Genomic DNA, 288358 nt, shown 5'->3' on the forward strand with positions numbered 1-288358 from the left:
ACGAGGTAGCATGGCGTTCGTGTGCCTTATGGGAATCCTGTCTCGTAAACGTTTACAATGGCTGTAACCCTGTGGACGTGTAGAAACGTGTCTTTCAGTGCAATGTGCGGCAGCTATAGATTTTAGTGCGACAGTCTTGAGATTGCTATTTTTCTATGCGAACTAAGGATATATGTGTAGAGCTTGCTCTTGACTTTCCGCTACTACGCCAGCTTAATGACTCTTGTTTTCTTTGTTGATCTGGGAACTTTATGAACTACTGCTTAAACATATCATGTCGAGCCGGAGCAACACTCCTGAAAGTGCAAGGCTGCACTCACTCACTCACTCACTCACTCACTCACTCACTCACTCACTCACTCACTCACTCACTCACTCACTCACTCACTCACTCACTCACTCACTCACTCACTCACTCACTCACTCACTCACTCACTCACTCAGACCCCACCAGCATGTGCTTGAGGACAAAATTTGTCAAATTGCCGCGGTCAGCTATATAAGTTAACAAAATCCCGCCTATTGAGAGTCCAACGTTGCATAAATAAACCAGCTTTCGCAGATGGAAGGAAAAATGAAAGAGAAAAACAAATTCGCTGTTAATTTCTTTTCATTTCCCTTAACGAGCAGTGCTTCCTCTCATCCGGTACTTTAATGGACATTATCGCTTTAGCCTAGAACACAATAGTTCAGGCTGACCGCTCAGCATTTCTCTCATAATAAATCTCCCACTCTCTCTGCCTCGACGCCCTGGGCACCAGGTTCACTGGTATCGCTGACACTATCTCTTGTTTATACATAGCTACTAATGATGCGATGAAATGTGAGGAAACGCATGGGCTGACAGTTAGTTCTAGCCTGTGTCAAATTAAATAAATGTTGCACTCAAGTGATCACAGATACTTTCAGCTATATTTCACTAACAGATCTGAAAATTCTGTAACTCTGTGGCCTCCTTCTTTTCTAGATCTGTTCTCACTTACACTTGGCTCGTCGTATCTCGCGCACTCATTTCCCACGAAGTCACAGTGGCTCAGGACTAGTGCGGAACCGCATCTTCGTGTTCACTGTGGCCAGTGTCACCACGAGTCCGATGGCTGACACTATCTCTTGTTTATACATAGCTACTAATGATGCGATGAAATGTGAGGAAACGCATGGGCTGACAGTTAGTTCTAGCCTGTGTCAAATTAAATAAATGTTGCACTCAAGTGATCACAGATACTTTCAGCTATATTTCACTAACAGATCTGAAAATTCTGTAACTCTGTGGCCTCCTTCTTTTCTAGATCTGTTCTCACTTACACTTGGCTCGTCGTATCTCGCGCACTCATTTCCCACGAAGTCACAGTGGCTCAGGACTAGTGCGGAACCGCATCTTCGTGTTCACTGTGGCCAGTGTCACCACGAGTCCGATGCCTCAAACTGCGGACGCTCCTGTTCTACCTCACGTTGAAACACCTGCTTTGGGAGGCGCAGGCACCCGCCTTGGTGTCCCCTCCTCTGCGGGAAGTACATGCCGAAATCGCTTAACTGTTATCGTGCTTTTGGTATTTTAGGAAGTGGTTGAAAGAAGGGGGGCGGCGGGGGGAGGGGGCGGAGGAGGAGGTTGGATTTGGGAGTGGAGGTGCTAGGGAAGAATAATGAAGCATGAAGAGAAGCAACAGGGGGAGGGGGGGCAGAGTGGTGCAGTTTTAATCCCGGACCTCTCGGACCGGGTGGAAGTCTGCGAACATACGGTGGAGGTGAGGGAACGAGCTTAAGCACTCGCCGCATGTCAGAAAGGGCAAGAAAGAGGCCCACACCTCAACAGGCAGGAGTTGCCCGGCGGGGCTCTGTGGAGCGGAATTTATTACAACTTAGGTGTATACAAAAGTTCAATAAATTCCCACACATACCCGAAAGCGAAGCATTGTAAGCCACCATTTAGTCGTTAGGGATCTGGGAACTTCGCTAATGTCTGACAAATTCACCACATATGTCCGCAGATTAGAATAGCACCCTCCATATTATTCTAACAACGCTTGTGTCACACTCCCAGTTGGGGAATCTTACAGAGAGGTACATGGGGGACAGATGTAGTATAAAGGCACGAACAGCTCCGCAGTAACTTTATTCACAAGTTTTCCAGTTTGCTTACAGAAAACCAGAGGGGTCAGGACTAAAGCCGCTAGCATGCGCCTGACTGAGGCCCTGACCCCTGTACACTTTTCGCTCCAGCGAAGCAATCGGGACAGCGTAAGAATGAGGAGAAAAGGAAAAAAGAAGAGGGGGGGAGGATTCGAGCAAGGAATTCATGAGGCAAGATCGAGAAAAAAATTATACACTACAAGCTAAGAAAAATAAGCACACGATGTGCAACCAAAAACAGCGTGAACGATACAGTTTGGGCGAACAATAAAAAAGCGTAATTAACCATATTTGTAGTACTGCTGTTTCAGTTATTAACGTCACGATTTGCAGCAGCGCGCATTCGGTAACAAACATAGGAATCAGGAAACAAAAACAGACATAGTATTTTACTGTGTCTTACATATGAAAACGCTACAGTATTCATTGGGCTCAAACTGGCATGAATAAGCATTTAGAACTCGCTTCGTAAAAACACCCAGAGTTCGCACGAAAATCATACATCACACCAACAAGCTATGTTCGGCAGCATACATTTCTTTTATACAACTTTATTGAAAGCGATTGCTTTATTATGTCTAACATTTCCTTGTTTTCATTTAGGAGCTTTGGAATTTTATACCTCAAGTTCTGCATCCCATAATTAGTTCTAATCTTAGGTAGTTTATAGTTAATCACACAAAAGTTGCGGTCTGTGGTCGTTTGAAGATAGATAGACTCAAAATTAATGTGGTGTCGTCGCCCTTCTGTCCTAGTTCCCTGGCGCTAAATATGCTTTCCAAGTCAGTTTACCAATACGCCCAACAAATAGCACCTCTAGGCACGTTGCTATGGCTCATTGACCGTCGAATTAGACTGCTGATTTGCCACCAACTGTAACACGAAAATGTTGGTGGCCCAAAGTGGCGTGGCGCATGGCTCACAGCGATCGTCTCGCCCAATAGATCCGGTGCTGATTCTCGTTCATTTACATCTGTATCCATAATTCGAACGAGGACGTGCTCAATATTCAAGTTAAGACGTAGTACATGGCACAAAAGAAAATTTGTGTAAACTTCATAATCTTTTTTTAATCACACATTTACGCTCGCTGCGCAAAACATTATGTATATATATATATATATATATATATATATATATATATATATATATATATATATATATATATATATATATATATATATATATATATACGGGTGAAACATGTTATAAACTTATTTTGGTTTGGCACATTGACATAGAAGAAACATCGATTTCGTTGCACCTTTTCTTATTTTTTCATTTGTTGATCAGCGCTTAAAAAACAAGGAGGCGTCCGCTTTACGGGTCGCGCGCAGACGCTCGCCTTTTCTGTGTTAAACAGGAAAGGTTTTGTAGCCTCTTCGCAAACAGCCAATTCTGTGTAATTTATGTCTTGTACACAATGCTTCACACTCATGTTTGAAATTACATAGTGTGTCCTAGCAAACGTTAGTCAAGCTGTCCAGCGAAAATGAAGATTAAAGAAACCCGATACAAGACACAATTAGAAGACAAATGGTGTTCGATAGTCAGAGGTCTGACTACCGAACACTGGAGGTTTCAAACTCGTATCTTGCAGAGTGTTTTCTAGTTGTTTTCTTTTTTTTTAGCAGTTTGGCTAACGTTATCTGGGACACACGCGTTATGACACCTACGCACAGGCAGAGTGCATATTTTTGGTACCTCTGGGAAATAGATATTTGTTTTAAAAGAAATAGTAGTGGTCTGGCGCCATGAAGGTCTCTGGCTGTTGACACTGAATTACCATTCAACAACGTACATGTATTTGCTAAGAGATCTTCCGCTAGCACTTTTGGTCTAGCGAACAAAGTGTTGAAACTCTTGGCAAACATATTCCACTATGCAGCCGCTGAAATGGCTAAGCAGTTATATAGTGAGTGGGCACCTGCAAACTTACGCTGTACAAGTGAATGGACCTTCGACTTGCGGTAGCAAGTGTAGCGTCCATTATTCCGAGATTAAACTGAAGCTTAGACCCGCCGCAGTTGCTTAGCGCGGCTATAGCGTTGCGCTGCTAAGCACGAGGACGGGGGTGTGATTCCCCGTCACGGTGGCCGCATTTCGATGCGGTGCGAAATTAAGAAAAGAACGCTCATGTACTAAGGTTTAGGTGCACGTTAAATAACCCCAGGAGGTTACAATTAATCCGGAGTCTCCCACTAACACGTGCCTCTTACTCACATCGTCGTTTTGGCCCATAGAACCCCACAACGTAATTTAATATTTAGATGCCCCGTCTTTGGGACTCCGAAACGTGGCTAACCTCAAGAGCCCACATAACAACCGGTGCAGGGGCCAGCGTGTGTACTGAAAAGCTTACAAATGTCACGCTTTGCTCAAGCCTTAAGCATGTATACATATCGCTGAGTGCGCGTGCGCACAGCTTGGTTTGCTTTAGGGCTCGTCGTCTGTGCTATGTGTCTGGTCCCGTGGTGTTACGTCGTGTAACTCACCGGAGGATCCAGAGAAAAGGCCCTGCCTTCCCCAACCGCGAGACATGTCGGCACTTCAGCGCTGACAACATTGTGTGTGCAGTTAGCAATTCCCTGTTACCCCCCTCCCCCCCACCACCAATTCGTTGAATGTTTTGGTGAGTCCCCTCCCCCCCCTTCCACTCTCTCTTATTTTTTTTAACGCTGCGCCCTTGATCCGCCCCTGGTGTAACTATGCACGCAAGGAGGCACAGCTCGTTCCCACTGATTCACACTCATTTCGTGATCGGCGAAGTAAAAAGCACCCCGGGCCATCACCCTCCCAGCAGCCGACGTGCCGAGTTTGGCCAGCAGGTATTACGCAGAAGTCTAAATTGGAGGGTGTCAAAATTTCGACATGCGCCGTGCCTCCCCTTCTTCCCACATATGGGCCCAAATTGCCGCACTCTCAGGCCGGCTTCAGAGGTGGGGGATTCCGGCGACCAGGCAACAGCCTGCGTGCCCTGTTTCACCTTCGGCCTTCCTTCGCCCACTTTGATGTCTGCGCCTTTTAAGAATGGTTGAACTATCGTGGTGTGTTATATAACACGCCCCGGGTGAAGCACGGTGCGCGCTCTAGTACAAAAGCAAGAACGTAACTTTAGAAAGGAACTTACACCTAGCGAAAGGCGCCGCGGCACACATGTTTGCGTAGCTCTGCAAATCTGTTTTTACCTAAATACACCTCAAGGCCCTCAAGACACTTTCACGATCACTGCGCGAAAAAGCACGTGAAAAAAAAAAGAGCATTTGAAAAATCGCCTCTGGTTCCAGAAGTGCCGTAGCGAAACTACCTGAATTCTGCAGTTGCCAAAGCGGGCAAACAATTGAGAAGGCAAAATGATTGAGCATCAAAGAATGCTTCGCTTTAATAACATACACAAAAGAAAAGGGAACTCAAACTCCACACAAAAGTTTAACTAACTATGGAGCGCTGGAAAGCATGTTTAGTTGAGCCGTCATACTATATCATTACAAAAACAAAGTTAAACTGAAGGGGGGAAAATGGAAAGCAAAAATTATGCGGATTCCAGGCACTATCGGAATCGGCATGTGCGTAACTTCTCGATGGCTTCCACCAACTAATACCCAAACCTGGCAGTCTCACTGTGCAGGTAGAATCGCAAGTACGGGTTGTACGTACCAAGAAGTACGAAGCGTAACGCTTGACGTTTAACGCGTCTACACTCCTTCGAAAGAAATCATCAATCGCAACTCCCAGTTACTTTAGAGTCGCACTGAACTATCTTCACTGCGCACATTCTTCCTCTCGTAACTCCTACACGTACGCCATGGCAACGTCATAACTGTTTGTGCTTTCCCTTTCCGCGCCTCGGCTTTGTGAGAGACCATCCACTACGTCTACTCAGCAACGAAGCTATATATATCCACATGTTACGTCTGAGCGACTGCAATCCCTGATGATATTAATAGGACGGGCCTACCTAAACCTTTCATTGCCTGACTCCGGGATCATCCCGCGTTACAAGCTTCAATGAAGGCAAACTGTTAAAGATAAAAATATTTAGTTGCATTACTAAGTTACCCTTCTACATCGCGAAATATAAAAAAGTCGCAGTTTTGCTGCAATAACGAAGCATCGATTGCAATAGGAAATTAGTGGACAGCTATATATGAAGTAAGGACAGTAGTTTTATCGGCCGTATAAATTTGTAAGCATAGGCATACTAACTAAATTAACAAGCATGGTGTCACGCGCGCACGAGCAAACATGAACACATCTCACTCGATGACCGCATAAACTCGCTGTCAAAACGCTGCAGTAGCAGCGAGCGAATTCACCTTCGTGATCTCGCTCGCATCAACGCGAACTAAGTCGCGAAAACACTGCACAACGCGGACTCTGTACCCGTCGCAGATGGCTTTTAATGGCCTTCGGGACACAGCGGCCTGGCCGGGCGCGCGCGACCGCCCGGACCACTCGGAATTAAAGCCCTTCTCGGAGCAGGACGCGCCCTTCCCCCTCCCTCCCCTTCCTGCCCACTTTCCTCCGTTGCGTACGCGAGATTGAGCAGCTATCGCTGGCTTACCCTCGTACGCTTTCACTCGCACATGCAGGATAGGGCGCGCGGCGACGATTTTACGCCCTCGTACCTTATACGAAACCTCACGGCGACGCCGACGGCAGAAATGAGTCTGGAGAGTCCATATAATCGCTATCGCAATAAAAAGCATGCAGATCCGACGTACATGTTGGAATTTATGCTAAGCGAAGCTTTTGCGAAGGAGTTGAATAAATGTTCTAATAATTAAATGCGATGCGCACAGTTTTCTTTTTTGTTATCTCGTGCAGTATTTCTGTTATCCCGCTGTGTAGAGTCGCAAACCACATATCGCGCGCTGGTTAACCTCCCTGCTTTTTCTTTTATTCTCTCTCTTTCTGTGTGTGCTTATGCGATTCACCGTTCACTAGCTATGCCAAAATGCAAATTGCAGTGCATGCGAATGCACAATCTGAGGCGTCGACGTATAGTGATGTCACGAGGACGAAGAGATTGTTGGATGTTTTTTCGAGAGAAGAATGGCGAGGAGAGGTGCATGTAGAGAGAATACGTGAAAGGCAGTGGTAATGTAGACTATTATTCGCCCGTTTCATTCCTCAGTCTTTGGCCTATAGACGAAAAGCGGCGCGCGCGCGTGCTATATACGCGACGGAACTCACTAAACAAGTGGTTTCATCCAATTTTTCTTTGCGACCAAGTCTATCGGGGGTTTATGCCTGAAGTGTAGTTTTCGGTTTGTCTTTAACAGCAAGGTTTGTAAAACAATTATCGCAGCGTGTGTCGAGTAAGAAACCTCTATACAGGGCTTTAGTATACAAGCTTCGCCACCACTTTACCGCGCGACATACTTCGGCCTGCCAGGACCGGATATACTAGCTCGTGTGCATGAAATGCCCCCGTCTTAATCGACAAAAACGTTCTTTTATCAATTGCATTGTGGAACCTTACTTGTCAGAATTCGACAACGTACAAGAGCACCTTCGTGTCATCCATTAATTGTCACCGGCGCGATGCGTCCTAAACCATTGGACGTCGTTTTATAAGCTGCAGAGGTGCAATATTATTTCGGGGTGTCCTTTGATGAACCTTTCCAAAGTACTTTGATCTAAGTCTACATTCTAGGCGATATCTGGTGTCCACTAGTTGTGACGATGTACCATTTGGTACGCTTTTACTTATCGGAAAGCACAGCCTGTGGAAAACGTGCACGTTGGAAGGAAACGCAGAACTTACAATTTCCTCGGCAACTCATTACAGCCAAATGACCATCCAACTGTAGGATCTATATGATCAAACTGAATTTCATCTAGATTGGTATTTAATATCAGCAAGGTACTTATCCTTATCACCATTCTAGTGCTTATTGTAAAGCTTGACCGTTGCCTGACCAGCATGTCTCAAGGATGAATAGGAACTTTATAGTGCTTCTTGTATATGTCTGCGTCGTCGTGAGAGTGGAGGACACTCATTAACTCTTTTCACTGCTACCCGCAAGGGTCATTTGTGCCCTGCAATAGACACCACGAAAAAAAAATTTGTCACCTCATGGTTTGAGCATCGATCTTTGGCCCTGGAATACTGAGGTTTAATACCATCAGTAGCGCACTCAGTTCTTTTATTTTCTCTGTGGGAGCTATTCTGCAAGACTTCAACAGTAGGAGCCACGGTCACAAAAGTTAGGGAGGATTCCCAAAGAAAGCATTCCTTTCGAAGCTTTGCTTTAACAAGCCGCTATTAACGTGAGAAGAAGCTCGATAAGCCGGAGAAGACGCAAAAGTGTGAGACAGTTTGCGGGGGCGACGCTCCCAGGAAATTCTCCCATCAGATAATGTTTCATCAGTAAAGATCGACTATATCGTGTTTTAAAAGAGCGAAAGACTGAACACGTAACGTTCGAAGAAGCATCGCGAAGGCGTCGTCGTCGTCGTCGTCGTCGTCGTCATCATCATCATCATCATCATCATCATCATCATCATCATCATCATCATCATCATCATCTTTTATGTCCACTGCATCACGAAGGCATCTCCCTGCGATCTCCAATTACCCCTGCCCTGCGCCAACCGATTCCAACTAGCGCCCGCCAATTTCCTAATTTCATCGCTCCACCTAGTCTTATGCCATCCTCGACTGCGTTTCTTTTGGATTTGTACCCAGTCTGTAACCCTAATGCTCCAACGCGCATTACATGATCTGCCCAGCTCCATTCTTTTCTCTTAATGTAAACTAGAATATCCGGCTATACCCGTTTTCTCTCAGATCCAAACCACTCTCTTTCTGTCTCTTAAGGTTATGCCCAGCATTCTTCGTTCCATCGCTCTTTGCGCGGTCCTTAACTTGTTCTCAAGCTTCTTTGTCAGTCTCCAAGTCTCTGTCCCATATGCCATCACCGGTAAAATGCACTGATTGTATACCCTCTGTTTCAATGATAACGGTAGGCTTCCAGTCAGGAGCTCACGATGTCTGCCGTGTACAATCCAACCCATCTTTATTCTTCTGTTAATTTACTTCTCATGGTCAGGGTTCCGTGTGATTAGTTGACTTAAGTAAACGTACTCCTTCACAGACTCTAGAGGCTGACTGGCGATCCTGAATTCTTGTTCCCTTGCCCGGTTATTCATCATTATCCCTGTCTTATGCATATTAATATTCAACCCCACTCTTACACTCTCTCTGTTAAGGTCCTCAATCATTTGGTGTAATCCGTCCGCAGTATTGCTGAATAGAACAATGTCATAGGCAAACCGAAGGTTGCTGAGGTATTCGCCGTCGATCCTTACTCCTAAACTTTCCCAGTTTAATTAGCTTGAATATTTCTTCCAAGCACGCAGTGACTAGCATTGGAGAAATTGTGTCTCCCTGTCTGACCCCTTTCTTTATAAGTATCTTCTTACATTTCTCATGTAGAATTAAGGTAGCTGTGGAATCTCCGTAGATATTTTCCAAGGTATTTAAGTAAGTTGTCTGTACTCCTTGATTACCTAATGCCTCTACGACTGCTGGTATCTCTACTGAATAAAATGCGTTTGTGTAATCTATGAAAGCCATATAGAGTGGCTTATTGTACTCTGCGGATTTCTCGCTAACCTGATTAACGACATGGATGTGATCCATTGTAGAGTATCCCTTCCTGAAGCCCGCCTGTTCCCTTGGTTGACTAAAGTCAAGTGTTGCCCTTCTTCTATTGGATATTATTTTGGCGAATATTTTGCATAATACTGGGAGTAAGCTAACGGGCCTGTAATTTTTCAATTCTTTAACGTCTCCTTTTTTTTGGATTAGTATAATGTTTGCATTCTTCCGGTTTTTGGGACCCTTCCAGTTGATAGACACTGCTTATATAGAGCCGCCAGTTTTCCAAGCATTATGTCTTCCCGATCTTTAATTAAATCGACTGTTATTCCATCTTCTCCCGCCGCCCTTCTTCGTTTCATGTCTTGCAAGGCCCTTCTGACCTCATCGCTAGTTATAGGAGGAGTTTCTGTATCCTGTTCATTACTGTTTCTAATGGAGGTATCTTGACTCCTCTGGGTACTGTACAGGTCAGTATAGAAATTTTCCGCTGCATTTACATTTACTATACCTTCAAGATTGCTGATATTATTACCCTGCTTATCCTTCGGTGCATAAATCTTCGTTTGTCCTATGCCAAGTTTCCTTCTCACTGATTTCAGGCTGCGTCCATTTTTCACGGCTTCTTCAATCTTTCCCACGTTATAATTTCGAATATCACCTATTTTCGCCTTGTTGATCAGTTTTGACAGTTCCGAGAATTCTATCTTATCTCTTGAGTTGGACACTTTCATTCTTTGTCGTTTCTTTATTAGATCCTTTCTTTCTGGGAGAGCTTGCCTACTGGTTGCCTTGGTGCCTTGCCTCCCACTTCAGTTGCTGTGTCTGAAGCCAGCCTCATTACGGTTTCATTCATTACCTCTGTGTTATCATCGTCTCGCTGTTCTAAGGCTGCACATTTGTATGCAAGTACCAGCCTGAATTCGTCTGCTTTCACCCTTACCGCCTCTAGGTTGATTTGTTTCTTCTTGACCAATTTTACTCCTTCTCTCTTCAATTGAGGTGAATCCTAGCCTTCACTAACCTATGATCACTGCACTTTACCCTACCTAACACTTCTGCATCATGCAGTATACTGGGATCATCAGAAAGCATAAAATCAATTTCATATCTTGTTTCACCATTAGGGCTTTCGCAGGTCCACTTTCTGTTGCTACGCTTCCTTAAAAATGTGTTCATTATTCGAAGCTTATTCCTTTCTGCGAATTCTTCCAGCATCTTTCTCTAGCATTCCTAGAATCAACGCCGTAGTTGCCAATTGCTTGTTCACCAGGCTGCTTTTTCCCCACTTTTGCATTGAAGTCGCCCATTACTACACTATAACTGAGTTTGCACATTTCTCATCGCTAATTCAACATCTTCATAAAACTGATCTACTTCATCATCATCGTGAGTGGATGTTGGAGCGTAGGCTTGCACTACCTTTAATCTATACCTCTTATTAAGTTTGATTACGACTACTGCTACCCTCTCATTATAGCTGTAGAATTCGTCAATGTTGCCCGCTATGCCCTTATGGATTAGGAACTCCACCCCGTATGGCTTCTTATCTGGGAGACCTGTATAGCAGATGACATGACCGTTATTCAGTAATGTATAAGATCCACCAGTTATTCTATTCTCACTAAGGCCGATGATATCCCAAACAATGTCTGATAGTTCATCAAAGAGCCCAGTTAAGCTAGCCTCACTCGAGAGGGTTCGTGTGTTAAACGTTGCAAGGGTGAGTTTCCATTGGCGGCCTGTCCGGACCAGGATATTCTTAGCACTGTTACGTTTCGCCTACGACGCGCGGTTTAGCCGGCGCGACTGCAACAAAGCGGCAGACATTTTGGCCCGTTCGGCGTCGCCGCTACGCTCCCCGCCAAGCGCGTCCAGGCATGTTCCGATGCCATGTGCCTTCATGTGCGTGTGTGAGTGTATGTGCCATTGTGCCCGACCGGAGGCGCTACGAGAGTAGAAGTCACCTTCTCCTCCCAGCCATTGTGCCCGACCGGAGGCGCTACGAGAGTAGAAGTCACCTTCTCCTCCCAGCCATTGTGCCCGTCCGGAGGCGCTACGACAGTAGGAGTTACCTTCTCCTCCCAGCCATTGTGCCCGACCAGAGGCGATACGACAGTAGGAGTTACCTTCTCCACCCAGTCTTTGTGCCCGACCGGCGGCGCTACGACAGTATGCGTCACCTTATCCCATTGTACAATCACGTGCTCGTCTATTGAGGGGTTCCTTCTTGCCCTCAACTGCGAGAATATAAAAACAGCTGCCCCCGGACGCCAAAAGGAGGGCTCCGATTTCTTCTGTTTAGTAAAGTGCACTCCCGTCTCTCTACTTCGGTCAACCTGACCGCCAACTCTTTGCGATGTTAAAATAAACAAGTTGTTTTGTTGTTACCAGTCGACTCATGCTTTGCCGGGACCTTCGGATGCTTCCAGTTGTACCCCAGGCCGCCAGGCCAACGCTACCCTTGGGGCTTGCAACCCAGGTGCAACCACGGGCGTCAGCGCCGAGTTCCCAACAGGTCGTACCATCGGTGCGACCACAACAACCGATGCCATCGGCGGGATTCAAACAACCGTTGCCATCGGTGGGATCCAAACAGCACCCTCCACAGCGTTACAGTTCTGACCGCCGCCTTGGTAAGAAGCTCCGCAGATCGCTAAGACACAATGGCACAAATACGAAAAAAAAATTTACTTCGAAATCATTGACCTCTACTGACGTACAGACGCTCGAGTTTAGGCGCGAAATCAAAAAAGAAAATGGAGCTTGGACCTTCATTTTCTTTTGCGATAATCAACCGATTACCGCGAAATTTACGTTCATTGATTTGGTGGTCGAGTAGATGGTCCCGTGAACGCTGCCGTGAACGCTGCTTCTTCCGGTCGGCTTATAAAGCGATACGATTACCCATGACAAACACTCGTGTGGCTGAATTAAGCCCAGAAGACACGCCTCGAGAAAGAGAATGACGAGAGAAACCTAAGTCTGTTTGTTTGTTTGTTTGTTTGTTTGTTTTTTGTTCGTTTGTTTGTTTTGGAAAATGATGACAGCTTTAATACAATAACCGAGACCATTCTGCATCCAACGGCACTATGCTGCAATTTTAGGACAGAGGCTCCGGGTTTAATTCATCTCACAAGGAAGAACCATGCTGCGTGGTGTCGTAGCAGTTAAACTCTGCTCCTATAACTAGCGATGAGGTCAGAAGGGCCTTGCAAGACATGAAACGGGGAAAGGCGACAGGATAAGATGGAATAACCCTCCATCTAATCAAAGATGGAAGAGACATAATGCTTGAAAAACTGGCGGCTCTCTATACGAAATGTCTATCAACTGCAAGGGTCCCACAAAATTAGAAGAATACAAACATTATACTAATCCACAAAAAGGGAGACATTAAAGGACTGCAAAATTATAGGCCTATTAGCTTACTCCCAGTATTACATAAAATATTTACCAAAATAATCTCCAATAGGATAAGGGCAACACTGGACTTTAGTCAACCATGGATCACATTCATGTCATTAATCAGGTTATCGAGAAATCTGCAGAGTATAATGAGCCTCTCTATATGGCTTTCATAGATTACGAAAAAGTATTTGATTCAGCAGAGACAACAGCAGTCATAGAGGCATTGCGTAATCAAGGAGTACAGACAGCTTACGTAAATACCTTGGAAAAAATCTCCAGAGATTCCACAGCCACCTTAATTCTACATGAGAAATGTAGGAAGATACTTATAAAGAAAGGGGTCAGACAGGGAGACACAATTTCTCCAATGCTATTCACTGCGTGCTTGGAAGAAATATTCAAACTACTTAAACTGGGAAAGTTTAGGAGTAAGGATCGACGGCGAATACCTCAGCAACCTTCAGTTTGCCTATGACGTTGTTCTATTCAGCAACACTGTGGACCAGTTACACCAAATGATTGAGGACCTTAACAGAGAGAATGTAAGAGTGGGGTTGAAGATTAATATGCAGAAGACAAAGATAATGATGAAAAACCGGGCAAGGGAACAAGAATTCAGGATCGCCAGTCAGCCTCTAGTCTGCGAAGGAGTACGTTTACCTAAGTCAACTAATGATAGGGAACTCTGACCATGAGAAGGAAATTCACAGAAGAATAAAGATGGGTTGGATCGCATACGGCAGACATCGTGAGCTCCTGACTGGAAGCTTACCGTTATCATTGAAAAAGAAGGTATACAATCAGTGAATTTTACCGGTGATGGCATATGGGGCAGAGACTTGGAGACTGACAAAGAAGCTTGAGAACAAGTTGAGGACCGCGCAAAGAGCGATGGAACGAAGAATGCTAGGCATCACTTCAGGAGACAGAAAGAGAGCCGTCTGGATCAGAGAGCAAACGGATATAGACGATATTCTAATTGATATTAAGAAAAAGAAATGGCGCTGGGCAGGTCATGTAATGCGCAGATTAGATAATTGTGGGACCATTAGGGTGACAGTATGGGTACCAAGAGAAGGGAAGCGCAGTAGAGGACGGCAGAAGACTAGGTGGTGCGACGAAATTAGGTAATTTGCGGGTGCTAGTTGGAATCCGCGGGCGCAGGACAGGGGTAATTGGAAATTGCGGGGAGAGGCCTTCGTGCTGCAGTGAACATACAATAGGCTGATGATTATGATGATGATGACGATGTAGATTTATCTGTGCCATAACGACACAGACAATGGTATAATGCCGCTCCAAAAAAAAGAAAGTTTTTCTTTTACTTTATACCGTACAGCTGATGGTGCAGGCGTTACTATTATTATTATTATTATTATTATTATTATTATTATTATTATTATTATTATGTCAGAAACCTTCACGCGCTTCCGCGTCGCACCGACGCCTGAATAAGAGCGATACCTAGACTTTTTTTTTAAATGTACTTCTTATTTAAGTAATTCGTGAAGCTCACAAAAGCGAAGGCGACAATTTTGGCTCTACTCAAGCGAAAGCGTCTACGATACCATTGTTCTACATTACCGCGCGAGCGATAAATTGCGCACGGCGGAAGCTGGCGAGGTATAGTGTTGCGGGCGCCACGTCCCTGTCAGTTTCTCGCAACCCTGTCTTCGTTCTCTCTTTGTAATGGACGAGCGAACAGTACGACGCCGAGAGTGAACGCTGACCACGCTGTCAGGCCGCGGATGCGGAGGCCGCCTGCCGTCCCTGTGGAGAGAGACGGCATATAGCTTGCTCCAGATCATTGTATACAACGACGCTGTCGCTCAGGGCCACAAACGCTCGTAAGAGAAAACGTGCCCTGCTTAGGCAATGTGTTTGCTCAAAGGAAACCCGCTATGTTCGCACCTGTTTCGCCCTTGCACGGTCGGCCTTGGCCAAACATCGCGCCTCCAGAGCGCGCTGGCGGCACCTACGCAGGCGCGCTCGCGGTCCTGACGAGAGCGTTTCGCCCAACATTGCCTCGAGGCGGCGCCAGCAGTCCCGCAACCAGCGCTCGGAGCGAACGACGCGACCACCGGGCGACGACGACGCGCTTGGCCGTCGCTGGCAGAGCCACCCGCGTGGCCTTTGTGCAGCTTGACATCGACGCGCAATGGACTTACGAACGGATGTCGAGCTAAGCGAGAGTGTATAGCATTTGCGAGCGCGTGTAGGGCAAGAAACATTTGCTTTAACCAATAACAATATTTTATTCCTGTTTCTATACTCGCGCAGATGAATGTATTTGCTTATAATGGGGGGGGGGGGGGGGTGTACAATATGCAATATCAGTCTATTAAAATCCTATACTTGGCCATTACTTGGGCAATACTGCCTTGTCAACCGGCTTTTATTCTTTTATTATAAGTTTTTATTTATTTCGCGGTTCAATTCATCGCTCATGGGAAGATATTGGTGAACGCTAAATTTTTTCGCGTGCACATCCGCAGATCGCATGTCGCTTGCATAGTATTTCATTTGGAAATGTATTGGGCATTAACTGCGTTCTGTTTATTGTTCTGCTGGCGCTACTGCTGACACGGTTGCGTTTACCATGCAGTCAAGTGCGTAAATGGCGCTTTCGTGTCTTTTCGCAGTCTTTAATGTGATCCCCAATGTGAGAAGTCCTTAAGTTGATTGCAATAACGCGTGCTGGTGAACTAGTTAGTACATCACTTCGAAAGCAAACAGCGCTAAGAACGTGCCTTGAACTGAGCTCTGAAGTCAACGCAAGCTGTGATTACTTGGTTAATATTCTAGTATCGTTGCCTGAAAATGCAGCGCGAAAAATTATCTTGCCTGAATATCTCTTTCTTTGGCAATTGTTTTACAGCCTTACATGGGGTTGCTGCTACTCAGCTACGAAATCATGCGATGTACAACTTGTCTGATCTACTATTTGTGCTTACAATTTCTCTTTGCCCAGAATTGGACATTTTCTGTCATCTTAGTAATTCGCTACGCTGGTGGTCCATTATGCCAGACAACATGCGTTTATTTTCTATGCGGTGCTTAAATGAAGGCACCGTGAAAAACAAAGAAAAAGAAATAACGAGCAACTGGCTTGGTATTTGTTATGAGGTTGTCATCACCAAAGGCGCGGGGACAAGCAACATCGCGCAGACCTGGTAACAGGTAAACGAGACGTAACATGACAGTTACCTACCGCAGCGTACGCATTTGGGCTGATGGTTCACTACTTGAGCGGAAACAGCGCAAGATTTAATAAGACGTGAGAACATGAGACGCCGTTGTCTCTCCCTCTCTCACAGCCTGTCATTTTGCGCTGTTTCCATTTCCACTCAAGTCACCTACCATCTCGCAATAACACATATAGTCATGAAACGATAATGATTTTTTTTTTCTGTTCACCAGTATTTAGACCTCCGGTTGTTCCTGGGCACATAAATAAAAATTGATTGATTGACCAACGAATGCCAACAGCATTGTCATTGTATTTCTCACTTTCGATGAAGCAGGTGTTAAACGCATTCTCTCGACAAACTTTATTTGCTTCGTCCATCAATCGTCGCCACCTTGAAAAAAACAATGATGGCGTAATACAGACGCTTCAAAAAGCGGCCTTGACTTGTCGTCCTATCAAAAGTCTTCATCATCTCCGTGTGATACCGTCAACTTACTTGGCATTTCTTGGAAGACAGCCACGATGCGCGCATTCATCGCACGTTTGCACCACGACTTTCGCAAGCGAATGACGACAAGTCAACGCAGTGGCCGCCATTGTTCTGGCGGTCCTTCATTCCCTTGCGTCGCAGTTAACAGTTTCTTCAAGAGCTTGAGCCGGCATATAATTACGTGTCGTGTTCTTTTTACACGTAGGTGCGCTTCTCTGTGTGATGCTTTGCTTTCTTTTGTATCTTTTTTTTTTTGACAGTGACGTTTTTGGTGTAATGACGACAAGGGCCGCCTTTACGGAGTCCCTAAGGTTGCACCTGTGATGTTGCGGCCACGAACATACAGCTATAGCGCGGATTTTTCTCACTTTCTTTATATGCGGCATTGTTTAGTGCGACCATAAGCTAGAATTTGTCACAATTTATTGCGCCCGGACAAAATTGGGATGAAGTTTGAAGGCGATTGCAAGTAAACTTGCTCCAGATATGATCGATATTTGGCCTAAAAACGTTTCTGACAATAGATGTCATTTTCGCGTCAATTCTGTCTAGCCTCTTAGCGATTTTTCTCTCTATTATAATTTTTTCCATCTATATTATATACATTTGAATATTTGGGGGCGAGTACTGTAGAATAAGTTCATATTGAAGGACTTGTTGGAATTCTTGTTGCAGCGTGTTGTAGAAAATTATTTCTAATGAGATCATTACATGTAATTTCGGATCATTTGAGTAAAACAGGTGTAAACAGAAAATCTTGGGGAGCGTGCAGGGAAGTATTAATACGCCAAAAATGGCCGACACTCGCGGGCGGCAGTTTCTAGTACTAGTTCATTAAATAAGAAGGGACTTAGGCGTGTGGTTATGCTATTATTAACGCCGTTGGGCCGCCCATGATGCGTCGAAGTTGTCTGCCTTCAGCAGTCTCGCAACAATGGGAACCCGAACTGACACTGCAAGATTATTCCAAATTGTCCAAGCTAGGGAATCTGGACGTGACAAGCTGTCTCTAAAATCAAAGTAGGTAAACGAAGAAGCTGTACGCTTTTGATGGGCGTATTAAGGACGCCTTGAGGTGATCACTGCTAAAAGTTCTCGACCATTCAAGTGTGTGCCAGCGGAGACGCTTCACTGGTGATGTTTGGCATGCAGGAAAATATGCGGAGGAAATAATGCTGGAAGCACGACGTCAGACGTAAAGAACGCCCGAGATACAACGCACAGGATGGAAAGAGGAGCGAATGCAAGGAGCGAATTCGGTCGGCAACGCGCGATGACATCGCAGAAATTTGTCGGCTATATACTCGCAAAACGGCACCGTGTAGGCCTATTTCCTTTTATCCTTCTCTGTTGTTCCAAAATTTGGAAGACACTTAAGCTTCGTCTTTAAGAGTGGAACGCGATAGCTTTCAAGAGAGAGAGAGCGAGAGAGAGAGAGAGCAAATGATAAATGAAAGGCAGGGAGGTTAACTAGGACTGAGCCCGGTTGGCTAGGGACGCAAAGATTAAAGGAAGAAGAGAAAGTCCACTGGTGATATCGTTCAGTCACTCAGTCCGGATCACAGACGCTGACTCAATCCTGTAGCTTTCAAATATCGCAGCAGCGCTTTTGTGGCCTTTTGTAGCTGCGCTATGCGAGGCCATGGTCCCAAGATCTTTTTCAAGGTGAACGGCTTTCCATCTAGCTGATTGAGAGCTGTGCAGAGGTCTTGCCTTTCATTTTCAAAAGATGGGCAGTAGCACAGTAGATGTTCTATAGTTTCCTTGACACCGCAGGCATTGCACTCGGCGCTATCAGCCATTCCAATCAAAAACATATATGCATTGGCGAATGCGACGCCCAAGCGTATGCGGCACAGCATTGTTTCCTCATTATGTGGAAGCCCTGGTAACAGCCGCAGTTGCATAGATGGATCGAGGGAATGCAATCGATGTTGAGTGAATTCAGGTGTGTGCCACTTCTCCAATGTCATACGGCGTGCTAGCTTGCGTAAGTCTTGGGGTGCGTCAGTCCGCGATAAAGGTATAGAAACAAGGGTTGCTCCTTCGTGTGCTTTCCTGGCAGCTTCGTCAGCGAGGTCGTTGATACCGCAATATTCAGGCAGCCACTGAAACACGACGTTGTGCCCTTTCGCGATCATGTGATGGTGCATTTCTCGTATCTCCGACACGAGTTGTTCACAGGACCCGTGACGAAGAGATGACAGAAGAAATTGTAAGGCCACCTTCGAATCGCAGAATATTTCCGACCGATTAGCCGGTTGGTTGTTAATATAATCAACGGCACCTCGGAGGGCAACAAGCTCCGAACCGGTCGATGTTGTCAAGTGAGAAATCTTGTATCGGATGCATAGAGATCGTGATGGTATAACCACTGCGCCGGTGGAGCTGGTCTGGGTGGAAGAGACATCCGTATATATATGTGGACTCGGTCAAAGTAGAAAGTGTGCAAACAATCCAGAGCTGCTTGCTTCAAGGCCAAGCTAGGCAGGTCGGTCTTCTTTCTTGTCCCTGGAACCGTAAGACGCACTTGAGGTTGTTTTAAACACCACAAAGCTGAGGTTGAACGTGCTGAGGGTGTGAAGCCCGATGGTAGGGAGGCAGGATGGATACTGACCTCGTTGGAGAAGGATGCCTGTGGTCGTCGGTCTGGCAGGTAGGCAAGAGAACTTGATTGCATGCGTGAAATATGACGAACATGGGCCCTAAGCGCGTCGGTGCTGATGTAAGTCGTGATCGGATGGTCTTGAGCAATTATAATGGCTCCTGCTGTTGATGCTCTCCGCGGAAGGCCTAGGCAAACACGTAGTGCCTGTGCTTACACGCTCGGAAGTTCTCGAAGATTTTACTTGCATGTTTTAGCAAGCACGGGGCAGCTATAGCGCTGGAAGCCGATAAAAAGTGCTCGATATAACTGTAGCATGGAGTCCACTGACGATCCCCATGTTTTGCCGGCGATGACCTTGAAGACGTGAACAATAGATGTGAGCCTCTTCTTCAAGTGTGCAACCTGACGGCTCCAAGAGAGGTCGCGGTCAACAATGACACCCAAAAACCGATGATTTCTCTTGTAGCAGATAGGCTGGCCATTGATGCATACTGGATAACGAGACATCGATTTTCGCGTAAAAGCGGCTAACGCACATTTTTTTTTTTTTTTTGAGATGGTAAGGCCTTGTGTGTGAAGATAGTCAGATGCCTGTGTTGCTGCTTTCTGTAGCCTTGCGCGAACCTGCAGGTGAGTGACCGCTGTTGTCCAGATGCAGATGTCGTCGGTGTAGATCGAAACACTCACTGTTTCCGGTAGGGATTCGGCCAGCCCAAGAAGCGCGAGGTTGAAAAGAATAGGGCTTAGAACACCGCCTTGGGGAACGCCTCGGCAGGTGTAGTGGTCGGTAGTCGGACCATCTTCCGTACGCACGAACAAGGAACTTTGTGTCAAGTAATTTCTGATAGCTTTCAAAAATACCTGACTGCTTCTCATTCTTCCCAGCAACTACAGCTTATGCAACCGTAATGTTTATCGGGAAGCGCTGGCGGCGAACGCTATATGCACGAAAGCGAGCTTTCCGGTAAAACGCGGCCTGAGCCGTGGGCCGATCCCGGAGGTATAGTGCACAGTCGCGCGAAAAAAAATTGCTTCATTTTCAGGTTTTTGTTATTGTTTCGCACTTTTGATATTTAAGTTTGAGAAGATTTAACATAAACGGCATGCGGTATAGCTGTCGATGTTTTGTTTCATGACATGTATTTGTCGGCTGTCATGCCCAAAATTCCGAGCAATAACTTGTTTACAAATGTAAGGCAAGGTATGAGTAACTTCAGTGATAGAATGGTGCGGCAATATAATCCGCATATACCCCATGCCATATAGCAAGGTGTGGTATATACATATAAATAAATATATAGGGACAATTTCTACTCGCGGGCCACTCCGCCGACACCTACACCGACACCGGATTTGATCTGACACCGGTGGTTAACATTAACGCGATAGCGTTAATGTTAACCAGCGAGTGCGTCAGATCCGTTCGGTAAGCTTGTGGGAGAGCCCGCCATAATGCGTTTGCGTGCTAAAACAACACCACACATCAGTAGCACAGAGACGCATGACAACAACACGCCAGTTTCAAACGCTTCTAAGTATTTGTTAGGACATTGGTATATATGAGATTATAATAGGGAGAGACATCCGCATTTTCTTTTTTAAGCAAGAGCCAAAATTCTGTACTCAAGAAGCCATTGTGCCCCTACCGAAGCCGCGAACGTTAAGCGATCGCTGAAACGTCGTATTTTGCGTTTGTCCAATTAAAAGAAGCTGCGAATGCGCAGGAAGAAGTACAGCATGTCATGTAGCGGTTGTGCAGATAACTATCTATAGCCTGTCCATGCCAAGTATCCCTTGCGCGACGGTGGCCGGGCAGTCCTTGAGTGCCGCAACGCGAACGTGAGTTGGCTGTTTCGATTCCGTCAGCGGTCTCGTAATTTTTGGCTGACATCGACGATTAGCACATTGCTCTAGCACTGTGATTTGTGTCGCTTTATGCTTAATTGCGGCAAACAATTTAAAGTTAGGCGTCTCACTTTAGTGGTGGCAAAAATCGCTGCGGAGCGGCTGAACAACGAAATGTCCTGAATTTCCGCGTGCAACAATTTTAGTACGTATAAGTATACCTTCCTCAATTCTCTGTCGTAAGCTATTCCTAAGCTCAGAGTTCTTATACAGTCCGGAAACAAATTATTTTAATAAATTAGGCGTGGTGTTCCTGAACAGCTCAGAAGGGTTTACGAAATGAAATAATCCTCGTCAGGTTTCCACAAAGATAAGACGTTCGTTCATCGTGAACGAAGGACAAAGATAGAAAGGTCCCTATAAACCATCAATGAAGTTGAATATCGATAGCGGCTTTCCGGTGCAGCGGCCATCGTACGGTCTCGTCTCGCAACCAGTCGTTTTTTTTATCGTTTTTTTTTTCTTTGTAAACTGCACTCACTGCGATTAGCTCAATTCGACATCCCGCGCCAGCTCCGCCAGTATAACTGGTTCAAAGGATGGCTATTCGCATCGGCTAGATCGCGTGCACTGCCTGCGGTAAGCATAATTTTACACTGCGGTTCATATTTATTTACATGCACGTCAGCACACTGAGTACTTAGTTTAATTGAATGATAGACAGAAAATTGCGAGTTCCATGGCAGGCCTGGCAAAATTTCTTGCGAAAAGATATTAATTATATAGTTAGTTAGTTAGTTAGTTAGTTAGTTAGTTAGTTAGTTAGTTAGTTAGTTAGTTAGTTAGTTAGTTAGTTAGTTAGTTAGTTAGTTAGTTAGTTAGAGGCCTCAGGGGTGACAATAAGGGGGTAGTACATGAAGCATTGTTCTGATATACATTTTTTAAAAATTGGAGGAAGCTTAAGCTTCGCCTTTAAGAGTGGAGTGGCATAGCATTAAAAGATCCCTGACTGCTTCGCACGCTTCCCGGAAACTGCAGCTTATGTAATGGTAATGTTTACCGGGAAACGCTGGCGACGAACGCTATGCACGAAGGTGAGCTTTCTGGTCGAAACGCGTCCTTTTGCTTGGGCCGATCCCGGAGGCTGTGCACAGCCGCGCCAAACCTCAAACGACAGCTGGAAAACGGGCTTGTGTTTGAATTTCCGCCTAAAAGCATTACGTTTTCTCGTATATTCAAATTACAATCCGACGGTATCATTTCTGCAGGTTGTGTGTAAGTCGTATTCTACGATTTTTCTCATGCATTATACTTTACGAAATCCAATTAGTTCAGTAACGCCCATGCATCATGCGGAGGGCCTGCGTGGTTGGGGATGATTTTTCTCTCACGGACAACGCCGCCGACGCCGACACCAGATTTTCTGCGACACTGGGCCCTTAAATCTATCGCGTTAAATAAAGACAACTACCAGCTCGACCTAAAGCAAACTTAACAAAGTTCGAATAATAATAATAATAATAACTACATAAGTTCCATCAAGCACGTGTAATTAAAAAATACACGCATCGTCGACATACCATAAACATATATCTTCAAAGCAAATAGCTTTCCGAGGTGGTCAGACTTTCACCGCCGATAAAAAGGGTGCGTGCTCTCGCGCAACCTAGTTGCAAGGAGCGTTGTTCGCCGACTGCCAACTATTATAGCTCTTCGAGATGCGCACGTGCACTGTTGCGCGAGACCTTCGAGATGATGATGATGATGATAATGATGATTTAGTGGCATCCCCCTTGAAACGTGGCCGTGACAAATAGTCACGTAGCCTGATTGATTTAATCAGGCATGCTAACCATGTTTTACCTAGCATTTTTGCACGCATCTCCTTAACTTTTTTTTTCCTTCAATATCTACCTTGGACCGCTAGCTTTGACTGTAAGAGATGCAGTCGCATCAACTTCTTCTCTGCTTTTTTTCCATCGATGATCTAAGCATCTCTTGCTTATTTCAACTGCTAACTGGTTGATACTTCCGTCTACTTTAAATCCAAGCGCTTCTGGATATTGTGCGTTACGTAGTGGTCTCGCTGCGTGGATCCCTTCGCATTCCATTAGAATGTGCTGAGTGGTCTCCGGATTTTTACTGCAGCATACACATGCCTAATATAGTTACGAATATTTGCTCCGGTATGTTTTTTTTTTTTTTTTTGCTTTAGGCAACCGGCTCGACCCTCAAATAGCGAGGCACGGTCCTTTGTGTTATCGTACAGGTTTTCCCTTCTAATTTCTTTCTTCTAATTCTTGTAAATCTCCATTACCCTTTTTGTTTTCATTCTTTGTATCCAATTAACTGTCTCTGTTTCTCTCACTTTTTTTCTGGTGACTCTTGGTTGTCAATTTACAGTTTCAATTATCCTGTACTTGGTTGCCAACTTACTTGACTTCTTCCTCCATTCTGTGTCCACGCTTTTCAAGTACAGATATACTTGTGTACTTTAGCTGGCCATTCATTTTCATCCATGTTCCTGAGTGTTTCTTCAAAACTAATTTTGCCCTGCGCTTCTCCGACTTCAAAAGAGGCCCAAGTCATGTCATCCTGCACTACCTGATTTGTGGTTTTACCGCGGGCTCCCAAAGCCAACCGGCCCACCGATCTTTGTTAAACTTCCAACCCCGACAAGATATCCGATTTGAAGCATAGAATGGCTCCTTTCCAGATTACACGCACCACCTAACACTTATTGTGGCCCCACAGTGATCTGTGTTTTATTATCGCATCACTGCGCTTGCCCATTATTTTCAGATTTTCTTGGTGGGTGCTTGAGTAAGCCTTTCCTTCGTTTATGTATACGCCGAGGTATTTATATTGCTTGACTATGGGTATGACTTGCTGTTGAATTGACACCACGTAATTACTCGTATCCTCTTTAAAAATCATTATTTCCCGATTTCTCTGCGCTAAACTTGAGGCCTAGATTTGTCGCAGCTTTGCCATAGATATTCGCAAGTGTCTCTGAATTTCTTTTAGTGCCTGCTAGTAGCACTATATTGTCCGCATACATCAGTCCAGGGAACTTCTGTTTCACCATTTGTCCATTACGAATGTTGGATAAGTCAAACCCTAATTCACTGTTTTCCAGTCGTCTTCCTATGCCCTGAACATAAAGTGCGAACAACAATAGAGACAAAGGACATCCTCGCTTCAGTCCTTGGAGAATTACCACCACTTCATTACCTTTTCGACCTTCCCATACAACTTGTACTCGGTTGTCCCTATGTATCTCCCTCAGCAGCTCACGAAATCGTCCTCTATGCCTTCGTGACTAAGAATATCTCGTAACAGTTCCCTGTCTACGTTGTCATATAGGCTCCTTTAATATCTAGGAATGCTATCCTTAAAGGTCTATTCTGAGCTACTAAAATCTATGCACTGATTTAGTACAAACATACTATCCTCTAAGCGTCTGCTTGGCCCAGTGCATAATTTTTCTCCACCCATTTCGAGCTATAATTTTATGGTTTGCATTGCCATTCTATGTGTAACTGTAAGTGGTCTGTATGAACTCGTGTTATCTTTATCACATTTGCCTTTGTAGATGAGGTTCACCTTCCACGCCATCCAACCGGAATTTCCTTCATTCTAATCACTTGCTCTATGGCATTAGTCAGCAGTACCTCGCTCTTTAGACCGAGGTTTTTAGTTCGCTGTATTGTTATTTCATCTGGTCCTGCTGTCGTGTTATTGGGCACATTTTCTTCCACTTTTCTTTTTCAATAAAAGATTTATATGGTAAATTTCGATCTCTCAGGGTTCTCTGTTGTTGGTGGATTTGTTTGAGTATGAAATACGCTTTCTTTTGTGCCGAAGTTATCCCTAATAACGTATGTGATGTACCGCAGGGCACCGTCTCCTTCGTAGATGTTACCGTCTTCGTCCCTTATAGTCGTTTGCTAATTTTTAGTTGGAGCTCCTACTGCTTTTATTTGGTTCCTGAATTTTTTGGGGTACCTTTCGTTTTACGAATGTTGTGCACCCGGCGTTTACTTGGTCATTTAATTTTATCTTGCACGAGGTCAATCGCCGACCTTTTCTTTTCTGAGTATTTTTTCCTTCTAAGGAGCACCTGTTCGTCAAACCCCAACTTTTTGGCTTCTCGATGATCCCTAGACGCATGCTTACTCTCTTCTATAGCTTGTTTTATATCCCTGTTCCACCACTTACGTGGTTTCCTCTTTCCAATCGGAACAATTTTTTTTTACCGTGTCTGTCTTATTTCCTGCTGCATAACCTCTACCAGTTCCTTATATTCCCAGACTGCTGTAGGGAAAGCCTCCATTTTCTTCTCTATGTTTTTTTCGATCTGTTATTTGTCCTTCATTCATTTTGTAGAAATTCTCGTGCTATTGGATCGTGTTTTGAGTTAGTATGATCGTCTATGATCGCTACCCAGGCTATTTTATTCATGTTCGTCTATTATCATTTGGTATAATTGTTCGTAGACCGTTTCTGAGACTAAGGCGTAGTCTATACATGACTGCCTGTTTCCACATTGCGGCGTTGCCTGTCCATGACACTTATTACTTCTGTTAACTGCTATAAGGTTCTGTTCATCACGCAGATCCAGCACCTTATAGAGAAACGTTGTAGTCAGTATATCCGTCTAAATCATCGATGTGCGCGTTCATATCTCTCACTATCATCACCTAGCCCGATTTGGAAGGCTTAGATGCTGCGGTGGAACATTTGGGAAGCACAACCTTCCTCTTCTCCCTCCGCCCTTTCTCCCGTGTGGCGGGAGAGGAGGATGGCAGTCGGCTTTATTAAGCGTTGGCGCTCGCGCCACTGGTGACAACACACATGACGAATCGGCTTATAAGTTATAGCCACCGATACTATCGCTACAGATGTGCTGGTGAACAGCTCTGTTATGCGTAATTATGCGATGAAACAACAAGTGCCACCTAAATATCCTCACTGCAACAAATATACGCCATCAAGCGCATCATTCGTTTAATCAATCGAATAGCTTCCTAGATGGGTTCGGCTATTCGCTGACATTGAAGATCATCGTCGATAGTTTTTACATGAAATACTCTGCATGAGTGCGCGCACACGCGCACGCGCACGCACACACGTGCGCACACACACACACACACACACACACACACACACACACGTGTGCGTGCGTGCGCGCGCGTGTGTGCGTGTGCGTGTGCGTGTGTGTGTGTGTGTGTCACTCGGCACAGGAAAGAAAGTAAAAAAGAAAGTGTGCAGGCGTGTTTCATGCAGATGCGGCAGGAGAGACTTGCAAAATATTTCGTCCATTCGACCTCCTGTTTACCGTTTTCTTGTCTCCTTCTAAGCTTGCTATATGACTAATGGCTGGTGTTCCTGGTGTTATGGCTCTACGACGTGTGGATTTCCCTGTGAATAGAGAGCTCAGGTAATCAAGATGGCGAGATGACCAACAGTGAAGGCGACCGGCAAAGAACGACCAGGAAAAGAACGGTCACAGGCTTTTGGACCCCAATTTGTGAAGCGTTACGCACAATTTTCCAACCGACTACTAATCCTGTGACAGATTGGTTGCTATAGTTATTGGGGCTGGCTGGGTCGCGAAGATTGCGAGACCTGCTATTAAGCATATTCGAGCGGTTCTCAGTGGGTTCACACAGGCACCACAAACGCTGGACTGCAACTGACATTCACTTAGCCACAGAAATAAATGGAATACCTAAGTCAAAGCATTAGTGGCGCACTTGCAAAGTAAATGTGCTGTTTGGTATGATATTCTACCTGCTGCATCATTGTGCCAAGTAAAGATTAGTTCTATGTGGCTCCATTGTATGTGCTTATTATATCAGGTCCTTGCGTGCCGTTCAAATTTGCGCGTAATTATGACGCGTAATTGATGGCCGCAATGCGCAGCCAAAGCATAAGATATTTTTTTCTTACCTTTGTGTCTCTTCCCATGCACCTACTACATTTGAATGCCTACCGAGACAAGCACTGAATGATACATATTATATCATGAAACGACACTGACAGTTTCATACTCTTCCGTCGTCACTGTAGCCAGGATAATATAACGGTTCTATCCAATGTCATTCCTTTTTGCGCTCCGTCAGAGATCTGGGTGGCGCTCCCACTTCGTTATCACCGCGATCTGCCGTGTTCGTAGAAAGTGGATGATAAGAAATGCGTAGAATTCAGTGAAAGGAATTGTTACATTATACCGATTCATGTGCTTTGTCATTGCAGAATTATTGCGTGCAAAAACGGAAACCGACGAACAGTTACAGACGACAGCTCGGGTCCTGACGCCTCGCTTTCAGTAAATCTTAATTCCCTTGGCTTATGTCAGGTATAGTGCGCGAGTGGATTTTCTCGCTGAGTTATCGAACATCAAGGAACTAAGACCCTGCGTATGTAGAGTAAGAAAATGCAAGCGCGATGCTCGATGCAAAGGGAGAGCAAGTTATGCAAGCGGGGAAGCCTTGGGTGTTTCAGCTAACTTGGGCCAAGTATTAAAAATATAAACGTAGGTGCTGCGCGTGTCAAATTGCAGCAGTATTGTTCTGAGCCATATGAAGCACGTCATGATATTTTTTTCAATCCGCCGAGCTGGATAATTAACAAAGTTTCCCTAATTAACTTTTTAAATATTAAATCTAGCGAAAGATCTTCAATACAAAAGTTCTAGCGCTCTAATGCTCTGAAACATCGGATTATATTATCTATGCTGAAATAACTGCCCTGCTTAATTCTTTCCAACCTTTGTTTAAAGTGCGCTAAATTTTTAAATATACCACGCGACTGCCGGCTATCGCACCGCGCTTTTAGTGCCTTCAAATGTAAGTTGAACGAATTAGCGAAGGCTGCTCCGCGCACAGAGCTCGATTGAACAGGCTGTATAGGTGACTGCGGTGGACCATAGGCAGCATGGCTTTTATCTCAGTCTTTCATCACACTGCCAGCCTCGCCCCCTCCATCATGTTTCTTCACTGGTCCAAAAAGAAAAGAAAAAAATGACAGCGCTGCGTTAAATGTTGCTTCCGGTCCCATATCGCATTCGCACGTGGTGGCCGCTTTTCCGTTGATTTTTTTATTTTCTCCTTAAAACTCTACGCCCCTTTTGTGATGTAACGCCCATCGCAGTCACCTACACGCTGTTCAATCGACCGCTGTGCTCGGAGCAGCCTTTGCTTATTCATTTGACTTGCATTTGAGGGCACTAAAAGCGCAACGCGTTAGCCGGCAGTCACGAGGTATCGTTCTTATTAATTTCGCGCACTTTAAATACAGGTTGGGAAAAAATTAAACAGGGCAGTTGTCTTAGCATATACCAAATAATCCGATGTTTAAGATCAAGCGCTACAACGTTTGTATTGAAGATCTTTCGCTAAAGTTAATATTTAAAAAAGAATTAATTAAGCATACTTTGTTAATTACCCAGCTTGGCGGATCGAAACAATATCATGACGTGCTCCGTACGGCTCAGAACAATACTGCGCCAATTTGACACGCGTAGCGCCTGTATGTTTCTTTCTTTAATACTTCGCTCAAGTTAGCTGAAACACCCTTTATACAGCATAGTCAAGAAGTAGGCGAACTGCACTGCCCGCGAATGCCACCATCTTGGTCTGTCCTGTCGAAGCAACAATTCTAATGGTACCTGACGAGAACGTGATATGATTGCCAACAATACGCTGTTTGAGTACATTGTTGGCCAAGTTGCCTGTAGAATGCGACAGCATCAGCAGCATAGTTGCAACTGCAGAAAAATTGTAACGCTGCTTACTTTGAATGTTAGCGAACGGTTGGACTGTATTCAAAGAGTGCTAATTTCCGTGACAGTTTTCCAACAAGTGGGTAATATATATATATATATATATATATATATATATATATATATATATATATATATATATATATATATATATATATATATATATATATATATATATATATATATATATATATACACGCTTCTGCGTAATCACAATGTTCATTTATTTCTTCGTAATGCTGACTACTGGATATAAAGCTTAACATTTATTTTTATTTTCCTTCCAAGGCATTCACTCGCATTCACAGTGTTTGAGCAGCTCAAGACTTCCATTGCTTTACAGGGAATAGAACAATGACGCCCCTAAGCGATACGGCTCAACAGGGTGAGGAAATTCGTTGACGACAACAAGTTGGCCATTGGTAGTCTAAGGAGGCTGTGTTACGCGCGCGTCTGAGAATATCCTGTCAGGTGCACATCTGACATACTGTATTCTACGTCGCACATGTCAATAGATAGCTTTGTACATAGCGAACATAAACGGCTTCCGTATATGCCAAACGGGGATTTTGCGTTCCCACAGAAATAATGGCGGTGGAACAACTCACTCTCACAACTGGAACTCTTATTTTACGCGGGGCGCAGTGTCGGCTTCCTTATAGTATGCATTTTCCGAAGCCCCCTAGCCTCTACAGTTGAGCTTTGAAAGACGAAGAAAGAGAAAGATATATATATATATATATATATATATATATATATATATATATATATATATATATATATATATAAAGGCAAAGGAAAGACAGGGACTAAAGAATAAAACACACAATGTACCACTAGGATATTATCTTCATGTTCCTACTAATGCCTTGGCATTTGACCCATCACTTAAATAAAGGACACTTCATCAGTTATCAACTCGGGAGAGGGGGGGGGGGGTAGTCAGCATATGCGTCCATTTTAAGTCTTCGGCACTTGCATTCCGATTTTGTAGCTGTCGTTGATCTGTTTTTTTCTGGCAGCAATGGATAATCAAAACACTATAAATGTAAACACTTATTTCAGGTCGGAGGGGAGGGGGGAGTTGAAGAAGCGTATATCGTCCAACTGTCTCGTCATTTTGTGATCTATGTGCTTTTCAAACTAAAAGCAAGTAAAACAAAATAATTTGGCCTTGCAAATCACCACCAAAGAACTCATACGTAACAACTAAATGAAGCCGAGTTTTTTTTTTTTCTGTTTGATGTCTGCTGTTGCACGATCCCCGCAGGCTATATGGAGATGACCAAAAAGGTTAAGTACAGAGCGTCGACCCGTGTATAGGGTTCATATTTGGTCGCACTGAGAACGTCGCCGGAACTGATTATCGATATTGTAACTAACGCACGGGGACCAAGAACCTATAAGTGCAGTCTCGATAACTTTAATGCCGCGGTGACAGTCGATTACACGAATGAATAAAAAGAAAGAGGCAGAGAAAAGCCTGTATGGCGGAGGGCAGGGTCGCTGCGTCTTTCGTTCTCAGCGAGAAACGTGGCTGGCCTGAATAATGCTACCCGGCTCCATCATCGCACCACCCGGTACTGCGAGTTTCCTAAATGTCATCGTAACATTGTAGCAGTCAGTCCATTTCAGGTTAAGCCGGCAGTACTTCAACGAGCACTTGGATCCCCAGGTGAATTTTATTGTCTGCCGCCCTTCTTCCAACGATGCTCGTTGTGGTCGCCGGCTTCGTCGCAGGGCTGTCACAATGTTTCACTGTGTAAATGGGCACTCGGGCTCATAAAAAAAAAAAAAAAAAAAGAAGAAGAAAACGGACCAGGTTAAATTGATGGGGGTTATAGTGCCCAAAACTGTACAGTGGGCTATGAATGACGCTGTAGCGGAGGTCTCCGGAAAAATTTCAGACCACCTAGGGTTCTTATACGTCTAACCAAATCTAAGTGGATGAACAGTTTCTGTGTTCGTTCGCCATCGTAATGCGGTCACCGCCGTGGGTGAAAACGAAGGGATGTATCGACGTCGCGTCAAGATGGATTTCTTGCGTATACTTTCATTAATATAAGAAGAAAACTTGCAGTTATCCGTTCATTCAATAAAGAGCAACCAAACACAAAAATAAACAGAAAAACCAGCTAAGAAATTAATGAAATATAAGAACACAGCACAGTGAGAAAGCAATTCCCCGTGCATTGCGGGTTCAATTAAAGCCGCCGTGGCCACACAGGAAGTGAGGGATTGAAAGCCAGTATAGAGTTAAAGCAGGTATATGAAGCGAATTGGAGGGGAGGTAAGGATTGGAGAGATGAGAGAAGGCGTACGCGTAGGGGAGAGCGCGGAGGACGCACGTGCGACAGCAGAGCAACATCATGTTGCCGGCGCCTGTACTTGCAGTGGTGTCCTAATAGATGCCCCCGCGAGACCGAAGGCATCGGCTTTGAGCGCTCCGCTTGAGTGGCGGAGAACGAGTGCGCCTTAATTAAAACGCTCCCTTTAAGTTTATTTTCCTCCTCGCCAAATCACCGCTGCCCCAGCCAAGTATCGGCGTCATTTAAATCTAGCGAAAGTAAAAGAAAAAAAGAAGGAAAGGTGAGAAAAGAATAAGAAAAAAACAAAGAAAGCTAAGTAAGGAAGGGAGGGAGAGAGAGAGTCGTCCATCGCGGTATACGTACCCTGCATGGCTCGCTTGTTTCCTCGCGGGCCTTGCGTGCCTGGGCATTTTTTTACGACTTCACTCCGATAACGCGCGGCCGAAGGGACTTGTTTTCGCACAGCACAAGAAAGATTGGGACACGCATCTGCGGCGGACAGCGTGCACGATATGTGGGAAATTGGTCGGAGAGGGGGACCCCGCTGCTCTCCGCTGTGCCGTCCGTCGGCGAAGCGCGCAGATAGGCAGGCGGGCCTCGGCGCGGCGCTTGCTTTATGCCTATCAATGCGCTGCGCCGGCCTTGTCAACAAACAAAGAGCAGACGCTGCAGCGACCGTCGCAAGTGGCAGGACCCGCGCCGCAGCTTGCATCCAAACCGCGCCATTATACGCGCGCGGCCACCTCGCGCGATAACCGCGCGACCATGCACCGCTTCTGCCGCTCCCTCGGATTCGACGTGTGCGCGGGGATGTCCCCCCCCCCTTCCCTGCCCTTTCCTCCCCCTGAAAGCTGTATGCCCTTTTCTTTTACATTTAATGGTAGTGAGCCTAGGCCGCTGAATAATCCGTCAGAAGAACACGCTGCAGACAAACTGCGGGAAATGGGGGGACCGCGTGCGCATGCTGCTCCCTCGCGAATGGCCTTTCAGCCCCCCCGCGCCGGAGCATTCGAGGCGCTAGGAAGCGCCACTCTGTGCTGCTCCTGAGAACGCGCGCGATTCGAGGAGTCGCACCGCAACACCGGAGGAACGAACAGAGAAGCAACGGATCGTGTTATTGACACGTCAGAGCAGGTTCTGGCTGGTCGCGTCGTACCTGTGTGACTCTTCCCAGGTTCGCGGAGGGGAGGTCCCCTGTAAGTCACGGCGCGGCCTCTTGTGTGCAAGCGGTCAATCGGCGTCCGCGTAGCAATCGCATTAAGTGAACGTGCTGCCTCGCGTAAGTGACGTCAACTCAAATTCGAGGCACTGGCTGGTGTGACCTACTAAGTGCGGGACATTTACCTTCGCATGACGGCATGGCTGATCGACGAGGACGTTCTGTATAGCCCCTGTAAAGAAATAATTAATCACCGTTCATGCGATATATTACAGTATGTGCGTTGGATTAAGTGCTCCGGACCGAAAAGGCAAACCTTTTTCGTTCGCAAGTGCTATTTGCCATTGGTTGACTGTCATCGCTAATACGTCCAGCATCAGGATTGGCGGGAATGCGTTATTTAAAAGACAGCGGACTTGGTGACAAATTGTGACTGTACACTGTGTGACGTAGGATGGGACGGTGACACTGTGCAACACTAGGAACGCTTTCGCAAACTGCGTGACAGTGCCCGCAGAAACAGTTCTGTATTGCATGTATAAACGTGTGGTTCTTTTTCTATTCTTTAAATTATTTTTCTCTCTCTCACTTATCGCATCCCCTTGCCCCTCCCCCGGTACCGGGTAGCCAACCGGAGATAATCCCTGGTTAACTTCCCTGTCTTTTCTTTGCCTTTCTCTCTCTCTCTCTCTCTCTCTTGGCTGGAATTTGCTCTTACTAACGATTCTATATAGAGTAAGAGATTTTCGTGAATACAGGCCCAGATTCGTTGTTAAATTTAATCGCTGTACCATTCATCGTTGGGCTGCGTGATTATTTCCATGGGACAACTGCCTTTTCGGAGGAGCCAGGTGGAACTGAGGAATTGACCTGCATCCTACACCGAAGAAGCACCTGAAATTCGTTTTCTTTTTTGTGGACAGGTTTCTCTTGTGGCGGGTTTCAATTTTTTATAATTTCTGATCGAAGTTACACCACCCCCTCCCACGCTTGACATTTTAATGTTGCACGGATGCTTTATTGGAACACAATTGTTCTGCGCATCTTTTTATTTTTTTATTACAGCGAAGCTGTATATGGCTAGCTGATTCGTCCGTCGGTCTGTCGCCTGTACGCCGAGAACTCCGACGCAACCCCATGCACATGCCCAAAAAAAAGAAAGAAGAGAAGAGAACGATTGACTGCGCTAGTAGTGACGTCGTTGCTCTCCGACGCAGCCGAGCGCGCTCGCAGCAGTTTCTCTCCGGCTCCGAAATGGGTAGGCCACGCGTCATACGTACTTCTGAGGAGCAGGCAGCTTTCGATCAGCAACGCCGCGAGCAGAACCGGCAACGAGGTCGTCTACGCCTTGGCAATGCTGCAGTTCGGACACAAGAACAGGCTCGTGCATCCGAGCGCAAGCAGCAACTGCGTACCGAGGATCCGGCAGCCTACCAAGCAGTCGTTTAAGGAACTGCCGGCATTAACCCAGTGATAAACACCGGGGCCGCTTGTTTCAGCTTCGCTAGTTAACCATTTGTACGGAGTGCTAGGGCGGCTTTTTTTTTTTTTTTTTTTTGGGGGGGGGGGTATCTAGCCGCTTGTTTAAAGTGCTTTAATCACTTTTTTTTCGAAATTCTAATGTTTCAAGCCAATTTTCATGGCAGAGAGGGCGTAACAAGTCATCGTCTATTAGCTTTTCCAGTGGCGTCTCCGTGTATACAATGGTTTAGGCAGATTGTAATTGATAAGCTACCATGATCTGTTTCCGTGGAAGGCAGAGTGACTAAAGCTGCCGAAATTAACAAGTTTACTTTCTAATTTGCCACTCAGCTAGCAAATGTTCATTTGGTCAACGACGAGCTTGATATCCCCGCCCGCGGTATGGAGGTTTCGTTCTTTCTCTCTTTCTTTTTCTTTACATGAAGTAATAGAAGAGGTTGGCGCCTCTTGTGGCACCAACTGTACACCTCGTCGCTTGGCAAAGAAAAGTGTTATCTCGAAATTGGCAGTAAAATGTGTCACGAACTTATAATAAAAGTACAGTCAGTCAGCATGGGCCCAAAGTTCTGTACATGATTCCATAAACCTGCAAAGGATATACATGTACAGAGTTACATATACCAGGTGTTTCAACAAACACTTTCAAATAATTTTTTTTTAAGTTGCCTGATGCAGATAGCACAATTCTACTCCATGAGCTGGTCTATACTCGAACTGGCGGACATTACTTGCACAAAAAAATTGAAATGCATAATCGACTAATTTTTTTAAAAATATCGCTAATTACGTTCTTAACTAATTACCTTGTGGCACATATTAAAATTTACAAATTATAGCCGGGGACTTGGCAAGGCGGGTCCTATTGGAACGAATTCTCCTAATGACATCAGTTTTGAGATATTAATTCTCGAACTTAGCAGAGAAATGCATGAGCGTTTCAGTTACTTTTGTGCTTCAATGCATAAAACGACGTTTTAATGAGAAAGTAAGTGGAAATACAGTGCAACTTTACCGCTAGTTTGACGGCGCATATCTCGTAAATGGTGTCATCCACACAATTCTTTTCAAGTGCATATGTCTTGCAGTCTTGGATGTGTTGACTTCCATCTGGCGAGTCCTTGGCGAGTACCGCATTTCGATGGGGGCGAAATGCGAAAACACCCGTGTGCTTAGATTTAGGTGCACGTTAAAGAACCCCAGGTGGTCAAAATTTCCGGAGTCCTCCACTACGGCGTGCCTCATAATCAGAAAGTGGTTTTGGCACGTAAAACCCCAAATATTATTATTCCTTGGCGAGTCCGATGAACATCGACTCCAGTTTTTGTAATCGACTGCGAGAACCACAAGGGAACAGTTTAAGCACGGCCAAGGTATCCTGACAACAAGCGTACTTTAACTACGAACACTCTTAAATGATATCTAATGTACATTGAACTTCCGGAAATAGTTGGCACTCACCAACGTCCGGCATCGTAGAATGCCACTAGTATACCGAGACAGCATCTCGCATGGTTGCGGCATCATCCTGTTTATTTTACCAGCACCACTTTTGCGGCGCTATTATCCTTGGTGGTTTGATTGTAATGGTAACGGCGCCGATGATAACAATAGCAGTATAGCAGCATAGTAGTATAGTACACTGAGATGCTGGGGTTGGTTTCTGCTCCGGCCGAGAGCGATGACATTTTCGCGTCATTTCTGCTACAAACTTCGCCTTTGCCCCCCCCCCCCCCCCCCCCAAAGAATATTGTGTCTATGCCTGTATGGTTTAATTCCACTTGCAACATCCGTCAGGCGCTTCTTTAAGTAGGCCACATGAGGACTCCAGCAGAGGTCACCATCAAGGATTACACCTAAGAATCGGTGCGTCCTGACATATGGTATGCTTTGACCGTCGATAGGGACATCGTATGATCTCATTGGCTTTCGGCTAAACGCGATCAAAGCGCATTTTTCTGGCGGGATCTTGAGGCCTTGTTCATTTAGGTACGTCGATGTTTCTAATGCGTTCAAGCTTGTTCGAGGAAAAGCCTGGGGTACGTCAGTACATGCAATGATGCAACTATACAGGACGCTCTTTCTTGGGTATTTGCGATACAGCTGACCTGTGCTGACCAACACCTGCAGAACTAATATCCGTACACTCGAAAGCATCCAGGCCCAGGCACTTAGAGTGTGTCCTGAATAGCCGCGGGGCCTGTCAACAAATGAAACGATTGCGATTGAACACGATTTCCCAGCCAAGAACCATATAGTCATGGAAGCGCTCAGAGCACACGTAAGACACCTTGCTCGAGCCCCTGCCCATCATCTAGCCTCACTGCCAGAGGATCGACCATGCGCCTCCTTTTGTCAGACAGTACAGCCCTATCGTGCATACTTTCCATCAGGCCATACAGTTCCAGCGAAAGTTCCGTTTCCCACATGGTGCTTGGCGCAAGCAAAAGTTCGACTAATGGTACCAGGAATACGAACAAAAGCACAACTCTCGTCTCCAGTACTCAAGCAGCTTTCACTACTTTTGCTGTTCGAGACATACAACGAGCATCATGATCTATATACTGACGCTTCAACCACGGTGAATGGATCTGCAGGATCGGTGATCTTTCCTGCAAAAACCTCCACCGTAAAGATTCGACTATCTCACCTGACTACATCAACTGTCGCGGAACTCGCTGCTATTCGTTGCGCACTTCGCGTAATTTCTTATGAACTACCCAAGAAATTGAGCGTGTCCAGGGACTCCAAGGGTGCTCTTCATTTTTTGCCTTACGCCGCGGGCAACACGGACAACTATAGTTCTAGAAATCAAACTGCTGCTTCACCACCTCGTCGAGCAAGTACACTACATCACGTTACAGTGGATTCGAAGCCACTGTGGCATAATGGGCAATGAACATGCCGATGCAGAAGCACGATTTGCACATGAGGAGGGCTTGCAAGACTTCATTCCATTCTCAAGAACAGATGCAGCAATTAAAATTTGTGTGCTTGCAAATGAAGCCATAAGATCTTTATTGAACACACCAAACTTGAAGCACGCACGTCTACACCGACTGGACCCGTTCCTTCGACTTCGACCCCCATCTGGACTCTCTCGACTCGAGACAGCAGTACTTTGCCGACTTTGGCATGGTGTCGCTTTCACATGATCTTTCGCCTTCCGAGTCGGTATAGACGAGAGCGCGGCTTACAGTCACTGCGGCGGTGAGGAGACTATAGAACATGTACTCTGCCACTGCTCTCAATACAGCGCGCACCGGCTGTCACTAGCGGCCGTGTTGGCACGCCTTGACGACAGGCCGCTTTCAGAACAGTCAGTCTTGGAATGCCGACATGAACTGTCGTCGCACCGAAAGTCAGTCAAGGCTCTGTTGACCTTCTTGCGTGGCAGTGGCCTATTAGAAAGACTATAATGATCTCATCCCGTCCCTTTTTTTTTTCGCCTTTCTTTTTGTCCCCGCTCTTCATTCCGCCTTTACTTCCCCTTTCCCTTCCCCTAGTGAAGGGTAGCAAACCGTAGGCTTTAACTCTGGTTATCCTGTCTGCCTTACTCTTTGTTGCATCTATCTATCTATCTATCTATCTATCTATCTATCTATCTATCTATCTATCTATCTATCTATCTATCTATCTATCTATCTGTCTATCTGTCTGTCTGTCTGTCTGTCTGTCTGTCTGTCTGTCTGTCTGTCTGTCTGTCTGTCTGTCTGTCTGTCTGTCTGTCTGTCTGTCTGTCTGTCTGTCTATCTCCACTTGCAAAAGTGTGTCGGTCCTTAAGTACCCTCTGGCTAATGATCTAGACACTAATTGCTAAAGATGCTGTGTTCTGTGAAACAACAAAAAAAGAAAAACAACTTGCTCCCCCGCAGAAAGATTTGCGAATAAATAGTGGCACGAAACCGCCGCGGTTGTTCAGTGGCTATGGTGTTGGGCTGCTGAGCACGAGGTCGCGGGATCGAATCCCGGCCACGGCGGCCGCATTTCGATGGGGGCGAAACGCGAAAACACCCGTGTACTTAGATTTAGGTGCACGTTAAAGAACCCCAGGTGGTCGAAATTTCCGGAGTCCCCCACTACGGCGTGCCTCATAATCAGAAAGTGGTTTTGGCACGTAAAACCCCATAATTTAAGTAGTGGCACGTGTCGAGCACAACGCTCCGAAAAGCTGCTCATTGATGCTCGTACACGCGTTTCTTACGAAATTGCAAATTGCTCAGCTCCCGTATTCAAAGCCCATGAACCTATCATCATTTCCCAGCTGAACAGCTCCTCCAGTTGTACTGGCCATCATGGACGACACAGCACCATCTAGGCACCTTTGAAGCTGATTGATGGTTGTATGCGACGAGCGAGAAAAGGAATAAGAAGGGAAACGGTGGCACTATAGCCTTCTCAGTAAAGCTTTCTTTCTGCGCTTTAGTCTCGAGGCCTGTCATGTGGGTTGTACGACGAAGCGTGTGGAAAAGCGGCCTTCGGGAATTTCGTGTAGGGTGCATTTATATTTTATGGGGTCCTCTACATCCGGGTAGTAAAAATTCGGTGTTATATTCAAAGAGAGAAGCCGAATAGGGGAGGGGGAGGGGCTGATAAGGGGTTTTTGGTTGTCTGACACGCCAAAGTTCTGGATTTTTGTGGCAAATTTGTGGTAAAACTCATGCAATGGTATTTCTTTCTTTTTGTACACGGACGGTTATATTTAAACAAGCAAAATCACTCACAAGAAGATGCAATGAAACAGAGAGCTGCTCACGAATCATTAACTACCTCATCTATACAAATCCTCGATGGCACGCTGGCATGATTAATTATATGTTTAAAAGAAAGAACATGAGGAACAACAAATAGAGATTGGTTTGGCGATACCTTTTTTTACTTTATTCTTTGCACTTTTTTAACAAAGGAAAAAGAAAACCAAAAAAAACAAATAGTATAGTGCATACGGGCATTCTTCGGAAGAGGTGGGATACATCTTATTATCTTACAAGCCTGGGTTGACGTACATTATCGTAATCATTCCGAGCATTTCTGTGTCCATCCTAGAGCTGTCGGGATTTTCTTCCTTGCATGTTGTCGTCCTGTTTTACAGGTTGCCTCCATGCGTTCTTGCAAAAAAATTAATATAATGCCAACTAGCTGAGTCATCCATCGTTTGAATGTAACATAGTTGAATAAGCGTCCTCTCAAAGCCGCAGTTACCATTTGCAATGCAGAGCAACCTCGGCCGATGCGTTCGCTCTCTAACGCATTACTGTAATTTACATGTATGCGACAGGGTGGAAATGCGACGCAATGTGCCATTGTCGTAGTCACGTATATGTGGTTAATAAAGACTTAACAAGTCTTCGTTTACTGAAGGTTGGCAGGTGCTGAGTATATTATGTATGCTGGTTTTCGCTTAAGTGTTAAGCGAAAAGCAGTCGTATGCTATGGTAATATATGCATAATATTACTAATGTGAGGTATCTTGACCACTTGCTCTCACGACGTGGGCAGAGTTTATTAGTCTGTCGTACCTACGTTTATTAGTAGCCTTTACGAAAGAGCAGCCTACGGGCTGAAATCAGTTCTAAGCTGATTTTCAGAAAACTTGTTCGGGGTGCAAAAATATATAATTGCCCGGTGTTCCCCGAAAACTAAGGACCCCATTAATATCACAACCTGCTCAGTAATGCCAACAAAATCTGAGTCGTGCGGCATTATATATATGGACAAGCGGCATCCTTTAGCTGTCTATAAACAAACACATACGACGTATTCTTGTGCCAAAAAACTGAAAGATAAGTAATTTATGATGAGTTTCAACGTTTTAACTGCCTTCAGTGTATCTTCGCTTCGCACGTCAATCAGTACTTACTTCGAAAACTATATCTGGCATAATAATATCATTTTAGGCAATTATTACGGCACCTCACCACATACATCGAAACTATTGGACGGGTGCTCATGAGTATACAGCTTGCTAATTACATTCAGCCTCCATTTTAAAATGGTAGCAAATGGTGGACAGGCTTTGAATTTTGCGCGAGATATTGCACCAGGGTTGCTTTTGGTGTGTTCAATGATTGGAATCACAGCTCCCGCGAGCTATTCGAATAGCACTGTGTTGCGGCATAATTTCAGTACTTGAGAAGAATGTGCACCCTTAGGCAAAAGTAGCGGGCAATTGCACCTGTTTGCTCAGTTACTTCGCATACTAAAAGTGCGGCGCAAACTGTGGCTCGTGAGCGCTCTACTGAGATTTCCTTCCGCTTCGTTTGTTATACAGTTGCGCAGCTGCAGTCCTAACTCACTCTTTGCCATTCACTTGCTGCAGAAGCCGACCCTGCTGAACAAAGCGATGAAAAGCCTTTCACGAATTCGAAAACCGAATGCTGGCGTCGTCGATAGGTACACGCGACGACAACGTTTTACACCAGTGTCAACGTATAATGGCGTTGTGCACGCTTCGCCATTTCTGTCGTTTTGTCGAATTTTGTCGCGTCTCTCCAGCTTTCATTCGCGTTCCTTGGCTCGCATTGTCACCAAGGGCCTAATTCTCAACGCGTTTCGTTCGTAAGCGATCTTTGTCATTCACCAGCCGCGCCTATACGCTGACATGTCCAGCGCCAGGATTGGCTGTAATTTTCTCTGACGAACAGTTCTATGCGTAAGATTTTTTTTGAGGGGGAATAGGGGTCCCAGAATGCACTCCCGGTAATGTAGATTAGATTCGACGCGATTATATCGCTTTTCGGCAGGTGGCCGAGTAAAAAGTCAGCTTCCGCGCGCCGCCGATCTGTAGTGATTCTGGTCGTATATGCTGATTCTCATCATACTCCGAGATGCATTTTTAAATCTATGGTGTGTTAAAGCTGTAACCAAATGAGTCCTTTTAGAAAGGAATATCGCACTGATTATGTGCTACCCGTGGGGCAATAGTGCACGTGGTTCCCTGAAAGACATCTATGCTCGTTCCTCTTTTCAACTGCCTCGGAGTACTCCTCTGAGCCAACGAATCTTCCCATACACGACTAGCATTGCATATGGAAAGCGGCAAACATTCTATTCCATGACAGCTGTTTCTTTTAATTTTATTATTCATTTTGCCTAAAGGTCACACCGCACCAAATGACATTGATAATCCCCGAAATTAAGCTCTCGTATGAGATATTTGTATGATACATTAGGAAACGTTCCATGAAATTTCAATTTTAAATTCGAAAACAGGGCCAGTATTCACAATAAATATTTTTATGCTAGAACTCTTCGTAAGAGCAGCTGCCAGTCAGTCATGATGTTGGACGAATACTGATTATTGAAAACAGCCCGCCAATGCCAAACAGCACTTACGAACGAAGAATTTTGTGAATTTCGCTTCAGATCTGCACGAATTTATCAAAAACCAAAATAAATAATCGAATATTGTTCGTGCAACAGAAGTAACAACTATACCTGCTTTACCGGCATAGTATACTACCGGTGTCATGCGTACACTTCTGATCACGATCGGGGCCGATCCGTTTTGGATTTCTTGATCGCGATCAAATAGCTTCTGCTACACGGTGTAATGATCAGGATCGAATTACTATTGTCTGCTGATCGTTGGAAACTCTCAGAAGTGCATAATGCCTTGGCTACAAATTCAGATTTGCAAACTATGGCGAAAATTTGGACAATATTTCAATTTTACAGCTCACTATTGCTGCCGAAAAGATGCTTAAAGGTTTTTGTGGAACTGCCTTCACTTTTTGTTTTTAGCGTTTTAAGCATACTGCGCTAGAGGGCGCAGACGTCAGCCTGCGATCGCAATTAAGAGGCCTGATCGCAATTCATGGATCGCGATTGTCCGGATCTGCATCCCGCAAGATCGCGATCACATATGATCGTTTAACAACACCCGATCCAGATCAAACTCAATCCGAATCAGCCCCGATCGCGATCAGAAGTGTACGTGCGACACTGGCGTAAAATAAAAACGTAGCAGGCTCCAGCGACCCTTCCACTACCTTAACTCAGTTTCTGCGCATTTAGGAGTCCCGGACTTGGCTATGCGCGACTTCGGTTCGGTATTCTTGGACTTCACTAAAGCTTTTGATACAATTAATCATAACATACTTTTTACTAAGCTAGAAGCCCTGGGAATTACCGGTCCAGTACTGAAACGCCTAAATAGTTACCTGCATGATATAGAACAAGCAGTTCTTTATGGAGGTACTTATTTTGATACTAAAGTTATTAACCAAGGTGTACCACAATGCTGCATACTAGGTTCCTTACGATTGTCTATTTATATTAATGATTTACCCACGTGTCTTAGATTTGCACATTGTGTACTATACGCAGACGATACTACTATCTCGTTGCGTGACAATTATTTAACGACCTTAATCCTTAAACTAAACAATGACCTTGACCATATTTTTGCATGGTGTTCGTCCAATCATTTAATTATCAATCCTTCAAAAACTCAATTCATTATTTTCCGTTCTAGCCAAATAATACGACCTGGCTTGCCTGAGATAACTCTAGATGGTCATCACATTCCCGTCTCAGACTGCGTATCCTTTTTGGGCATCGAATTAGATTCTAACCTAAAGTTTTCTCAACACGTTGCCTTCATTAAGCAAAAGTGTGCTTTCGGTATTAGAGCATTAATCAAATAAAGAGCATATTCCTCCAAAGACACATTATTAGCATTATACTTTGCCTTCATTCACAGTCACATTAATTATGGCAATGTTTCCTGGGGAAACACAAATAACTGTCATATCTCGTCCATTCAGCACTTACAAAACCAAGCAATACGCATTATCACTAACAGTGGGTTTTTCACGAGTGCTACTCTATTACTTCGTAAAAATAACATTCTTGTTGTGACGAACTTGTTCGACTATAATCTAAAAATTATGTTTTATAAGTTGCTTACTAAACAGCTCTCATACCAATTCATTGATTCCAGGCACCTCATCAATAACAATAATACCAGGTTTGCACGTAACTCCAATTTTCTACTACCTATGGTTCATTCTAACTATGGAAAAACGACATCATCATTCGCTGCTATAAAACTGTGGAATGGTTTACCCTTCAGCATTAAATCTTCATCCTTTCATATATTTAGCCATGCCCTTAAGCTGTTTTATATGTATAACTAAGTTTACGTCATTCATTACACTACATTTGTCATTTGTATGTATTGACAGTTCTTTTTACGCACTATAGGTTTGTATACAGACAATTTGTTTTCGTTGATTTTATTTGTCTACGTTGTATTTTCGCGATTGTGATTGTTTCTTTTAGTTAGCTTGCTCTTCTTTAATACACCTCTCCATTGTTATTATTAACCGAGGGTCCCGCTGTAGTCTTTGACTTTGGGACTCTCCTCTGTATATTGTCTCTTACCAATTCATTGTATTTAAAGAATAATAAACTGAAACTGAAACTGACTTGCGCATGATCTGATGAGCACAAAAGAGGAGGCGGTCCCACGATGCTCAGGAACCACAAACCATGACAGACACACACGTGGCCCTTAACTTGTTGGTGAAACACCTCCTCAAGTGAGCGCCAACCGCGGCCCACCTCGGATCCTCTGTGCGCCACCGCAACCCCCCACCACCTACAACGCCACCACAATATTTTTATGAACCCGGCGCGAAGCCTTATATATATATATATATATATATATATATATATATATATATATATATATATATTGTACTAATGCCTGGCCGCACACCCACTGTCGCACTGCGCGTCGTTTTGCGTAGCCTGGGAAATCTCAGCCGGAGAAAGGACACGTTCAGCTCATTTCATATATGGCTTATAAGGTTTAATCGCAATAGCATGCGGACGTGGAGCTGGGATTAGAGCGTTCGGCTTGAAGCCGTGCAACCGCTGCTAGCTTGCGCTACTTACAGTGTATACTGTTTGTCCCAGCCAACATTAGCCAAGCTGTTCAACAAAAGAAAAAAAAAGAAATAAAAGAAAAGAAAACACAATGGTTTAAAGAACATGGTGCAAGATACAATTACGGCGTTCCGTCGTCAGCGTTGTGATAACGGAACACCATAGGTCTTAAAATCGTGTCTTGCGCCATGTTTTTGAAATAACTTTTTTTTTAAATAACTTGGCTAATGCTATAGCTGAGACACCGTTGATATGTGCGTCTCTGTCGCTCTTCTCCAGAACTTGCGAGTCCTTGGCTTTCAGGTACTTTCCTTCATTGAAGGAAGGTGAGAGCACTGCAGGGACTGTCAATTTCGCCGGTCCTGCACTGTACTGATGGGAGTATTGATATTCTTGCACGAAACAAACCCGTTCCAACGAAATTTGACAGTATTTTTTTATTTGTTGTGTTTTGTCTTCTGTTTTTGTTTTTTTTCGCTCCGCAGTTTAGCCGCGGCTGAACGGTTTTCTCTGAACCTGCCAGAAACCTGAACTAAACAATTTCGGTTCGAAACCCTGCTCGAGGACTTTACGGCCAGTTTCGAGATCGCAGCCTCCAAAGTTCGCCATAAAATGCAATGGCGTTCCACTTTGCCTTTTCCCGCCAAGAAGGCATTCTTTGCAGATAGCTTATACAAAATTGCGTGCACCGTGAGAACAGCAGTTTGAATTCGACTGATTAGTGCGCAACCAATATACATATAGTACGCGGGCATCACGCGATTGCGTCCGGACACGCTTTTACAAGTTTCTTTAGTGAAGCCTCGCTTTAGCTAGGGAAGTTTGATGCGCATAAATAAGCACCACTTATGTACATTAAAAACAAAGTTTGCTGCAACTCGACGTACACCTGATCACTTTGATTTGGTGACCTAACGCGTTAATTGATGAATATCGGCACAAGCGTTCTGCCTCAATATTTTCCGGAGCTTATAAGCTCCGAAAAATGCTGAGACAGAACGCTCGTGTGGGTACCTGTGTACAAGTGTACTTCTACTACTTATTTCATTTCTATATGGGTTAAAGCGCTATATGTGATGAATATTATTTAAACTAAAATAAAAATAAAAGTACTGAAAGGCGAAGGAAAGAAAATTGTAAAGAATCATGGAGGACGTAAGGTCACACTTAAACGCGAGGTTGAAAAAACACAGAAAATAGAATAGTTCAAAGCATGAGGAGCCCTGGCCCCTTTTCATTGGTGCTCCTCATTTTGATGCACAATACTGGGCACAAGTACGAGTATCATGCCCTGTGAGTTGTGATACTATTTTTCTCACGCCGAAAGGATCCAGTGGCCAGGGTCATCTCTTGGCGCTAACGTGTCCTTATATCGTTATGTCAAAGAACGAAGGAAAGAAATAAAGGGTCATTGTTATGTACTCGTATATGAAGGATATCTCAGTAAACACAAATGATGGCCTTAAACTGATCACCACTGTTATCTTTCTTTTCTTTATTTTTTCTTTTTTTTTCTGTATTGGTACTGATTTGGTGATTTTTTCAGACGGCAAAAAAGAAAGGGGGGGGAGGAGAAAAATAATGAAGGATAGTAAAAAAAAAAGTAGAGAAATTTGTATTTATTTATTTATTCATTTAAGGAGACATATGCAATAACAGAGATCGCATATTTCTGTGCCCGAAAAGATTACACATTACAAAGCTTACACATCACATACCTAGTAGCACTATAATGGACTGTCAAAATTAAATGTACTGGACAATGTACAGTCAAGAAAAGCCCATACGGCAGACAAAAAGACAGTTGTAATTGAAGAGGGACATCACAGCATAGAAAATAAAATTATTTCTTATTTGATATTTGATTTGATTATTTCTTATTTGATTACCAAATCGTCTGACAAGTGGTTACATTGTCATGTTGTTTTGGGGAAGAAGGAGTAGTGCAAAGTTTATGTTCTGAAAATAAATTCCGAAATTTCTTTATCGTTATCACAGCGAGTCGATTTGTAAGCTGGTTCCAAAAGATAGTTATTATTAATAATACCTGTCTGACTGCGATATACACAGCGTATTAGCTTGAGCGTCAGTTTCTTCCTACATACAACAACATGTCGGTGGAGAGCAAGTGTACACCGATATGGTTCGTGCAGCAAAGACAGTTCAGCGCGTGCTTTTGCTATACGATATTAAGAATACAACGCGTGTTTCCCAGCCCGGTCTGGTTGCCACACCGAAGACCGAATAACTGTGCGCAATTGTGGAAGCGACAAGGTTCACTGCGGTAATTCAGTTTGCAGATGCATGTGCGCTTTGCGCAGATTCACAAACTTAGGACCGGACTTTTTTTTTTAGAGTAAAGTTTTTGAGAGCTTTGTACGTTTTAGTTCTTGCACAACGGGAATAGCGGACCGTGTGAACGTCTCTTAATCAGAGCACCCCTGAAAACCCGGATGTCAGATAAGGGGCCTGCCTCGCACTCGTATTATAAGCCGATTGGTGTTCAGCAGTTAGGATCGACGCACACACCTCTTGCAACCGAGCCGGATGTCCTATCCCATTGGGTCCAGCCGTGCACTTTGGATAAGGCTTTGGGCAAACTGTCACATGGAACAATACTTGGACCATAGCCAGTGAACGGCCTTGAAGAGAGAGCTTTCAGTACGGTGACAGGTGTTTTTATAAGTGCATACATGTGATAGAAATACTAGGGGCGACTTTATGCAGTGACTCGCCTTCGTTGTTGATATTTCGTTTTTTTTTTCTTCCTCTTGTATGTCCTGTAGTGTTTGCATGTGCTAAAATGTCGATTTTGCTATCATAACATATTTAGTTTATTCATTTCATAAAGGTTATTTTTTGTATATAATTCCAATGAATAGCCAGAGGCGTACCGATTCCAACCTTTCCACATGTAGACCTCATTTAACCCTAGCTTTACAGTATAGCCACTGATATAGTCGTGAATTGTGAACTGTGCGTGGGAACTCGTCCAAAAGTTATTTTTCTATCGTTATGGATTTGTTCTTCTCAGGCTGTTTCTATTGTTGTCGTACGTCTGAGCAGCGCAGCATCCGGTGCCTAAAGCTACCAGTTAGGGAAAAAAAAGAAAAAAAGAAGACGACAGCTCATAGTTTTGATAGCGATAACTTACAACTCAGGCCAACAAAGAAAGCAGCTCGACACCTTAACCATGTCCTCAAAGAAGCTGTCGCCAGATGTTTTGGACCTTTCATCCTCATCAACCTATTTTAAGTCCACTGCAGGACGAAGGCCTCTCCTTCCGATCTCCAATTACCCTTGTGCTGCGCTAACCGATTTCAGCTTGCGCCTGCGAATTTCTTAATTTCATGACCCTACCTAGTCTTTTGCCGTGCTCGACTGCGTTTCCTTCTCTTGGCACCCATTCTGTAACCCGAACGGTCCACCGGTTATATAACCTACGCATTACGTGACCTGCCTAGCTCCATTTCTTTTTTTGATGTCGATTAGAATAACGGCTATGCCCGTTTGCTCTCTGATCCCCATCGCTTTCTTCCTGTGTCTTAACGTTACGCCTACCATTCTTTGTTCCATCGCTCTTTGTGTGGTCCTTAACTTGTTTTCGAGCTTCTTTGTCAGTCTCCAAGTTTCTGCCTCATATGTTAGCACCGATAGAATGCATTGATTGTACACCTTTGTTTTTAGTGATAATGGCAAGCTTCCCGTAAAGATCTGAGTATGTTTGCCGTAGGCTCTCCAACCCAATTTTATTCTTCTGTAAATTTCATTCCCATGATCAGGGTCCCCTGTGAGTAATTGTCCTATGTAAACGTATTCCTTCTCATACTCTAGAGGCTGACTGGCGATCCTGAACTCTTGTTCACTTGCCAGGCTATTGATCATTATCTTTGTTTTCTGCATATTAATCTTCAACCCCACTCTTACACTCTCTCTGTTAAGGTCCTCAATGATTTGCTGTAACGTGTCCCCAGTATTGCTGAATAGGACAATGTCATCTGCAAGCCGAAGGTTGCTGAGATATATTCGCCGTTGATCCTTACCCCTAAGCAGTCCCAATTTTATAGCTCGAATACTTCTTCCTAGCTCGCAGTGAATAACATCGGAGAAATTGTGTCTCCTTGTCTGACTTCTTTCTTTAAAGGTATCTTCCTACTTTTCTTGTGAAGAATTAGGGTAGCTGCGGAATCTTTGTACATATTTTCCAAGATATTTTCATAAGCCTCCTCTTTCCCTTGATTACGCAGTCCCTTTATGACTGCTGGTATCTCTCTGCTGAATCAAATGAAGTTTCGTAATCTATGAAAGCCATGCAGAGAGGTTAATTGTACTCTGCAGAATTCTCGATTACCTGACTGATTGCATGGATGTGGTCCATTGTACAGTATCCTTTCCTGAAGCCAGCCTGTTCCCTTAGTTGACTGAAGAAGTCAAGTGTTGCCCTTATTCCATTGGAAATTGTGATCGTGGATATTTTATACAATACTGGAAATAAGCTAATGGGCCTATAATTTGTCAATTCTTTAACGTCTCCCTTTGTGTGGATTAGTATAATGTTGGCATACTTCCAGTTCTCTGGGACCCTTGAAATCGTGAGACATTTTGTATAAAGGGCCGCAAGCTTTTCAAGCATGATGTCTCCTCCATCTTTCATTAAATCGACTGTTTTTCCATCTTCACCTGCCGCCTTTCCTCGTTTCATGTCTTCTAAAGCCCTTCTAATTTCATCGCAAGTTATAGAAAGAGCCTCCGTAACTTGTTTACTACTTTCAAAGGAGGTGTCCTGGCTGCTCTGGGTGTTGTACAGGCGAGTATAGAATTCTACCGCTGCTTTTAGTATTTCTTCGAAATTGCTGATGATATTACCCTGCTTATCTTTTAGTGCATACATCTTTGATTGTCCCATCGCAAGTTTTCTTCGCACTAATTTCAAGCTGCGTCCATTTTTTACGGCTTCTTCAGTCTTTCTCTCGTTATAATTTCTAATATCGCTTACTTTCGTTTTGTTGATCAGTTTTAACAGTTCCGCGAATTCTACCTTATGTCTTGAGTTGGACACTTTCATTCTTTGTCGTTTCTTTATTAGGTCCTTTGTTACTTGGAAGAGCTTGCCTACTGGTTGCCTTGGTGCCTTGCCTCCCACTTCAATTGCTGCCTCTGAAGCCAGCCTCGTTACGGTTTTATTCCTTACCTCTATGTCATCTACATCTCGCTGTTCTAAGGCTGCATATTTATTTGCAAGGACCAGCCTGAAGTTGTCCGCTTTTAGCCTTACTTCCTCTAGGTTGATCTGTTCCTTCTTGACCAATTTTACTCTTTCTCTCTTCAAATCGAGGTGAATCCTAGACCTCGCTAACGAATGATCACTGCACTTTCCCCTACCTAACACCTACATCGTACACTATGCTGGTATCTACAGAAAGTATGAAATCGAGTTCATTCCTTGTCTGACCATTAGGACTTTTCCAGGTCCACTTTTTGTTGCTACGCTTTCTGAAGAAGGTGTTCATTATTCGTAGCTTATTCCTTTCCGCGAATTCTACCAACGTCTCTCCTCTAGTGTTCCTAGAATTGACGCTGTAGTTGCCAATTGCTTTTGCACCAGCCAGCTTTTTCCCCACTTTTGCATTGCAAAGTGGGGAAATGCTTGCTCTCTATCAAAACCGCCGTGAGATAGACGTTGCAGAGGAATTTTGTGCGAATGTCGCCGGCGGCACAGTTTTAGTCCCTGACATGGCTCTAGGCAACATCCCCGGCCCACGAGATGCAAGTATGGACGCTCCACTCTCTGGGGAAGAGTTAGAAGCTGATATGGCGCTATTCAGGTGTTCGTCTTCACCAGGGCCCAGTGGCATAACATATACTGCTTTGCGCCACCTAGGTCGATAAGCACGAAGAGAACTCCGCAGCCTTTTCAATAGTTCATGGCAAGATGGTGTCGTCCCACAGGAATGGAAACGCAGCCGCCTGGCACCGCTTCTAAAAGCAGGAAAGTCACCGCTCGAACTGGTATCGTATCGGCCTATAGCTCTTGCCAGCTGCGTCGGGAAGCTCATGGAACGTATGATCCTCATGCGTCTCGAATGGTACCTTGAACACCACAAAATTTACCCTGACTCTAGGGCGGGATTTCGACGCGCTCGTTCATCGATTGACAGTGTCATCGATCTAGTATCATCTGTAGAACAACAAAAATTTCCGAAGCGATTATCAGTAGCACTCTTTCTTGACATGAAAGGCGCATACGACAACGTTTCCCATCAAACCATTCTAGACACACTTTTGACAATTGAACTAGGAGGGCGAGCATATCAATGGATCAGAAACTACTTGACACAAAGGTCCTTGTTCGTAAGTACGGAAGATGGTCCAACTACCGACCACTACACCTGCCAAGGTGTTCCTCAAGGCGGTGTTCTGAGCCCTATTCTTTCAACCTCGCGCTTCTTCGGCTGGCCGAATCCCAACCGGAAGCAATGAGAGTCTCAATCTACGCCGACGACATCTGCATCTGGACATCAGCGGTCACTCGCCTGAAGGTTCGCGCACGTCTACAGAATGCAGCAACACAGGCATCTGACTACCTTAACACACAAAGCCTTACCATCTCAACAGAAAAATGTGCGTTAGTCGCTTTTACGCGAAAAGCGATGACTCCTTATCCAGTATGCATCAGTGGTCAGCCTATCTCCTACAAGAGAAATCACCGGTTTTTGAGTGTCATTGTTGACCGCGACATCGCTTGGAGCCCTCAGGTTGCCCACTTAAAGAAGAGGCTCACATCTATTGTTCACGTCTTCAAGTTCATCGCGGGCAAAACATAGAGATCGTCAGTGGGCTCCATGCTACAGTTATATCGAGCACTGTTCATCGGATTCCTGCGCTATAGCTCTCCCGTGCTTGCTAAAACATGCAAGCCAAATCTTCGAGAACTTCAGAGCGTGCAGGCGCAGGCACTACGTGTTTGCCTAGGCCTTCCGCGGAGCGCCTCAACAGCAGGAACCATTATAATGGCTCAAGACCATCCGGTCACGACTTACATTAGCACCGAAACGCTTAGAGCCCATGTTCGTCATGTTTCATGGATGCAGTCAAGCTCTCTTGCGTGCCTTCCAGAACGACGACCACAGGCATCCTTCTCCAACAAGGTCAGCATCCATCGTGCCTCCTTACCATCGGGCTTCACACCCTCAGCACGTTGAGCCTCAGCTTTGTGGTGTTTAAAACAACCTCAAGTGCGTCTTACGGTTCAGGGATAAGAAATGAGACCAACCTGCCTACCTTGGCCTTGAAGCAAGCAGCTCTGGATTGTTTGCACACGTTCTACTTTGATCGAGTCCACATATATACGGATGGCTCTTCCACTCAGACCAGCTCCACCAGCACAGTGAGTATACCATCACGATCACTAAGCATCCAATACAAGATTTCTCACTTGACAGCATCGACTGGTTCGGAGCTTGTTGCCCTCCGAGGTGCCGTTGATTATATTATTAACCAACCAGCTAATCGGTGGGCAATATTCTGCGATTCGAAGGCGGCCTTACAATGTCTCCTGGCATCTCTTCGTCGCGGGTCATGTGAACAGCTCGTGTCGGAGATACGAGAAATGCACCATCACATGATCGCGAAAGGACACGACGTCGTGTTTCAGTGGCTGCCTGGTTATTGCGGCATCTCCGGCAACGACCTCGCTGACGAAGCTGCTAGAAAAGCACACGAAGGAGCAACCCTTGTTTCAATACCTTTATCGCGGACCGACGTAGCCCCACACTTAGGCAAGCTAGCGCACTCTTTGACGTTGGAGAAGAGGCACACACCTGAATTCATTCAACGTCGATTGCATTCCCTCGATCCCTCTATGCAACTGCGGCTGTTACCATGTCTTCCGCGTAATGAGGAAACAGTGCTGTGACGCTTACGTTTGGGCCTCGTATTCACCAATGCATATACATTTTTTATTGGAATGACTGATAGCGCCGAGTGCAATGCCTGCGGTGTCGAGGAAACCATAGAACACCTACTGTGCTACTGTCTATCTTTTGAAAATGAAAGGCAAGACCTCTGCACAGCTCTCAATCAGCTAGATGGAAAGCCGTTCACCTTGAACAAGATCTTGGGACCATGGCCTCGCATATCGCAGCCACAAAAGGCCACGAAAGCGCTGCTGCGATATTTGAAAGCTACTGGGTCGAGTCAGCGTTTGTGATCCGGACTGAGTGACCGGCTGATATCCCAAGTGGACTTTCTCTTCTTTTAATCTTTCCGTCCCCCTTTCCCTTTCCTCAGTGTAGGTTAGCCAACCGGGCTCAGTCCTGGTTAACCTCCCTACCTTTCATTTATCATTTGCTCGCTCTCTCTCTTTTGCATTGCAGTCGCCCATTACTACAATATACCGAGCTTGCACTTTTCTTATGGCTAATTCCACGTCTTCATAAAACTGTTCTATTTCTTCATCATCGTGAGTGGAAGTTGCAGAGTAGGTTCGTACCGCCTTTATTCTCTGCCTCCTATTAATCTTTATTACGACTACTGCTACCCTCTCATTAATGCTTTGCAAAGTTCGTCAATGTTGCCCGCTATGTCCTTATGTATTTGGAATCCTACCCTGTGTAACTTCCTATCTGGGAGTCCTCTATAGCAGAGGACGGGGCCGTTAGTCAGCACTGTATAAGCCTCACCAGTTCTTCTAATCTCACTATGGCCGATGATATCCGAAACAATGCTTGATAGTTCCTGAAAGAGTCCTGCTAAGTTAGCCTCCCTCGAAAAGATTGTGGACGCCATATCCTTGTTCGACGAAGGGACTACAGGCAGGTCTGAGGCCTCCCTTCTGCATCGCCTCCTCACGAGGCCAGCGGAGTATTTAGGCATCGATGCATGATCTGACACGTCGCTTCGCCGTTATGTGTTGATTGTCGGACTCACGGGGATGTTGACCATTAATTTTGGGGGTGTCCTGGAGTCGCTACAGAGCACGGAAGTCTAGTTGGGGAATTTCAGCGTCGTGGCGCTCCACATGGTGTGCAGGGTAGAGGGCACGGTGTTACCACGAGGAACACTGCTTCAAAACCCGTGTGTGGTAACAGTCAGCTGGTCTATTTAAGGGTGAATAAAGAAAGAAGGGTGGAGGTCGACACGGCATCTTGCGCTGGGTGTCTCACAAGCTGTCCGGTAGCGTCCTGTTCTGTTCTGTTCTGCCCCGTCCTGCGCGTGAGCACCCCTATAGAGATTACCCTTATAGCACCCCTAGATTTTGACCTTTGTGTTGTGAAATAACTATATAGATCAGTGCCAAATAATTTTTTCCATGTTTAGCGCCACCTAGCCATTTTACTTGTGGCATTCGAAGGAGCAGGCTGGTGTCTGGGCCGCTCTCGCTAAAGCCTGGCAGTGACCTGCGAGTTATATGTCATCGCTTCAGTAAACCAAGCATTTAATTTGCCAAGCTTTTCAGTCGCAAGAACGTTTCGTGAGCGGTCGCGAACGTTTAACGATTGCGTCTCGAGCTAGCGTGATTAGTGAAAGCATGCTCGGGTGGTTGCAATCGCAAACGGTTTCACAGTCGAACAGCATATCTGTCAGCTTATAACACTTGATTCATTGGTGCATGCTCTACAGTTTGGACAACGCTGCGAGTTTTCACTGATACAAAGTGCATGCAACGATGCACGGTTAGTTATTAGTTAGTAATTAGTAAGGTTAGTAAGGTTAGTTATTAGTTAGTAAGCTGAAGAGTCTGTCCAATTCAATAAGACGCTCATATACGGATGCGGGAACCTTATAAACCATGAAGGTAAAATTTTGGGGGAGATTTTTCACTTAGGAGCGACGCAATCGTCGGTTAAAATTGCGCTGTAGCTCCGCCCCCCGTCGAGCACCGCGCGCTGCTGCTGACGCTGACGATGCGAGCGGAGACCGGAAACCACGGCGTAGTGACGTCAGCACTGGTGTTCCGCTCCTTCGCAGTCTCCGCGACCGTGCCTGACCGGCCTTATTTCTGCGTGTGTGCCGTACTAATCTCCTTCGCTCGACCCTACATTCCTTTGTTTGTGTGTATATAGGAGTGGTAGTTGACGTGCGCAGCATCAATTGAACTTGTAGGCCTGATCATGCCGGTGTCCTGTGCAGCCTACGCTGGCACGAACACCAGCGGCCGCGACGATGTTCCGATGTTCCATTAATTCCTGCAAGACAAGAAGCTTTCAGCTAAGTAGGAGGCTGCTGTGAAGCGAAACAACTTCGAGCGCTCAAGAACAACAGTGTTGTGCTCTAACCACTTCCGTGACGATTACTACCGGAGTTTATCAATAATGCGTGCTTTGGGTTCTCCTAAAAAAAAAAAAAAAATTAGCACGCTGAACGGAAGGTGCATGTCTATGTCCCACCGTTGACGCAGGTTTCATCGCCAAGCGCCGCGAATTTTCTATTCGCACGTGTGTTGTGAAACAGCCTGCATGCAGCTACCATAACGCAGTGCAAGCGTAAAGTTTGCATGTGTTGGAAAGCCTGCTCACTCCAAGACGCTGCGCTCCCCCTTCTCTCGCACACATAGAGAAACCGACCATCGCACGTAGCCGATGGAATTCGGTTACGTTAGCGTGCGGATGCGTGCCGGTTACGTTAGCGTGCCGGTTACGAGTAGCGTGCGGATGGCGCGCTGATGAAGGTTCTATATACTACACGTGCTACAACAGCCGGTAAGCTTTTCCCGCGTTTAAACCATCTGTGTAGATTGCCGATAGCTTTGGGGCAGCGCTAAAATGCCGAAGATCGCATCACCGCTTACGTTCTACGAGGAGGCATGCAGGAACATAACACTACAGTTGTTTGCCCGGAAACGTACTCACTGGAACGCTGAATGCAGCTTAGCAAAAAACATACTCGCCTAAGAACGTTTCCAACACAAGGAGATACTAACACATCGCCTTCGTTCGCGTGGAAAGCAGTGCTTGCACCAGCATTTTTTGCTTCTTGGGAGGCCGGCTCTTCGCAATCAGCTCGTACATGTAGGGAGTAAAGTATAAACCCCTTACAAGTGATCTTGCACGCGACAGCGACAGCGCGACAAGCGAGGCGATGGCTGCCGCGTTCACTCGTCGCCTGCAAGCCGAACTCCACGCGAGCGACGGCTTTGAGCGACGACTTCCCGGTATGAGGGCAGCAATATACGCGCCGAAACTAGCGTGACGCATGCTTTATCAATTTAAGTTGATGTATTTTACTGAAGAAGGAGCATAAAATATTTCTGAAGGTCTTGCACTAGGTTATTATTCTTGCACGTGTAAAATTCAATAGTTTGCTCGTTCCGTGCGACAAACAGTAGTATTTGAGTTATGTACATCCAGTTTCGGCTTCGCACTATTGGCTAGTCGCTCATAGCATTTCCGGGCGACGAGCGACGAATTCTAGATTTCTATAGAAACGAGCGATCGAGCGACAACACCGAGCGATCTGTTCAAGCGACGGCCCGTTTTGTCGCTCGAGGCCGTCGCCCGTCACCGTCGCGCGCAAAATCGCTCTCGTGGAGTTTGGACTTAACGCCGAACTCCTCAGAGAAAGGCAAGCTCTCGAAATTTTCCATGACCGTCTCAGCAAAACACCACCAAACTACCTTGCACCGTGCTTAGTGTGTAGCGGCAGCAGTCGGTCCGGACGAACACCATTGTTGACGTCACGAGGCGCCCGACCAATCACAGGCGGAAACGAGGCGCGCGAGCTGGGCGTGTCTGCTGCTGCACTTTACGTCGAAATAAAATATGTTTGCGCTTTCTTTCGCTCAATTTCGATGCGATATTCGAATTCAGAGGGTTGAAAACCACGACGTACTGCTCTTCACTCATTTTTTCTGGAAAAGGTTTCAGCTTCCATTTAACCCCTGCGTCTGAAAGTTTCCTGCCCTTCATTACTTTTTTACCGTCGCCTTGTGCGACATGCATGCTTTGGAAGGAGAGCTGCGTCCCCTTGCATAATCTGCTTCCTCCAGGACATGGAGAAGAGGCATTTCGTCACGGCCATACAAATGATGTGAACACAATTTTGAATACATTTTTTTCTTGCATTATGTTTTGTGTTAGATATATTAGCATTTCGTGCCATTATAATGTTTCATATCTTGTGCCTTGATTTACTCTGTTCACGGCCGACTGTGCTTTTGTCACAGTGCATGACCACAACATGCAGGGCGATTGTGCGCATCAGACATCTGGGCTCGCATTCGCAAAGATTCTCTCACATAAGAACGTTTTCGTCATTGGTCAACGTTCGGACGCCCGCCGCTCGTGAGAGTGATCGGCATGATTGCGAGACGATCGCCGCAGCGATGGCCAATCGCGAACGGTTACCAAAGGAAAGTTTTGCGCTCCTTTGGACTTTCTGGCGAAGTATAAGTGCACAGAATCGGCGAATAACGCTTCAAAAGAATGTACTTTAAATTTGGCTAAATTAGCTGGAATAATTAAGTTTTGCCTTTAGAGATTTATAAATCATGCCAATTTCTGTGGGGTAAAATATGATGCTAATGGACTAACATTTCTGCGTGATGAAAATGTGAGGTTAGCTAAAATTTGTTTTTTCAGAAGAAACCATTCTCAGAGCAGAATGCGTTAAGAGCAGCGGAACGTAAGACAGAGAAGAAGCGAGGAAGCAAAGGAGGACGTGTAAAAAATATTTTTAGGTATTGGAGTTTGTCCAATGACACGGTGACACGTGCTTGTGCAATGACACAATGAATATTACGCTACACGTCAAATAACTTTAATAAAGCTACTTCAAAAGGTGCGAAATTGAAGTAAAGAATGAAAATCTGCAATGTCAAGCGAAAGTAAATTCTCGCGCGTAGCAATGAACGAAAGTGGGACGAAGAAACATGTAGTTTCTTGCCCGAAGTGGTGCAGCTGTGTTGAATGCTGTTGCTTCGCTGCTACTCATGTCCAAAAGGCAATAACGTGCTACTGAAACGGCCCAACTCCGCCGGAACGCGGCGCAAGGACATTTGAGCAGACGTTGGCTCTCTGTATAGCAAGCAGATCGTCCTCCGACGAGGCGCATAGCGAGGTGCGCACCCCTTCGCTCTTTGTGCGTACACCACATAGACTATATCCGATCTCGGCCAGACGACGCTGCTGGATGTATGGACAGGCGGATGGATGGATGTTATGAGCGCCCCCTTTGGAACGGGGCGGTGGGTTGCGCCACCAAGCTCTTGCTATTATACTGCATCATGTCTTACCTAGGTAAAAAACGAAAAAGAGAAAAAAAGAAAAGAACCGCACGATGAATTCCCATAACCAAATTTTCTGACCCCCTATTGTGAACTTTGTTTCTCTACGTCTCTGTTTTCTAGTTCTCTTTTTTTTTTGTCATTTCCCTACTTCCACCAATTTTCCAATTGCCTCTTACTAATTTCTATTGCAGACATGTTTACTTTCTCCCTGCTCTCGCTGAACCCAAGGGCTTCAAGGAGTCATCATCATCATCATCAGCCTAGTTACGCCCACTGCAGGGCAAAGGCCTCTCCCATACTTCTCCAACTACCCCGGTCATGTACTAATTGTGGCCATGTTGTCCCTGCAAACGTCTTAATGTCATCCGCCCACCTAACTTTCTGCCGCCCCCTGCTACGCTTCCCTTCCCTTGGAATCCAGTCCGTAACCCTTAGTGACCATCGGTTATCTTCCCTCCTCATTACATGTCCGGCCCATGCCCATTTCTTTTTCTTGATTTCAACTAAGATGTCATTTACCCGCGTTTGTTGCCTCACCCAATCTGCTCTATTCTTATGCCTTAACGTTACACTCATCATTCTTCTTTCCATAGCTCGTTGCGTCGTCCTCAATTTCAGCAGAACCCTTTTCGTAAGCCTCCAGGTTTCTGCCCCATATGTGAGTACTGGTAACACACAGCTGTTATACACTTTCCTTTTGAGGGATAGTGGCAACCTGCTGTTCATGATTTGAGAATGCCTGCCAAACGCACCCCAGCCCATTCTTATTCTTCTGGTTATTTCAGTCTCATGATCCGGATCCGTGGTCACTACCTGCCCTAAGTAGATGTATTCCCTTACTACTTCCAGTGCCTCGCTACCTATCGTAAACTGCTGTTCTCTTCCGAGACGGTTAAACATTACTTTAGTTTTCTGCAGATTAATTTTCAGACCCACCCTTCTGCTTTGCCTCTCCAGGTCAGTGAGCATGCATTGCAATTTGCAATTGGAGTCCAGTGGTGCCTAAATGGACCGCTGGGCAGATCTCTTCACATTCTAAAAAAACGTGCTCCATCGCTTCCCTAGCTTTACCGCAGCCCAAGCACGTGCTTCTTCTTCCTTCGTATATATCGCTGATATACCTGCTGCGCCTTGCTAAAAGGCGCCCTCTTGTTGGAAAAATTCGCCTCTGTGGTCGCAGCGGCACCCCGGCGGCGTTTTGTTTACGTTACGGCTGCGTGCTGTGTCGCTCGTTGCTCGTGACGCTCGCGCTGCATTTTTGAGCGGCAGCGCCCGAATTTGTTTGGAAACGGTAATGTACAGCAGTAGGCTGCAGGGCCGTTTTGCAGAAACTGTACGACGCAGAATACTCCTTTTTGCTTCGCGGCGGGAACATCAAAACACATGAGCGTATATGCTGTGTCTCTCATTTACGGCGTCGAACGATACTTGGACGTAAGACGTGATTGCAAACGCCAAGTGTGTTTCACACGTCAACGACCAGATCATCTGCGATGTCGAGCTTGAGATGGATATACGCCAATCGATGCGACAGAACCTAGCGCAAGCTGCGAAATATGTGAAACAAAAACGAGTGCTGTTCATTTCGTTCCGTTGTGAAGCACGCAAAGAACATTTCCGTTGTGCTAAGTCCCCCTTCATTAGGTAGGTGCGCGTACATGCAAACGTTGATGCTTTTTTTTTATATTATTCTCCGTCAGAAACATGGGCGTCATGGTTTGTGCAGCCAATTTGAGAGGTACGCTGTAGTCACACCTCAATATATAAGTCCGATCAATTCAACAAAACTACTGCATCATAGAAATTTGCGATTTTAACGTCGCGTTATAAAAACACAAGTTAAGTAGCTCACTGCCGACCTTGCGTTCGTTGCATAGTTCAAAAGCACTTCATCACTTGTGGTAGGGGAATAATGTACTTAGCGGAATGACAAATAATATTTATTTTGGCGACGGTTGCATTCTATTAGGGAAGAGGCTTGCAGAAAAGGTTATGGCAACTTACAAAACAGAATGGTTGATGATAAACAGCGTACAACTTCCAATTGTTTATACTATACTGGGTGTTCAAAATCAAGCTTTATGTTTTTTTTTTTCTTTAATTTGGGACTGGAAGGCATGCGAGGACCACCTGCGCAAATAAGTTTTCTGGCCAGGGGGACACAAAGTGAGATGATAATCATCGCTGTCAGCAGCCCAATTAAATAAAATTGAATGATTAACTTTTTGTTGACTGCAGTAAGTGTGTATGTTTGTATTTAAAAGTTAGAGGCAGTTTCGTGTTTCTACACAGTATCGGTTGGAAGACTTCTAGCGTGTCTGCGCTCCGACATATCCGGCTCCAAATTTTAATTGTCCTTCGCATGATTACGCGTGCAAGAGTGTCAGGATCGGCGCAGAGCTCCTCCCTGATATAACGCGGCTGTTGTGTACGGCGTTTAATCTGACAACAGGGCGGAGGCATAGGCAAAGAAGATAACTGTTCCCCTTCCCCTCTCGGCTGGCGAAATCAGGATATGAAAGCGCAGTGTGCCGTGCAGTTGTTTCTCTTGATTTCAGTAAAACTTACAGTACTTGGAAATCAGTAGTCACTTTATTTGCGTAGCCCAGGGAAGGACCATGCCCGCTTGTCAGTCGCCATTACGCACGCGCACTGGCCTCCGGGTTCTCCGCTCGCGCCATTATCTCGGCATGGCAGCTGCCGCGATCGTTGTACAGTCTGCGCGGTCGCGTACTACGACAGCCGTGCCGGGTTCTTCGATTCTTTTATTTCGCCAGCCGAGAGGGAAAGGGGGTCAGTTATCATCTTTGCCTGTGCCTCCGCCCTGTTGTCAGACTAAACGCCGCACGCAACAGCCGCGTCACATCAGGGAGGAGCTTTGCGCCGATCCTCACTCTTTTGCATGCGTAATCATGCGAAGGACAATTAAAATTTGGAGCCGGATATGTCGGAGCACAGACACGCGAGAAGAATTCTTCCAACTGATACTGCGTAGAAGCACGCATGTCTCTAACTTTTCAATACAAACATAACCACTCAATGCAGTCAAGAAAAAGGTAATTATTCAATTTTAGTTCATTTGGCTGCTGACAGCGATAATTATAATCTCACTTTGTGTCCCCCGGGCCACATAACTTATTTGCAAGGGTAGTCTTCGTGTGCCTTCCAGTGTCTAACTTTAAGAAAACCATAAAGCTTAATTTTGAACACCGTGTGTTTACTAGTCATGTCATTATTGCGACATTCGGCTGCCTCACAAACTGTAGATGCAGATCACGGAAAATACCCTTACGTGCCCTTTCAAGTGCCACCAATACACGCTATCGAAATTGCAACGTCTCGGTGAAAAAAGAAACGCATTGCGCACGCAGCCGCGGCAATGTTTCTCATCAGCTGGTCCTGCAGCACACTTCACCTTGGAAGAGGCTGCAGCGTTGAGTGGGCGTGCTCGTACGCACGAAGCTTACAAACATTTATCGCTGAGAAAGTAAGGGCCACTCGATTTACCGTGCACACGACACGGGTGAAACGAGGGCACTCCAAAATAAAGATGCGCGATTTAACCCTGCATGCGTACAGTTGAGCGGTTGTCCCGTTGACGAATTTTCCTGAAATGGTGCAGAATTTCACCGGCGGGTCACGGTGTTTCGTGTTCTCGAGACTGTTGTGGCCCTGAAAGACACACCGATGCTGTGTTCCAGGCTTGCAAGATGACGAGGGAACGCTTGCAGACGCGCAAACCCAACCACAAGCAGCACGCGCTGCAGCACGCCTTGACGCGCGGCCTTGACGCGTTCAAGTCTGCCCGCGGTAGGGGAGCAATCAGCGTTGATGTCGCGGGCGGATACTTGAGGTGGCCTCGTCTAGGCAGTGCAGAACGAAATTACGCCTGCGAAAACCCTGCGTTGAATGAGACGCATGCGTTTGTACGTGCGCTCGACCGAAGAACTTGAGGAGGACCCGCCGGATTTTATGGGAAATGTTCGCTGCACCTGAGGTAACCTCCGCCTTTGTGCGCATGTAATATCCACATATTCCACGCGTTTCATAACCTCGATTAGTCAGCGCTCGTGCGCTACCGATGCACCCTTCGGAATGAATATATATATATATATATATATATATATATATGGTTGGTAGTATTCAAATATGTGCGCAGAGCTTTTCATTATAGTGGCGAGACTATCTTCCAGCGCTTCCCTTGCCATCCAATACATTCATTTTCGCGTGCTATCCACCCGGGGCATTTCGTGGGCGTCCAACGAGAAATGAAAAGCCAACATAGAATATCATATTTATTATTCACTCAGTAAGCGCTTACTCGCTTATCACACTTCTACACTGTAATCATAGGCTATTCTGTCATGTGTATTTTGTTTGCAGCTCATTTTGAATGTCCAACAATCATGCACCAGACATTTAGCCCACAGTGGTTTGATGGTCCCACAGTCATAAATGTGCAGGTTTGTTTTTAGAACTCTCCTACAGCACAAAGACACACAAAAGTTAAATCTCCCTAGAACTAGAAGACACACAAATCTTGCATTGTGCTTTTCAAGGCAGCAGTCAATAACAACTCGGCATGCGAACAAACGTGGATTATCTAAGTAAAGGTTCTAGCTTACACATTCTGTCCTCGCCTATTTAAAGCAAAAGCGTATACCTTCTTCTGGCCAAATGCAACGCTGAATGATCGACGATCCCGCCTACCGGAAGCTGTTGCTTATGGCACACCGACCTTTTGCATCACCTGTCGCTTTCTATATGACACGCGGTTATCGTGGACACGGCGTCGCGAGTCAAGCGTTGTCATTGCCGACCGGATTTCACGCGGTGCTCTTGACTAAGGGCACGTTCTCTAACCGAAGATTATGCGACTCCTCGCTAATCCACGTTTCCTGCATGAGGCTTCAGTTATCGTTCTCACCTGCCTCCCATTGCAAGTGCGAAGTTTCCTTCGCCGCGTACGAGAGCAGTTTTGTGTTCGTGTCCCACTAACACAGTATATATGTGATCTTCTGCAGCCGCCTTTGTACTACCGTACGCAATTCCAGTCTGAGCGCGACCGGGCTCGGTAGCTGCGCCCCGGCGCGCGTTCGTGTGATGCGTGCTTCCTCTCAGCTGCGCTTGCGCCTAAACCCTCCCATGCCGTGCAGTGCTGCGCTCAGCGGACACGTATTCTGTTTTTTCGGACGAAGGTGAAGTATACGTATAGACATAAGCGACTCAGGGACGCATATAGCCTGAGGATGTTAGTTTCCCCGGGCGTGCAGTCTGGCGGGGTGATTGCGTTGGTGGCGTATTTGTTAACTTGAGGAAGGGCGAAAATAGGTTGCTCAAAAGACTTATTTTGCAAGTTGTTTAACCACTGAGAAGGAGGCTGCTTAGGCTTGTTTTTAAAACCACGGGAATGTTCTTTTTTTTTTTTCTGGGCATGTGCAGACCACCAGTGGTTTTCGTACTTGTCGAAATATCAATTGTTAAGCGCCAGTATAGTGTTCTTTGTCTGGTCCGTGTCCTTCTTCTTACGCCTTCTTTTTTTTCCATTTCTTAAGTATGACGAGCCAGCTCGTCCAGCAACGTGTCGTTAGGATTTGAACTCGGGACACAAAATACCTCCTTAATATATTCTGCGAGCTTCGCGCCTTGACCTGGCGCATGCGCATGGATGCGTGCACTCAGTTAAGCGCTGTGCGAGTACGAAGACAGGTCGTTTTGCTTCCTTTCTATTCTGCTGCGTCGCCATAAACACGAGCCAACTTTTGACAGCAATTCGTCTTAGTCGCCTTAGGGAAACGCGGACGTACACAAAAATTGTTGTTGGAAAAGTTGGACGCTCACCAGAATAGCCCTGACACGTTGGATATGGAGATTCCAAGAAGCGTTTCGACACGGCGTTTCTTGTTTTCTCGCTTTGTGATAGTACATTGCACTTAAAAGGTAAGAAAAACGTGGTTTATCTTTCTCGAAATAAGCATGAAGTAAACTCACCGCGGGGCCATTTTAGCCCTAACAGGAAGCTTTATCTTCCGTACAAATCCGGTTTCCTTATTCGAATGCTACATGCGAAACGTAGAAATGCTCTCATTATAGATAATCTCCAAATTGATTCAATTAAAATTTGTTGTATTGAAGAGCGAAACGTAAACTCTGCTGAACATTGTAAGAATAAATTTTTATTTCGAGCTTTAATTTCTTTTACAGAAATTCCTGAAAAATTGGTAGAATAAAATAATTAGGCACGCATTTACATGTAACTCTGTACCACAAGACGGCTATCAGAATTCTGCACATTGCCTCTATTAGATCGTTTGAAGTGGACAAGTACGATGCGCCAGTTTACAGCTTGCGTGAAACTATTACGTTCCAGAAGCACTTTGCTGCGGTCTAGTTGGTTCTTGCTGGACACATATAGTACTGCGCAAAAATACATCAAGACCTTCGCAAAGGCGTTTTGTCCCGTCTCTCTTTCCATCCCCCTTCACCTTTCCCCCCATCTAGGGTAGCCAACCGGAACTGCCTCTGGTTAAACTCCCTGACTTTCTATGCATCTATCTATCTATCTATCTATCTATCTATCTATCTATCTATCTATCTATCTATCTATCTATCTATCTATCTATCTATCTATCTATCTATCTATCTATCTATCTATCTATCTATCTATCTATCTATCTATCTATCTATCTATCTATCTATCTTTTTGTTTTTCATGTATTTCGCGTAGCACGTTCCTTGTTTGCTATTACGTTGTCTACGCGACTTCTGAGAAAGCCCTATAGACTTCGCCCTGACGAAGGCAAGTTCCCTTGTCCAAACGTCGACTTCGGAGACATCTTTTGTTCGACCACTGTTATCGACCACTTCACAAGCATCCATCTTCCTGCGTATATACCTCTGTCCTGTTTTGACCATGCACTCGCAATTTGGTGGTATGCTTACATGCTGGGCGTAATATATACGTTTTGTCCGCTTTATGTGTCCAAAATCAGATGCAGCGTACAGGACACTGATGCGTTTATTGCTGATTTGTAGAGTTATAAACTTCATTCCTCAATTGCCGTTTCTGAGCAATTTTTCTCAAAAAGAAGCGAGTCCTAATTAAACCCACTGCTCCTAACCGTCGCTATGGAGTTTAACTTTCGCTTTGAAAAGCAGCCAACCGCATGAAAATAGGTTCAGGGGCGAGAATAGCGATGTATCCGTTTCCACGTTCAGAGACAGATATAAACGGGATGGGAAAAGCAGGTAGGTTAACCGGATTAGATATGTGAGCTTGCGGAGATGAGGCTTTTTCCTAAGGGCCTCGATATCGATAGGCCGAGGTTGTTGGAAGTCACTCGCCACGCTCGAGTCCGAAAACGGCTGCTGCTGCTGTCAGCGTTTTGGTAATATAGAGGAAATCTAGTAATACAGAGGGGGAAAAAAGCCTGTGCTTGAGGCGTATTCGCTTCAAGTATAGTGCAAGTAATTCCGGACACGACATAAAACACGGTAAACCACATTTCTTCAGAGTTACTAGATACGACAGCTAGGCATTTCATTCCTCGTATGTTTACTGAGTTCTCTTGGAGGCAAAGTTACCAGGTCATATACTGTTCGTAGTGCTCCGACTTGTTCCTCGGAAAATGCAAATGTTGCACGTATATCGGTGATTAGTTGATTACCTGCGCGTGCTTTTTTGATATGGGCGTACTGGGGAATAAAAGATGTTGGCGAAGCGCGGCTGTCTCGAAAAAGGTTCTTTTACTGACCTCCTGTAACCTGCGACCTGTAAAGTTTCAGCCATACCGTTAAGTGCATGGCGCATTGCAGGGGCCGCGCACTAACGTAAATGCAGACTGCATGCGTCGCTCAGTTTTGCATCGGCCAGAAAAGCTGCACTCCCAAATCTCTTGTCACTTCCATCCTCTTCTAGTTTCTCGATCACTTTAACGAACAGTGACATTTTAACTGATCATTGAGGCCGCTCTATATATTTTCTCTGTTTTCTATATTCAGGTTTTGGTTTACTTGTTCATGACTCGTTAATGTCTTCATTAGTGTATATGCATTTTTGGTATGTATACGGCTTGTATCGCCATCTCTCAGTGCCTTTATTGTGTGTCTCAACGCTTACCCACATTTGTGATCAATTCTTATTATTTGTAGTATGTTCTATTGCTTTCCCTAATTACATGTTGATTTTTGACTGTATACTTACCAGGTATCTTGCCGCGCCCACGATACGTTATATATAACGTATTGGGACTGTATATCTGGTAAGTATACAGTCAAAGATCAACATGCAATTAGGGAAAGCAATAGAACATACTACAAATAATAAGAATTCTCCTCGACTCAAGCACATCGACGATAACTGCTCGTATCTGTGTGTAAGCGTGCTTTGTTCGACCCATTTACTCGCGCCATTCCTATCTGTTGATTTGGCAACCAAAATGTTGAGAATCCAGTGACGAAAATTGGCAACGTTTCCGCGATATCATCAAATAAGTCAGTGAATCGATCAATTCTTTTTCAATCACTTCTTTACCGCAGGAGGCGTCAAAAGATAAAGGAGCGTTACATGGGTGTTTCCTCTACCCTTGCCTTCCTAGTTTGCAGGGGCGGTTGGTCTGCAGCCAAGCTAGCCGGAAAGTACAATAGAAATCAAGAAGTCGTCGCCTACTCCCAGTCATACTGCCTGCTCCCCCTCTCTCCTTTTCCCCGCCACACGCGCCCTTTTCAACACGCTCCCCCCTCACCCCTATAATACGCACCCCTGCCAAGTATAGACACCCTTGTTTACCCCCCACAAAATCCTCGCCCCAGTGAAAACTGTTAACCACCGCATCGAAAACAACCAATGTGCCTTCTTGGTGGAGTGCTGAACTGCGAAAATTTCTCTCACATCGAGGGATATTGAAGTATACTATTTATTTTTGCTTCTTTTCGCCAGTGCATTTATACACAACTACGTAAATATTATTGTGACAAACGCAAAAAAAAAGGAATAAAAAAAAAACAGCTTAAGGACATGCAGTATGCGTGACCCTCTCTTTTTGAAGTGATGCGAAATGAAGTGATATGAGAACATACGTGGATCTCAATGTGTTGCAGAACATAACTGTGTCTGATGAAGGAAAGAAGCTCCATTGCAATTTTGGCTCACAAGCGACGCTACATGATCACACCCAATAACCGAAAGTCAAGCGTGTAAGCTAAGAACACAAATGAAATAATCGTTTCCACTTTTTGATTATTGTTTAGCTGCTCTCTACCCAGACGTCTGAATGCAGGAGAGTCGAGTCTCATATCCGTCATGTTCTATATATCTAATTTTCCTCTTACCGCCAAAAATTATATATATATATATATATATATATATATATATATATATATATATATATATATATATATATATATATATATATATATATATGGACTTTGTCATGGTCAGCCAGCCTTCCTAATTCATAAGGCTTGGTACTTGGGCTTGTTAGTATGGCATACTTAACTGTAGAGCGCGTAAAATACAGGACGAAGAGGCAGTATTCTGTGTTTAGTCATAGCGCTGTGTGATCCAGTTTGCCTGTTTTTACAATGCACTGTAGCGTATTCGAGCTGCTTCGTGAGTACGGACCTTGTACCGGCAATCTTCACAGCTGCAGTAATGGAACGTGGCATTACCGGGATGGTTCGAGAAAAAAAGAAAGAAAAGCTAATCGCGTTTGATGAGTTCGGGCTGATACCTAGCCGTGAAGACTAAGGCTTAATGTGTACATGAGACAGCGAATGCTGGCGGCGAGTATACACTGACAGATGCCTGTTATTTCATTAAAAAATGTAACAGTAAACTTGCCTTATAGGTAAATACCTGAGTTTTCCTCAGTCTAAGGAAGAATGACCAACGCAGAAGTCAGTACCATCCTTCACAAATCAGATGGAACGGGAACAAGATGGTCTAAATATTGGTCTGGAGGTCCAATCCGTTCGGGGCGTATCTCATTTGTGTAGCATCCCGTACAATGCGCGGCCTGAGCCCGCCAACCTCGTGACAGCGCGAAGACTGACATCTTATTCGACGAAACTGGCAGAGACGATGGCCTCGCAAAGTGGGTATTTTTTCGTGGTAGCGTTAAAGTGGATGAGAGATCCCTCGCGCCGTCCTCTCTCATACACCCTTGATTTTTTTCATTGTTGTATTACCACTAATGAAAGCTAATGTGAAATTATTTACTGCCAGCACCCTATAGTACAGGTATACTTAAGGCCGAACCTGTAATAATTCCGCCATTCACTAATAGCATTGCATCTATTTACAAATTAAATTCAGGAGTAAAAGACAAATACTACTGCTGTAGTTCATTAGATATCGCGACGTGGTAGCACTGCGACGACGTAGGCACACTCAGAACGATCTCGACAACCGATTTTACAAAGCACAGTAAAAGCTGTTAGCACGTGAGAATTATGTAAGGTTGCTTCGGATGGAATAACAATGCTCCTGTTAACCGATTACACAAGGCGCAATACGTGTTTCTAATGTAAGGTTGCTTTGGGTTAGAATGTGTGTTTGTTGAAACATGGTGCACGACTCAAGTGGGGTCAACACTGTGCAATGCTTAGCTGTACGGGCGCTGTGCAGGTTCAACATACGGGAGCTCGTTCTGTGAAATGCCCACATTGTTGTTCAAATCGGTGGGATCAAAGCGAAATTCAGCTATTGTAATAGTCTGATAGCGTAAGCACATCATCGTACTGGCCAGACAAGAGAACTCGGAGCAGCAGGCGAGAGAAAGCCGACGAGAAGGCGCAGCGTGGGGGGGGAGTCCCCTACACAAATGCTCAGGCTTGTGCGTATGTCCTCCGCCTTTCTGCATCCTCAGCTTTTCGCCGCTCCCTCGTACAAACATGTCTCATGGAAAAAATTTCTGCCGGTGCGATTTTGAGCACTTCGTTTTAGCCCGGCATTCTCGGGCATAACGAGTGGCATTGTGAGCGGTCCGTGTGGCAAATAAGGGAGGAGCGGCGGGCTCGCCGCATGCCTGCCAAGTCAGAGTCGACGTTGACAAGGATGGTTTAGCGCCTTCGACGGGCCCACAAAATGAGCCGCCGCTCCGAGCCGGCGGCTCTCAAGGGGGATAGCAAAGGGGGACGCAGCGCTTGGGACCCGCGGCGGCCGACGCCCCTCCCCTGCGATCCGGTGTGGGCCGGCCTCTGCGTGGCTGGCCCGCGCGGCCGGGCGCTTTGCCCACGGCCGTCCAGGTGTCGCTGACGGCGGCGCAGCGCCGCCATTGGGCCTCGCGTGCCCGCCTCCCCGCGGGGCGTGCCGGGCGGCGGGCCGTGCAGCTGGCGGCGGCCGCGGCGCCCTCGGCCGGCTGTCGGCAACAGAGCCCGTTTCTGTAGCGGCCAGCGCGAACGCACCGGCGGCACGCTCTAATTAATTGCGCCAACCAGCGGCGGCCAGCGGGCCCGACGCGCGTGTGGGCCTGACGGCGGCGGACCCGAGTTGAGCCCGATGCTGTTGTCTGTTGAGCGCGACGTGGTGATGATGCAAGAGGAGGCCGTCAAACCTCCGCCATCGACGGCCAGCAGCGGACTGCGCGCCACCGACTTCTCGATCGCCGCGATCATGGCGCGAGAGTCGCCCGGCCAGCCGGCCAGCGCCTCGTGGCCCTCGGCAGCCGCCAGCTCCGGTGAGTGGTCGCCTGTCTCGCTGCCGCTGCTAACTCTGCTGCTGCTCGACGGCCGCTTTCACGGGTTCGCCGCTCCGGCAGACCTTTGAAAACGGCCGCCACCGTGCGCCGGCAGCCGCGCTTGCGTGCCGTCCCGGCGGCGTCGCAGCGAGGCTCGCCCGAGCGCGCACTGCGTACGTGGTGGTTGCACGCAGGCCGCACTGTTCGCCAACCCCGTGCGAGCAGGTGTCGCGCACACAGCCGCGTGAACACTTGCACTGGCACTGACATGACCAAACGAGCGATGCTCACGCGTATGCGCCCCGTGCTGCGGACGTGTGAGAGTGCCACTGACGCTCTGTGACATGTGTTGGACGTCGTTTTCGCTGTGTTCCGTGTCATGAGCCGAGGTGCACCGTGCCCAGGGTATACGGCAGTCGATGGCGAATCCGTGGGTCGTGATGTGATTCTGAGGACAGTTCTTACGATAGCAGTTCCAGCAGTGCGTGTAGCATGCATCCGATCGACCGTGTGCATGCGGTTTTATTGCCCATGGAGTTTCTGATCCACCTGAGATGGGGTTCATTGTACTTGCGTTGTTAGTAATAATGCAGTGCTGTCAGGTGGCAACTCTTTCGAGTTGTCGAGCGATTCAGCGTTGTTCGTATGAGGTCAAGGGAAACCAGGCAATGACGTGTCAGGCCGTAGAGCTCCAGTGTACAGCTTTTACATCCGCCGTCAGTGTTGACAGCGGTACAAAATTGATGCTGCGTGATGATATATGCTCGGCCCTCAATCCAGAAAGCGGGCGTATGGTCGTTCGGCGTGTACAAAGCCGTCCAAGGCCGCCTTCCTGTCTGTGCTGCGAGCACCAGGCAGGCGGTGTGGGTGGTCGTGCCCTGCACGCACGTGGTCGCAGGATGTGCGAGACGCCTTAGGTTGAGGGCTCGTCAGCGCCACCTTTGAAACAGTAGTGGGCCCCTTTCCACCTCCCCAACTGCATGCGGGGGGAACGCGCATAAGCATCCTTCGGCAGTATACAATGAACGGTGCTCCGAAACATGAAACGTTTTGCTGTACTGTAGGCGTCTGTACGCTCCTTTTTGTAGGAATCAGAGTCTTGCATACGGTGATAGAAAACGTCTAAATGAGCATGTTGCGTGATCTCGGGAAAACGGGGCGTTACTTACAGTTTCAACGCAACGCAAATCTCGGATTCCGAGATATATGCTATAACGTTTGATGATCTCAATATTGCTAGGATTAAGAATTAGTAAGCCCTTGTGGTTGCAGTTGACGCACTATACACGTCACGTAGTCTTCAGAATGAATTTCGCTTAGCATTTGCACTGTTGTATATTATGCAGGTGCAGATTAAGCGAAGCTACGTTCGAAGCTGATTACATATGCCCAGTGAAAAGCTCAGCTTAAACTGAATTGCACCGATCACCTTTAAGATGAATAAAGTATTCTCACAGCAACGTGCTATTCGCGCTGTGTGTATAGTAAACTGTTTACTGAATATACAAGCAGGCAACAGTGCTGCATTGCATAGAGCATACATTTTTTTTTAATATCAACGTTTAGTATAGATTAAAAAGAAGATTATGGGAACTTTGTGTTGGTTTGCTAAGCTTTTGGTTACAGTCAACGCTCCGATAACGTGACCATCGGTACATATTGAAGTACGTGAGCTCGTGACCATCTGCCGTGTTTTGAACACAGAGTACTGTAAACGATCCACTGCTCCTTGTCTGTGCTTGCATGTGTTCGCTGTTCGCCCGCCCTTTACTACATAAATGTACGAGGGAACTTACAGGTCCTTTGCACAAAATGACACGAACCCGCGCCGTCAACCTTGTTTGTGGGCACTGCTTATTGACAGCACACTTTTTCGGCTCGCATATCGGTTGGCATAAACTTCACCCCATCATACCTAAGCATCATTGCATTCTCAGCTGTTTTGACGCTGTTATTTTATCATTTCGACAACTGGTCCTGCAGCATAACGTGGATGGTGCATTTCATACATACAAGAGTCAATTGGCAGCGAATGTGCAGACACAGTGTCATAGTTTGTCATTGCAAAGGTGCACATTTCTGGGCCACCGTTTTCAGAGCATGCTACATGTAACAGCTTGTAACAGGCCAGGAGCAGTAGACACGCAGTCTCGTGGAAACACATATGCGCCACAGTCTGGCGTATAGTTACACTAAGAAACGCAAACGAACATTTCTGTAAACATCTCACTAATTTCATGCTAGTCTTCCATTATGTACATAAACAATTCAGTATACGTTGTACGTGTTGCAATGACATGAGGCTTACGTACAGTGCTCACTGCCTGTCAAATAACTGTGTACACAAACCGAAGCCGAGGCTTTGGAATACATACATATATATATATATATATATATATATATATATATATATATATATATATATATATATATATATATATATATATATATATATATATATATATGTGTGTGTGTGTGTGTGTGTGTGTGTGTGTGTGTGTGTGTGTGTGTGTGTGTGTGTGTGTGTGTGTGTGTTAAGGCATCACCCAGAACTCTCAACCGCGAATGATCCAGTTCTAATCTGTACACAGGTTTATAAGTTGCAGCCACTGGCTTCCTTATTATTGCCAGGGAAGAGAACCTTTCCCAAGTCAAGCATCAGGAGAGCGGTAACCAACTCACCCATTGCACTCAAGTTTTGTATAAATGCATCTATGCGGCACTAAGCTTTCGCAAGTCGCGTCGAGATTGGGCTGTCTTCACATTTATTGAAATGGTATACATGTTCATGTTCTCTCATCAGCCTTTTAGTGTTTGCATGCATCAAAATTTTGTGTAACCAAGAAAGGATGTTCCTTACACAACCTTCGCGGATGGCCCTTTGCAGGCATTGGCATGTAGCGGTATACTCGGTGCTTTTCATGCCGCATATTAGTAACACACATCCGCGATATGTTATCAATAATAGGTTTTAATATTGGAACGCATTGCTTTGTAAGCCTGTCTTATAGTCAGCCGTATTCAAACCTGCAGGTGTAGTTTTTTTTTTTTGTAGAATATTTATAGTCGGAACCGATGAATTAGCGATATATGCTATGTACGTCAAATCATGTGTGTTTAATTCGTCTAAAGACAGCATGACGGCGCGTATATTGGCGAATGAACAGGCACACGACTACGTTCCCCGTAAAAAGCTTATGCGGTCTTGCTTTATCCTCTTTCTTCGCTTATTCCCCTTGCCCCGGCACAGGGTAGCCAACCGAATATTTATCCTGGCTTATGCGACGATGTTTCTAGTGAGTTGCTGGGGTGAAATGCAGATGGGCAGATAGTCACAGTGCATCTTAATTAACGGATGCATGGATAAAATGAGCCATAACCAACACTCTGTCATAATTATGACCCAGGATAACTCATCAAGCTGCAAATGTAATTAAAGACTTAAATAGGCGATGGAGCCACAATCACAAATCGCGCTCAGGCCATCTCAGATTTATAATATTCATCGCGTGCTGAATGTCTGTATAAACACTCGTGGTTGTAAGAAACACTGTAGGTGCGCCCGGCTAAATGCACCCACCTCGAGGCGTCTGAACAACCTTATATGCGTCAGACGTTTAGTTTTCGAGTTAACTATTTTAGGTACCTTGGTACCATGCGTTGCCACTTCACGCCTGTCTAACAATGTGAGCAACCGTACGACTGTTTTATGTGGTAGCAACCACAGCAAAGCTACAACCACAAAATTCTATTGAAGTAGAAGGGTCTGTGATTTCACTGCTGCACATGGCGGCCACTGTATTCCATGAAAGGTTTATATGCGAATTGGACCAGGAGTGAAAAAAAAAAGAAAGGGACGACAGCAACATTCAGGAACGTTTTCTGGATACAACCGCAGCAATATCAGTATTACCCTACACAAGAGCTTGGACAAAAAGATAATGATTAGGAGGATGCACGGTGTAGACACCGCTCTGCACACGGAGGTAGTCAATGCAGGCGCGAGCTGTATAACATAATTGTCAAAGCAGAGGTCGGCAGGTTCTCCTTCCTTGCACAGACTCATGAGAGAAGAAATATAACCTCTCCTCTTGCGATGGAGATTCGCAGCGTTTAATTACCTGCTTAATTACTCGATCAGCTGCGGCGCCGAATTCACAAAAGTGAAATAGCTCGTGATTAAAGTGAGGCTCGTGCGTGGATTTCGCTCTCAAGAAGGAGAGGAAACACCTTTGCTTTAGTGTAGAAGTGATAAGTGAATTTCACTGCCAGTGGCTCTGGCGCCTTCGAATGGCGACCGCGGACAGCGTGCCCGATAAGCAAAAAGCAATAAACTCCTGCCGCGAGGAGCTAAACACATTGCTCATTGGTTGTAGAGACCGCGTCGCCGATGACGTCAGCGTCGAGGAGGCGGGGGAAGAGCTCCGTACGCCGGCCAACGATTATGCAGGGGCACTGCCCTGCCCGAAACGAACGTAGACGTTTTCTTTTTTCTTTTTCTCCTCCTCCTTATTTTTCTTTTTTTCTTTTCTTCTTTCTGTCTATTTTCTTTTTTAAAGTAAAAATATGGCTGTTTTTATTTGAACGACAAAGGTTGGTCGAGTTGGATGCGCTTAATTACGAGGGACGTTACGCCATTCCGAAAAATCACAATAACAAATCGAATAAATGGGAAAATGAACAAGTTATTAACAGTTTCTTATGCCACCCTTCCCTCATATACCGATTGTTGCTTCCGGAGCAAGAAAAAAAAAATCCCATTTAACGAGAGCCTCCCCTCCTTGTCCCCCTTTGTCCTTTTAGTGTTTTCCCTCCAGCTAAGGAAAACATGCACCCACACGACGTAAATGTGCAAATTCAGGGTGAGAACACGGTATGCTAACAAGTTCAAACAGCGAAACTAGGAATATGCAGTAAAATGTACTACGGCCACTGTGTACATCGCTCGCTTGTGATGTTCAGGTGCGTTTGAGAAGTGCTTTTGGCGCCATCATTTGCGAACATGGCCGTTAGATTCACGTAGATGTTTCAAATTTCAAGATCGGGCACCTTACGCTTGTATAAGGTGGAGGAAGTACAAGAATATGTAAGCATAAACGAAACTGCGCTTTGATTCAGCCGCCGTTGCGGCCTGTATGCGCCAAGAATTCTTACCACATAGTAGCTGAAGGAAATCACGGCTAGGCGTCTGCCCTATAGTCTATAGGATATGATTCAGTATAATAAACCCGCGGAATGGGCAGTTCCTCGAGTTTTTCATGACACTAGAGCAGTCCATACCAGCCTTTACGTTGAAGTAAACTGATCGACTCAAAGACTATGTGAACTTTTCGATCCCTGTTTTCTTTTTTTTAGGGGGTGCATCCTCCAGGAAACAAAACTTCCTATATAATAAGCTCTTTCATCGCGCAGCATTAGCAAGCAACTTTTACTCTTCTAAATACAAAGCCAATAAGACATCCAAGTCTGACTTGTTTCGTACCTGTTCCAATGTGGTTGCAACGTAAATGGTCTTTGCATGGCTGGGGATCAACGCGAACTTGGCGGCGTACTTATCTCCTCGACAATGTGAAGAATTATGTCGTAATTATGTTTGGCAACTTTTTAACCATAACAGCTAGTCGAAGCAGCCAATTATTTAGTATTGCGGTTAGTTGGCGTTACGGTACTTCCGTCCTTGCCGTAAGTGGCATCGTGAACTTAGTTATGCGACATTGTTGAATGTTACGTTAAATGGCGTTGTTGAACAAAACGTAAGACGCCCTTCATGTCCCTCGGCATTCCGGCAGCAGCGGGAATTACCCTGCTCAACCAATAGTCAACGCAGCTATATAGAATCACCATGCATGTATAGTCAACACGGCATATACGGGCACCACAGTGTCAATGCGTAGCGAAGCGGGCTGCAGCATAAGTGGTCTGACATCACCTTTCTTCGGTGCGGCCGAAAGGTGCTATCAGTAGCATACGCGAGCGTCCGTTCTTTTGGCAAATGCGATGTGAAGAAATTGTGAGGCGTCACGTTTTTTCGACAAAGACGTGTAAACGTCCCCCTCTAGAATGCTATCCCTAGGCCTAACAGTGACCGCTACGATACCGCAATGTCGCTTAGCTTTCGTATATAGTCGAAATGCAGCAGGTCTATAGCTGAATGATTTCGGCCTTGCCGCTTATGTGTCGACAGCGTTAATTAAGGAACGTTTCGTGAGCGATGCATGTAGCTCCGTTTTTTGAGCGCAAGCCTTACACCAAATACAGTATAGCATTTACTGTTGCTTCAGGCAGTCCATGGATGCCCATTCACTGCCAGCAACAAGCCCTGAAAATTTCTGATGCCAAACCAAATTTCTGAATAACTGCGCTGTCTTTGTCTAAAGGTGCTTGCCCACAGAATATATTAGTGCGCCCGATTTGAGTGCTCCCGTGAAGTGACGCGCACAGAGTGTATACGCCTATATATACGTCTGTGTTTAGAGAGAGAGAGAGAGAAGGGAAGAAGGAAAGGCAGGAAGGTTAACCAGACTGAGTCACGTTTGCTACCCTACTCGTGGGGAGGGGAATAGAGAGTGAAAGAGAGAGAGAGAAAACGTGAGTCTATACCGCACTTTTTGTTGGTGAGAACGCACATATCACTGTAAAATGATTTGCACCCTTGAAAGTGAAAAAGGTGTAAATGTGTCTATAACTCACCCTTAGGGTGTGATTTATACAACTGACACCCTAAAGGTGTGAGTTTACACCCTTTTTCACCTTTATGTAGCTACACTGTAAATTATTTTACAGTGTAGCTGTTGTCGATCGCTTCCCTGTTCGCTTACTTAGCAACGCAGTTTTCGACAGCGACCGCGGTTATCGGCTATACTATCAAATACCTATACCTGTACTATCAACTAAAACATACTCAACGCTGTCGGTAAATTTATTTTACATAAATGATGTTGCTCCGAATACAGAAACTGTATGTGTCAGTTATTGGCCATATCGTCCGCATGCCCCAAAACATTAAAAGATTCTATGAAATGATGCGGTATCGGTGTACTCTTTTATGATAATTAGGTTGTTCTGCCGAAAAAAAGACAATGTATATTAGGCGCGTGATAGCAACTTTTGAAAATATTTTACGTCAGTTCTTGCCGAGGGAAACACGGTAACCGCTTTTACCGGGGACGGGCGTCGACGTATACAGCGATTAAAAAAAATGCTTGTTTCTTGATCTATGCAGTTCTCGATATGTTGCGGCTATCACGTAAGCTATGATTTTCTCACTATCGACGCCTAAGCTTATGCAGATGATTGCCCCCTTCCAAACTTTCCCCCCTTATTTCGCCTATATATGCTTTCCTCATAACAATTTGGTGCCTGCCTCACAAGATGCTACAGCCTATAAAAACGCACACTTCCCAGTTTCTTTATGAAACGTGGCATCTATATATTTAACTGTCGTGCATACTTAGAAGTAAACGCCTGCTCTTGATCACGCTGCTAGCATGGATAAGAACAGCTCATAGCAGTCATGTATGTAAGCCCAATCGTTCGTATACACAATCGCTCGGCAGCAGACTCTTGGCGTAAATAAATGTTCTTTTCTTCTTTTAGGCTAATTAAACCTTTAAGGAACAGCGTCGCGCGTATTTAACTTTTGTATCACCTCTTGCTGAATTTTTATCGACGTAAGTGACACATGTGTCATTTGAAAAGAGAAGACCGTCCTGCAACACAGATTTCATAGCTGTGTTGCTGTAAATCTGACCTGATTTCGTTTAAAGCTTATCGGATTTCGTTTTAAGCGTAGAAAGGAACCGTCATGCTTTTACAGCGAGGTGATGATGCCTCGTGAGGCTTTCGACTGCTCTCTTGGACTCTGTACATTTAACGCGCCCTGTTAGAACTTCCGCCGTGCCGCAGGAGTTGCTTGAAGAGGGCGAATAAACCATTTGAAGGTATAATAAAGAGAGAGAGAAGAGAAACACTGTTCAATGGATGCTTGGAGTTATTTTCCTAGCCTAGCATGCTGCTCCATATGACGAGGGTGACATTAAACGACGGACCTGTAGTAAACGACCCGTATAGTACTACGCACGTGCGCAACATACACAAGCACACAATACAGCAACTAAGTCGAGTGTCTTGGGCGGGCCAATGTGTCTCTGAGAAACGCTAAGAGGGCCATCGATGTGCGCAAAACACTGCCAGCGCTTATATAAGGCCACGCGGCATGCCAAAATATTTTACATTCGTAATATCGACCCATAGCCGTATAATAAACAGTCGTCAAGCATGTCAATGTCAAAATGAGTGGAGGAGACCTGTCAGTAGAAAAAAGTTCTGTTCCAAGGTTTCGTGGTGCATATCCAAGCCATGCAGATTCGTTGCAATTTCATTTCGCTGTCGTTAACAACCGTTTGCTTTTGTTCTGGTGTCGTGAAACACATTGAAGTTTCGGAAGGAAGCACTTAACAGCAAGCAACACACAAAACAGGCGTATATAGGGGAGAATGCAATTCACGCCTATACCCATTTCAAGGTTTCTTATCAAACATCTGCGACATCAGTAGGCCGCCTACACGTCAACTATTTTGTCGAGCCGCTTGTCTGTTTTCAAATGGAAGCATTGGGTGTGGAAAATGCAGTGTATCATGTTAAGGCAATAATATACCTATCACTTGCAGCGATTTTGCAAGACCGGTAATGCAGAGCAAGGCTGGACGTCAGAGGTATACCGCCCAGCTGAAACCTCCGTTGTCCATCCTGCTGCAAGCACGGTGTTATTACACAGGCTTCAGTGCAAATGAAGACGTTCAATTTTTCGACCAGAACAAGAAATTATGACGCAACGCCTCTTTATTATATACTTACAGTTCCATTTAATATAACTTGCTGTCAATGCGACATATGTCGCACTAAATGAGGTGCAGGGTCTTTAAATCACGTCAATGCCATACTCGTCAGTAAACAAATATCGCATCGTTTACTTTTGTTTCGTACGCCGTTAATGCACACGATTACAACAGTTATTGCAGTTATTATTACAGTTATTATTTATATAACTCACACCCTTAGGGTGTCAGTGATATAAATCACACCCTAAGAGGGTGAGTTATACACACATTTGCACCCTTTTTCACTTTTAAGGGTGTAAATTATTTTACAGTGCGGTTCTCTCTATTTACGTTTTCTCCTGTCAGCTTATTTAGTAACGTTAAGTCTTTCTTGCGCAGTTAAGGATTCCACAGCTTACTCGGCCTTAAACTCAGACAAAACATTAGTGTCTCCCTTTTTGCGCAACAATGCATACATTAGTCTTTATAGTTCGTTAGAACTTATCATCCGCATGAGCGAAAATGCTCCGTTTAATAAGGCCACGGTGGTACATGCTCTGCACGCGTGTTGCACCGCCCGGCCATGTTTTCTACAGTTAACTATGGGGGCGGACAGACAGGGTACAAGCTTTGAGACTAATATGGAAACATATAGCAAAACCTGTGGGGAAAAATGAGGTTGATCAATTGGTTTGCGTATTTTTCTACCCACTGCTAGTATGAGTTGCGCTTGATGTAAGCTGGGAGAAATGAAGGAAGCATCTCTCCTCTCGTTTGCTCAAGAAGGTGCATGGCGTTATGTATTCAGTGGTGCCAGGCTCTTATCCTTGAAGTAAGAGGGTGGAGCCATACGGACCCCTCCAGACCCCTCATAAAGCAATCTCTTCTATTGACGCGCTTTCTGTCTTCGCTAAAGGTCAAAATCCAAGCCTCTGGCACCACAGAGAGGACGGCATTGTTCACAGTGCGCTATAATGCCAAAGGGTCAACAGCATATTTGCCTTCAAGGGTCATAATCTTCCTCATTCTTGAGCTGCAATCCGAAATGTGTCCCGAGGCTGATTTGTCATCACGAGAACTATGCTGCAAGTAGTAGAAAGTGAGCTTCCGTTTGTAATTAGTGTAGGAATCGTTATTTTAACATAATTTACCTGTTGCGCGGTGCATGTTGGCGCACGGTACAATGCAGCTTCTTGTCCAGCCCTGCACCTGTTGGCCCTACAGAGTCTAAACCGACACGTGCTTAGCTCCAGGCAAATCATCGAGTATGCCCATAAGCATCGCGTAAGATTCAAACATCTCGTGGCACAGTTATTGATTCTGCGACCTCGCACACTATACCTCCCTGTAGTGCACTGCATCATTCCTGACGCCATAAGTGAGGCACTATATAAACAATGGCAATTGGCGGCGTGCGGCACGTTTCCATACAGAATTTTACCGGTACGTAACCACCGTGCACCGTGCTCTGCGAAAAAGGTGCATGCGATAAGACGGTGATTTCAGTGAAAAATTGTGTGTCAGCTTCTCTGATTAGATCCATAAAATGAGTGCATGCATGACGAGTGTTTACATGAGTTTATAGTAAATAGCAATAGTAAATATTAAAATAATAAAAAACGCGCACAGAACGAACAGTCTTGTTACGAGGTTAACAAATCGGTAAAATAACTATATATACTTTCACATGCTACTTTATTTTGCCCAAAAAGCGCAAGACCTTGCAACGGGTGGCGAAGATACCATATCTTCAGATGAATAGTATAATTATTCATCTATAGCGGATTTATACCCCGTGAGGAGGAAGGCAAAGTGGCTCTCTCATCTACTGCTATAAAGGTAATACTAGTGTAAGTTGAGACCCGCTTGGGTACCAAGCGTGGCGAAAATATAGTAGAATATCAGTGAAATGAGCATCACACGCGATTTATAATCCGAACATGGTATGATGCAAAATAAACCAAAACATGAACAGCAAAGCAGATGAAATGAGCCTTCGTATATTTCTTTTTTCCACTTTCTTATGAAGAAGTCTGTGACGCTCGTTTGCACATTTTCTCATTTCGTGCATCTTCTATAAAACTTTGTGGAACACAAGAAACACCACATAGCTGGAGCTCATGGCACACTCCAGAATATTGACATCATGGCCCGTCGTTACCATTGACAGCGACTGATCGCCGAACTGCTAACCATTTTCATCGACACTGTCAGGTTCCTCCAATGTTTTAATGAAGCGTTGTCAGTGACATCGCAGTCATGTTGTTCAAAGCGTCCCAATAGCGGGAACGTTCGCTTCACTGACAGACGTGCGAGGTTTGCTCATCTCGTACACCGTAACACAGCGCCTCGCCATGCACAGTGTTGATTGAGACCTGCGACGTCGACGCACGGCGCCTTCTTCCTTCGCTCCACCAGGATGTGCATTGCGTTCCACTTTCTTTCTGCGAGATTCGCGGCTTCGTTAAGCAAACGCGGCAGCACTAAACGTGTAAAGTCAGTAAAGGCCGATTCGCGAAGGGCTCGCTAACAGGGCGTGTCTCGCATGTCCTTCTAAATGGATGGTGCTGCGGACAGAGCGCGTCTGCTGTTGCGTGAAAGCTGTCTGCTTCTTCAGATTGCGGGGAGAATTTTTGTGTTGTCCAGGAGTTTCCACGAGTTCTTCTGGTTGTACTGGTATTTTCTCCGTGTTTTCCACGAATACTGGTTGAGATATTTTCTATAGATCGTGTTGGATCCTTTATAGAAGTATTCCCGAGCCGAGACCTCATACTAGCTATTCGCAGTGATTAAGCCAAGGGTATCAAATAATTACGGCAGTATGGGCATTTTTTTGTTGTCATCACAGATTTGTCTCTGCCAGTGTCTCTGACAGGATTAGCTTTTCCTACACTGATCTGAGTGCACCTTCTGTTGTGGTTGCTACGAGACACTTCAGCACCTTATATTCGAGTGTCCCGCTTTCAGTGCGCAGCGCATGTCGCTATAGTGAGAAGCTACCATCTCCTTGGCGTGCGGTGTGCGACACTCGAGGAATGTTTATACCCCAGTGGTTGTGCATCTAAACGTGATCAGGCCCATCGCGCCCTACTAATCTTCCTAGAGTTAACTAACTTAGGTTCACGTTTGTAGCGTGAACATTCAACATTCTGTAGTAGCGCGACCTTCAGTGACCGGCCCTACTGTGTGTGATCTGTACTGTGTTCTAACGCTTCTTCCTTCGAAGATGGGAGGTGGCGGGTTCAAACACCTTCTGGTGTATGTTGCAATGTGAACCGACTACCGGCGTCACTTTAATTCCGGCTGCAGAGTCGAAACTGGGCAGAACAACGTGCGTAGTGTACTGTGTTCTACTTTAGTCTTTATATTTGTCCTGTTGCTCTTCCTTTCCTCTCTCCACCCCTCCTTCCTATCTTCCATTTCTGTGTTGCTGTCACCTCCCTTCAGAAGAGTAGGCAGGCGTTGTGCCCCTTCCGGTGGCAGTTGCCAGCCTGCTCGTCGCTTTCCCTTTCCTGTTAACTGTGTATATGCGTTCAAAACAAATAATAATAATAATAATAATAATAATAATAATAATAATAATAATAATAATAATAATAATAATAATAATAATAATAACGGGTGAAATTTATTTTCGCTCGCTGAATGCATAGTTGCTTGCCGGTTTTTCGCATCAATGTATATAGTCACCTACTTTATGCTTTCGGACATTGAGAACTTCAGTGTATTGCATATGCAGAACGTCTTCGAAGAAAAGTTATCCCCCAATTGCACAACCAGCGGCACGAATGCGTCCAGTTTAGCTGCATCTTGTTTCCCGAACATGCATTTCAATAATGCGCCATCTCGATTGAACTCTGTGCGCTGAAGAACAATCGAAGATACCTCACACTTACACAATAGGTCGCCAACGTTACTGCGCTGTGCCGCTGTCCTTGGGCAGCGTTATTTGTGATAAAAGGCGCCACCGTTGTCAGTATAAGTGCTGCAACTTGATCGGCAACGCCTTCCATGGCTGGTATCTTCTGTAGCATTGCCTTCAAGTATGTGAGGAGCAGGTTTGCTCGACGATCTAATGTTCACTGATTAAACAACTCTTTTCAGCTGCTTCTGCTCGCTGTTTCTAGCGCCAAATCGAAGGAAAGCCAGAACAACTGACGCGACGAGCTGAACGCCCGCGAACAACAGTACGTCACAAAAAACCGAGTATCTCACAGGAGTTTCGTTGGTCAACGCCTTCTCGCAGCCGACTGGAGGCTTGCGCCGTAGACGCGTAACATGGCGTGGTCTGGCATATAATGCACGTCCCGATTTCCGAGCAAATGGCGTAGGAGTTATGTCTTCCGGCGGGGTCAATGGAGAGGCGTTCGTTTCCCCCGCAGCTCACCGGGCCGCGGGAACGCCTGGTGCGCGCGCGCAGAGGCAGCAGGCCGCTGTCCGCACGACGAGGGGCTCCTCGAGAAAACGCGGGTGGGCTGGCGCGGAGGCCAGATGAGCGCCGTTATCGCGCCTCAAGGGACGCCCAATTAATTGCGTCCAATCTCCGCCTCCCCGCTGCCGTGCTTTTCAAAGCCGGGCTTTCGCAGGCACCCGGTTTTCGTTCTTTCTTTCTCTCCCTCCCCTCGTGTCTAGTTTACCATTCTGTTCCTTCGCTCTCATCCAACAGCAGCCCCCCCCCCCCCCCCCCCGGACCTTTTCGCCATCCTCTTATTCTCCTGACGGCCTTCTATCGGCGGCCATTGGCGCCGGGCGTTTGCTGGCCTGGAGGCCACATCTTACGAGAGTGTGTCCTCACGGCGGCTCTCATCCGGGTATACTGGTTGAGGGAACGTGTAGTATATGGCACGAAGGGAAATCGGCGCAATCTTTTTTTTTCTGTATCACGCAGTCGCTTGCTTTAGATGTGAGCCGTCTGCCCCTTTTGTGGAAGAAATAATTGTTCAACGATGGCCCCTGAACTAGACTTGAACGAGAACATCGCAATCGTCGTGCTTCCGTTTCAGCTGCTTCTTCATGACGCCAAAGAACATCGGCTACGTATACTTGTTTACGAAACAGGAACCCGATTAACGACATTACCGTCGTAACGGACCCTTATTCACGTCATTTCAACATAGAAACGGGTTCGATTTGGCACTATGGGCCACAGTAAGCTATTGATTAGTATTCACGTTTTAGCCATACTTGCGGTGTTCCATGTGCAATCGCAAACTGATAATTGCGGGCGCTTTCCATGTGTTCCATGCATGGATGAAGCAGCTCTTCTTTAAAAGACAAAAAAGAAAAAAGAAAATGAGGGGTGTTACGTACCAGAACCACGATATGGTTATGAAGACACATGGGGATCTTTAATGTGCCCACAGTGCACACCGGACACGGGCGGCCGGGATTTGATTGCGTAACTTCGTGCTTAGCAGCGCATCACCTCAGCCACTAAGCCACCACGGCGGGTGCGTCGCTCTTCTTTTCGCACGGATATATTGAGCAACATGTCGGCGTATTCTGATACCCCTTGAGGCGTTAAACGGTGCGCATCTAGAGAATCATGAGAGACGGCCTCTTTACGCTGTTTCGTTGCGCTCTTCCACGGTATACCAAGTCAGAAGACAGAAAGAGGGTGTGTGCGTACAAAGGAGGGGGGGGGGATGAGGTCCTTACTGAAGGGGAACGAGGAGTCGCACGACGCGAAGATCATTTGAGCGGGAAAGTGCGAACCGCGACGTGTGTCCCTGCGCGCCTTTACCCGCTCGGGACAAGTTGAGGGGGCGTTCACTGAAGGGCGCGAAGCTCAGTGCCTATACGAGCGCGTCTTGCGCGTGTGCGGTCGAGCCGGCTCGTTCCCTTTTAAAGGCGCGCACCACACATGGCGGTCACGGTTCGCCACCAGCCATAGCCGTCACCGTGAGACCGCACTGGAGCAGGATGGCATCCGCCTTTGAAGGATGGCCTGCCGACAGACAGTCACGGCGCACGTGTACGTCGCGCTGAAGCCCCGAGGTGAAGCTGGCAGATTCATTCACTCGCGTTTGCGATGACTTCTACAGGCTCGATGGAAGGGCCGCTGCTCACCTCTTCGTAGGAAGTCTCAGCCTGCTTCTGCCGCTCTGCGAAAACAGCCTCTGCCCTAGATAGGTGCCAAATGCGTGCGAGTATACCGGGACGCACACACGCTGATGACCTTCCGGAGATGCTAGCCGTATACTGCTAGAGCGAACACGGTAATGATATAACACATTATAGTGCGAGTGCGCTGACCATATATACGGAGAAGAAGATCAATTTATGTGCCTCTTATAACAAATAACGAGCGGTATGAATAGGTTCTCACTGCGGTCGCAACTTCCGTAGCGGCGCTGACAATGAATCTATCTCACTGAGAACACGTGTCGGCCATTGGAACGGCCCACGAATCGTCGCGACACTTCTGTACAATGCGTCAAATGCGACCTGCTCTTTGAACAAAACCAACCAAACCGTTCGTTTTGCGCTGTTTTCAATTATTGCGCGCGTCTGCGTAGAGATAGGGCATACCAGCATGCAGTATGCTCTGCCCAGTTTACGGTATTCCAGCGAGGTGTACGCGTTTCGTAGTCAATCCGCGCGTGACGCGCTGCTTGGCTGTATTTGCAGACGACACTATTGCACTCCCTGCGCCTTCATTATGCGGCGCCTGCTGTTCAGTGTTCATCAGTCGCATGTAGCGGCGGCAATTATGATGTGTCTGTGTCCGCCGCTATGGCTTTTCCATATTCACACTTCCCGCTTCGATGCGCCCTGAGCAACCGTTTCATTTCCGCCCAGCCACACCAACGTTGTCCTTGTTGCCAGCAAGTAAATGCAGAAAGCGAAACTGCACATTGCGCATAACAGAGGATGTGACGCATTCGCAAGTCGTATTCGCACTCGCAGCCATTCCGCGCTTTCACTGCGCGGGCGTATACTATAGCATTGAGTCGAACAGGCACTCCGCGGGATGTAGCACCTGCAGCTCTGTCTGCACTATTATTTCGCGCTTGTGTTGTTGCTGTACAGAACTGAAACGTTCGATCTATGTCAGGCGTTCGTTGTTGCTGCTGCTCGGGCGAATCGCGAATCCAATGCATGCAGAAAAGAATAAGCGAGCTCCTCGCCCAAGCACGAGCTCTATGTAGGGCTGATATCTGACCATCATTTGTTCCGAGTACGCGGGATATTAAACAGACAGTAAGCCATTGTTCAAGCACCGCTGCTCGATCTAGCGCTGCTTGGACGTGGTCGAGGAAATGGAGGGACAGTGCGGACAGTGAGGTGGGGGCGCACTATCGTGCGTCTCATTCGCGTTCCATCTCCACTCCAGTGGTTGGCGGCGCCGTCTCACCGCTGGCTGGTGACACGTCGTTTAGTGTTTGCCCCGGCGTGAGTATATACGGGCCGCAATTAATTGGAAGCGTCAGGAAAGCGTGCGCATTGTCAGCGTTGGGACGCGGCAGCCGTCAGTGTGAATGACGTGTGGCGCGGCCGGAGGAATGACAAAGTTGCGCGCATGCGAAAAGGGGCGAACGGGCTTCATCTGTGAAAAAGCTGGTGCGCTCATTCGACAAAAATCCAATTTCGGTTCCCGGGGTTATTTATACGGCTCGGGGCGCCGCGGCTGGCGTATGCGAAGTTGAAAGTGCGTGGTCCGCGAGGAAGCATCGGAGATGAGCGTTCCCAAATGAAAAATAAAAACGAGCGCTATAGCCGCCGGCCGTATGCATCTGCGTTGGCTTTGTTCGGCGCCTGGTGCTTCCTGACGCATGCGCCTAGGAATAGGCCGCCTTTTTGACGGGCGCGCAGCTATGCGTCGCCGGGGAACACGCTAGTGTCGAGTGAAGTCGGCGCGCGTCGTCGCCACCCTCGGATCTTTTTCCGTCCGGCGCATACCGGGCTGTCTTGCGCGCGCCGACGAGCAAGCACATTCCGCGGAGACGTGCCTGGGCTCCAAGGCCCGCGGCCAATCAGCGTCGCCGGGGGAGCCACATGGGAAGGGAAAGGCGCAGGAAGCCAGCCCTATTTAAATAGGGAGAGGAGGAAACGCCTTCTTGACGCGCTGTTAAAAGCGCGCTCGCCAGAAAGGTCGACGTCGGGACGAGGACCGAGCGTCGAGTTAGGGCTCGGTCGTTCGTTAAAGTCAGCAGAACCGAGTTACCGTGGTTTGTCGCTTGTCGCGTGTCTTTCTTTCGTCGTTTCTCTTTGCAATGTCGCGTAGATGCTGAAGCGTCAAGGACATGGAGTCCCCATCGGCCGGTTGAACAGAGCAAGGAATGACTAAACAAAAAAAAAAGTGACCACCATGTTCCCGTTGAGCATTTGCTAACGTTTGATGTCGCAAATATTCACACGTCACTAGATATCGGGCGATAAAGTATGGGGGCGTTTTTTCTTTTCTTTCTGTCTTGTTCGCGCTATTATGCAGACAGCTAATATAAGGAAACGGGCGGCACGCCGCTTATAGCCGGATAGTTATGTTTACAAGCGGGAGCGTTAGAAGTGGAATCGATGAGGGCAAAGAAAAAAAGAGCGACGTCACGGGTCAAAAGTTAATTAATTTATGCACGATCGTCTAAGGCCGCTGGAAGAGGAATTGCTAAAAATAAATTTTATAAGAACGGTTCCGATGCACAAAGCTTTTCGTTCGTAAGGATGGTTTTTCCTTAGTCGATCGCCTTGTACCTCATACATTCGCTGTCGCTGTTGTTTGGTACTTATTCTTACGAATACGAGCAATTCTTACGAGCGCTTCATACGCGATTGCAGTTCGCAAGAACTGGCACTGACATATTATGATAGATAACATAGTATTAGTGAAAGCAGCCGACCAATGACAGATATATATAGTGCATACGAACGAAAAGCTTTGTGAATTCGGCTGCTATACTTCAAGATATCGGGTGAAGGGTTCATATTAACAACATCTATAGCGTAAGCGCCATCCGCGATTGTTCATTGACCAGCGAATTGCGACGTTATCACGGTGATCATAGCCATGAGTCCTAGGCGCTCGAACTACAACTGATGAGCTGACGCTTTTACGCCAGAGAAGTTTTGCGACTATACGGGCGGGTCATCTCTTCTAAGGCATGCAAACGGTGCTAATATAACATGCAATGGCTTGTGAACTTTTCGAGAATCGCTTTGCATCGAAGACTCCACCATAGTTCTGTGGTTTTAGAGCTTTAGGGATTATTGGTGCTGCCTCCTTTTAATTCTACGCCTTCCTATAGTTTGTTACTGTCATAAAAAAAAAAGGAAGAAAGCAAATAGAGCGCCTGCATGGGCACTAGAGCCCACGAAGGCAGATCATATAGTACATGAAGCCTCTACGGCCGTGCAAGGTCGTTGTAAAACACTTTAGTAAGTTAAGAAAAACACGGGGAAGGCGGGAGAGGCGTTTCGACATGTGGACTTGAAAAAGACAAGTCCACTTGTCGAAACGTTGGCTCCCGTTTTTACCTTGTTCTCGTTTTGCTCATCGACTTCAATAAGTTAGTAAGTGTTGTCGTCGATGCCTTATTATTTTTTCTATATATTCTTGGCAGCTGCGCGTACAAGGCATCAAACGTGCGTTTTTACCTCTTCAACAAAGCATAGTTTCTCATTTCAACAAAGAATACATTAACATTAAACTATCGGGGTTTACGTGCCAAAACCACGATCTGATTATGTGTCACGCCGTAGTGGGGGACTCCGGAATAATTTTGACGACCTGTGGTTCTTCAACATGCACCTAAATCTAATTACACGGGTGTTTTCGCATTTCACCTCCATCGAAATGCGGCCGCCGAGGCCGGGATTCGATCCCGCGAGAATACATCATGCACGGTATAAAAGACTGCTGACATAGGGCAGGAAGAAGAGAAGGTACTTGCAGCTTGCCTTGCCACAATTCGTCTACTAGACATTCTTTATAGCTTTCGTGGCGCTTTCCAGCATGCATTCGCGGTGCCGCCATCGCCAAGAGCTGTGGTAACATGCCGGTAATTATCATCATCATGTTATCATGGTAGTGGCAACCACACGTAAATATGACGAGGATAGATAGAGAAAATAAGCACCGCAGCCACTGTCGAGCGTATATATATCTACCGCTATGAAAAAACTGAAGCTCCAACCGACCGCACCATGAGGACATTGGCAAAGTTTAAGCGCGGAGAGGATCAGCACCTCGGGAGGCAACTGTGCGTGTGCGTTCCGCGGTGCGAGTCAGACGCAAACCAGAGCCGAGGGCAAAGGAGTTAAGGGAGGCCCACGAAATGATCTGAAGGATAAGAAGAAGGAAGAAACATATGCGGAGGTGCAGAAACAGGGTGCTGTAGAGGTGAGCGATCGCAATGAAAGGAAAACAGCAGCAAATATAACGTGGCATCCTGTAGTTTTCGGTTCTCTCTATCGCACGTCTCTGCACAGATTAAGCTTGATTCATAAGTCCATATATCGCTCAGCGCGCGTGCCGAGGCACGGGCCAGCGACTCGAGGACGAGCCCGAACCAAGTTGTCTTTGTATACGACAACCGGGCTGCAATCGGTGACAGACTTCGGACAGACAGACGGCGAGGCGTGCATTCTTTGTGCAGCGCTGACACCGTTTACCGCAACACACACAGAAAACTGCGGGTCCGCTGCAGGCCCACGAACGACAGTTCTGGAATAAGGGGCCATATATTGCTTTGGAAGCCAAGAGATGAGTGCGCATATCGGAAGAACGCAGTTCAAATTTTAGGTTGTGCGATTGGAACTTACGTCTCTCTCAAAAGTCAACAAAGTTCGTGCGCGCGCTAAACCAATAGCGTCAACAAAGATTACTCATGTTTTCAGTCCCTCATACTAAACGTACCTTACGCTGCGCAAGCTATCACTATTATAGCAACACATTCTGGGTAAAACTGCAAGTTTATTTTCAAATATAGTTTTTTATCTTCACAAAACATAGTTTTGATTGATGCAGCATGAATTTGCTCGAATGCATACGGTATTGAGACCAGTGCGGCATAGCAGGCACACAAGTTGCACTTGTGCGTCTGGTTGCCGTGGCCAAGTATCTCCGGCGTATAGTTTCGGAACTTAGGTGTGCAAGGTCAACGTCTCAGCATAGATGATAAGGTTATCGGTTGGTATCTGGTAAGGTATCGCTTCGCATTTGGGGCAATGACTCTGTACAGGACGTGGGTCTTTTTCGTGGGTAAAAGCCATTCGGTCTTAGCATTCTCGCATCCACGCTGTGATTGATTGTTCTGATGGGGTTTGGAAACGGATACATTCGTCGGGCGCTTTTCCACAACGTTTGACTGCCTCCTATAAGCAGATCGATGTGACAAGAGATATATTCATGTTTTCGTTTTGTAGCGTTGGCAATCAGTGATCCCAAGTATAGCGAAATGTTCCCTAATGTTCCGGCTTTTCGACGGTCACTTACAGGGCGCCCTGCCACTTTTTATTTGGAAGAAGCAGGAGACTTCTGCAACTTCTGCCAACACCGACAATCAAAATTTACTCGACACATACCTTATGTGTCGTATCGTCAGTGATTCGTCTACAGGTGCTCTTTTGTACCTGATAACTTAGGCACTTTCTCAATTCGTGAAATATTGAACTTTCTTCAGTTACGTTGCGGAAGGTTGCAAGGCAATATATACACTCCAGATGCAACAGCTCATCTCTCAAACATGCTTTCGCACTTGTTAGAAAATATTCAGATCAACGTAATCCCACAAACCGCTCTCCCCCTCTATCGCGTGTTTGATCCGCCTTTTGATCGAACAATTTGGAGTGTTATCTTTGTGTAATCCTCTCTTTTAAATAGTGTACCAGCTAAGTATGCAGCAGGACGCTGTGCCACATTAAGTCCTGTTGTTTCATCATACGTACAGTACCGACATAATAATTGCAAATTTCCAAGTTTTATTCCTTCCTTTCAGGGATTCTCCTGCCACCCCTTCCTCATTTAGGCTAATAAGCCATCCTGATAAATAAATGGTTCATTCATTCATTCATTGATTCCTACCACTTGCGAAGTTCATTTTTACTGTTGCACATTTCTCCTCGGTTTTCAGGGCCGCTTATGTGAGGTTTATACTATAAAATGCATGAATACAAGGCCACCTTGCCAATCTTGGTTTTGCCGAGGTAAAAAGGCGGTTGACATGGGATGGCTTCGCGAATTTCATGCGTTATTATTTCCTTAATTATTTTTTTAGCGGCTTTAATTAGGCTACCCCTGCTACTCCTCGTCACCACGCAACCGAAAAGGAAAACACAGAAAGCACTGAAAGTGAAGAGAGCCACAAGACATGCACGTGCTGTGTTCAAAGTTTCCCAAGCAAAGGAAAGGAAGACAGAGAAGAGAGTGCAAGAGGCATGCACAGGCACACTTTCGCAATCGAGTGTAAGAACTGAAAAGAGTCAAGAACACGCGCACACACGCGCACAATTTCGCACACGAACATATAGCTAGCTACATAACTGTGCCTTACTACATATATCAAACTTAAGCGTGCGTGACACACCTCAGTGTGTAGAGAATAACCTTTTACAACAATGAACTCGGACACAATTATTTAATCCAAACCTGATTTCTTGCTGCTTTCCAAATTCTTTTCTACTCAATTTTTTTTTCTTTTAGCGACTAGTACTCTTCTTTGTAACACCGCTATTCGCCATTAGCCAAGTTTTTTTAGGTATTTAATGTGAATAGTCGACGATATAACAACATCAAATCAATATTCAGTCTTCTCCTTGCTGTAGTTTGTCGTGGGCGCTCGGGAAAATGGTTGCGAAAATCATCGTCTCCGTGGCCTAAAGGGTGTTGTGGTCTCTATAGCAACGCATTGTAGTCTGATGAAAAAATACCGCGTGTGCCAAGCCGCAGACGACGTAATAAAGTTACAATCTTTCTCTTGTTCGATTTCGCGGAATAGAACTCTGAATGTAAGGGCAAATAAAGAACAACTCGGATATTTTCGACTGCTGATCAAAGCAGGTGTTCCCGCTAAGTCAACAGGATATCTTCCTCAGCAGCAGGCGGACTTCAAAAGAGGGAGGGGATCATTTTCGTGCGCCTGTTTTACAGCGTCACTGGCTACAATGTTTTCAGGGATATTGTAGTTTCCTGTCATTTATTGAAACGCTATACAATGTGATTTTTTGCTCTCTAGATTTTGTGTGCTCTTCGAGGGTTTCATACACCAAATGTGCGCTTAACGCAGTTGTGTGTGCATGCTTTAGCGGCATAAGTACGGTTTGTAAATCGCCAGAAACTGTCCATTTGTGTGCGTCCTCTACTGATGCTGTGAATCCAATGCAGAGGCAATAATGAGGAGTTCAGTTACATGTGAAGATGCGACTTCTAATGCCTCTCTAAGGAAAGCGGTTCATATTTTGGCAAAGCCTAGTGCTAAGGACCCTGGCATAATAACTCTGCATGCTAAAAAGCTGTGCTGGCTGCATCCGCCGCGCGCAATAAAGAGAGAGAGAGAAAGGCAAAGGAAAGACAGGGAGGTTAGCCAAAGATTATCTCCGGTTGGCTACCCTGTATTGGGGGAGGGGCAAAGGGATGCGATAGGTGAGAGAGGAAAGAAAAGGAAAGGAAAAAAATCTCAACAACATACACACACAAACGTACACACGATACACACGAACTGTTTCTGCGTGTGGGCACTGTCACGCAGTCGGCGAAGGCGTTCCTATATGTTATGCAATGTCACCGTCGGATCTTACGTCACACAGCGTACAGTCACAATTTGTCAGAAAGTCCCGTGCCTTTTAATTACCGCAGCAGCGCCTTCATAGTGGGTCGCGCTGATGTTCACGTAGGCCAGTTTCCAAGGATGTTGTTTTCTGTTATTGCGCGCTTGTCCAGTTTGTCTATAGGGTGGCTGAGAGGACTGCTCTGTGCAGGTGGAGACGAGGGCACTCACAAAGAAGGGTGCGCGATTGTTTCGTTGCACCTGCAGAAGTTACAAAGTTGGCTGTTAGCCATTCTGGTAAGAAAGGAGTCGCATTTGAAAATGCGACTCCGAGCCATAGACGGACTAGAAGGGTGGAGTTATATACGTCGTGGAAGGTTGGGCGGAATACGGAGCTGTAAATTAGGGTCCAGGGCATGAAGGCGGGCACTTGTAAACTCGGATGAATTCCATTGAGCTAATGTTAGGTCACGCGCAAGTGCGGAAAGTTTTTTCGCTGCGTCGGCTCTCGAAAGAGGAATGGCAACGCAGTTAAGCATGAGCGTAGCATAGTAAGAGCGCATCGCTCACCATAATATCTAAAATGATAGTTATCCTGCATTTTATGCTGCCTGGCAGTACTGCACACGTCCTGTACACGGCAACCGACTTTGTTAACTCATGCTTGGAGTAAATATGATAGAGCAAGAATAGAAAAAAAGATGCACGATAATCATCCTCCTTGAGAACTATACTGTTCCAAGAAGAGCAAACTTAAAGAAGCGGGTCCTGCACAATATTTATCAAAGAGCTACTGTTGTAGTTACCGTACTCGTCTGTATACGTTTTCCACGTACTTGCAGTGAAAACAGACCATCTTACTTTGCTGTACATTTAAGGATAAACGAATTCCTCGATTGCTTTTGGCCAAACTGACGTAGCATCATATATATGGTATCAAGAAAGTGGCTGGCTTGCAGCATCGAAGACGGGCCTTTCGGGCTGCGGCGCCCTCGCCGTTTCTCCTTCGTTTCACCATTCGCCTTTTTCCGAACCTCGCGCGCGCGAACAAAGCCGCTCGCGATCGCTGCAGCGGCGAGTCGGTCCTTCCTGGCCGCCGCGCGTGACTCGAAGCCTGCGACGTCTTCGAGACGGGCGCACGCTCTCCCGCGAGGCTGGCGAGCGAAAGCGCGCTGATTTGTCGCGTACGTCCAGCGCGGCGCTTCGCCGTGCGTTTGGGGAACGGCGGCCCCGCGCCTCTGTGGGATAGGGCGGCCGTAAGTCTTCCCATCCATCAGCGTGTATCGAACGTGCTTAACGCCAGTCGATCTAATCTCAGATTACACATCGAACGCATGAGCGCTGCCGCGCGCCTTCGCGAGAAGCGCTTGCTTTCGGAGCCACCCTTGGCGTATCCTAACAGACCGCGGCCTCCGTAATCCAGCAAGGGGTGCCTTCCTTTGTGTCGCGCTTTCGGCGCCGCTCTTTGATGCCACCGGCTTATTTACATGTGCAACCGCGCAGCGGCGCCAAATTTCATTCGGCCGCGGTTCCGCGCGGACAGAGCGGCTGTCGACGGCTTGGGCGCCGCGTGGCTGCAGTTGCTGCCGCCGCAGACCGCCGCGCGAGTTGTGTCGTGTTCCTCCCGGCTGGACCTCGTTAAGGCGCGTGAGCGGGGCCCGCGCATGCGCTCCAGTGCGGACGGCGGGCGCCGCATGCCATCTCCGATTAAAATGTCGCCACTTCCTGGTCTCCGACGAATACGCACCAGCGGAACCCAGTCTTTAACGGTAGCCCGGTCCATTTCGTGTTACGTCACGACACATGATGTTACGTCGTGTTGTATTGGTATTGCGATCAGAAAAAAACAAACAAACATAAAAATTAAATAAACAGGGAAACTTGTAAATGTTACTGCATTGGAGTGAGAAAGTATTCTTCGGAAAGCATTAGTGGCTTCCTAGTCACAGAACGCGCCATTCTGTTATGCAAGGTTAAACTGATCAAAAAATCTTGCTTCCTGTGGAGATAGGCACAAAGATTTCTGTTTCTGTGGCGTGCAGTGACTCATGATGGTGTAGCCTTCTATCGGTTTGACGTTTTGCGAAGTGTTGTGACGAAATGTCCTGATGCTTTCTTGTAGGCATATATTTCCTGCAACTTGCCAATAAACCAATTGGAAGTCAGCGCTCTGTTCCTTTAACTGGCCGGCTCGGCTTGTTTCTTCCTTTGTATGTTGCGCTGTACCAGTTCTAGAATGCATACCAACTTGCCCAATCCTCAACCCTAGTGATTATTGGCTTGGCTTGCAACATCCATTTCTATCGTCGAAATTACGCACAATCGCGGCGTTGGCAAAGAAAGTGGCTGTAATGACCGTGCGCTCCTGTCAAATAACTGAATGTCAGAGCTTGACGCATTTCGACCCCGCTCGTCAACCGAAGTTCACGCGCACGCTGAGTTCAACAGACTTGTTCCTACTCCCGTTCAACTGAAAAAGTTCATACGCCAGAATTTTTCGTAAGAGCAGGTCGTCATGTTGAACATATTATTAGGTGGTCTGTTCACTTAAGGATCTTCCTTCCCATCTCTGTCATCTTTCAGTACCTTCTCCTCCTTTCCCGCACTGCGCAGAGAGGTTCAGGTGCCAGCCGTGCGTTAGACAGTTACCGTATTTACTCGAATGTAACCCTGCCACGATTGTAACTTGAAAGAGCGTAAGTTGGGGCATGTTGGTGTTCCATAACTGTTACGAGGGTCGACTTCCCAGTCAAGCGAAATAAAAAAATACAAATAAAAATAAAACCGCGATTGTAATGCGAGATGAAAGGAAGAAGAAATGGGACCTTTATTCAAGAAATCACAATCAGCAAACAAGTTCTTTTAGGCGATCCTTTTCAAAGATAGGTTCACTTTCGCGAAATTTCGCGTGACTCGCCACCGAAAGCATCTCCGACAAGTGTTTTTGGCGCTGTGCAAGCTCGCTATCAGCGCCAAGAGTGCTGTCAGCCGTATACTTTGAGGGGATCGGTGCCGGGACGAGCCAAGCCTCGCGAAAGCGAAACTGCCTCCGAAAATGATCGCCCGAGAATCACATCATCTCCGAGCTTGTTTGAGATGAAGTACTTTTTAAGAGGCCGCCAAACCATATCAATATTGGGACACTACCAGATCACTACGAAGTCTACAGGGCCCTTCCGGCCGGGCTCGGATTTAAAGAGGGCCTTCCATTGGTCTTGCCATCTGGGAATCGTTGAATCGTTGACGCCGAGCCGCCGAGCCACGGCGGAGTTTCCCACCCTCTGGGCCGTCAAAATTGCTCGCCTCTCGAAGCGGGCCACATACCGAATGCGCTACGTTGACATAACGTCACGAATAAACGGAGTCGAAGCGCGAAAGGCCATAGAGTGCTGCAGCACTGTAACCGTAACACCAGTCACATGCACAGCGAAAATCTCGTCGATTCGAACAAAAACCAAGTTTTGACTTCGATCGACTTGTTTACAGATTGGATCGGGACGTACAGGTTGCCAACATAACGATAAAAACTGCGAGACTTAGAATGTTTGCTTTAAAAATGATCAATTTTGCCATTACTCGAATGTAACGCGTGGGTCGAATTCAAGCAACGAAAATCATTCAAAAACTCGCGTTACAATCGAGCAAATACGGTACCTTGCAGACAGCAGGCTTAATTCCCGCTTATCAGTCAGTCAATCATTTAATCAATCATATATATTATTAGTGAACGCTGCCAGCCAATGACAAACTGCTCTTAGGAACAAAACTTTGTGCATTTAGACACAGTCAAAAAAAAAAAAAAGAAAGAAGAAAAGAAGCATTCTGGGGCTCTTACGTACCAAAAGTTATGAGGCACGCCGCTGTGGATTAATTTTGACCAACTGGGGTTCTTTAAGAAGCAGCTAAACTTAAGCACACGAACGTTTTTTTGCATTTCGTTCACATCGAAATGCGGCTGCCACGTCCGGGCTAGAACCCGCTTCATCAAGCTCAGCAGCTCACTGGAACAGCTACTGAGCTATACCGCTGCCGGCATCGGGATCAGTTCTCTTGCCCCTCGTTTCCTTTATCCGCCTTAGTCCTGAGTGCAATGCATGTAACCGGACGTTCATCTTGTGCGCCCCTATGTTTGTTTCTTTCAAGTTTCCCTCTCCATTCAATACGCACGGTGCTAGTAAATGGAGTATCGCGTCTGGTTAGGCAACGACTAAATTGGGACTTGAGTGGAGCGAGGCGCCTTCTTCGGCAAACCACAAGACAGTAACAAGCTCAGTTCTGCAGCTCTGTACCGTAGGCCACTTTCGAACATACTTAACTGAAGTACAGATGCGGTAATATACGTTTACTGCCGGCTGTGACGTATAGATGCATTGGTAGCGCGACGAGGTGGAACACAAATACGAACGAATGAGCGCAGACTTACAAGTGGTTTTATTTTTTTTAACCAAAAGCGCTTTATATGTAGGTATGTAAATAAATAAATAAAGAAAGAAAGAAAAACCTCTGGTAAAATAAGTTCCAGGACGTAATTTTCTATCTCTTTTTCAGTGATATTCAAATTAATTCAAATGTGAATTAGTGTTATTTAGTCGCTTTGTATGTGCTCAGAGTAGATTTTCCCTCGCAAGGGCTTCCGTCTAAACTCATTAGGCGGCAGAGCTGTCTTCAACCACCCACCGTTCGACTTGTTGGCGTATATTGTTGGACGTTACATGCACAGATTGGACAGCAATTTCTAGTAGAGGGTTCTGCGCTAAGTCAGGGCAAACCTCTAATGAGACACAAAACTTGATCCAGTAAGTATATGGTGACGAAGCATTATCGAGAAGCCGTACCACTGAATGGCACAAAATATTTCTGGAGGGCGTATATTCGGTGTCGAACGATACCACAGTCGGCCGTCAGTCCGCGTCACACGCCGCTACAAACATGGGCCGTTGGAGGCATTTAGTGCATGAAAATTGCCTCCTTGCCGTACGCATGATAGCGGTACATCTGAAATTGAAGAAGGATGTTCTGACATATTCTGACATTCAGAAGGATGTGTGTCATGAGATCTTCCGCAATTATATATGTAGAAAACCGGAAACAGAGTTAAAAAAAAATCATTTCACACACACTGACAGACTAACAAGAGAAAACCAGATGAACAAATGCCGACGAACTTTTCAAGAGGGTCAGAACTGACCCCACACTTGTGACAAGCACCAGTACCGGGGATGAAAGTCGCTGCTGCCAATGTGCGACACTCAAACGAAGCGACAAAGTGCCGCATATCCAGCACTCGGTTCACCTCCCTCCAAATAAGCGAAGCGATAACCATCGAAAACAAATACAATAGATCGAACGCATTGCTTTTTTTTTTTGTGCTGGAGGTTTGGTGCACTATGAATATCTGCCTGAAGGGAAAGCAATAGACGAAAATTTCTACACTTACGTGTTAAAACGGTTGCGCCAAGCGATACGGCGGCGCCGTCCTGATTTGTCATATATGGATAGCGGTTCTTGCTGCACGACTACGCGAAGCCTCCTGCCGCTGCATCACTCCAGAAATGCCTGCCCAAACACCACATACCACATATTCACCCTATACCGGTCGAGGTGTGATTTCTTCTTGTTTTTACCCGTATGAAATTGCCGCTGGAAGGGACGCGTCATGAAGTTGAGCCAGCAGTCGAAATTGCTGCGAATGATGTGCTGAAGAGCACCCCGGATGGAACTCTCTCTGCTTGCTTCTATAATCTCCATAAATGGTGGCAAGTGTGCGTAGATAGCCGAGGGGTCTACTTTGACAAGACCCGGAGCAATTATCTTGTTATTTGGGCAAATGATTTTTTTACAAACTCAGCCGGGCACTCTAAACATTTTTACGCCCTTAAAGGTGCTGCTTGTTTGTCCCATGGGTGACACCCCCACCCGTTTGGGCTTTGAACAAATGTATAGCGCAGGACAACGAGCTCTAACCAGACGTCCTATGAGAAAAAGCGGGGCTGAATACTTTGTAATAATTCTGATAGACTTGGGCGCACAGTAATACCCGACAGGATAATTTGAAAGTGGTATAGCTTTGAAATGTTATTTAATGCACTTTTCGTGTCTGTCACAGCTATGATAATTTTTACTTGTTAGAAAAAGTCGGCAAGCAAGATACCATCATTGGCCCCCGCCAACAATTCGATCTTACCACTTAAACGTGAAGGTTTAAGTGGGAGCACCGAACACCCTTTACAGATCCATAAATGTGCGAAAACGCCTAGAGTGTGGAACGTTTCTGAGAAAAGTTGTACATTAAAGAGTCACGGTGTGATGTTGCAGCCTGCGCGAACAACCATACAAGTCGATGCATAATAATACACCATGATTCCCTTTGCGCATGGAAAGTACAAGTCAAAACAAAACTAAGCCAGCATGATTCCTTATTTCACATAGTACATAAAACATGAAACACACATTGATGTGTTCCTTTGTCTGAAAGCGTTGTTGAAGGGTGACTGACGCACTCCTCGCCCTTTCTACCGATATGAAACGGCTGGATCGTCTGACGAACGTCTCTTATGACAGGATAACCGCCTTCCCGAAATCGGGCTCATCTCCACATACAGTCGCGGTAGTGCGTTGGCAAGCATAATCATAAGTCCCCGAAAGCGAGCGTACGTGTCCATTCCAATCTGTTACTAACAAACAAGCCGTTTTCATTGATGTATGCTCTCCGTCAAGCTACAAGCGACAGATAAGGTACCGCTACTTCGCATGATACTTATTTCCTGCTGCTGTCACTACATTAACCTGGCAATAGAGAGTTTTAGAATAGGGGCCCCAAAGAGCTTTGCGGCTGTTAGTGTTAAGGCACGCAGGAATGAAGAGGTTTAGAATAGGGCTTCGCGTTGGCGCATAGCGTCTGGCGCTTGCAGTGCCACTACGGCGTCAAAGAAAGGCTATTAAAATAATTCAATAAAATAAACCAATTTATGATAAAAAGAGTAATTGTGACATTCGTGTTTCCGCGTTTTATTACATTTTAGAGGTTATTCTATTAGCAGCAAGCAATTCGTTGCGCTTAGTTTTGAGCGACCAACTATACGTGCCTTCACCAGCCAAGTTAAGCCGTGTTGGGCCTATGAGCCATGAAATCAACAATATAATTCGGAATCAGCGGTGTCTAATGAATCAATCTGCATAACACACGCTAGTTGAGCGAAAGCGATAACTGCAGTCACTTCTCCTAGCTTGCGAACTTCACGCGTTACCACCAATCGAGCCCAGTTTGGTGCTAGGCTAGAGCCGTCGCTTCGATGGGTGCTGCCATGTTTGTTGACGCAAAGCTTTTGGGGCTCCCGCTAAATCAGCGAAATAGCGTGCCCGACACAAAACCTGAACGCAGTTTGCGTCTCGCGCATGCGCAGTGGCTTCGACGCTATTTCCTTGGGGCCACGAATGTTTGGGGCCCCTATTTCAAAACTCTCTATGGGGCTCGGGTGGACTTTCTTTCCCTTTTCGAACAAGGATGGAGGGTGTACACTTTTAAGTGCGGAAAGACTCGTCCTAACGCCATGTTTATGACTACAGACTGGAAAAGGCAAATGACCTTTTTTTTTTCTTGCGACCTTATCGCCCGTATTTAACTTATAAGAACGAAGTATGGGTCTATAAATATTTTAGTGGTACTTTTACTGCGCCTATAAATGCCTATTTCGATGTTGGTGCCTATATTGCCTTTCCAGAACGCAAGAACGCATTTCCCCGTGTTTTGTGCTGGCCTTAATTTGTTTACATTGTTATCACCCGCTGGGGAGCTTGTCTAAAGGCAGCCGATTGTTACGACAAATAATTTGCCGGTGCAAAGGCTGTTATTAAAAGCTTCGCAGCAGATGAAAGCATCGCTCTGAGAAGGGCTCAAACTGCGCTACGCGACTATACACTTGAAGGTGACTTCGCCTACCCGTGCTCTCACTTCATGCTTTTAGCATAAATCATTTGGAAACTTCCATACTCGGGTGCCACTCTTACCCGGAATGTGGGGCTCATTTTGGAGGGCCAAGAAGGGTTCGCCACTAACCCCAATGTACCTGTTGCTGATAGAAATAGTTGGTGACATTAATTGCTCTTTGACAAAAATCCAAGGTTCTAGGTTCCGAAAAAAAAAAAGAGAACTGCTAAATGGTCTGACCGGCGAACATACTGCGCAATTCCATGGAGGGCATTGGATCATCCAAACTTTCTTAAGTACAAATCTGTGTCCCTAGCTTCAGTGAAAGTGGAGCGTTGCTTTTCTGCTTATACAAACCAATACTGAGCAAAAAAAAAAAAAAAAAAAGCGCGACACGAGACTTGCAGATCTTGAGATGGTGCCTGTTCGTCGTTTCACAGCTTTTCTCGTGATGTCTGGTCACATTAAATTTAGGATAAACGTTGCAACCTACGCAGCTCGTATCATTCCGTTGTATCGGGAAAACAAAGTGAATTTCACAAAACAAGGGTTCAATGAGCCTTATGCCATAATTTATTCCCAGTTGCAAAGCGGAAGTTCTCATTAAGGGAGTCCATACGTGGAGGCTAAACGTCAATATTAGGCGCCTGTGTATGCATCAGATGACAGCTTTAGTGCCTGTTGTAGGCGACTACGGCAGCATTTTTAGTGCCTAAACATCCGGTCTCTATTTATGACCTATCTTCTTGGTAGGCGCCATGTACACGCGTGGGACAACAGCAAGCTGGTCGGACAGCCGAACGGTCAACCTTTATTAATATACATGTGTCCAACCAGAGCACAGTGTTTGTAATCTTCCCACATCGTTTTGAGAGCGATTTCTCTATAGCTTGCAACGTGTGCTCCCGATTTTCCAGTAAGCCGAAGCTCCAAAATAATGAATGAGTGAAAAGTAAATCAACGAGAAACCACAAGAAGAATGCTACATTCGATATAATTATTGGCGCCGATGTTCAGCCAGTTTGTACATTTGCGTTGCTCCGCAGCACGCTTTGCAGTTGTTCCACTTTCGTTGCACGAGCAAGAATATGTAAGCTAACTGAGATGCCCTATACGCGTGAAAGATTTTCGCGTAGATGCTTATGAAGCTTGTATATTCGAACCGAAGCCTCGACCCCCCATTGGCCGGCAAGGCCAATATCTGGTGTACGCTATTGCGCGTTCGTTGGTGGGCTCCGCAGCGAGGCCGCAGACCGCGATGCGCTGGGTTTCCTCAGAGGTGCAGCCGTTTAAGCGGCGCCATCGATGGTCTGGCGATGGATCGCACTCCCCCGCTCTCGCTCGCTGCGCGCTAATTAATTTGCAACGCCCGGCGCGAGGCATCGGCCGCTCGGCGAGCGGCTCTGCCGCCTCGGAGCACACTTGCGCGGAGCCGCCGGCGCGAGCCAATAATCCTGAGCTAACGAGCCGTGTCCCGGGAGCACGAAACGGCGGCTGCCGGAGAGCGCGCACCTCGGCAGCGCAACAGCTGCTCCGCGTAGCAGCAGCCGTCGCCTCCAGAGGCGGAACGCCGCCGCGCAACGCCGTGCCGGAGCTCCACGCGCGGGGTCTCCCGAATTCCGGCTCAGTATAGGCGCAATTCTGAATGGTCGCAACCCCTGGAGGTGTTCGGCCGCGACGCCGTGGATTTGGCTGGTGGTGCCCGCGGATGTGTGTTGCTATATGTGCTGTACTCCGGCGCAGTTCGTTGCCAGAGCAGCGCATCTTGTATATATAGACCGCCCGTGCACGTTCGCCTCGACAGCTTCTCTCTGCACTCGGGCCGACAATCTGAAAGGTCACTTTTGCCGCGTCGCAATGATGTGGCGACGCAGCGGCGGAACATTAAGCCTGCCTCGATATAACGTCTGCTTCGATCCCTGGTCTCTGATCCTCGTGCAATGTTTAGCTCATATGGCCGTCCGCCTCGGCGGATCCGGCGGCGTCAGGATCGTAAAGGGAGCGCCGGCGAGCCGTTGCGACATATGTACGGCGTCGTTGTCTGATAGGCGTTTCCCGAGCAGTCGCTAAAGGGCTCGCTCCATCTCGCTCTGGGCGTCATTTTCTGTGCGGGACTCGCTATTTCTGGCGGCTCGTGTACACAGAGAACAGCTCAATAAGCGCCGCCTGTCGCCCAACTGTCGGTACTGCCCACGAAGCAGAGGGGAGGGATGGCGATCGAAACGCGCGTCCTCCTCCCCCCCCCCCCCTCCCCTTGACTGAGCGCGGGGATGGGGGCCGGAGAAGGCCTGCATTGAGCGTGGATGAAACGGAGCGCGGGAGCCGACATCGATATCGTTGCCTGCTCTTGCTGACGATTCAATTCGGCTGCCCTCTCCCCCCTCCCTCCCCCATGAGCAGATGCCTCCTTGCCGCCTTAATCTCGCGGGATAAATGCCATTGGCTGCAGCGGCTGCTAAGGCCCCTCTGAAGGGGGGCCTACGGTTGGCCAATACGCAGCTGCCGACGCCAACGTCCGATAAGGGAAATTTGTGTGAACTGCACCAACTCAGCGCGGGTGCCTGGGGGAGGCCCGCGCCACAGGGACAGCTGGGACCCAGCACTCGCCGGCGCCCTCACCCAAGCCGGTGCGAACATCTTGAGCCGGCTTGCAGCCAGACTACGAGTTTGTGCACGCGAATCCACCGCATTTGTCCGGCGACTGACGTGACGTGACGGGCTAAACGAGCGATGTAAGCCGTAAGTTCTGGTATCGCAGTATAGGGAGTTTGTAACGGCGTGCCTATTTGCAGTCCCAACGCACTCTTCAGCTACACGAAATTTAGAAGGACTCACAAAACTTTCCGTCTTCGCGCTTGTACGTAAGACAGAATCATGTCTTTTAATTGCTTTCTTATATATATGTATATATAGTGTACGCTAAGCTAAGCAGTTCATGACAAAAAGTGATTGCGAAGAAAAATGGTTTCGCAGAATGTCAGCGGCTCGCATACAGATTTGTACACGTTACAGAAAAGAAGTAACCGATTACATGTACTTATTTTAAAAATGTAATTCAATGGTTACCAATTACTGCCCCACGAAAGTAATTCAGTAATTACTAAAAAAATCAATCGATTACGTTATACGTTAATTTCCTCTCTACATTTATTAACGTTGCTCAAATACAGTAAACAAAACGAGCTGCATGGCCTGGCTCTTTCAATACGTTCTTGGCAGCCCTTCACGCGTTGTTTATCTTAGCCAAGAATTGCTTTTCAAAATTTTCATCACTAATCTCGTTTTTCTTGTGAAGACATCTGTAGCGACACTAAAAGCTCGCTGGATGCGCGCTCTGGAGAGAATTAAGGGCTGTGTTGTAACGTACGGACACCTTGCTCAGTGATGGTACTTACTCAATGCCGCTATATATCGACGATCGGGTCTTAAATATTCTGTGAAGCAGAGCTCTTGACTGTTGTTGGGGCTAGGGGAAGGCGCTCCTGATAGAGCCAGCGGGGGAAAAAAAAAAATATCGTCCGTGAGCGATTCCGTGAGCACTTTCCAACTGGCTATCGCTATAGAAGCGCCGTTTCAATTTATCGGCCAACACCTGGTGGACCTCCTCCGGGCGCCCTTCACTCGTTTTCCATTTAGACTTAAACGTTTCATTGCAACAGACGCCAGCAAACGTTCACGTTCCTTGAAAAGGTGGCCAATTCTAATGCATAATTTGATATAAAGCTGCATATTATTCAGCCCTAGAAATGTAGTTAGCGTGTTATAATCGTAAAAAATATGTGTATATGAGTCACAATATCGGAGAGATGGAAACATACGCATTAAACTGCCAAAAACTTATGTCTATATCACAGAAGTCGTAGACGGCCTCAGGCGAAGAACTGAGCAGCAGCTCTTAACGCCTATGAGGGTCGTTTAAAAGCACTTACAGGAGAGAAAGAGAGAGAGAGAGAGTAAGTGGTTATAAGACAGAAGCTTTCAGAAGGCACGCAAATCTGCAAGCCTGCCATGTCTAGCTCATCGAGGCGTAGCTGCAGGACGCCGATTGTGGGAAGGAGGTAAACCATGTACCCTTTGGACACTAGCTCAAAGCTGCTTCCCTTGTTATAGCTTCTTTTTCGTCAAAAATTAATTTTTTACATGTAATTGGTTACTGAAAAAAGTCAACGAAGTAATCGTTAAATTACAAGATTACGAAAAAACGTAATTGATTACAAGTAAATAATTACGCGTAATTCGTAGCGTACAAGTCTGGTGGCCCGCCACCTTGACGAATGATATGCTTTCCAGATCACGATTGACCAGAACCTGCCCTTGCGCATCGCTTTAGCATACAAGCTGCTTTGTCAATACGGGGCCTTGCGAGTTCGTTTGTAGGACCCGTATTCACAAAATAATTCCCGCGCCAGGGTGGTTCGTAAGAACAGACGCCGGTCAGTCATGAAAAGGAAGATCATAATAGGGAAAGCGATCGACCAGTGACAAAAAGACATTGCGAATAAAGAAACACTAGTAATAATGATTCGACCACCAGGATGCCGAGTCGACAATACTTTCGGTCGTAAGTGCTGTTTTTCATTTGCCAGCCGCCTTCACATATGTGCCCGACGTCACGATTGGCTGATATGTAGTCTTACATTTCTAGCGTATAAGAACTCCTTTTGCGGATAGTGTTGCATATCTAGGGCGCATGTGCGACAATGACAGGATATTCAACGTGGACCAAGAATTGCCAACGTACTGCCACCTGTAGGGACCTCAATTTACATTTTGCCAGCGCCTTATTCATTTATTTATTTATTTACCCTCAGGGCCTTTGGGGCGTTACACAGGGGGCGGGTGCATAGTTGAACAAGAACAGAGTGTAAAGTTGCGGAAGAAATCAACAAAAAACAAAAACAAAACAAAGCACACACATACAGAAAGCACATAGTGCAGGGCTTTAAAAAAACATTTAAAGTACAAAGATAAGCTAACGTGTTCAATCTACAAATGCAGAAAATTTTTCATCGCGCCCTTGAAGGCCACAAGATCTATGCAGGCAATGGAGGGGGGGCAGGTGGTTCCAATCTGTTCTAGTTTTCGGAAAGAAAGAGTGCGTAAATATATTTGTACAGCAGAATGGGGCGTGAACTTTATGTGTGTGTTCGACACGTGTTGATAAGTAAGCTGGTTCGGAAGAGAGTTCACTTTTTAGAAATGGTTTAGTAAATTAAATTTTGTGAAGTAAACAGACGGGAGAGCATCCTTCGAACATGTAAGTTAGGTAGACCTAGTTATGATTTCATCGAGCAAACACTCGCAGTACGGGCATAGATAGATATAGAATGAAACGCGCTGCACGATTTTGATCTGCTTCGATATCGTCAATTATAGTACCAAACAGCTGAATCCCATATTGCGGTGGCATATTCGAGCTTAGGTCGAACTAGGGTTAGCTACAAAGTGAGCTTAAGATGTTTTGACGCTCGGGAAAAGTTTCTGCGCAGGTAACCGAAGGTGCGATTAGCATTGTTGGTGATGTGTTTTACATTAACATGCCATGAAAAGTTATGTTAGGTAAACACCGAGATATTTATTGAAAGTGACATTTTGAAGGGGTATCGAGTTAATCCTGTAGCAAAAGGGTAAAGGCTTGTTAGTACGGCGGGAAATTGTCATGCTTTTGCACTTAGTAGCATTTAAAGTCCTAAGCCAACTGTTGCACCAATTAGAGATAGCGTTAAGGTCAGATTGCAAGAGAAGGTTGTCATGAGGGTTAGTTATTTGACGATAAAGGACACAGTCATCGGCGTAAAGCTTTATGGATGAGGAAATACATTCAGGAATGTCATTTATATATATATTAAGAATATTAAAGGGGCCAAAACTGAACCTTGTGGAACACCGGATTTTACAGGGGATATAGATTGTACACAGCAGAGGCGCATACAGGGGCGTCCGATCGTTTGTGGGTAGAGCGTCGGGATGCGTTTACCTTCGATGATAAATTTAATATTACACCTTGCATTGATAACATACTGCCATTTAGTTGGCGCGTGATCCTTCTTTCTAAGTGTACTTACAGTGCTGCCTTCCTTCCCGATATGAACCAGTCGTGAGTTTAGCATTCGTCTGGTCACTTTTCTCTTGTCAGTCTTCCTACCGCTATACAGTTATTGCTCTTGCCTCGTGTTTCAGCTCAGGCAGTTGTATGGTAATATAGGCTTTGGATTTTAGTATGGCACTAGAAGGCCTTTGCGCTGCACCAGAAAGGCATAAACATCAAAATTCTAGTACTGATATTTTTCATTGTAGCTGTAATGCTGTTGCTTGGCATGTAAGCGCTGCAATACAGCTTGCTTAGCTTTTTCGTACAGTAATTTGCATACACACGGTTATTCCAGGAACCTTGTGCGAAACGCTTATGTGTGAATAAAAATAAACGGACACGAGAAAACGCTCAGCAGACAGTGATTACAAAAACTAAATGCCATTCTTGCGGTGAAGACCACTTATGTGTTATGTAAAGACCACAATGCAGCTGCCATGAAATTTGGGCGTAGAAATGTCAAGCTCCCTTGTGAACCAATGTGGTGAAGACTGCATACGGTAGCGTATGCGCATATTATATTTGCCTGAACGTTCAGTTCTTCGCTCTTTTTTACCTCTTGTAAATTTATACTGCGTCCGAAACATATCAGAAGTTGTGCTTTTTTCTCGCTGTGTGATCACAAGTTTTTAAAACATTATTTTTTAGTCGTTGCACATGACTGTCTAAAAGTGCAAGTTTCCATGGACGATGTCAGAGCAGAAAGCCTTGCCCTAATTTACACCAGGGACATTTTCGTACGTAAACACCCTGTTTACCAGAGAAGCATTGCGTTTTTTTTTTCTACACCATCACGCAGGTTTTTTCTGAGTACTCGACAGGCTAAGTGCACCTTAGGGCGTAAGATACTTGACGTGCTTTTTGGGAATGTCAATAAGGGCAACTACGGCAAGAACGCTCAAGTTAATTTTGAAATAAGCGAAAAATTATAGTAAGTGAAACGCTAACTAGAAATCGAAAATAAAGCGGGAATCATGGAGAGCCGCTTCTCATGAGCGTCATTGGAGCGTGATGTTAAAATATGCATGCGACGCGAGCAGGAGCGCAATTGGCGACCATCTTGAGACAATATGTTCAACTACAACAAATTTCAAACATTCTTGTGTTTGAGGACTTGCTCTTTTTGGGGGAAGGACATGAAACAAAAATAATGCTTTAGTAAGGTTACGTTGCTGCCGAAACATTTACGTGAGCAGATAAGCATTATACGCCGTCACTCATGGCAGAGGAGTACTGCACAGTGTTTAACTAAACAAACGCAGCTTCGGAATATCTGGCCACTGTGGTACTACTGCTGCTGTCCGTTATTTGCTCGTGAGCAGATATCGCCGCAGCATTCAGACACCTCTATAGGGTGCCCCAGCTGAGCTTAGCCAGGCTGTTTCACGAAAAAAGAAAAGAAAAAAAGAAAGACAAGAAAGCCATGGTAAAATATACAAGTATGGTGCTTGGTCGTCAGATTTCTGACGACTGAACACCGTATGAATAGGCTTTATAATTTCATCTTGCACCGTGTTTCGTTGTTGTTCTTGTTGTTGTTGAACGGCTTTGCTAACGTTACCTAGGACATACGGTCTATATTTGCATGCATGAACGTCTATTTGTTGTTGTACTTCATGTATTGATGTTTCTGTTGTCTCTAGCGGCGATTTATGTTATGCACATGATGAAAAGCATCGCCGGAAGGAAGTACTAATTCATTTTTGCCTTTGCAGAGGTGACTGCTGCCACTCTATGGCCTAAATTTATGCACTACATAAGATATGAGAGTGCCGGGAAGTAAAACACGTTCACACTAGTTCAACACACCGCGTTGCGCCGTTTATGCAGAAGCCAATGCGCGCGGCCGTTTGTAGTATACCAGAGCGCTGCGTCAAGTTTGAGCAGCGCAAGTTAAAAACCGGAAGCGGTTCACTCGGCGCTGTTCCTGTAGCACCTCGACGAATAGCTTGTCATTTTCGTCTCCGTTATACGCATGCAGGCACACACACACACACGTTGCTGCCACGGAAACTGGTGGGCTGCGGGGGTGCCTCACCCCCACCCCCACCTCCCTCCGTCAGTCAGTTTCACCACGTGGGCGCGGCATCGCTCCGGGACGTATAGTATATATATGCCCGGCGAGCCACTTGGCGGCACCGGTGTTTTTGCAAGTACGGCGCACGTGCCAGTCCTCCCCCCCCCCCCCCCCCCCACCTCCTGGCCTCCGCTTTGCACGGCTCCCTTCTTTCTTCTGCTCACGTTTCGTTTTCGGCCCGCGCGGACCAGAGAGAAAGCAGGGCCCAAATGAAATTCGCAAGAACAAACGGCCCAGGTTGGCGGCCGCTTTTGGCGAGGTCCGCTTTTGGGCCACAAAGAAGACAGCGACCGGCTCTCGCCTTGCGCGGCTGCATCCCGCTGAGCGCTAATGAAGCGCTACGTCGCGACGCCTCCTTTCGGCGGAGCTGCGCGGCGCGCGTGCGCTCTGCAAACAGAGGCCCTTTTTCTCGCCGCCGCCATTGCGTGCAGGTATTCACATGCGTGGGCCCCGCTTCGTTACGGGGCCGCCGCGGCGCGCACATAGCGCGCACTTTATTATTCTAATGGGTTCTGCGCGTATAGCTGACTGCCGCCGCTGACCTCAGCGTGCCCGCATGCTGCGCCTCCGGTCGGTATGGCTCTGCGGTGCCGCGGGGAGGAACAGAACGACGCACCCGCGCCACACACACACACAACGAGCATCGCGTGTTTCGTTTGCTTGTTTCCTTGTCGCACAAATCGGACGGAGGGAGCCACAAAGGAGGCACGCACGACGTTTCTAACAAAACGTTTATTTTGCCGGCACAGGGGTTCTGGACTGATCGCCGCAACAAAACCAGAAACGATGAACAGCGAACAGGCCCAGCTGGAAGCGCTTGCTTAGCTTGTTTCCTTCTGTACTTAACTCACCGGTTCGCACAGGCCGCACTCGACAAGCTTTGCACTGAACACTTTCCGAGGTATGTGGGAACGAATTAATTAATTAAATTCCGGGCTTTTACGCGCCAATACCACGATCTGATCGTGGGGCACGCCGTTTGGTGGGCTCGGGAATAATTTTGACTATCTGTGAGAGAGAGAGAGAGAGAGAGAGAGAGAGAGAGAGAGAGAGAGAGAGAGAGAGAGAGAGAGAGAGAGAGAGAGAGAGAGGGGGGGGGGGGGGGAGACGGAAAGGCAGGGAGGTTAACCAGACTGAGTCCAGTTTGCTACCCTACACGTGGGGAGTGGAATGGGGAGTGAAAGAGGGAGAGAGAGAGAACTTAGGTGTAGGATGTCTATAGTCGAGCACTCAAGTCTGTTGCCCTCAGGTAGCGACAAAGCGCTCGAACTGCTTTCTGGGCCAATGAGCTGTGAGGCCAGGCTCCCAAGATCTTCGCTTCCGTAAATGGCCTGTCATCCAGTCTATTCAAGGCACACTGGAGAGTCGCACGTTGAATATCGAAGCGAGAACAGTGGCACAGAAGGTGACTGATGGTCTCTTCACACTTGCACTTAGCGCACATTGGTGAATCCGCCATTCCAATACGATAGCTGTAGGAGTTGGTGAATGCTACTCCTACCCACAGCCGACACAGCAGTGTTGCGTCACGTCGTGGAAGGTTCGCTGGTAATGTAAGGTTCAGTGATGGGTCGAGGCTGTGTAAACGACATTTAGAGTTCTGTGGTGTATGCCAGCAACCTAACGTGATTGTACGAGCGAGACTGCGAAGCTCTCTTGCAGCGTCGACTCTGGATAAAGGTATAAGGAGTGTCGGTGAGCCAGCCTGGGCACGTCGGGCAGCGTCATCGGCGAGGTGATTACCAACGATGCCACAATGTCCCGGCAGCCACTGAAATATGATATCATGTCCTCTTTCAGATGCACAATGGCAGGTTTCGTTGATTTGTGACACCAGCTGTTCATAATTGCCACGTCGTAAACTTTGCAAGCTCTGGAGGGCTGCTTTCGAGTCCCAAAATATTGCCCATTTGTTGGGCGGTGCTTTTTCAATGTATTCGACAGCAGCGCGAAGGGCGGCCAGTTCAGAACCTGTAGATGTCGTTACAAGTGAAGTCTTAAACTTGATGACGACCGATTGAGATGGTAGAACAACGGCGCCTGTAGAAATTTCCGAGACGGAACCATCCGTGTAAACATGAATCCGGTTAGCGTATGAACAATGCAGAAGTTCCAATGTGATCTGCTTGAGAGCCGCGGTGGTCAGGCTAGCTTTCTTCACTATTCCTGGAACAGCAAACTGTTGCTGTTTGCTGTTGACTATCTGTGGTTCCTTAACGTGCACCTGAATGTAAGTGCACGAGGGCTTTTTGCATTTCGCCCCCACCGAAATGCGGCCGCGGTATACAACCCGTGACCTCAAGCATAGCCACTAAGTGAAGGCGGCGGTGAACATCTAGGAATGACGATAGTATGTTGAAATAATAAATTGTGTGGCCAGCACGGTGGAACGAATAGAGTTTCAGGGAACAAAACCAGTTCGTTATATATGCCTATCTACTTAAATGGCTCGTGCGCGTATGACAATAGCGGCTAGGACGCGATATATAATTGAAAGGATGAATTCCGCTTTCCGTTTCACCGAGGCTGTCCTTTTCGTGCTTAATATCAATTTATTAAGCTTATGGGTTAGTAAATTTACTGATGGTTACGTAGTCCATAAGATTTAATGGAGAGTTCGCTGAATATTTGGGAACAACATGACAAACACATGTCGGAATGTGTTCCCACGGGCCAGCTAGATTTGACAGCGCGAAGAGAATGCTGACGGCACCTTGGAACATGGCGAAGAAAAATAAATAGAGGCGCGCGCCGCCGCTGCTTCTAAGCATCTAGGTCACCTATTCGTTAAACCTCCTGGAGACTGAACTCATCTCTGAATTTATTGAGACGTAAACATTTTATAATAACTGTAAATCTTGTCTGTGGCCATAAAACTACGGAATTCACGTTGACATGGCAAGACGGATCTCCGTCAAACGCTGGACTGCAGCCATTAAAATGCGTGGGCGACTATATAGATGAAATGAAATGTGAAATTCCTCGCATAAACTTGAGTGCTGTAATTGCAAAGTGCTCGAGCCACTAGACCCATGTTGGTTGTTCTGACGCGCCTGCTAATTATGCAGAGGTGTCTTTGTCGATGTTCTTCCGTACAGAAACTTTTCTTGCCAAGCCTCCTATTAACTTGCTCTTACTCTGTGTATTGGATCATACCTCAGCACACGCAAGTAATTGAATTAACGAGATATATATAGAAGAACAACTAAGTGGGAGTATTGACTTAATCTCCGTTGAGGGTTTACACTCCATGAAACTGCGAGTAGAACGGTCCTACGGATAAAAGGATGCTTAGTGAGCAAGAAAGGACGCAGAAATGAAGAATGGGCCGCCAGCGCCGCCTTGAAATCCAAAACTTAGCTACCCATAATTTCATTGCTTATTGCAATGTCACGCTCGTTGCTACGCAGTTACTTGCTTACCAAATTATTACATTGTGCGTATAAGTCTTTAAAATGAAATATGCAAATCCCTTGTGCTGTAGGAATCGGTATACTTGAAGCTTCTCGGCAACTTCCATCACGTTTCCAATGCCAAGGCTCTGGTGGTCTCACTGTGCAGGTAGAATTGCAAGTACAGGTTGTGTGTATACTGAGAAGTACGAAACTTGCGTAACGCTTGCCGTTTAACGCGCCCACACCCCTTGCAAGTACATGTCGGTTGCACCTACTAATCGACACATTGGTGAAGGTTGTTGATATGGTCCCACTGAGTTACGCGAACACTATTTGTGACGTATAAACCAGCGCTGCTATACGCAAGTGGTTCCTCTCGAAACTGCTCCAGGCTAGCCTCACAAGTGTTCTTTGTGCGTTCCCGGCTCCGTGCCTCAGCTATGCGAGCGACCGCATGCTGCGTGCGTCTACGCGGCGTGACACCCACGCAGAAGCTGGAGAAAAGGGCTATAAGAAGCTATAGGTCCTGCAATGCAATAGCATTGTCGGGATAGATCCACTCACAGCTTTGATTGCGCAGTCGCAACTATCGGGCCGCGTTACAAATCACAATACCCCTGCTAGGACACATATCCTGTACTGCAGGTTGTCAGGATCGGCGCATCATGTCACCACCTTTGATCACACCGTCTCCAGGATCGGCTCAGTCTACTCGGCGAGGTAGGAACTCAGTCTAGCCAAACCCTGGCGCCGTAGGCAGGTAACACTTCGCCTTAAGAAAGCTTCGTCCTGGCACTTTTGGTAGGCTCTTCATGCACAACAGACGCAGAGATAACATGAAAATATGGCAAAATTTCTGCCGTCAAACACGTGCACCGGTGCTTATGTTTGGGTGCGATATTCAAAAATAGAGGCTTGGCGTTCATATTCTACACTTCTAATGAACCGTTCATTTTACAAATGAAACGCCAAAAAAATTCTCAAGGAATAATCTTCGATTCTAAGCTTGCTCATTGTATCTATTAGTAGTGTAGCTTTAAATGGATCATCCAAAAATATAATATGAATATTTCGAGATTTAAAACCTGTGGCATTCTCTTATATACGTATAAAAAAAAACGACACCCGTGTTTTCTCTTTCTCTCTCTCTCTCTTAAGGGTTCTCTAATGACTAATTGTCAGATCTTGCGTTGTCCTGGGTGTGGAAACTGCGTCCGCTATCGCACTAGCAAAAGTGGGCTGATAACATCACCTCCTCCGCATTGTTGAAGAAGGGAGACGGTGCAGCTTTCCGCTCGGGACTTCTCGTCCGTTCCTTGGATCACGGCGCGACCGAACCCGGGGCGCACCAGCGTCTCCGCCTGCCAACCGCTTTAGCTGCGTCGTCTGGTGACGCCCGCTCGCGTCGTCCTTCGGAGGAGAGCGAACGCGCAGACCGGCGGCTCCTCGCGCGAACCTCCGTGCTGCCACTACTCACTCGGCGGCTCGAGTCGTTAAGGGTGCGCTGAAAAGCAGCTGTTCTCAAGCGGAATGGCGTTGCAAGCGCTGCCAGGGCAGACAGGCAGAAAGAAGACGGCCCCGCGGCTGCCGGCGGAGGCGGCAGCGCCCGGGCACGGACGGTCAGCGAGCACAAGGCGACTTCCCTGTGCGCCGCGGGCCCGCAAGAATGCGTGGCCCGGAAGGCGAAACCCGAGCGTCGCAGTATAGCTCCCGTTGGACCGCCGAGGACGCTGGGTGCACGCCATTAAGCAGCCGGCCCAGCCTCTAAAACAAAGGCGTGCGAAGAGGAGGGGGGGGGGGGGGGGGTTCGCGAAAGAAAAAAAGTAGACGAAAAAAAAAAACGCGAAGAAGAAGGGGGCACGTGACGCGGCGCACACGCTCGCTCGCGCGAATCTTCAGCATGTCGCGCGGCCCGGCCCGAAACGAGAAACCACGGGGCGAGGGAGCGCACTGGTGTGGGTGGTCCATTTCGGAGTCGTTAGCTGCACGCGGCCCCTCGCGCTCCGTCGCTCGGTGTTGCCGACTTGGCAGTTGTTTGTTATCATCCTCACCCGAATTAACGCGGGCGCACATACGCGCGCTCGTCGGACGAGAGATTGGCCTGGCTGTGGCGGTGTACTCGTCCTTTTCGGCGCAGGAGGTGTCGCGGCAAAATCAAAGCGCGCGTGTGTGCGCGCAGTGAGGCGTATTCGGTTGCACTGACGCGTATACTTTCGAAAGCAAGGGTGTACTAAATTACGCTGATGAATCGCAACACCGGCGCGTATTAGCACGCAGAGAATGATACTTACTTCAGGCGTATTTTGCACGCACTTGTGTTGGGAAGCGCAATTCTTGAACCGCAGTGTGCAGATCTCTAGCTCTATTTTCCGCTTATAACACGATAATAATAATAATAATAATAATAATAATAATAATAATAATAATAATAATAATAATAATAATAATAATAATAATAATAATGATGATGATGATGATGATGATGATGATGATGATAAGAAGAAGAAGAAGAAGAACCGCTCTATCAGCTCACAGCGGCCATGTGTTGCATACTAGCTTTTCTGTAACTGCACGGGCATACTTGAGAAAAATAGCGGCGCGCTCGCGTGTTAGGTACATTTTAAAGATGCCTTATTATTTTCACTTAAGCGAAACATGTACATCAGCAGTTCATATTGAAGTCATTGTGTGCCGGCATATGGTCGCAGGCTAATATGCGTACTTTACCAGCGTGCCAGTGACAAAGGAGTCGACAGATAACTGCAGTGGGACGAGCTGCTTTGTTTTACGAGTGCGACGGGGTGTGCTCTGTTATAGCAGCGACGATGGCGTTATGGCAGCGGCGGCGCGCTCTGGGTGCACTATATTGATTGCCGGAAAAGAAGGAGTGACAAACAAAACTAACATAAATAGTACGCAAAAAAAAAAAAACGATGCTCTGGAATATTCTTCTGCGGCGCCATTTCCGTTGGAAGCCGCGAGTGGGGGAACTTTCACGCTGCCTGGAAGCGTAATTTGCGATTAAAAAGCGGTGAAAACTTCAGTCTAGGCGTCGGCGGCCTCTCTGTCTCCCTCTCTCTCTCCCTCTCTCTCTCTCTCTCTCTGTACACGCGCAGCGCATTGCAACCGAGTGGTCGGCTGACCCAGCGTTGCCAGTTTTTCGGCACCTCAGAAGGCACAAAGTGCGCCGCGGTGCCCGAACTTCGTTACGGCTGAACTGTACTTCCTGTCGAGGTAAATGTTCCGAGCAGTGGCTATGAATCAGTCAGTTTCTGGCCGCCTTTGTGGGAGGCCGAACACGGTGCGAAACCGATGCGCGAGGAGGCTGTATAGCGCTGGAACTCCTGGCCTTGATGACAGGCCTGAAGGGCGTCCGTCTTCTCCCTCGGAACGAGCGTCTCAAGTTCCCTGACCATCTGTCGAGGTTAGCCGCCAGGGCTCGTGCTCGCCGCGGTGTATAGGTGGCGGTGAGCAGGTCTTGCGGCGGTGATCGCAACTAAACTAAAAAAAAACAAAAACTAAAAGTGGGTGCCTGACGCTCATCCATGTGACTCGAACGAGCGCGACCTGTAGCGCCGGTAAACAACGTCAACAGCTTGACACGCGTCCGTTTAAACGCGAACCTGAGGCCCCCTACCTTTTTTTTCCGCCCTTCTTTTTGTTAGACTTGAGCTGCTCAAAAGCCTGACACATGATGGAAATACACAGCGCAACTTTTACGCAGACCGTATAGGACGGGAAGACACGCACAAGCGCTGAACTCACAACTAATGTTTATTGAAAGCGTAGCGAATTGCATAAGGAATGTCAGATTAAAGGAGCGGGAAAATAGAAGAAACAATAACGAACCGACTCACCTTAACCTGCACTGCCGTACATGTGGGTGTGTGCCAGACTTTAGTAAGACGAACATCATTGCGAGACATAAACACACCGTAACCCGCTTGATCATTCAAGTTTACCACATTCAGAAGGCACAAGACAGATGCATCAGCCATCCATCAATCGCATTAATAGAAAAAGAAATACGGTATCTGAACTAACAAATGCGAAACGCGTTGATTGTGTGTGCTCGCGGAACATGCACGTGTGGCATGTGCAAAATGAAGATTTTCTGTTGTTGCGCATGTATTCCTGATCTAATTTTTTTGTACGCTTGCACTGTGATAACTTTTCCATGTATGTGACGCTATACGTTTGTTGCGCTGTGCAATTCCATCATGCACCAACTCGCCCAAATGTCCGCTCTTATGAAAACAAAAGCCGAACGGCTGAAACGTGACAGGCCAGGGCCGTAAGCGGTATGTTAATTGATTATTCACTGTGCCCGATCTCTGCATTCTGTGGTATGTGTACTATAACAGGATCAACTAGAGGCGATGTGCTGTGCAGAGAGAAATGGAGTGAACTAATTTAAGAAAAGGCAGAGAGGTTGGACTGACGTAAAAGTGACTTAACTTGCAATGCAGCTCAGAGGGGCTGGAAAAAAAGAAGCGAATGAGCGGTATGAGGGTGACGCGGCAGTGGGACGTGAAAATAAGCAAATGTGCTTCCGGTTTATGCCCGTTCACAGCCGCGCGTTTAGTATATGCCTGCGTTGCCGTTTAAGGATCACACGGGTCGCTCGCTCGGTTGTTAGAAAGTCTGCGCAAAGGTTGCCAGATTACGCTAACCAAAAGTTCAATGCCTTCCGTTCACGGGCATATTGGAGTCAGACGGAGAAATATATATGTGCTTCTACGCGCTCAGTGTCTTTCCTTTCATTTCACCTGCATTGAAACCTTATGACATGCGGTCATTTTTACACTTCACCTTCGCTCATAAAAATGCTGCTATGAGTTTAGTTGTTGCTGCGTTCTCGTGACAATAACCGGATGTCCCTAATCGCGCAGCCCCCGCGACTTGTTCGAGTATATATGTACACCCGTGAACAAAATTATACGGACCACAAGTTCGCCGGTAAAACAGAATTTCTTTGTAATAAAAACACGCATAAACGGAAACTGACGAGGGCAATAGAAAATTTGTCATGTCAAATTTGAACTGCCGTCATTAATTTCAAGTTGCATTCACAGACAGATGAGAAAATTAGTTTTATCGCGCCATCTCTGGTCCGTATACTTTTGCTCACGGGTGTACGCTTCGGCTGTGGTTCCTGAAAAGTGAGGCTTCGTTCGGCCAATAAACATGCGTGAAGCTGTTAAAAATGATTACGGCCGCGTCTGCAGACAATGTCCAAATGTTGAAGAACAAAATAAAAACGAGAAAATATTCGCTGGCTGGGCAATACCTCGCCTTCTCGGCAAATTGTCTGCGCACATTTGCAGACTAGAGGAGGCACCTACCCTCTGTGAATCACAGGCTAGGGAGCAAACTGTGCAAAAATGACACGCGGCTTATACGGAAAATGAAAGCTGTTGTTAAATAAAAGCAAAGTGTAAGGCAGGATTCGACTGTCTTATGCATTAATTCTGATAGCAACTACATAAAATGCGTATTCATATGGCTGTACACATCACACGAGTAAAAACAGTTTTACCCGTTAATTTTGCCTCCACAACAAGACACATTAGGGTGCTCTAAGGCTTCCTTCCTCTTGCCTTTTTTCTTGTCAACCCATATGCCTCATCCGCTTACCGCTTTTCGCCGATTAAGTCACCTATCCAAATACGACTTTGCCGTCTTCATTGCAGCACGCAGAGCTGCTCGTCTGCGGCACGCGTGTAGATCAGAACATTAACCTACGGCAATGAAGTGGGACTTGTCAAAGGTAACGAGAGAGGGAAATGGAAGCTCGACGAAAGCATACTATAGGTATTATAGCCAGAATAAAATCGATGCCATGGCCAACAAGTGAGCTAAAAAAAGGCATGCAGTTGCCCTCTTTATACAGTCTGCCGTTCTTAATCTTCCTTAAAGAATCAACAAAGAAAGATTGTAGAAAACAATTAGTTATGTGTTTCTGCGTTCATGTTATCGTGGTTTCATATTTTATAGATGCAGGTATAACGTATAAGACCACTGGCTAAGTATACTTAGCTGTGCATGCATTGCGCATATGTTGAACTATGCAGGAATAGTACGGTTACCTCATTCCAACTTTATAGCTTTCATTTTGTTTCTTTCATCTCGTGCAGTGATATCCAATGCAGTGAGCGGTAATCTATTTTCATTGTAACCAAAGAAACATTACTACGTTGGCTATTCGGAATCTTTCATTACACGAATACCTCCATCAAATACATTTGATGAGAAAGAAAAAAGCACAACGTTGCATCGAAGCCTGCACGGTCATAATTTCAAAAGAAGGGCGTAGCACAGATTGCGCTTGAACACGGAACTGCGTGGCTGTATACGCCGCGGTACATGTGCCGCGCGCACACTGCAAAACCTTGCCGAGTCTCGTGTTCGGCAGTGAAGGCACAACGCGCGCGCCTACGTGCGGGGAGCTTAGCGCCGCGTGTTTCAGCGATTCGGTCACGGAGCAGAAACTAATTGCGAACAGGACTCAGCGCTGATGGGCGCCTGAAAACGTTGATGCAGCCGTGAAAGCTGCACAGGTGCCTGACGAACGAAGTGGAAAAAACGGAAGATAGAGAGAGAGAGAGAGAGAGAAGAGGGCAGGAGGAAAAACAAAATCCTCAGAAGCGCCACTTGTCAACTTTAGGCACACGTCGTGTTGTCCTCGCAGATGTCACTGGGCAGAGCGCTGGCCAGGCGAGCACGCGCGAGCCAATCTGCGCTCCCGCTGGGACGAAAAGCGCTCGGCGAGGAAAAATAATGAACCGGCTACATACGTGGAAGACAGCCAGCGATACACTGTTGTCATGCGCCTTGTCAGCTGTCGGATATGTTCGCCGCAATATACTGCAAATTGAAACGAGGAGACGATAATAACAACCTGAAAAAGTTGGATCATGAGGAACAATAGCATTTTTTTTCTTCTTTACCCCAGCCTCAATTATAGTCATCCAAACGTCTGCTTCGCGTCGCTCTTTGGCACACCGTGTTTGAACCTCCATTTTCCCGCGTCGGCATCTTTCACAGGAATTTTCGCCACTCAGGAAACAAGTTTTATGCGAAAAACAACAACAACAACAACACGGCGAAGCCTCCAAAGGAAGACGCGGGTAACTAACGGCTACGACCAGTGTCAGTACTACGGAAGAAAAAGAATCGTCGAAAGGGTATGCTTTAAACCGAAAAAGATGAGATGACGCTGACTGCAGGAGTGAAACAAGAAAAATAGTTTCAAACTATCGGACTCGGACGAGCTACAGCTCGAATCCAGGCACGTACATATGGAATCATTGGTACTTTGTTCATTAGCTCAGGATTTTATTGACGCACAGGTACTCGCGCGCTCTTTCGTACTATCTCGCATTGATCCGGTCGTCGTAGGCGTCCAGGTTAACAGATAAAGATTATAAAATGAAAGCAAAATTAATTCACGGGCGCGAGTCGTATTTTATGAACACCATGGAGCTCGTGGAGCCGATAACGCATGCAGAATTCGATGCAGACAGCTGTCGTTGTTGCTTTTTCTTTAGCTTTCTGGCTATACTTTATGTTGCCGTGCAAATGTTCTTCGCGTTGACTGGTGTGATTGCTTCATGGCCCTTCTTCATTAAATTTCTCCCCCTCACTGTCAAGCACACTACATCATGCACTCTTCAGCAAAAAACATAATAATATAACTAGCAACAATAATGAAAACAAAGCGTGAGTGCGCCAAATGGCACTTCGCTACCAAGAACGCCCAACCGGACTCGCCTCATTTACTCTGCGTCCGTCGACCCTGTTAAATGCGGTTTTTCACGCTTGCTTGCTCTCTTAAATACTCGCTTGTTCCGCTGCGGCTAGGCAAAGAACACGCCATCCTTAACACTCTTCGCAGTGCTGATTGCAGTTGAGATCAGTAAAGCGTCCCATTTCTCTCGCTGTGTGCCCAGATTCACACTGACACCGCTGCCTGCCTAACTATAGGCGAATGAAGCTCGAACCACGCTTACATATCGGCACCCACGCTTCAGACGCTCGTTTTGGCGGGAATTATGGAAGTGCACGTTGCGCGCACGCTCCCTTTGGCGACTACTGGTCTTCGCGGCGTTGTGACGGGACCGCGCAGGCAAGGAGGCTGTGCGATAGGAAAGAGGTGAGGGGTGACGGAATCGGGCGAAGCGGCGGCTGACAGCTCCTCCGGCTGTGCGAGCGGCGGCGGCGCACTTGAGCGCGCACGCGGCTTGCGCCACCGCCGCGTCCCGGCAAGCCGCTGCAGCACGCGAGCACAAAGCCGCGTCTCTGTCTCGCACGAGGCCGCCCGCGTGCGCGCGCGCGCGCCCCGGGCAAAAAAACAATGTCGCGACCGTCGTCGTCGGAGGCAGCAGCGCAACTTCCTCGCGTTCTCGCAGGCAGGCAGCAGCTCCGCGCTATCGCGCCCATCAGACGCTCATTTGACGAGCTGCCAGATGCGCAAGACTGCATTACACGGACTTCCGAACTGGGAGCGTGGCGTTTGTTTACGCGCCAGTGTCGGATGACTGCCTCGCGAGACCTCCCACACGACCCGGGGCTGCGACCTGTATTCCTCGCGGCCGAAGTTGGGGGACGGGGGGAGGGGGGGGGAACAAACCCGCAAAGGAGCCCGCCGCTCGCCCGCGCGCGTTTGTCGGGGGCCGCCGCCGCTGCAGCGTGCGAGCGCGTGTGCAGCAGTACGCGGCGCTCCTTTGCACGCGCCCGAAGGCGGCTGGTCCGGCTTTGTGGCTCGCACGCAGCCCCCCCTTCTTTGCGTCTGTGCGTGTGTTCGTCAGCAAGCTCGGTCTCCAGACGGCGCCGCCACCGGCTGTACGCTTCTGAGACGACGGGCCATGTATCGCGTCCTGGAGCGGTCGTTACCTGTGCGGATCGCGTATTTGCGCCACCGCAGGGCCGAGGAGAGTCACCTTGGGCGCAATCTCTGCACTTCTCGGAGGGAACAGAACGTGCAGGAGACGGTCGTTGTTCTCTCTTGTGAGCGATGCTTTCCATTTGTTTTTGTTTCGTTTGCTCAGCGGCACAAAAAAACAAAACAGAAAAACGTTGGTCTTGACGGAACCTGGAAATATGGCGATGGAAACAATGGCCGCGGGAAATGTTATTGTTCGGCCACGCTATTAAACGCAGGAGAAAACAAAAGGCGAGGGAAAGGCTGTCGGCGCGTTCCTGTCAAACAGCGTTCGCAGAATACGTCGTCCTGTCTCTGCGCGAAGAGGGAGAGAGAGGCAAGAGAGGAGGGACCGCTGTTATGCGAACGAGAATTGACGTTAATGGGGAAAACACCCGTGGTCGCTCCTAAAGATGCGCCGGCTCTCTCGGCCGTACCCTCTTAACGCGGCTATAAGAGTCACGTCTTCGAAGCTGCCCCCTCTTACCTAAAACTCTTCCCTTCTAACTTCTTCGCCTTTTCTTTTATTTTTTTTTTCTTGACGTAGCGCTCTCGCGGGGGCGGGTGGCAACTAAGCGACGCCTCGAGGTGGCGACCCGGCGCCGGCGATTCGCGTCTAGACGGCGGCGATCCGTGCGCGAATTGCGAGCGTTTGCCGCAAAGAGAAAGAAAGAAAGGAAAAAAAGCACAAATAGCCCCCATAAATAAATGGGCTCGGAAATTTTGTGCCTCTGGAAGTCGTCTATTGTTTTCCAAATAGAAGTCATAAAAAGGCGCGTGTCTCTCGCGCTCATATTGCAGATGCATTCTGTGCGCGGTAAAGAAGGCGTTCACTTCTTCCGACTCTTTAGCTCAGTTTTGCTCTTTTTTTTTTTTTATCTAGCATTTCCCCCTTCAGCCGAGTGCCTTACAGAAAGGCGCGGCCCTAGACACTGACTGCGGCCGTAAAAACACAGCGCCTAGAGCGAGGCGCGTGCGAGTACCGCCTTTGTCTTCTGTTTTGCCGGCCGGGTCGATGCGAGCCGGCGCTGTGCGCCGGACAAACGGTTGGGCGCGTTAAACGGCAGGCGTCCGCTAAAGGAAGAAGAAGAAGAAAAAAAAAAATGGCAGCCGAGTCTCCCCTCTGCGACTCGGGAGGGGGGTTTTTTGGACGAGCCGAGTGCGCCGGTTTACATCGATTCGACACTTTATCATCCCCGAAGCATTACCGAAATGGGACAAGGAGGAAATAATTAAAGAAACGAACGGGTTAATGACCGAGGCCTATACTCTACAGCGGCAGCGGGTTTTATAGCGACCGCCGTGCAGTGTCCTTTCCTCTTTTTCTTAGCGCACTGCAAGGAGCCAAAAGGGGTAGAAATAAACGACCAACTTGGGTGGTTTTCCGCGCGCACATCGTTCTTCTCGCGACGGTGCGCGCGTGCGGCGTTTTTTGCCAGGCCACGAGGCGTCCGTGAAATCGGGAACGGGAATGAATTATGAATTCACTGTACAGAAATATGCCGGAGAGCAATATATATATATATATATATATATACACACACACACATAATTAATCTTTCTTCCCCTATTTGGTGGTTATGAACAGTTGACAAGCCATCCTGAGGCAAGAAGAAGCCGCCAAGAGGATCGCATGCATGCACGAACGCACTCCGCGCGGTATCACTTTGGAGTAGAACGCAGCGACCTGTAGAATGGAACATGTCTTTTCAGCGTCGCGAGAATAGCTTGAGGACAGGTGCCAAGATTGTGAAGAACAAGTCGACGTCGTCGTGCGCTCAGTTGCTCCTTTTGCGAGCGACAAGAGCAAATGAGCAGACGAACACGCGCATTCCACGTGGAGACGGCGCCTAAATTAAAGCAGGCGGTAATTAAGACGGATGGCAAGTAAACTATTACCGGAGAAGGAAACAAATGTCTAAGTCCGAAATAGCTAGCGCTTGTCAATTAATTGATAAATGCTGGTTTCTCAAACGCATGGGTGGCAATATTCCAACCGTTCTCGCTTGGTTTACCAGCTTCGCTTCGTGAAGGAAATAAGACAAACAACAGAAGTCTCAGTTGCGGGACCAAATACATAATTACTATACTGGCATCGAACAGAGCGGGAGCAGGACCGCGATGCTTTCGAGAAAGTGAAGAAGACGTAGACGATGAGGATTTTCGCTCTTCCCGTGCTTTCTTCTGTTCCTTGGCATGCGTCTCGGCCGCAGGAATATCCGCAGTGTTATACAACCTTGTTCTGGTTTTCCAACAGTGGGTCATACCCACGACAGGCATGTCCAGGAATTTTGGACATTGCCCCTTCCGCTCTCTGTCAAACTTGACCACAGTGCGTTACTCAATGGGCAGCAGTTTCAAGAAATATTTCCAGAAAGCCGCCCGAATTTCAACAAATTTCAGTTAGCAACGTCGAGAGGGCGTGCCCTTTTATTACCGCGCGTATTTACGGCCCCTGGTCGTTACGCCGTTTCTCCCCAAGGTTGAGGACTGGGCGTGTTGGTATAGCATATTAGAGGCTCGATTGCGCAACATTTGGACGACACACACAGAAGACAAACACACACCGCAGAGCGCTCTGTGGTGTGTGTTACTCTTCTGTGTGTGTCGTCCAAATGTAGCGCTATCAAGCCTGTAATACGTGTCTTCCCGTTGCTGCGTTATGCTAGTCTCTTGGTCAGGATTAATATATATATATATATATATATATATATATATATATATATATATTGCGCATCGAGTCCGCTGGTGCGTTGCGGTGAAGTTCGACAGAAGGCCGCAGGGGTAAAGTCCGAAATTCCTGGATATGGGATTAGGCAAGAAGCAGGCGGTTTTACTTGCAGTGGATTCATGCGCCTGTGGTGGAGCCTATGCCGTGCTACATTATTACTTTCTGCTTAATTTGTCTTTGCAGATTTTCATCATTACAAGCAGCTTCGTTTTCTCTGTGATTCGGGCCCGCTTGATTAAACTATGAATGCTACTTCCTCTTCGTTTAAACTATACACTCATTGTAACTTTTCTTCTTTTTTCGGTTACCGCATGGTAACCTTCCTTCGTGGTAGGTTGCACTACTTCCGCTGGAAACAAGAGCTTCGTAGTACAATGCGTTTGTAATAATAACACCGGCGCGCAATATGGGTAGTTAATGATGACAAAGCCGTATACACTCAAATATGGATTCGGCAAACTTGGTTTCCCTGCTTTCTCCACTGCCACCTGTGTATACGGCAGCAAACCGCGTTTCGTTGACATCCCTGCCTGTCCTTCCCTTCTCTCCTTCTTTCTCTCGTTGTGCTCGTCGTGGGGACATACATTCAGCGATTTGCGCCCTAACGATTTTCAGCAATAAACATTGCATCATAAACGCCGCAATTCGCAATGAATACTCATGTGCGTGCATATACGTGTTGCCTTATCGTCTTTAGAAAACCGCGATTGCTCGATAATTTAGAAAGACAAAGCGTAAAAACTAACCCCACAAGGGCCTCCGAAGCCAAGCACGAAGATTAGACAAATCCATGCATACTGACCATCATTCCCATAGCTGAGCGGTCGCACCGCCATAGTTCCCTCTAGTAATTGTTGTAGGCAGTTCTACCACGGGAGACGCCGTATATAGGTGGTTGCGCTGCATGAATTTTGCCCACCCGAGCTGTTTATTTTTTCTTCTCTCTCTCTCTCTCTCTCTCTTAAGACGTTCACCGGATTCTGAATAAGCGAATGCTGTTGCATCCTGCCCCCTTCGGAATGGGGCAACCACAGCTGGGAATGAAACCTACACACCTCGGACAGAGTAACAGAACGCTGTATACCCACTTGACCAACGTGGCGAGCGTATAGTAAGAGAAATGACTGACCCGCAATTCAAACTGCCTGTGAAAAAGAAATAACAATTAAATTATGGGGTTTTGCGTGCCAAAACCAAGAACTGATGATCTCATTATGACGTACGCTGTAGTGAGGGGGTAGGGGAGGGCTCCGGAATAATTTGGACCACCTTGGGTTCTTTAACGTGCACCTAAATCTAAGTACATGGGTGCTTTCGCATTTCGTTTTCTGTGGAAGCAATCGTGCTCGCATCGTATTTGTTGTTTATCGCAGGAAGATGTAAAAATATGAGACTGAAGTAGTATTACTGAAACAGTACTAAAATACTTCGTGCTAACTATTTTTTAAGCTTGCCCGAAATTATTGTACGTTCAGATATATCGACATGCGAATGACATATTGTCGGAAAACAGAATCTTGAGGCCCGGCCCCTTTTTTTCTTGGCACCCTATATTTAGTCGTATATGGAACGTTCGCATGTGATTTCAAGCTGAGAAGCTTTTGCGGCTAAAAACTGAGTATACCACATTCAAGGTTGGCCCTCCCCCCTCCCCGGCCCTAATGTCAACAAACCTGTCGCGCTAAAAAAACACGCAGAAAGACGTAGTTAGTGTAAAAAAAAGTAAAGAAATATAAACGAAAAAGGTAAGTGCGAAGCAGGCGTGACGTTATACGTGACAATTAAGGGAGATGAATGAAAACGAAATGTTAATTTCATCCACTGCATTTCTTTTCTGCAGTCAAATGCGAGGCGATTTCGCGGGCAACATCCCAATACACCTTAATTGCCTTCAGTGTGGTTGCTGTGCGCGCACGATCAGCATAAATTTAAACGCCACCAATTCCCAAACTACCCCAATACACTGTTGCGGTTACGTGTTCACCTGGATTTTTAGCAGTGGCCTAACTAAGAGTCGAAAACGGGGCACACTTCTCACGACTTCATGCCTATAGAGCGATTACAACTCACAGATTACAGCCACAGAGCGATTACAAGTCGAACTTCTATGCAATTACACGTACAGGAGCGTTTTCATCGGCTATTTTTCGTTCGCCGGTTCAATTTAAGCTGTTTACACAAATGGTTCGGTGCAATCAAGCGGCATGCGCGCGCAGTACGCCAGGGGTGCCAAGACGCGGTTCGCGAAGTGGTTGTGTGCGGCCCCGCGTGGCTATATTGAGGCTTCACTCACTCCCGTATTATAGCAGGCCAGATTTAAAATGGGAACCTTCCCTATGTTTCGCAAAGCCGCAGTATAGCCGGCGCTGTGCATTGTTATACGCGGCCGGCGCCTGCCTTGTTTTAGCTTGAGGATACTGCAGTAGGCAACGTGAACTTCCTTTTCTTTCCAATGAAAGCTTGTTGGTAGCTGTATTTTGTTGCTTCCCTTGTCGCTGTTCTGTGTGGACGGGCTTCGTCGGAAGGGCAGAAATCTCCAGAGCGTGCAGTGCGTGCATGCCTAAGAGTTTTGGCACGAAGGCGCGCTTTGCGCATTGGGGATCGACAGGCTCGCCCGACGGTGTGCCGCCCCGTTATGTATGCGGCGGGAGCATGGGCACTGGTCGTGTCTCTGGCTTTTCCATCACGCCCGAGGCGCGAGTGAATGGAATAAAGATGGTCTCATCTTGGGGGTATCCATTTAGTGCAAAGTGTGCCAAGCCATTTGGGAGCGCACTTGAAAATGTTTTGGGCCGGCCTTTGTGTCGTGTGTCCGCGCCAAGATAGCGGCTCATCTCGCATTCCCCTCGCTGCCGCCGGGCACACGCCCTGATAGGCATATCCGACGCGTCCTCCGCGACCAGGCGCGCCGACGATACGCGCTGTAAATATACCGAGCGGCGAGGAACAAGCTGACAGAGTGGTACACGCTGAGCGTTTGCCTCCCCCCTTCTATAATAGGATGAGACCTGTTTTATCGGATACCGTGTCCGGGAACAGTTCTTCAAAAGGCCCGTCCTTCCCGGCCCGCGGTTGTTCCCGTGCCGCTGGCAATTTATATGTGCGCGTCGCGGCAGAACCGACTGCGAAACGTCGCCGTCGTCGTTCGTGTGCATGATGCCGGTACAGATGTCACCCCGAGGTAATTGCACTGCCGCCACCATGTCCGCTGCTTTCGTCTTTCTGCTCTCTCTCTCTCTCTCTCTCTCTCTGTGTTGTGTGTCTGCTGCTGTCTTATCGGTTGCGTTAATGCTCACCGACTGATTGCGTTGTCGAATGCGCTTTTTATTTAATTGCACCGCCACTGGCACTGCATAGAGAACGCTTCATTCTATATAGGTTCGCGTGCCTCCAGAAGCTAACACTCCTCGATCCCGTGATGCCAAGCACTGTCGGCGGGGTTCTAGATTATGATTTTTTTTTTCTGATGTTTTCCTTCGCCCTACGTGTGATGTTTTGAATACGTGATGTTGTGAATACGGGCCCTGGGGCCAAATGCACGAAGCTTCTCGTTCGTATACGTGCTGTTTGCCATTTTGCCATTGGATAATGATATATTTCCAACATGACGACTGGCTGCATCTTCTCCTCGAACAGTTCTATAGTGCAAGAAGCTTTCCGTTAATACAGTCCCAGATGCTCAATGCAAACATGCTTCAACGCCTCCTAGTAGTCAAGCTCAGCACTTCTGACTCAGTGATGCTATACGATACAAAGCGCTGACTAATCGCTGTTTCAGTCTTGCAGCTTCACAACAGAGGGTCCCATTGTTGAGCCTCCTTCAATAATACTTTTCGAATACCACCAGAAGTACTGAGTACCATGTTTACTACTTTATATTTCAGGATAACAGAACACTTGCGGGCTTGTGATGAGCTTAGTGCCCCCTTGGATGCATATATACCAGAATAACTCTGTAATTGAACTCATTTCCATTCATAGCCGCCATTGCATCTGCCTTGTGATCATAATTAGCGATAAGGAGAAGCGAAATCGCTGTTGCCAGCTCATATTGGTCATAAAGGAATAAGAAATAGAAATAAAAACACATAAAGGAGGCTGAAAGGAAGTTTAGTAAGGTTGTTTGCCTTTTCTATCTAAAATCGATGCTTTTGTGTGCACCCATACACTCGATATGATTGACCGAAGGGAAGGTATCGGGTAACGTCGCGGCAGCGCGCGCAGGCACATAATGCGCCGTGCACGCACCGTCCCGCTGAAGCGACACGAACGCATTCGAAGAGAAAAGAAAGGGGAGGCCGCTTCGCCGTCATCCCGCGTGTGTGATGCTACATGTCGCAGCACATCACATTACGACAGAGCGTAACACGCGTCCCTGTTGCCGCCTTCGTGTCGTATGCTGAGCGAGCCCGTGCGGCGTGCACACACAGCCCGCTCCGATAGCTGTCGTTGGAAGCGCGCGGTGGGGTCCCCTGAGGGGAGATGCACGATGAGCAGCAGCGCGCGGTGTGTATATGTGGACATCGCGCAAAGTGCCACGAGACGAGGCTGCACAGGCGCTGACCGTCGGCGGCGGGTCGTTCACCGTCCGCACGCCGCTCGGCGAGAGGAGGACGGCGAGGCAAAAGGGCCCCGGAAGAAAAAAAAAAAAAAGGTGGCGGGGAGAGAGAGCGACGATGCCGCGGATTTCCGATAGCGGAAAGAGCGACAGCTCGGGGTTATCCATCGTTGCCGGGAAGAGCGGCGGCAGCACCATCTGGGAGGTCTGGCGCCCAAGCCGGAGTCGATGGCGAGTTTGTCGCCACGGTCGAGAAGCGACACAGCGTCTCCTGTTGCCCGGCGTGGCTGCGGTAGGTCACCAGATGTGGTTGCGCGCCTCGCTGGCAGCCAGGGTCCCTCCTCGCGCACACCTAGGCCGCCGATGCGCCCACGTCGGAAGGGGAGCCCCGTTCCGCCTAGCTTCTTCCCCGGGGGCGCCGCATTTTTTTGCTCCTTCTTCCCCGAAGATGCTGCGCACTAGCGCAGCGGGAAGTGTGACTGCTATGTTGCCCCCGACTGCCGCTCGCGCTGCTCGGGCGGTCCCGTGGCACGCCGCCGTTTATTCCAGCGCGGGACGGCGTCGGCGATAGTATACTGCGCGCGTTGACTCACTCGGTCTGGCGCGCCATTTCGCCCGCCATGAGCAAGAATAGTTCTCCGTTGACTCCGCGATTCGGCGCACCAATAAAAGAGACTCTCCTCTACATCAACCAGGCGCTGTCGCTCGAGAGACGCGTAGCTGCTGATAAAAGAGTGTCTTTCGGTATTGCGTTACATCTTCGCCGGTTCCGCCCAGACGCTTTCTTTTTTCGTCTATCTGTGGCAGTTGACGTTGCTTAATATTTTTGTATGTGCGATTTCAGCCTTCCATGTGAATGGTAGCGCGTTAGTCTCCATTCCTCCTTACTGCAACACAGTTTACGAACAGGGAACTATGAGGTGCTTGACCGCTAAACAGCCTACTGTCTTGAAATCTTGGCTAAAATGAAACAAAGAGATGAAAGAAAGAAGAGGCAAGAGGGAAGAACATGACAAAACACTTGTGACCTTTAAACGTCCAGCTCTCGCGCTAAAAACGCTTGTTGAACACATTTACAACACACTTGTGAACAAATTATGAGAGGATGCAGAATTACAGAAGGGGGGAGGTTATACATCAGTGACGATTACGGGCGTTTTCGTAGCCACCCCGACTGACCGTATGTATGTACTCTCCGTTTTCATCGCAGAACGGCTGCTGGAAGAGCCCGAGGAGGCGTCCCCGGGAAGTGCGGGCGAGTGCCGGCTGGCGACGGCCTCTTCGCCAGCGCCGTCCAGCGACGCCCCGCTGAGCCCGTGCGAGTCGCGGTCGCCATCTCCCTGCCGCAGCACGGTGTCGCCGGCTGTGTCCACGCAAGGCGAGGACGGCGCGTCGTCCAGAGACTCCGGCGCGGGCACCAGCGGAGGCGGCGGCTCCTCTTCGTCCAAGGCGTCGAACAATCCCTACGCGGCCGGTCTCAAGCCGCGCTGCAATTCGGAGGAACTTGTGCACGTAGACTGCCACCTCGAGAACAAGGACCTCTGGGACAAGTTTCACGATCTCGGCACCGAGATGATCATCACGAAGTCCGGAAGGTGAGCGGCCTCGCCATTTACTTACTGCTCTTTTTCTACTTTTTTATTTAGGTGAAAATAAATTGAGGAGTTGTGGCCGTTTGCTTGTGATGACTACACCTTTTCACTTGGTTAGTAATATACGATAAAAAATAAACGACATATAAATCCTTGCATTCATTAATACTCAAGTAAAGCAGAACATGTATCGACACTCAGGGTAAAAGCCTCTCTCGAAAAAGTTCTCAGAAACAAAGTACGCGAATGTCTGGGGTAGAGAAATTTGTTTCATATTTTTCAGGCGGCGTGTCTTAAAGGTCCGCTTGCCAGCGTCGGGTTTCGCAATTGAGTCTTCTGCTTCTTCATCGTGACAGAGGTCATGTTGATATCTCTTTGTCAGGCATAGCGAAAATTGCTGCACGCCAGAATATAAAGAACGCAATCAGCGTTAAGCACTCAAGCCTCGTCCTTCGCGCTGTCTCAAACAAAATACCGTAACCGTGTTCGTGCAGAGCGTTATAGTAGAGATAAATAAATATGATTCAAATTCATCACTTGCAGCGTCGTTGGCAGCATTGTCAGGTGATCGCCACGCTACAGCTATTGGAAGGTGTCCAGTGCCGAAGTATAGCGTGTGTGTGCGTGTGTGTGTGCACTTTCGTGTGTGCGGGTACCCACGTGTGTGCACTTTCGCGGGTGCCTGCGTTAGCTCACGTTGGAACCATGGGGAAAGAAAAATATAGAATAAGAAGACGCGGGTGGACTTTAACCTCTCTATTATACTGACGTTTTTGTTATATTAATGCTAAGACAAACTCGTGACGTATCAGGACTGGCCATAAATCATTATACCCGTTGTATTTCGGTAGGCAGCGCAGAAACCTCATTCTCCATTGTTCGCATTTCAATCGGCGGCGATAGTACCTTTAGTAATTACAGACGCCTACTTTAAATGGAAGTATACCTAGAGAGGGAGAAAAGGTTGTATAGGAAGGTGTGGAGGTTGTCCGTAGTTCCGGTTGGCTACCCTGCCCAGGGGTAAGAAGTATAGGGAGATAAGAAGAGAAATAGAGAGGAAGGACGATAGAGAAAGAGGTACGAGCAGAAGCAAACCGCGTATACTATAGAGCGGTAGGGGGCGACGTCCTTAAGTCTATCGTGAAGGCCCGTAGACCGCAGGAATCTTAGTAATGCGAATAATACCTGCGCCGGTGTTCTTTGGGAGCAGTGGCTTATAGCTTTTAGTTCTGATAGTGGACGATTGTCCAATTGGTTCATCACTCTGCACATCACTTGCCTCTCGGTACTATAGCAAAGGCAGACACAGATAATGTATGCGAGCGTCTCTTCACAGCTGCATGTGTCGCACGTGGGGATGTTGGCCATTCCAAAAGGAAGGCATAAGAATTGGTAAATACGCCGCCTAGCCACAGATGGTACGGCATGGTACAGCATGGTCTGTTCACGTCGTGGCAACCCAGGCATGATACATCTGTACGTCCGGCGACAACGAACGCAAACAACACATAGTGAAAACGTTCGCGTCCAACAGGGGCAAAGTACATTCGTGGGACATCAATCGCAGCCCAGCTGCAGGGTCTGTTCGCGGAAGAGGAATCAAGACACATTGACAACTTTCATGCTCAGATTGGGCGGCTTCGTCGGCGTATTCATTCCCGCTGATGTTGCAATGTGCTGGAAGCCATTGAAATATTATGTTGTGTTATGACTTACAGAGAGAGGCGATATCTCTAATGAATAATGGAGAGGTTAGCTTGGCGGCACGCCTAGCACACTACTCCAGATGAGAAAGATAAGAAAACTTCGGGACATGCTCGTGCAGCAAGCTAAAATGCAGAACGCTAGCGACGAGGATATCTGATATATTCGTCAGATATCCGAAGACCAAGAATGGTCACCTCCTTCGGCGATCAGAAGAAAGGGACCATATCCTTATCCGAACCATCCCGATTCTCTCTTTCATTCCGGACTATTTCTGTAACATAATTCCGGATATCGTCCGGAAAATCACTCAAGTGCAAGCTGTCACGAGGCAAATCCAATCAACTCAATGGTTGTGTTCTACTGAACGCGCGCGTGAAGCGGTAGCCGAACTCAAAAAAGCTTTTAGTCCGGAAATGCGGTTTGCCATTGGTCGTCCGTCTTCGCTTATATATGTCCAACATCACGGTTGACTGCCGTCTGCTCGTACGAGCGTCGTAAAAACGCCCCCTCCCCCATTTTTGTGTGTGTGTGTGTGTGTGTGTGTAAATATGGGCCCTGAAGTTGTGTCGAAGACGTGATATGCGCGTAGGAGCTTGAAGCGGGAGTGTGCGATAACTTGCACTGTAAATGTATTTGTGAAAGAGACGTAGAAGAGATGTAGTGCGGCGAATTTCGAATGGTCGAAGGCAGACGTCATGTTTAATGATGGTTATGCTATAGCCGTGTGGATTAATAGAGATTAAGCGTGCAGCTGCATTTATTATTAACGAAGGCGGTCGTTCATTGGTACAAGAAGCGCTTGCAAACTAATAATTTTGTGAATTCGGCCCTTTAACTTTTACTACGCCATCCGCAACAATACAAGGTTTCTTTTCCCAAAGTCACTTGGATAAGACAGGTCCTCATAGTTTAAGATTTCCCGAAAACTAAAACAATTATTTACTGTTTGCACATAAAGGTGAAGCTTACGTACACTGACGGGGCATACTGGCAACCGAGGAGGTTGAAATTATTCGTTAAAAAGGTGGATGAAATTATCGACAACTCCACATTTCCCACCTGTTGTGTTCTTTTACGCAGCTTTGGCGCTGGTGCAGAACAGTCTACTCAGTCTCGTTTATTCTATTATATATCGAAATACAAGTCTGCATTTTGCTGCTGAACTTAAGGATTGCGTCCTTTCTGACTGAGTCAGAAACGGCGATAGCGAAGAGAGTGCGAGGAGGAAAGCGGATGAGGAGGGTATGGCGAAAACGTGGGAAGAAAAGCCTAGCGTCGCGCAAGACGAGCTCTGCGGCGACGACCGCTACGAGACAGCGCCAGTGTAGCGCGCCGTCGTCTGTTCACCGACGGCATGCGGCGAGCGCGCCCACCGATATCATATATGGAAACAAAGCGCTGCATGAGCGGTCAGTCTGCGGTGGCTGCTGTGAATCGCGCCCACGCCTCACCCACGCGCAGCCTCTCGTAATCTCCTGATTAGCGAGGCAGTCGCGCCCCACTTGGCTCCGTTTGCAATGTGCCGCGCGAGACAAATTGTCCGCGCCAGCCAGTATATCGCAAATGAAAACACGTATAGAGCTGCACTCAAATTTCGCATTATGGAGTATCGTAATCATCGGTGGGAAGTTTTTCCTGGGCCAAAGTGAGCTAGTATTCGCTCTTTCACCCCCGCGGTGGCATATCGCTTTCAGCGCGCACTGATTGGCTGATGCAGAGGAGCTGCTGCGGCGGCTTGAGCTGAAAAGCGTCGGCAGGCTGAGTTTCTAGGCAATTATGTTGGTCCCCGTTCGCGTCAGTGGAGCCCTGAACTAGGGGCCCCAACCACGGGACCTGAAATATTGCTTTTTTTTTTCTATAAAGTTTTTCTCTTACTCTTTCTCTCGTGACCGATGAGGTAGACATTGGCTAACAAATATTGCATTCGCACAAACATAAGTTGACATAATGGAAACGGTGGTGTCCGTATACGTTAGTTTTGATATTGAATAATAATAATAATAATAATAATAATAATAATAATAATAATAATAATAATAATAATAATAATAATAATAATAACGATGAAAGTAGATTCAGTTCCTTAGTGTCAGCAGGGTTGTGCGTTTCAAGAGGCCTGCGAAACACCGTGCCGTTCAGGGCCGTTATAATGACAGGAGTCATTTCGCTGGATTATATATTCCTTTCTTCAGTCATGCAGCGCTGGTCGATCCCAGTGATAACGTGGGCGGGGCGCCGCTCTGACCACTTGCGAAGCAGGGTGAGGAATAGCATTGGTATAGAAATGTTACATTATGACGGCCCATTTTCCCGACGTTATATATTCCTCCACTAGGCGCACTCCATCGTGGGAGTGTTGACCGTCTACGTTCCCGACCTCTCTCAGCTCAGTGCGTGCAGCGAGAGAGTGGGCGAGTCGTGGTAGGAATAACTCTTCTAAGAGAGATCGACGCCACATTTAACCTTGCCGTGCATGCTTAATGTCGGACACGTTAAAACTAGACGCTCGGGTGGAGGAATTGGCGGCATGCCTTTCAGATGACTAGACGTATACGTGTATTGGACACTCGAGCGACCAGTTGCGTGGCAATATTGCGTGCATTTGCGGGCTTCTTTCACGCTCGGAAAAACACTTTTATGCAGCACGTATTAGGCAACAGAAAGCAGTATCGGGAGTTTTTCATGTCGCTCTACAATTTTCTCATCGACACTTTTCATCTAATTATAATATTTGAGAAGTTTGTAAGTTAATTCAAACTAATGATGTAATTATACGGAATGAAAAAATAATTAGAGTATCCCCAAGCGACAGCAAACAACACTACCTTGGTTCTGTCCAGCTACGTGGTATTTGCATATCTTTAAACTCTCGCTAAAGTTAGCTGGGACACCCTGTATATAGTGCTAACCATAACTCCGCATTTCAGGTTGTTTGCCGAGGCTACGAAAATTCAGCTTTTTCTTTTTTCTTTCTTCCCCCCCCCCCTCTCCCCCTAGCTTGCGCCCTCTGTAAACTGCAGACACGGATAGCACGAGTGTAAGTTACTGGACTCCTTTCGGTGTGTTCCTCTTCCTACACACCGCGCAACAAGAAGTACCCGGCGCCACTTGCAAGCGTCAACGTCTCCTTTTACTTGACGCCGTTAAAGAAAAGCGGCTAATCCCAGTGCTACAGACGCCCTTGCGGGGCATAAAGATGTGCGGAACCGGAAGCAGAGGCATCGTTGCTTCAGGGTCACTAACGGGTGAAGCCAGCATCCCGCGAACTTTCTTTTTTTTCTTTTTTTTTTCTTTTTTTTTGCGCTTGCGACCTGCGAAATTCCTGCGCCGACATAGTTGCAGTATCCACACTTGCATCGAAGTAAGAAACATCCGAGGCCGTCAGCAGCAAGTTGTGCGTTAGCTGCGCGGAATAACATCAGAAAAGTAGGTGCGTCTATCTGTTATCGAAAAAGGAACTTGCGCGTGACGAAAAACATTACTTAGGCGTTCGCTGCCGGCATCGCATCGCCGCTGCTGCTGCTGCCGTCGCCGCCGCCGCCGCCGCCGGGCGATAGGGGCAGGTCTTGTGGCGGGCACGTATTCGCGTACAAGGGCCTCCGTGACGCGGACGTATTACACACTCGGGTTTCTCGCGCGGCTGTGCAGGAACGCAGAGAGCTCGGCCCGATAAGGTGGCGCAGCCGAACGCTGGCATGGCGCGCCGCGCACCTTGACTTTACGCATGGCGGCAAAGCTGCTCCCAGGATGGCGCTTCTTGAACAAGAGACATCTTTGACAGCAAGTCGCCGCCCACCACCTTTGGGGAAGCTGTTTGACCATTTGACTTCCAAACCCGGGCAGTACTCGTCCGAGCAGATTGTACCGATATCGTCTAAGATGAGTCCTATATGCTTATCCAGGCCGCCGTTTCTTTTATTTAATTATGGGGTTCTACGTGCCAAAACCACTTTCTGATTATGAGGCACGCCGTAGTAGGGGACTCCGGAAAGATCGACCACCTGGGGTTCATTAACGTGCACATAAATCTAAGTACCACGGGTGTTTTCGCATTTCGCCCCCATCGAAATACGGCCGCCATGGCCGGGATTCGATCCCGTGACCTCGTGCTCAGCAGCCTAACACCATAGCCAGTGAGCAACCACGGCGGGTACCGTTTCTTTGGTAGCTTCACGTACAGAGCTACCAGGATCTTTAATGAATTTCATTTCGAACAGTAGAGTTTTGACTCAGGCACACCTTCTCTGGCGATTTATTGTCAAACTTTGTATAAGCTATTCAGACAAACATTTTAGAAAGGTACACGTGTTCCGAGGGGAAGCCTCCACTTCGAAACAAGTGCCCTTCCGTAATATTACAACGATATCAGTAAATTGCGCACACCAATACATTGCGAATCGGGGTATGGTCTGCAGAAATTCGGCGGAACAAGGAAAGAAAAATAAGCTTTCAGAAATTTTGTACAGCTTTTTGGGAAGGAATTCGGCAGGAAGTACAAGAGATGACATTACATTGGGTCGCAATTTTCGGTGCACCCCGATTCACCTAAAAAGCGTAACATGGTTATAATGCCCATCCTTCACCTTCTTCCATCACCAGAAAGGAGACAGGCCAATGCGTACCGCCAAACTCGGAACTCAGCGCGCTGTTGTGTATGCAATTATGGCGTCGCCGCCGGCGCTCCATTAATCGCGGAACCACCGAGCACACTTGGGGAGGACTTCCCAGCTCTTTCGGTCCCAACTCATGGCGACGTTCACCGCCAACATAACGCGTTCGCGCGTCCGCGAGAACCGGCCGGGCAGCGACGCAATGAAAGCCAGGTCCGGCAGCGCTTGCTTCGCGCACTGCTCGCCATAGCGCCTGTTTGCCAAGTGTGCCCTGAGTGAGCGGTCCTCGGACGGGAGCGCAGGGAGCGGGAAAATCCCTCGTTGCCCGCGTGTATGTGTGTGTATGTGTGTGTACCCTTGTTCCGGGACGCACTTGAGCTTCACGCGACTAATTAGGGAGTGCCCTCGACCGGCCTGGCTTGTAATGGATGTAATTAGTGGCGTCGTTGGGCGAAGGGACTACGCCTGCAGACGACCGTGATGGCCGCAGCCAGATTAACTGGCGCGCCGTCCTCTCTGGAAATCGCATAGAGACGCGAGAGTTTGCGCCAGCCAGCGGGTTTTTAAGGTTTTTGCACTCTACCTTACGTTTCGCGCTGAACTTTCAGGAACCTGCGTGCATTGGCGAAAGTCGTACTGGAGCCGTGGCTGTACGGCTCGGCAGAAGCACTGATAAATGGAAATGGGGCGGAGGGCTTAGAAGTTACTTTGCACTTCATTTAATCGGCGTAGCATTGCTCCCTTCACTGAGGCTCTGAAAAATGAAAGCCGGTGAATCAAAGGGGAAGAAGCCCTTGCTATGCGCGAGAGTGAATGCGTGAGTGAAGTAATGGAAAGGCAACTGCAGTTTACCCAAACATTTCTGTGAAACGTGAAGCTTCGCAGCCAGCGGAGATTCAGTGGCCACACGGCGAGAAGCGCTGGCTTCCGGCCAAAACACCAGAAGAGATGAACAATCGCGAACATGTTTACATTCGCGATAACGACACAAATGGGCAGCATGAAGGGGAGCTGTCTTTCTCTCTCTCTCTTTATACTCCATTGTCACCAACCTTCCACCCAACTTCGGCATGTAGTACAAACAAGAATGGTGAGTGCTCAGCTGATCGCGTTTTGTGCCCATAACATGAACACGACAAATTGAGGCAACTGTACTCATTGAGGTAGGGGCCCGTATACATTGCGCAGCGAATCTATTAAAGTGAGTGTCTCGCCATTCGAAAGTCATCCTACACACCCCTGCAGTTATAGCTGATGACGATTTTCCATGGTCGGACGGTACATAGAGCCGAAAAGGATGGCGTCCCCCGCTGCCTCCTGCGATGTCCAAAGATGCGTGAGGTCGCCGTCGTGCACTGGAACGGCGTAGCCGCCGGCACGCCACGTGGACGGTATGCACCCGGATAGCACCTCTTGCTCTCGTGTTCGACCGGCGGAAAACGAGCCGAAACTCTTCACTGGCTCCAGTTGCAGTTCGTGGAGGTGCAAATGGTTCCTTCCGCGCTACAGCGGCTTTTATATTGCCTTTTTGCACTCTCTTTTTTTTTTTTAACAGAGAGTCACAAACCCACGTCGGAATTAATGTGCTGTGAAAGGAAACAGCTGCGCTTCTACTCATTTACGACAGCAGGAAGTGCTGCCACTCGTTACATGGGCACGGCGTGTATTCTGGCTTGCTTCAGGCTTTGTAGCGTCTAACAAGCGCCATCTCTTGTGATAGCGTAAAACTACTTTTTTTTTTGTTTATTGCTGACGCCGTGTATTTTGCGAGTGCCTTTTTTCTTTACATATAACCTAAATAAATGACTAACTTCTCTACAGGAAGGACGATGTTCGTTCCCGCAATGTTATTTTTCGGTACAGCCATTCTATTTAACACAATGCCATCTTCAGTCAATTAAAAGAAAAGCAGTTTTATGCTGCACCCACTGTTGGATATAATGTATGATGCCATGCAGGACTTCCTTTCGTTGACAACAGAGGGGATTATTTGTACTTTAAGTATACGAAATTACACATAGCTTTTAAGTGCCTTGAGGCATGCGGCGCATTACGAGTTGGTGCTTCCTTCACGTTGGAGCAGGTCGGTTTTGAATTCACTTTATTTTTATTTGCCCGGGACACTCCGATACACGCGGAATGTCAGCCGCGGTCAGTGAGTAATGAAAAAACGTTTCATTTATTGAGTCAATCGAGTCGTTTCGTCAATCAATCAATCAATCAATCAATCAATCAATCAATCAATCAATCAATCAATCAATCAATCAATCAATCAATACGGCCCATATTGTAAGGTATAATTATTATATACCTTAGTAAATACCGTTTAATAAAAGCAGTATGTAGACGCCATGGTGAAAGGCAGTTGTTGCCAAAATAAGGCTGCGTGCCGGGTGGATAAGTAAGTAGCCTCACACCAAGATTTTCGGTTTTATCTGCCAGACTTCTGCGCATTCGTTCAAAATGGGGTCTCGCAGCAGCATGCAATTCTCACTGTGCGTGTTCAACTTTAAGCATCACGTGTTTGTCGCGTATTCAGGATTCTGCTAGCTTGTGCAAGGTTCCTCATTTATTTTACCTGCATGCCTGCATGCGCCCAACCCGCCGCGGTTGCTCAGTGGCTATGGTGCTAGGCTGCTCAGCCTAATCGAATCCCGGCCATGGCGACCGCATTTCGATGGGGGCGAAATGCGAAAACACCCGTGTACCTAGATTTAGGTGCCCGTTAAAGAACCCCAGGTGGTTGAAATTTCCGGAGTCCTCCACTACGGCGTGCCTCATAATCGGAAAGTGGTTTGGCACGTAAAACCGCACAATATAATTTAATTTTCCGCATGCGCGGAGTTTAAGAAGATGGGACCTAAGCCCAGTACTTGCTAATTACTCTTTTCAAGAGCGCATCGGTGTTGTGGAGGGTGTAAGTCATTCAAATTCGTTCGGATGGCGGTGTCACACTGGCGGGTCGTGCTTCTCCTCCTTTCGCGTAAACAATATTCCAGTCCTACTTCAAAAGCGCATGAGATCGGGAGGTGAGGTTAAAGGAAGAACCAGATGGTTCGGAAGCAGTGCTCAATAAAACTACACCTATATTATATATATATATATATATATATATATATATATATATATATATATAAAACAGAACAGGAAAAGGTAAAAGATGCGTGGAGGTTTAATGCGCTATTGAAAAGAAAGGGGGAAATCCAGGATCACGCCTATCGCCCGTTTGAGGAACGGAGGTCGTTATTATCGAAAGCGAGAGACGATTGGTTCGCGCGTCGAAATGCATGCGCATAATGATTACCTTTTGTTCGCGCGAAGACGAACCGGTACGAACGATCGCTCACGCGTATGGCGCGAGCAGCTGTGGCTTGCTTTGACTCGCGAAAACTTCAAAAAAGCCATATAGCGCCCAGTCTAAGTTATAGATCCAGTGCGAAGAAGGCTACTCCTGGTTGGAACAAGCCCGTCCAGCTGCTAAAATGCCGGTCGGGCATTTAGCAGTTGGAGAGAGAGAGAGAGAGAGAGAGAAATAAAAAAAAAAAGATGGAGGTGTGCATAGCGAAGTGCTACTGGCGTTCTCAAGAGCCCATGCCAGACTGGGCGAGCGTCGTATAGAGCAGGCTTCGAGAAACAAGTGGCGGTGAGGAAACACGTAGCGATGCGGTCACGAGGCCTAAATCATGAAAAAGCGCGATATCAATCGAAAGTCTGTCTGCCGCGGACAATGATTCTAATATATGACTCTTGGAAATGCCGCCCGGGGTCGCTGGAGCGCCGTCCCGCGGCGAAGGGCGGCCCCTGCACCGGGCCGCCAGGCCTGCCCGCGGTGCTGAAGTTAAATAGCAACGAAAAAGAACAGCCCGCTGCGAAGGGGGACGGGAGGAAGCCTTAGAAAGCAAGGGGGGCCATGAAAATGATTTATGCGTGGATTTTTTTTTTCTTTCTTTCTTCTCTGTGATCCTTTACTTGACGTTGTTTTTTGCGTACGTTGCATGCTCTTTCCATCTGTGGGCGCAAGACTGAATTGTTGTAGGCACATGCGCCGTGTTTCTCGCATTAGAGATTATGCGGCTGGCAGGAGTAGGCCGATGTGTTTTGTGCATTTGCGTGGTGGTGGTGGTGGTGGTGGTGGTGACCGGCGGGCAGGCCGAAGCGGTGTCAGACTGGCTCGACTGGGCGCAGCGCGGTTGCGCTACCGCATACCGATTCCTCGACGCGCACGGTGGCTGACAGCCGAGGAGAGCACGGACACCGTGGCACTGCTGGACACAGCATGCGGCAGCTGCATGCGTGGCTGCGACCGCGGAATCCTGCAACTGCTCGACGATGTTTGTCCGCGCCATGCAGTGCGCGTTGCACTGACGCTGACTGCCGCTGCCAGGTTGGTATAGAGCCGAGAATGCAGGCGGCGCGAGATGGGGGAATTTTTCCGGTGGTAGAAGTCTCAAAATGGCAGAGAACAAGAGCACCGTTTGTGGCTCACATTTTTGAGGCACCACCCTTGAAGGCATATGTACCGCTGGGCATTCACTTTGACAACCGGCAAATAAATATCCTGCATATGCGACGCTCCTGGGCAGAGCGCGCCTTTGCCGTGCCACGTGTATTGCACACTTGTCGAATTTTACGTCATCAGTGACTGAATGCATTCGCTGGAGGACACCTTGTAAACGGGTGATTTTCTTGCCTACCGCCCCCCCCCCTCTTTTTTTAAATTTATTTTCTTGTAGCCTTTTGAATGGCAGACCCACCACGAAGCCTCATTGGCTATGGCGTTCTCCGCTGCCGAGCATGAGGTCGAAGGTTCGATCGCCTGTCACGATCACTGCATGATAGGGACGTAATGCAAAAACGCTCCTGTACTTAGATGTAGGGGCACGTTAAAGAACCCCAGGCAATCTAAACATCCTGAGACTACAGCACCTCTAATATACCTTGTATTGCTTTACGACGTTAAAACCCACGATTTGATTTCATTTAGTGGCAGTTAAGTCACAGTGGTCGCGCGGGACACCCTGGGCGCGTGCTAAAAGAGAACGAAAGAGAGAGGATCGGCTCGAGTATGACGTAGAGCTATAGCATTTGCGGTGGTCTGGCCGCGGGAGCATAATGATCGGACGCTTTTTCATTACTCTGCAGCTGTATTGCACAGCTTGTTTCTCGGCAACAAATGAGCGCACGGTGCGTTTGTGATTCAGTCACGATTCTGTCATGTATGATTGCTCTCATTCCTTGAGCAAACGTTTGCACGGCACGAAGAGGTTTACGACTTCTGAAATGGGAAATCGAGTCCGTTAATAATGCCCACATGCAAGGCCTGCCCACTTCAAGTGGCCGTAGTCGCCGGTTAATGAGTGAGCACATGTGCAAACACTGGCACTCACGCGCGGATAACGATAACGCCCCTGGAGACAAGGCGTCGCTGCGTATTGGCCGCCATACTGCGTTGCGTTCGGTGTACGTGCGCTTCTTTGGCAATGCGGTCACGCGCGAACGCATTCGGTTATCAAATATAAGAGCGCAGTTATGGTTTACATGCATGCATGCCAATTTTAACGCGATAGCGTTTAAATCCCCGTGCCGCAGAAAACCCGGTATTGGTGTCGGCGGAGTTGTCCGTGAGCGAAAATTTCCGCATATATTTTATATGTATAAGCCACGCCTTGCTATATGACATGCGGTATGTGCGGCTTACATTGCCACTCCGTTCTATCGCTGAAGTTACTCATACCTTGTCTTACATTCTTGACATCCTCGAAATTCTGAGACTGACAGCCCACAGACAAACGCCATCAAACAAAACACCGACAGCGCATGCCTTTTATGTGAAATATTCTCAGACTGAAATATTAGAAATGCGAAACAATATAACAAAAACCTGAAAATTATGTTTTGTTTTTTTTAGGCGCACTACATTCGGGGTCAGCCCACGCAAGAGGCCGCGTTCCTTGCAGAAAGCTCGCCTTCGTGCATAGCGTTCACAGCCAGCGTTTCCCGAAAAAAAAAAAGAAAAACATTTGCGGTTACATAAGCTGCAGTTGCCGGGGGAAGCGTGAGAAGCAGTAATCGTCTTTGAATGCTTATCGCGTTCCACTCTTAAAGGCGAAGCTTAAGCGTCCTCCAAGCTTTCTTGATGTATTGGATGAGATGAAATGCAAAACGCGCAAACTTTATCGTTCGTTTACATTATTTTCGATGGCGTCCATTGAGTGGGAGGAAACTTTCTTTTCGCATGGTGCAAAAGTTCTGATGGTTGATTTGAGCATGTACAGCAGCACCAGGAAATTGTTTTGCTGTTTCTTACTTTACCGTATCAATAGTTTTTCTTCTATTGGAACACAGAGGACGTCATCGTTATCTCTAAATGCTTGCCATGTATGAAGGCAATAAGTATAGATTTGCTGAACATTACTCTTATGCTTTGCAAATACTTGTAAGTTATGTAAATTTCGCACAGAACGCGGCAATGATCAGGTATATTCGTTTTAAGCGTTTATTTCAGCAGACTTCAAAACCTTTACTGATAGAATCCTTTACACATCTGAGGAAAAAATATGAACGGTAAGAACACCGATCCCTTCTGTACACCACACTGTCCCATCGAGCTTGTATAATTGAACGCAGTAAACACTAACGCATATCTTTCTTTCATTTTTTTTCCAGCGGATTGTTCGAAATACCATAATTATATACACATTTAATTTTCATATTCCTTTATGTTTCACGTTTCAGTATTGTTAGCAGCGCATAATTCTGTATATTTTTAACATTTACGCCGTGCCATAAGCGTGCACCTTCGGGTGGTACTCTCAACTGATTAGCTTTAATGTGTCAAAGCTACATTTAAGCTATAAATAATGGCGTGTGGGGTGCTTCTGATTTTACCGTATGTTTTGCTTTCTTTTTCTTTTACCCGCGTTCTTGCAGCATTCAGAGTTATTGAACGCTTGTTCACATTTCCTTACTTGGGCTTGATTTCCCGTTCCCTTCTTCACTTTTCGTTTCTTTTTTTTTATATCCTTCCTTTCATCTCAGTCATCCCCATCTAAAGTAGCTAGTCCTGAAAGTGGAGCGCTGTGCTCTTCAGTTTCCACTGAAGTCTGCCTCTATCTTTCGTCTCGCTTTAGAAACTTAGCACACGAGTGTTTTTTGCATTCTGCTTTCGTTGGAATACCGCGACAAAGTCGCGTATCGACAGAAGTTCGTATCGACGTAGCGGCGCAACATCCGCCGAGTCACCGCGTCTGGTCTCATTGGGACGATCAAGTCCATACCACCTGCATTATGTTGATATCGAAGCCGGTTAAATGACGTCGGCAAATGCCAGCTGGTGAAGAATGTATTGGTAAATATGCATCTTCTGGACCGAGGAGGCGCGTCCTGTATAGAGCGTCCTGGTCGCAGAGTTGAAGCTCCCTTATCTCGGACGTTTCCGGAGAGCAGCGGCCTTGGAGACGTCTAGACGCTGGACACAGATGTCCCATTTTGGTTAACCGAGGCTCAGAGTACTATACGCTTTCAATTTCGCAGAACGCACATAGCCCGCTGTGGTGACAGCGATTGCATGGCGGTTCTCGCTGAGCCAGGCGCAACAGCTTTCACCGAGCGAGCCGTCGAGCGGATTTTCACAGCGCTGCAGGTGCCCAAGTGATCGGGGCCAGCGCAGTGTGAAGATACACGGACGCGAACACAGGTGTTTTGGGCGGCAGGCGAAAAAAAAAAAGGCGAAAAAAAAGTTTTGCCGCCGGTTCGCTGCATGCATGCGGCACCGCCGGCGCCAGCAGCAAACCGTGACGTAAGCGATAGCGTGGGCGCCATCTTGAACACACGTTTCGAAGCCCCCCTAGGGTGCGAACAGGCGTAATACACGCTGTCGAATGTGCGCCAAACACTCGCCACCGCTCTCCGATGCGCGACTCCAAAGGGTGCAGGACAGGATAGTTCGTGCTTGCCAATGACGCGTCGCTCCTTTAATAATCTGGAACATGACAAATAGACACTGGTTGGGCAAGGTGTAGAATGGAAAGTCGGGTCTTTCGGAGGATGGACGGTTCATTGTCCGAACGCTTTTCTACGCTATCGCCCGTGAATCTCGCGCCGTCAAGGTCGCCGTATACGAGCATGTCTTCCTGCTTTCTTGCGACTGTGTAGCCGTCCAGAATGTCTCTGCTCCGTGTGCGCGTCCCGACTTTTTCCTTCTGTCGGATAGTCGGCACATTACAGCCGAGGCTCTTCGTTTACTCCTCATTTCAATTTGCACCTGGGCGTGGGACTCGTGTCGGACTCCGTTTTCCCCTCGGCAGCGCGAGCGCGTTACACGCCCAAGCGCTGCTTGTTTTAATCTCGCGCTCTTCAAAGAGCCATAAAAAGAATAATAATACTAAAGCGTGAGCGCGCCTAACCGCCTGGCGCCTATTGTTTGAGCGCACAAGAGAAGGCGCATTTACTTTACGACCCTCGCGCGATGGCCAATTATGGTGGTTGGACTGGAGCTTTTTGAAATATTTACTGGCTTCCTGCATGCGCCTTCCGCAGGTGTTAAAACGCACACTCTCTGAAGACCAAGACAGGCAGCGTGAAGTGTGGAGCGTAAAGCTTTTAATTGACCCCGCAATTGAGCGGAAGCTGCTTGCGCGGAGACGCTGGCGCCGCGCTGCGGCCGTCCGCGTGCAGTGCGCGCGCGCCCTGGCGGCGGGCGCGCAGCTTGGCGCCGGCCTCGACCGGTGGCGCGGCCGCGCCGCGGTTCGCACATCGCCTGCCAACTGCCTTTTCCCTTTTTGCGCTGTCACGTGGGAAAAACGCTTGCCAGTGTGGATTTTCATGCGACTAAACTCGCGTCTGGTTTAGCCAAATACGCAAGCAACCATTGTATCAGTTAGTTGCGCATCTTCCTGTGTCCGCTCTGTCCTACCTTTACAGGGATATAGCGTAATGTGTGCACTGTGCGCGCGCTGTGGTCCTTAATGCAGTGTGATATATGGCATGTAACGTAACGCCTCGTTCTAACTTGCTAGCACCGTTACGCGTGCGTCTGCCCTTGTTGCTAGTAGCGTCAAATTGAAAGCCGCTTTTGTGGGAGTTTCAGTTGTATATAGTTCTGAATTTTTTGCATGTACATAAGAGATTGTTTTAGTTAACTCTTCAACCAGTTACCGATAAACGTAAATTTAATTAAGAAACATGCGCGTCTTTAAAACAGGTGACGTACCTTGAATTCCTAACTTAAAAAAAAGAAAACCTTTCACTTTCGTGTTTGGGTATTGTGACCACTTTATGGAGTGGAAGGCACAGCTTATCCCATCCTCAGCATTTTCAATTAAGTAATTAACTTAAATGTGTGTGTGTGTGTGTGTGTGTGTGTGTGTGTGTGTGTGTGTGTGTGTGTGTGTGTGTGTGTGTGTGTGTGTGTGTGTGTGTGTGTGTGTGTGTGTGTGTGTTTGTGACGTCAGCAGACGCCCAGTCTCGAAAACCAGTTACGTTGCCGTACCCCAGCACATGAAAAACAAAGAAAAAAGAAAAGCAGAAAGAAAAAGAGCGAAAGAATAAAGAAAGGACGTACGAGAGAAATAAAAGTTGGTTTAATTAATAATGCGGAGCAGTGACGGGATAACTGGCGGTCTTGCACTGTTTCGTAAGTCATCGGTTGCAGTTAACATTCGCAGATGCGCACGAAGAATTTCTTTTCCGTGGAACAAGCAGCAAACATAATTCGTTCACGATTCTGTAGTCGGAGTCGTCCTCGTTTGCGGAGGTGGCTCTCCCCGGTGGTAAGTGGGTGGACACGACTTTTACTTCCTCTTCTCTGCTATTCTGCATTTCGGTTCTTGCCACTGGCTTCGTTTATATTCTTTCACTTAGGCAGCGCTGGTTTATGGATAAGCTGCACCGGGCGGCGTCAGCCAATCATTTTAGTGAGCGTTCAAGAGGCCAGACATCGTATTCTCCAGGCACAGTATATTTTGCTGCAGCATCGGCGGAGTGGCTGAGACGTAGAATCTTCGACTGGAAATCTGTGGATCCGGATCCGTCGAGGGGCACTGCAGCTTTCTTTCTTTATTAGTTCTCGCAAAGCACGTTGGTATTCCAGCGACGCACAACAGCAGACGTCAAAGCAACTATGGAAGTGAGCCTATAACAGCTATGGCTGTGAAAATAGTAACCGTTAAGCTGCTACGTTTTGGCTTTTCAAACTTTCAGTGAATTTATGTGTAAAAGTACAAGCGATTGTTACAAAGCGGCATAGTGGCCGCCATAATTGCTGAAAAGCCCTTAAACATATTCTCTGGCACACACGCATACGAAATCATAACTTCCGCAGAACCGCTGTTTTGGCATGCAAACCAGCCTGCACTATATGCCGCCGAAATTTAAGCGACAAAGCCGCCTGGCTAACGACGCTTTTGCCAGGAATATCTTTTTTCTTTCGCCCCGCCCCTTTTTTTTTACAGATTGCAATCCGTGTCTATATGAATGGGTACAGTCATCTCGCGTAGAAGTTGCAGCAAACTCTCATATAACTTGTCATCTATATAATTCTTTTTTCTCGCTGATTCGTTCTCGTTGGAGCTAAAGCAGGACCACGCACGCATCGAAAAATGTGTGCACTTGTAGGTGCAGTGCTTATATACGTGAACATTAATTAGCACGGGTAACGATTCATTTACGAAACCATGTCCGCTACTATTCGCGTAGCGCGGCTATTGGATAACGAGCTGGTTGCAAACCTGTACCCTAGCCAACAGGGAAGAGTGAAATAGACTCAACCTCGCACCAGCATTAAATAATGAGGCTGTTTGACGTCACGGCGCCCATTAAGTAGGTGCACGGTGGCACAGGACTTGCCCACGCTACTTTAGTTCGCAAGAAACCTGACCACCGTGCACGGGTAACGGCAACGATAAGCGGCGAAGTCTAATGTGCAAGTTTAAGGCCTCATCGGACTGCATACAGCTGAAAGCGCAACAGTGCATGCGTTCGCGCTGGCTCATGAGTGCGTTAGAGAACACAGGCGCGCAAACTTCAGTTCCAACCTGATGCTTGCCTGGCGCATCTTTACAAATTAGCGCGTTACGCCAGAAAAAGAAGGGAGACCATAACGAGCAAACACAGGTAGTTGGACGCGAGTGATGGTCTGGCAGTGGAATCTGATTACAGGGCGGGTCTTCTTCGCCAGTCTGCTCGCGCACTGTGAGGCAGCGGCGAAGCCTCGCGCGTCCCGACTTTCCCTCGCGTGGCGAAGCAGCAAGAAGCTGCATTCTGCTGCGGCGCGGGAGGGAAAGGCATCCCCGGCGTCATTTTTCAAAGCGGCGCCTGCCCCTGCGCAGGAAGCTTTGTTTATCTATGAACAGCTCCTCAAATTCACTCCTGGGGCACTGGCAACAAAAAGGGATCGCTATATACACGCCCGCGTTTTGTGTCTTTTGCGCCACACTCCCGAGTGTATATGTATATACACGATGCGAAGCGCTAGTACGTATTTTTCGGTCGCGAACACGCGTGCAAAATTTCGCTGCAGCCTGCAACGCAGGAGAAGCCGGCACAAAGGGACCGAGCGGGAACCGTTATATAGAGAGATTAACAATGCAATCTCGGGAAAAGAAAAGGCAGCCGTGGCCTCTGTTGCCTGTTTATGCTTTTCTACGCGCAGCGGCGCATGGCGGCTGCGCGGCTTCGGAAGCCTTCGAAATAAATGATCCTTTCAAGCGGTTCCGAAGCGCTGGCGCCTAAAACTTAACAGATCGACGGCTTTTTGTTTCCTTGCGCCCGGGGGACGTGTGATGTGTTCCACTGTGTATCGGCGCGTCTGCCCGCGCAGTAGGCCTGCGTTGGTTCAAGACGGAGGGCCGCGTAAACGGAGCGAGTCCGGCCACGGGCCCCGGTCGTGGCCGGCGATTAACGGCGCCCTAATGCACCGAGTCGTTTATGACCGCGCGAGGCTGGCGGCTACAAGACGTCTCCCCGAATCACGTCCGCTGCCGCCGCCGCTGATCCGGACGGATGCGCGCGTCGCGCGCTGGTCACGCCGCAGACCGCGTGATTAGATCGGTGCGCGCGGGCCTCTTTACGCGGGGCCCTTTAACGGCTTCCGGCTGCGGCCGCTCGTCGGGGTGCACTCCCGCCGCCACCTAGGCTCGAGGCGGCGGCGCTACCGGCGAGAACTGCTTCGTCCGGGACCTGTCGCCTTTAGGGCGCCCTTTCTGCGAACACGCCGACGCACCGTAGCGAAGACTCATCCTTCTTCCTAACGGCTCGCCACTCGAAAGCAACTCGGACGCTTCGGGCGGTTATCGCGCGGTGGTTTGGTGAAGTGGTTGGGAACACAGTGGGAAAGGCGAGGGGCTCTTCCCAAACACGTCGTCTGCTCTCCAATACACAATGGCTCTCGCTGTGGATCTACGACCGGGCGAAGACCCTTTATCTGCTGCGCTTAGAACTTGTGGTCAAGACGTCAGTGCGTAATGCGTGCTTTAGTAAGTTTTCGCCGACGATTTTGTGCCTTTCTTCTTTTTCTTTCTCCGTCTTTTTCTTTTTAGCGGATAGGTTAATTTATCCAAAAGGCATTTCGTGCAATGCCGGCTGCTGTTAGGTATTGCGACACACCAGCTGGCATCGCCTACACGTATAACTTCACAAATTGCCGAGTTAAGACTAATTTCTTCCGAGTAAGGACAAGTGGCCTATCTGTGCTAAACTTTGGATTCTTGCACGTATCTATGTCCCTGAAAGAGACGCTTAGGCAGAACAATTTGCAATCGAGACTGTTAGTCTGTACTATCATGCATGAATCGTGCGCACGATTCATAAGTGAGACATTCGCCATCGAGATATTCTACACCGCAAAGTGCTTGTTGGCTTATACTGTATTAAGCGTTCTCGAATGTGTTCACTCGTTTATTATGCGTAAATACACTACGGCGTGCCTCATAATCAGAAAGTGGTTTTGGCACGAAAAGCCCCATAATTTAATTTATCATGCGTAAATGTGAGGGTAGCCAGTGCATGTTTTGCGAAAAGAGATTATTTTCCATGAACAATTTGCGCGAGCGTGGGCTCTCTCCGGTTCCCGTATGAATTCGAGAATATTCGCCAAGCGGTGCGTAGGAAAAATCAGAGTATTACAAGTGTAGATGCTTCCGGTGAGTCCCCATTTCTTGCTGTAAACGGAAACTACTTATTCGCCTCGTGCACAGATATGCGAGAAACAGAAATAGAGACAAGAAAACCACATCGGCATGCACCCCCTGACGACTTCGGAAGTGGTCTGTGCCACGTACTTCTGCAGCCATCCGCGCCGTACGATTTCTCGAAGCGCAGTGCTCGAAAAAGCAGCTTCCACGATTTGCCTTGATCACGCAAAAGTATGAAGGAAACAGTATTGGCGCATCTTTGGGGTAAGTGCCTTGCGGTGCAAAACCAGTACAGTTCTCAAGACAACTTGCACTCGACCACCTGGACACTGCGCGCAGAACGTTCAGTCAGGCGCGCATGGTTGAAGAGCGGTGACTTTTGTTTCGAGTAATTTGTAGGCTCATTTCTTCGAGGCAGCACATTGATTATACTATTTTTCTTGAAAACAAAGAGGGTGACTAACAATACCGATATCTTTTGTGGCTCTGCCTGTAATTTCGCTCAACGGTTGCGAGCGCAGCGACTCTTAACAATCGATTGGAGCTTGAAGTACGCTGCTAACGTTTCTTTGCAGTGGCGGGACATCTATGGCTTCCGATCGCTTTACAGTACAGAAGTGGGCGAGTGTTCGTATTTTATAATACGAACTGTATAATCTTTCGATTCGTATGCGAATGCGAGTTTACTGTGCGTAGTTGTCAAGTATTTTGTTTCGGTTCGAATATAAGGGATAAATGCCCTGAAGTCGACAGATCGAAAGCCAAGTGCAAGTGGGGACAGTTCCGAATTATTGTGCTACAGGGAAGCTGCACTTGCTACGGCGGCGGGTGGGGGCACCAGTTTCAGAGCGAACAAATCGAGTAGCTAATTTCTTCTCGATAGTTTAATCAGCAAGAATGCCCTCATGCATGGCGGCCTGCGAATTAGTTTTCTCGATTCACAAAGCAGTTTTATTATTCGGACATGGTCACCGCGTTTTCATCTCTTTAAAACGATGGGCGGTGCATGCTGTATTATTACATTTTGCTCCTTCAACATCTGGCGACGCGTTGCTCTTGTGTTTCATTCCCGTCATTGTCAGGGTGCGCCAGGCGCGATCACCTTTCAGTTGTTTCTCATTCGCAAGCTCCTCCACACCCTCTGGTAGGATACACAACCCTTGCCTCTCCGTACTTGTAACGTGGGCGAAATGCGCGACTCACATGTGGAGTAGATGTGTGTAAAGGCAATCAGAGGTGGGCCAATAGCAATGACTGACTTATATTGTCGCTCCAGGGCAGTGTCACTACTATTGTGATTATTGTAATTAGTGGCACTCGCTGCAGAACACAGGCGCTAGCGAGTGCGTTCGTCGAGCTCGCGTCGCTGAATCCATGTGCCTACCTGACAGCTGTGCTTTATTATGCTGGTCTAATTATTTATTATTGGATCTTAATTTGCTGCCAGCTTACAAGTGTAGTTGTCGCCCGCGTCAAGTCTTACATGCAGTCGTCTGTCTTGTCTATTAAATTTTCGATATGCTTCACGTCTCGCATTTTCCTTGGCAGAGTGACGGGTTGGGATCATCGTCACAGATAAATACTCTCGTGCATCTTGTTACGGGCTGACTCTAACAGAACATAATGTCTTATAGAAAGAACAGTAAAATATATATATATATATACACCCGGCGTGGTCGCTTAGCGGGAATGGTGTTGCGCTGCTAAGCACGAGGTCGCAGGATCAAATCCCGGCCGCGGTGTCTGCATTTCGGTGGGGGCGAAATGAAGAAAGCGCCCGGTTCCTGCGCATTCGTGGCACATTAAGGATACCCTGGTGGTCAAAATTAATCCGGAGTTCCCCACTTGGGCGTGGCTCATAATCAAATCGCGGTGTTGGTACGTAAAACTCCAGAATTTAAACAAAATTAGTAATGACACGAAAGATCCGGTCGAATGAGCTGTCCAGCAATCTGGGCGTCGTGGAGCATGACCCTTGTCCATTTCTCAGGAAATCTTTAGGGGAATTTCTGTAAATAATTTTCGTCCTGATTACAACTACTGGGCTTTATGGAAACTACTCTCATTATTCTTGGGCATGATTTTAACTGTTTTGCTTGTTCAAAATTCATTATGCAACTGCATTGTACGGGCACCTGTGCGACACTGTAGCTTCGGCCAAACGCCCGTGCGTTCAACCCAAGCGCTCAACCCGAACGTAGCAAAGGTGGAACGCACCGCGTACATGGGAAAGTATATATTCAAACGGCCCTGCCCCGTCCCTGTCTCTCCAAGCGAGAAATGTGGTAGGAGACTTCTCTGCGCATAATTTAAGGTGACGTTACAGCCGGAGAGGCAGTCCCGCCTTAGCGCGAATGCGTGCTGCCGCGACCAAGGGACTCCGTGCGAGCCGCGCTTGGAGCGCTCATTTCACGCCCTCTCCGGAGCGCGTGGCAGGAATGGCGAACGCTTCGCGCCTTGCTGCGTCGCTCGTTTCCTCTTGCTGCTGCCAGGCGCGGCGTGGCTCTTGTCGGGCAGACCAAACAGAGACGGCATGGCGCGTGTTATGCGCCAGCATTAGAGTCCGCGATTACCGTTTAATGCCGCGCTGGCAAAAGATAAACTCGGGGGAGGCAAAAACAAAGTGGCAGGCCCCGTTCTCGCGCGCCCCGCGCACGGGAAGCTGCGGCGCGGCTGGTTTTCCGACCCGGTCCAGGCGGCGTTGCCGAATTCAGGCCCCCCTCTTATGCTAATTGCCGGTGCCAGGGGCATGCGAGGGACGAGTGCGAAGAAAACAAGTCGCCTCGGCCGATGAATAAGTAATGCGGCGGCGGTTACCGCGCATCTCCCGCGACTCCTGTTGTGTACAGCTCGCGAGGCCACGGCGCGATGCGACTGCTTGATTTGCTGCTGCAACTTCTTGCTCGTCCCTCGCATCCCGGCGGCACGTGCTGCGCGATTAAGACCAAGAAACTAATGGTGATCGCCGCGAAGCAACAAGAGCGAACCAAGTCCGCTGCCAGCAATTTGTCAGGGGCGTTTCTTTGCTGCAGCGCCGGCAACACCGAGTTAATCATAATTACACGTGTTCCACGAGAAACGGCGCCGGTCAGGGAGGTGGCGCGCCAGCGGGGGCCCAGCCGCCCACACTCGCCGCCGCGGCTGCGCTGACAGGCGCCGGCTCAGCCGCGGCTCCCGACCCCTGGCCGCGCCGATCGTGCGCCTCCTTTCCGCCGAACAAGTACGACGCCTGCACGGCGCGACAACCCGATCTAACAGTGGCGCTTCTTGCGGCAGTCCCCCGCTGTCGTTGTAAGTTTTCTCCTCCAGTGCAACTGCCATACGTATACATTTGCTCAAGCGAACGTGCGATCATCAGCGCGCGGGGGAAGCTCAGGGGCGCGGTATACAGAAATCACAAAATTTGCATCTCGTCGTCGTATACTAATCGTGTATGAAGCTATTTGCTCAGACAGGTGGGCTTCCTTATACTTCCCCGCTCGTAATTGTACCGGAAGCCTATATATAGACTAGCTGCATATTCCTAACAAGCGGGCATAGTACATGCAGACAGACCAGGTGACTATGTTGACACGCTTTATTGTGTGCGTGTGCCCGTGGAAAGTGAGAACTTGTCTCCTGCTTCTCATTTTCAGTCCCCTTCCCCTCTTCTTCAGTGCAGGGTAGCCAACCGTGCTCAGCCTGGTTGACCTCCCTGCATTTCCTTTATCACTTCTATCTCTCGTTTTTTCTTCTTAGATGTTTGCCGCTTAGCTATCAGTACATACTTACTTACATACATACATACATACATACATACATACATACATACATACATACATACATACATACATACATACATACATACATACATACATACATACATACATACATACATACATACATACATACATACATACATACATACATACATACATAAGAAGCCAACCAACAAAGACACTACGAACAACATAGTGGAAATAATTTCTGCTTACTAATTGAATTAAAGAAATGACAAAGTCATGGAAATGAAAGCGCATAAAAAAACAACTGGCCTCAGGTGGGATACGAATCGACCCCTTCGCATTACGCTTGCGACGCTCTTACCAACTGAGCTACCGCGGCGCCGTTTTCCCATCCACCTTCAGGGGTATCTATGTTTTACTACAAGAACTAAACCCGGGAGTTTTAGCCAGCGCCACCATGCACAAACCTTGGCGGCGGATGTGGAACATCCTTTCTGCTGTAGGCGTCACGAGTACGTGATCTATTTGGGTGACGGCAGGAGGAGGAAAGAGAAAAGCAGAAGGCACTGGTCAATGAACCCACATATGCTACCCATCCCTTTCTTTTCGTTTATAATAAATAAATAAACAAACATATATATATATATATATATGGGGATGGGGGGTGTAAGCCGTAAGAGGTGCAGGCGACAGAAACAAACATTTAATTCGACTTTTTAGCCCAGATTCCCAATCTGTTAAGAGTCAAGGCCGGGCCCAGGCCCGATACGTCGAATTGCATAATTGTTTTTGTTGTCCTCCGTGCGCCTGGCACTTTTTACGAGTTGCTTCATTTGGCATCACGTCACGCCGGCGCGGCCACGTAAGTCAATGAAACCTGATTCTAAGCCTCTGCATTCACTGATACTTATAGGTTTAACGTCGCAATGCATTGAGCTAACCAGCCTTCATTCCGAAAATGCGCATTTAGAGCGTTGGTGATCTGAGTCCGGCAAACAGCTATGGATGCTGAGAGCGAACGCTAGATATTCCTCGGACAAGGCATTTATATCTCGTTTTTCGTCCTTTTAGGAATTTCATTGCTGTCGGCACTTCTTTGTGCAACTGCCAGCTCTCAGAGTTGTTCAGCGGCCGACTTTACAACATGGTAGAACAGTGACGCGATCTTCAGCCGAAGATGCAATCAGCGCTGTGATGATACATTCACAGATAAGCGCTATCTCTAGCAAGAATTCATCTAATATGTCGAGGGCCCGGCGTTGTTCGCGATGCGCTATATCGCTTCGGTGGCAGTCGGTTTTATGGCCGCCACATGAACTAGCGAGCCAACAAAGACGCTACTACAACGATTCCCCGGGAACATTCGTTCGGCAGTATTTTATGCGTCTTCGCCGCAGCGACCACAAACCGGTCCGATCGCCGCATGGATTCTCGGCAGTTCTTTTTTTTTTTTCTTCTACTTCTTCTTCTTCTTCATCGATTCTTTTGCATTTGTTTACTGAGGATGGGCGACGTGATGGAGGGCGGTGAGGACTCAGGCGGGAAACTACTTTGATGAAGATTTTACGGCCGGAATATTTTTGCTTCGCTATAAAACTTAAGGTCCGTTCTTCTCCCCCCATGCTGTGGAAGAGAGACAAGGCTGATCTTTGACACCGCATCAATACAAACTTAATATCAGCTCAAAATATTAATCCCTTAGAGCTGCGTTCGACAGCACGACTTTGTGCCTGCTTCTTTCTTCCCCTCCACTTCTTTTAGTGAAATACTGCTGCCAAAAGTGGCTACATATTTTCAGCCTACATTTTTTTCTGGTGTTGACGTATACATTGTGCGAGAGAAATTTTTTATTCTCGGCAAGAGGCTACCTCGCTCTCTGAATGTGTCTGTGCGTGCGTGCGCGAAAACATCTTTATTTAAAGGCAGCCGTCCCCAAGCTCAGTGCTATCACTGGCTGGGGGCTAATAAATTAAAAAGCTATAAAACTGGCATTATATATATCCCCCCCTGGCGCATGTTCTGCTGCCTGAGACGGATAAAGTTGAAACCATATATATGTATGAACTGTGCCGGCTGTTTTTTCGCAGTTGCTTGCATCGGCTTGTGTGAATACAACAAAGGATGTCAAACCAAAGGATGCGTGGGAAAAAAGTGCTAACGGCTTTCTTTTTACCCGCAAATTTTTTTTTGCAGTCTCTCTCTCTCTCTCTCTACTCTGCAGAGCGTTTTGTGAAACACATCCTTCGTTCGGATCGTCACACCGCATGCAGCGTGCAATAGAATGTGCCGCCGGTTCACGTTCCGTTGTATTCGAACCCGTCCTGAAGAGTGTAACAAAGCGAACATTAGGATTTATTTATTTATTTATTTATTTATTTATTTATTTATTTATTTATTTATTTGGGTTTAACTCCCCTAAGGGATGCCCTATAGACTATAACAGTAGTCATATACATATAGTGGAGGTTCCGGATTAAATTTAACCGCTCTTAAGTGACAGGGTTTTGTGAACCTTCAACAGCGTCTGCTTGGAGCTCGAGCCAGGTCGACCATGGGCGAAGGTTCGGCAGGGAAGACGAGGTGATGTAAAAACAAATAACAGAAGTTTAATGCATCGTTGCGGGTGAGCGGTGCGCTCCAAGGAAAGTACAAGAAACATTCAGCGTGCGTGCACCTCACGCAAGGGCAGCTCGCTGGCTTTATGATACGCTCCGCCGTCCGCGCATCCTCATTTCACTTGCTCCCTGGAAGAGGACCTTGTCAGGACACAGAGGGGCACAGGAGGGCATCCACTCCTTTGCGTAGAGGGCTTGAGTGTAGGACACGTCAGGGCAACCCACACAGAGGGGCACGGGAAGGAATCCACTTCTTGTTGTAGAGGGGTTGAGCGCCTTGAAGAGGGGTGTAAGATTTGCACATTCCGCGCATAATCCCGTCGCACACACCCGACGGACAACTCTTTTCGTGTTGACGAGCGTGACGATTAGGCACACCGTGTTCCAGGCGTTTGGCATTTGTTCTATTCATTGCCGCACAAAGGGAACCGTAACACCGCCTACGGTTTTTAGGCTCACCCCAATCTAAGCACGCGAGGTTGCTTATTACTTTTTCTCTTTGGTTTCTCTTGTATTTTTCATTCCCTCTCCATGGAAAGGTGGCCTCGGCGACCGGAAAATTGAATTCGCAACCTCATGCTCGGTGGAAAAATGCTGAAGCCGCTGCGCCATAGAGTTCCACAGAAACAGTAACTGGTTTCTTTTCACTTATACATGTAGCATAAAGATATTGTGCTGACATAGTTGTAGCTGTCATATTATGAACGCTTCATTGTTGCTTGTGTGTGTGCGTGCAAAGCGTGAACTTCTTTCTTCGTTCTCATCTTTCAGCTCCTTTTACCCGTTTCCCCAATTCAGGGTAGCCAGACGGGCTGGGCCTGGTGAAACTCCCTGCCTTTCCCTTATGACTTCTCTGTCTCTCTCTCTCTCTCTCTTAGGAATGTTGGCAGCGGCCGTTAGTTTGGTAAGTTGAGGCAAGTGCTTGAATAGGTATACTAATGTAAGCATTCGGGGAAGGGCACGTTTCATATCTGACTGGGCTCCCTTCCCTAGTGTTTTCTTAATGCTCATAAAACATGGAGGAATTTGTCAAGGTGAAACAACATGTCACAAGTCGCTCACAAAGCGACTGTGCACAGGAACCAGTGCGTGAAAGGCACACGTATACAGGAGATAAAAACCGGACGAGGTCTGAGCTGATCTTCATATTAAGGACGTACACGCACGCTTCATGTGCCCAACCTATTGCTTCAGGATGCGAGACAACGTTCGGGCGTCTGTCTGGACGAAGCCTCTCCTCGTAGAAAACGCGACGAACCTGGCCTTGCATGAAGACACGACGATCTGCGGCACAGTTGGCCGTGAATTCGACACTAACAATAATGAGGAAAAGGAGCACACATCGGAGAGAATAAAGAAAGATACTTGACTAGCAGTTGTTCCATGACAGCTGCTAATAAACAAGAAGACGAGTCAAATCACAACAGTCAGCCTAGTGACAGGCGATCATCTGTGACACTTGCGCTACCGATGTTTGTTCAGGTTTCTTAGACCTTAAGAAAGAGAGAGAAAAAAAATGATAAATGACAGGTAGAGAGGTTAACCAGGACTGAGCCCGGTTGGCTACCCTACACTGGGGAAAGGGAAAAGGGGACGGAAAGATTCAATGAAGAGAAAGTCCACTGGAGATATCAGTCGGTCACTCAGTCCGGATCACAGACGCTGACTCAATCCGGTCGCTTTCAAATATCGCAGCAGCGCTTTTGTGACCTTTTGTAGCTGCGATATGCGAGGCCATGGTCCCAAGATCTTGTTCAATGTGAACGGCTTTCCATCTAGGTGATTGAGAGCTGTGCAGAGGTCTTGCCTTTCATTTTCAAAACATGGGCAGTAGCACAGTAGGTGTTCTATGGTTTCCTTGACACGGCAGGCATTGCACTCGGAGCTATCAGCCATTCCAATCAAAAATGCATATGCATTGGTGAATGTGACGCCCAAACGTAAGCGGCACAGCACTGTTTCCTCATTTCGCGGAAGACCTGGTAACAGCCGCAGTTGCATAAAGGGATCGAGGGAATGCAATCGATGTTGAGTGAATTCAGGTGTGTGCCACTTCTCCAATGTCAAAGAGTGCGTTAGCTTGCCTAAGTGTTGGGCTGCATCGGTCCGCGATAAAGGTACAGAAACAAGGGTTGCTCCTTTGTGTGCTTTCCTAGCAGCTTCGTCAGCAAGGTCGTTGCCGGAGATACTGCAATGACCAGGCAGCCACTGAAACACGACGTCGTGTCCTTTCGTGATCATGTGATGGTGCATTTCTCGTATCTCCGACACGACTTGTTAACGTGACCCGCGACAAAGAGATGACAGAAGATATTGTAAGGCCGCCTTTGAATCGCCCGAAAAAGCTCTTAAGACCTGCCACTACACTTACTAGGCATATCGGTAAGGCAACCCGATGGTAAGGAGGCACGATGGATGCTGACCTTGTTGGAGAAGGACGCCTGTGGTCATCGGTCTGGCAGGCACGCAAGAGAGCTTGACTGCATCCGTGAAACATGATGAACATGGGCTCTAAGCGTTTCGGTGCTAATGTAAGTCGCGATCGGATGGTCTTGAGCCATTATAATGGTTCCAGCTGTTGAGGCGCTGCGCGGAAGGCCTAGGCAAACACGTAGTGCCTGCGCCTGCACGCTCTGAAGTTCTCGAAGAATTTGACTTGCATGTTTTAGCAAGCACGGGAGGGCTATAGCGTCGGAATACGATGAACAGTGCTCGATATATCTGTAGCATGGAGCCCACTGACGATCCCCATGTTTTACCGGCGATGAACTTGAAGACGTGAACAATAGATGTGAGCCTCTTCTTCAAGTGCGCAACCTGACTGCTCCAAGAGAGGTCGCGGTCAACAATGACACTCAAAAACCGGTGATTTCTCTTGTAGGAGATAGGCTGACCACTGATGCATACTGGATAAGGAGTCATCGCTTTCCGCGTAAAAGCGACTAACGCACATTTTTCTGTTGAGATGGTAAGGCCTTGTGTGTGAAGGTAGTCAGATGCCCGTGTTGCTGCTTTCTGTAGCCGTGCGCGAACGTGCACGCGAGTGACCGCTGATGTCCAGATGCAGATGTCGTCGGCGTAGATTGAAACATTCACTGTTTCAGGTAGGGATTCGGCCAGCGCAAGAAGCGCGAAGTTGAAAAGAATAGGGCTTAGAACACCGCCTTGAGGAACACCTCGGCATGTGTAGTGTTCGGTAGTCGGATCATCTTCCGTACGTACGAACAAGGACCTTTGTGTCAAGTAGTTACTGACCCATCGATATATTCGCCCTCCTAGTTCAATTGTCAAAAGTGCGTCTAGAATGATTTGATGGGAAACGTTGTCGTAAGCGCCTTTCACGTCAAGAAAGAGTGCTACTGATAATTGCTTCCGAGATTTTTGTTGTTCCACAGATGATACTAGATCGATGACAGTGTCGGTCGATGAACGACCGCGTCGAAATCCCGCCATAGAGTCAGGATAAATTTTGTGGTGTTCAAGGTACCATTCGGGACGCATGAGGATCATACGTTCCATGAGCTTCCCGACGCAGCTGGCAAGAGCTATGGGCCGATAGGATGCCAGTTCGAGCGGTGACTTTCCTGCTTTTAGAAGCGGTACTAGGCGGCTTCGTTTCCATTCCTGAGGGACGAAACCATCTTGCCGTGAACTATTAAAAAGGCTGAGGAGTTCTCTTCGTGCTTCTCTGCCTAGGTGGCGCAAAGCAGTATATGTTATGCCATCGGGCCCTGGTGAAGACGAACACCTGCATAGCGCCATAGCAGCTTCTAACTCTTCCATAGAGAATGGAGCGTCCATACTTGCATCTCGTGGGCCGGGGATGTTGCCTAGAGCCATGTCAGGGACTAAAACTGTGCCGCCGGCGACGTTCGCACAAAATTCCTCTGCGTCGTCTATCTCACGGCGGTTTTGATAGAGAGCAAGGGCGTTGAATGGGTGTCGTTGCTGGGGACTTGAACAAAGACCCCGTAGGGTACGCCACACACGGGACAATGGCTTGTGGGAGTCTAGTGAGTCGCAAAAACATTTGCACCTTTGATCCGCTAGCTTATGCATTCGGCGTTTGATCTTCTTTTGCATGCGCCGAGCTTCTCTGAGGTCAAGAATTGACTTCGTGCGCCTATACCTCCTTTCAGCTCAGCGACGCAGTGCCCGAAGCCTTTCCAATTCAATGTCATTCTCTGTACGCTTTGATGGATGTGTGAAGCAGCGTGTACAATCTTGCATAGCGTCTGCAATTATGTCTTCTAATCTGCGTGCAATATGTGTCTTGCATGTGTCTTCTACGCGATCTTGAAAGACTGACCAGTCGATTTGGCGAGAGACAACTGGTAATGCGGCGTCTAGTCCATCGATTCTCACATAGGTCGGAATATGATCACTTCCATGGTTTTCGATATCAGTGAACCACCGCACGCTCGAAGTCAGGCAACGTGACGCCAAAGTCAAGTCAAGGGAGCTGCTGTACGATAGTTCCTCTCAGAAATGTCGGGCTTCCGTCATTTAGAAGGCACAGGTTGTGGCCTGATGGAAAGGATATTAGTGACCTGCCCCTCGAATTTATCCTGGAGCTTCCTCATATATGGTGGTGAGCGTTGAAGTCCCCTGTTATTATCCAAGGACCGGGAGTAGCAGCCATAATATCTTCCAGTCTTTTTCTATCAAATTGACTTGTTGGGGAAAGGTAGACGCCAATAAGAGTAAAAGACAGCTTCTTCTTTTTCACAGTAACACAGACGTATTGGTTACCGTCGTGTGGCGCCACGTGCTGGGAAAAATACGTAAGGTCCTTGCGAATGTAAACCAGAACCTTACTACTACGGACACACGTGTTTGAAACAAAAGATTCATATCCCGATAGTCTTATGGAGGCTGATAAGTTCCTTTCACAGATTACCAGTATAGGAAAATGGTTTTCAAATACGAACTGTCGAAAATCCGAAATACGGGACCTCAGGCCTCTCGCATTCCATTGGAATATGGAGGCACTTCTCACATCATCCCGGAACGATCGTTGTTGTTGTCCATGAGCCATGGTTCTGCTGTAGAAGTTCTCAAGCACTGGACTTCTGAAGGCTCGCCAGAACCGGACTGATGGCATTCAGCACTTGCAATGCACTTCGAGCTGTTGGTGTCTGTATCTTGTCCAGAAGAACACGAATAGCACTCACCAGAGAGCTGATCATAACAACAATTTGTTGATCTTGGTCCGCCAATTTATCAGGAACAGACGGGGCATGTAGAAGTATCACCCCTGCTGTAGAAGTATCATTTCGCTCAGTAGGGGCATGTAGCCTCGGGAGAGCAGGCCACGCGTCAGCAGCCGTGCTGTTCGATGCAGCTTTGTCCTTTGAGCTGACTGCGTTTGGCCTGGGCGGAAGAGTAGGTGGTAACATACCTGTGTGGCGTTCTGCAGAGGCTTTGGAGGCTCTTGATCGACGTCGGCGACGTGATCGTCGTCGCTTAATAGATGCTGCTGCTTCTCGGTGAGACGCGTGGTGTCTAACCATTTTCTTCAATATTTGCATTTCCTTTCGAATCAAAGGGCATTCCTTCGAAGATGCATCGTGAGGGCCGCTGCAGTTTGTGCACTTCAGCACACTGGCCTCGCATGTGTTCGTGGTGTGGGGCCCAGTGCAGCGAGAACAGACGGTAGCGTTATTGCACACACTACTCACATGGCCAAGCTTCATGCACTTCCAGCACTGCAGTGGTTTTTGTATAAAGGGGCGAACTGCTTGTCGGAAGTGGCCCACTTTTACATGCGATGGGAGGGATTCGCCCTTAAATATGATCTTCACACACCGTGACGTGCCGAGACGAAACGCGTTTGTGATGATGGTGTTTTCCGTAGCTGGCTTGATTAAGATTGACAGATCGGAGTCGACAATGGTCTCGTCAACATCGTAAATTACACCAGTACGGACTTGTTTGCCCAGCGGGGGCGGACTTTCATCCCGCCAAGTTCCGTGACCTTGCGCAAGGAATTCCACGCAGCCGCGTGTTCTACGTCAATCGCTAGCACGTTCTTACGGCTGTTCACTCTGATGTCTTTGATTTCGTTTGGAACCAGCGCCTCTAGATGTGAAGAGATGGCGTGCCTGTTGAGGCGTCTCAGGTTGTCAGTGGCGAGAACTGGCGAGAACAGGATGGTGAGCTCCCCGGTATCCCGCGAAGATCTCACGGTGGACTCACTCGAATTCGATGATGCGCTGAGAAATCTTCGCCTTGCTTTACGACTCCGCACCAGCTCGAAGGTGTCGTCACAAGAATCTTCACTGCTGACATAGTACTGCATGGTGTCGTTGCTGTCAGTGTCGCTCTTGGTGCCGTTGCGCTTCCTGGAGGCAGCCGCCGCGGGCACTGCCGAGTCCGGCGGACGAGCGTGAGGCTCCATCTCCATCGCAGTTAAGGAGGAAATAGCAGGTCACTGGCAGAGTCTAAGAAATTCACAAAATGAGTAGAGCCGGAAGAGCCGGCGTTCTGCCTGAAAGACACTTCGTCTTCTTCCCCTTAGACCTTAAGGTTTCCCGTAATTGGTGGCAGTATAGGAGAACGAGGGCGCCAATATTGAAAACGATTTGTCGCGACCGAAAAGTTCGGTACATTGGTACGAGCGACTTACAGTATAAAAACATGTCAAGTACTATACATATTTTGCCTTCCTGCAGTTGTAGTACAACCAACATAATTAGAATTGAATGACTCAAGGAGGAAGAAGTTCAAATGGGCCGGCTCAGTATACTACACCGGGATTCAGCGAGCAAAAGCCAATGAGTAGAATGTACGAATCTGCAGCAAGAATAGATGAATCAAAAATACGAAACATGCTCTCACCAAAAAAAAAAAGACTCGCAGTAACGATAGATGCGACGCATAGCCATGTTATGGTGGATCGTGGGGTTACACAGCAGATGTTAACGTTTTAGACTCTCTGCGCTGTGTCCATGTACTGCGTGGTTCGAGCGTCAGACCTCTGCCGGCTAAACCCGGCACGAACCTCGCAAACCATGCGGCTACCAGCGTATCGAAACATTGGGATTTGCGTGGCCTTTGCGTTTTCGTTGTCATTGCGCGCTATTTGTTCATATCTCTGTGCAACGCTGTCGTGTAATCGACATCAGTGATGTGTCGCGCTTTAGTCAGCGTTGTAACACAATTTCTGACAGCCTGGTATACGGCGAGCATACTGCCGAAAATGCTTGTGAAGCCATTTGATACTAAACCACCGTGGATGTTCGTTTGAGCCATGTCATATATGACAGCGTTTTTCGCATAATCGAAACTAAAAAGTGCGCCTAAACATATAGGCACACAGGCGTTTTTTTTTTTAGTTTTCTTATTTTCTTTGGCATTTCGCTTTTATTGAAATGCGGCCGCCGCGAGCGCAATCGAACCTGCGACTTCGAACTCGATCAGCAGCGCAACGCCATAGCCAGTGGGCTACCGTGGCGGGTTTTATAAAGGCAGTCGTATTGTGATGAGCTCACAAGAAAGATGAGAAGAGACGAACTAGGCACCCGCGTCTAAGATCATCGTATACGTGTTCAGCAGCATATGTTCGCTGTCGTGCGGCACCTTCAGTTCAGCTATATAGCCAAAGTTGGATTATAAAAAGACACGCAAGAGGCACTTTTTTACCAGTTGGTCATTCCTCCCGGGAAAACTAGACTGCTCTTTAATTTTATTTTGTAGAGCACAAAAATACTACAAAGAAGAGGTTATAATGCCCTAGAGGCGTTCCTTGCCTACAGAAAAAGAGAAACAAAGAATAAGAAAAGAAACGAAAGGCAAAACGCCGTCGTAACCAGGTAGCGTACACAGGACAAAAAACACTTGGCGCGGAGCACGCGAACGTGCGGCGACTAAGGTCTTAAAATACTTTTGTGCACGCGCAGAAAGGAAAACACGCCAGCCGGAAGAATCACGTGGAACCAAGACGCAACCAGATAAACCCCATTTTTCTAACCCCTGCATAGACACTAAGGAGGGCGTCAAAAATGAAGCCTTTCTATCGTTTAACGGAGTCGTTACAAGAGATTACAAGGTCTACATTCCTCTTGGTGGCGATTCTGGCAGTGCGTGTCATGAAAGAAGCAGCACGCAATGTTACGTGCATGCCACACGTAACAACAGCCGCGCATTGTTGCAAACCTGGCACCGCACTTCGATGGAACATATACAGTTGGGGTAGTTGCCGGGGTTTCCCTGTTGGAGTCGATTCCCTCTAACGGGATTATTACTTTTCTTTCCTTAGTAGCAAGCTACTGAGATTTTGTTAACAGCTTTTATTGTTGGGGACCAGTAAAGAAGTTCTAAACTGCAAATGCTCAACATTCGCGTTGTAGTCATAGTGTGCTCGGCGTTCTGAAAATCACTCGGCTGCGCTGTTTATCCGCGTATTGTCCAAAGCCGGGAATTGCGTTCATAGCCACCGACATTTTTCTGACCTCTTCGATGTTAGCGGTATAATGTGACGCTATGTACAACTTTATAATGAGAAATTTTCCTCCATCGTCACTCGTAGCGAGGCTAACAAATGGTGGACCGCTTATCTCCCGCATGCGCTAAACAACCTCGAGCAACAGTGCGTTAATTTTATCGTGGCCGTAAAGCCGAGCAACGTAAACCACGCGACCAGTTGGTGATGCATATCTCAACTGCTGGAGCGACGAAGCAGAGAAGGTCGAAGAAAGAGGAAAAGACTAGCGTTTGTATTCATCTGCTCTCTCCGTCCTTGCTTGCTTCTCTAGTATACGCTGTTCAAGTTAGGTTAGGTGTGTGTGTGTGTGGGGGGGGGGGGGGGGGGGGGGGGGTTGAGCCAGGTGGACATAGGGGGCAGGGGTCGTTGGCTACCGGCCTATCTACACTCGCAAGGGTTGCCGGAAAATGCTTCGCCTGAAGAGCGTAACAGTGTTGCCAAATAACAAATCGGAAAACGCACAAGTCGGGTCTTCATAAAGCACTAAAGATGCTTTTTAATTCAGTCTGCGATCGAAAGTACAACCAGTACGTAAGTTTCGCTGCTTATACGTAAAAATACAACTGAATAAATTGCACTGGGAAAGAAAGATCCATTTCTGTTCGTACAGAAAGTAATAAACACAGAAAAATAATAAATAATAATGCGCGTGTTTTGTGTGCGCGTTTTCGGCGAAGGCGTATACAAGCTTCGCTTTAATATGTGATTAGAAACTGCGGTTCCGCTATCGAATTGGCGACACCATTCACGCATGTTCTGGTATAGAGCAAGCAGATCCTCTGCGAGAGCGAAAATATGATCACAGTGGTAGAGCTATCAAACATATCACCAACAAAAATGCAACAACGCACGCGTATGGAAATGTTCAATAAAATATGGGGTTTAATGTCCCGAAAGTGCATAGTAGTAGTAGCGACGCTGTATATCGGGAGACCGGATTATTTTGACCACATGGGGCTTTTCAACGTGCACCCAACGCACGTTACACAATCATTTTTGCATCCCGCCACTATCGGAATTAGGCTGCCGCGGTCGGGACCGAACCTGTGACCTGTGAGTCAGCAACGCAACGCCACAGCCACTAAGCCACCGCTGCGGGTACGTGAATGGCTCGCAGCACCGGAGATTCCGACTGCAAAGTTTCGACGCGTACGCTGCACGCTGTAACGTTGGACACTGTGATAGTGCCGGGCCCCTCTTCACACGTAACAGCGCATCCCCTCTCATGAATCTTCAACACATTACAGTATTCTCATCAACACTTGAAGTCCCCTTCCTGCCGCGCAGGAGAGCAAACTAAATTTTATCTGTGGTCGGCTCAGCAATAAATTACTTGCGACGGAAACGACGGCGATTGTTCTGAGACAAGCAGAATTACCTCGGTCCCCAAGAGCGATATCGCGCTCGGAGCTCCTTAATTACGTGGGAGAAGTACGATGAGAACTCCACCTCAAGGCTGGCGCTACAACCCTTCGTTCACGTATATATACACCTCAAAAATGCACCACAGCAGCACCTGTGTGTCTCTGGTTCGAAGCGACACTGTTGTCGCTTACGCCACTCGAACGAGCCCACTTACGCTTAACCAACGCCTTTCACCGACGATGGCGTTCGCTCCACGGATGCGGCAGTTTCAGAGCCTGATCGTCCACTGTAAATCGAGAGAGACAGCATCGGTATATTAGCAGGCAGGTTCGGCTTATTGATTCGTGGGATTTAACGTTCCAAAGCAAGGCACCGGCTATACCCTCCGTGGTTGCTTAGTGGCTTTGCATGGCGTTTGCACTGTTAAGCCCGAGGGCGCCGGATCGAATCTCGGCCACCGCGGCCGGATTCCGAGGGCGGCGAAATGCAAAAACGCGCGTGTACGGTGCATTTTGTGCAAGTTAATTAACCTCAGATGATCAAATTTAATCCAGAATTACATAACCATATCGTGTTTTTGTCACGTAAAACTCGATATTTGGGAATAGAGTATACGTACCGAATTTCCCTCCGATAGCGTTGGCGTGTATTCCGCGTCCAAGAATCTTGCTTTAGTGCAATTAAAACATCCCGCTTTTCCTCGACAATATTGTTTGCTTTTGCCGGTGATTATTCCCATGCGTTCGACGCTTCTTCTTGGTGCTGCCTTCGCTCCTGCTTCCACCGCTATACGGAATGCAAATCAGCCCTCCGTGTAACAAGCACGAAAACGGTTGCTCTTCAGCTGCGGCCGATTAGAATGGGACCCACGTGGCCAATTCATCTGCCGTGTTGATTCGTTATCCTCCCCGTGCTGTCGAAGGCCCCGAATTAGGAGACAGGTGCTGGAGGGGGCGAGGACGCCGTTGTAGGTAAATATATGCGCGTTCATTCTAAAGAACAAGACCGATAAAAGAGACAAGAAAGCTGAAAGAAGGCACGGCAACTATGCCTGGAACGAGCGCATCAGCAGTGCGAACAAAGGTCCTCTCTTTCCTTGCTTTTCTCTCCCCCCCCCTTTTTTTTTTTTTTGTCTCACAGCGCATGCGCGAACGACTCGGCTGTGTTACGAAGTGGTTAGACCTTTAATTAGGGGACCTAACGCGTATACCAGGACATGCCAGTGGGGATCCGCGCTGCGGCTCTCAGGCGGGAATGATCGTGGTTATTAATAATTATCACCGCGAAGCGTCCGCTTGGTTTCCTGCCAGGTGTTCTCATCGTGCTCCCTGGGCGTTCGCGCGTGTCGGCGGCGCATATTAAGTCATTCGGCAGGGCTCTCCATCTACGCTTGCCCGCTCTGTACACGAGTCGCGTCTTTCGCCTTTTACTTCGCTCGTATTTTTACCACATACGTGGGCGACGAGCAGCTGATCAACTGAACCTCCTGGGAAACTTCGGGGCTACTAGCGCTTGTGTTACTCGCGAAACACACTGCGAACACGCTAGCTTTCCTTACATGGTAGAAAACATGGTCGTAAAACTTGATCAATGTAACTGCTCGCTACTACTCAGCATGCGTATCTGGTCGTCTCTTTCCTTCTTTTCTTTTTAACTGTAGATACGACTGGGAATATAAGTGAATATATTGAGCGGCATGCAATGAAGCATGCCGTACACTTCAGCGCTGTTAAGCTAAACGCCCATTGCATCACAGCAAATGCTATATGCACACTTTTTTTATTCACTTTTGTACAGACATTTTGCGATCTGGCTTCTGCGCGAGCCAGCACAGTGCATACTGTATGGACGATATACTGCGTACCGCCATGTGCTGAACAGCCGTAGAAAAAGATCACAGAGCTTATTCAACTTCCCACGCACGTCCACCGAACCGGACAATCTGATGGCACTTTTGTGCATATTCGGTTTAACCTGCAACCCAACGGCTTTGGAGCTCAATGCGGCGTGACGACATCGCAATGTCAGCAAAAGGAAATGGTCTCCATGAACAGTGTGGTCACGGAAGAGGTCTAAATAGGCGCTTTAGCGTGTACTGGAAGTAATATGCCTGTCTGCGAAGCTTCTTTTCCGATCCTTTCCGAGTGAGGCAAGCTGCCAAACAATTAGAGCGGTCCACCAATAGCGCAGTAACAACAATAATGGCATTGCCCGGTACCTCTCAAAGTTTGTTGACTTGTCTGTAAACCTGTCTGTTTTGTGTGCCACGTCCTGTAAGTATGCCCGCGCTGATAGCGCTCGCTAAAAGCAGAGCGCTTGATCACACCGTGTCGTCCGTGTTACCGGTCCTACAGCGATTCTGACCAGCCCACGGACTGCCCAGAAATCGCCGCCTTGCGAACACGTCGGCGGCGTGTGCAACTCGGCGACGCGCGCAATTACATGTGGTCATCGGCGCGCATTCGATCGCACCTCCTCCTCCCCTTTCTTCTTCTGGTCGCCAAGTTTTACGCGCTGCACTCTTCGTTCGGAGCTCCTCGCTGGGGCGTCGGAAAGGCGCATGACGTCAGCGCGCCGCCGTAAAGGCCCCCAGCCGACGACCAGTCGTGGCGGAAAAAGTCACCGCCCGGTGGGGACATTAAAAGTAGGACAGCGCGCGCGCACAGGCGTGTCCTGCCAAGGCTGCGTCAAACGTATCGCCATTGTCTCGCGGCTCCCGACCAGTTGACATCTGGGAAAGCTCGCGGCGCTGGCGTCTTTCTTGCAATTCTAATAGCGTCGACCGTCATCTGTGTCACTGCTAACCCGGATCGGTGGTTGTGTCGCGCGCACGCGCAGCGCTGGCGGCGGCGGGATGCTTGTCGGCGTGCGCGTCCTTGCGTTTTCGACACAATCAGGGACGATGGGTTCCGTGCGGCGCCCGCTCTCCGCCGTCGAGAAAGCGTCGCCGCGTGTACGGTGCACGCGCTGTGTTGTGCGTACGTGGTCCACTGCCTCGCTCGCTCACGACCGGCGCATTGCCCACCGTTTACAGCGCAGTATACAGATCGCGATGCGCCAGAAAGAAAAGAAAAAGGGCAATCACGCGCCGCTTTGTTTCTTTGCCTTCGCCTGTAGACGTGTCCCGAGTTCGCTGTACACGTACTAACGGCAGGGTCGCCTCTGATAGCGCTTTTCGAGCTCGTTTTCTCCACGGCTCTCTGCGCTTTGTAAACAAGCCAGTAGTAAAGCGATCAACACTGTAAGTCGCTATCAGATTAAACAGCGCAACGCACCTGGCACTGTAACAGTTGCGTAGGTGATACGTACGCTATTTGATGTCGGTGTTCGCGTTGTAGCGCATTGCTGCGGAGCTCGTTTCTCTTATCAGGACATAGGTTTTGTCATAAGAACGTAGATTTTAAAATTAAATAGAATGTTTAAACGTTTTAATGCATGAGGTCTGCGTCAGCTGCACCTCGCAACATATGATCGCAGCAATGCGATTGTGACGTGAATCAAGCAAACGCAAATAATTCTAGTGACCACGAGTCATCACTGCAGCACGCAGTTTGACGACAGTGCGTTTCGTTTAGTGCATCGTTATCGCTGCGTTGCCGCTGCACGCGTATACCGATTACAGTATTGCTGGCGCGAATGGACGTCGTTGCAGAGCTTATAATTTCCATTGTTGTCTACACATACAGAGAAGCCCCTTTTCGACTAACCGTTCAATTAGCTGGTTAATTGTCTGTATCCTCTCTCATCATATATATCTATTCGCCATCCCAAGCTTACGTCCGTTGCAGACAACAAGCCTTGTAAAGAGTGTGAATACTTGTCACGCTGATTGCAGAACCTGTAATATTTCTTTGAGAACTGTTCCAGAAAACCTGCGCGATCGCTCTGAGAACGCGAATATTAGGTAGAGAATTTAATGCACAGATGATAGGCGGTGCTTCACGACAAGAACTATTATTCTCGCGAGATGTTTCCTGATAAGAGGGTGATGTCGCGAGAGAGCATTTCTCGGCTGTGCATATGTCCTCTCTATAGGAAAACGGTTCAGAAATTGAACATGGCTCATTTCGTTGTGCATATGGCGGGGCACATCTCATCACTCATGCAGCAATGTAGCACAAGAAACAGCGTGCTCACAAACTCAAATAGAGGAAATGGGGGTATATCCAAGTATATAGGGCAAAAAGCACACTTATTCATGAAATACGATAACAATTGTGGGCCTACGCGGGCACGGCACAAACTACGTGTCAGCGGGCTAATTGTTCTAAAGAAGAAAAGGAGGTGCAGCCATCACAGTGCATCTGGTTATCCCATAAAAGCATTCAGTGCGCACGTGATCTTGTATTTGAGCTCAGCTGAAATACCCTACCTATTTAAAATTTTAAAAATAATAACAGCACATCGAGGCGTTATACTAATCTAAAATGTGTGACCAAGGGCGGTCCAGTTGCAATGGTTGTGATGAATAAAATCAAAATCAACCATTCCTCGTGACGCCTCATGCCAGGTCACTCAACCGTCGAACGGTTTATCGATGGACGGTCGCTTAGTGAATGTGAGTATCGAGAAATTAATCGCGATGCACTCCCGCATACCGGCTCCTCGTCGTGTACATCGGAAAGCGAACTGGGAGGCAGTGGCCGTTGTGAATCTACGTGCCACGTGAATCTACATGCAAGGGTGAGAATACGTACAGTTCAATTCAGCAATAAAGTTGCTCTTTCAAGTGACGATAGTGGGCTCCGCGCTGAAATGTCATCATGCTGAACAACGTTTAGGAAATGGACCATGAGTTCTGTATAGCTATTCGACGGCCTGTGTTATTGGAGATCTGCTAGAGTTCCAGAAGCGGCATCGACGGATCCTCACTAAACATCACTGGCACGCATTTCGTATATATATATATATATATATATATATATATATATATATATATATATATATATATATATATATATATATCAACAGGTTACATTTATTTGCACACTTCAGAAACTTCGTTTATGTGTTTTCAGCGGCGTATGCTTCGATTTGAAGGTGGGCAAAACAGTAAAGCTGCCAGGATACAAACATCGCTCGAACGGACGTCCTTGTTCGAGTTGCGCGTAGAGCACGCTTTTTGTTGTCCGTTTTCGGCCAGGAGGAACGGGAGAAAGCACAAAATGAGAAACCTTCAGTCATGCTTTCCGTCTCATGATTCGTTGTTGGCGCTATTTCATCCGCGTAAGCAGCCTATCTTTGCTTCATCCCTTTCTAACAGACCAATCAGCTGCGCCTATCTTGGTGGCGCGTTAAGACGTGGAAGTGAGCGCCATGACCGCGGATAACTGCGCTAGCCCCCTTGTCAACGTGCATTTAACTTTCCGATCGGTGTCCAAGCAGGGCGATAAATCGATCAAGCGGCCGACGCGCTCTCGCTATAGTAATTGCGCCACGAACTGCCCAGACATCGCGGAGTCGCTCTAAATGCCAGCCTACAGCTATGTCGGCTCCCTTTGTAAGCGCACTCGTACGTCGGAAGGATAAGGCATGACATCACGTCACCCTTGTCCGGTAATGAAGTGTATAGGGGTTGTGTGAGCAGTCCATACGTTTTGCTTCGAGAATGCGAGGTGTCACTCGACGTGGTGGCACTGACGCAAGATGCTGACTTCATGCACAGAACGCAAAGAAGGATCGAGTGAGCGCACAGCGAACCTATATACACCCTCTGCATGCATGCTTCATTAAGCCTAGAAACGACCGCGCTCGCCTGACGATATATAGACGTTACTTGCATGACGTGCCTGCTCCCCTGAAGTATTATACGGCCGGACGACTGCGAAGCTTCGCCTTGAAACCAACTTAAACGCGACGTAGTATAGAGACAGAAAAGCGAGGCGGTGCTCTCTATAGATATATGTATACTGGTAGTCGACGGAGGCAAGGCGCCAAAGACTTAACCGTCCAGTGAGCGAGGAGACTGCCATCGTAAATAGCCGTCGCGTTAGCGCAGAGTGTGCAAATGCATCGGCAAGTGAAAAGTCCGCGTATACAGTTTGAGAAGCGTCCGTGTCTTCGAACGGCGGAAAGGAGCTTTCGTGTGCTTGTGCGCATTTTCCCACTTTCTCTGTCTCGTGCCATTACGTCAGGGACACCGCGTAGCGATTCGAAATAGCCGAGGCGGTGACGCAGGCACTTCTCAGGATCTGAGTTGTGTGCGTACGTGCACAGACGTCGCGCGAATTTAGACGACACACGAGAAATCAAAGGCTTTCATGCGACTGCTACATTAGGACGACCCGCCTTTAATCTGGCTGCATCGCAATCAATTTATCGGCGCGGTAAATCACTCGTTTCATTAACCTCGACCACGCGAACGGGGCGGGTCGAGGCGGGGGTATGTATATGTATTCACGCCTTCGCTCGTGTATATAAATACATCTATACCGCTTCTGTGGCGATGGAAAATTCGCGCGCGGCGATGCCCGAGCCCCCATCATTCAATGGCACGGACAGGGCGACCAGTCTCCAGTGGCCGCGGAGCGATGATTTCTTCTTTTCTCCGTGGCTGCTTCACCGTTGAACCTAATTACAGATAGCCAAAACAACACGTCCCCATGAAAGCGCAGCCTCACGCAGCTGTTCGGGGGATACTGTGAGCTACGGGGGGGGGGGGGGGGGGGGGGCGGACGAGTCGCTTGACTCCGCCGCTCGCCCAAACGAGATGAGTGTGCTGATGCGTCGGGGCGCCTCCTTGACGCTTGTCGTGCGGTGAGAGAGAGAGAGAGCCAGTAAGCTCCGCACGACACACCTGTTGCCGGCCGCCGCAATGCGGTGGCGCTGACCACCAAGTCTTCGGCCGGCAGCGACCTCCGCTTTACAGCCCCTCCCCCCCCCCACCTCTTGTAGTACACAGAGCCGCGCAGCCCGTTTTTCCATGCCCTGCGCGTTCCCAGTTTCCTCTCCGTGGATTTGCGGTGCGTGCGTTTTACACGTCGCTTTCACGCACAAACAGGTGGCGGTGAAACGTACACATCGTCGTATAGTCGAGATAATCTCCCCTTATAATCTCGAGTCTCAACAGCACGGCGGTACGCGGAGCAGGATGTGGCGTTGGACAAGTTCACATGTGCACTTAATATGTTAAACCCACTTCTCAGGCTAGTTGGCCGGCGGCGTTATCATTCTGCCTCCGAGCTGAGCCCTCGATAGCCGACACCTGCGTGCGTTTTCAGGCTCCAGCAAACGTCAACCATGCAGGAACTTTGCCGTGAGGAAACGGTCACCGCTTATGAAGCTGCATTGCGTAACTGCGTGCCACTACTCTTCACTTGCTTCTTTGTGTCGCTATCTTTCTGCGAAATAATGCGCGTTCTTGAACGCTCATTTTTACTGTACAGGGAAGACGTTTGTGACGAATTCATTTTTCGTGCTGAATACCGCTCGGCGCCGAGGCTTTGATGCCGACGTTTGAGTGTCACGGCCGATGTTGACGCAGCGCCCATTCATTTGCATTCATTCGTTCGAGAGATCCATTTGCACACCCCAACGAAAAATATACAGGATTATGAAATACAAACGACTGAGACAGCGACTGCGTGTCACTCCATGTATGGGAGCGGAAGCTCCTGCTTGCGTTGGGAGATGCTATAGCCTCTCAAGAGCTGCAAGAATAGGCGGAACTGGGGGGCTCAATTTTTAAGCAACAACCTTATGAAGCCAACAGACAATGAAGCTATGGAAACCATAGGGGAAATTAACTGCTTTGTAGAATAAATTATGGATGAGGCTTATACTCGCGATGAGCTTCGTATTCTTGATAAAGGAAGAGGGGAAGGAAAGTTGAAGGAAAGGCCGCGGGGTGCCTGCGCCGTTCTTCTTCTTCTTCTTCTTTCTTTTTTTTTTTTTTTTTTTTGTTGAGGTGAAAATAAGTAGAGGGTCCTTGAGCGCCGTGTGTCCGCGATGGCTACTCCTGTTCACTTTGTTATTAAATAAGATAAGAAATAAGTACAAACAGGCGAGGAGTTGATATATGCGACTCTGAGGTCGTATATAGCCGACGGTCATTATTGTGAAATTGATAGCCGCTCTTCACATGACGGCGTTATCGAGGCCGCCCATGCTGGACGCGAGTGCAGCCTTTGGAAGGCCGGCACTTGGAAGCGTCACGTGCAGTGAAGGATCGTGTGAATATTCACCGCGTGGCGACCGCAGCACAGGAAGCGAGCGACAGAGCGAATCTCTGGCGCGAAACCGAGCCGTTAGCGCCGTTACTTCGCTTTTCGTTTTTCAATGTCGGTAATTATGGTCCACTCAACAGCGCGCACGTTTTTGTGACAACGTTGGCGGAAAGGCTGGGTGCAATCACTTCAAAAATACCAGGAGGAAGCTGCCTAGTGTGCGTGATACCGATTCCGCGAAACTTTTCTTTAGCGGTGGAAAGAGAAAAAGGACGCTGTGACAATTTTGAACCGTTCCTATGTTATAATGGGTGAACAGCTCCGCAGCTGCACTCCAATGCTGAGCGTCACATCCTCCGGAAGTGTTTAGTCTACAAATCGGAATGTTATTCTGAATCGGTGGTATTTTTATCTCAGCTCTTTGCTGCTGCCCTGCATTGTTACAGTTGCTGCTTTGGGTGCCACGCTGCTTCTCAGTAAATTTGATTGCCTTTTGGAATTGCCACAGTAAACTTTTTTTTTTTGTAAATCACAAAGGATAAATAAATACTAACAAAATATAGTATATCGCAGGAGACAACATGAAGCGAGCAATGCGCACTTCATGCTCCTATTGCCACTGATTGACCTAGAAATGTGACGGGAAATACTATATGGAGGACGAACGAAAAAAAAAAAGGGGGGGGGGGAGAAAGGAAGAAGAAAAAACGTTCGTGTACCGTGCGTTGGGTGGACATTAAAGAACCCCAGGTAGTAATAATGATGCCGGAGTCCTCCAATACGGTATCCCTTATAGCCCAATGTTCAGTTTTGGGACGTTAAGACGGTAATTTAATTAAGCCCTATATCTTTACTGATTCGTTACAGCGACGTACGCCGAAAGCAACATAGTAATTTTTGGCCTTAACGTATGTATGTGCATATTATTAAAATTTCTGGAGACATGCTGTGTGGCTTTCACTGAACTCGGATGACCAAAGAAGGAAACAAAGAAAGCAAGAATACTGTCTACAATGTAGGGAAAGGGATACGAGGGATGCAAGGCAAAAAAAAAAAGAACATCAACAACAATAGAAAGTTTGCCGGCGAGTTTCCGCAATATATCACACAGTCGCGCGTTTCAACGCTAACACCGGTGCTGCGTTATGTATGCGCTCGCTACAACAAGATGGCCTCAGTACACTCGCTTGCAAACTGTGCGTTGAGTGCTACGCCTGCGCAGCCGGTGCGTACCATTCCCACAAAGAAGGGGGGCCCCTGAATTTGGCTGCAGATACACACATAGCGTACATTGTACGTAGCGCCATGTCACGTGGTGTTAGCGAGCGCTCGCGTTCGTGCAAAGTTCGTTGATGGATCGCACAGCGACACCACGCACATGCATCTGGCATGCGGACGCCTCAGTGGGAGGAAACAGCTTCTGCAAAGCTCACGAAGCCTCCTCTATATATATACTCACAGTTGCGAATCCCACAGCGAGCCACATATGCACATAGAAGTGCTTGCAAAAGTACACGAAGCTGCTTTCACCACACTATTAAGTGATACGTGATCAAAATTTCCTGATACGTTCGTCGACCGTACATACTTTTTTCGCGTTTACGTGGAAACGAAAAAGAAACAAAAGAGAATGAGAAATAACAGTTTTCCTGTGCTTTCTTTCTTCCTTCCTTTCTTTCTTTAGGGCAGTGAGATATGCAATGCATGGCGCAGCCACTCTCATTAGCGCGGCTCCAACGGTCGGCAGAGTTGCAGAACGTAACCTGTTTTCGAAGGCTCCGGCGCTCGCAGCTGTTGTGCGTGCGGCGTCCGGCGAACGGGGTGCGGAAATGCCCAGATAGGGTCCCGGCAGAAATGGAAATAAACCACGCTCATTACGCTCCAGGGAACCGTCACTGTCTAATTCACACCCGCGAGCGTTTAACGCCCGTGTTACGCTCATATGTATTGGTTCAGTATTTCGGTTGAGCGTACAGGACCGCCAGAAGGCCGCCGTATATATACATCGTGTTCAGCGGGCCATTATTTTTTTACTTCCTTTTAACTCATCGACTCCCACCATCGTGATGTGCTATGAGAACGTGTGCGAATGATAAGGCTTTACGTCTGAAGACCACTACTGGACTTTAATAGCCGTAGTATACAGTGAAAGGCTATGGTTCGATTTTAACCGTCTGGTGTTGTTTCCCTTTATATTTTTTCATCTTCACCGTACTTGTAGAACACGTGCGTGCAGATCGCGTTGTCAGTTTATCTGAAACTTCAAACGGAAACCTTGCACGCATAGTGGAAAGATTACTGCCTAGTTTCAGCTTACTTGTTGTGGTGTAATGGGACAGGAAAGAGCGTAAGTCGCTCTTCCACATTTTCACATTGTTTTCGTAATTTATTAACTGATAACTTCTTTTTTTCTTTTTCTGAGGATTTTAAGCTGTTTCGCGTCGTATATCCCGCCGCAAGAAGTACGAACCAACTATAAGTTCAGCGACAAGAAGTGATATTTTAGCTTACTTGCATGTTTCCCTCGCGGAAAAGAAAAAAGACAAACAAACAAGAAAACAAATACACGCAGTGCTTCTGTGAAAAAAATGTAGAAATGTAAAAAATGTAGAAATGAAATAGCGACGTTACTAGCATGGAAATTTATAAGTAACTAACTGGACTCCCGTCCTCCCGCCTCCCTCCTACCACACACGAACACGCGCGCACGCGCAGAACACACGCGAACGTACAATAAATGTCCGCTGTCCGGTGAAAATAGAGAAAAAATTATGAGGGTAATGCTCGGCTCCGATATGTTTCTTTATACATATTCGCGACTCTTATTCTTAAGTCAGCCGCTTTCTATTTTATTTTCCATCAGCGTACTTTTTTTTCTGTTTCCTTCTCGTCCAGGCGCGATTTTTGCTTCGGGTAGACGTTTTCGTCGTGGCGTGTCTGTTTCTGTCAACGCAGGAGCCGCTTTGATGGATTGCCCGTCGTTGTGAGGAGCCCAAGAGCCACACGCACAGAAATAGGCGCTGTAGGCGCCGGGCTAAATCAGTTTCACCACGCTGAAAGGCGGTAAATAGCGGCTGGCTTCGCCTTGCTCGACCAACGCGACCGACGGTTGAGCTCCGGTTCGGGTTCAGACGACAAATTGGAAGCAGGCGCGCTTCCCACGCGCGCCTCCCCTTATTAGCTTTTCTTTTTTTTTTCACCGGGTGCGCAAGAACGGAATCTGCGTCAGCAAGAGTAGCTTGTTTCCTGCATGAAGCGCAGATGCTGCTGCCGTCGCTCGGTGTCTCTTTGTTGTTGTTTTGGAGATCCCTCAAGAATAGAGAAAAGAAAGAACCATGTATGTTAACCAGAAAATTGTCTTGTCGGCTACCCTGCGTTAGGGGATGGGAATAGAAAGTAGAGAGAGAGAGAGACGGTGAATAGAGATCCATTAAAACAGGTAAACAAATAAGGGGACGAACGAGGAAGAGCGCTGGATTGCTGGAGTGGAGAGCAAAAGAACAAATGTCGCCACTGGCTTCTTTCTTTTCAAAGGATCGAGGCTCCTGCCGGCGGTGTTCCTTGTGGTCTTCTTGCTCTGAAACGGGGTTGCCGCCGAGTGCGGGGGGCACCCCGTGGTCGGCCCGCGCGCCGGCGCTTGCGCAGTCGGCGTCGTTGTTGCCGGTTATTAGCCGCTTCCGCGCGTGCTCTCCTCCGCTGCGCCCTAGCGTCCCGGCGTCGGCACACAGAGCTCCGAGAGAGGAGAGCGCGCCACAATGGCCGCCTGCCGCCGAGCGGGCCATATGCCCCGAGAGCACCCCACCTCGGGTGAGGAGGGGGTGAGCGTGCTTCATCAGTGCTCCCACTGGCGCGCTTGTCCCGCGTGCGCGACAAAGGGCCTGGAGGCACCCAACAAAGAGCTGCGGGGAGGTGTGAACGTCCACAATGTCAACCAGCGCGCCCCGAAGGGCAGCACTCTTGCCTCAAAAACGGTGTCGGTTCATTAAGCGGCTATTGTGGCGTCCGTTGCGGTCTGGAATGCCCTGGATGGGGCGGAGGGCGGGCCACAATCCCTCTCGCTCTCCGCGCGGTAACAGTTGACGATTGCATTCACGCCCTGTTGAACAGTATAAACGTTTGCAAATGAGAAATGGCAAGCTGCGAGTCGCCGTGATGTTCCTGTTGACTTGAGAAAGAGAGAGCATCGGTTTGTCTGGTAACCTGCGTGTAATACGATCTCGGTGGCGGTCGTCTGCGGCGGCACCCGTGACTTTTGTGAGCGCGAAAAAAAAAATAAGAAAGAAAAAAGAAACGCGCGCTGATTTATACCGGACCGCGGCGTCAACTGGCCACTGCGTGCGCGCGGGCCGCCGAGCACAAAGGGAGGCCGCGGCGAAAGCGACCCGCCTGGGCCAAACGGAAACGAAACTGATCCGTCGACGACCCGGAGCCGCTCGCACGGGCGGCCGACTATCACGCACCGCCCCTGGGCGGAGGACGCACAATGGGGCCGCGCCGAGTTGCCCGGCGAGCGCGCACGACTTCGCGACACGGGCCGCAGAGCGACCCGGGAGCACATCGCGCGCGCCCTGGACGCCCGCACCATATGTTGCGCCGAGAGTTGTACGCGGCGCTTGTGAAGTTCGAGACGAACGGACTGTGCCGGGTGACTGTGGGAAAACAGCCCTCGCGTGCAGCTGCATGTCGACACTTCGCGAACGACTTTGCGCAAGTTGGTCTCTGTCGACTTGCGCGATGACAGCTAACGAGATGCCCCTCACCTTCCAGCCGACAGTAATTGATCTGACCGCGCTCTTGAGTCGCGATGCGTCCGCTCGCACACCAGTGATTCGAGTTGTCCCGCTAGAGGAGCGACTGCTTCTCTAGGCAAGGACTGTGAACGCATTTACACGCAAACGCTTGTCATTTTGAGTACGAACGCATTTGAAAAAATATGCCTTGTGGGAGGACGCAGTTAAAGTTCTTCTTTTTGGTTGTACATTGCTGCATATGCAGGTGTCATCTCTTTGAAAATTGAAGATATTGGCAAGCTGTAAGCATGCATATGACAGGTGCTAATATTGCTGGAAACTTCTGAGGACAGCACAATACATAAGACGCGTATGCGAACCGAGGGGGCTCTGTTTTAGTGGAGCCAGCTCCATATTAAGGTAGCGGGCACTTAGGCAGATGAAAGCAAAAGCAAAATGAAGCTATTCCTTTTTTATTGGAATTAAACGGTCTTTTTTTCGCCCAGGATTATTCTGTTACATGTTCTTCCTCATGTCCGTCAAAAGAAGAAATGAAAAAGAGACAGCATGACTTAAGTGGAGTCCGAACCCACATTCTCTGCGTGACGCGTGTGGTGCCTTACCAAAGACAGACAGATAGAGAGAGGGGGAGAGAGAGAGAAAGGGACATCCACTGAAGCGTAGGTGCTGCGTGGAACGCCATTGTATGAGCAGGTGATTGTCGTATGCGCCCTCATACATTGGCCAGTATTAAGTTAATAATGTTACCTTATTTAATTGACCAATTAGAGTAGGGAATTCTCAAATCAACCGGGGCACAAGTTTCAATGGTGGTATCGGAGCCGGCTCGGCGTATCTTCATTTACTAGGATTCACGGCTAGCGCTGATTTAAGGAGATTAATTCGTCCCCGAAACATGCAGCAGAATGCATTCGTGTATGCCTTTCCGAAGTACACGAGGAATTCTTATGCAAGTTTAGTGACCAGTGGAACGGCAGATGTTCAGAAACAACATTTTCTAAAGACGCGCTGAACCTGCCCCCATCGGCGTTGTGTAATTAAATTACCTCTCTTGCGACGTACATGCGAACGTGGCTGTATTGCGCAGCATCTGTCTGCGCTCGGTTATTATGTCTCCGTCGTAGCCTCCGCTATACACACTCGGGGAGAGGAATCGCCGTATACCGGCGCGTTTCGTAACAGCTGGCATAGGGTACTCGAGGCTTCGCCAGAATCGGCCGAAACACGCATCCCCATAGAGGTGCCGAGTAGGAGCGTATTGTTTACGCAACCAACCTGATAACAAGGGCTGCGCTGCTGCGCGCGCACGACTCGCTGTTCGCGTCAACGCCGCCAAGTGGAACGCGCCATTTTTGTTTTTCTTCTTTAACGCGCCTCCTCGAGGCCCCCTGGCGGCGACGCCTGCGCAGGATGCGCCTATTTGTCGGTCGGCGGAACATGTGCACGGGGACCTGCATGTCGAAACCGTCGTCGATAGCGATCGTGGCCTTTCGCGAGCGCGCGCCCTTCGTTAATGTAAATGCGCTCGCGGCTCCCGGGAAGCCGCAATCTCTTTCTGTCATCGCGAAGCCAATGACAATCCGACCATATCTCCTAACAGGTAACCCCCCCCCCCCCCCCACCCGGACGCCTCGAAGGCGTGAGAAAACTCGTGACGGTGCGATTTTTTTTAAAGCTCTTTCTCCGGCCGATCATTGTGTGCCGCTGCTATATGCTGGCGACAGGCGGACGGGACACCCGTCTTTGGGCCGTTTCGCGTGTAGCCTTCGTCGTCGGTGAGAAGGCAACTCCCTTTCTCAGATTCAAATTGTGGAGCACGTTGGAGAGGGTGACGGAGTTGAGAGCAGGCACACGCCCACGGCTAAGTGTGGGACCACTCTTCTCCTCGACTTACGCTGAAAGAGGAGCGCCTACTCCCTCTGTACCTACGGGAGAATAATAATAATAATAATAATAATAAACTTGAAATCCTCTTTCAATCGGGGATACGCGTGTACAGGATAACATATTAGAGAGTCATTTCATCGCTGCCATTTAGCCAACAGAAACAGGTCCGGCGAACAAAAAAAGAAGGGTAAACATAACGGGAGTGAAATGCGACTGAAGTGCGGTTCTCACGTGTGCACTGCGATCTATAGCGCACAAATCAATTCATATAATAATTCCTGTTTTTCTTGCCCAACTCTCGGTTCGGTGTAGGGACATCGCGGAACCTGTGCGCGCCACATCTTCGATATCTTTATATTAACATCCAACATGCCACCACGAGTGTATGGGTACAAATACGAAAGCACTCACTACCCGCAGTCGTTGCTTAACAAGGGTCCAGGCTATACGCAGCCAGTAACTAGCGACGATTGGAAAACCTCACAAAGCTTGGGTACAGTGTGCGAGGATGAAAAATTCCATTGCAACGCTCTACCGTCGGCAAATGGATCAGAACTGGTTGTTGACCAGGCAGCCTTTCGAGCGAAGTCGTTACGACCGATTCAACAATGGCGCGGAAGACACTGAAAGATGATGTCGTGCCCTTCTTCCTGAGCATGACGGTTCATTTGCATTATTTCGGGTACACACTGCTGATGTGTTCCTTGACGTAAAGCAGATTGGAAGCTCTGAAGAGCTGCGTTCGAGTCGCAAAGCGCGACCCATTTTCGTCCTGCCTCATCGGTAACTTAGTTCGCAGCGGCAGGAAAGCTGCATGTTCTTGTCGTCGTGAATGGGACTCGGCTCTCGTCTGTGGTGCTCGTACTCTCTGTGCTATGCGATGCGTTGTGGCGTGCCTTCCTATTCTCTTTAATTTTTTTCCCTCTGCTCTTCAAGCGTGTGGGCCTGGTGTCATTTTCAGGAGACATTTGCAAGCCTGCTTCTCTTTCAGGCTGTGTATGCGTGAGTGGTGTTAATATATATTTACAACAACAACAACAACAACAATAATAATAATAATAATAATAATAATAATAATAATAATAATAATAATAATAATAATAGTAATAATAATAATAATAATCATATATATGACAATTCGAATTTTAGTGGGACACGTTTGGATAGTATGACAACAGAAGCGAAATTTTACTCTGTAACTATGATTATCTTTGGTCCCCTTCTTACGCGCTCAAGTTGCGCGCAAACCTTGTTTTGGTCCGAGGCTTGTCCTTCACGGCCGCGTTATGCACGAGAAGCCAATAGTTGCGCAGGGTTCCGCCTTTGCCGATTTTTGCGGGATGTAGAAATGGCAAAACGACATTTCTATCCTGTGTAACTTCTACAAGTCCATCAGTGCAGCGCGAACGCGACTAAAAGGAGCGCAACTGAAGAGCGGTCTTGCGGTGGCTTCGCCTCCTGCGTTGAACGCAACACCGAAACGGACGGACGCGCACTGGAGAGCGGAGCACCGTTTTTCCGCAGCGCGGGCTAAAAAAAATCCCCCTGCGGGAGGGGAGAGAAGCCGGGGTTAATATACATGTGTATTATGGGGAAGCTATGCGAAAAAGCGCACAGAAAATGTAAGCTCTCTGCGGATCTTGGGGATCGAGTTCTAAAAGAGGGAGCCGCCTGCCGGCCCTGCTGTCTGAAGACCACCCCGGAGAACGCACGCCCGACGCTAACGCTCACCGCGCGCGGGAAATAAAATACGCCTGAGTACGCGAGCGGCAAGAGGCACGATAAAGAACGCGCGCTACGCCGCGGGAGCGCTGCGGAAAGCGATACCCGATGGGTCTCGCCTTCTTCTTCTTCTTCTTCCTACGTTCCATGCAGGGATTTCTGCCGAAGCATTGCTCCCCCTTCAAATACCATCGTAGGGCGTGTCACAATATTGGACACGTATGCGTCTTCGCTTAAGTTAGGACGATAGCTCGTTTTGTTACCCTGTGACAATACACAGCCAGGCGGCAATTTCATATGCGTAGGACGCGCACACACACTTGCAGGCAGGCGCATGTGCTCGTACACTGCGAGGGAGAGGGCGGTGTCGGCACATACCACTTTGACGCGGCGAGGAGCGAGTGTGTTTCGCTTGCGGATAGCATTTGGCAGAGCACGAGTCGTGCAAAGCAGCCGACGGGAAGCAGCGCACGTTTGCAGCGAGGTGCGAACAGACCCCCGGCGGACGCGTCCGGCCGCCCTTCGAGTCGAAGTTGGGGTGGGGGGGAGCGGAGGTCAGCACGGAGGCCTCATGCGAGCGAGTCCCTTGTCAGGGCGCTGTCAGGTGTCACCATCGCCATGTCGGGGAGGTGGCCGTCGCGCCCGAAGACGGCGCACACCGTCGGTCCTCTCCTTGGGACCGCAAGCGGCCGATAAGCATCGACCGGCGATGCGCGATGGAGCTCTGAGTCAGCAGTTTATCTGGCATCTCGCATTCTCAGGTGTAGGGCGCGCGCGCACGACAGCTCCAGCTTGGCCTCGGAGAGAGAGGAGGGGGCATTCCCGGGACCAGTTCGCTGGGCCGCCCGTGGGAGCAGACAGCATTCCTCGCGGACAGATCCTCCGTTCGAAGCGTTGCCGATTGCGTCACGCTGCGCGTGCGTTCTTGTAACGACCCTCTTCAAATGTTCGAGGCGGCGCGATCGATAACGCTGGTCTCAATTCGGTCGCGTTGGAGCAGACGCGCGCTCCTCCCGGCCTTTCACAGATGGGCGCACGCGAGGCAGCTTTGTGTCCACTTTTCCATGTCGGCACTGGACCCCCCGACTGCGCTTGCCACAAACTTTAGGGCGAGCCGCCCCCTTGTGATGGCACTCTGTATGGTGGTTCAGACCGAAGCTTCGATCTCTTCGGCGGTCGCAAACAAACAAAATAAATCGAAAGCGCAGCGTCGTATTCACTCTCTTAATCACTTTTAGCGCCGTCCGTTATGCCCGAATGGGGCTGCGTTTATTTGGTTGTGTCGAGATGACACACGTCAGCTGCTACATCCCTGACCTCTCTGCAGAGGCACAAACGCTCTTCGCCGTCCGTGATAAGCTCAATAAGCCTTTCGTGATCAACAGAGGCTGTTGGTCCCGATACAAGCATACACCCACTCTGGCTGTCTTCTGATGCTTCTTCGACTAATAAGACGCGATTTGGCTTAATAAAGGTAGCGGAACGGTCTGGCATATTGCGACGACGTTGCGCGCATCCTCACATGTGTACCTGCATCACCACAAATTTCGTCACTTGACGATCTGCTTCGCGAACGGTTTTTAGCAAAATAGCGGAGGAGTTATAATCATATCACGTGGGCGGTCGCGGACCCCTTCGAACCGGTCGTCTGCTGCTCCATTGTACCAATTAATAAAGAGGGATCAAAGGCTTAATTTTTTATTTTATTTTATTTGCAAATACCTCACAGGCTCTATGTAGGAGTATTATGTGAGGGGGACTAGACAATAATTTTTAACAAGAACACGAAAACAAACAAAAGAAATTCAAGAACCAGGTATTGTACAATGCTAAAATGTAGTAGATCTGGTGTAACATTGTAATAATAAAATACTTAGTAGGTTTTATACAAAATCGAGTGGGCTTACGTGATATCCCTATAAAATCTATAAACATGATTTTGAGTCATCACATGGTCAAATAGTCATAGATGGTTAGTATTTTATTTCTAAATCCCACATGATCATGAACCCACGTTGATGTGACGACATCATCAGGGAGGTCATTCCATTGCGTAATTGCACGTGGAAGCGTAGGTTTGCTAAATAGGTTTGTTTAATTAAGAAAAGGAAAAAAAAAAGTTGAGAGAAATTGAGATGCTGGTATATCGGACGGAAGGCTTGATAATGGCTTATATTCGTTCACAGCTTACGCCTACAAGGTCGAAACATGACAACAAGGAACGACTTTATTGAATTAGCGCTATGTTTTGCAACCGTTTATTAATATTTTGCGCTCGTTCCTAACGGTTGTAAGCATTAGCACAGCCATGTCGTCATTAACTGCACCGTTTCGTCAGAATCACTTCTAACTTGCCAGATGTCCGAACTAATCGATAACGCGAACACGTGCATTTTTGTATTCTGCAGCGCATGCAGTGTACAGCTGCTGTCGCGAGTTATCGAAACAAGGAAGCTGCACACAATTGTTCAGCTTCCTTGCATAGTTTCCCCATCCATGCGAAGCTTGGATGGAAGGTCTGCGTATACACGTATATCAGCTCACCTTTCAGTTCTAAGCGGCATGCCCTAAGCAACGATAAAATCACGCTTTAAGTGCGTTACGCATTAAGAAACTGGTCACCAGTATGTCTAAGTTGATCGTGTTCGAGCCCCGGACGATATAAAACGCGCACGTTGTCCAATGCCGCAGGAGGATGTTCCCTACCGTACGAGTTTCCTTCTCCGGAGTGCAGCCCGACGCTCGGTACATTGTGCTCCTGGACATCGTTCCTGTGGACAACAAGCGGTACCGGTACGCGTACCACCGGTCTTCGTGGCTGGTGGCCGGCAAGGCGGACCCTCCGTCGCCGGCGCGCCTCTACGCGCACCCGGACTGTCCCTTCACGGGGGACCAGCTGCGCAAGCAGGTCGTCTCCTTCGAGAAGGTCAAGCTCACCAACAACGAGATGGACAAGCAGGGACACGTGAGTCGGCCTGCTTTCTTTCTTTCGCTGGAGCAATGGTTGCTCAATGTCATGCGGGATATAAACGCGATGAAGGGCATGCGCGCACGCTTCCGCTACAGCCTTCCTCCTGTAGCCCCCCTGCCCTCCCCCTCTGTAGTGCTCTGTGTATAGACCGCTTAGGCTTCAATGCGGCAACCTGTTTCTTCGAATGCCGTGCGCGCCTATATACCTACACATCTGTGGCGTTTGCTGCACTCTTTATGCTGGCGACCAATTTATGCTCGACTCGTCGAAAGCATATGCGAGATAGCCTCTGATGTGATTGACGCGTTTTCATTGCCGTCGATGATGAAAACTGGACGTGTGTCATACGGAGTAACATAAAAAACTTGGCGGTTTTATATTATTTCGTGCTAGCGCTGAATAAATGTCACCACTACAGCTGCGCTTATAGCTCACCTATATATGGGGAATGTGATTTGACGGTCCAGTGCGGCGAAGGCAACGGAGGTCGTTATTGCTGGCTGTCCTCGATTGTGCTCGATATGCTTACAGCGACGATGACTGTATGCGTGCAATCTCTCCTTACCTGCGCGACGATTGTTTAGCGGGAGCGACGGGTGCGATGGTTATCCACATGTGATAACGATGCAATGCGTCGACGCCGTCGGAGGCAGGATTGGCGACTTCACGCGGCTTGTATTTGTTGAAGAACGCGGTCATGTGCGGCTCCTGCCGTTGGAGTGCCATTGGATCACCCAGGTTTATTGGAGCAGGGATATCCTTCACAAAGGCACCCTGGTTTTAGGGGCAGCTCTAAGTTCATGTTGATGGTACCGGCACGTCGCCACTATTTAGAGCACACGTTATTGGTTCGTATACTAAGGCAGCAATACAGGGGACACGTCGACACAAGAAACGTTAAGCAGGTGCCAGGAGCACTGGACTAACAACATAGTTTTATTGCTGATGATTCGACATCTATAAGCGCAAACAATCGGTACAAAAAAAAAAGTGTCCCACGATTACGATACTCTCTAATACGAAATTTGAGCGTAGCTCGATACGTACTTTCATTTCGCGATATACGGAGGCAAAGAATTTAAGACCGGAATCACCGCGCCGACTGACGGTGGGCCAGTGCCATGAGTGCCTCCGCAGAGGGAAGTGCGGTATGAGAACGCTGGCATGACGAGCGGCATCGGATCCAGCTGGGGAAGAAGACGGCGACGAACGCGCGAGCAGAACGGGCGCCTAAGAGCTGCGCTCTAATAACCGATTATTTGTACCCATAAATGTCGGATCATCGGCAATAAAACTCAGTTGTTATAGTTTAGCGCTCGTGGCGTCGTTTTTTCACGGTCTTTCGTCCTCGTCTACACCCTGCGCTGCTGCCTTGCGTAGATGTCGAATCAATAGCCCATCAACTCTGGCTCAGTTATTGGCTCAGTAACCTTGTACCTCAAATAATGAGGCGCGATGGAACGTTTCCTTATAGAAGAACTATTTAGTTCAAAGTGTTATTTCTGCTGCAGGACACGAGGGCGCCGCTGCACAAGCGCGCTCAGAGATCGCTCGAAGGACGGGCTTTTCTGCGACTCACACAGAAATAAATGCGATTGGTGAATGGTCTCAGGAGCAAGGGCGATGGTAGGGTTCCCCATTAATTTGCATAAGTGAGTTACTAATCTTGCCGCTGCAAATAATCTCGACTGGAATGAAAGTCAAAGTCTGAAGAGTCAGGCGTGATGTGGTATGTTGAACTCCATGGGCCAATCTTCAGCCGCTGTTTTAGGAGGTATTTCAGGGTATAGGCCTATAGAGACAAACATGTCCAGGGTTCGAACCCGAGGTTGCAATCTAAAAGCACTAAATTAGCAAATTCCGCGATTTTCGCATGCACTGCAACGTGGCTGACCAAAACTGTTTTGCGTGACGGAGCTTTGACAGCTGTTAAAAATTCCGTTTATTCTTTCAGCGATTATCTCACTTATAGAACGTTTCGGTGCGGTTAGTGACTAAACACATATGTGAGTACGCAAGCATGATTTAGGCACAATTGCAGGGATGAACATTAGATTGGAGGTGTCAGCTAATGTTTTACTAAAGCGGAAAGTACTTGAAATGAAAAAAAAGAAGAGAGAAGGAAAACACAACGTCCGACGGACATCATCGCTATCTAAAAATATGTATCGGATTAATGTGGGATCAGGTGGAAATGATATAAGGAATTGTTTCCTACTGCTTCATTTTACTTCTAAATGGGCCGAGGCTCCATGAGTGATGAAAATTTTAATGACACTTAATGACAAGGGAAAAAAGTAGGACAAGGGAAACAAACAATCGACGACAGAAAGTCCACTGTCCACACAAAAAAGAAAAAGAAAAGTTTGTTAAAATATTCGTTTTTGCACATCGGCAGCGTACATATAAATCGCTGATCAGCTTCCACTGGCCTACGTCAGCTTTTGACAACGTATTTAAAGTAAACTATTACCCGAGACTGAAACTGACTTGGAAACTACCGGGTGGTAAGTAAATCCGCCATGTACAGCACATAGTAACCCGTGACTTGGGAGGCACGAGCACCGTACCAAGCCGTTTTGTGGCGCCGATAATATCAAGTGACGGAGTTTCCGCCATTCCTGCATAACTTAACAACGAATCTCAGCTACTCTTTCTTTCTTTCTTTCTGTTAACGTCGGTCCCTTTTAGCGTTCGCTTGCAGTTCGCGCGTTACGAAAGCTTGAGGAAAGGCTCCATCCAACCAACACGCACACTTCTACGCGCACAGTCTGCGGTATGAGGTAGTTGTGCTGCATCTAGAGTTACATACATGTTAATGAAAAACAGCTGCAAAAAGAACTCAGAGTCCCCCACTACAACGTGCCTCATTTAGATACCGGTTTTGGCCCGCAAAACCTCAAAATTTATTAATATTTTTTTTGTTTTGCGTTGCAGTACTATAGCATTGGCACGTGTGCATCAGCTATTTGTTTATTTATGGAGGCTTTACGGTAACTGCAAGGATGTTTATCATATGTGCAACACTGATCGACCACCGCCCAACTCGCATGCGCGACATGACCAGTATAGATGCGGTGTCGGTCAGGTATGCACTGACCCGCATGGTATACCGTTCACATCGTAACACTTGAAGCTTTATAGACCCACCATCAGAGCTCTACTCGCGTATATTTTCGAGAATGGTGTGGATTTGTCTATTTAATCATTTGTACCATTCTCCCCCCTCCACCCACCAATAGAAAAGGAAGCAGCAATAATACTTAACGAGAGTGCTGGCAGCCTTGCTGTAGCAATAAGCGTGGTGGTTGTGATTTAGTGCAGCTCTCTCTTATGTATACGTAGCGCGTGGCTTACGTGAACAGCAAAAACAGCAGATTATTATTTTTTTTTTCATTTAGATCGTCTCAGAGGTTTTCGTATAAAGCCCTGATACAACACCAAGCATTTCGCCAAATAAAAAGCATTATCGAGCAGAATGAAAACGTGTGCACTGCGGTGAAGGCTGCGACTGTAATTGCGGAGAGATGTGCACAAAAGTGCACCTCGAAACAATTTATACACATACGCGACGTCGCTTCGAAGAGTAGTCCGAAGCGCACGTCACCTAAGTTTCAGGTGGAATGTCGGCGAGGTGTGCGAGCAGGTGCTCGAGATCGTTGTCCGAGCGACAACCGGCGGTGATCGGTGTACTTTGATGAGCGCTCGCTTCCGTCCGTGACAACGCGCGGCGAAGCTGGGGGGACCGGCCGCGCGGCATGCAGGCGTCGCCGCGCAGCCCAAAGAGGAGCGCGAGACAGGGCAGATTAGCGGGCGCACTTAAGCAGATCGCAGCACGTAATGACTTTGGACAGAAATGCTCGTGCGGAATTCCTCCGGAGCGTCCACTCCTCGGGGTTTGCAAAGCTGCCGAGCTGGGGGCGGCGGGCGCGCGCGCGCGAAACGGGCCATAATACTCGCGTCACGCGAGGAAGTCTCTCGCCCGAACCAGACCGCGCTGTGTAATTCGCGGTTTGCATATTTATAAGCGCCTGCCACGAAACCTATTATCCCAGGGTCATTGAAACGCCGCCTGGCCGAGTCTCTGACAGCCCCAGAAAACTGGGAGGGGGGGTTGAGGGGACGAACGGGGCCGTGACGGAGCATGCATATTCCCGAGGAGGAGTCCGCCTCGCTGTGACATATCCGAAGATGATACAGACGACGCACTGGCGAACAACAAGCTGTCACGAGGGGGGCGACTTTGACGAAAATGGATGTGCGCGTCGGGCTCAGTTCTTGGCGAGTCATGAGACACGCGCACCGTGTCGACTGCACACCCGGCCCTCTCGGCGGGGAGCCTGTTCGGAGAACAATTACCCGGCATAACAGAGCGCGTGCCACAAGCGGGTCGACCGCGGCTCGCCCTGCTGGTCCCCAGGCGCGACGGCGGAATGCCGCGCTCGGACACCATGTCCCCTGCGTCGGCCGCCGCGTTGTGCGACGCGCGGCTGCACCGCCCCCATCCAGCGGACGTTCTTTCTTTTTTTTTAATAATTGTGCGAGCTGTTCACCGCACCAAGCAAGGTCTTGTTCGCGCTGGCTATACAGATTTTCTTCCTCTATTTGTTTTCTCAATTGATATTCGGAGGCGCATTATGAGCTGAAGGGAGCCCGCCTCCCCGCAGCCGCGGTCAATATTCTTGACCGAAGCCTTCGCTTTTTATTCCTGTAGCTTACAGCTACCGACGTGGTGCGCAGTGCAGCGTGTATCCTCAAGGCAGTGCGCACGTTATCTCAAGTAATGACCACTCGACAGAATTCAGAGAACCGTTGCAATGACTACATATTAAAATTATGGGGTTTTACGTGCCAAAACCACTTCCTCATTATGAGGCACGCCGTAGTGGAGGACTCCGGAAATTTCGACCTCCTGAGTTTCCTTAACGTGCACCTAAATCTGAGGACACGGGTGTTTTCGCATTTCGCCCCCATCGAAATGCGGCCGCCGCGGCCGGGATTCGAACCCGCGACCTCGTGCTCAGTAGCCCAGCACCATAGTCACTGAGCAACCACGGCCGGTAATGGCTACATATTAACGAGTGCGCCCTGCGGCATCAAATGAGGTCGTTTACGTCGTAACAATGTTGAAATTTAGGAAAGCTGTCTAATCTTCCTGATGGTGTGTTCTTTTTTTTCTTTCTTATTACACCGCCGCGCTCAGGAACGTTTACTGTATAGAAAAAAGGTGCCGAGACAATTTCAAAGAAACATAAAGGGAAAGAAAGCCACAAAGCACCGTCGAATCTTGGATGTGGCGATGAAATAAGAATTTCCCAGTCAAACTTAATTCACAGCATTACCAACTGCCTCTCGCTTAGTAATAGAGAAAAAAAGAGTAAAACAATCCTGTAGCGTAAGAGCGCTTTGTGAATACGGGCCTTGTTGCTTCGCGCGTTCTACAGCTGCAGAGGATGCTGCTGGGTGCAGCTCTTGAGCGGAAATTCGTGCTGTGGTTCTCAGACGTGTCGGTTCTTTTTGCACCGCCTGGAAACTGCATTATATCGTCCGTGAGCATTATCGTCCTTAGGCACTGCGTAAGCAGTTTGTGGTTGACTCTTCACTTTGAAGCAGAATAATCACTTTTGTCTGTTTCCTGTCTCCCGCTGAAGCCGCGTGGTCAACAGTTGCCACGGTACCGGACGCTTGTTTACATTTATGTTGGGAGCTTAACCGTGGATTCTCAATATAGGCAGCTCAGACATCGCCTTAATAGTCGCTTTCATTAAGCTGCTTTACTAATGTGGAGAGGCTCGGAAGCACGTCTCCCAAAACAACTCCTTGGCTGGTCACACTTCGCAATCCCTCGTTGTTTAGTTATTGCAAATGCGCACAGTCTGGAAGACGCACGTGACGCCTGCAGTACCATGCGAGACCGTGCTCCCGTCGTCGTGATTTTCGTTTCACCCCTCACCGCGTCGACGTGCTCCGGCTAACCGTTCAAACAAGCCCGCCAGTTTCTTTAATGTTTAATGGTGCCTTGGTGAGCAACCTGACGCTACAGAGAGATGGCAAATCTCAGGCTTCGAAGGTCTCAAAAGCAGCTAAGGGCGAACGGGGTATATGTCTGGTATCAGAACTAACTTTCAGTTTCTGTAAGGGTGAAGAGGAAGAAAGAAAGGGAGAAGAAAAGTAGAAGGTTCTGGCAAACATCCCTATAGGGATGTTTAACTAGAAAAGCGTGCGGTTGGCTACCCTACGCTGGAGAAGGAAAAAGGGCAGTATAGCACTTGACGCTATGAACAACGACCTCGCTCCACGAGCTGGCTATACATAAATGTTATCAGACGCGTCGCGAATAGTAACGTCTTGACAAAAGAAAAAAGTACGAAAAGCTATTTTTCATTGCCAGCACGTACTGTTCTAGTGCATCGAAATTCAACTAGGAGCATTTCTGAACTGCTGGAATGAACCTAAGGTAATCTTAGATGCTTCCCTGCCTTTTGTAAAAGCCGACACAAGAATTTTTCTTAAGTTAGGCGACGTGAATATTTTCTGTAACAGACAAAAGATCCTTCGGCTCTTCGTAGTACGTGGTACCAAGACAGTTGAACCCAAGGACCACACCGCTGTTCTTTTTTGGACTTCATGCCGGGAAGGGGGCTTCACCTACAATACCTTTAATTCATCTTTAGATACCTAAACGCAAAATAAAAGGACATATCTTTCTGTCAGAATACATTACGTCGAGTAAAGGGCTCGATATTATTGTTCGTGTATCCAACACCAAATCCACAATCAGTCATACATTTTTTTTCTCGAATACAACATACAAAAAGAAATCTAAACAGTGAGTAAGCGATAACGCACATGCAATGATACCTCAGCATCAAAGAAACATAAACACCGTCCGCCTTAGTGGTGATAAAGGGTTGACAATTACTAGACTATTCGGTCCGATTGCCTGTATCAAAGACGCCTTGCTTCCTTTAACGATGTCCAAGTTTCTTTGCTTGACTATATCTACCAGGAGGTTTTATATAACAATTTTTCTTCAATCAAAGTGCAGGAAGTTATACACGAATGATTCTTTTTTATTTCTATTTGGCATACGAAAATTCATTACAAGGCGTGCACCAAGATAACGCGTATGTAAGTCAATCGTATGAAACAACTAGCTTTTGACTGCGGCGTGACTTCAAAACTACAAAGAGACATAAAGAGAGAGAAGGAAAGGCCGGAACTCAGAGGAAACATTATTGGTACCTGTACAGCGTGAAGGTATGCGTTGGAATACGCTGTAGCCGCTGAACACGACTGCTGCCAGAATTACAACATGCAACTGTCACGAGAACTTGGTGATTTCTGCTGCGCCGCGTTGAGCTCAACACACGCTGAGGTCATGTTTCGAGGGGAGGAGCAGAAACCTTGTTAAATGGACAAACAGCTGGCCGGTGGACGGGGTCCGTAGTCCAGCACTCCGTTGGTCCTACCCGACGCCTTCGACCTTTCTGTTATCCATATAGTTGACTATTCGGGCTAGAGCTGGCGAGTTCACTCTCGCACTGCTCGTTTGCTTGACTCGGTATTGGACCCAGGTATGGGTTATTCGGACATTCGGAGATCATGTGATACAGCGTCGCTAGTTGGCCGCAGTGTCTCCACAGGGGAGTGCAGAGTGTGGCGTAGATGGGCGTGTAGCCTCGTGGGGTGTGGGAATGTGATTGTAGTTGACGGAAGATGACTTCTTGCTCTTTCTACAGCGCTCCTTCTATGTTCGCCGGGACAGCATGCACTGTTTAGGGATGCCATTGAAAGTAAGGAGAGGGTGGCTTGCTCGGCCGTCATCCTCCAGTGGTTCTTGGTTTGCAAGATTTAGGGTGATCTCGGGTGCCAGATCTCGGCGGGGGCCGCTTGATTACCGCGGAGTAACGAATGGGCAGGCGTCCAGATTATTTATAGGTTTCTAGAAACCAAGACTAATTAGAACCGCATTCTGAGCGTGACCCTAACCGCTGAAATCAAATTACGGGGTTTTACGTGCCAAAACCACTTTCTGATAACGAGGCACGCCGTATAGTGGGGGACTCCGGAATGGTTTGGACCAACTGGGGTTCTTTAACGTGCACCTAAATCTAAGTACACGGGTGCTTTCGCATTTCTCCCCCAACGAAATGCGGCCGCCGTGGCCGGGATTCGATCCCGCCAGCTCGTGCTTAGCAGCCCAACACCATGGCCACTAAGCAACCACGGCGGGTGGCCCTAACCGCTTCAAAGCGTATGTTTCGTAGACGCGCCGTATATTTCCTAATTGCGCCATGGCTGTGTGTCCATGCCATGGGAACATTTGGGAAACTGCAATAGTTAGCTATACGACTGTATATATTCGTCAGCCATCGCAATATGACACGCACTTAATCTCGCAAGAAAACTGCGCAATAATAATAATAATAATAATAATAATAATAATAATAATAATAATAATAATAATAATAATAATAATAATAATAATAATAATAATAAATGAACATCTGACCACGAGAAACGTACATGCGCACAGCCAACTAAAGTTTGTTATGCAGATACTGTCAGCGAATACAGTCGAAGTCAATATATGGCAAGAACACGCGGCAACTCGCGCGTACAAGAAGGAATTGCAAGAAACTACCAAGAATAAAAATATAATCTAAGATCGGAAGAACGATAATAAATTAAGTCCACTTGTATGCACATGATGTGGGGTGGAGCACTGATACACATTGTACACCAGCAGCTTGACGCGGCAGGCCGCCGTTATTTCTCCTCGACGTGGCTTTTATTTTAGAGAGTAGCATTGTATTCATTTAGGTTTAGTCAGTGACAACCTAAGAATTACAAACAAGATCCTCCAACAAAAACGCAGTGCACTTGCCCTTCGCCTCTCAAAGAGAGCCGAGCCAAGTGGAGTTCGCTCACAGCTTAATGATTTTGCGCTGCTAATGTAAACGCTAGGCTAAGTGGACAATAAAAGTTGGTTGTTTAAAGCTAAAATGTTAGTTATGGCTGAGCAGCGATAACAGGATCACCCATAAAATTCGCCCTAGATGTTCAGGTTTTAGACTGAAACCAGTGACACAAAGACCGATCTGCATGGTTAAAATAGTTGTTTTAAGCACGCGAAACCGCGTGACGGCAGGTAAATAAGCGTACCAAATTGGCTGGCGCATCTATGCAAATTGTGCTCGGAACAGCATACACATAACCATGTAATTCTTAGGTTCTCACCGAATAAAGGTAAGTACAAGCGCACGTGTGACAACTGAGCTGTCACACGCGATCTATAGAAGCCTCTTTAGTAGCACGAAATGTGTCTCAACACATTTGCATATTTGCACAACGTATTTACGCAAACCAATCCGCCCAGCGTTGCGTAGATATCGAAGTCGTACGCCATCCTTGTCCGTAAGGTGCACCCTGAGCGCTCCTCTTCCTGCTCCCTTGATTATCATCGCCGTCATATTTCGACTACAGATGCTGAGATTCAGGGTGCCACTGACTGCCTAAAGTAGCAGTTCAATGTTGACTGGATGTATTTGACAAATATGCAAAGCTTGGGGTTAACGTCCCGCAACTGCGCAGTGGCTTATGACAGACGTGGTTAATTTAATTTTAATTATAATTATAATTAATTGTGACGACCTGTGGTTCTTGTACATGCACCTAGATCTAAGCACACGAGCGGTTTTTTACTTTGCACCCTTCGAAATGCGGCCGCTGCGGCCGGGAAACGAACCCTCAACTTCGGGTTTAGCTGCGCGACGCCATAGTCACTGACCCATGCACCTAGATCCACCTAATCGAAACATCGGCCAGCATTCTTGAGGTGCCTTACGGTGCAAGTTCATCCTTCTTTATTAATTGTCCGCCTTATTTGGATCGGACTGCTGGTACGATCTGTTGGGAACTCGGCGCTGACGCCCGTGGTTGTACCTGGGTCGCAAGCCCCAAGGGTAGCGTTGGCCTGGCGGCCTGGGGTACAACTGCAAGCATCCGAAGGTCCCGGCAAAGCATGAGTCGACAGGTAACAACGAAACAACTTGTTTATTTTAACATCGCAAAGAGTTGGCGGTCAGATTTGACCGAAGTAGAGAGACGGGAGAGCACTTCACTCAGCAGAAGAAATCGGAGCCCCCCCTCTGGCGTCCGGGGGCAGCTGTTTTTATACTCTCGCAGTTGAGGGCAAGAAGGAACCCCTCAAAAGACGAGCACGTGAATGTACAATGGGCTAATGGTGACGCACACTGTCGTAGCGATGCCGTAGCACCATGTCGTGGCGCTGCGCACGATCTCGTAGCACCTGGTCGTGGCGCTGCGCAGCACACTGTCGTGGCGCTGCGCAGCATACTGTCGTGGCGCTGCGCAGCACACTGTCGTGGCGCTGCCGGTCGGACACAATGACTGTAACGAGAAGATGGTCCCTGCTTTGGCATCGCCTGTTTCGGGCACAATGACTGGAACGAGATCCCTGCTTTGGCATCGCCTGTTTCGGGCCCAATAACTGGAAGGAGATCCCTGCTTTGGCCTCGCCTGTTTCGGGCACAATGACTGGAACGAAATCCCTAGGCGGTCGCACCGCCGCAGACGCGCCTGGAAACACCTGGCGATGAGTGTTGCGGTGACGACGATCGGGCCAAAATGTCCGCCGCCCCGCCGCCGTCGCGCCGGCAAAACCACGTGTCGCAGGCGAAACGCAACAGACCGCCCCGCCGGGGAAAGGAGATCCCGATGGACAGGGGACTGCATCCGCTGTCCGGAGGGATGTTGCTCGATGATGCTCATAACCGAAGTCGGGCGTCCCTTGACGTTTCTTGAGCGCAGCGCACAGAGAAGGCCTCGTTCTCTCGTTCAGGTTCGCACGGGACACTGCAAAGTGACTTCGGGAGAGTTCACATTTTTGTTCTCGTTCCCGGCAAGCGTTAGAACTACGCTGAAAACTCAACCGCTCAGTCAGCAAGCACGGCACAACCCTCACTAAGCCCTGCCAGGCTCTTTCCCCTTTTTATACCACTGCCTAGTTCCTTACAGTAGTCTAGCATCACTCAGAACGCGTCCACAAATTGAAAAATTGCACTAGAAAGCATATCATCACTTTGAAACACTAAACAAAAGCAATATGTTAAAAAAAATCCTGCCTCAGGAAGAAAAACATCAGTAACAAACAATTTTGAGGCTGATTCCTACGTTAGGGGCTTCGACTTAAGCCATCGGCGTTACCGTTGAGACTCCCCTTTTTGTAACGCACCTCAAAGGAATATTGTTGTAAAGCGAGGCTCCAGCGCAGGAGGCGGCCATTTTTGGGAGAGATGGTCTGCAGCCATTGGAGAGGGCAGTGATCTGTCTCAATGATAAACCTCGAGCCGGCTAGATAGCATGACAATTTCTGAACGGCCCACACGAGACATGCACACTCTTTCTCGGTGGCGCTATACGCCTGCTCACGACTGGTCAGCTTACGACTAGCATACAGGACGGGGTGTTCTACTTCTCCATTTTCCCGTTGGCACAGTACAACGCCCATGCCTCGCTCACTAGCATCGCACTGAACAATGAACCCTTTTGTATAGTCTGGCGATCGTAGCACAGGCTGGCTTGTTAGGGCACTCTTTAGGGCGCTAAAAGCTCTTTCCTTTGTCTCGTCCCAGACGACTGTTTGAGGCTCTGTCTTTCTTAGAGCATCCGTCAGGGGAGCCGCGATATCAGAGTACCTAGGGATGTACCTCTGATAGTAGCCGGCGACACCTAAGAACGACCGAATATCGGTCTTTGTGCGCGGTTGCGGAAAGTCTCGCACAGCGGCCACTTTTATTTCAGAGGGGCGGCGACGACCCTGACCAATCACGTGACCGAGGTAGACAACCTCGGCCTGTGCTAATTGGCACTTAGGAGCCTTTACTGTCAAGCCTGCTTCGCGCAGGCGGGTTAGCACTGCCCGCAAGTGTGTCATATGCTCAGACCAGGATGCGGAGAATATCGCTACGTCGTCTAGATACGGTAAAGCGAATTCTTGCTGTCCCCGCAACACTTTATCCATGAGACTTGAAAAACAGTATGGCGCGTTCTTCAAACCAAAACTCAACACTTTAGGACGGAATGTTCCCATTGGTGAAATGAACGCCGCATACCTACTAGCCTCTTCTGTAAGTGGAACCTGCCAATAACCCCTGACAAGATCTAGGGTGGAAATAAACTGAGCGCTACTAACTTTCTCAAGGCGCTCCTCGATGTTAGGGATCGGATAAATTTGATCCTTAGTGATGGAATTAAGCCTGCGGTAGTCGACGCAAGGACGAGGTTCCTTGCCCGGTACCTCAACTAAAATCAAAGGGGAGGTATAATCACTCTCACCTGCCTCAATAACACCGAGCTGTAGCATTTTCTTTACCTCAGCCTCCATAATATCGCTCTGGCGGGGTGACACCCGATACGCCTTGGATCGTACTGGCTCTGTGGAGGTAAGTTCTATATCATGAGTAAGTACAGAAGTCCTACCAGGCCTCTCAGAGAACAGACCTTGAAACTCTTGTAATAGCTGGTGTAGTTCGGTTTTCTGCTCAGGCGACAGCGGTGCTTTACTGATAAGGTCACTAATGACTTGACCGGTGTCTTCCCTGTTCGTCACTGAGCCTAGTCCCGGAAGCTCGACCGGAAGCTCTTCAGGAACGTTTACCATCATGCACACCACTGCTTCCCTTTGTCTATAAGGTTTGAGCAGATTACAGTGGTAAACTTGCTGTGCTTTCCGCTTTCCTGGCAGACTTACCACGTAGTTAACGTCCGACAGTTTCTGAACAATTCGCGCTGGGCCCTCCCACTGCACGTCTAGTTTGTTGTTTAGCGATGTGCGCAATATCATGACCTCATCGCCAACCTCAAAACGACGGGCCCTGGCTGTCCGATCATAATAAACCTTGGCCCTCTGCTGGGCCTTTGTCATTGCTTCACCTGACAACTCCTGTGCCCTTCTTAAGCGTTCGAGGAGCTTAAGCACGTACTCCACCACGACTGGGTCGTCGCCCCTACCTTCCCATGATTCTCGAAGCATGCGAAGCGGAGAGCGAAGCGAGCGACCGTACACCAGTTCAGCTGGCGAAAACCCCGTAGCCGCATGCGGCGCGGTCCTTAAAGCAAACATCACCCCAGGCAGACACAGCTCCCAGTCAGTTTGATGTTCAAAACACAAGGCTCTCAACACGCGCTTCATGACGGAGTGGAGCTTCTCAACGGAATTCGACTGTGGGTGGTACACTGAGCTGTGTAGCAGCTTTACCCCACACCTTTCGAGAAAAGTTGTCGTCAAAGCGCTAGTAAACACTGTGCCCTGATCTGATTGAATTTCTGCAGGAAAACCAACTCGCGCAAATATGGACAGTAGTGCATTAACTATCTCAACTGAGCTGAGTTCTTTAAGCGGCACTGCTTCAGGGAACTTTGTCGCTGGGCAGATCACAGTCAAAATGTGTCTGTACCCCGTGGCTGTTACCGGCAGAGGTCCCACTGTATCAATAACGAGCCGTCTAAAAGGCTCCGTAATGATAGGTACCAATTTCAACGGCGCCCTCGATTTGTCCCCTGGTTTGCCCACCCGTTGACAAGTGTCACATGTCCTCACGAAATGGTCTGCGTCCCGAAAACACCCTGGCCAATAGTACTCTTGCAAGAGACGGTCCTTAGTTTTCTTAACTCCTAGGTGTCCGGACCACGAACCCCCATGTGACAAGCGCAACAGATCCTGACGATAGCATTGAGGCACGACCAGCTGATCGAACTCCACTCCTCTGCGGTCTAGATACTTCCGGTACAGGGCTCCACCTCTTTCCACAAAACGCGCAGTTTTCCTGGCGATACCTTCGTTGACATTGCAGCGAATGTTTTCTAGGCTGCCATCCTTCTTTTGCTCGGCTATCAAAGCCGACCGGCTGACTTTTAGCAACCTATCAAGTCCGTCTGACGTAGGCGCGATGAGCAAATCAGTAGATAGCTCTTCTAACTTTCCCGAATCGGGATTTTCCTCTCCAGTATCTGGCGCCTTCAACGCTACAGACTCAATTTTATTCTGTTCGGGCGTGCTCTGAATATCAGCTTGCTGCGCCTCTGACCCTTTTTCGTTGTTTGATAACGTCGGCCCCGCAACTACCGCCTTTGCAGCGAGCTCCCGAACCTTCGATCTGGTTAAGGCCTGAACACTAGCTTCACCAAACAAAAGCCCCTTCTCGCGCAGGAGGTGATCGGACCTGTTTGAAAATAGGTACGGGTACTGGGGTGGCAGCATAGATGACACTGCCGCCTCCGTCTCAAGCGCTCCGAAAGGTCCTTCAATAAGCACTTTTGCTACCGGCAGACACACGCTATGAGCTTCCACGGCTTGCTTGATCCACGCGCACTCGCCCGTGAACATATGGGGTTCTACGTAAGACGGGTGAACTACATCCATCGTAGCTGCGGAATCGCGAAGCACTCGGCACTCTTTCCCGTTTACGAGGAGGTCTCGCATGTAAGGCTCAAGAAGCTTCATGTTCTCGTCAGTGCTGCCTATTGAAAAAAACACAACTTTTGGTGTTGTTTCCGGACACTGCGCCGAAAAGTGACCCGGCTTCTGGCACGTATAACACAAGCGCGCTCGCCTCATCTCGAACCGCTTTCTGCGTTTGGCTGCCGCCGTCTCTTTACGTTTGGTCGGACTGCTTTCGCTCGCATCCGCACTACGCGTGTCCCCGTTTAATCTCATGGGCGTGAACTTCGGCCTCTCAAACTTCGAGCCAAATTCACCCTTTTGACCGTCCTTAGCTCCGCGAGCTCGACGCGTCACAAACTCCTCGGCTAGCTCAGCGGCTTTAGCCACCGTACAAACGTCTGGCCTATCCAAGACCCAGTATCGCACGTTCTCCGGTAACCGACTATAAAACTGTTCTAGCCCGAAACACTGCAGAACTTTATCGTGGTCACCAAACGCTTTCTCTTCTTTGAGCCACTCCTGCATGTTCGACATAAGCCTATACGCAAACTCTGTATATGACTCACTTTTGCCTTTCTCATTTTCCCGAAACTTCCGACGGAACGCCTCCGCAGACAGCCGGTACTTTTTTAGCAGACTCGATTTTACTTTGTCGAAATCCTCTGCTTCCTCTCTATCCAAGCGAGCGACTACGTCGGCCGCCTCGCCGGGTAACAAAGTGAGCAAGCGCTGTGGCCACGTTTCCCGAGAGAACCCCTGCTTCTCGCACGTTCGCTCAAAGTTAACCAGGAACAAACCAATGTCCTCTCCAAGCTTAAACGGCCGCATCAGGTCAGTCATTTTGAACAATACGCGTTCTCCTGCACCGTGTGCCTGACTTCCATTACGAGCGCGTTCCATCTCTACCTCGAGACGCTTCATTTCCAAAGCGTGTTCGCGCTCTTCTTTTTCTTTCTGCTCTTTAAGTTCGCGCTCCTGTCTTTTTGACCTCTCCTCAATAGTCTCAAGGCATTCCGACAGCTCGTCATCCTCAGCCTCTAACTCAAGAATAGCCGTTATCAGTTCCGGTTTTCTTAGTTTGTCTGAGACATCCAGACCCAACTCTCTTGCAAGCTCCAACAATTTCGGTTTGCGCAACGACTTCAAATCCATGGCTGCTCTGAATGCTGCTTTCTCTACTGCTTACTATTGTCTTGCCGCAAACTAACCCGGCAGCAACGACAACCACAATTACCAGCTCTGTTTCTGACACTAACAAAAAGCCTGGCAACGCTCAGAAGAAGAAAGTCCCGCACTCACCAAACCTCGCAGGCAGGAATTCCGCGCAGTCGTTCCGCTGCAGGCAACCAGTCGTCACACAGGGCTCGTTGCACTGCTCCCGGATCGACGTTGAGCTGCTCAGCATACAGTCAACTGCATCTCTTTGCTGCTGGCCTCCGTTGTCGCGATCTCGCCGCTGGCAGACCGTTGTTTGAAGTCGTAGGCGATCTCACCGCTGGCAACCAGATGTTTGGATCGCGACGCTGGAGCGATCGGATGGGAACTCGGCGCTGACGCCCGTGGTTGTACCTGGGTCGCAAGCCCCAAGGGTAGCGTTGGCCTGGCGGCCTGGGGTACAACTGCAAGCATCCGAAGGTCCCGGCAAAGCATGAGTCGACAGGTAACAACGAAACAACTTGTTTATTTTAACATCGCAAAGAGTTGGCGGTCAGATTTGACCGAAGTAGAGAGACGGGAGAGCACTTCACTCAGCAGAAGAAATCGGAGCCCCCCTCTGGCGTCCGGGGGCAGCTGTTTTTATACTCTCGCAGTTGAGGGCAAGAAGGAACCCCTCAAAAGACGAGCACGTGAATGTACAATGGGCTAATGGTGACGCACACTGTCGTAGCGATGCCGTAGCACCATGTCGTGGCGCTGCGCACGATCTCGTAGCACCTGGTCGTGGCGCTGCGCAGCACACTGTCGTGGCGCTGCGCAGCATACTGTCGTGGCGCTGCGCAGCACACTGTCGTGGCGCTGCCGGTCGGACACAATGACTGTAACGAGAAGATGGTCCCTGCTTTGGCATCGCCTGTTTCGGGCACAATGACTGGAACGAGATCCCTGCTTTGGCATCGCCTGTTTCGGGCCCAATAACTGGAAGGAGATCCCTGCTTTGGCCTCGCCTGTTTCGGGCACAATGACTGGAACGAAATCCCTAGGCGGTCGCACCGCCGCAGACGCGCCTGGAAACACCTGGCGATGAGTGTTGCGGTGACGACGATCGGGCCAAAATGTCCGCCGCCCCGCCGCCGTCGCGCCGGCAAAACCACGTGTCGCAGGCGAAACGCAACAGCCTCCTACATATTGACTTTGGATTTCGACTTGCACCAAGCGATTCCTGTGGGAAGGGAGAGCTTTTTTTGCGCGATGTGCGAGGCGCATGCTGACCTCATGCGTTCGACAGAGCCCTCGTGCCTTGAGCACGAGGGAATTATTTGCGCAGCAGCATGGCAATGAAGGCACGTGGTGTTATTTAGTGCCACCACTGATGGATGCCATTGCTCATGAAAAAAAAATAATTAGATGCATGCAAGAAGATGTTGATGCTTAATAGACGGCGCCAGCGACTCCTCTTAACTCATAGATGAGCTGAAAAAATAAAAAATAATGACACGTGTACTTGTTTGTCTTTATGGGCGACACGTTTCACCGCCTAACAAATGTTATCGCACAGCGCGGGACGCGCCTGCATGTATCCGAAGTTTCTGGAAAGTTATCGATGCTTCTATCCGCTGACTGTTGTCGCCGAACCTTGTGTTATCTGATTTCATCGCGTGACGCGAATGGTGTAGAACTCTGTGGAAGGCACGCGGGTCCCAACGATTAGTCTGGAACGTTCGACGACTGCTGTATAAAAGCGGACGCGCTTGACCCGGTGATCAGATTTTCGACGATCGCCGAGTATGTTCGCCGCTACCGCTGTTCTTCGAGTGTTGCCAGTTTTTGACGGCACAAGTTCGCCCAATAAGATGCTCGTTTCGTTAATCACTGTTTTGCTGCCTTCTTAACCGTCACTACCACGTGACAATAATGTAAAATAAAAAAATTAAGAAAACCTCAAACAAAATATAGTGAAATGATTACAGTAACAACAGTTTGAATGTTCACATACACACAACAAAAACACTTGTTTCTGATCTATTCACAAGTGGTCGAGTGTTCACGTTGACGTACGCACGGCGGTCCTCGCTGGTGGAAAACACGGTGCACACAAACACACACACACAAGACCCACAGGAGCACGACAATGTCAGCGAATACGCGAAACACGTATATACGAAATTGTAATAGCAGGTGTTTTATGTCTTCTTCAGCCTCCTCACAACAGCGCACAGCGATGTCGGTTTGTCCTATCTTGTACAAGACGCATTTAGTATAGGTCGTGCCAATCCGAAGTCTATGGACACCTTGCCGCTTTCACTTCGCTGATGGAGCAGCTCTTGGTCATCAGATGGGCGGTTCGCACCTCGAAAATTCTTCTCGCTTTAATACCACAGAAGCGGTAACGGCCCGCATATGGCAGGCAAAACGAACGAGTGTGAAACCGAAACTTTTGTCTCTGTGAGGGGCATGCGACTTGACGAAGACTTGGCTTAAGCTAAGCACGGGTGCTCTCTGTAAGCTTAGCACTAGTAACAATAAAACAGAAGTTGTCACGCAGTAACGTATGAGCTCTGAAAATATATTCTTCGTGCTCAGCGCTTAGTACATTCGTCTCCGTGGGTGCAATCTGTTGGTCAGTTTATAGTTTGCCACACTGACAACGCCTGCAGATTAAGCTTGTGGGCTGCGTTGCGAGGAGAACGCTCGACAGCTATCCAGAGAAGCTGACGAGCGAAGGGCGTGCGCTGTGTGCTGCCTCGGTGTGAGTCACACACCGTCTTCAGCCGGCACCTACTGCTGTGTTACGCGTGACTCCGCAGCCGGGATGTGTGTCGCAGGGCTCCCCTCTCCCACAACGTTTTTTTTTTTCTTCTTTTTAACATCTGAACGAAGAACACGTTCGGTAACGGGAATGATTAGTTGCCAAAACAAGTTAAAAGTAATATTGACAGTCATCATAGCTGGCACTTTGCTGTTGTCAGCTACACAGACAAAACGATGATGTGGTGGTCGGGTACTTACACCAAGAAGAGGGGGTGCGGTGCAGTAGGATAAAGAAAACGCCGCTTATGTTTCGTAAACCCGAGAAAGAAAAAGAACAAGCTTCTTCCAGAATACAGATTATCGTTTCTTTTACTAGCGCCTGAAGACTGATAACATGAGAGCAAGCACTAAGTTGATAAGTTGATAAACTGACTGACTGACTGAATACGCTTCATTGGGTTTTCAACAAGGAGGATCGAATGTCTCTACTCTTTTAGTGCTTTCTTCGAGGGACAGTGTTAAGAAAAAGAGGGGAGAAGGGAGGAAAGAAATAACAAAGCGTGACTCTCTGGCTCGTCGGCGTCTGGTTTCTTCACATACAAAATTACACAATCAAATAACAGCTCTATTCAAGAGCGTGTTCTGGAAGCCGTAGTCTCGTCGGGCTGTCTTGCGCGTTCTGCCTAAAAGAGAGAGAGAGAACAAAAGATGAGAAGCAGTAAAAGAAAGCAAAATCTTACTGCTGCTATCTGACAAGGTTGTTGAAATTAGCGGCAACTATTTATATAGTGGACATGCTTCACTTAGTTATTGCGCCCAAGCTGCATTTCGGAAACCATTTATTTTGGCATGTTGTAGCTTGCAAGGATATGTGTCAACTGTAATTTCTATGTCTGTTTCCAGATTGTCCTGAACTCCATGCACAAGTATCAACCCCGTATACATCTGGTCAAACGTCGGCATAACGCCCCGAATGTTCCCGTTAACGATCTCGAAGCTGAACAGTTTCGGACGTACGTGTTTCCCGAGACGGTCTTCACAGCTGTCACGGCGTACCAAAATCAGCTGGTAAGTACACTCTTAGCACTCCTCCCCAACAACTGCAGGTGGAGCGGTTGAAAAAGTTGCTCTTGAAAACGTATCGCAAATATATGTAGTTCAATTAGAAAGTTGAAATGCACACTAGCAGGCTACCTGAAATGACAAGTGTAAATCATGTTAACGTGTTAGTATGATGAGGCAATGTAAGTCACTGAAATTGGAGTATACGGTAAATGTTCACCTTGCATCATTCCGTTTTGTCAATACATCACTAGCCGATTTGTTAGTGTGTCTTGGTAAACAAAGGTCTCTCTTGTTCCCTTTCAGATAACGAAATTAAAAATAGACAGCAACCCCTTTGCAAAAGGCTTCAGAGATTCGTCGCGGCTTACAGAACTTGAAAGGTAAGGATCTCGCTTATACTTTATTCAGTGGAAGCACTGAGACGAAAACTTGCTATATTGTGTATATTGTTCAGATTCAAAACTTACAGAGTGGAAGGTTTTCGCTAGTGTGTGCACATGTAAGGGGTTAGGACAGGCGCTGTGCCATAGGCCCGACCGAAAGCGGCTTGCGTACCGAGCTTCAGTGTTTAGAAAAATGCGGACAGCTAAAAATACACAAAGCGTGGTCGACGGGGGTGACCAGCGAGACCTGCGATCCTCGGCCGCTGTTGTGGTGGGCTACCCGCTGTGCAGGTCGATGAAGCCGACACGGCACGAAATGTCGACTAAACGCGCTGCTGCGGCTGCAGAAGCATGCACGTGGCCCCCGGGAAAAGACAGGTCGTGCCGCCGCCGGGCCGTGAAGCGCGCCCCCGGAGGGCGATCGCGCAGTTGCCGGCTGCTCGCTCTGCGCCGTGGCTCGCACGAGGGCGCTGCCTACGGCTGGCCCCGTCCGCGGGCGCGCCGCGTGCGCGCGCGGACGCTGCGTGTCGCCGTGCTCGAAGGCCGCTGTAAAATAAATCACGGTATTCCTCCTGGCTCTTGGTAAGTCTTGGGCAGGCCGCGGAATCGTCAACTACGCGTTGACGTGCCTTCGAAGGACACGCACGTGATCCTATAAAAAGGGAAAGGGCAAAGCGGCCGCACGACATCTGTTCCAATTTATATGCCTCTCCTCCAGGCTCCCCTCCTCGCAGTTTCGTGTTTTTAGAGGGCGGCCGCGACTGAGCCACTTTCCCCACAGGGATACAACTTAAAAGTTCCCAAGATGTAGTGTAGATGCGCCGTCCGATAAACGCTAGTTGTTGAGATTACAAGCGGCATTTGCCGAGGCCGCCTCCCTCGTATATAGACGTGCGGCGCTACGATGCCGAGAAGCCGTCGGTTTGATAGCGGCGCTCGCTGGCGACCGCTGACAGCAAATCGCGGGAGGACCCTACCGGCGGCGCTTCTTTCCCGCCGCTCGCCCCGGAGGAATGCACCGCGCGCCTATGCTTTCGCCGCCCGACTGCACGGCACGTTTGGCAGTTTGTCAACGAGCGCGTTCGTTGAACCGGGGCGCGAGCACGGCGCGCTCAGCGCTGAGCTAGTCGACTGCTTGCCGAAACACGTGTTTGTGATATTGCGATTGATCTCGCCGGTTCAGGCGGCCCATCATTGTCAGCTTTGTTGATTGAAGTGCCTATACCATCGCCTGAAAACCACTTATGAGATCCAGCTGGTATTCATATAGTGCTGGGAAAGAAATTTCGAGATGTAGTCTTTAGCGCTACAAATAAATAAATCAGTAAATAAATTTTAAAAATCTGTGTATCTGTCTGCTCATGGTGAAGCGCTTCTCGGTGAATGCTGAGTGCGGCGTTAGGGATAGTAAAGATCATGAACTATGATTGGTAATGAACCTACGAAGTATGAAATGCGTGACTTGGACAATTGGAAGACAGTTTAGGAAGCAGAAACAAAACGGAAATCAGTTTGATGCCGAGTAGTGGGCTTCGTTTTAAGAAGGAAAACACGCGTGTACAAATGAGAAAAGTACCGCATACACTCGTGTAAGGGTCGCACCTGTGTAAGGGCCGCACTCCCAGCTTGACAGCCAAAATTTTGGGGCAAAAAAATTTCCAGCGCAGGAGCAATGGTGTTCGGTGCCCCGATGCCGCGTACGCGCATCGGCGAATTTTCGTGTGCTGCGTATTTCCGCGTGCCACTACTAGATGACGAGAGCCATCTAGTAGCGGCATATAGTATCTAGAGCTATTTAGTAGCGGCTCTTAGAGGGGACCGAAATGGTTCGGTCCCGTGTAAGGGCCGCAGCTCGTCGAAGTTGGGTAAAGAAGTGCGATCCTTACGGTAGTTTTGAATACTGGCCAGAGTGACTTAGCATTGGGGGAAGAACGGAGGAAAACAGTGGAAGGGAATTACAGTTAAAGCAATGGAGATGAAAATCATATTCATGTACCCGAAGACAGAAAGTGTATCATCTGAAATCTATACGTATCATCGTGCGATCGAATAGCGCATTACCTGGAGTCCGGAAGTAGGCAAGATAAGTGGCGGCTGCTACAGCCACGGGTGCCGTTTTCGCGTTTCCTGCTTTTTTCCCCCAAGTGCTTTGTTACTCAAGGTACATTTTGACGACGGAGCGACTCGTACTTTGTCTTTACGTAAATCACCAACACAAGATCACGACGTGCAGAGCGATGCACCCCGCCGACAAGAGGCTCGCGGCGCTATTCGGTACCGATGAGTCACGTCATGCTCGGTGGCAGACAGAATTAGCCATATAGCCCCTGTGTGAGAGTAAGTTCTAGGACACTGGTCCAGACGGGTTTCGGCACTCAAGGCCTTAATGGCTTTGCTCAAGTTCTTAAGGACATGTGAATTGCGCGAGCGCCTTTGACTATTGTTGCGCGTAACATCGCGCTACTGTTGGCATATTTCTCGTTTTTTTTCTCTCTTCCTTCTCATTTTATTGCCTTTACCCCTTTCCCCAGCACAGCGTAGCCAGCCGGTATTTACACTGGCTAACCTCCCTGCCTTTCCTTCCCTTTTCTCTCTCTCTCTCTCTCTCTCTCTCTTTCTCATCTTTATTAAATTACTGTGTCTCTGACAATACCACCTAATTGCATATGCCCGGCTTTACGATATAAAACCAAAAACTGCGACGAGTGTCGCGTGAAGTGTAGAGAGTGTATACAAGCACGGGTAGGGGCCCCACCGGTGTACACAGCCGGTGTCCGGTGTTGCGTTTGCCGCGCTCGATGGCGGCTCATCTTCAAGCGAACTGGCAGGCCAGAGACTAACGCTGGCAACCTCGCATGCAGGGAGACGATGGAATCGCTGATCACGGATCACCCGTTCGCGCGCACGCCCCTGCGCACCTTCCTGGAGAACGGGGGCGACCCCGAGACGGCGGCCTACCTGCACGAAAAGGGGCTGCTGGGCGGCCTGGGCCCACCGTCCGCGGCCGCGGCCGTGGCGCGGGCGTCTCTGCTCTGGAAGCCGCCCGGAATGGAACTGTACGCGCAGCCGTCGCTGTACGCCCTCGGCGTGCGCGCCCCTCCGCCCGCGGGCATCCCGGCCCAGCTGTGGTCCCAGTGGGCAGCGGCCGCTGCCGGGGCTGCCCTGCCGCCGCACCTGGCCTCGGTGCTGAGCGGCGGAGCGGCAGCCGCGGCCGCCGCGGCTGCGGCTGCGGGCGGCGCGCTCTTCCCGCCCATGATGCGGCCCGCGGCGTCGCACACCGAGACCCTGCACTCGCTCGGACTGTACCGCTACGCGCCCTACGTGTACCCGAAGAAGGACAGCCCGTCGGCCGCGGGCTCGCCGGCCACCACACCAGACGCCAGCGACGCGGCGCCCACTTCCCCGCCGGGCGGCTTCCGCTCGTAACGACGGCCTATTTATCGGCTGCGGCCATTATTTATAGACTGTGCGAACGGGTGCACCGATCACGGAGCCACCCGACAGCGCCCCGAGAAACGGAAGGGCCCCGGTCGTTCCGCCGACCGTCGACGCGCTCCGCTGCCGCCGTGTCCACCTCGGCGGCCTCCGCTGCGGCGAAAGGCGTGTGTGTGTGCTTGTGCCAGTGCCCTTGCAACTACGAACTTCCTCTCGGACTATGACGACACGCGTGAACTGTACTTGGACACGACTGTATTTGTGCTCTTTGGAATTGTGCAATGTTCACCGAACAAAAGAAGTATGTGCCTAATGTAAAGGCGTCAGGGAGGGCATCATTTCTTTTTCTTTTTTTTTCGCTTTTTCGTTCAAATGACGGAAGAAATAGTGCACACGGGTTTTTTTGGGGCAGCAGCAGCGTTGTTCGCTGAGCTGTCAAGTTACGCTATTTATGTGCTTAGAGAAGATAGAACAGTTCATGACTCGCGCTGTCTTTCCTTTCCCTATTTATTTGAAAAACCTTGCAGAACAAATTACATAGTATGGAATTTCTTATTTCGCAGTCTGGTCCTCTGATGTTTTCTAGTTGGCCCACATGAGCTAAGAATCGGCGGAATGCATAAACATAACGGTCACGAAAAGCGGGACGAAAAAAAGAAAAATGTTTTCAATTTCAAGTTTCCTCGCTCGGTTCGAGCCAGTGTCAAGCATGCGATGGTGCTTCCGACTCCCTCGCATCTCTGCTCTCAACACAAGATCGCTGCATTCTCTCTCTCTGAAAGTACCTTCACAGCTCTTCACAGCGCAACAACGCGGCTATTGTGCTCCACGCGATGTTTTCACCAAATACGCGTGGCCGCTATCCCGAATGTCTCCGGTGAGCGGTGCGTGGCCTCGCTGGATATCTGAAAGCAAGGTCGGCTGCGGCTAGGACTAATTAGCGACTTGGCATTAGGTCGTCGGCAAACGACAACAACCACAAAAGAGAAAAGCGTGTAAGGCTGCCGGAGTTCGAGAGGAAGCGGGAAACGAAACTCGCTCTCGCGATAAGCACAGAACGTGCGCAAGAACAAAGCGCTCGGAGAGTCCCATCTGTCTTGTGCGAGCGTATCGCAGTGAGAAACGGAAGGGGTTCATCCGGAACGCCGCGCACGTAAGCGCCGCGAACCAAAGGAGAGCTGCGCCCTCACGTGTTCCCGGCGCTATCAACGGCGGCGACAAGCCATGTGCTCGTAACGTCTGTGGCGCGCGGCTGGTCGTGTCTTTCGACCGGGTTATGCCACGCAGGGCGGACTGGCGGCGGCGGTGGCCGGCCCCTGGCGGACAGCGCATCGCTGGTCTGTTCGATGTGATTTGTGCGTGTATGCTTGCGTACTGCCTGACGCCCGCCAGCCGCGTAAAGCTTCAGGCACCTGGCGTTTTGATGAAATGCCCCCCCCCCTTTTTTTTTTTCGTCGAGGAGATAACTGGTATTTAAATGTAAAAGTGTGTACATAAGAAATGTCTGCTGTTTGGAATGAAATATATATATATTATATATATATATAAATGAAGACTTTTATTTCTGTAACTTATTTACTTGCCCCAATTTTTTTTAAGTCTGAATGCAATGCCTGTGTGCGCGAACGCTTTCTTTCGCCTTTCTTTTTTTTTTCCTTCTTTTTTGTGAGTGACGAAGCGAAGATATGCGATGGCGGTCCAACTGATGTCATATATGGGGAGCCTAGAATGTTTTCTAACACGAGGAGGCATTTCGCTGCGCACAATGTGGAACCAAAAGATTTTCTTTCACGTCGCCTACGAAGTGTGCGAAACTGTGCAATTGTCGTGTGTGCGTAGGCAAGTGAACCGTGTCATAAGAAGTGTGGCTGAAGCTCTCGGGCCCCTCTTCGGGAGTCTGTGGCCACCGAACGTGATATCTGGCTTTTGCAGAGCATCTCTCATTGACCCCTGTTTTGTAGGATGATCTCATTTTCTGAGCAGTAGGCAGAGTTCAGTGCTGTTTGTAGACTACGGCATGCTGGCACGAGAGAAATCATTTGTGTCTTCAAAAAACTTATTCGTTGTGGTGTCTGTTGGTGCACACTTTTCTTTACGCTTAGGCTTGTAAATAAATGAACATGGTCTCGCATAAAGGTGCGTTAAAAAAAAAAATAGCAGAAAACTGAAGCGCATGGTGCTGAATGTATTCGAGCTTCTATATCTGCGGGCGCATTAATTGACGGCGAGGATGCCTTTGTTGTGTGAATCGTTTTGTTCCCTGTACATGTACCGGGCTTCGTACACCAGTGAACTTGGTGCGTCCGCATCAGTCGGTAACCTCGGGGTGCATATACCGTGTCCGCGATTGCAGCATGGTCATCGACGCGACGACGACGACTCCAGCTGACGCCATGCCGGCACAGGCATCGGAAATGCGTTCCATGCCGTTGTAGTGAAAGGACGGAGTTAAACTTATTTGCCCATTTTTCTGTCGACCAGCTACTATGGTGCATGACAAAGGCTAGATTCCCAAGGCGTAATTTTTTGTTCCTGCATTAATGGCGGTTCGTGACTTTCCGGCACCTTGGCAGTCACCTCGTTAAGTCTATCACTCCCGAGCACTAATGCGGCAGCCATGGCACCAATGGTTCCTGCTTAGGAACATACTTTCGAATCGAAGGTCCAATTACTAAACTTTGATAACGTATGACGAGTGCAACTGGAACGATTGCAATATTTATTTAATGAGCGTCGATGCCAAAGTTGTGACTGAAGTAAAACGGTTCTCTCCACTTGAAATTAAGCATTAAATGCTGTAAGGCAAGGTGCAAGTATGCGTGTTATTTTGCGTGAATAATTTCACTTAGCAAATTGGATCATGGGTCTATATTCAAAAAAGCATGCATAAGGAGAAACGGCTGCATAAGCATGGTTGTCGTCCAAATATGACAGCGAACCAGGCGCTGACCAAGAAGTGAGTGAATGGCCAATAGTTCTTGCGAAAGAAAATCTCTTGTAATCCTGGCCCTGGGTATATGCGTTAACGGAACCATCACAGAGCCGTTTCCTGAAATAAAAACGAAAAGGCACAAAAAGGGGAGTACTAGGAGCGAAAAAAAATCATGGTTCCGTAGTTCTCATTCGCAATTCTTTAGGTACACACATGCATATTCTTGCGGCTGCGCATATACAAGGCAGGAAGAAAATGTTACAAATGTAATAAATAAGCGTATGTGCGACCGTGCAAGCCGCTCTCCTCACAAGGAAAGCAGCGCGCTATAGAAGTCGAGCAAGATGTCTGCAAAACAGGGGTTTCTAAAGTGCGCGGTTTGTCCTGTACGATGACTCAACAATTTAAACCACGCTTCGTGACATGTCTTCTAATTCATGCTGTACATAAGTATCGCAATTGTTGTTTGCATTTTGATTGAAAGATGTGAATTCTATGGTGTAAGAACCAAGAATAAAAACAAGTGTGGATGTCCCGCCTTGCATACTGTAGTCGTTGTCTTTTCTCACTGCTGTGCCCTCCCGTCCGTCCGTCCCTCGCAAAAAAAAAAAAAAAAAAAAAAACATCAATGGTTCTTCACAATCCTCAATGGTTGTTCTGGCGTTATTTGTTTCAAGCACAGCTACCCATAAATGGAACACCATAATCAGTGTATTTCACATTTGTTGGATTCCTTGGCGTCTGGTCTATGTCGTTGCTATGGGCAGCCTACTGCGGTTGCTGTTCAGCGCCGCGTTTACAAACGCCGACTTACTGGCATGAATGCCCTCGTGCACCATCTGCCGTTGAGACATCGCTATTGAACAAGTCTTCTGCCACATATACGTTCTTTTGGCATCCAAACGCGATCTGTGCTTGCGGACTGTGCTCACGAAACATATTGGCACGTCATGTTCGTAGAACGCTACTACAACGAAATCGCAATTCTTAGAGACGTCTGGGTTGTGCGACTTCCTTCGAATGCGATGCAAACGCTGCCGTGTGCGCGCGTCCGTAACTTCTTTTCACTTCTTTTTCCTTCTTGTACCCCTTGCAGGATACCACATCAGTAGCAACATGGTTACGCTCCCTGTCTTTCTATCTAGCTCACTGTATGTCAGAAGATAGCGAAAAACATTTCATTAGCTCAACGGCATTCGCACTTCTTTCCTTAAACTGCCCATGATTGAGAATTGTGAACGCTCAAATACAGGGGACAAAATGTATCAAAAGCCACGGTCGGGCATTTTCGCGTTTCATTCATTCAGCACTGTGGCGTCAGCTCTGTAAAAGCTGTTTGTCATTGACAAGCCGTCTTCGCTTATAATACGCTCGATAACGACAATCGATCATGATGCTCCAGCCAGTGGCGTAGCCAGGATTCTTCTTCTTTTTTTTTGGGGGGGGGGGGGGGCACGCATTTAACCGGGAAATTGGGGCGGGGCAGGTGGGTGTTGTGGGACGTCATTTTATGCCAGGCGTCCCTGGTACACAGAAATTGCGGGGTATCACCGAAATTACGGGTATACACAGAAACTACCCCCACCCTCCCACCCCACCACCCGGCCATCCTGGCTATGCCCCATGGCTACGGCGTAAGTACTTTGTGAATGTGGACCTTGACATTTGCGACCATTATGTATACCAATATGTTGCATACTTATTCAGCGCCTATTCGGAGAGAACATTCTCAATGACGAACGTGGTATTGTGGATCCTGTCATCCATATTTCAAGGCTTGCCTCTCATGGAATGTACACAAGAACGCATCTGCAAGCTGCTTTGTTATCACGCGAAGCCACCTCCATAGGCGCAAACAAGACACAAATGTGTATTTGCGCAATGCCAACAGTTGCTCTGCCATCAAATCCTCATCTCCTAGTGCTGTTCGGACTTGTGTCTTTTGGGTGGCGAACCAGGTGTTCTAACCACTGCACTTCCTTTGGAACGACGGAATAGTGAAAGCATGTTAAGCAATTCGACGCGCGTGCGGTGAGGACATACTTGCAACTGTTTCGCGGAAGACCACATTCTGGCGTTACAGATATGCATTACACTGAAAAGGCTGATTTATTTGGGTGTGCAGCCCCTGCACCGTGTGATGAATAGTAACCCGGCAACGTTTGTGGATGTCGATTAGGGAGTCTCTATGCATATTACATCGGATACACCCCACAGCCTACAGGGACGAATGCCCATGGTGTGGGGCCACACCAACCCTATACCACATTACGTGGAAGTGCACACTACACAACATAGAACACCCAGGCACGAACACCACGAGGGAGCAATGGGAGGCACGTGCTGCTGTCCAGCTCGGCCCTCGACGACCAGCTCAAGCTGATAAAGAGAGCTGAGAAGATGGCAAGAGCCAGCGGAGCCCTGGACTAAGGGCCCCGACCATTAGCGCTTTTTCTGATTATTCTTTTAATAAAGTTTATCTATCTATCTATCTATCTATCTATCTATCTATCTATCTATCTATCTATCTATCTATCTATCTATCTATCTATCTATCTATCTATCTATCTATCTATCTATCTATCTATCTATCTATCTATGTACACCTCAACAATTTGTCGAAGCGCTGTAAATATGATAAAAACCTTGTAAAGTGTTTTTGTAAATGCACTTATCAGTAGGAAACGTGAGTTCACGTAGGGCTATCGCCATCGCATGTCGTTCGCTCTAATAAGCAAAAAATTCAGATCCATTCCAGTCTGTGAAGGTGGATGACGAGCGGAGCTGTATATATGATGATAAATATGTTGATAACAAATATATTGATCGAAAATAATAGGCACATACCACAATTTCGTTTTTTCACGATTTTGTTGTTGTTTTATTATATTGCATACTCAATACTTTTATTTTTAACCTTCTTTTGTTTGCCTTTTTTGGATTTATTATTTGGTCACCAAGGTGACTGTCGCCTTATGATCGCTATGATATACAGTGGCGATACTGGAAAGGTTCTTGGCCAATGTGTGGTCTATACACGACCGATGACGTGTCGTGGGCACACTGATGTTTGTGTAACATTGAATGCCGAACCTGTCCAAGAGAAACGCCACGAACCACTTTCCCTCTGACCGAGACACGTCTAAGTTGAAATCACCCACAATCGAGATGGGAGTGGAGTCGGTAGGGTTGACACAACCAAAGGCGCATACGCTTGGTGTTTGCGGTAGGATTTTCGTCTGTATTACGTGCCGTCGCCACGCACATTCCCGGTTCTGTTCACGACGGTGTTCTTCGTAGGCACGCTGTTCTTCCGCAGTCGTCACCGCACGCGGCCTACCCATTGCACGAGTGGAAGGGAACTGATATAAGATTACGTGGTTTGCCTATAGAGGCCGTGACGTCATACCAAAATCCATACTAAACAATATATATTCCGGTTTTGCTATTTTTTATTGCAATATTTTTCTTTATCACAATACGTTTCGACACTTCTCGCGATTAAACGGATCTGGGGCATACCGGGCGATACGCTTCTTCTTTATGCTTTAGCTCTTTTAGCTCTGCGGTGGCCGCTATCTTCTTTTGCCTACGCACACAAACCGCCAGAACCTAGCATATAACAAACAGCTCTGCTGTAAAATGCTCGAGTTCCTTTTGTTTATTTGTTTTTAATTTTCTCAGCGGCATTGTGATGACAGACCAAGCGATGGCATTACGCGAATACTCCTTAGTGCTCGTTCGTCATAGTGGTTACCGCCATTGAAACAAAGGCATGCTTAAAGCAGAACTCAGTTCAACAACCGCGAGGTTCCTTGTAGAGGCGGTTGCAGCGAAGGCGCGAGTCGGCACACATGTAAGGCACGGCGTCCGGCTATGGCTGCCGCCTTTCCTAGTGCTCGCAGGCTTGGAACGAGAACTCCTTCACTTTCGTTTTTCTTCCCTCATCAATCCCGTCGCACTGCACACCGACAAACAAAGCACGACGCCGACGCAATCAAAAAAGGCGGAGATCTCCGGCGGCGGCCGCGAGGGAGCACCGCCTCGCGACGTGAAGCCCTCCGGCGTCGTGTCGAGCGAGCCCCGGCGGAGGCGTTGTCCCGCAGCCTGTCGCCGTGGAGCAGCGCGGACCACCGCCGCCGCCGCGCGTTCCTGCCGGAGAGAAATGGTCCGGCGCTGCCCGGAGCGCTACTTTTGGGCCGTCCCCGTCGGGGTCAGTCGAAGTTTCGATTTATCACCGCGAGCGCCCCGGCGCTCAGGCCCGAGCAGCAGGTAGCCGGCGTCTTGGTAACAGCACAATCCGTTACTGTCAGCAGCTTCGGCTCAAGGTCAGCACGGCTGCCGGCGTCTTCATCGCTTCCTGGGGTCGCTAGCCGCAACGCGCGCGCACTGGTCCGTCAGGTTGGCCGGCACCTTTCAACGAGAAGTAATCGGCCCCGTCGCTCGAGCGCCCGGTGGTCCCGTGACGCTTCTGGCGGTCCCTGCGAGCCCCCGCCATCCGTTTGCGGAGAGCGGCACCGAACCCGGGCAGCCCCGGCACGGGGCCCCGCACTCGGTGGCCTGCACGACCCCGTCGCCAACCAGGCTGAGACAGCGGAGCGTTGCCGGCTTTCTAAACGCGGTGGCAGATAAATAAGCCGAGGCAGGACGAAGGACAGTCGCCGCATTTTATTCACCCCGCCGATGCTCTCTGCGCCGCGGCTGCGTCCCCTTCTGCAGCACGCAAAAAAGAACGCGAAGAAAGCCATGTTCGTCGAGCTTACCGGCAGCCTCATTTGTAATGGCGAGAACGCTCCGAGAGGGCAGCACATGTCATTTGTTTTCGTTTCGCGATCGCGGCTGCACGCATCGACAACCCCACGCGGCGCAGGTCCTCCGCATGTTTACCAGACGCTTGGCGTAACGCGGTGTATAACGAAAGACTGTCGGAAATCAAGTTCGCCCTCGCAAATCACAGACGCGTGACGACAATATCAGGCATTTCACGGAAACTGACCTCGAACTGTAAATCTCATTGTGCGACTTTTCGTTACGTTTCAAGGTAGTAAGCAATCACCAGCTCAGAATGCGCTTGTTGAGGTGAGGCCGAGACACCAGCATCACGCATGATACCGAATTTTCATTCGCACGCATTTAAATAGACTGAAAAAGACGCAATGGCAAAACATGCAGCAAAATCAGCCCAGTCTCCATCGCGCGGCCTGCGCTGCTCACTTACGGTCTTTGCACCTTACGGCATGCAGTGCTATTCAATATGAGTTGGAAGCGTAAAAGAAGGGTCACTATACACTTCAAGCGTGACAAGGATAAAATAACAAGATGAATTTTTAGGCGCTGTTGTCTTCTCTGGAAGGATCATGCAGTATGTAGACGTATCCTTCAATCGTTTCACTAGAAGTACCAGTGAAAGCATCCAGCTTTTAGCGGCCTTGAAATCTGACACTGTCGACGTGTTTCCGTAGTGCGCAGACTTGAGCAGTCCAGTGGTTGGAACAACCATTATTTGCACTGAAAGTGCATAATGTTACTTTGTTGCTTCTTCCTTGCCCTTCCTTTATTCATTTCATAGCGCGCCGTGGTGGCTCAGTAATGATGGCGATGTCCTGCTGCGCTCAAATCAGCCAATTTGACTTATTGTGGACATTGGACTTACATGTAGTTCCTACCACGCTCCGACTCAGTTTGCAATGACGCGGAGTTCTCTCAAGATTGCAGGTAGAGATGGCCTGCCTCATCCGACCATTCAATTGACCCTAAACAATCGGAGGAGTCATGTCATCGGGATTCTATCGGATCTCGATCGCGCTCCCACGCTCCGAGCGCTATGAGGTAGAGCGCGGAGCTCTGAACGAATGAGGCGAACGGGTCCCGAGCGCTCGATTTCGACTAGTCGAATGTAAACCACACCGTGAGAGTGCGCTAGAGTGTCCGAAAGCGACAAGTGGAGTGTGTCATTGCTCTCTGCAGCAGCATCCAGATGGTAGCTCAATGCAGAAGTACTTGTGTGTGTTTAGATTTAGGTGCACCCCCTCACCCCCCCCCCCCCCCGTTAACGGAACCATTCATAATTATTCTCCAGCTACCGAAGGTCCCTAGATAACCTTGTTTATCTAGGTAACCTTGCAGTTACCCATTCCATGACGCCTCCCCACGAGTGAGGTGGAGCTTTGAGACAAGCCCCCTTATGATTATCATTTCCTCGAAGAAAAAAAAGAGGGGGAGGGGGAAATAAAAGACGACCTGACATGCTGCCGCGGATGAATGAGACGGGAGAATTTCGGTGCAACTTAGTGATAGTTGCGGTGTTATTTGGAGCTCTACGTTTTAATGCTGATGAGTGTGCTTTCCATGCTCTCCCTCCAACGCGATCACCCCCAAACGCACATACAAACTTGTTTTACGCTGCAAAATATGTAGTGCACAAGTGCATCGAGGCCTATATGTTTATATAACACTTCTTGTTCATACGAAAGGCGCATACGACAACGTCGCCCATGAGGCCATACTGAACTCACTTGAGGCTGTTGGAGCTGGTGGCCGGATACACTGTAAACGGAAATAACTCCGAGGTGGGAGTATAACGCTTGTCCTCTAGCGACCCCCCGGTTAGGAGTTTATTATGCTCCGTATGATCGGAGTAGAATTTTTACTCCGTGCGAGCGGAATTTTTGCGTGGAATTATGGGAGTTATTTTTTCTATCTTTTCTTTCTTTTTTGCAATTGACGGAGTTTTTTCGAGGTGCAACGGGAGTATGAAAAGAGGCATCGCGTGAGTTTGCGCGAACATCTTTACATACAGAGGCTGCTTGTCAAATTTCGAAATATGCACACGAGACCGCGTCAAATTCGACGAAACAAGTCAATGAAAGCACATATATCATGACATACATAAACATTTCAGAAACGCCCAATGCAGAAATTTGAAAGACATCCCGAGTACACGCGATACTCAAGAAGCAACGGTGCCAGTATAAATAGTCACGATACTGTGTGCCTCGAAACCGCCTAGGGAGCAGCTGTGCTGTTTTCAGAATCACGACTCACATGCTCGTTCATACGAGATGTGCCTCTCTGATTTTAACAGAATACCTTAATCAACACAAAACTGTTAATTCAGAATAGTGAGAGAAAAAAGTTAATGGCGTAAATTTTCACAGTTAGCATGCCATTCTATGAGTGCTGGAGCGACTTCGCACACTGCCGGCGTTCGCGGCCAAAAAGTAGTGCGTTAGTTACAGTAAGCAAGAAAAATGTAAGTGCGTCTGCTTCACAGCAAAATTAAATTTTTGCGATATAGTGGTAGCGTAGCAACAAATTATTACGTGTGAGCATGACCCGCAGCAGCCGACGTAACACCGAAAAATGCGCAGTCATACATTTTATACACCGCACTACTTGCTCCGCGTCCAAGCAATATCTCTCGGTTGTGAAAAGGAGCTACATCGCTGATCTGTCGAGTGAATCCTTAAACTCGGAGCCAGCAGGCATGCGTCTAAATCAGTGTCTCGGAAAGAGCGTAAGGTTAATGCAATATCGGAAGCAACGACGTGACCAAAACGCATATGCGCGATAACAATTCGATGCACATCGCTCAATAAGAAGCTTTATTTACATTTCGCATACTTATGTCCTACCGTTTTTCTTCGGGTGAGAATATCTGTTCGCAGATACATAAAAACAGTTGCTTGCACTCCGATCTTTCTCACTGGAAACACAGCACCGCAATGAACTTGGGGTACGCCAATCAGGTGCGACTAGCACGGACGTCGTCGCTCGAACAGTGGCTGCTGTTGCCATTGCTACGCGGTCCTTTCAAACATTACACCGGACGTTGTCAGCATGTACCCAAAAGGACATACAAGTCGTATTTCACGTAGTGAAGAACACAAGCCAGGGTCACGCAGCAGGAAAACACAGTCAGAACCTGAGCCGACATCATGAGCCAGTGAGCAGCTTCGAGGTATATCTAAGCCTTTTTCCGCACTTGAAAACGTTGCTCTTGCATTCATCGTTGTCAGCAAAGTGATCAGAGCTAACGTCCTTGAAGCTGAGAAACAGCGAGCTTCAGGGATGCCTATAACACTTTCTGGAAGGAAATACGGGAAACAAATTGACGAAACGCTGTCACGGAACGACACTTCACAGATGTAAACAAACCGTCAGCCATGAGCACTGCCGGCTCCGCCGAACGCGCCCGTTCGCTGACGAGGCGCACAGCCCCATGGGAAGCGCCACGTGACCAACCTCTTTCGGCGGGAGGGGAGTTTTTTAAAACTCCCTGTCGGAGTTTCACGGGAGAACAAGATTTTTAAACGGAGTAAAATCGCGTCATGTCGCCCTAATATTCCCGCAGCTAGCCAGCGGAGTGAAACGAGGGAATGGCGCTGTTTTGCTCCCATACATCGGAGTAAATATTTGAGGAGGGGAGGTTTTAGGGCACATCAGTTGTTAAAAACTCCCAGGTGGGTTTATTTTCGTTTACAGTGTATATCAATGGATTCGGGACTATTTGACTGCGAGGCGTTTTTTCTTAACGACTGAAGAGGGCCCAACTTCAGACCATTACATCTGCCGGGGTGCGCCGCAGGGTGGAGTGTTGAGCCCTATTTTGTTCAACCTCGTCCTGGTAGGATTAGCGGATTACCTACCGCAGACAGTACATGTCTGCGGTACGCCGACGACATTTGCATCTGGGCCTCTGCGGTGACTCGCCCTCAGCTAAGAGCCAGGCTTCAGCAGGCGGGAACCATAACGGCGCCTTATCTCCGAGAACAAGGCCTCAGTGTGCCTACTGAAAAGTGCGCATTACTTGGTTTTACGCACAAACAAATGTCATTGTATCCTGTTACCATCAATAGTGAAGCTGTATCCTATGGTAAGACGCATCGCTTTCTGGGCGTCATCATTGCCCGCAACCTCTCGTGGAGCCCTCACTGCGTCTATCTGAAGAAGAAGTTAGTCGCCATTGCTCAGGTCTTCAAATTTCTCTGCGGGAAAAACTGGGGTACGCCAGTCCATTCTATGTTGCAGCTGTACAGGGTTTTGTTTCTCGGACTCCTACGTCACAGCCTACCAGTGTTGTCAAATGCATGCAAGACGAACTTTCACGCCTTGGAGAGCATACAAGGTTAAGCCCTACGCACGTGTTTAGGGCTGCCTCGGTGCACCTCAACAGCAGCAACAATCGCCATCGCGGGAGACCTTATAATCCAGACACATGTAGCTGTCGACTCTCTCAGAGCGCACATTCGCCATCTGTCAAGGATCCCCGACCATCATTTAGCCTCCCTACCAGCCGAGAGACCTCAAGCGACCTTTTCACGAGTGATTTGCGCTCATCAAGAGTGCATACCGGCATCTTCTACACCGGCGGCGAAGCCTTCCTCTCCCCTGTGGTGCCTACGACAGCCTCAAGTGAATTTTGCTATTCCTGGAATTACAAAAAAGTCCAATCATCCAGCGCCGGCTCTGAAGCAACTTACGCTCCTATTACTGCGCCAGAGGTATCATGACCACATTCATATATATACCGATGGTTCTATCTCACCTACCAGCGCAACTGCCGCATTCGTCGTTCCAGATAAGAACATTACAGTTATATTCAAATTGTCGCACACAACTACATCTACATCGGCAGAACTTGCAGCTCTCCATGCTGCTATGATGTACATCACCGAAGAGCCAACAGAAAAATGGGTCGTATTTTGTGCCTCTAAGGCAGCCCTTCACAGCATCAAGTCTGCATTACGTCACAGAACTTACGAGCAGATGACATCTGACATCAGGGAACTGAACCACCATGCTTTGGAAAGAGGACACCACATTATATTTCAGAGGATTCCTGCTCACTGTGGCATCGTCGGCAACAACCTAGCTGACAAGGCTGCCCGGTGTGCCCACGAAGATACTAAGACGCGTCCAACACCTTTGGCGAGGTCGGACGCTGCCAGAGAACTTCGCCTACTTGCACGCAAGAAGTCACAAGATCTCTGGATTTCAAGTGCCTTCAATTGCAGATCACGTAAACTGGACCCCACGCTACGGCTACAACTGCCATCTAGCCTATCCCGCGGCGAAACAACATTGTTTTGTCGCTTGTGACTGGGAGTGGGGTTCACGAACGCATACTCCTACCGTATGGGAATGGCCGAGAGCCTGATGTGCGACTCCTGTGGGGGCGAGGAGACCATCGAGCACCTATTGTGTACCTGCCCTCGCTACGATGTCCAACGCCTCTCTCTGCGGGCAGCTTTACGCCGACTGGACTCGAGACCTTTCCCCGAGTCAAAGATATTCGCGCCGTGGCCACACCCGTCACTGGCTCGAAAGGCGATTCGTGTACTATGGTGCAGTACTTGAAGTGCACGGGCTTAAGAGACCGATTATAGTGTCCTTGTGTATGGTGCCCCTCTCCCACGTACTCAGTGCTTACTCTCTCCCTTTCTTCCTCTTTCTATACCCCTTTCCCCCAGCCCCAGTGTAGGGTAGCAAACCGGATGCAGTTCTGGTTGACCTCCCTGCCTTTCCTACCCTTGTTTTCTCTCTCTCTCTCTTGTTCATGAGACAAGGAGTAACCTGTGCTGCATTAATGCGCGAAGATGTCAAAAAGAGAGATATGTTATTGGCGGGTGCGTGGCGGTTGAATAAAAGCGTGTTCTTTCAGAGATAGGTTAGACACCATGTTGGCCCAGTCTCGATAGCTGTACACGCTGAAATAGCTGTCTTTTCTCGTCGCCTCTGCAGTTCTGATAACGGCGCAGAGATGTCATATTTGTCATGGCAATCTATGGCAGATGTATAGACTGAATCCGAGACAGAAAAAAAGTGTGCCATGTTTCTTTAGTTGGATTTGAATATTCAGCTTTTTTTTTGATAAATTGATTTCTGGCATGTCTAAATTCGAAAATTTATTCCGGAGAAGTGCCGCCTGACAACGCGCGACTTTTTGCAGCTTTAATGTAAATGAACTCGTATCTTACGCGGCACCGAAACAAAAGTCAAGCGTTAATACCTCCTCCAGCACCACGTATAGGTGATTAGTTGATTTGACAAAAAAGGGGAAACTAGTGGTGGGCAGGTCATCGTTCATTGCAGTAGGCTGTTCCAAAGAAAATAGGAAGAGAGACATTTATTATGATAGAAAAGCTGATAGGTCGATCTGAATCAAAGTTCTGACCTGCTACTCAACATAGGGGAAGGGAGAAGGGAGATAAGAGAGAGAGAGAGAATGAAGATCGTGATGAGTAAACGTGAACAACAAAGACTCTTCAAAGTCTCAAATCTAGACCGCACAAGTGCATGAATTTGATAAGAGCCTTTATGAAGAGAAGAATAAACTTTATTGTACCATGGAACTCCGTGTGGCCCTCTTGTAGAGCGCCAGTTGCCGTCGCTTGCAGAATCTCAAATATTATAATTAGATGAAAAGTATGACTGAGAAAATTGTAGAGCGACATGAAAAACTCCCCGATAAGGCTTGCTGTTGCTCAATACTTGCTACATAAAAGTGTTTTCCGAGCGTGAAAGAAGCCCGCAAATGGACGTAAAATTGCTGCGCGACTGGCCGCTCGAGGCCACTCGCGTAGCAATTTTATATACATATATATATATATATATATATATATATATATATATATATATATATATATATATATATATATATATATATATATATATATATATATATATATATATATATATATATATATATGGATTTTTCAATGGGTCAAACGTATTTAAAAAGATGAGAAGCACAACATCGCGGTTATCTTAGATTTATTTACCCAACAGTTTCGGTCGGTGGACCGACCTGTTTTAAAGCATACAGTAAATTTTTCACAACAGTCTATTTATATATTTAGGTAGAGAAAGACAGACACGCAAAAAAGAACGAAAAGACAAAAAAGAGAAATAAAAGGTTGGTCCACCGACAGAAACTGTTGGGTAAATAAACCAAAGATAGCAGCAAATTGTGCTTCTTAGCTGTCTAAATACGTTTGGCACACTTGAAAAATCCATTTAATATACATATATATATATATATATATATATATATATATATATATATATATATATATATATATATATATATATATATAGAGAGAGAGAGAGAGAGAGAGAGAGAGAGAAGCGGCATATTCTGTAGGCAGAATATGGGATAGGGCCAATTGCCTAAGGCCACATGAGGGACATACGTGACTTTCCAGAAACTCCGGGCCTAGAGAGAGGCACCACAGCTAGGTCTTAACCAACGTTACTAGACTAGCTTCAGTTTTAAAACTCGGCGCCGTTGTGCGGAACCGCCACCCGCCCTCGCCTTCGTGGCGCTGCAGTCGCGCCCGGCTGCACTTCCTCACTAGCCGGCTACGCGGTGTTAGGGTTGGCGTCTGACACCACGTGGCGACAGGTCATTCACCCTACCCTCTGAGCCGGAGACCACGGGCGACCTCATCCCCTTCACCTCTCATGGTCGTGGCACCGTGGGTGCTACCTCATCCCCTTCACCTCTCATGGTCGTGGCACCGTGGGTGCTACCTCATCCCCTTCACCTTCTCTTGGCCGGACCCTACGGCTCCGGAGAGGTCATTCACCCGACCTTCTCCCCGGATTCGTCGAAAAGAGGATCGACTTCTCCTGCCCGTGCTCGGTATTGCAGGAGGAGGGGCCCTCTCTCGGTGCCTGTCACGTGTCATCGACGGAAGCAAGATCCCGCCCACACTTGTAGAGAGCCTATTTAAGGGGCTCCGAAATGTACTTTTGAGAGACTTCATACTTGATACTTGATACTTCATACTCTTCTTATTTTCTTTCAACTACCTTTGAATAAACAGTGCAAGTTTCGCACTAGCAAATCGTCTCGCCCCTGCTTGGTCGCCATGATCTACTGGATGCCTGCAGCCCGCCGACAACGCCACGCTACCCAATAAGTAATGTCGGTCGAGCTTCGATAGGCAAGCGCCGCTACTTCTCGGCAGCAGTACGGTACGCTACCCTGGAGTACGCAACAGCGGGCGGGCCGGACTAAGCATGCGGAGCAGCGTTGGTGTATTCTGTGGTTCGTTGTTGACAGCGAATTTAAGTAAGCATGTCATCCTTGGAACTGTAGCCTTCGCCGAGTTTCTTAAGAATATCAGCAGACGATGCCGTGCTGCGTACCTGGCTGCATAGGCCGCTGTCGGAACGATGTCAACAGTTCGGCGCACCACTTTTTCTGTGCTCCCAGCAATGCGACGCTTCGCTCGACGTGAAACAGAGCGATTCCTTGTGCCGACCGAGAACTCTCTGCGAAATCAACAGCACGCGCTCGTGCCACTGCTCCCGCGTTCGTCGTCGTCTTCCACAGCTGGCTGCGTGGCCGTTCATCTTTCCAGCGTAGAATTTTACTTCGCTTCTGTCGTCGTAATGGGGAGGCCGCGTTTACGGGGGTATGAGCCAGTGCTTAAGGGAGTATGAGCCACTCATGGTCTTACGTAACGGAAAGATTTAATTTTGAAGAAATTTAATTCCGAAGAATCACAAGCGGCAAATCGCAGGCGAAGGCTGCTAACCACGCCGCCGAGCAAACTCGAGATATCGAACGCAAGCGACAACTGCGGACTGCGGGCATACCGTCAGTGACATCGTTCTCTCTCGCAGCCGATTGTGTGTGTAACCTCGTAACTGAGAAATACTTTAATGAACCCTCGGGATTAACCCAGTGATAAACACAGGGGCCGCACGTTTCAGCTTCGCTGATTAAGCACCTTCACAAAATGAAAAATCCGACCTTTTTTTTTTTGTGGCTTGTGTGTAAAAAGACCGATCTCATCTTTCTTTTTGTAGCGCTTCTTCGGCGTGGTGAGAAGCTTCGGTGGGGATGAAGATCATCCTACAATCACGCACTTTGGCCAGATATACAGGCTCGTGAGCCTAAACTGCGCGAAACGTTAAGACGACAGGAAGAAACACACGACATTTAGAAACGCAGCTTCTGCGCTTCGCTGTATGCGTTTCTTCCTTTCGTGCAGTTTAGCCTTCTTTCAGTATTAACGAACTGGTGCGAAAAATCTTATTGCTGTCGGTGGATACCGCTTTCTCGTGGTATCACTAATTCGGACAAGGGAGATCGCCAGCGAGCGTGAAACACGCGCAAACTGCCCGTCCGCACGAGCTCAAGGCTGTGCCGAGGCGTCTGCAGTGGAGCCCGATGGAACAGCGCTGCCCTCTGGCGGCTGTCACAGAAGTGGCGACAGCGGCTGTAAGCGCGCGGGCGGGGAGTTTTGCAACTGAAGCTAGTCTACTAACGTTGGTCTTAACAAAGTCCATGCTGGTACGCTCGCTACATTGGTCAGACCAAACCTGATGGAATGGCGCCTTCAAGATGTAATAGAGATTGTAAAAAAGCACTCTCTGGACGTGAAATATGAATCGTCGAAAGCGGCTGATGCTCGTGGCGGGTCGACAGTGGAAATTACACTCTTAGAGCTTTGCCGGAGCGGTAATCGTCCATTGGGCAGACACGCGTTCCAGCAATCGTGCCCTTGGTGGAGGTGCAGCGTGGGAGACCTAGACATATCTAATCCGCGTATACTTGTGTGTTCTTTTAGCTGACGGTTACCTCAGTACACTGTACTCAGTACGCAGCATTGTTTACTCATTGTTAACATCACCTCTATGGTTGACCTTCCTTCGTCTTTCTTTTCCTCAAGCTTGTTATTAATTCACGTGTATGCAGTGTTCCCGCTTTCAAGGGATCGGTTTTTCAGAGAGTTACATCTTTCTTTTTTTTTTCTTCGAAATTCCCACCGAAAGCAACAGTACGACTCAGATGACGGCCTAATGTTGTTGTAACGAGGTAAGTACATCGTTGGGCTTGCACCTACTATTTTCTCGCGTACGAGCCTCCTTAGTACTCAACAATTTGCAAGCCTCCGCGCACGTTCGTAATATCGACTACAGTAATATTCCTTTTTATCGCCAATCCCCAAAACATCGAGCATCCTTCCCCTGCCCCATCTCCTTTCTATATATTTCTTTTCAAAATATCAATTTCACACGGTGCGATATCGACTGTGCCCGCAATAGTGTCGAAGGATTTGTACTTTGTGATCTGTCTACACAGTGCCCATATCTCGTGGGGTTTGCAAAATCCGTGAGTGAAATTGTGTTGCTTACTTGATTGTACTTCTCCTGAAAGCACACGTGTAGTAGTCAACTGCGATGACGAGCTGAATCCTATACCGAGTTTTGCACTGAGTACTACATTAAAATAAAATTATTGCTAAAGTGCCGGCATATGGGGGTTAATAATGGGATTTGCATTAATTTGTCTCTGTTTCGCCCTCGTGGCTTCAATGAGTTTGTTATTTCTCGAGTTAAGCTTTTTTTAGGCTGATATAACAACGTTACAAAATAATTATTTAGAATATTGTCATTAATTACTTCTTCTGATCGTTACTGCCGAAATATCATCTAGATGATTTAACGGCCTCCATAATGACATGCGTAAAGGTTTAACATACAAGCTCTAAATTACGCGACAGGTCAGCACAATACAGCCATCGACTCTATAACGATGCTCTGAGACGAGTATGCGATATAATTCGCTTACAGGGATCAATTAAAAAAAAAGAAGCCGCAACGTGCTTTAACAAAGTGACTGTTGCAAATCGCAGAAGAAATTTATGTACTGCTCACGATCCCTACGGTGGTTGAACAATTGCAGATTCCCTCTAATAACCCTAGTACGGAAAGCTATGGTACCAGCGTCTTGAGTCCATGAATCATAGTGCTGGGCGTAGAATAATAAACTTAAGCCACTTAATCGGTGCATTTAATTTGATTAATTAATCGATTAATCGGATTTCTGGGTTTACGCACATAAGAGAAACCCATCAAAGCCGGTGATTTGCAACATCCATACACTTTGGAGAAAGCAAAAAAAAAAAAAAAAAAAAAAATAGAAAACGCGCTATTTGAATCGACAGTTGCCTTTATTACTTGAACGGCACTCTGCGCAAGTTGACCACACTCTAGACAATTGGCCACGCCTCCTCCTTCGTTCAGCACCGAAAGAGAGTGAGATGCCGCCGGTTAAGATCTCACCTTTTAATGGCTAAGAAAAAGCGCCACACACACGTCTTCTATACAGCGCAAAGAGGAATGAATCGGAAAACTAAACATTTCGACAGATTTTGCCGCAAGTGCAGCATGCATGTGTGGGCGCTGTTGGAATTTTGAAATTAAATTAGATTCTGCGGTTTTACGAGCTAGAACCCCGATCTGATTATGAGACGCAACGCAATGGGGGACTCCAGGTTAAGTTCGGCCACCTGGAGTTCTTTAAGCGTGCACCCGATTCACGGTACACGAGTGTTCTTGAATTTGGCCTTACGAAAATGTGGCCACCGCGGCAGGCAGTCAAACCCGCGACCTCTTGCTCAGCAGCGCAATGCCGTAGTACTATGTCACTAAGCTGCCACGACAGGCATACAGTCGGAACTCGTTCCCGATTCCTTGCTCTTCAGCAAGAGAAGCGGGGGCGTCAATGCCGGCGCTTGCCTGACTTCGGTCGCGTGAGCTTAACTGATTAATCGGGATCGAAAAAGTTAGTCGCGATTAAAGTTTTAATTGATGAATCGGAAGGTTAGTCAATTAATCGCCGAGCACTAGCGAGTGATGCTACTTCCGTCGGAGCCCTTCACCCTCAAAAATAAAGTTATTAAATAGCTAGTAAAGGCACGGGTTCACTAGATTACTATCTATTTTACTACCTTCTCAGTAGTTCTGCCCTAGCCAATGCCTAGTATAAAGCTAGTAAGTGCTGACTTTATTAGCCAGAAAAGCTCCTTAGTAGTTTGTTACTGACTACTAAGCTATACTACCTCGTCTGACCGTGGCCTATTATGGTGTGATTCTGACAGTGTTATGCAAAATAGAGATAAGCTGTATTACGTAAGGTTATGTGCGACGTCGCAGCACACATATATGTAGACAGTAGACTTTAGAAATGTGTGCACAAAGCTCTGATTATTTAACCAAACACACATATAAAGGTGCTCACCGATGCAACATGTGCTCCCTCAAACTATAAGGCTATAAATAGTCTTGAAGTTGCTCTTTTAGTAAGTGTCGCGCAGCACCTTTGTCCGTCTGTATGAGTTTATTGTGTATCGTTGCTTGTTGGAGATGTGTAGTACATTCTTACCCGAAATCAGTGCGCCCTAATGTCCCTGGTAAACATTACGCATATAAATATGATTAATTCCTGCCTTAATATACAGCGAAAGGACGCGGTCCTCTTTCTTACATATATTTATTATTTTGTTTTCTTATGCATTTGCAATACCATCGACTTCATATGACAATGAGTGGTTTTGGCACGTTAAACCCCATAATTTAATTAAAATTTTTTTCATATGACAATGCAAGCAACACTTATAAATTGAATATGCCCCTTTGTATTGTTGGTAATTATATTTCAGTTGCGTTAGTAACTGCACTACCGAGGTAGTATTTAGTTAGTACTAAGTTAGTGCTTTTTTCTAGCTTCAGCAGGTAATGAAAAGTATTAACCATCATTTACGACCTGCACTTAGTAGGAAGGCAGTGCTTTTTGGGAAAAGTAACGTGTTAATATTTAGAATAGTGAATATGACGAGCTAATCTTTTAGGAGTGAATTGAGAACCAATAAAGTTTACGAGATGCAGTCACTTGTAGTACATTTAGTACACATAGTGACGCTTTCCTTGGCCGCGTCAGTGGCGACTACGACTGAGCAAAAACTTGTTCGGATGGTGGTGGCAAACGTTTACGAAATTATATTAATTAGAAACTACGGGTAACTCGATCTTCACGCAAGGCGCATAAGCTTTTGCTTCTTATACACCGAAACGCTGCGCACTATCATTTCCGGCGTGTGTACAGAGAGGAAAAAAAAAAAAAAGAACTGCGAACGCACGTGCCAGCAGCGCTTGTTTACAACTTCCGCATGGAAAGAGAAGCTTACGTGTACGTATGCTAACTACGAGTGCTAAGCAGGCGGAAAGCAAGGAAACGGGAGGCTTCCAAACGGCTGTGCATAGCCCACTATCACGCGACGAGCACGCCGTGAAAGAAACTGCCATATACACAGGGGGCCACTGGTTTTTCGCCGAACTTCTGCGAGCGCGTCCGAAGATTTTCGGCACCAGCGTATTGCGGCGCCATTAGCGGAACACCGCGCTCTACGCCGAGTGGAGTTTGAAAAGGCGCAGCGGCGAGACGTGACACCACGCGGAGCCGCGTCGTATCGCATCGGAGGAGCCATCTAGCAGCGCGCAGGCTCAGCCGCGCCAGCAGCAGCGCGGGCGCGCGCGCTGTCTCCACGGGGCGCTTAGCGCGCGAGCGCTAACGCGCCGGCTCTAACGGGGCGCCGCCGGAGCCACGCTCTGGCCTGCAGGCCCATGTTGATGAGCCCATCAGGCAGCGGATGACTGATGCGGCCCCGAGTCTCGGCGGACGCGTCGCGCTGCACCTCTCCTCGTGTCTGCGCCCCGCGACGTCCGACCGAGAAGTCGCGTAATCTGTCTCGCCGCGAGGGCCGAGCGCCGCGAGGCTGTCTCAGACGGGCCTGGATTTTAGCCGCGCAAACGTGGCCGGTCGCGGGCGCGGCTCGGAGGAGTTAATGATTCTCCATTACGGGACGAGGGAAACCGGAGAGCCGGCAAAATGAGTCCGGGGGACGAAACCGGGACCTCTCGATGCTCGTAGGTCTGAAACCGCTACCACGGTATGTAGGGGATCCAATTTTCAAGCATGCGTTCGAGAGTTTAAGCAGACTGATAAACGAATAACAGCAAGAAGAAGGAAACGATCAAACACTTCGCGCATAAATATGGCTCCTCTTGCACTTTGATTGTAGCCACAGCAATGGTCGTGTGCAAGCCAGACGAGGATAATTAATTCATTTCTATGTTATAACGTTGCGCTCATTATAAGTTATACGGCTAAATATATGAGTCAATTAACACTGTCCGAAACGCAGGCGGTCGTATAAAGGTGGGTTATATACTCTACACTTTGGGGTGCTGCATTAGGGTGTAATTGCGACAACTCGTTAAGAAGTCGTTAGCGTTAACTGTTTACCTTCTAAGCTCTGGTGGCGCCGACCGGGTATCTTTGTTTGTTTGTTTTTTATCCCCCTCTCTTCCACCTATTTTTGGAATGCACACCAAATCTACGTAATTTTGACTGCGTTACTGCAAAACAAGACTCTTGCTTATTGAATAAAATTGCACTGCAGTGACATGAACGTCTCCCGAATTAAAATCGTTATCGAAAGAAGTGGGGTATATTTTAGCGAAATGTGCACAGGAAACTAACAAACGATCCTCTTCCTCGGTGTATTGGTTTGATTTTCGTCGTATATATATATATATTGTAGTGGAAGAAGAACGCTATATAGTGGACCATCCTCTCCAGCGCTTTGCTCGGGGAACGCCCCTCGTGCTCAGAGTCCGCGCCTTGCTCTGACGGTTGGTCCAAACACTTGTGACTAATTAACACCTTTACAAGTGGTGGAGAGTAGAGTTGAGTGGTGTTGCGTTTCGCCTGCGACACGTGGTTTTGCCGGCGCGACTGCGGCGGGGCGGCAGACATTTTGGCCCGATCGTCGTCGCCGCAACGCTCATCGGCAGGTGTTTCCAGGCGCGACTGCGGCGATGCGACCGCAAAGGATCACCCTCTCATTCCAGTCATTGTGCCCGAACCAGGCGATGCGAAAGCAGGGATCATCCTCTCATTACAGTCATTGTGCCCGACCGGCAGCGCTACGACAGGGTGCTACGAGATCGTGCTCGACATGGTGCTACGGCAGCGCTACGACAGTGTGCGTCACCATTAGCCCATTGTACATTCACGTGCTCGTCTTTTGAGGGGTTCCTTCTTGCCCTCAACTGCGAGAGTATAAAAACAGCTGCCCCCGGACGCCAAAAAGAGGGGCTCCGATTTCTTCTGTTGAGTGAAGTGCTCTCCCGTCTCTCTACTTCGGTCAAACCTGACCGCCAACTCTTTGCGATGTTAAAATAAACAAGTTGTTTCGTTGTTACCAGTCGACTCATGCTTTGCCGGGACCTTCGGATGCTTCCAGTTGTACCCCAGGCCGCCAGGCCAACGCTACCCTTGGGGCTTGCGACCCAGGTACAACCACGGGCGTCAGCGCCGAGTTCCCAACAGATCGTACCAGCGGTGGGATCCAAACATCTGGTGGCAGCGGTGGGATCGCGACAACGGAGGCCAGCAGCGAAGAGATGCAGTTGACTGTATGCTGAGCAGCTCAACAACGATCCGGGAGCAGTGCAACGAGCCCTGTGTGACGACTGGTTGCCTGCAGCGGAACGACTGCGCGGAATTCCTGCCTGCGAGGTTTGGTGAGTGCGGGACTTTCTTCTTCTGAACTTTGCCAGGCTTTTGTTAGTGTCAGAAACAGAGCTGGTAATTGTGGTTGTCGTTGCTGCCGGGTTAGTTTGCGGCAAGACAATAGTAAGCAGTAGAGAAAGCAGCATTCAGAGCAGCCATGGATTTGAAGTCGTTGCGCAAACCGAAATTGTTGGTGCTTGCAAGAGAGTTGGGTCTGGATGTCTCAGACAAACTCAGAAAACCAGAACTGCTAAAGGCTATTCTTGAGTTAGAGGCTGAGGATGACGAGCTGTCGGAATGCCTTGAGACCATTGAAGAGAGGGAGACTGCAAAAGAAAAAGAAGAGCGTGAACGTAAAGAACAGAAAGAGCGAGAGCAACAAGAGCGTGACCGTCAACACGCTTTGGAAATGAAGCGTCTTGAGGTAGAGATGGAACGCGCTCGTAATGGAAGTCAGGCACACGGTGCAGGAGAACGCGTATTGTTCAAAATGACTGACCTGATGCGGCCGTTTAAGCTTGGAGAGGACATTGGTTTGTTCCTGGTTAACTTTGAGCGAACGTGCGAGAAGCAGGGGTTCTCTCGGGAAACGTGGCCACAGCGCTTGCTCACTTTGTTACCCGGCGAGGCGGCCGACGTAGTCGCTCGCTTGGATAGAGAGGAAGCAGAGGATTTCGACAAAGTAAAATCGAGTCTGCTAAAAAAGTACCGGCTGTCTGCGGAAGCGTTCCGTCGGAAGTTTCGGGAAAATGAGAAAGGCAAAAGTGAGTCATATACAGAGTTTGCGTATAGGCTTATGTCAAACATGCAGGAGTGGCTCAAAGAAGAAAAAGCGTTTGGTGACCACGATAAAGTTCTGCAGTGTTTCGGGCTAGAACAGTTTTATAGTCGGTTACCGGAGAACGTGCGATACTGGGTCTTGGATAGGCCAGACGTTTGTACGGTGGCTAAAGCCGCTGAGCTAGCCGAGGAGTTTGTGACGCGTCGGGCTCGCGGAGCTAAGGACGGTCAAAAGGGTGAATTTGGCTCGAAGTTTGAGAGGCCGAAGTTCACGCCCATGAGATTAAAGGGGGACACGCGTAGTGCGGATGCGAGCGAAAGCAGTCCGACCAAACGTAAAGAGACGGCGGCAGCCAAACGCAGAAAGCGGTTCGAGATGAGGCGAGCGCGCTTGTGTTATACGTGCCAGAAGCCGGGTCACTTTTCGGCGCAGTGTCCGGAAACAACACCAAAAGTTGTGTTTTTTTCAATAGGCAGCACTGACGAGAACATGAAGCTTCTCGAGCCTTACATGCGAGACCTCCTCGTGAACGGGAAAGAGTGCCGAGTGCTTCGTGATTCCGCAGCTACGATGGATGTAGTTCACCCGTCTTACGTAGAACCCCATATGTTCACGGGCGAGTGCGCATGGATCAAGCAAGCCGTGGAAGCTCATAGCGTGTGTCTGCCGGTAGCAAAAGTGCTTATTGAAGGACCTTTCGGAGCGCTTGAGACGGAGGCGGCAGTGTCATCTATGCTGCCCCCCCAGTACCCGTACCTATTTTCAAACAGGTCCGATCACCTCCTGCGCGAGAAGGGGCTTTTGTTTGGTGAAGCTAGTGTTCAGGCCTTAACCAGATCGAAGGTTCGGGAGCTCGCTGCAAAGGCGGTAGTTGCGGGGCCGACGTTATCAAACAACGAAAAAGGGTCAGAGGCGCAGCAAGCTGATATTCCGAGCACGCCCGAACTGAATAAACTTGAGTCTGTAACGTTAAAGGCGCCAGATACTGGAGAGGAAACGCCCGACACGGGAAAGTTAGAAGAGCTATCTACTGATTTGCTCATCGCGCCTACGTCAGACGGACTTGATAGGTTGCTAAAAGTCAGCCGGTCGGCTTTGATAGCCGAGCAAAAAAAGGATGGCAGCCTGGAAAACGTGCGCTGCAATGTCAAAGAAGGTATCGCCAGGAAAACTGCGCGTTTTGTGGAAAGAGGTGGAGTCCTGTACCGGAAGTATCTAGACCGCAGAGGAGTGGAGTTCGATCAGCTGATCGTGCCTCAATGCTATCGTCAGGATCTGTTGCGCTTGTCACACGGGGGTTCGTGGTCCGGACACCTTGGAGTTAAGAAAACTAAGGACCGTCTCTTGCAAGAGTACTATTGGCCAGGGTGTTTTCGGGACGCAGACCATTTCGTGAGGACATGTGACACTTGTCAGCGGGTGGGCAAACCAGGGGACAAATCGAGGGCGCCGTTGAAATTGGTACCTATCATTACGGAGCCTTTTAGACGGCTCGTTATTGATACTGTGGGACCTCTGCCGGTAACAGCCACGGGGTACAGACACATTTTGACTGTGATCTGCCCAGCGACAAAGTTCCCTGAAGCAGTGCCGCTTAAAGAACTCAGCTCAGTTGAGATAGTTAATGCACTACTGTCCATATTTGCGCGAGTTGGTTTCCCTGCGGAAATCCAATCAGATCAGGGCACAGTGTTTACTAGCGCTTTGACGACAACTTTTCTCGAAAGGTGTGGGGTAAAGCTGTTACACAGCTCAGTGTACCACCCACAGTCGAATTCCGTTGAGAAGCTCCACTCCGTCATGAAGCGCGTGTTGAGAGCGTTGTGTTTTGAACATCGAACTGACTGGGAGCTGTGTCTGCCTGGGGTGATGTTTGCTTTAAGGACCGCGCCGCATGCGGCTACGGGGTTTTCGCCAGCTGAACTGGTGTACGGTCGCTCGCTTCGATCTCCGCTTCGCATGCTTCGAGAATCGTGGGAAGGTAGGGGCGACGACCCAGTCGTGGTGGAGTACGTGCTTAAGCTCCTCGAACGCTTAAGAAGGGCACAGGAGTTGTCAGGTGAAGCAATGACAAAGGCCCAGCAGAGGGCCAAGGTTTATTATGATCGGACAGCCAGGGCCCGTCGTTTTGAGGTTGGCGATGAGGTCATGATATTGCGCACATCGCTAAACAACAAACTAGACGTGCAGTGGGAGGGCCCAGCACGAATTGTTCAGAAACTGTCGGACGTTAACTGCGTGGTAAGTCTGCCAGGAAAGCGGAAAGCACAGCAAGTTTACCACTGTAATCTGCTCAAACCTTATAGACAAAGGGAAGCAGTGGTGTGCATGATGGTAAACGTTCCTGAAGAGCTTCCGGTCGAGCTTCCGGGACTAGGCTCAGTGACGAACAGGGAAGACACCGGTCAAGTCATTAGTGACCTTATCAGTAAAGCACCGCTGTCGCCCGAGCAGAAAACCGAACTACACCAGCTATTGCAAGAGTTTCAAGGTCTGTTCTCTGAGAGGCCTGGTAGGACTTCTGTACTTACTCATGATATAGAACTTACCTCCACAGAGCCAGTACGATCCAAGGCGTATCGGGTGTCACCCCGCCAGAGCGATATTATGGAGGCTGAGGTAAAGAAAATGCTACAGCTCGGTGTTATTGAGGCAGGTGAGAGTGATTATACCTCCCCTTTGATTTTAGTTGAGGTACCGGGCAAGGAACCTCGTCCTTGCGTCGACTACCGCAGGCTTAATTCCATCACTAAGGATCAAATTTATCCGATCCCTAACATCGAGGAGCGCCTTGAGAAAGTTAGTAGCGCTCAGTTTATTTCCACCCTAGATCTTGTCAGGGGTTATTGGCAGGTTCCACTTACAGAAGAGGCTAGTAGGTATGCGGCGTTCATTTCACCAATGGGAACATTCCGTCCTAAAGTGTTGAGTTTTGGTTTGAAGAACGCGCCATACTGTTTTTCAAGTCTCATGGATAAAGTGTTGCGGGGACAGCAAGAATTCGCTTTACCGTATCTAGACGACGTAGCGATATTCTCCGCATCCTGGTCTGAGCATATGGCACACTTGCGGGCAGTGCTAACCCGCCTGCGCGAAGCGGGCTTGACAGTCAAGGCTCCTAAGTGCCAGTTAGCACAGGCCGAGGTTGTCTACCTCGGTCACGTGATTGGTCAGGGTCGTCGCCGCCCCTCTGAAATAAAAGTGGCCGCTGTGCGAGACTTTCCGCAACCGCGCACCAAGACCGATATTCGGTCGTTCTTGGGTGTCGCCGGCTACTATCAGAGGTACATCCCTAGGTACTCTGATATCGCGGCTCCCCTGACGGATGCTCTAAGAAAAACAGAGCCTCAAACAGTCGTCTGGGACGAGACAAAGGAAAGAGCTTTTAGCGCCCTAAAGAGTGCCCTAACAAACCAGCCTGTGCTACGATCGCCAGACTATACAAAAGGGTTCGTTGTTCAGTGCGATGCTAGTGAGCGAGGCATGGGCGTTGTACTGTGCCAACGGGAAAATGGAGAAGTAGAACACCCCGTCCTGTATGCTAGTCGTAAGCTGTCCAGTCGTGAGCAGGCGTATAGCGCCACCGAGAAAGAGTGTGCGTGTCTCGTGTGGGCCGTTCAGAAATTGTCATGCTATCTAGCCGGCTCGAGGTTTATCATTGAGACGGATCACTGCCCTCTCCAATGGCTGCAGACCATCTCTCCCAAAAATGGCCGCCTCCTGCGCTGGAGCCTCGCTTTACAACAATATTCCTTTGAGGTGCGTTACAAAAAGGGGAGTCTCAACGGTAACGCCGATGGCTTAAGTCGAAGCCCCTAACGTAGGAATCAGCCTCAAAATTGTTTGTTACTGATGTTTTTCTTCCTGAGGCAGGATTTTTTTTAACATATTGCTTTTGTTTAGTGTTTCAAAGTGATGATATGCTTTCTAGTGCAATTTTTCAATTTGTGGACGCGTTCTGAGTGATGCTAGACTACTGTAAGGAAATAGGCAGGGGTATAAAAAGGGGAAAGAGCCTGGCAGGGCTTAGTGAGGGTTGTGCCGTGCTTGCTGACTGAGCGGTTGAGTTTCAGCGTAGTTCTAACGCTTGCCGGGAACGAGAACAAAAATGTGAACTCTCCCGAAGTCACTTTGCAGTGTCCCGTGCGAACCTGAACGAGAGAACGAGGCCTTCTCTGTGCGCTGCGCTCAAGAAACGTCGAGGGACGCCCGACTTCGGTTATGAGCATCATCGAGCGACATCCCTCCGGACAGCGGATGCAGTCCCCTGTCCATCGGGATCTCCTTCCCCCGGCGGGGCGGTCTGTTGCGTTTCGCCTGCGACACGTGGTTTTGCCGGCGCGACTGCGGCGGGGCGGCAGACATTTTGGCCCGATCGTCGTCGCCGCAACGCTCATCGGCAGGTGTTTCCAGGCGCGACTGCGGCGATGCGACCGCAAAGGATCACCCTCTCATTCCAGTCATTGTGCCCGAACCAGGCGATGCGAAAGCAGGGATCATCCTCTCATTACAGTCATTGTGCCCGACCGGCAGCGCTACGACAGGGTGCTACGAGATCGTGCTCGACATGGTGCTACGGCAGCGCTACGACAGTGTGCGTCACCATTAGCCCATTGTACATTCACGTGCTCGTCTTTTGAGGGGTTCCTTCTTGCCCTCAACTGCGAGAGTATAAAAACAGCTGCCCCCGGACGCCAAAAAGAGGGGCTCCGATTTCTTCTGTTGAGTAAAGTGCTCTCCCGTCTCTCTACTTCGGTCAAACCTGAACGCCAACTCTTTGCGATGTTAAAATAAACAAGTTGTTTCGTTGTTACCAGTCGACTCATGCTTTGCCGGGACCTTCGGATGCTTCCAGTTGTACCCCAGGCCGCCAGGCCAACGCTACCCTTGGGGCTTGCGACCCAGGTACAACCACGGGCGTCAGCGCCGAGTTCCCAACAGATCGTACCAGCGGTGGGATCCAAACAGTGGTTGTAGGCTACTCGTGGGATTAGCCTTGCAGTTGCTGCCAGCAATTGCTCCACCGTGGCGACACTTAAAATACGTAAGTTACATAAATCAGACACAGACCTCACAACTACAAATAATCACCCCTAAGGTCACCATGTGGAAGCCAAATCCGTGTCCTGTAGGTATTTTAAAAGAAGGCGAGAAACCTCCTTCCTACCCAACTGGTTCCCGCGCGGGAAAACAATGTCCTGAAGAGAACTGTGAGGAATTCCTGTCTGCTTGAGGGACCCGAATAACACACTCCTTTCTGCGTTATACAGAGTAAAGCACATAAGGTAATGCTCTATGTCACCGCACACACCACACGTTCAACATAATGGTGACAACGTCAGGCCATTCTTATACATCCACGCAGGGGTACGAGCAGAGCCCGTGCGAATGCGGAGCAGTAAAGTGGCTTGGTTTCCTTTGAGACCCTTGGTCACACATGGCTTGTGAGGTGAGCTCCACAAAGAACTGAAGTGGCACAACACCGCTTCTCTGAAGAGTCTCTTGTCTTCTTGAGGCATTTTTCTCAATGGATTCCCAGACAGCGCTCTATGGGCGAGGCTGTCCGCCATCTCTTTGCCTATGATACCTATGTGTGATGGCACCCATTGGAATCGTATGGAGAAGCCTTTGATATGGAGATTGTGCACCGAGCGTAGGGAGCTAAGACATAAGGCATCAGTAGGGAACCCGTGCTCTAACCTTTGAAGGGCGGATTTTGAATCTGTGAGAATGACAACAGGTTGAGGCGTACAAAACCGTAGCTTCTTTAGAGCTGCCTCAATGGCAACGCTTTCAGCCATTGTGGATGACATGACTTTGAAGCGAACCGACCAATCATACTTCAAAGAGGGAATGTGAAAAGCAGCTGCACTAGATCCTCTGACCTTGTCTACAGAGCCATCAGTAAAAATTTGAAGATGACGTGCATAGTCTCAAGATGTTCCAGTACGAGCGAACGCGTTGCCGCCAAAGGAGAACTCCGCTTAGCGTGAACGTGGGGAATTGTCAGCGAACAATCGAGGCTCGTGAATGACCAAGGTGGTTTCAACCTCTTAGTTCGACCTCTAGCGTCAAGACACAGGCAACCAAGAGTATTAAGGGCCAAGTATGCACGGGACTCAGATCTCTTTCGAAGGCTCTGTAGAAGGGCTCGCCCGGCTATGGTCTTTTTGAGGCGGCCAATTTGCATCAATAATCTTTGTGAAGCGACTAGGCTAAAAGGTCTCGATAGCGACTCATAAAGTACTGCATTGTTAGGAGCAATCTGCGGAATGCCAAGAGCCCTCCTTAGGCCCTTTCTGTGCAAAACCTCAAGTCGTTCCAGCTGTGATAGCGAGGGGGAAATTAAAGGGAGCTGATACATTTTTCGACTCGTCACTAGTGCATCGTGCAACCTGATCATTGAAGAAGGGTGATTTCCCCATTGCTCACTTGCAGCTCTACGGATCACATTGAGACGCGAAGATATCGATGTCACAACCGAGTCCACCGACTGTGATCAAGGGTCTCAAAAGAAACCAAGCCACCTTACTGCTCCGCATTCGCACGGGCTCTGCTCGTGCGACTGGCCTGGCGTCATCGCCATTATGTTCAACGTGTGGTGTGTGCGGTCACATAGAACATTACCTAATGGGCTGTACTGTGTATAACGCGGAAACGAGGGTGTTATTCGAGTCCCTCAAGAAGACAGAAGTTCCTCACAGTTCTCTTCAGGACATTGTTTTCCCGCGCGGGAACCGGTTGTGTAGGAAGGAGGTCTCTCGCCTTCTTTTAAATCACCTACAGGACACGGATTTGGCCTCCACATGGTGAACTGAGGAGTGACTATTTGTAATTGTGAGGTCTGTGTCTGATTAGGTTATTTATTTATTTTGAGTGTCGCTACGGTGGAGCAATTGCCGGCAGCAACTGCAAGGCTAATCCCACGAGTAGCCTACAACAACTCAACTCAACTCAACTCAGGAGCACGCTCGCCGAACGTTTCTGTTTTTTTTTTCGTCTTGGAGCGCACTACCCACCAGTAATGATGTATTAAACTTCTGTTATTGTTTCCACATCACTTCGTCTTCCCTGCCGAACCCTCTCCTATGGTCAACCTGGTTCAAGCAGACGCTGTTGAAGGTCGCCGAAACGCCGTTCCCGTAACAACTGTGGCAGCCTTAACAGCGCCCATTTCTACCACAGCAAGACATGCTGAAGCGTGCCGCGATCTCGCACGGGTCTTTACCTCCAATGACCAAGAGCGCCAAAAGAGCACTCGCGCTGACACCACTTCTGCGCCCACCTTCTTTACTGAAGCGCTGTGTGGCTCTTGGTTTCTTCCGCTGCACGTGGTCTCTCTTCAAAACTACTACGCAAGTATAAAGAGCCCTACCGTATCGTAGAACGCGCATCCTCCGTCAACTACGTGATCGAACCCGTTAAAGTGTCTTCGGACATGCGCCGCCGTGGAGGAGACATTGTAAGCGTCGAGCCCCTCAACCCCTACTATGAACCACTCATATTGAGGAGCTGTTAGGTCGCCGGACGGCTCCTTTCACGTTCCCGGGGATAATTCCAGGGAAGCAGAGGAACGCTACGCTATAGTGGGCCATCCTCTCCAGCAGTCCGGGCCTTGCTCTGACGGTTGGCCCAAACGCTGGAGACTAATAAACACCTTCGCAATATATATATATATATATATATATATATATATATATATATATATATATATATATATATATATATATATATATATATATATATATATAGCTGTCCATGCATTTTACTTGCATCAAATATTTTCCCTTCAGTGAATGACCGAATTGGAGAATGGCGAAGAAAGTCGCGCATTTTCAGTGCATTATAATCAATCAGTGCCCTCTGTAAGGCATTCAAACCACTCAAATTAAAAACAAAGAAATGAAAACCTGCATGTATAATGGGATATTCGACTGGTCGTTTCAAAGCGCTCTGACATCGCTTCAACTGCCCTGTAAGGTAGCAGATAATAAGGTTTTCGGCGCGAATACGTAGGCTCAAATGATGATAACAGAGCCTGATTAACGCTATTTGACCCGCTCGTTATCCCTAGAGCGCTCTAGACCGTGCAGTCGAATATGCTGTAAGGGAAAATAAATGTAGGGGCATTTACTCCTGTAAGTTCGTATACTCGATTCATGCATTTTCATAGAGTCTACAAAATTGTAGAGTTGCTGTTTAAAGAGCAACGTGTCCTTTAACCATTGTAGCGACACCATCCTTTTGAAAAGGAAAGGCTTGCCCTTCGCACCACTCTAAACCAGCTAGACGGAGTACCCTTCTTGTTAGACAAGATCTTGGGATTACGGTCTCGCATATTTCGTCTGCAAGAAGGCCACAAAAGCGCTGTTGAGATTCCCTTAGGTAACAGGTGTGTCAGAAAGCGCTGAGAATTTTCATTATATTTGTGTCTGCAGTGCACACCAGCTCCCCGACTTTCTTTCCTTCTCGTAACATCCCCCCCCTCTTTCTCTCTCTGCCTCAGCGCAATTCAATAAACAACGAAATAGGTGTTTTAGCTTAGTCAACGTATTTTTAGTTTCTCCACTTCATTGTCAATCAATCATCGTGGCTGTCAATGAGTTGACAAGTTAGCATTGCGAAATTTGTACACGTGCACAGATTATACCGAAGACGGCAATTAAAACGGCGAGTCCCCGCAGACGGAAGCCACAGGATGGTGAACGTTGCACATTAATTATTACGACGACGCGTTCTTAGGATTCTGTAACATCACTAACAACAAGGGACGAAAAAGAAGGCAGGCACGCAGCTGACCAGCTAGTCCAATTTACTGCCTTGTAACAACAACAACCCTCTACCCCTAACAACTACCCGTAAGATCCTACCGGAGAGACCCTCCAGTAGGATCTTACGGGTAGCTGCAATGTCACGGTGGTTTCCAATTGAGACGTTATGTGCATCATAGTGGAACTGATTAACAGCTTCTTAGTATTGATACAAACACGTGGAGCTTAAGCTATGGGCTTTAACATTCCAAAAAGGAGGAAGAAAAAGAGAGGGAAATAGCGAGGTTATCCATTGTAAATGAAGGCTCGCTACTTTATGCTGTGGAAAGGGGGTATAGTGAATAAAAAGTTGATTAACGGTCCCAAAGCAAAAAATGTGTATTTCAAGACGCCCTAGTGAAGGGTTCCGTATCATTTTGATCATAGGGGGTAACTTAAGGTGCACCTAAAACATGGTAAATGGGCTCTTTGGCATTCACCCCTAGATCGAAGATAAAGTGCAACTAAATGGAATAGATAATTTAGTACCTTTCACAACTTTGCGCACAGGCAGTGTTATGTATCCCAATAAGTTATACTGAGGAGCGACTATTGCTATTTCAAAACCCTTTACTGCAATGACAATAATACGGACCCCCGCAGGCGAATTATTACCGTCGTCGTCGTCGTCGTCGCCGCCATCACCGTGATGTTCCGTATAAAGTCAAATTGCGATAAGTTCCTATCGCTCCCCCTACGCCGATGCTGCGGGTGCGAGGGAAAGCATGCGATGGTGAGCCGAGAAGGATAGCGGCTTGATGCGCGTAGTCTTCCCGCGCGCCCAATGTTGGAGGTTACGTAATCGAGCGCGCGCTAGGGGAGGTGAGAGCGCGTCTCCTCCTCTAGCCCGGCCGGGGCTGCGCATGGGTGTCCGCGCGGCTGAGTGCGTACGCGGCCTGCGAGCCGTACCTTGGATGTTATCGGCGGCGGGTGCTAAGACTAATGCTACGTTCACACTGAGGAATCCGGCGTCTACAGCGAATGGAATTCTCCTGCCGCCGAAAATCGCGTAGTTCACACTGCTTGCGGACCGCGCCGCCGGAAAGACATACAGCGCCATCTGCCCAATAAAGTGCTAACCTCCAATCAAGCGCGGGATATCCCGGATGTTCGCGCGGCTCGAAATTGCGCAGTTGTCTCCGCTCGCGTCGAGTTCGTGTGTTTATGTTGCGCGTCTCCACCATTACTTGGAAAGACAATGATGAACCCCGAGCAAGAAGAGGCAGTACTGCTCGGCCTGTTGGCAAGCCCCTTTCTGGCGATGCATGACGCGCAGAAGCATTCGCCGAAGCTCGCGACCGATCTTGTGCCACAAGTCGTCCTTCAGCACGTTGTCTTTGTGCTTCAAGTGGCGCTTATCGTAGAGGACTGGGTGGTTGCGCACCAGTTCGATGAGCATTTCGGATGTGGATGTCGCGGCGGACTTTGATGACTGCGACGACTGCGACATGACGTGAGACTCGGCCGCCATCTTTGGAAGTTCTGTTTCGCGCTCCCCGATTGGTCAGCGCCGCGCGGCGGCGAGGCAATCCGGCGGCAGCTGCCGCAAAAATCGGTACGGGAGCGATCGGCGCGGAAGTGGCTATTCCGGCGGATCTCGCCGCCGCCGAACTGGGTTCCGCCGAACTGGGCGCCGCTCCAGACGCCGAATGTCTCAGTGTGAACGGGGCATAAGGGCGAGTCGGTGCCTTCAAGTGTGCTGTCTTACTGCGCACGTAGTGCTGAAGGTCGTGTAATAACAAGTTTCGGAGATGCGGTCAAGCGACAGGCAGTACGAAGCGCTCGCCCTATCGCCTTCACCTCCCCCGCTGCAGGCGCTCTTCATCACACCAGCGTTGTGTTAGCGAGTGCTTGCGTTCATCCAGTGAGATATGTTCATGTTTGTCTGTGCGCGCATGAGAACGTGTTTGTTTATTTAATTAGTTAGGGTACGTTTGCTGTGATTTGTGGGGCCGAAAAAACTACGAATCTTACTTCGTGTACTTTGGTGTCGTTATGAATGCTTCGTATTAAGGTAAAACAACGTGTTTTTTTTTTCACAGCGCTAGTTGTCTTCGAGCAAAGGTTGTGACGACGTATTATGATAAAGGAAGTCGTCCAGCACGAGACATGCGATGACGTGTGCAGCTGCTCTGTCGGCTATTCTTCACATAACCACAATGCTGCACTAACGTCATACAGCGTACTGGTATACGCTAAATGGAAGAAAACACTGAGAAACTATACATGCATGTTATCCGCGTCAAAAGGTTAAGGTTTCTTCTACTCGTAAAAAAAACTACATTTAGGCCGTGTTGCGCGCATTATGTAGTGTTGTCATTTGTCCAAATACAGCATTTCGGAAGACAGTTCCAACTGTCTTCAACCTGTGAGCGCCATCAGCGATACAGCAGATCCATTAATACATGACCTGTCAACAGCTTCGGTCACATGCGGAGACGGCTTTAAACTTTTGACAAGAGGGGGGAGGAGTCCATTGAGAGCGAATGAATAAAACGGGCAATTCATGATTACACCTTCCAGATTCGGGATTGATCGGCAATTCCCAAGTCAACCTTCAGCTTCTCTGAGTAGCAGTCTGACTTTACTATAACTTTTCCAATAGAGTTATTCGCACAACAATGCAGCCGCATATTTTGTTTCGAAACCGTTTGCCGTTTCTCGATGGCTCTCTATGAACGACCAGAGGCAAAGCCGATGCCACAATGGCCCCCGATAAAGAAAAAAAAAAAAGAAATCTAACCAAGCGAAGGAAGCCGGGACGTGCGCAGTGCGCGTGGCAAAACGCCACCGCAAGAAGGTGGCGGCGCAGCCGGGCAGCCAGCGGCACGAGCAGCATGCGGATCGTGAATTCGAATTTGATGGCTATATATCGAATTCGAAGGCATGATGCCCCCGTCGCAGTCCAGTAGCGCCAAAGCGTCGGCACGGCTCGTGACCGACGGCCAACTTGGCGTGCTTCGTGACGCTCCTTCCGCGGCCGCATGAATTACACGACGACTCATGGACGCCTGCTGCCGCAGCACACCCGGGCGGGCGTAATGATGGCTCCCGCAGGAGTTGCACCGCCGGATTCGGCGCCTCTGCTGCCGGCGGCGGCGTGCGGAAGGCACGAGGAGGATTACGAATCCGCGCTCAAGCGTTAAAGAAGGGAGGCCTCCCCACCTGCCCCCGGTAAGACACCCCCCGCGGACAAGGAAGGGGGGGGGAGGGGGGAGGGGGACGACGCGCTTTCTCGCTCGTGTCGCAATGAAATATGGAACTTATCAGCGCGCACGGAAACGTCCTGCTCAAAACCGGCGGTGACCTCGGTTTCTCGCCTTTCTCGCTGCGCTATCTTCATTGGCTGGCGTGACGAGAAGAGGAAAAAGAAAGGGCGCTCTAGGCGATAGGAAAGATCCAGCAGCCCGGAATCGTTGCTGCTGAGTGCATTTCGTTATTCACCAAAGCCAACTGGTTTCCGGTGATTTGCTCGAGTGTTGTCCACGCAGTCGCAGCTGTTTTCCACTGCCACCTGTGTACCGCAGATTTTTCTTTCCCACGTCGTTGGGATTGTCATCGCCCCGCCCGCAATGTAGATTTCAATGCAAGTGCAAAGCCACGTTTCTCTCAGGAGATTTTTGCTTGGTGACACACCGATGATTGATGACAATTCTCTTTAAATAAGCTGAAAAACAGTATTAAATTAAATTAATTTAAATTAAATTAAATGCTGGTGTTTTACATGCCAAAACCACGATATGATTATGAGGCACGCCCTAGTGGGGAACTTCGGAATAATTTTGAACATCTGGGTTTATTTAATGTGCACCGATTTCAGTGCCCAGTGAGGTAATCATATTTCAATAGGTGCCTGGTCATTGTGGTGTGACTGGCAATGAACTCGTTGACAATGAAGCAAAATCTGCGTTCTCTTCCTCTGATGAAGTGTGGCTTGCCTACTCGCGACTTGACACCAACTCAATGACCAAGGAACTCATGCACCTTACAAAGACATACAGAGCTCACGCTGACAACATCCACAGTTGTTCATATGACAGACCCAGACTGCAAATTCTGTTTGCCCCCGAAGGTTACGCGGAGCAAAGCGTCATTGCTACACAGAATTCGGCTGGGCGTTGCTTTCACCCGCTGGTACGCACACCTCATAGGCCAGTCGAGCAGTCCTGATTGCGAACACTGTCAGACGCCTGAAACGCTGGAACGGGTATTACGCAATTGCCCAGCATATATGCTGGAGCGAAGGACATTAGATAATTCCTTAGCCAGCGTTGGCAGGCAACCAGTGTCGGAGGACGCGCTATTCTCGGCCCGTGGCCGGACACTGCAACTTCAATGCGGGCAACTAAAGCGCTGTTGAAGTTCCTGCATTACACGAAACTTGGATTTCCGTTACCTTGCGGAAGTGCGGTAAGTATAGCTCTTAGGACTCGGAAAAGATGGGAACAATTAATTCCTCAATGGAAGGGGCAGAACTCGCTTGTGTTTTCTCTCTTTCTGGTTGCACTGTTCCCTTACTGTTGTTCATTGTATACCTTAGCATAGCTAGAGGTAGACGTATCTTGCTATTGGGTGATCTTCGGACTCTCCTTTTGGTACACTGGGTTCGTGGTGTCTAAGTTGGGAGGTACAGTGTCGTGGTGAGGTATGCGCCCGTAAGCAAGCTCGCGTTGTCGTGATGCCGCCTGTATTGTCTCTCTTGCTGGTTGCACTGTTCCCTTACTGTTGTTCATTGTATAGCGAAACTTAGTGGTGGAGTCAGTTCTCTCCTTTGCTGATTCAAATGTTCCCTTTGGGTGTTGCCAGGCGCCACGTACATGCGTTGCAGAATCACTTGGTTCACGTGAGTGATCTGGGTGGGGTTCTGGTCGGCGATCTGAGGTCTGTGTCCACCCACCTGAATCCTTCATAAACTATGCGTAGCTAGACGTAGACGTACCTTGCTGGTGGCTGATCTCCAGACTCCTCTTTCGATACACTGGATTCACGGTGTCTAAGTCGGGAAGGGCAGCTTCGCGGTGAGGTATGCGTCCGTAAAAAAGCTCGCGTTGTCGTTGTCGTGATGCTGCCTTTTTCTGTAGAGAACCAGAAAACGACGCGGTGTGGGAACCCATTGCAATACGCGTACTTTGGTTATCGTACCGACTTGCAGTCCTTGTAATGGTGGTATTTTGTACATACTTTGCAGCGTCTCGTTTCCCTGCAGTTCTTCGCTAAATGTCCAAATCTCTGGCAGTTGTAAGTGATGGCTGGACCCGGATATTCCCCCCCTCGGTGACTCGTAAAATCGAGGAATAGTCTGCCAGGCATTGGTCAATCGTAACGCAATTAGGGAATCACACTACGCAGAGGGCGTGTCTCCACCGCGCCATAACCTTGTCGATAGTATCACATCTGTCGCCGGCCAAAGGTTACCCCGGTGTCTCTCAAGTGTTCCACAAGCTGTTCCTCAGTATACTCCAAAGAGACGTGCTTTATCTTTCCCACGTTTCTTGTGTAAGATTCTGATACAGATGCTTTTAAAGGCAAGCCAGCTACTTGACCAAGGGCCCATACTCTTTTGATCGAAAGGAGTGAACTTACATTACTCGAAAAGCTTCCATCGTTGTTCTCTCTGAAGGATTTCACTTCCTCTCTAGCCGCCGCAACTACCTCGGGGGCGACAGCGTTCGGGTTTACTTCCCAAAAACTCCCATTCTCTTCGATTGGCCAAAAGACTACAGGAATTCCTTCAGCTCTTTTCTTCTTGTATGCCACTCGCGCGTACATCTCGTCGTCGTCGTCCCATTCAATACCTGAGTGAGTGAGTAGATGTTTCCTCATTAGCGGCGTCAGGGTTTTCATCAAGCCTAACCTTCTTCACTGAGCTTGATTCATCAGGCATATCTGCGTGCCGCGTCGGTTGCAGTAGTACAAGTGTAGGTGGTCGTATAACATGAGTTCGCGACTAACCGGACTGACGGTTCCAGGTTGAAGCCATGTCGCAGTGATGGCGGACCATGGTAGGCCTTCGCGTACCGATAGCTGCCTTCCGCCACGATAGCGGTTGGTGACCGGGGCTGCGTCGGGCCGTGACTTCCACTCGCTGCACTAGTACATGTCGACGTTGTTCGCAAGAATGAGTCGGCTCGAACCTCCTGGGACAACACGAATTTAAAAGGCCAAATCACAGGATAGAACAGCAAATGGCGTTCCCGAAGCACTTTAAAGAAAACTGCGAACACATGTTAAGCATGCAAGCTAAGCTATAAACCCTTGTACCCAGCGTGTAAACCAGTCCCCCACATCAGCAAATAAGGAGCCGACATGGTCGAAACTGACAGACGACCGGCTAGCGCTGAAGGCTGAATAAGGTTTTTGGTTTCGCTTATTTTGTTTCCTGTCGTTACATGCACAGTTGAAAGTGATGCTATGCAAGCCCGCAACGCGCAGTGACATTTTTCTTTTTTTACGTTTTCCAAGCTTAATTCAAAGCTTCATCTGAGCTTACTCCCGGCCTGTAGGGGTCGATTGTAGAAACGCTAGTGTACCGTGTTTTCTCTGCACGTTACAGGACCGCGGTTAGTCAGAGTTAATACAGAGCTCCGCAGTATACGACGTCTTCCTGGCTCGTGTGTTGTTTTGAGAAGTTAAACTACATTTGTAAACGACACATATGTGGTATCATCCGTCGACCACATACCGGCCTTAGAAATTTGGTTAAAGTAGCAGTAGTGAGCGACGTACATGATATATCAGTTTGGCAGGCTGTATGCAGCAAACAGTTATCATGCACTTGTATTCGTCGAGGTGTAATATAATGCGCGTGATGTGTATTTTCTGAAGGAAAGTTCCGCTGTCTGTCACAGGATAGGGGCATGACCTCCGTCTTATAAGAGCGGTTCTACGCGCATGGCGAGTGGAAAAGCAGCTTAAAACGACCCTGAACCACCCTTGTAACCCAACAAATTCTACAAACGTTTTTCTTTTGGCAACGTATGTGTGCGCCAGCTCGACTGTCTCCGTTACTGCACTCAAACACTTCTCATTTCCTGTTACAATGGTAACGAATTCTATAATTTCATTCATTTCATCATCAAGGAACTACCTGCACTTGTTATTGTGCTTGTTTTCCTTGCGAAAACTTGCACATCTAGGCGTACCATCCACAACTTTAACCGATTCGTTCCACAGAAGCTGCCTCGAACTAGTCGGTAGATGGCAAATACGTTTTCTTCCATTTCCTTTAATTGAAACCTTGATGTTTCTTAAAGACGTCGTTGTTTTCCTGAGCCACTCTAATTGGGATAACAGCCTCGAGCGACGGAGCCGATCTCGGAGGCAGGTGTCGTCGCCGAAGCATCGGTGGTTGGGCCGGGCGGGAGCAGCACAGGTGTCGGCGCTGTGTTACAGGGCCGGGCAGCAACCGCCGGTATATCGCAGAGGTCGCGGGGCGTTCACCGCGGCACTCGCCGCTCGAGACCCACCGGCAGCGGGGCGGCAGTTTGTGGAGCGTGCGAGGGGCGTTTTCATGGACACACGCGCCCGCGGGTCCCGCGTTCACGCCGAACGCAGATCGGTACAGAGCCGTGAAAAGCCCGCCCTGTGATCACGACCGCCATCGGGAAGATTCATGGAGCCTCGGGGAAGGGCGTAAAGCCCGTGACGCTGCACTTCTGCGGCGGGCCCGATTGAGCGCCAAGGGATCGCCGGAGACGGAGCCGATCCTACGGGGACCGATTAGGACGTCCCAGCAGTGACATGTTAATCGGGCCAAGCGCAGTCCTCGTGCGCCTCCAATTAGCGGTCGATTTTTGGACGCGCTGAGAGGCCGCGCTGGCGCCACCCGGAAGCGCGCGCGGTCGTCCCGGGGTGTGCGGAGTTGCGCTTGCCAATTTGGATCGCTCGCCGGGGCGCGTTCCCATTCCCTTCCCCCTCCCCCCCCCCCCCCCGCACCAGCACCACAACAGCGGCGGCGCCGCTCCCTGGCGAGCGAACAGCGACAGATGGACGTGCAATCAGGCGGTTCTTGGGCTGCGGGCGCCGCGGACCGCCGCTGGGACGCGCGTGCCGAGCGCGTCACCGCCGCTCATAAACTTCCTCACGCCCAATGCTCCCGCAGTGGTGCTCATCGCGAGGGCCTTTGTGTTCCGTCCACATGGTGTGAAGAAGCGAAGACTAGATCGTGAGTGATGTAAACAAATGCGCCTTTTATAGAGCCGGCGACGCGCGAACGGACAGATTCAGGTTGGGGCGCTTATTGGAGCAGCGTCAACCCATGACGTGACTGCGATGAAAATTTTTGCACAATGCATATTACAATCAAAGAGGAATCAACAAAACTGAATATATTTCAGCACCAAAGTAACGTTCGAAACATTGTCTGTAAATGAATGCTCGCGCCTTTGGGCTAACTCTAATTGCTGTCGCCCTTGGACGACTCCGCTAAATTTGCTGCGCGTTTACTAAGGTCGACGGCGTCGGCCGTGCACGCAGGAGCCTCGAAGGAAGGAACTTTACTCGTTGGGATACGTTTCGAGACTGGTTTATTTACAAAAGATATTGAAGAAAGGAGAAGGGAAAGGGAGAAGAAACACAAAGTCCACGTTCTCTTTTGGCCGCACCGAGGCCTTCGTCCTTGTCGGGGGCGCCCGCGCCTCGCACTGAGTGGGCAGTTCGCCGAAAAGGCGGTGGAACGGATCAGGTTGTTGGTAGATGCGCCGGCCGGCACGTGCTGCAGTGGGGCGCCTCTCGTCCGTTCGCCGGCTCCCTCTTTCCCTTGTGTCGTCGGTCCCCCAACCACGGATGCAACAATGTATGGTGCTCGTTGCGACTTTCAACATCCTCCCCCGCAATGAGCGCCGGCTCATTCCCGGCCACCATTGTTAGCACAGGCAGGCACCTCACTGAGCTCGAGTGGGTATAAGGCTTGTACGGGTCGTCGCAGTTCGCTTTGGTTCGGGAGAAGGATCTTGCAAGCACGTACTCGGCCATCTCTTCCTGGAAAAGTCTTCAAAACACGACACATTTTCCACATCTGGCGTGGAGCCCGATCATCCCCGAGGAGAACTATGTCTCCCTCACTGATGCCTCTTCCTCTGCCTGGCTTTGTAACATGCGCTGAGCGAAGCTGCAGTAGGTATTCGCGTCTCCACCGTTTCCAGAATGAGTCAACAAGCCCGGCGCGTCTCCTCCATAGGCGTGTTAGTGTCTGTGCTGACGATTTCACTTCGGTGGTCTCTCGGAAGGGAGGCAAGCTCGTTAGCCTGCGACCGACTAAGAAATGTGCTGGAGTCAAGGGCATAAGCTCCCCCGCGTCCGAAGAGACGAAAGTCAACGGACGAGAATTTACGGCCGCCTCGACTTGGGTTAGAACCGTGGAGAGGCTGTCATGGTCAAGGCAGCTCCTTCCGAGCACTCTGCGAAGGGTGGCCTTCACGGTCCTCACCATTCTCTCCCAAAAGCCACCCCACCACGCCGCTCTCTCAACAATAAATTTCCAGCTGATATTTTGTGCGCTAAAAAAAGACTGGACCTCGCTTCCCTTTATGGCGTGGAACATCTGGTTCAGATCTTTAGATGTCCGTTTAAATGTCAATGCGTTGTCGGACAGAACCGTCTTGCAGATTCCCCTCCTTGACACAAATCTCTTAAACGCCATCAGAAATGACTTCGCCGAGAGGTCTCTAACAAGCTCGAGGTGAACGGCTCGTGTTGTCGCACAAGTAAACAAAGCAATATAAGCTTTGTGTTCGGACCCGCTATCATTGTAGAATATGGGCCCCGCAAAGTCGACACCCGTCGTCTCAAATGGCTCAGCCTGGGTCACTCTGTAGGGGGGAAGCGGGGCAGTGGGCTCTTGTGCAGCTCGGCAACTCTGCCTCTGGCACGGAAGACAGCATCGAATGACCGATTTGATGGCTTGTCTTCCTCGAATAATCCAGTAGCGTTCTCGAAGTTGGGATAACGTGTCCCGTACTCCGGCGTGCAGTAGGCGTCTATGCTCCGAAGAAATGAGCAAGCGTGTGAACGGATGAGACGGTGATAATATTACGGGATGCCTAGCGCTTTCTTCTTCTGTGCTGTACTGAAGCCGCCCGCCAACTCTCATTATACCGTCAGCGTCCAAGAATGGGTTCAACGCTATCACTGACGATGCCCGGTCAAGCGGTCTGGCGGCACGCAGCGCGCAAACGTCGTTCCCGAACATGTCTAATTGACAGGTTTTTTGCCAAAGCTTTTCCGCGTCGGCTACCTCTTCAGCCGTCACCTCGCCCGTAAGTTTCGACCGGCCTCGGCAGTTTAGAATGAAACGCCTGGCCCACGCTGTTATACGGAGCACTCTCGTTAGTGAGCTATGGTCTTCCAGGTTCATTAGTAGTTCCGGTGCGCTCTCTGTGATAGTGTGAAGAATATGGACCGCTCGCTCTTCTGCCATGCAAAGCTCGCCCTCCCGGATATCTGACACCGCAGTGACTCGTTCTTCCCTTTTAAGCCACCCTGGGCCTGTCCACCAGTCCTTGCGTCCGACCAGCTCCGCAGGCAAGATCCCACGGGTAAGCAAGTCCGCCGGGTTCTCCTTGCCGGGACAATGTTGCCACACAGTTGGGTCTGTTAGCGTTTGAATTTCCTGCACTCGATTGCAAACGAAGGGTTTCCACCTTTGCGCAGAACTCCTTATCCAACTGAGTGCGACAGTTGAGTCTGTCCAACAGTGCACGGAAATGCCGTCTACGTTCAGTTGCTCTGTCAGGTAGCTTGCGAGCCGTGCACCAATCAGCGCTCCCATCAGCTCTAGCCGCGGCAGTGACAGTCGCTTCAGTGGAGCGACTCTGGCCCTTGCCATTAATAGTGCTATGGTGATTTCACCCTCTTCATTTTGCGCCTTGATGTAGGCCACTGCACCGTATGCTTTCGGGCTAGCGTCACAAAATAAGTGCAGCTCAGATTTCGTTCGGGCATGTCTTAGGTTACGAGCCAATATTCTTGGGACTGATATCTGCCGAAGTTGAGGAAGCTGTTGGCACCATTTATCCCATGTCTCCTGTAAATCTGAGGGAACCCTTTCGTCCCACGCCGTACCTCGCTCCCAGAGGCTCTGGAACATGATCTTTGCCGTGATGGTAATGGCCGAGAGAAAGCCAAATGGGTCAAAAATGCGCGCCGAGGCCTGCAATACGAATCGCTTCGTGTCTTGCCGACTTGCCAAAAATCCAATCAGGGCGGTCATCTCAAAAACGAATTCGTCTGTGTCAGGCCTCCACTCTACACCGAGAATCTTTGTGGGGCCTAGCTCCGGTAGAGTTTTTTGGGCGCTTTCAGTCTCGGCAAACGATGCAATCAGTTCTGGGTAGTTTGATCGCCATTTCCTGAGGTTCATACCTGCAGCCTTGAGTATGGACTGCGATTCCCTGATTATGCGCTCTGCCTCTTCTACACTGTCGGCACCAGTAACCAAGTCGTCTACATACAGGTTGTCACTCAGGATCTTGGCGGTGCGAGGAAATTTCTCCTGTACCGTTTTGAGATGATGACTTAAGGTAGCTGCGAGGAGAAACGGGCTACATGTAACGCCGAATGGCACCCTTGTCATGCGGTACTCTTTGATTGGAGGGAGCGCGTCGCCCTGCCCTGGTGTACTTTGATACCACAGAAAGCGGACAGCGTCGCGCGCACTCTCTGCAAGCTCGATTTGAAGGAAAGCCTTTTCTATATCGGACATTATGGCCACATTATGCACTCGGAATCGAATCAGGATGTCCGCTAGGTTTGGATTTAGATTAGGTCCTGCGAAGAGGACGTCGTTCAGTGACAGCTTTCCCGCCGCTTTGGAGGAGGCATCGAATACGACTCTCAACTTAGTTGTTTCGCTACCAGGCCGGACAACACCTCGGTGCGGCATGTAGTAAATGGCCCCCAGCGGGGACTCACCCAGTTCGTTCGCTTCCTCGGCGTGTCCAGCTTGCAGGTAGTTCCTGATTGCCTGATCGTAGTCTAGAACGGTTTCTTCATGTCGGAGCAGCTTCGCCGTTAATGAGTGAAGTCTGTGCGATGCTATGCTCTTGTTGTCTGTTAAGTCTGACGCGTTTTCTTTCCATGGGAGAGCTACTTGGTATCTACCGTTCTTCTGGGTGATGGTTTCTTCAAAGGCCCGAAGAACGCTGTCTTCTTTGGCGGTCAGCTGTGTATCGTTGACGATCCCAAGGTGCTCCAGCTCCCAGAATGACCTCAGTTGACGAGAGATTTCGTCGGGTGCTGTGGTCACACCTACCCGCATCACTCCGGTGCTCGATAGAAAGGTTGCGACGGACGATGTAGACTCTGTGCCCTGCAATGTCCATCCAAACGCAGTCTCCATGGCCACGAGCTTCTCACCAAGACGCTTGACATTTCCTGTTGCTATATCCCAGTAGTGATCGGCCCCGATAAGCAGCTCAACTCCAACACCAGGATGGTAGCCGTCAGGCAAGGTGTCAGCAAGCTGGAGGTCTTGTTCACGAGCGATGCTAGCCGTGGAGTCGTCAGGTGGTGGGAGGAGGTCTCCGCAGATCTCGGGCACCTCTAATGCTTCGATCCGAACTCTGGTGTTGTTGCGCCAGTTTCGCAGCCAGAATTCCACGCGATGATACCTTCTTTCTTCAGACGGTCTCTCGCTTCCGAAGGCGTAGATAGCTAGCTTCTCCCTTCCTATGACGCGAAGATTGAGGCGCCGGGAAACATCCTGTCGTACAAACGTTCTCTGGCTGCCACCGTCAAGCAGCATTCTCACCAGAGCACTGTTGTGCTGGCCCTCCGCATACGCTCGTGCAGTCTGCAGAAGCACACGGGTCTTTCCCAGTGCTGGTCCCACCTGAAGCGATGATTGCACTGCTGTCTCTGCTGGTGCAGCATCTCCGATTGAAGGAGGGTGTGTCGGTCTTTGATTGAGCTCGCAGACGCCAGTTGCGTGTCGTCCAGAGCATTTGGCACACTTCAGCCACCTTGCAGTTCTACATTCAGCGGCACGGTGCTTCTTTTTCGCACACTTGTAACAGCGCCTCTCTCTTGACATCACCTCCTTTTTCTTGGCCATGGGCACGGGGGCGACACAGTTCGCTGGTTGATGTCCCTCTGCACCACAAAATGCGCATTGCGTTTCGCCGTCGGTTACGGTGAGAACAGATGCCGATGGGTTTTGCAGACGAACATCCCCTTTGATTGGCGCTTTCTGTCTGATAGCGGCGTCCTGGTACCCACGGCGTAGTGCACTCTGTGCTCTCTCTCTGCTCTCAACCTCCTCTCTCATAAAATCGAGGAAACTGAGAAGCTCGTGTTGTGGCGTTTCAGGTGAGGCAGCCTTCCGTCGGAAGTACGCCAAGCAAAGCTCACTTGGGATACTTTTACGAAGGACGGTGAGAAGCAACGTGCCGTAGGTGCTCGACGACACTCCCAGTGCCTCTAGACTTCGGACTCCCGAGCGGATTTCGTCGTAGAGGCTCCTCAGCCTTTCGATGTCCCGCAGATCGTGCACTGGGTGGACGTCAAGCAAGCGCGACATGTGGTCCTCAATTATGACGTCCTCCTTCCCAAATCTCTGAATGAGGGTCTTCACTGCGATGTCGTAATTTCTATCGCTGATCGGCAACCCGTCTATGGCAGCGGCGGCTTTTCCGATTAGATAACTGGTTAAGTATTGGAACTTCGCTATTGCAGGCAGGGTGCTGTTCTTGTGAATAGTCGATTCAAATTGGTTCCAAAATTTCTGCCACGAGCGCAGGTCCCCGCTGAATTTTCTGATTTCTAACTTCGGTAACTTGGTTGTTGCTGATACTGGCTGGAATGTCGCAGGTGGAACGGAACCGATGTGGTATGCTTCCTGCTCTGATGCGTTGCCTGTGACTGACGGAGTTGTCGACCGGCTCTCGTTGGCTGTCTGACTCCTGAGAGCTCTCTTGATCTTTGTTTTGATGGAGCAGATCTTCTCCGTGTATGCAGCGCAGGCTTCTAATTCTGCATCTAATTCTTGAAGATCTATCTTCTTTTCGATGCTCTCGTTAACAGATTTCAACTCATCCGCTTGTTCGAGGATAAGGTCGAGGTGTTCCTCAAGCTCACCGACTTGGATGGTTGGCGATTGCAGTAGGTCGCTGGCAGCTGCGATGATTTTTTCGATTGCTTGTCGCAGGGCAGCTTGCTTCTTCTGTAGTCGTTCCATGGCGCTTTCGATGTCAGCAGGCGAAGTATTCCCGGGTTTCGGCACCAAAAAATGTAAATGAATGCTCGCGCCTTTGGGCTAACTCTAATTGCTGTCGCCCTTGGACGACTCCGCTAAATTTGCTGCGCGTTTACTAAGGTCGACGGCGTCGGCCGTGCACGCAGGAGCCTCGAAGGAAGGAACTTTACTCGTTGGGATACGTTTCGAGACTGGTTTATTTACAAAAGATATTGAAGAAAGGAGAAGGGAAAGGGAGAAGAAACACAAAGTCCACGTTCTCTTTTGGCCGCACCGAGGCCTTCGTCCTTGTCGGGGGCGCCCGCGCCTCGCACTGAGTGGGCAGTTCGCCGAAAAGGCGGTGGAACGGATCAGGTTGTTGGTAGATGCGCCGGCCGGCACGTGCTGCAGTGGGGCGCCTCTCGTCCGTTCGCCGGCTCCCTCTTTCCCTTGTGTCGTCGGTCCCCCAACCACGGATGCAACAATGTATGGTGCTCGTTGCGACTTTCAACATTGTCAGCACACGAATAGAGTACATGAATACTCCTTCAGAACCACTAATTTTGCTAACTCCTTTTTAAAAACAATTGGATAATGGAACTGACTCCCTGAGGACACAGTAAACATAACCGATAATAGTGTCTTCCTTTCATTGTTGGGATTTGTGACATGGGTATTACAATTTTTCATCGGCTTACCATTTGCGTATTCTACTAAATGCGCAGTGATACGCCATTATTGCCATATTCTGCATTCGACATTCTGCATTCTGTTTTCGTATTCTATTATAGCAATGTGTTTAAACTATGTCGACACTGTATATGCGCCCCCCCCCCCCTGCCTCCTGCAGTAACGCCATTACGGCGTTGCAGGAATTTTGTAAATAAAAAAAAAAAGCATCCATATCTAGGAACTCTCTTTACCTTGTATGTGTGATCGTAACAAGAACGAAGGTAAAGAAAAATCGTGCTAGGCCGAAGTGCTAGTCGACGAATGGCTCCCGCACATCGACACACACACACAAACACACACACACACACACACACACACACACACACACACACACACACACACACACACACACACACACACACACACACACACACACACACACGCACACGCACACGCACACACGCACACACGCACACGCACACACGCACACACGCACACATGCAAACACGCAAACACTTCGTTTACTCTACACCACTGATCCATCGGTGTCTGAAAGCAGAAATGAAAAGCTGTCATAAAACTCGCGCAGGTTTCACCGCAAGGTACATTTAATTTTTCGAAAAAGGCAGAACACAAGGAGTTCGTCTGCCAGAAGTTTTGGACATTTTAACTTTCTGGGAACAACAATTTAAGCACCTTCTTACTGCAGGAATATGAAATCTACAGATAATATTTGTTATATAGACATATTGTGGCCATGTTGTCCTTCAAAACTTAATCTCATCCACCCACCTAACTTTCTGCCGCCCCCTGCCACGCTTCCCTTCCCTTGGAATCCAGTCCGTAACCCTCAATGACCATCGGTTATCTTCCCTCCTCATTACATGTCCTGCCCATGCCCCCCCCCCTCATTTCTTTTTCTTGATTTCAACTAAGATGTCATTAACTAACGTTTCTTCCCTCACCCAATGTGCTCGCTTATTATACCCCCCCCCCTTAACGTTACGCCCATCATTCTTCTTTCCATAGCTCGTTCCGTCGTCCTCAATTTAAGTAAAACCCTTTTCGTAAGCCTCCAGGTTTCTGCCCCGTACGTGAGTAGTGGTAAGACACAGCTGTTATACACTTTTCTCTTGAGAGATAATGGCAACCTGCTGTTCATGATCTGAGAATGTCTGCCAAACGCCCCCAGCCCATGCTTATTCTTCTGATTATTTCAGTCTCATAAATCAGGATCCGCGGTCACTACCGGCCCTAAGTAGATGTATTCCCTTACCACTTCCAGTGCCTCGCTACCTATCGTAAACTGCTGTTCTCTTCCGAGACTGTTAGACATTACTGTCGTTTACTGCAGATTAATTTTTAGGCCCACCCTTCTGCTTGGCCTGTCCAGGTCAGTGAGCATGCATTGCAATTGTGACTTGAGTAAGCATAAAGCCAAAAGAGAACAAATGCTACTACCGGACGGATAGATGAGGGCAACATTTTTCACAAACGCAAAGCGCGCAATTGCGTGCCTGAACCACGATCGGATTATGAGGCACGCCGTAGTGGGGGACTCCGGAAATTTGGACCACCTGGGGTTATTTAACGTGCACTTAAATCTAAGTACACGGGTGTTTTCGCATTTCTGCCCCACCTAAATGCGGTCGCCATGGCCAGGACTCGATCCCTTGACCTTGTGCTTAGCAGCCCAACACGATAGCCACTAAGCAACCACGGCGGGTGCCATCGCGAGAGTTTCTGATATTAAGAGAGAGAGAGAGAGAGAGAGAGGGAGAGAGAGAGAGAGAGAGAGAGAGAGAGAGAGAGAGAGAGAGAGAGAGAGAGAGAGAGAGAGAGAGAGAGAGAGAGAGAGAGATGTATTGACGTTCAGTGTCGTTGCTTTACGATACGTTTTTGCCTTCCGTGTTTTTTACATTTATTTCTGTTTGAGTCACGGGGATATTCGATGTTATGAGCGCTCAATTGGACCGTCATTCATGGATAATTCCCTCGAGGGTGCCAATCACGTGACGACTTATTTCATTTGTACTATGCGCTTCGTTGTTCCGATAAGAATATTCACTGCTATTGGTCATCGATTTCTCTTTCTGTGTCGTGGTTTTGCCGCGATGCTACAGGCATGGAAGTACATACACCAACTTCTCCCTTTCTCTGCACTTCTGAACATACCATGTCACACTGAAGCGGGTGCGCCTAGCATGATATTCAACACGATTTAATCTCGGGCTACGTACAATATTTGCTTTCCCCGAGCAAAACCATCTTCCAACGTCTTCCTCTTGAGCTTTTTGTGCACGAAGACAAACACTTGGAGTGCAAATTACTTAATTATGATCACAAAACTGGGGTTACTCACAGGACCTCTCCGAGACCTTCATTTCGTCCACCGATACGAGCCAGTTGATCGATTGCCATACTTATGGGAAGTTTGAAAGCTGGTGCCCACGTAAGAATAAAAATAAATGCGTCGCAGAAGACAGCTTACGTGAGAGGGAACTAAAATTAGAACGCACGAGCGCACTACGTTCAGCCAGTTCCCGAGTCTGCGCTCAACCAATTTTTTTCCGTCAATCCTCTCGTCCTCACCCTGCCTTGACTCACCACGCTTTACCGAGAAGCGTGCCACTTACTTCTGGGACATACGTTTCCGCGAGAGCTCAATTGATAGCGCACAGGCACGTGAAGTACCCTGCGAGGTGTGACAGTCACGAAGTGTCTCGTTAGCTCGACGCCGGCGAAGCAGTTTGCTTCGGATGGGCACGCAGAGACGGACGCAAGCACTATTTGTATTCGCCGAGAGGCGCTGAGGCACTTGCGCTCGTTAAGCATCTAAACTATACCGCATGCGGCGCACGCAAACACGAGCGCAAACGCATGCATACACACATCCTGACACACAGGGAGACCTTTCCAGCTTATACTCGCGCACGTGGCTGGAGAGTTGACGGCTGTTTCGTTGTCTTGTTGTCGTATCATCTGGTATAATGACGCCGCCGATAACGGTGCGTAGAATTTCGAAGCACTGCTACTTTACACTATTTTTGTGAATCTGGGCTGAGAGAGAGAAAGAGAGAGAGAGAGAGAGAGAGAGAGAGAGAGAGAGAGACAGACAGACAGACAGACAGACAGACAGACAGACAGACAGACAGACAGACAGACAGACAGAGAAGGAATGAAAGACAGGGATGTTAACCAGACCAGTTCGGTTTACTGTCCAATGATGAGGAAGCGGATAAGCGGGGAGTGAAAAGAAAAAGAAGGGAAAGAAGTAGCGCTATCCGCGTGGACCCAGATAGGTACACACCGAGTCTGTAAGTGAACTAGCGTGGAACTAAACCGTGTTACCAGATGACTGTACCGCTGAAGTCGGCTACGCAGCGGTTTACCTGGTTGAGTCCGTGCGCGGGAACTGGGGTACAACGGAATAGCCCTTCCAGACGGAAGGGGTTATACTCGTGCTGCTCGCATTGCAGGCCCGGGGGCTTGTTTCTCCCGCTGCAGGACGCGCCTCACAGGCCGCAGGCCAGACAGAGCTGCTGGCAGCGGCCGCCTGAGCGATGATGTGTGGCTGTCGCTAAACGCCCCCCCCCCCCCACCCCACCCCCCGGTTTCCTCCCGCGCCAGGGCTGCGCGAGCTCTGCGGCGGCGAGCAGCCAACGCCGAGAGGCGGAGGTGGCATTTTTCATCCCTCTTGCGTCTCCGCTTTGTGTGTGGGCGCCCAAAATCCGAGCCTAATTAGAAACAAGCCGTCCCGAGGAGAAGAGAACCCCGCGTTCTTGGAGCGCGAGAGCGCGTGCTGCGCACCCGGGAATGCGCGCGCCTTGTGGGCGTTACGGTTGACGCGCTCCCTTCGGAACGAGTTGTGGCCCGGGAGAGTCGTCCCCCCTTCGCTCGAGTCCCGCAATCTCGGCGCGGGGCTTAATTGGTGCGCTTCCACGCAACCGCCGCTGATTGCCGGGCGCCCCGCGCCGAGTTTTGTCACTTGCGGCGCGGCCCCCGCGGCGGCCCGTGTGTTCGCCCGTCGTTCTTCATCCAGCGGCGCGTCGGTGCAAAATACGGCTCCTCTTCCGGCTGACAGCTCTCTCGCGGGTCAAAATGGCACCTATCGATCAATCCGCGCGAGACGTCGCCGCTGAGCGCGCTTTTGTGTGACCCGCTCAGGTACACACGCCGTGAAAACGCATCCGCACGGACTACATGCAGCGAGCGTGGACCGCGTAATGGCGACCTCCTGCTTCGCGCCCGAGAAGCTGCGCAGTGTTTTTGTATATAAAACGCGTTCTCGCGTTTCGAAAGGGAGTCTCGCTAACCAGAAGGAGTGGCCGTTGTGCTCTAGAAGCCGTGCCATAAATCTGAACACTTAGGTGCCCCGTGCAACTTGTTTCGTGCCACTTGATGGGCGACTTGTACAGTTCGTATGTATACACGCGAGTCTTATTGCGGCGCAGAGACGGGTCCTTGCCACTCCCCTTAGTTGAGTAGAAGTATTCTTTATGAGTGATTAAATAGCACGATAACAAAATCTATAACACTAATAACTATAACTATATATATATATATATATATACACCAATATCGCCCAGGATTACGAATGACTTACAGAAAGGCGTATACTATCACTAAATGAGGGTTCCATATTTTAACTGATTTGCTGTATTTAGTTCCCTGCTTTGTCGGCGTCAGCTCTTATTTGCAGGAATTTAACGACATGCGTTGTCTATATTTAATATGTAAGAGAGAGCGAGAGAGAAAATGAAAGTAGGCAGGTTAAAAAGGTCGTGCCATGGTTTGCTATCCTACCCTGGGAGAGGGGAAGCGGGAAAAGAGAGGAACATATACTTTTAATTTCTCTCTTCTTTCTTTTTTTTTTTTTTAGCCTGTATAATTTATTCACGTACTGCACTGTATGAAGCAACATTTACTTCGGAGGATGAAATAGATGGAGAGGATGAGATCGTCAGGGAGACACGCAACGTAGCTTGGTAACCGAGAGTTAGAGGGTGCACGAGAAATAGGCATAAAAACAAAAGAACGGAGTGCAGTGACGTGTCTAGGCACCCTTATGGATACGTACTAGCAGAAAACAATAGCATAAAAAACATATTGGCCAGAAACCACGGGAAGATGGTTGTCAAAGTCAAGTAATAGCTTCCCGGTAGACCAGTTGAGATTCGCTGCTGGTGGATACACTTATTAGTTAGTTCTATTGGTTAATGGCTTGGACGTGCTGTGTGGGTGTTGTGTCGGAGATCGGCCGGCTCTGGAAACCCCATTAAAACACTTGCGAGAACACATATAGTGCGCGCGCAAACGAAAACTCCAAGGGTGACCCATTGCAAACGTTTCCTACTTTAAGCACTTATTGTAAATAAGTGGCGCCGCTGAATACAAATATTTATTCAGTGATATTATCGGTTCCTAGTGTTTAAATGGTGAAAGGGATGTTTGCAGCTCTCTTATTAGTGGTTCACTTCTGCTTTAAGCTGGGGAAGTCGCTATCAGCTTGCTTGCAGAAAGGAGAAAAGTACGCTAGAAAACTACGATTGGTTAACATGAATAAAGCCAGATTTAATCAGGCTGAGACGAATGCAACGAATGCATACTGTAACAAGCTGCAGCTCGTTTGCGGTTCTTGCGGTGAGAAAGGAATCATTTTGGGATATACGCGACGCATAAAATTTTTTTTATTACCAAAATAATATTTCAGTTGAAGTGGAAGTTGCTCCATAACGATCGCTACTTACTGCTCATAACGTGCACGCAACCGCCGCAAAGTGAATCATGGTAGAAAAAATACGATCTATTTTCTTTAGAAGATATGATTGGGCGAGTAACCTGAGGAATATAGGAAGACACACACACACACACACACACACACACACACACACACACACACACACAAAACGAGAAAGTAATACGCAAACACCTAAAGCAAGCAAGCAAGCAAGCAAAGCTTGTCCAAAGTTATATCTAAGAGTGGAAGTGACTGAAAATTTTGTCAACAAATGCACGCTATGTACCCTATTGGCTGCACATCTACGTATTTGCAAATGTATTGAAACGACCGAAATATATATTGTAAGGCTGATAGCACTTAGGGTTTGTGAGCCGTGCTGCAGATAGTGATGTGTATAGTGATGCAGACTCATCTGAAGAACGTTGGTCGCAACATCTCAAGCTCCTCACCACAAGTTGCCAAAAGCATATATCTCAGTAAGTCACCGATACAGGATTGCCTACAGGGCTGCCGCTGAGTACAAAGCTGCTGCCTTTAATTAAAGCGGCACTTAAAAGAAATAGCGAGAATGGAACAGAATGAACCATTACAGACCTGCAAAGTACGTCAATCTTACCGCGAGGGTAGGATTGGTGGGGATGTATAGAAACGAAAAATGGCTGGCTATACATACGCCCATACCTCGAAATTTCCGCACCAGCTCCTCGTCACGTGATGTACTTCGGCAGCGCCTGGACGAGGCTGTTTATATACAATACATAGTTACATTGCGTACAAAAAAATTAAGCAAGTCCTCACAGAGTTATTCGTTGTGTTCTGATAGAGCTTTTTTTTTTTTATTTGCTCCATAGAATGAACCGAGTTTCAAGTCAACCTTCTTCGAGTAACTTCGAGGTTACTATAACGAATTGGCCACCAAGTTTAAATTAAAGCTCATAATCGAACTTCAGTTAAAATATTATTGAGTATACCCAATATATTATATTTCATTTCATTTAGTTGTCTGTTAAACAAGGCACTAAAGAAAGATGTGAAAGGAAAAAAAAACAATACAGAACAAAGTATGACAATTTCAGTTACGTCACTATCTGGTTTTCTTACATTCTGTTTCCCACTTTTTGAGTAATCTCACTAAAATATTTTGTTGATGGATGTTTCGTGATTTTACAGAAAAATAGATGGGCAAATCTCACTGGGCAGTGAGAACCTGACATCGGGCACAACGCGACACATCCAAGCGTCAACTCCATACCAAGTATATACAGGGCGTCCCAGCTAACTTTAGGCAGAGTTTACAAATATGCAAATGCCACGTAGCTGGACAGAACAAAGGTAATGTTGTTTGCCTTCACCTGAAAATACTCACACTATATTTTTCATTCCGCCTAACTATATAATTAGTCTTTATTATATTATCAACTTCTCAAATATTATAATTGGATGAAAAATGTCAATGAGAAAATTGTAGAGTGACATGAAAAACCTCCAGATGCAGCTTTCTGTTGCTCCATATACGTGCTGCATAAAAATGCTTTCCCAAGCGTGAAAGAAGCCCGCAAATGCACGCAACATTGCCGCGCGACTGGCCGCTCGAGTAACTGTTTATGCGGGCTTGTTTCACGTTGGGAAAAACACTTTTATGTAGCACGTATATGGAGCAACAGAAAGCTGTATCTGGAGGTTTTTCATGTCACTCTACAATTTTCTCATTGACACTTCTAATTACAATATTTGAGAATGAGATTAATTAATCAAGATTAATTTATCTAGTTATGTAATTACGCAGAATGAAAAAATAGTTTATCTCCAAGCGACGGCAAACAACATTACCTTTGCTCTGTCCAGCTACGTGGCATTTGAATATGTTTTAAACTTTGGCTAAAGTTAGCTGAACACCCTGTATATAGACATAGCCATGCTCTGGGTGGCATTGCCTGCAAACATACATGATAATAAAAACCTCCGAGCACATTGTAAGCGTGGGCAATAGTAAAGGACAAAAAAAAAACGTAAATTAAAAAATTAAAAGCGTCTTTCGTAAACGGAATGCCGAAGAATCATGCCTATGCTGCCGTTACCGAAAAGGAAAGTAATTACTGAAAAGAAAAACAGACATTTTACCTTAACTATGAAAGTGATAGCAGGCTTACCTCTTTGAAAGGTTACCAAATATTATTTTTTTAGCTTTCTTTCATTTCTATTTACTTAAAAAATAAAGATGCAGAATGTGGCACTATGCGATACACCAGGTAAAAAAAAAACACAAAAAAATGTAGAAAAACGAAAGCCTTCGAACGTTGTTTTGCATTTCAACGTGACGGCTTAATTTCATATGCCATATCAAAACGGCATCATTTATATTCCGGTGCGAGCTTGTTGTAATATATAGCGCTCCTCGTTTTACACGACCGCGTGCTAAATCTTGGCTAACTGTACGCAGACTCGTGCGCAGCATTTAAAAGATGCTGTTTTTTTTTTCTTTTTTCTTTCCCCGCTGTCTGCAACGTTGCCACCACGACCGCGTTTCCGAACTTAGCCCGAGCTGCTCGCGCGGCAAAAGCGAAGATGAAAGGTTTTGCCGTACAGGCAGCTTCTTGGGTGCGAAAACATTGTATCGTGCGTCAAGACAGAAGCAGATCGACGTAAATATCGCTGCCGCTTTTATGCTTCTCGTGAAGGCCCGTTCTTAGTTCATCGCCCCGTCTGTTTGTGCAGCGCCCAGCGGCGCGTTCTATGTTATTAGGTTTGAAGAGCGAGGCGACGCGCCCCGCAGCCCTCCGCCCCCTCCGCTGCTGCTCCCCGCGATCGTTGAGGAAGGTGTGCGTGCGTGCGTGCGTGCGGGAGGCGGGGGGGGGGGGGGGGGGGTGCACGGGGAGGAGGGAGGGGGCGAGAAAGCTCCCGCGTGCGCGGTCGGAGATGATCGCGTGTTGTCACGCTTCGTCGGAAACAACATGTCTTCCCGATGTTTTAGGCCAAGCCGCATCAAAACGTGTGCCCAGCCGGTCGAATAAAACGAGCGCGCGGCCAGGAATGAAAGCCAGCGGACGAGGGGGATCAAGAAGGAAAGACTGACAGAAAAGCCGCCACGTATAAAATAGCAGACGGCATCACACACTGCTATACTTGGTTATTTCTTTTTTCTTCCTTTCTTTCTTCTGCTGTCTCCGGAGAGAAGGAATATTTCGCCCATAGAGCATCAAGAACGCGTACATACTGGCGAACGCCTGGGCGACCCATGCCTGACATTTTTTCTCCCTCTCGCTCTGGATCCAGAGGGTACAGAAATGTGAGGAGGGAAGGGAGGGGGGCTTTATTCTCCCGTTGAAGTTACTTCTAGCTCTCTCCAGCTTTCTTTGGTTTTCTTTCCTTCTTTTTGCGCGCCTAGAAGCCCGCGAAGACGACAGCGTTGTCAGGAGACAACTTGGGTGGCGAACGCCCATCGGCATTTTTCTGTCTGGTGCATCGCGCTGAGAAAGACAACGAGGGAGAAAGAAAAAAAGCGGTAACGAACTAGAGAACAATGCGGCACCCCGGTAGCGAGAGAGGACAGGCGAAAAGATGCGCGAAGGCGGCGGCACGGCTAGACGTCACCCGCGAAGCGAGGGACGCTTGATGATGCTTGAGGGTCAGGTCTTTCGGTCGCTTTCTTTATCATGCCGTCTGCTGAAGCGTCGATGCGCTAGTCGAAAGTCTTATTCAGTGCCACCTGACTGCAACCTTCGTGGGCGGTTACACGGAGGGCGTTGGCTGTGGTGCGATACTGATGGTCGCTGTAAAGCACGCTTGTCGCACGAAGGGAGGAGGAGAAGCTGTCTTGTTCTTTACTGCCACCGTCTGAAGGAGGCAGAACGCTTGGCGCGTTACCATGCTTCACCTGTAACTGGATCCCCACTTGTTTGCGATTGGCGGAAAGCTAATGCACTAATGTAATGGCATAAATAACTGCTTGCTTTTGGGCAGCGCTATGAGACACCATCGCGGTTTAAATCCGGCATCCCTAAGACGCTATTGATGCCGGGCAAAAGCTGCCGTTACGAGCCATGTCAAATAGCGACGGTAGCAGCTGCATATCTAAGGCAAAACCAAGAAAAACATAAAATGAGTGTAGAGTGATGCGCTAACTGTATGTTCTAGAGTTCTCATAAAAAAAATTATCTTTCTTAAAATTTCACGACTAAATAGTTGCGCCCGCGGCGAGGTCGTGATGTCACGGATTTGGCTGCATTTTCGCGTATTTGAGCCCTCTTTGCTTAAGGAAAGTCCACAAAGGCTTCCGACTGGAGCTTCCACATACAAAAATAGACTTGGATAACACAATGTTCGTAAGAAAATAAGTAAAGGGAAACTTTGAGTGCTTGCGGCTAAAAGTCTTGGTTTTGGATTTGTTAATATATAAACTTATTTGACATGACACACAAAAACACGATATGCGGCCGAGGTCGTGTTGAAGTGCACTATGATGGCCGCTTGAAATAATTTTTTGTACAGCACAAAGTCATCTACGAATAATCTGATTTTTGACGTTATTTGTGATGGCAAGTCGTTAACGACTAGAAGAACAATAGAGGACCCAACACGGAGCTCCTGGGGAACGCCGGACGAAACGGCAGTTGGAGGATGAAGCGTTACCGATGACCGTGAATTGTTTGCGAAAAGACAAAAACAGTTTCGAAGCCAGGAGACAGTTGAGGGATCTAAGTGAAGTGATGAAAGGTTTTCTATTAGGTAACAATGGATGACACGGTTAAATGCTTTAGAAAAGTCTATGAATACGCAGTCGGCCTGAAAGTATTTATGAATGTTAAGGAATAGATCATTAATTTGGAAGTATCACTCAGTGACGTTGAGCCAACACGCATGCGAGGTTCTCGCTGTGCACAGGTTGAGGGAAAAGAAAGGAAATAATTTCTTCAGCCCTTGCTTAGTTTTAGCATATTAAGGTAAATCAAAATTTTGACGTTGGCACATCTATATAGGATGGCGTTATGTTTGCAATGGCAGAACCTGCTAACTCGTTTTGGTCAGTGGCATATAGCGTTATGTTATCTAGAAGCAACTTCATCTTTTGGTCCCATTTTAAGCGCATGTTCAGTTTTTATATCGATTAGCACAATTTCTTAAAGCCATGTAGAAAATTTACATCTGTCCAGGAGTCTCATTTTTGCCTATATATTCCCTTATGGTTCTCATAATCATTGACCAAGAGCTTTTGTAGTAGAAAGCACCCAAGTACATCAGGAGATTTTCGCGTTTGTCTTTCTTTTTCGGTGCAATAGCTCAGAAGCGACTCTCCCCGTCTTGTAGTGGTGGATTTGCAGCCCTTCAAGACCCCGCAAAGCTCGCAATCTTCCGCGGGAACCGCGTCAGGAGAGAAAGAGAGAGAGAGAAAGAAAACAAGGGTGGGAAAGGCAGGAAGGTCAACCAGAACAGCATCCGGTTTGCTACCCTACACTGGAGGCGGGGAAAAGGGGAATAGAAAGAGGAAGAAAGGGAGAGAGTAAGCACTGAGTACGTGTCGGAGGGACACCATACACAAGGACACTATAAACGGTCTCTTAAGCCCGTGCACTTCAAGTACTGCACTAGTGCACGAATAGCTTTTCGAGTCAGTGACGGGTGTGGCCACGGTCCGAGTATCTTTGACTCGGTGAACCGTTTCGAGTCCAGTCGGCGTAAAGTTGCCCGCAGAGAGAGGCGCTGGACATCGTAGCGAGGGCAGGTACACAATAGGTGCTCGATGGTCTCCTCGCCCCCACAGGAGTCGCACATCGGGCTCTCGGCCATTCCCATACGGTAGGAGTATGCGTTCGTGAACCCCACTCCCAGTCACAAGCCACACAACAAGGTTGTTTCGCCGCGGGATAGGCTAGATGGCAGTTGTAGCCGTAGCGTGGGGTCCAGTTTACGTAATCTGCAATTGAAGGCACTTGAAATCCAGAGACCTTGTGACTTCTTGCGTGCAAGTAGGCGAAGTTCTCTGGCAGCGTCCGACCTCGCCCAAGGTGTTGGATGCGTCTTGGTATCTTCGTGGGCACACCGGGCAGCCTTGTCAGCTAGGTTGTTGCCGACGATGCCACAGTGAGCAGTAATCCACTGAAATATAATGTGGTGTCCTCTTTCCAGAGCATGGTGGTGCACTTCCCTGATGTCAGATATCATCTGCTCGTAAGTTCTGTGACGTAATGCAGACTTGATGCTGTGAAGGGCTGCCCTAGAGTCACAAAATACGACCCATTTTTCTGTTGGCTCTTCGTTGATCTACATCATAGCGGCAAGGAGAGCTGCAAGTTCTGCCGATGTAGATGTAGTCGTGTGCGACAATTTGAATTTAACTGTGATGTTCTTATCTGGAACGACGAATGCGGCAGTTGAGCTGGTAGGTGAGGTCGAACCATCGGTATATATATGAATGTGGTCATGATACCTCTGGCGCAGTAATAGGAGCGTAAGTTGCTTCAGAGCCGGCGCTGGATGATTGGACTTTTTTTTTAATTCCAGGAATAGCAAAATTCACTTGAGGCTGTCGCAGGCACCACAGGGGAGAGGAAGGCTTCGCCGCCGGTGTAAAAGATGCCGGTATGCACTCTTGATGAGCGCTAATCACTCGTGAAAAGGTCGCTTGAGGTCTCTCGGCTGGTAGGGAGGCCAAATGATGGTCGGGGATCCTTGACAGATGGCGAATGTGCGCTCTGAGAGAGTCGACAGCTTCATGTGCCTGGATTATATGGTCTCCCGCGATGGTGATTATTGCTGCTGTAGAGGTGCACCGAGGCAGCCCTAAACACGTGCGTAGGGCTTGACCTTGTATGTTCTCCAAGGCGCGAAAGTTCGTCTTGCATGCATTTGACAACACTGGTAGGCTGTGACGTAGGAGTCCGAGAAACAAAACCCTGTACAGCTGCAACATAGAATGGACTGGCGTACCCCAGTTTTTCCCGCAGAGAAATTTGAAGACCTGATCAATGGCGACTAACTTCTCCTTCAGATAGACGCAGTGAGGGCTCCACGAGAGGTTGCAGTCAATGATGACGCCCAGAAAGCGATGCGCCGTAACATAGGATACGGCTTGACCATTGGTGGTAACAGGATACAATGACATTTGTTTGCGCGTCAAACCAAGTAATGCGCACTTTTCAGTAGACACACTGAGGCCTTGTTCTCCGAGATAAAGCGCCGTCATGGTTGCCGCCCGCTGAAGCCTGGCTCTTAGCTGAGGGCGAGTCACCGCAGAGACCCAGATGCAAATGTCGTTGGCGTATATTGAGGCATTTACTGTCTGCGGTAGGTAATCCGCTAGTCCTACCAGGACGACGTTGAACAAAATAGGGCGCAACACTCCACCCTGCGGCACACCACGGCAGATGTAATGGTCTGATGTTGGGGCGTCTTCGGTCTGTAAGAAAAAAAAAACGCCTCTCAGTCAAATAGTCCAGAATCCATTTATATATCCGGCCACCAACTCCAAGAGCCTCAAGGGAGTTCAGTATGGCCTCGTGGGTGGCGTTGTCGTATGCTCCTTTTATATCTAGAAAACGTGCCGCAGATAGGCGCTTGAGGCTTTTTTGATTGTGGACCCATGTTACGATGTCACTGACGTTGTCGATGGACGTGCGACCTCGACGAAAGCCTGTCATGGCGTCCGGATAGATGTTGAATCATTCTAGGCACCATTGCAAGCGAGCAAGGATCATTCTTTCCATCACTTTGCCGACGCAGCTCGAAAGCGCAATCGGACGATATGATGAGATCTCAAGCGGAGACTTTCCAGGTTTCAGAATGGGGATCAAGCGGTTCGATTTCCATTGTTTAGGAACGGCACCGTTCTGCCAAGACTCATTGCAGTAGTTGAGCAGTTCATCACGTGCGTCATGTCCAAGGTGGCATAGGACAGCATACCTGATGCCATCAGGCCAGCATGATGCATGATGCCAGCAGCTACTATAGGTCGCGCTTCGCAGAAATGTAGGGCTGCCGTCATTCACACAGCACAAATCATGGTCGGCAGCAAAGGACGCAAGGCTCCTGCCTTTGGAGTCAATTTTAGTGCTTCCCCATAGCTGGTGATGCACGTTGAAGTCATCTGTGATAACCCAGGGGCCATTGTTCATTAGTAATATTTTCTTAAGTCGTTCTCCGTCAAAGTGACCCGCTGGGGATATGTAGGCTCCAATTTCTTCTTTTGGACATTTTTTTTGGACATTCTTCTTTTGGACATTTACGCAGACATATTGGTTGTCGTCATGAGGTTCTATCGCGTTAGCGACATATGTTAAGTCAGTGCGGATTTAGATGATCACTTTCGTGCTCGCACAGCATGTGGACGAGACGAAAGATTCATAACCGGACAGTCTGAGTGGAGTTGATGTATTTGGTTCGCAAATGACCAGTATGGGGAAGCGATTTGTAAAAATGAATTGGCGAAAGTCTGATATACGGGTCCTTAGATCTTTGGCATTCCACTGAAAGATCAACGCACCTTTAAGTTCAGTGCGGAAGGGGCCTATTGGTCGAGCCATGATGTTTAAAAGATGCTAGCAAGCACTGGATTTAGTGCATCCAGTATTTGCAGAGCGCTTCGATCTGCTGGTGTTTGCAGCTTGTTCAGTATAATGCGCATTGTTTTAATTAGCAATTGCAGCATATCAGCCACCTGCCTGTCTTGGTCGCACAAATCGCCGACAGTAGACGTTGGGGTTGTCCAGCGAAAGTTTGCTGTGAGTCTGTTGGTGAATGTTGTCGTTTCGGTAGAAAAGCCAAGATTCGGCAGATGTGGTATTCTCAGTAGACTTGCTCTTCGCGGTCCTTTCCACATTGTCTGGCCTGGGCGGTGGAGGAGGAGGTGGTGTTGTAGGAAGTGGCATGCGCCTTCCTTGAGGAGCGCCGGCGACGGGAACGTCGCTTCCTGATTTTATCGGCGGCTTCGCGATGAGATGATCTCTCGCTATCTCTTTCAAGATGGCCATTTCCTTCTTAATATGTGGGCATTTCTTCGATGAAGCTTCATGTGATCCTCCGCAGTTTGCACACTTCATTACAGTCGCGCCACATTTATCTACAGCGTGGGGCTCTCCGCAGCGGGGCATGCTGCCTGATTTTCGCAGACGCTGCTCACGTGTCCCAGTTTCATGCGTTTGCGGCACTGAAGAGGTTTTGCAATGAAAGGCCGCACTGCATGTCTGAAGTGCCCACCTTAACATGCGAGGGTGTATATTTACCCTTGAATGCTATTTTCACGCAGCGTGAACTGCCTAGCCGCTTAACATCAACGATGACCTCATCATTGGCTGGCTTGATAAGAATCGGCAAATCGTTATTAAGGATGGCGACGTCTACGTCGTAGATAACGCCGGTGACTACGTCAGATCCCAGAGGGATGTAAGAGCGCACCTGAAATCCATCGAGGTCCGTTACGCTGCGTAGAGTGGTCAAAGCAGCCGCATACTGGACATCAACCACCAGGAGATTTTTTCGGGTGTTCACTCGAATGTCCGATATTTCATTTGGCACCAGGGCTTCCAGTGACATCGACACAGATAGCCTGTTAAGTAGCTTCATGTTGACGGTGGGAAGCACGGGCACAAATATGATGGTATTGGCGTCCGGCCTTTGCGTCTGTCCCACTGTTTGCGTGCTTGACGATGAGGACGTCCTGGTGTTCCTTCTCTTCGCTTTGCGGCTCTGCACAAGCTGGAAGGCGTCATCGGAAGTGTCCTCACTGCTGAGAGAGTAGACATGGGTGTCCTCTCTGTCGGTGTCGCTCCGCTGACCGATCCGCTTCCTGGATGCGGCCGCCGCTGACGCCGCCGTCACCGGCAGGCGTGCGGAGTCGTCCACTTCCATCACGACCGAGCAGGGAGTGAGGACCAGCGGATGAACTTAGGTTTTCACAGAAATAAACCGGAGCTAGAAAGAGCAGCGCTGTATCAAAATACACTTCGTCGTCTTCCACACCGCGTCAAGGCAACGGGTAAACGTTACCAGCTGCATGCACCAAGGATGCCGATTTCTTCTGCACCTCAGGCGGTGATTCCTGGGACGATAAAATCGCGACTGTCTTGCATAGCAAGGCCAAGAGAAGAATTATTCAAACATCCTCGGCATCGATTATGTGTCTGCTTTATGTTCATGCCTCAACCGCATCCCATTTTGTTCGTGCCAGAGGAAACTACAAACAATCTGCACGTCCTGAACAGGCAAGCCATGTATATTCATTAAAAAAAAATATCGTGTAGAATTAAATTAGGGATGTGAGACCTAACATCAGAAAAAAAAAAAAGACATCCTGGTCATTGACGTCTTATATACAGCAGTACATTGGGAACTCTGCGCAGTATAACGCAGCTGAGCAACATCAATATTTGGTGTATCATACCTGAGGATGGTGTCGCGACAGCCAGCGTCATCTGTGGTATTGACGTAGATGTACAGAACGCGGACCTCCCTATAATCACATAGCCTGCAACCGAAAGTGTGCGTCGTGCATAATGCACGACGCACTATGATAACTATAACGACACACAATGGATAATGCGTCGTGCACAGATAGATAGATAGATAGATAGATAGATAGATAGATAGATAGATAGATAGATAGATAGATAGATAGATAGATAGATAGATAGATAGATAGATAGATAGATAGATAGATAGATAGATAGATAGATAGATAGATAGATAGATAGATAGATACTGACAAAACTGTGGTTAATTCTGACTTCTTACTCGTTTACATTTACCTTTGTTGCGTTTCGCCTGCGACACGTGGTTTTGCCGGCGCGACTGCGGCGGGGCGGCAGACATTTTGGCCCGATCGTCGTCGCCGCAACGCTCATCGGCAGGTGTTTCCAGGCGCGACTGCGGCGATGCGACCGCAAAGGATCACCCTCTCATTCCAGTCATTGTGCCCGAACCAGGCGAAGCGAAAGCAGGGATCATCCTCTCATTACAGTCATTGTGCCCGACCGGCAGCGCTACGACAGGGTGCTACGAGATCGTGCTCGACATGGTGCTACGGCAGCGCTACGACAGGGTGCTACGAGATCGTGCTCGACATGGTGCTACGGCAGCGCTTCGACAGTGTGCGTCACCATTAGCCCATTGTACATTCACGTGCTCGTCTTTTGAGGGGTTCCTTCTTGCCCTCAACTGCGAGAGTATAAAAACCGCTGCCCCCGGACGCCAAAAGGAGGGCTCCGATTTCTTCTGTTGAGTGAAGTGCTCTCCCGTCTCTCTACTTCGGTCAAACCTGACCGCCAACTCTTTGCGATGTTAAAATAAACAAGTTGTTTCGTTGTTACCAGTCGACTCATGCTTTGCCGGGACCTTCGGATGCTTCCAGTTGTACCCCAGGCCGCCAGGCCAACGCTACCCTTGGGGCTTGCGACCCAGGTACAACCACGGGCGTCAGCGCCGAGTTCCCAACAGATCGTACCAGCGGTGCGATCCAAACATCTGGTTGGCAGCGGTGAGATCGCCTCCGACTTCAAACAACTGTCTGCCAGCGGTGAGATCGCGACAACGGAGGCCAGCAGCGAAGAGATGCAGTTGACTGTATGCTGAGCAGCTCAACGACGATCCGGGAGCAGTGCAACGAGCCCTGTGTGACGACTGGTTGCCTGCAGCGGAACGACTGCGCGGAATTCCTGCCTGCGAGGTTTGGTGAGTGCGGGACTTTCTTCTTCTGAGCTTTGCCAGGCTTTTGTTAGTGTCAGAAACAGAGCTGGTAATTGTGGTTGTCGTTGTGCCGGGTTAGTTTGCGGCAAGACAATAATAGGCAGTAGAGAAAGCAGCATTCAGAGCAGCCATGGATTTGAAGTCGTTGCGCAAACCGAAATTGTTGGAGCTTGCAAGAGAGTTGGGTCTGGATGTCTCAGACAAACTAAGAAAACCTGAACTGCTAAAGGCTATTCTTGAGTTAGAGGCTGAGGATGACGAGCTGTCGGAATGCCTTGAGACTATTGAGGAGAGGTCAAAAAGACAGGAGCGGGAACTTAAAGAACAGAAAGAAAAAGAAGAGCGTGAACGTAAAGAACAGAAAGAGCGAGAGCAACAAGAGAAAAAAGAAGAGCGCGAACACGCTTTGGAAATGAAGCGTCTCGAGGTAGAGATGGAACGCGCTCGTAATGGAAGTCAGGCACACGGTGCAGGAGAACGCGTATTGTTCAAAATGACTGACCTGATGCGGCCGTTTAAGCTTGGAGAGGACATTGGTTTGTTCCTGGTTAACTTTGAGCGAACGTGCGAGAAGCAGGGGTTCTCTCGGGAAACGTGGCCACAGCGCTTGCTCACTTTGTTACCCGGCGAGGCGGCCGACGTAGTCGCTCGCTTGGATAGAGAGGAAGCAGAGGATTTCGACAAAGTAAAATCGAGTCTGCTAAAAAAGTACCGGCTGTCTGCGGAGGCGTTCCGTCGGAAGTTTCGGGAAAATGAGAAAGGCAGAAGTGAGTCATATACAGAGTTTGCGTATAGGCTTATGTCGAACATGCAGGAGTGGCTCAAAGAAGAGAAAGCGTTTGGTGACCACGATAAAGTTCTGCAGTGTTTCGGGCTAGAACAGTTTTATAGTCGGTTACCGGAGAACGTGCGATACTGGGTCTTGGATAGGCCAGACGTTTGTACGGTGGCTAAAGCCGCTGAGCTAGCCGAGGAGTTTGTGACGCGTCGGGCTCGCGGAGCTAAGGACGGTCAAAAGGGTGAATTTGGCTCGAAGTTTGAGAGGCCGAAGTTCGCGCCCATGAGATTAAAGGGGGACACGCGTAGGGAGGATGCGAGTGAAAGCAGTCCGACCAAACGTAAAGAGACGGCGGCAGCCAAACGCAGAAAGCGGTTCGAGATGAGGCGAGCGCGCGTTTGTTATACGTGCCAGAAGCCGGGTCACTTTTCGGCGCAGTGTCCGGAAACAACACCAAAGGTTGTGTTTTTTTCAATAGGCAGCACTGACGAGAACATGAAGCTTCTCGAGCCTTACATGCGAGACCTCCTCGTGAACGGGAAAGAGTGCCGAGTGCTTCGCGATTCCGCAGCTACGATGGATGTAGTTCACCCGTCTTACGTAGAACCCCATATGTTCACGGGCGAGTGCGCATGGATCAAGCAAGCCGTGGAAGCTCATAGCGTGTGTCTGCCGGTAGCAAAAGTGCTTATTGAAGGACCTTTCGGAGCGCTTGAGACGGAGGCGGCAGTGTCATCTATGCTGCCACCCCAGTACCCGTACCTATTTTCAAACAGGTCCGATCACCTCCTGCGCGAGAAGGGGCTTTTGTTTGGTGAAGCTAGTGTTCAGGCCTTAACCAGATCGAAGGTTCGGGAGCTCGCTGCAAAGGCGGTAGTTGCGGGGCCGACGTTATCAAACAACGAAAAAGGGTCAGAGGCGCAGCAAGCTGATATTCAGAGCACGCCCGAACTGAATAAAATTGAGTCTGTAGCGTTGAAGGCGCCAGATACTGGAGAGGAAACGCCCGACACGGGAAAGCTAGAAGAGCTATCTACTGATTTGCTCATCGCGCCTACGTCAGACGGACTTGATAGGTTGCTAAAAGTCAGCCGGACGGCTTTGATAGCCGAGCAAAAAAAGGATGGCAGCCTGGAAAACGTGCGCTGCAATGTCAAAGAAGGTATCGCCAGGAAAACTGCGCGTTTTGTGGAAAGAGGTGGAGTCCTGTACCGGAAGTATCTAGACCGCAGAGGAGTGGAGTTCGATCAGCTGATCGTGCCTCAATGCTATCGTCAGGATCTGTTGCGCTTGTCACACGGGGGTTCGTGGTCCGGACACCTTGGAGTTAAGAAAACTAAGGACCGTCTCTTGCAAGAGTACTATTGGCCAGGGTGTTTTCGGGACGCAGACCATTTCGTGAGGACATGTGACACTTGTCAGCGGGTGGGCAAACCAGGGGACAAATCGAGGGCGCCGTTGAAATTGGTACCTATCATTACGGAGCCTTTTAGACGGCTCGTTATTGATACTGTGGGACCTCTGCCGGTAACAGCCACGGGGTACAGACACATTTTGACTGTGATCTGCCCAGCGACAAAGTTCCCTGAAGCAGTGCCGCTTAAAGAACTCAGCTCAGTTGAGATAGTTAATGCACTACTGTCCATATTTGCGCGAGTTGGTTTCCCTGCGGAAATCCAATCAGATCAGGGCACAGTGTTTACTAGCGCTTTGACGACAACTTTTCTCGAAAGGTGTGGGGTAAAGCTGTTACACAGCTCAGTGTACCACCCACAGTCGAATTCCGTTGAGAAGCTCCACTCCGTCCTGAAGCGCGTGTTGAGAGCGTTGTGTTTTGAACATCGAACTGACTGGGAGCTGTGTCTGCCTGGGGTGATGTTTGCTTTAAGGACCGCGCCGCATGCGGCTACGGGGTTTTCGCCAGCTGAACTGGTGTACGGTCGCTCGCTTCGATCTCCGCTTCGCATGCTTCGAGAATCGTGGGAAGGTAGGGGCGACGACCCAGTCGTGGTGGAGTACGTGCTTAAGCTCCTCGAACGCTTAAGAAGGGCACAGGAGTTGTCAGGTGAAGCAATGACAAAGGCCCAGCAGAGGGCCAAGGTTTATTATGATCGGACAGCCAGGGCCCGTCGTTTTGAGGTTGGCGATGAGGTCATGATATTGCGCACATCGCTAAACAACAAACTAGACGTGCAGTGGGAGGGCCCAGCACGAATTGTTCAGAAACTGTCGGACGTTAACTACGTGGTAAGTCTGCCAGGAAAGCGGAAAGCACAGCAAGTTTACCACTGTAATCTGCTCAAACCTTATAGACAAAGGGAAGCAGTGGTGTGCATGATGGTAAACGTTCCTGAAGAGCTTCCGGTCGAGCTTCCGGGACTAGGCTCAGTGACGAACAGGGAAGACACCGGTCAAGTCATTAGTGACCTTATCAGTAAAGCACCGCTGTCGCCCGAGCAGAAAACCGAACTACACCAGCTATTACAAGAGTTTCAAGGTCTGTTCTCTGAGAGGCCTGGTAGGACTTCTGTACTTACTCATGATATAGAACTTACCTCCACAGAGCCAGTACGATCCAAGGCGTATCGGGTGTCACCCCGCCAGAGCGATATTATGGAGGCTGAGGTAAAGAAAATGCTACAGCTCGGTGTTATTGAGGCAGGTGAGAGTGATTATACCTCCCCTTTGATTTTAGTTGAGGTACCGGGCAAGGAACCTCGTCCTTGCGTCGACTACCGCAGGCTTAATTCCATCACTAAGGATCAAATTTATCCGATCCCTAACATCGAGGAGCGCCTTGAGAAAGTTAGTAGCGCTCAGTTTATTTCCACCCTAGATCTTGTCAGGGGTTATTGGCAGGTTCCACTTACAGAAGAGGCTAGTAGGTATGCGGCGTTCATTTCACCAATGGGAACATTCCGTCCTAAAGTGTTGAGTTTTGGTTTGAAGAACGCGCCATACTGTTTTTCAAGTCTCATGGATAAAGTGTTGCGGGGACAGCAAGAATTCGCTTTACCGTATCTAGACGACGTAGCGATATTCTCCGCATCCTGGTCTGAGCATATGGCACACTTGCGGGCAGTGCTAACCCGCCTGCGCGAAGCGGGCTTGACAGTCAAGGCTCCTAAGTGCCAGTTAGCACAGGCCGAGGTTGTCTACCTCGGTCACGTGATTGGTCAGGGTCGTCGCCGCCCCTCTGAAATAAAAGTGGCCGCTGTGCGAGACTTTCCGCAACCGCGCACCAAGACCGATATTCGGTCGTTCTTGGGTGTCGCCGGCTACTATCAGAGGTACATCCCTAGGTACTCTGATATCGCGGCTCCCCTGACGGATGCTCTAAGAAAGACAGAGCCTCAAACAGTCGTCTGGGACGAGACAAAGGAAAGAGCTTTTAGCGCCCTAAAGAGTGCCCTAACAAACCAGCCTGTGCTACGATCGCCAGACTATACAAAAGGGTTCATTGTTCAGTGCGATGCTAGTGAGCGAGGCATGGGCGTTGTACTGTGCCAACGGGAAAAGGGAGAAGTAGAACACCCCGTCCTGTATGCTAGTCGTAAGCTGACCAGTCGTGAGCAGGCGTATAGCGCCACCGAGAAAGAGTGTGCATGTCTCGTGTGGGCCGTTCAGAAATTGTCATGCTATCTAGCCGGCTCGAGGTTTATCATTGAGACGGATCACTGCCCTCTCCAATGGCTGCAGACCATCTCTCCCAAAAATGGCCGCCTCCTGCGCTGGAGCCTCGCTTTACAACAATATTCCTTTGAGGTGCGTTACAAAAAGGGGAGTCTCAACGGTAACGCCGATGGCTTAAGTCGAAGCCTCTAACGTAGGAATCAGCCTCAAAATTGTTTGTTACTGATGTTTTTCTTCCTGAGGCAGGATTTTTTTTAACATATTGCTTTTGTTTAGTGTTTCAAAGTGATGATATGCTTTCTAGTGCAATTTTTCAATTTGTGGACGCGTTCTGAGTGATGCTAGACTACTGTAAGGAACTAGGCAGTGGTATAAAAAGGGGAAAGAGCCTGGCAGGGCTTAGTGAGGGTTGTGCCGTGCTTGCTGACTGAGCGGTTGAGTTTCAGCGTAGTTCTAACGCTTGCCGGGAACGAGAACAAAAATGTGAACTCTCCCGAAGTCACTTTGCAGTGTCCCGTGCGAACCTGAACGAGAGAACGAGGCCTTCTCTGTGCGCTGCGCTCAAGAAACGTCGAGGGACGCCCGACTTCGGTTATGAGCATCATCGAGCGACATCCCTCCGGACAGCGGATGCAGTCCCCTGTCCATCGGGATCTCCTTCCCCCCGGCGGGGCGGTCTGTTGCGTTTCGCCTGCGACACGTGGTTTTGCCGGCGCGACTGCGGCGGGGCGGCAGACATTTTGGCCCGATCGTCGTCGCCGCAACGCTCATCGGCAGGTGTTTCCAGGCGCGACTGCGGCGATGCGACCGCAAAGGATCACCCTCTCATTCCAGTCATTGTGCCCGAACCAGGCGAAGCGAAAGCAGGGATCATCCTCTCATTACAGTCATTGTGCCCGACCGGCAGCGCTACGACAGGGTGCTACGAGATCGTGCTCGACATGGTGCTACGGCAGCGCTACGACAGGGTGCTACGAGATCGTGCTCGACATGGTGCTACGGCAGCGCTTCGACAGTGTGCGTCACCATTAGCCCATTGTACATTCACGTGCTCGTCTTTTGAGGGGTTCCTTCTTGCCCTCAACTGCGAGAGTATAAAAACCGCTGCCCCCGGACGCCAAAAGGAGGGCTCCGATTTCTTCTGTTGAGTGAAGTGCTCTCCCGTCTCTCTACTTCGGTCAAACCTGACCGCCAACTCTTTGCGATGTTAAATTAAACAAGTTGTTTCGTTGTTACCAGTCGACTCATGCTTTGCCGGGACCTTCGGATGCTTCCAGTTGTACCCCAGGCCGCCAGGCCAACGCTACCCTTGGGGCTTGCGACCCAGGTACAACCACGGGCGTCAGCGCCGAGTTCCCAACAGATCGTACCAGCGGTGCGATCCAAAACACCTTAAAGAGCTCTCCGTGATTGAGGAATATGAAATCAGTTTTGCTGAGCTTTTCCTCCACCGTCTTTCATTATCCCCTTCTTGTCAAGATTGGGCTATTCGCTTCTGGATGTGATATTGGAAAGCAGTATATTACGGATATTCGGCGTTTGATTCAATTGGAAGATTTCGCCATTTTCACCATATTTCGGCCACGCTCTCACTGCATTGCGTCATAAACTGTCTCACTGATAAGACGAGATTAAGGCTCCAGTGTGTCTGCGTGAAGTCATTGCTATGTACGGATTGATAACGAGCGCAGACATCCGCTGTAAAAAAATGTGCACCCTTAGGGAGTCCAAAAAATAATCGTCATCAATCTTACGTACACTTGCTTTATTTCACACACTGTGCTTGCAACTTTCCCGTCGGGAGTGCTATGTCACACGTATGCCGTTCGTGATCTAAAATACCGGGAGCACAGCGTTGAAGACAGGAAGCGCACGCAAGATAGATGAAAATTATTGTTGAGGGGCAAGATAAGCCCCAATCGGTGCAAGTTTTTGTAAAAGGAACGGTTTCTTCGTCTTATTTCTCTCTCTCTCTCTTCTTTTCTTCATTTTTTTACGGGAGGAGGCACAATACAACTCTACACAGACGGAATATATATATGTATCCAGAAGTATTGGACACAGAATTTGTATGAACATCAATAGAGAGAGGTAAAAGCAAAAGAAAGATAGGGATGCTTACTAGAGGATACCTCCGGTTGGGGAAAAGGGGTACGAAAAATGAGAGAAAAGAAGCCCAGAAGGTACAGGTGAGCATTGGGAGAATTGTGCGGGCGCAGTCGCCCAGTCTATTACGGCGCTACATCATCACACACAGTGTGCCAGGCACATACAACGTCATACTTAGCACAGTGTTGCGGAAGAAGATGTTGAAAAAAAAATACAGTGCCCTTCCACTCTGTGAAGAAGGATGACCAGCGAAGTTGTTTATATGGGTCCCTTAATGTAGAACTGCACCTCCGCCGCGGGTCGGCCCGGCATCGCACTATCTTGAGGATTTTTTTTTCTAAATGCGGACACGATAGCGGGGAATGTACCCCTTAACAACTTTGCTGTAAAGATAAAGAAAAAGAAAGAGAGCAATGCAATGACTTCGCATTAATTTCAATAGCTTCGCAGATGAGTGACAGACAACCAGTTTACTCGTGCACGAACAGAATTCCTGAAGGTGCAGAGGCTACATTCCGTATATGGCACAGGATCATGGTGGTGCTCATATATAGCAATTCCCGTCCTCCAAAGCTGTGGGTAAACTGCGGAGGACGTCCGCCCTAATCTTTCCAAGCTTCAGATTGTCGCGAGCATACCGCACTGCATCGCACAAACAACAGTTCTGGTCACGCTGCCAGTAAGTAGCCTGCGCTATTGTGTCAAAGAGGAGCACGCATACGTCCCAGCATCGCAAGAAGGAAACCACAATGCTTCCACCACTGCCTATATTGCGACAACTAAGACCGCAGCGCTTGCCGGCGATGCAGTGTTCTCCGGAGTACTTCCTGGGCCGCGGCGTCTTCGGCAAGCCGAGGGTCGCCTTCCACGCGCACCGGAGGGGAGGGTACCGGACGCGTCCGGCAGGGCGTCCTGCTTGTCGGCGCGCGAAGCAACGCCGCCTCACGCGAGGCAATGAGGTGCTGACTGTGGAGCGGCCGGTCCGTCGTGACCGCGCGTGCCTGCTTCGCCATCTGCGCGCTGGCTGTGGGCGCGGTGCGCGCCGAACGGCGCACGGAACGCGGCGCCCCGGGTAAGTCGCCGTGGCGACGCCGCCTGCGCGCACGAACCCGAGGTGATCACGCGTTCCGCCGACAGGTGCACGAAAGTATGGCACGAGGCTGTTCGGCCGCTCACGGACTCGGCGGTGGGCGCTGCGAGCCCTAGGCCGCCGAGATCCACGTCGGTGGTCTGGCCTCACAGTTTTCGCGGCCGACCCAGAGCCGACGAGGCACCGCCCTTCCTCGGGGACACAGCTCGAACGCTATGGCGCCCCTCTCTGTCGCTTTGCCGCAGCGTGACGGGCAAAGCGCACGCCCGATGGACTGTATGTATCTGTCCGGGCTGTGTCGCTGCTGCGACGGCGTGGCGGAGGATGTGCCGTGCCAAGTCCTTGCACACTTTGATCCATTCGAGAAGCTACTTTCCTGGCGTCATGGATACGCGGAAATCCAAACTCCCCGACATTCACCAAAGCAACGATAACACGCGAAATTAGGCGCCGGGAAAACGTATAAGAAAAGTAGCGCGATTGAAGTATGCAGCCGCGGTTCGCATCGGCGTGCAGAACGAATACAAATGCCGGAGACGCGGAAAGAGTGCAGCAACAGGTGCAGCTGCCATTCACCGTTAAGAACGCGTTGGTGGTGGCGCTAACGGGTTTTCTATTTCCCACGACTCCTACAGGAGAGTTTTTGTAATCATCAAGTGTGAAACATTGCCATTGAAGTGGGGGAGACTAGGATGTGCAACAGTATTCCACAGTTCGCGAGGGCTTAGCAACACTATATACTACAAACGCCGTGCTAGTAAAGCTTAGATATTTTCGTTCAGCTTTCAACTACTCTTATTGTATGTGTGCAAAAAGATTTTTTCTTTAAAGTTCAGCGGATGGCATCCTAACGTGGGTGTCAGTGTTAAGCAAAGCTTTCTTTGATGTTGGCGCAAATTTTCAACCAAATGTTAATCGAGCATAACGATAATGACGGAAATATTTGTACAGATGATGTGAATGAAAATTTATTTTACGCGTTTATTTGTAGCCAGCTTCATATATATATATATATATATATATATATATATATATATATATATATATATATATATTTGCTGCTTTGTAGCTCAAGGCTCCTCGCTCAGGGTACACACTGGTCTCATTTTGTTAATTCGCTTAATTTTTCACACTCGGTGGCTCCTTTGACTTCCTCGCTTCCTGCCGCGTGTTATGTCTGCCTATTCGGCACCATACCCTGGGGACAAGCCCATTTTGGAGCATTGGCCAAGAAATGGCACAGACCCAGTGGCACACTCAGTGGTCCAAGTTGTTGTTTACTCAGCAAAACAGTAGCACTCGGTAGAAAAAGGAAGGAGAGCAACAGACCATCATCAAACAAACAAACAAACAAACAAACAAACAAACAAACAAACAAACAAACAAACAAACAAACAAACAAACAAACAAACAAATAAACCTTTAATTTTAAGAGCTGCGATTCTATAGCGCTGTGCTTAAACAACATTAGGTCGCATAAGTAATCATAGTCAAGGTTTTAGAAGGATCGCTTTCTGGGAATTTGACAAAATTTTTGACAACACTTTATTTAGACAGACTATGGCCTCTGTGAGGGAAGGGTGTCAAAGAAGAGAGGAAAAAAGAACACGCAGATACAACGCAACGTGGGAATCTATATGACGCGAAGGTTATATTGTTTGAGCAAGGCAGGTAGCAGCAGTAAAATATGACACCAGCACAGCCTCATCGCCGGCATGGCTGCCTGCCTGGCGAGGAAGAAGGCGATGTATGATGCTCATCGAGGGAGGAATGATGCCGCCGTTTCATTAGGGTTTCTATACCCCTTGTTTACCCCTTAGGCTTAGGGTTTCTATACCCCTTGTGTCCCAGTGGAAAATCCATTCTGGAGGATTGTCGTCCAAGAACACATCCAGTCGCACATAGCTATTATTCCCACATGCGTAGTGCCGTATGTGTGTCCTTTCGGGCAACGTACCCATTGGTTCAAGTTGTCTACGCGGCAAGACACCAGCCAGCATATACCCAGTGATAGAAGTTTACATATACTCACAAATATATCTGACGAGGAAACGGCGCCAAAAGCCAAACCCCGGAGAAGAGGCAAAGAAAGCTTCGCGTTAAAAGAGAAGCCACGCACTTTACATCCGGTGGTCGACGCCAGCCGAATGCGCCGATTCCCACAGGGAGATTAGCGTCGCTCTTGCACGCACGTCGTTCCTGGGAGGGACCCACTCTTTAAGAGAGATGATTCGGGTACCTAAGTGGTCGATGCTTTCTCTATGCAGGCTGATTGCAGTCCCAGACGAGATGCTGAGCAGCTGGGCTGACCAGCAGTGCACGTAATGCAAACAACCTGCGGCGTTGTTTAAAGAGAATTCTTTCTCTTCTGCCGTCTTCCTCTCGGTCTATGGGTACGCCGTCTCGTCAGCACATCCTCTGTGAGTGCAGCTCTCCGGTGCGGTACTAATGTATCAACATTTGTGCCACCCTAAGTATACCCTTCGGTAAAGGTGCAGGGTTCGGAGGTGTCTGCTATAGCAGCATACGTCGGTCTGCTTGCCGGGTGGTAGCGTTCGGCTCTACAAGATGTGGGCCAGTCGGTGCGATAGGGACAGAGGTCGTCGGGTTGGAGCGGTTACCTTCATACACCTTTTGAAAAAAGCCTCCTTCTCCTATTGGAATGCCAATGCACTTTGATCATTCTTGTGTTATAATCATCATTTCTGTAGATAGATATCTCGGAATCCAGTGGTCTCAGGAGGACGAGGGGGAAGAGGAACATGGTACAAGCTACGGGGGGATCTAATCTTGGAGGAGCATTTCCAGCCAAGTTTACATAACTTCACTACTGCCCGGCAGCTATTTCAGCTTGTATTTAATAATTAGAAAGTTAATTAGTGAAACATTTGATAACTATTCAACGATGTGGAAAATTTTATGCAATCGATGTACGTCTTTTCCAGTAATGCACCCGAAGAATTGGAAGCGCATTGTTTGCCATACTGCCATAGTTTTCTTCAAAAGAGAGAAAATCTACTCGGAAGGGAAGACCGAGATAAAGAAAAAGAAAGAAAGGACGAAAGAAAGAAGGCGGTATGAGTTGGGCGTTTGCTCTTAGCATATTTTCACTATATTTAATGCTCACTTGATTGGGGTGCCCCATTATTTTCAATAGACGCCAAATTATTTCAAATAGAAGATCTGCTGCAGCAGGTGCACGGTGGTCCCAAGTGGCAGTCATAAAGCCAGAGAGAATTTTCTTAAGCAACGAAGCTGACAGTGCAAATGGTGTGCAGAAATGAACCGGCAACAGGCTTTCCGTCCGTGGCTGATAGTAACTGAAGATATGCTTGATATCAGTTCGTAGCTGAGATACAAAGTCGATAGCAGGTCCGCATTTGCAAGCTCAGGGGAGACGCTGGAAGCACCTTCTAATTCGATGCATTGTACTGCTGCCAGTTTTAAGCTATCACGTGGCTGTTTAAAATCTCGCGTGCGGATGTATACGTTCTTGTTGTTGTGGTTGTTGTTTGCCTCCGAGAATGGCTCATACCCACTATGGGGTATTGACCAAGATTCGGGCAAATTAATAAAAACATTGTACGAGTATGAAAATAAGCACTATTGAGAAATTTTGAACAGATAAAAAGAATGAAGTCAGATCAAATTTAAGAATTGTACTTTCTTAAAAGATTGTTTTCTTCGTCGTCGAGTAAGAGTCCTGAAATGGTAGGCTCGAATGTTCCCCCTAAAATTGTTCCGCCTTCGGTGTATTCAGAAAAAGTATTAGCATGGTAAGAGAAGCACAGCTTTGATGTAGACCAAAAAAAAAAAGGGGGGGGGGCAAATCATCGCAATACTTGCAGCATCTGGCCCTCAAGAAAAAAAGTAGAGACTCGGGGGGAAAAAAAGTGCGAGTTGACAGTATAGGATCGCTTGCCGACAGGAAAATCCTGCAATTCAAGATAGAGGCACTGTTGACTTCGCATTTCGATACGGAAATCGTCCTCTAACTATACAAAGTCTTGCGTGTTACACTCGCTTAACAAATGTGGACACTGGGAGAACCTGTCGTTATAGTGAATGGAGGCCAACGTTTCATGATGCTTTGGGCCGATTTCTGAAATCAAGAGAGAGCGCGAGAGAGATAGACTCACTTTGAAGAAGTACGCGAAATCACCCGCTATGGTCGCTGCTGTCTGCGAGCCCCGCTTCGAAGCGTGCCAAGATCATTTGATTAATATACGCTGGAAGTAAAAAAGATACACTATGCACCCGAAGAGTTCCTCGTTGACTCGGGCAGAAGAAGCACCAGCGAGCGCACCATCGATCGCGCCTCTAGAGTAACGGATCAGAAAGCAAAGCGAAATAAGCGAGCCCCTGACACTCAAGAAAATCAAAGGCGCCGAGTAACTGGAGTGGTTTGCCTCCAGGGCTAGTAATATTTCATGGTCGCTATCATCGTACCACGTCGTCCGAATCTTTTCCCTCAGGAATAAATCGGCAAAAGCCTTAGTAATTTTCACACAACCCCACCTCTCCGGTCTGGGAGTTACAAATGGCGAATTATTGTTCTGGGAATAGAAGTGCGCCGTTCCTGCACTGAAGTGGCTGAGGAAGGCAGGAAGACGAAGAACAAGAACATGAAGAAACAGGGAAAAAAAAAAGAAAGCAGGTTGGAGCGCGGAGCTGTGTCTTAGAAACTACGTGAAGGGTGCGGTTAGGCCAGAAGGAAGTAAAGCTGGCGTTATAGAGGCGTCCCAGTCTGCAAACGCGCCATAATACTATGAAAAAAAGTTTACCCTCTTTCTGCGTGAGGCATGTCTATATAGCAAGAAAACATGCGCGTTCATATTTATAACTTGGCGAAACAAGTCCAGCAGTATCCAGCGTGAATTCAGTGGCACCCGTTCTTTATTGGCTATAGTCATCATTTTCAACACGTTCAAGTTGACGCTGCATTTGGAATCACGGAGCCTATCGGAAAGATAGGAACATAACGCTCACACGGAATATCAGAGGGGCCGGGCCGGGCATGGGACGATTTCCTGCAATTTCAAGACGTTCCAAACGACTGCCATTGGTGAGAATGAGTGTGGGGAATAAGCAGTTAATACTTACCCAAGTTAGTGCTCCGAGGATGACACTCTTTTGGTTCTGTTCTGTTATAACCAAGCAGAGAGTTTCAAAGCTGCTCAGTTTTTCTGTTCTGCACCAAAAGACTAAATAAATAAATATTAAAGTAAATAAATATTACACAGATACAACGCACATGTTGGAGTATATGTGAAGTGAAGCTTATTTAAATATAGGCTTAAGGCTTACGCACTTCCCACGTGACAGCGAGAGATACCCATTAAGTGGGATCGGCCAAGAATGGACACATACCTAGTGGCGTTTACCGAGTGGCCAGGAGAAGGGTAGCCGAAAAAAAAGAAGAGTAAAGAAAACGAAGTAGTCATTGAATATCAAGGTTTATTCGCTGAGGGGTGTGTGTGTGTACTGTAAAGACAGATGGGGGGGGGGGGCAAAGCACGGAGGGAGGGTAGGTAAATAAAGCATCGCTGTGGCGGCCACGACGCAGATTCACACATATTAATCAATCCCTAATTGGTGTCCGAGCAAACACGCAAATACAGGATGTCTTTCACAGCCTTTACCCTTGGTCAAGGAGCTTTCTATACAAGGAAGGCACAAAGGATTAAGTCAGTTCGAATACAGTCTACAAAATATAATAGGCATCAGTGCACACATTGCCCTATAGCCACACTTATCACAAGTCATTATCTAAAAATGCGTCTCATAAGGAGTTATTTAAGAAGTGGTTACAGCTTTGATGCAGTTCACTCGTCGACCGTGGCCCGAGTATATTTTGTATAATATTAAAGGGGCGCTTGTCAAGTCTCACCAGTTTTATTCGTTAATGTACTTCTTCCTGCGCAGTATATGTTGGGCATTCAAGAATAGCGTGGTAAACATTCTAGATGTCATAGCTATGCAGCAGCAGTCCGGAAAAGTGGAGCGGCGTATGCTGTAAAGAAATTTATGCATGCCACTTCCATTCGAAGGTGATGGGTCAAAGTCCCTATGCGTCGAGAAAGATGGTTAAACTGATGGAGGACATTCTCAAATACAAAAACTAAAGATCCAAAGTCTATAGTGTATATATGGAGAAGAAAAAAAAAAGCGAGCGTAGCTTTACAACTCTCATAAAAGCTTATGGCCCTGTTCTGATGATCGCTGGTGCTTCTAATCGTTTTAAAGCCTAAGCTAAGCTCCTTACCCAAACTTCGAGTACCCGCCGCAAATATGCAGAGTACGACACCGACCCTCTTACATGCAACATGTCGCCTTGAAGAAGACAAGTCCGCTTGTCGAAACGTTGGCTCCTGCTTTCAGCCTGTTCTCGTTTTGCTCATGTCTGGTATTGCATTTCTTATGTCTGTATTCTTATTTTTCTATGTGAGAGTGATGCTCAGCGGCGATGTCGTCAGCTGCTGGGCAGTGCGCGACCAGCTGTTGTGGCTTTGGCAGGCCTGGCCTTGTATTCTGCTAAAGTGGATAAAGAAATTATTATTATTACGTCACCGCTCCAAATAACATAGGCTTGAACTTCGCAAAACTGCAGATTTGGTTATGAGGGAAGGCGCGTAACAGGCTTACCTATTGTTATTGAGCACCCATGCAGTTCCTTTAACGTGCACCCAAAGCCCAGTAGACGGGCGCTTTTTGCATTGTGCGCCTCCGACAGAACGCGGAATGCCGGGGCCGGGAATCGAACCGGGGACCTCGTGCTCAGCCTGGCTCTAGCAGCAAACCGCCATAGCCACTGATTAGCCTCAAGTGACGTGGACTCATTACGCATAAAACTTCTTTTAAGTAACAGCACTTCATCGTTTGCCGAAATTCTGGCATTCGCCCTTCATGAGCGCGCCACGAACAATGCCGAAGCAAGCAGTTAGTGAGAAATTTTGTACGTGATCACCTTCGGCTTCAGTGAAATGTAAGTTTAAGCGCGCGAGCGCGGGTTATTTTAGCAAGAAAAGAAGGTCGCTATCTGCGCGCGTGTGCGTGTGTAGGAGAGAGAGAAAGAGAGTGAGTGCGTGCGCGTGTGCACGCGTGAAGATTATCTGCGCTTGCTCGAGCTGATTAAAAGAGGCTACAAATGAATGTTCTTATTCGTATTCGTATCTGCGAGGCACGATTTGTCTGCATAGGGTTATCTTAAATAAATAATCAAATAAATAAAACGACCGACGATTCCCAAGACGGAAGACGTCCTTCACTCTCCGGCTAGAGCTTAGTCCTCGCGGTCGAAAGGCCTCTGCAGAGAGCTTGTAGCCCCTCTCCCACCCCTCAACCTCTCCCTCTCTCGCTTTGCTATTCGGGAAAGAAGAGCCGGCAGTCCATCAGAGGCAGCACGTCCACATACTCGAGGGGATTGATCGGGAAGGGGCGGGACCATGCTAGGGCTTGTAAAATATGAACCGCATTAGAACCAAGATTGTCCTCCCCCCCCTTTCCCAAATACAATGCTGTTATCGTTCAGAGGTCGTCCTCACTTTGTGTATTGCCCCCATTTTTTATATACGTATACGTATTTAGAGGGAGAAAAAAAAAGAATAATTTTTAGTGAAAATCCCTTACATCAATCATCAGGCGCTTACAGGCAAAACGAGATTTCGAGGCAAACTATTAGGTTACGGGAAAGACGCCAGGATCAATATTGATTCCTTCCAAGCCCGGTGGTCGTGAGGGGTCATAAGTTGTCGGATAATGCGCGAGTCAAAAACAGATGAAATAGAAAAAAAAAAGTGAGAGAGATGGAGAGCATTAAGGCGCTCAGTTTCAGAACATCGAACGCGGAACTTCGGGTATACGTATTTATTTTTCTTTTCAACTATGCTGCGCGATGTTTGTACCTGAAAAGACCAATAAGATATTCTTTAAAGCAACCAATCCGAGCTACCAATCCGTGGCCACACTCCCACAGCTTGTCATGCGTGTGCACAGTGAGTCATCAGTGCGTGAGCTCTGCCCAGTAGCCAGCGAGACGGCAAAGGGACTGTAGCCAAAGATTCGACGAATCAGGAACGGCGCTTACCTCGGAGAAGTATCGTGAAGAAAGTTCTTGCGATTTCTAAAGACGAATGCCACTGCCCACTTTGAAGCAGCTCTTTTTCCGCTCTTATATAGGACAGCAACGCATTTGTTGTTGATAAGATACAAGATCGCATGTTTCGTCGACATCTGACGTGTGTTGTTAACTTGTCCGCTTTGTGCCCAGCAGAGCCGAGAACTGTGCGTCAAGCTTACAATAATGAGAAATCGTGCGCTTTCTTTGGTTACTATTCTTAGACCGTGGCCTTCTACACGCATTGCTAGGAGGGCGTTATGTGCTATCAGTAATTTTTCGTTAGTTTTAATGTAGAAAGATAGGAAAGCAGCTGCGCGTTAAAGCCGGTTATGCCCAAATCCCAAATTCATTACTCAAGTAACAATAAAAAAGGAAACGCAAGAATATCAACAAGCATTGCACACACACAATCACAAGCGCACAGAGAGTGTCTATATTCGGGCACCA

At 48.2% G+C, this 288358-nt stretch overlaps 2 protein-coding genes across 2 annotated transcripts; one reads left to right on the top strand and one right to left on the bottom strand.

Moving 5' to 3' along the window:
- The first annotated feature begins 68522 nt into the window (after positions 1–68522).
- Positions 68523–210500, top strand: LOC142565608 (uncharacterized). Its single transcript, XM_075676274.1, has 6 exons — positions 68523–68816; positions 128248–128632; positions 183483–183756; positions 203045–203209; positions 203510–203586; positions 206451–210500. Exons 1-6 carry the CDS (start codon positions 68639–68641, stop codon positions 207013–207015), a joined length of 1644 nt encoding a protein of 547 aa, XP_075532389.1. The 5' UTR covers positions 68523–68638; the 3' UTR covers positions 207016–210500.
- Positions 210501–249728: 39228 nt separating this feature from the next.
- LOC142569272 (uncharacterized) lies at positions 249729–254097 on the bottom strand. The gene is made up of 3 exons (XM_075678603.1): positions 253272–254097; positions 250986–252794; positions 249729–249901 (listed from the first exon to the last, which is right to left on the bottom strand). Exons 1-3 carry the CDS (start codon positions 254095–254097, stop codon positions 249729–249731), a joined length of 2808 nt encoding a protein of 935 aa, XP_075534718.1.
- Positions 254098–288358: the final 34261 nt, after the last annotated feature.

The sequence above is a fragment of the Dermacentor variabilis genome, chromosome 1 (genome assembly GCF_050947875.1).
Source record: "Dermacentor variabilis isolate Ectoservices chromosome 1, ASM5094787v1, whole genome shotgun sequence".
Taxonomy (NCBI): Eukaryota; Metazoa; Arthropoda; class Arachnida; order Ixodida; family Ixodidae; genus Dermacentor; species Dermacentor variabilis.

Bases quoted from the DNA above. Each gene is read 5' to 3' on its own strand.
- LOC142565608 (XM_075676274.1), top strand. From the start codon at position 68,639: ATGCTGTTGTCTGTTGAGCGCGACGTGGTGATGATGCAAGAGGAGGCC. The intron at 128,633-183,482 runs GTGAGCGGCCTC...CCAATGCCGCAG, and splicing joins ATCATCACGAAGTCCGGAAG to GAGGATGTTCCCTACCGTAC. The intron at 203,587-206,450 runs GTAAGGATCTCG...CCTCGCATGCAG, and splicing joins CGGCTTACAGAACTTGAAAG to GGAGACGATGGAATCGCTGA.
- LOC142569272 (XM_075678603.1), bottom strand. From the start codon at position 254,097: ATGGAACGACTACAGAAGAAGCAAGCTGCCCTGCGACAAGCAATCGAA. The intron at 252,795-253,271 runs GTGAGCTTTGCT...CTTCAATCGGAG, and splicing joins CCTTCGTAAAAGTATCCCAA to ATGCTGCACCAGCAGAGACA. The intron at 249,902-250,985 runs GTACGGCGTGGG...TTCGGAGCATAG, and splicing joins CCAGAGCCTCTGGGAGCGAG to ACGCCTACTGCACGCCGGAG.